General features: G+C 42.3%; 1 protein-coding gene across 2 annotated transcripts; it reads right to left on the bottom strand.

Annotated features, from left to right (window-relative positions):
- Window positions 1-48130: 48130 nt before the first annotated feature.
- On the bottom strand, window positions 48131-270680 carry blk (BLK proto-oncogene, Src family tyrosine kinase). 2 transcript variants are annotated; one of them, XM_039749471.1, is made up of 15 exons: window positions 270522-270680; window positions 185963-186065; window positions 174184-174344; window positions 161676-161784; window positions 152894-152930; window positions 144534-144627; window positions 113587-113685; window positions 112144-112247; window positions 103773-103922; window positions 103308-103460; window positions 88922-89101; window positions 80554-80630; window positions 56819-56969; window positions 54633-54764; window positions 48131-50398 (listed from the first exon to the last, which is right to left on the bottom strand). In XM_039749471.1, the coding sequence occupies exons 3-15, from the start codon at window positions 174186-174188 to the stop codon at window positions 50196-50198; spliced, it is 1494 nt and encodes a 497-aa protein (XP_039605405.1). In that variant the 5' UTR covers window positions 174189-174344; window positions 185963-186065; window positions 270522-270680; the 3' UTR covers window positions 48131-50195. The 2 variants fall into 2 exon arrangements, with proteins under 2 accessions (XP_039605405.1, XP_039605406.1); XM_039749472.1 differs by lacking the exon at window positions 174184-174344.
- Window positions 270681-288358: the final 17678 nt, after the last annotated feature.

Genomic DNA, 288358 nt, shown 5'->3' with positions numbered 1-288358 from the left:
ATCTCCTCTTAATCTCCTGTAAAGGCTCAGCTCTTTTCATCTTTCCTCATAACTCAGTCCCTGTAGTCCTCTAATCTGCCTAGTCACTCTCCTCTGGACCTTCTCTAGTGCTGTTATGTCCATTTTGTAGCCTGGAGACCAAAACTGCACACAGGACTCCAGATGAGGCCTCACAAGTGTGTTATAAAGACTGAGCAGAACCTCCTGTGACTTGTACTCCACACATCAAGGCGCTATATAACCTGACATTCTGTTAGCCTTCTTAATGGCTTCTGAACACTGACTGGCAGTTGAAAAGTGTCGAGTCCACTACAACTCCTAAGTCCTGTTTGATGAACTCACCTTTAAGTCACAGACTTGATCCACTGGACTAATTCTCTTAATTATTTTAAACACTTCACTCAGGTCTCCTCTTCATCTTCTGTTGTTTAAACTGTAAAGGCTCAGCTCTTTTCATCTTTCCTCATAGCTCATCCCCTGTAGTCCTCTAATCAGCCTAGTCACTCTTCTCTGGACCTTTTCTTGTGCTGTTATGTCCTTTTTGTAGCCCTGTAGATCAAAACTGCACCCAGTACTCCAGATGAGGCCTCACCAGTGTGTTATAAAGACAGAGCAGGACCTCCTGTGACTTGTACTCCACACATTAAGGCGGCTATATAACCTGACATTCTGTTAGACTTCTTAATTTCTTCTGAACACCGTTTGGCTGTTGATATTGACGAGTCCACTACGACTCCTAAATCCTTCTCATAAAGTGATCTTTCAAATTTTAAAACCTCCCGTTGTGTGTTCAAATCTAACATTTTTAGCTTTCTTTACATTTACTGACATTACATTTCATCTGTTACAAGTCTTGCCGAGCCTGTCTGCTGTCCAAGTCCCTCTGTGATAATTCAACAGATTCAAGATTATCTGACAATCCACAGAGTTTCAAATCTCCTGTGGAATCATCCTAGTCACTCTTCTCTGGACCTTTTCTTGTCTTGTTATGTCCTTCTTGTAGTCTGGAGACCAAAACTGCACCCAGTCCTCCAGATGAGGCCTCACCAGTGTGTTATAAAGCTTGAGCAGAACCTCCTGTGACTTGTGCTCCACACATCAAGGCGCTATATAACCTGACATTCTGTTTGACTTCTTAATGGCTTCTGAACACTGTGTGGAAGTTGATAGTGATAGTAAGAGGAAGGGAAAGGGTCTGAATGGGGAGGAGATGCAGGACTGAGCTGTATGGAGAAGGCCGATCAGGCACAGCAAAGATGAAGAAGAAGAATTTTAATTAACAACAAGAATGGTCATTGACAGGGAAAAAAATCTTGACCCCAGATTCCTTATGGTCCACAGTTTACTTTGTAGACAGAATACAAAAGGCTATTGGGACTCTCAAAAGTATATAAGAAATATATTTAACAAAAATACCTCTGGAGCAAAGCATGCAAGAAGTTATTCTTACTTCATCATAATAGATGTGCTAAAAATTATTTGTGCAGACAAAGCTATTATAGATATAAATATACAGGAGCATCTTTAGCATATAAGTGATATCTTACAGATCTTAGACAAGCTGTCCACTGATGGTCTCCACCTAACCTGACAAAGCTTGTGAGGATCTTCAGAGAAGAATTGCAGGAATCCTGGTGTGTGAAGCTCGTCACATCAGACCCCAGAAGACTCCAAAGGTGCTTCACTGAAGTACTGAGTAAAAGGTCTGAATTCGGATTTTTCGACTGTATTCTACTTCCCACATTGTCATTCTGGGGTATTATGTGCTGCTTGATAAGGGAAATAAGGAATTGAAATGATTTTAGCACAAAACTACAACTAAATAAATGTTGTAAAAGGTGAGGGGGTCTGCATTCTTTGTGAAGGTACTGTATATACAGTTAGATCCATAAGTATTTGGAAAGTGACAAAATTTTCAGTATTTTGGCTCTGTATGCCACCACAATGGGTTTGAAATGAAGACATCATTACCTGACTGAAGTGTAGACTTTCAGCATTAATCAAAATAGTTTAACAGAAATACTGTATTATAGGAGTCATTTAGGAATGACAGCCATTTTTATGAATGGTCTCCCATTACTAGGGCCTTAAAAGTATTTGGACATTTGACTGACCAGCTGTTCCATAGTCTGGTGGAAGCAGGTCCCTCATTATTTCATTAACTATTACGCAGGTAGAAGGTTTGGAGTTGATTCCAAATGTGCATTTGGAAGCTGTCGCTGTGAACTCTTAATATGAGGTCCAAAGGGCTGTCCACGCCAATAAAATAAAGAGTCCATCATTAGGCAGAGGAAACAAACCAAACTCTTTAGTGAGATAAGAGAAACACCAGGAGAGGTCAAATCAACCATTTGGTAGATTCTTAAAAAGAAGGAACACACTGGTGAGCTCAGCAGCACCATTAGAACAAATTAGAACATTAGGACACTCTAGATGAGAACAAGCCACTCGGTCCAACAACACTCACCAGTCCTATCCACTTATTTCTTCCAAAAAAACATCAAGTCTGGTTTTGAAAGTCCCTAAAGTCTTACTGTCCACCACACTACTTGGTCACTTGATCCAAGTGTCTATCATTCTTTGTGTAAAGGTCTATCCAGAAGGTCTGGAAAACCAAAGAAACAACTGTGCTGGGTGTTTGCAGAATTCTGTCCTTGGTGAAGAAGAATCCTTTCACGACAGCATTTAGCCGAACCAAGACCACTCTCTGGGAGGTAGGACTACCATTGGAAAAGTCTACAACCAAGGGAAGACTTCATGAAAGTAAAGATGGAGGGTTAACTACAAGGTGTAGACCACTGGTAAGCCTCAAGCATAGGAAGGACAGATTAGACTTTGCCAGAAAACTGAAACTATTTAAAAATCCAGTCCAGTTTGTAAAATTTTTCATTGGACAAATGAAACTAAGCTCTATATATATCAGAATGATGGAAAGAGAAGAGTGTGGAGAAGAGAAGGAGCGGTTTATGTTTCCATGAACACCATAGCATCTGTCAGACATGGTGTAGGCCGTGTTATGGCCTGATCATGTGTGAATGCCAATGGAAGTCGGTCACTGGTGCATATTGATGAGTTGACTGTTGACAGAAGTAGCAGGATGAATTCTGAAGTGTAGAGGGCACCATACTGTCTTCTCAGATTCAGTCAAATACTGCAAAACCGATAGGACGGCACATTACAGTGCAGATGGACAATGGGCCGAAACATACTGGGACAGCAAACCGAGTGCTTTAAACACAAAGAAGTGGAAGATTCCTCAATGGCCAAGTCAATCAACTGACCTCAACCCAACTGGACATGCAGTTCATTTGCTGAAGGCAAAACTGATGGCAGAAAGTCCAACAAACAAGCAGCACCTGAAGACGGTGGCAGTAAAGGCCTGGCAGAGCAACACTGGGGTGGAAACCCAGCACTTGGAGAAGACCGGGGGGTTCAGACTTCAGGCAGTCATTGACTGGAAAGGATTTTCAACCAAATATTGAAAATGATCATTATATTCATCATTATGTTATGGTGACAAATATTATGCATGCATGTAAATGCATGTAAAAGCAGACAATAACTTTGAATAATGTTAATGATGTCACTGTCCAATTACTTCTGGGCCTATCTGTATTTGGGACAAGCTGTATCATCCATGAACGGGCGGAGTGCTGGCTCTGAGGCTAAGGATCTGCGCTGGTATCCCGAAGGTTGCCGGTTCCAATCCCCATCACTGCCAAAAGAGATCCTACTCTTCTGGGCGAGTAAGACCCTTAACCGGTAATTGCTCCAGGGGCGCTGTACAATGGCTGACCCTGCACTCTGACCCCAAGGAGTATGTGAAAACTAACAAATTCCTAATACAAGAAATTGTATAAGGCGAAATAAAGAACAGCCCTGCAGTGGGCTGGCGCCCTGCCCGGGGTTTGTTTCCTGCCTTGTGCCCTGTTTTGGTTGCGATTAGCTCCAGCAGACCCCCCGAGACCCTATAGTTAGGATGTAGCGGGTTGGATAATGGATGGATGGAAATAAAAAACAAACAAAAAAAAGCACACAACCAGCCATCAGGGTCTTTCTTTCTTTCTTTCTTTCTTTCTTTCTTTCTTTCGTTCGGAAGTCGATGCCTCAAATAGACTTGGCAACGACCAGCTTTACTGTGACAATAATTTGATTTGGACGCTTTTGTTCTGAAATGATGGATGACTCACTGAGGGCTTCATTTTCTCTCCCCTGAACACGTCTTCAGTTTCTGTCATTTCATTTGTCTCTCAAAAAGGGCTGTGTAAAAAAAAAAAAAGGAAAAAAAATGTAAAAAAACATTACAAAGAAAAGACGGCACCCGTGTAAGGTGGACTATATCTTTTCTGATTTTTCACCAGTGGTGGAGCAGAGGCAACGTGACTGCATCAGTGACGGTCAGTCAGCATCTTCTCTGTTTGATACCAATTTGTAAAGACATCACGGCAGAATATTAGCAAACACTTTTTAATGGCCTGGTGCAGCATCATGAATCATCTCATTCACAACCAGAGAGGTTAGCACCTCTCTTCAGTGTGGCCTGTAGGGGGCGTACCGAGCCCTAAACCCCAGACAAAATTACCCTATTCACGGTTCTGGGTTCAAACCCAATGCTTTTTATTGAATAACAAAGTGTACCTTTTACAAGCTTCTTCAAAACAGTGCCGTAAGCGTTTCCCACAGAATAATCCAGCAAAGTAATTCCTTTATAAGAACATAAATTTGACAAATGAGAGGAGACCATTCAGATCACCAAGCCTGTGTTTAGATAATAGCTAAGATGTCCTAATAGCTCATCCAGGTTCTTCTTGAAGGTTGTCAGGATTTCTACATCTACTCCATGACAGAGTAGTTTGTTCCAGAGTTTCACATCTCTCTGCGTAAAGAACTGCTTCCTGACTCCAGGCTTAAATGCACTTCCACTTCATTTCCACTGATGTATCCTTAGTCCGTAAAGAATGTTGCTGGATCTAGTTTATCAATGCCTTGGAGGATTTTAAAAAGCTGGATTAGGTCTTCTCTTCTCGAGACTAAGGGGACTTTTGTACCATTCGGTCCACTCCATCCAGGTGAGTGTTGTCCGTCTCCTCTCCCAACTCCAACTACCTGGGCCATATGGAGGGCTCTCTTTTAACTCCTGACCTGGAAGGACTTCCTGTGCTTAATCTATTGCCTACAGGAAGTAATTCCAGGTTAGGCAAGACCACAGTGGTCCTTCTAAATTCAATAAACAACTAACCCTGGCTTCCCCCCTCAAAGAACCCAACAGGGCAACCCCATGGGACCACAACTCCCTTGCTAAACTGTGGGCATCCATTACTGCCCAGTGTACTATAGGACACTCTGCTATCCTGTCCTTCCAGCCTCCCAAGCCCAATCAGTGTGCCCCAGCACGGCCTGCTGGGATACCAGTCCTGATGAAGTTGATACTGCAGTGTCCTTCCATGTCCACATTCTGGTGCAGATAGAGAATATTGCAGCTTCCTCACTGACTTTCCTATATCATGGCCTCTTGTCCAGGCAAGGGAGCAGAGGTCCATACCAGCTGGGATGCCGGTTCATTCCTCACAACAGGCAGTGATTTATTTCTAGAGGGTGAAAGGAACGTTTTGTAGATGTGATCTGCAGGGGGTACCCCTGAGTAAACCCAACCCCAGAATTATTCAGTTAAGCTTGTAGCAGAAGCTGAGGGTTCTAGGGAGGATATAACAGAAGGACGAGGTACATGATACTTCTTCTTGTTCTTCTTTCAGCTCCACCCGTTAGGGGTCGCCACAGCGGATCATCTTTTTCCATATCTTCCTGTCCTCGTCATCTTGCTCTGTCACCCCCATCACCTGCATGTCCTTTCTCACCACATCCATAAACCTTCTCTTAGGCCTTCCTCTTTTTCTCTTCATTGGCAGCTCGACCCTTACCATCCTTCTCCCAATATACCCAGCATCTCTCCTCTGCACATGTCCAAACCAACACAATCTCGCCTCTCTGACTTTGTCTCCCAACCGTCCTACCTGAGCTGACCCTCTTATGTCCTCATTTCTAATCCTGTCCACCACAGTGACACCCAATGCAAACCTTAGCATCTTTAACTCTGCCACCTCCAGCTCTGTCTCCTGTGCCACCGTCACCAGCCCATATAACACAGCTGGTCTGACTACCGTCCTGTAGACCTTCCCTTTCACTCTTGCTGATACCCGTCTGTCGCAAATCACTCCTGACACTCTTCTCCATCCACTCCACCCTGCCTGCACTCTCTTCTTCAGTTCTCTTCCACACTCCCCATTACTCTGTACTGTTGATCCCAAGTATTTAAACTCCTCCACCTTCACCAACTCTGCTCCCCTCATCCTCACCATTCCACTGACCTCCCTCTCATTCAGACACATGTATTCTGTAGTGGTGGTCCTACTGACCTTCATTATGAGGTACATGACACTACCTAAATGGATCCAACTTACTTTCAGTCTTGGGACTGCATGAGAAACCCGCAGAGGTGCAAGCAGCCACCTTGAGGTGAGTGATGGGTAGCGAGTACCAACACGTTTAATCTGCACTTGACAGAGGAGTAACGAAATGACACCACCACCATCTTGGCTGCGCTCATTCACACAAATGTACTCTGTCGTGTTCCTACTGACCTATATTTATGAGGTACATGACACTAGCAAAATAAGAAATACAATGCTGCTTTTCTGAGGCGGGCTGGCACCCTTCCCGGGGTTTGTTTCCTGCCTTGCGCCCTGTGTTGGCTGGGATTGGCTCCAGCACAACCCTGTGACCCTGTAGTTAGGATATAGCGGGTTGGATAATAGGTGGATGGATGGATGCTGCTTTTGTTCCCACCTGTTAGACAATTAACTTCTTATTTCTTTGTCTTACTTCAGACCGAACTCCAAGATTCTTAGGATTTGGAGGTCCTGTTACAGGTTGGAATTGGAAGACTGCTGACCAAAACCACTTCAGAGACAATCTTTTTAAAGACGGACATCCCGTTCCACGGTTTATCATCCGGACCCATGGGTTATTCCTATCCGTGCTATACTGATGATGCACAGCTGTACCTGTCGTTCCCTCCAGAAGACCACATGGCATCAGCTAGATAGAATCTCCAGATGTCTCAATAAGGGCGGCACGGTGGCGCAGTGCTGCCTCGCAGTTAGGAGACCCATTTGGGTTCGCTTCCCAGGTCCTCCCTGCGTGGAGTTTGCATGTTCTCTCCCAGTGTCTGCGTGGGTTTCCTCCCACAGTCCAAAGACATGCAGGTTAGGTGCATTGGTGATCCTAAATTGTCCCTAGTGTGGGTGGGTGTGTGTGTTTCCTGCCTTGCATCCTGTGTTGGCTGGGATTGGCTCCAGCAGACCCACGTGATCCTGTAGTTGGGATATAATGGGTTGGATAATGGATGGATGAGTGTCTCAATAATATTGTAACCTGGATGAAAGAGCATTATCTCCAACAATGGACCTTCTTGTCACCCCAGCTCGTTCATCTCTTCAGCATTCCATCTCTGCTGAGTTTAGTTCATCATCTCTAACATCTGCCAAGTTGGTATGCAACCTTGGGGTGGTGATTGATGATCAGCTGTTCTTCACGGACCATGTTGTTATGCCCTCTCGGTCTTGCAGATTCAGACTTTGCCATATCCACAAGATCAAATATTTTTTGACTAAATATTCAGCTAAACTTCTAGTACAGGCTTTTGGCTTTCTGCCATGTCTGAACTGCTGCAACATGTGTCACCAAGTAGATGATTCAAAATCAATGGGCACAACTAGCCGAAGTGGGCACATAGCACTCTTATTTTCAAATCACTACATAGGTTCCCTGTGTACCTCAACCCTCAATGGTTGCCTATACAGTAGTGGATGGGTTGGCGCCTGCATATATAGACGCACTTGTGATGTCCCAAGCTCTTCCTCTGGCACTATCTGTACCATCTACGTGGTATCAAATCTTTTTTATATGTAGCATCTGACTGGTGGAATTAGCTGCCCACCATTAAGGGCTTATGCTGCCACCTAGTGGCAGAAACTATGAAACAGTCAAGTGCTGTTGGCAGTTACTTGTTACTTGCAGTTCAAATCAAGCGGCTCTAAGCTGGCTCTTTGTGGTTCATAGTCACAAACGTGGTGTCAGACGTCTGAGCCGAGAGTGCTCCTATTTTGTGACAACTCAGCCACACATCCACCTAAGAAGCCATTCGAGAAATACCTTATATACTGTTTCTGAACAACCATGTTCAATAATGTCAATACCACCACCAACTGAAACGAAGATGTTCCGGTAACATGGTTATCAAATCAAAATCAAAATCTTTATTGTCATTGTAGCAATGAGACATTATACAATGAAATTTTTAGGTGCAATTTTCTAGTGCAGAAAAAATCAAATCAAATCAAAACAAAACACAATTACTCAAGTTACAACTAAAATAAGGGAATAAAATAAGTATCCAAAATTGCCCATAACAGCAGAGCAATGTTTTCCACTCATACATACATACAGTGGTGTGAAAAACTATTTGCCCCCTTCCTGATTTCTTATTCTTTTGCATGTTTGTCACACAAAATGTTTCTGATCATCAAACACATTTAACCGTTAGTCAAATATAACACAAGTAAAAACAAAATGCAGTTTTTAAATGATGGTTTGTATTATTTAGGGAGAAAAAAAATCCAAACCTACATGGCCCTGTGTGAAAAAGTAATTGCCCCCTTGTTCAAAAATCACCTAACTGTGGAGTATCACACCTGAGTTCAATTTCCGTAGCCACCCCCAGGCCTGATTACTGCCACACCTGTTTAAATCAAGAAATCACTTCAATAGGAGCTGCCTGACACAGAGAAGTAGACCAAAAGCACCTCAAAAGCTAGACATCATGCCAAGATCCAAAGAAATTCAGGAACAAATGAGAACAGAAGTAACTGAGATCTATCAGTCTGGTAAAGGTTATAAAGCCATTTCTAAAGCTTTGGGACTCCAGCGAACCACAGTGAGAGCCATTATCCACAAATGGCAAAAACATGGAACAGTGGTGAACCTTCCCAGGAGTGGCCGGCCGACCAAAATGACCCCAAGAGCGCAGAGACGACTCATCCGAGAGGTCACAAAAGACCCCAGGACAACGTCTAAAGAACTGCAGGTCTCAGTTGCCTCAATTAAGGTCAGTGTTCACGACTCCACCATAAGAAAGAGACTGGGCAAAAACGGCCTGCATGGCAGATTTCCAAGACGCAAACCACTGTTAAGCAAAAGAACATTAGGGCTCGTCTCAATTTTGCTAAGAAACATCTCAATGATTGCCAAGACTTTTGGGAAAATACCTTGTGGACTGATGAGACAAAAGTTGAACTTTTTGGAAGGCAATTGTCCCGTTACATCTGGCGTAAAAGGAACACAGCATTTCAGAAAAGAACATCATACCAACAGTAAAATATGGTGGTGGTAGTGTGATGGTCTGGGGTTGTTTTGCTGCTTCAGGACCTGGAAGGCTTGCTGTGATAGATGGAACCATGAATTCTACTGTCTACCAAAAATCCTGAAGGAGAATGTCCGGCCATCTGTTCGTCAACTCAAGCTGAAGCGATCTTGGGTGCTGCAACAGGACAATGACCCAAAACACACCAGCAAATCCACCTCTGAATGGCTGAAGAAAAACAAAATGAAGACTTTGGAGTGGCCTAGTCAAAGTCCTGACCTGAATCCAATTGAGATGCTATGGCATGACCATAAAAAGGCGGTTCATGCTAGAAAACCCTCAAATAAAGCTGAATTACAACAATTCTGCAAAGATGAGTGGGCCAAAATTCCTCCAGAGCGCTGTAAAAGACTCATTGCAAGTTATCACAAACGCTTGATTGCAGTTATTGCTGCTAAGGGTGGCCCAACCAGTTATTTGGTTCAGGGGGCAATTACTTTTTCACACAAGGCCATGTAGGTTTGGGTTTTTTTTTCTCCCTAAATAATAAAAACCATCATTTAAAAACTGCATTTTGTGTTTACTTGTGTTATATTTGACTAATGGTTAAATGTGTTCGATGATCAGAAACATTTTGTGTGACAAACATGCAAAAGAATAAGAAATCAGGAAGGGGGCAAATAGTTTTTCACACCACTGTACATTATATTGCACTTGTCCTTTATCTAATGTTAACTTAGAATGAAGGTGTACTCGGTCAGATTGATCACTTAGGTTATGAACTGGAAACGGAATTTCAGAACTTTATTTTAGCCTCAGGGCTGCATGACTGCCATCTTGAGACGAGTGATAAGTAGCGAGGACTGACACATCTACCAACTTGATGGAAGAGCAGCGAAATGATGCTGCCGCCATCTTGGCTGCAGTTTAAAGCTACAGAAAGAAATGTAAGTATGCACACAAATTGATAATAAATATTCATTAAACAATATTGTTCACGTGTAAACCAAAAGATTACGCAAAAAAAAAAAAAATATGACTCCTCACCAGCGTTAATACACCTGAGATCCTGTGCTACCCAGGCAGCAGCAGCAGACATATTCAGCCGCCAGAAAGGCTCGACCTCTAAGTAGAGCATTAATGCAGACGTGTACCATAAGAAATCTCCTAGTCCAAACAAGATGAATTTAAAAAAGTTTAGTGGAAATTCACGAAGAATTCAGAAGAATAGAGAACAGTTGTTCCATATGCAGAATAAAAGGCAAAAAAAGGAAAAATGCTTCTTCTTGTTAAACTCCAGTTGTTTCTGTACTTAAGGATGAGTTATTTCTTTATGCTCTGCTTCACATTCACAGTACGCTCTAAACGTACGGCTCTGAACATACAACTGATCACGTTAAGGCACAGTTTGAACCCGTGTGCCCTCCATGTCTTACTTACGGCAAGGCAGGTCACTAACTGAGACTGAGCTATGGTCAGAGGGACAAAAAATAATAATTGAGCTTGTGGGGGCTATAAGAACCTCCCATATGTTATTCACTATTTTATAGGCAAACATTTAAATATAACTTAAATAACTAGCAAATAGCTCCTACAATAATAATAATAATAATAATAATAATAAATGATAATGATAATAATAATAATTGTAGCAGCTGTTAGGTAAGGCAAGATCAAGCTCGTGTCAAACGTGTGCCATAAGAAATCTCCTACTCCAAAAGGATTTGTTTAATAAAGGTTTAGTGAAAATTCAAGCAAAGAGTCCACAGAAGAATAGAGAAGAGTTGTTACATACTTGGAATAAAAGGCAAAAAAAAGGGAAAATATGCTGCTTCTCATTAAACTTCAATAGTTTCTGTAATTAAGGATGAGTTATTTCTCTGTACTCTGCTTCACATTCACATACGCTCTAAACGCACGGCTCTGCACATACAACAAGGCCCGGTTTGAACCCGTGTGTTCTGTAAGCTCACACCTACCTCTGTTTTCGAGTCAGAAGGAGACCCTGTGATATAATAATAATAATAATAATAATAATAATAATAATAATAATAATAATAATAATAATAATAATAAACTTCGTTCATTTTTACAAGGTGTTTATAGAGTGCCAATCCTGCCACCAATGGCCAAGTTTTCCCTGTAGGTTGGAGGACCTGCTTGCTGGGCTGGATGCAGGTTAACGTCATACCCAGGATGAAGCAATTACAGGCTAAGATAGCTCAGAAACAAAAATGGTGTTCCAGGTGCGCCCAGAGCCATGACTTCAAACAATGGAATGAGCCAATCCCATACTGATGCTTCATTGCACGGCTAAATGTGTGTCCATACATTGGAACTCTGTTTTGAGAGTTTGAGCATGGGAAAGGTGCTATATAAAAAATGTTTTATTATTAGCCATCCATTATCCAACCCACTATATCCTAACTACAGGGTCACGGGGGTCCACTGGAGCCAATCCCAGCCAACACAGGGCACAAGGCAGGAAACAAACCCCGGGCAGGGTGCCAGCCCACCACAGGGCACACATTAGGGACAATTTAGGATCGCCAATGCACCTAACGTGCATGTCTTTGGACTGTGGGAGGAAACCCACGCAGACACGGGGAGAACATGCAAACTCCACGCAGGGAAGAGTGGGTCTCCTAACTGCGAGGCGGCAGCACTACCCACTGCTCCACCGTGCTGCCCCATAAGCAGTATCCATCCATCCATTTTCTAACCCGCTGAATCCGAATACAGGGTCACGGGGGTCTGCTGGAGCCAATCCCAGCCAACACAGGGCACAAGGCAGGAACCAATCCTGGGCAGGGTGCCAACCCACCGCAGGACACACACAAACACACCCACACACTAGGGCCAATTTAGAATCGCCAATCCACCTAACCTGCATGTCTTTGGACTGTGGGGCGAAACCGGAGCACCCGGAGGAAACCCACGCAGACACGGGGAGAACATGCAAACTCCACGCAGGGAGGACCCGGGAAGCGAACCCGGGTCTCCTAACTGCGAGGCAGCAGCGCTACCACTGCGCCACCGTGCCGCCCCATAAGCAGTATCCATCCATCCATCCATTTTCTAACCCGCTGAATCCGAACACAGGGTCACGGGGGTCTGCTGGAGCCAATCCCAGCCAACACAGGGCACAAGGCAGGAACCAATCCTGGGCAGGGTGCCAACCCACCGCAGGACACACACAAACACACCAAGCACACACCAAGCACACACTAGGGCCAATTTAGAATCGCCAATCCACCTAACCAGCATGTCTTTGGATTGTGGGAGGAAACCGGAGCGCAGACACGGGGAGAACATGCAAACTCCACGCAGGGAGGACCGGGGAAGCGAATCTCCTAACTGCGAGGCAGCATCACTACCACTGCGCCACCATACCGCCCATTATTATTATTATTATTATTATTATTATTATTATTATTATTATTATTATTATTGTATTGTATCATGTAATTATCATTCCCTCTGCATCTTTTGTTGTTTGAGGCATGGTGGTGCAGTTGGCAGCAGTGCTGCCTTACAGCTCAGATGATATTTTTAGTCCCAATTATTGGCCCAGCACAGTGGGCAGACACTTCCCTCGCCCTCAGAGACACTTAAAAGATTATTTACAATTATAATCCCCTTGAAACTCGTTTAGTTCCTCCTACCTCATTGACTTCAATGCTTTTAAAGGAGTCCAGCAAAGATTTCTGTGATTTTGTTAAACTCATGGTAAAGCAAACTCATCACTATTAGCCACATTTGGGGAGGCAAGATGGGCAAGACTTTGAGGGGCTATAGAAAGAAAAGAGAAAGAGACCAACTTATATACTGTATATTTTTTCCATGTCTTTTTCTCCACTGCCTTATTCTATCATTTATTGGCTATTTCGAAGGCCTGCCAATGACACAAGTGAAATTGATGATAAAGCTAAAATGTAAAGAGTCTTGCTTTTTTCATCTAATAACAGAAAATGTTTTCTAGAAGGCAGAAATAACATCACTCTGATCAATCAATAAACCTAGTAGGCTGGAACGTTAAAGGTCTGAATTATGACCTTAAAAGAAAAAAAGTGCTCTTAGATCTTTCTTCCTTAAGGGCAAAGATAATATTTCTACAGATGACACATTTAATAAGTAAAGATCAATTTCAGCTGAAAACAGACCGGGCTGCTCAAGTTTTTAATTCTAAGATTATAAAAATCAGACGTGTGAGAATTTTAATTCACAAAATAATTCCATTTGTAGCCATTGTGTTAGTGTCTGACTTTGAGGGTCGAGGAGATGTTGGAGAATCGGTAAAAGTCTATATTTAATAAGGATGATGGAGTATTTGTGTTTTAAGGAGTTTGCCATTATGAACAGCTATAACTTTATAATGGCTGGAAATTTGAAGAGAGTATTAAATCCAGACAGCCAAGGTTCTTCCCCAGGCTAGGGATCAAATCCATCCATTTTCCAACCCGCTGAATCCGAATACAGGGTCACGGGGGTCTGCTGGAGCCAATCCCAGCCAACACAGGGCACAAGGCAGGAACCAATCCCGGGCAGGGTGACAACCCACCACAGGACACACACAAACACACCAGGGCCAATTTAGAATCACCAGTCCACCTAACCTGCATGTCTTTGGATTGTGGGAGGAAACTGGAGCGCCCGGAGGAAACCCACGCAGACAACATGCAAACTCCACGCAGGGAGAACCTGGGAAGCGAACCCAGGTCTCCTAACTGCGAGGTAGCAGCGCTACCACTGCGCCACCGTGCCGCCCGGGATCAAATCCTTGATTTAAATCCTGTTTGTTATATTTTCACTCATTTGTTAATGTTAAAGTTACTTCTGTTAATTATTTGCGTTATGTTCCTTGTGTTTTGTGGGTGGTTCCCCAAGAGGCGGGGCCACCTGCCCATCATTAAAAGGTTCTGCCCTCAGCTTTATAAAGAGGGAGGGAATCCAGAGACTGCTGCGGTTCATTTCAAATGAGTCTGGGAGTTTGGTGAGCGTTTATTGTGATTTTTTTCAGTGCTTTGTGATTTGTTTACTTTTTTTGCAATATTCCTGACCATCCTTTGGATTTTATACTGAGATTTTGTTCGTCGTCGTTCACCTTTGTGCTACTTGGAGCTTCTTCTTGTTACAGAGAATTTTTGAGAGGAATAAACCTTTTTGTTTGTAAAGATTATCTGTTTGCTCTTGTTACTAGCTGGGTTTGACTGTTTTCCCCTCTAGTGAACATTTTTGGGATATTTTGGTATATTGTGCTTGTAAACTCTTGAGATTTGTATCACTCAACAACTGAACTATAACATCTAACACTGCTGTGTAAATGATATGGTGTTTGAAGGATCAGGATCTGTTTTTGAACAGCACACTGCACATGTGAGACTGACACGAGCGTCACTTTCACATTCATCAGAACTCCCTTTCGATTTCACCGTCCATTTCAATTTCACGGCCTCAAGATAGATTCACTTCGTCATCGCCGCTCGTATCACTGTCAGGAGGCGTGCAACACCTGGGCTGCTGAAAAACATGTCTTACGATACGCCATTATGAGGTGAAGAGAAGACGTGTCTGCAGCGTTGCTCGGGTAACACCCGGGAGTGACACGTCTATATCGTTTCCCAAGCAGCCCTCGGCACTAACACTGTTTGCACTTTTACAGCCCGAGTAATCCTCCGGTCTAACGTTTATGTGAGACGCGTCTATACAGCCGCCTGGGTGACACTCAGAACTAACGCTTTTAACTCTGTTTTTACATCTCGGGTGACACTTGGGCCTCACGCTAAGGAGTTTAAACATATCCACCTTAATAAAAGGACAAGTGTCTGTGTATTTGTGTGTCCATAGGGTTATAAAGAGAAAAAAATAAAAATAGGCAAAATATGCACAAGTAGTGCCAAAAAAACTTAAAAAGATCATAAAAATACAAATTAAGGGTCTAAATATAAGAAAATTGATTTTATCAGCCTATCCCGTTGTCCGATATTCAATGGCTTCAACAGCAGAATGGTGGTGACTTTCTTCCACCTTCTCGGTCCGCGCGAATGACGTTTATAGCTGTAATGCTAATTACTGATAACTTCACATGATAGGCAATGGAGTTTCTTGATGTTACCAAAAGTTTTTGAGAGTTATAAACCTTTTTATTAGTAAAGATTCTGTGTTTGCTCTCATTGTCTATCTATCTATTATATAGTGCCTTTCATATCTATCTATCAATTATATAGTGCCTTTCATATCTATCTATCTATTATATAGTGCCTTTCATATCTATCTATCTATCTGTCATATAGTGCCTTTCATATCTATCTATCTATCTATTATATAGTGCCTTTCATATCTATATATCTGTCATATAGTGCCTTTCAAATCTATCTATCTATCTATTATATAGTGCCTTTCATATCTATCTATCTATCTATCTATCTATCTATCTATTATATAGCGCCTTTTATATCTATCTATGTATCTGTCATATAGTGCCTTTCATATCTATCTATCTATCTATCTATCTGTCATATAGTGCCTTTCATATCTATCTATCTATCTATCTATCTATTATATAGTGCCTTTTATATCTACCTATCTATTATATAGTGCCTTTCATATCTATCTATCTATCTATCTATTATATTGTGCCTTTACCTTTCATATCTATCTATCTATCTATCTATCTATCTACCTATCTATTATATAGTGCCTTTCATATCTATCTATCTATCTATCTATCTATCTATCTATCTATTATATTGTGCCTTTCATATCTATCTATCTATCTATCTATCTATCTATCTATCTATTATATAGTGCCTTTCACATCTATCTATCTATCTATCTATCTGGGTTTGACAGTTTCTCCCTCTAGTGGGCATTTTTGGTACCTTGTGTTTGTAAACTCTTGAGATTCGCATCACTCAGCAACTGCAACTATAAGATCTAACAGTGCTGTGTAAATGATACGGTGTATTAATGATCATAACCTCTCTGACCCATGGAGATTTCGATGTTCTTTGCTTTTGTAAGTATATCATAATTAGTCAATTATTGATTATTTGTTTTCAATAATAAATTACTGCCCCCTATTGAATCTTGCAGTGCATATCATTATGCTGCATAAGCCAGATATACACCAGGGTCTCAATGCTAGCCGGTGAAGTCTTTATAAAACTGATTTCTATACAAATGTCTGTAAGCTGTCATCTTCATGTCTCTCCACACACTTCCAATGGACTTTAAGTCTGGGCTTTGGCTGGGACCCTCAAGGACCATCAGAGCCACTCAAGTGTTGTCTTGGCCATATGCTTCTGGTCAATGTTTTTTGGTATTTGGTACACTGTTTTTTTCCCCGATGGGAAACAATGTTGTGTTGAAAGGTGGCCCGTCGTCCCAGGCTGAGGTGGTGTGTATTTTGCTGCATTCCATCAGTTTGAATCAGTCCACCCGTCCCTCCCACTGAGAAACATATCCATATCATGATGCTACCATCTCCATCTTTCACTATAGGGATACAATTAGACAGTGAATGGTCTTTGTCAGACATAGTGCTAGAAGTTCTGCCCAAATTTTGGTCTCATCAGTCCAGAGGCTTTTCTTCCTCATGCTCTCAGAATCCTCTAAATGTGATTTGGCAAACTCCAAGCAAGCTGTCATACAGTATGAATATCGTTGATGGAGTGCTGGTCTTCTAACAAGTTTTCCCATACCAGCAGAGGACATCTGAAGTGTTACAGTGACCACTGGGTTCTCAATCATCTCCCTGACCATGGCCCTTCTTGTCTAATTACTCAGATTGGATGAACGGGCAACTCTAGGAAGAATCCAGGCCAGGTGGTTCTAAACTTCTTCCATTTCACAATTACTGTATTTGAACCTCTGTGCTTCTGAGAATACTGAAGATTTTACTAATTGGTTTAATCTCCTTGTCCTGAACAATACCTCGCCATAATTTGATCACAGAGGTGAATAGAGAGTTCTTTGCACTTCATGGCTGGTTTTTGTCTGACATGCAATGTGAACTGTGGGTGGACTCCAGTCAAGGTCTGGACACATCTCAAGGAAAATTAAATCAAACCGGACAGTTAGGCTGGCTTTATATGTCACACGATGCGAAGTGTGGATGCTACTGCTGCACAAGTGGTGTACTGCAGGAGTCCCCAACTCCTCAGGTGTGTCCTGGAGGGCCGCAGCGGCTGTAGGTGTTCATTCCAACCCTTTTCTTAATTAGTGACCTGGCTCAAGATGGTGGCATGTCTGGTTTTATATAGCCCAGACAGGAAGGGGCAGGTCCAGGAGGGCAAACAACAGCAGTGATGTCAGAGGCTGTGTAGAGAAGGGCATGTCAGGAGAGGGGATGTGTCCTTACCCAGATGGCAGACTTCGATTAGGCAGATAAGCACCCCGGCCGAGGAGGAAAGAAAGAGCAGACCCAGAAGGAAGGATCGGAAAGGATGGGCAGACAGCCCATTAAAAAGAGAAGGGAAGATATCACTAGGGGTTTGTTATTCCCCCAGCATGCTAGATGGCAGCAGCATCGGATATCAGTACCCAGTGGAAAGCCAGCAGGGCATGCAGGGAAATGTAGTCTGGTCAAGCAGCCTTGCTGGAGGGCCCGACAGGGAGACAAGATCCTTGTTGTAATGGACTTCAAGTATGACCGAGAAATACTTTCATCGGAGCTGGGAGGACACAGAGCAACACTCAACTGGAGGAGGGCAGTGCGCTGGAGAGAGAAAACTTGTTTATTTTGTGCTTGTGATGCTTGAATAAACCTTCCATTTTTGGTGGACGGCCAGGACCCATGCCCGGCCGGGACGCCCCTTCAACACTGGATCCGGGGGAGCAGCCATGGGGTGCACTCTGGGTCTCTCAGAACACTTGGTGGCAGCCCCCCTGGATTGTATCGGGGCCATTACCTTAGAACACTGGAGCTCGTCCTTGTTGGGCTCCGTGGCCACCACCAGGGGGAGCTGCAAGGCTTTCTGAGCCCGTGTGTTGGCGGCAGTGCAGCTTGATTTAGGTTAATTACCAGCTGAAGCACTTCGGGTGGGCTATAAAGGGAGCCTACAGCCACTGCTGAGGGTCGCCAGAGTCAGGAGGAGGAGGCGAGGACAAAGCTGCCTGAGAGGAGTGAAGGAAGAAGAGTGTGGTGTGTTCTTTTAGTGTGGGTGCTTTTGGGGACTGTGTAGGGCATGGGCAAGACGTGTCCCACAGTTGAAGAAAGTAAAGTTTGAGTTTGCACTTTTTACGTGCCTCCGCTGTCAGTCTGTGTCGGGTCGGCACCGATGTAGCGCCTTTCGCACATTATTTGAACCCGGGACTCTTTGTGTGTTTGGGGGTTTGGGGCTCGCTGATGCCCCCCGGTATCCTTCACAGCTGTCAATCTTCTTAAAGGCCCTTCCTTTTGCTACTTTCAGTTCCCCTTACGTTTTGAATCCTTTGTTAATATTCCACATGTTACGTGTGTACGCTTGATGTGACAGCTCAAGGGCTCTGGCGATGGTAAGTTACCCGCAGAGCCAGGGGTTGGCGCTGTGTTCTAATGCCTTCTCTCTTCCTCACTCTGCGGGACAGAACGCTGCTGATGTCACTTCCGCTGCCCGCCATCCTGGACCCGCCCCTTGCTGTCTGGAAACCCTTATGACCGGAAGTTCGGCCATATTTTTCAGTTCTTCGTTGGGCTGATCGTAAAAAGACCCATTAACCCTTAAACTGCCACATACTTGGGGGTTAATGCACCCCTGGACACCAAATACTTTTTTTGCTGCACTTTTTAAGTAATCATCACAATTCACAAAGAAAATGTGAAATTTTAATGGAACACATATATTTATTTTTCATGCAAATAGCATCACAATTACTGCAAAACAGATGGCCAATGAACTGCAAAAAATATAAAAAAAAAAAAACTACAACCACAATCTATTATTATATGTAGAAGGTGCAGCTGACGCCATTGATGAAATTCAGTAAATCACAGAGCCAATGGCGCTTGAACTGGCTGCATGCAGAGTGTCGCAGTAGGGGGCAGTAGTGCTCCCTTGAAAACTCAGGTACCACGCCAAACACCTGGTAAAAGTGCCACAATAATTCTTTTTATTATAATAATTACGTGCACTAAGCACCCTCCACTCCACACTATTCATAAATCAATACTCAATAACCAATCAATAATCACAATCCTCCACTCCCAGACGCGTTGCCCTCCTACCACCCAGCTCAGCTCGCCGTCTGGGAGTTCCCTCAGTCCTTTTATATTCCCTGACCCGGAAGTGTTCCCAGTCCCCAGTCCATGTGATCTTGTATCACTTCCGGGTCAGGTAAAAAGTACTTTTCTTCATCCCGGAAGACCGTCGCTCTTCCTATGACGAACTTCCGGGTCATAGTGTACAAATAAGTCTTTGGTCCTCCCTGCAGCTCCCTCTTGCGGCCCCTGTGGTATCCAGCAGGGCTGAGGATAAAAACTACATAGTCCATGACTCCCTGCTGGTCTTAGGGGCACCTCCATACTGCAGGGAGGGCTCCATCTGGCGGCTTGGGGGACTTGGCCGGGATAAACTGCCGGGCACAGTCCACAAGAGGTAAAGGCTGACGCTGGCAGGCTCGTCTAGTGCAGCGGCTGAATCCCAGGGGGCGCTAGTGGTCACGAGCTGGCTGCTCAATGAATACACGGCACTGACAGATCAGCTCCGGCGTGCTGGCAAATTGCTCTGTGAAGCGACATTTAAGGAATGTACATCGCCGAATATACTCGGCCCCTGCGTGCTGGCAAATTGCATTGGGAACTGACTAGAGCCGGTTCCGGTGGTGTAAGGGTTAATTGTTTTGCTTTATATTGTACGGTGGCGCAGTGGGTAGCGCTGCTGCCTTGCAGTTAGGAGACCCGAGTTCGGTTCCTGGGTCATCCCTGCGTGGAGTTTGCATGTTCTCCCCGTGTCTGCGTGGGTTTCCTCCGGGCACTTTAGTGTGTACTTGGTATGTGCGTGTGTGTGTGTGTGTGTGGTTGCCCTGCGGTGGGCTGGCACCCTGCCTGGGGCTTGTTTCCTGCCTTGCGCCATGTGTTGGCTGGGATTGGCTCCAGCAGAACCCCGTGACCCTGTAGTTAGGATATAGCGGGTTGGATAATGGATGATGGGCGGCACGGTGGCCCAGTGGGTAACGATGCTGCCTCGCAGTTAAGAGACCCAGGTTTGCTTCCCGGGTCCACCCTGCATGGAGTTTGCATGTTCTCCCCGTGTCTGCTTGGGTTTCCTCCCACAGTCCAAAGACATGCAGGTTAGGTGGACCCTAGTGTGTGCTTGATGTGTTTGGGTGTGTGTGTGTGTGCGCCCTGCCCGGGGTGTGTTTCCTGCCTTGCACCTTGTGTTGGCTGGGATTGGCTCCAGCAGACCCCCGTGACCCTGTAGTTAGGATATAGCGGGGTTGGAAAATGGATGGATGGATATACGGGGTTCACAGACGTGTCTCAAATCTTTCTTCTGCGCCAGTTTTCTTCTCTTACACACCTTATTATAATTATATTCTAAACTTTCTTGGACTCTGAGAAACGCAAGCAGCACCCCTACTGTTGAAAATACATATTAACCTTACGCTAGCAAATTGCACTGACAGCTGGCATCTCAGGTCGATACCCATTCTCCCGCAGAGACTTGTCGTTACATTAAAAAAGGAAAGAGAGCTGAGCTCCCCGGCCAACTCCCGAGCTGGCACCACTCCATGCAGGAGACACGTGGAGGTCACCTTGCAGCCCGTTCTCTGCGTTCGCCTCCATTCTGTCGGATTGTCAGCCGCGCGTTGATCGATGTTCATTATTGGAGCTCTCCTGCTTTTCTGCTTGCTTCACACACTGTGAAGCCGCCCGGGCCGCGCACCCCTGCTTGTTCTAACTGAGCGTGTCTGACAGATTTGGCTTTAATGAGGCTCAACAGGACAAAGTTATTGACGGGATTAATTGTGCTTCTGAATGTCTGAGCAAGCAATACCAGATTATTTAAAAACATTTGTCTCTTGGAAGGAGATGTGGGGGTTAGTGGAGGGAAGGGTGGTCCTATCCATCCATTCATTATCCAACCTGCTATATGCTAACTACAGGGTCACAGGGGTCTGCTGGAGCCAATCCCAGTCAACACAGGGCGAAAGGCAGGAAACAAACCCCGGGCAGGGTGCCAGCCCACCGCAGGGTGGTCCCAAAGTAAAAAAAAAAAAAAAATCCAGTTAACAGGGGACAAGTTTGTAGGTGTTTAGTGCCTTTCGAAATTCAATGCAGGTTATTTATATATAGCGCCTTTCATTTGTGAATGCCCTAACGGAGGGATCAGCATCCTGATGGAGGGTGGACAGCAATTCCTTCCACAAGGGGAAGATATGGATGGACAGGCGTCCAAGACTGTTTTAGTTGATGGTACCTTTCCTGGCCGGGAGACCATAATGGAAGGACAGTGGTGTGAACTGAACCAGAATCTGTTGTCACAAGACATCATGAAGGTTTGGGGCAGCCACCAGTATATTGTGTCCTGGCTGCAAATTGTTGAAAATAATAAAGAGAGGTCTTTACAGATCAGAGTCCACGATTGAACTAAATTGTTTGCCTTAAGATGGCAGCTTTAAAGACCAGTTCAGGAAGTGATGTCATCAGGGCCGGAACTGGAAGTGACATCATCAGTCATCAGAGGTGCCTAAACCAGGCGGGGTTTCCCAAGAATGGTCTGTAAGGGATTGAGAGAGACAACTAGTGCACCACGTCACCCCCTGGTAAGACATGGAATTACTATTATTCAGGCCCTTTCGTTGTCTCCTAATCGCACATGTGTGACACTGTGTACAGCGCCTTTAAACAGTGAACGCCATCCCAATGCATTTGTATTTGCACTGGCAGATCACTTATCAAAAAATGAGTCATCAGTGGGCATCAAACCAGCAGTTTAGCCACCAGGGAGCCCAACTGTCTGCCAGTGAGATACCCAGTAGGATTAGCAGGTGGGCAGGGTTGTCATTTTGTTTAACCAATGTGCCCTGCTGACAGCACCATTGAGAACACAGTTGGAGCCTCACCAAGCAAATTGTGGTTTTTGAATTGAATAATTTATTTGGAGATTCATTTTTTTTTTCATTTTATAATAATAGTTCTTTATGTAGTAGTAGCAGAGGGAATACTAATCAAGAATTCAGGTAAAACAGCAGCAGATGGCATTTATGTAAATAGTGCGCTAATTATCTGGAGTTTCCTGTATTTCCGCAACAGCGGATGATAAAGTGGAGGATAAAAGGAGACGCGGCTGTAATAACGTGTGCTACCTGAAATTATGTTTACCCAGCGAGTGTCTACGCTAACAATTAGGAGCACCACATCCTGGAAATATCAATCTGAAATATATTGTGTGGGACGGATATCAGTAAGAGTGAAAGGGAAGGTCTACTGGACGGTAGTGAGACCAGCTATGTTAGATAGATAGATAGATAGATAGATAGATAGATAGATAGATAGATAGATAGATAGATAGATAGATAGATATGAAAGGCACTATAATAGATAGATAGATAGATAGATAGATAGATAGATAGATAGATAGATAGATAGATAGATAGATAGATAGATAGATAGATAGATAGATAGATAGATAGATGTGAAAGGCACTATATAATAGATAGATAGATAGATAGATAGATAGATAGATAGATAGATAGATAGATGTGAAAGGCACTATATATATAGATAGATAGATAGATAGATAGATAGATAGATAGATAGATAGATAGATAGATAGATAGATAGATAGATAGATAGATAGATGTGAAAGGCACTATATCATAGATAGATAGATAGATAGATGTGAGAGGCACTATATAATAGATAGATAGATAGAATTGAAAGGCACTATATAATAGATAGATAGATAGATAGATAGATAGATAGATAGATAGATAGATAGATAGATAGATAGATAGATAGATAGATAGATAGACACATGTGTGCTTGGAGAATGACCTAAGGGGTTAAGTGACTGTGATTTACCACCGAGACATGATGGGGCACTGTATAATAACACTCTCTCTTCTCCTTCTGCCACTCTGACGTCACTTCCAGGGTCAGTCCCTTCCTCCCAGAATTCCTCCTAAAGGAGAACCGACACCATCTTGAACAGACAACGTTTTGAAAGAACAAAACAAATTAGTAACATGTGTTTCTTTTTTTACGTCTTTTGCGGACTTCATTATATGGACTACAAATGGAATGACAAAGACCCTTCATTTTACCGTGGTGTAGATTAAATTTGAAATGCATAATTTTGCCATTGTTGCCCCTCAGTCTGCACTCAACAACCAAAAATGTAATGCAGAAGTGTGTTGCTGGTAAGTCGTCGGTTTACGTTTTGTCGGGTTTCGTCTCTTTGTTTTTCCTGCTGTCCGGTTGTCCCATTCTATGCTCTGTCGAGCTTAATGGCTGCCCCTTACTCGCTTGTGTGAGACCCTCAAGCTCAAACCCGTCAGGATGGCCGTCCTGAATTGAGAGGTCGAAAACCTCTGTTAGCTTGGGGAGAATCACGGCGGTAAATGACAGTGAACCAATAGGGCTGCAAGTCCAATAACTACCTGGTGACCTGAGGATTTGACTCCTTATGCCAGCGTTTCTCAACCTTTAAGTATTTGCGACCTGAGTTTTCATAACAGTTTTAATCGCGCCCCCCTAATGTTTTTTGTAAGGAGCCCACTAATACCAATGTGTTCTTTTTTAATTAATGATATATCGTAGATGCATATTTTTTTATACCTACTTAACTTTTATCGACATTTATCTACCTCTATATTTATTTTTCTAGTATCAGAATGTAGTTTAAGTTCATTTGTTTTGGTTTCAATTGATGTATTTTTCATATTTTTGATTCTTGTTTTCTTTTTTTCACATCTTCACGCCCCCTTTGTTCACATCTTTGTGCTCCCCTAGGGGGGCCCGCCCCACAGGTTGAGAACCACTGCCTTACGCAGAGCCAAAGTGACAGCAGGTTTTCAGAGAGGCTGGCAAATTTCGTTCAAAATCAAATACTGAAATCTCTCCTTCCTGGAAATATTCGGATGCTTTGCTGTGGCCCTCCAGATTGTGCGTCCCGTTTGCTTTAAATCTCCTGGAGATGCATCCAGAACTTGATGGGAGTCCACCTGTGGTAAACTGAATTCACTAGAAAGACACGCACGTTGTGGACGCTAGAGGTCACTGTTGCCCCTTAAACCCAACAGACAGTTACGCAGGACACAAGGTGAAAGCACTAAGAAGACGTTTTAATTCTTTTTCTTATTGCACAGTGCTCTTTTAGTGCCACAGCCACAGTAAACAGACAGATAATCACACTGTACAAAATACTCTTTCTCTCACTTTCCCTCCACACCTCCCAGCAAGCTTTGTCCACCTCCTACTGACTCTTGCTCGCTTGTTTTCAGCAGTCCTTTATATAGTCCATGACCTGGAAGTGCTTCTGCTCTTTCATTCACATGACCTGCCATCACTTCAAGGTCAGATGGAGAACTTACGTTTTTTAATCAGGGGCTTCCGTTCCCGTGACCTGCTAGTTGGGAACCTTGTCTCCCAACTTCCTTCTGGCAACCACAGTACCCAGCAGGGCTGTGATACCGAACTTCATATCCCGTGGTGCCCTGTGGGAATCCGGGGCACAGATACAGTCCAGGGAAGCTACTATTTGGCATCTTGGTGGAGGCAGTGTCCCAAAGTAGCTGCCTTCCCCCATCCATGCAGTCTCTGGGCATCCCGGCCGGGTTGAGCTACCGGCTGTCCTTTACAACGTGTAGCGGTGAGTAGAAGGTTCACAGCTCCTAATGAAGTCAGGACAAAAACCAAACCAACAAGTCCAAGGACCTCTCTGTAGACCTGCACAATCAAACTGTGGTGAAACCGAGATCAAGACAAGGAGATCAAACCATTTTTAAAGCTTTGAGTGTCCCCCCCAAGGGAGAAGAGAAGACCCTAATAATTGTGAAATGGAAGAAGTTTGGAACCACCATGACACTTGCTAGAGTTTGCTGTCTGGGCAAGAAAAACCTTGGTGACCAAGAAGAGCTCAATAGTCATTATACTCCACGCTCAGGACTCGTACACGGACACATCATGGCTGCCACACGTTCCCAGTGTTCATTTGACGCATCCTCTGAGCACATCCTCAGAAATTAACGTGACTACCAGACAAAAAATCTAAGGGTGCAATGTGTTCAAGTTGGGATGTGACGTCAGAGTCTCTGTTTACTACCAACATGTGACAGCAAGCCACTTGGCAGATGGATCTATGTGTGGGCTTGATGAATAGTTCAACGTGGTGAAGCAAATCATCAAACTTAAATGCTGACATACAAATGCATTTGTGGTGCTTCTCTTCGTCTATTTCTCACATTGGCAATACAAGTGTCACTTATTCCCCATCTGTAATGACGCAATACATTTTAAAGGTCTCACATGCCATCTTCCTTTTTTTTTTTTGCACCTTCTCAACAGCATCAGAATGTATTTGAGCCACAGAGAAATAAAATTAGGGACCGAGTTATGAAAAAAAATGTCCACTTTAATCTCATAGCTTATTTAATCATTAAAGTAGAAAGTCGTAAAACATCGTCTTAAAACCGACCCAGAAGTAAATCGCTACTAGCTTCTGGGGCTTCCTCCTGTGCAGCAGGCAGTGATCGCCACACAGAACACATTAAATGTCTGTTATTCCAGCTCTCTGCACATTTAGAATCCTTAGATTTATACTTGATATCACTTTCATGATGAAATGTGTTAAAGTGTGTATGTTACATTTTACAGATAAGTCGTCAACTTCATGTAAATAATAAATATTGTTAATATTTAATGTTGAGGTGGAGTGGTAGCGCTGCAGCTTCACATTAGGGAGTCATGTCCCTGGCGTTTCCTGCCTGGAGTTTTCATGTTTTCCTGGTGGGTTTCCACAGTGGGCTCTGGTTTCCATGCAGGTTTGGGGATTTGGTGATGCCACCATGATGCCAGTGTATATGTGTGCTTGTGTTCACATTGCGAAGAGTTGATGCCCCTTCCAGGGATTGTTTCTGCCTCACGCCCGGTTCTTGCTGGAATGTGCGCATCCCAGGATTGCTGGAATATAATCATTAAACATTTATCCTTTTCAGAGATATTGCGGCAAGACGTCCTGAGAATTTAATTAGATGTTTTGAGCAATTCACAACACGGCAAGGCCGAACATTGTTTTCTCACTGTGATGATATCTCGCACTGCCACCCGGTGGAATCTTCCAGATTTACATAAAGTAATACAGTGATCCCTCGCTATATCGCGCTTCGATTTTCGCGGCTTCACTCCATCGCGGATTTTAAATGTAAGCATGTCTAAATATATATCACGGATTTTTCGCTGGTTCGCGGATTTCTGCAGACAATGGGTCTTTTAATTTATGGTACATGCTTCCTCAGTTTGTTTGCCCAGTTGATTTCATACAAGGGACGCTACCCAATCAGAGCATGTATTACATATTAAATAAAACTCCTCAATGATATACAATATGCTTCCTGCACACATTTCAAAGCTCTAACAGCCCGTATTTATTTTTGATTGTTTGCTTTTCTCTGCGCCTGACGGAGGGGGTGTGAGCAGAGGGTCTGTTTGCTAAGAAGATACGGACGCTCCTCTAAAAAATGCTGAAAGGCTACCTTCACGTTGATCCCTTCTTTGCGGCCGCTTTATCGCGGTGCTTCGTTTACTTAAAAGCCCAACAGCACGTATTGATTTTTGATTGTTTGCTTTTCTCTCTCTCTCTGACATTCTCTGCTCATGACGCGCGCACTCCTTTGAAGAAGAAGATATGTTTGCATTCTTTTAATTGTGAGAAAGAACTGTCATCTCTGTCTTGTCATGGAGCACAGTTTAAACTTTTGACTAAAGGGTGTTCTTTCATGTCTAGAGGGCTATAATAATGTTACAAAACGTATTTAGAAAGTCGTAAACAGGTTTTCTATGCTCTAACTGCAAAAATATTTATAAATAAAGATTTATAAATAAAGAATCCTACTTTGTGGAAATTCATTTATCTGTCTGGAGCCAATTAACCGCGATAAACGAGGGTTTACTGTATAACTGTGCGGAGAATATTTGTAAACAGTGTGGGAGAGTTTCTAAGGGCTTAAAATATATAAAAATAATCATACAAACATATGGTTTCTACTTCGCGGATTTTCACCTATCGGGGGGGGTCGGCACACAACCCCTGCGATCGAGGAGGGATTACTGTAATAATAATAATAATAATAATAATAATAATAATACATTTTATTTATGTTGTGCCTTTCATACACTCAAGGACACTTTACAATTCAATAAACACATGTGGCACCCAGCTGGGATGCCCGGAAGCACTGGAGGAGGGATTATGCTCAACCCTTGTGAGCTGGAGGGCTGATCGCACCCCAAATAGAGACAGACGCCCCTGGGAAAACCACAAAGCCTGAAACACTGACTACCCTCACATTGCTCCTTCTCCTTGAACTATAACGCGTAATACAAGCCTCGCGCGGTACTCCGCCGACTTATAAGCCGTGCGCAGAGCCTGTCAGATTTGGTATTGATTTGTTTTGCTTTCTCTCTCTCTCAGACTGCCTCTGCTCCTGACGCGTAATCATTTGAAGAAGAAGGAACTTACGAAAACCCTTAATTGATTGACGAAACTGTCATCTTTGTCAAGGAGGAAATTTGAAGAGACAAATGTATGTTTGCAGTGTTCTCGAGTGTCTCTGTGCAAATCTGCGACCCAAGCGTGACACCCTATAGGGGCCCGTGGTCACCGCCAGGGGGCACCCTGATGCCTGGAGAGCCGGGTGTGGCGGAAGTGCTGGGGGGAAGACGACCAGGCACACCTGGAGTGCTTCCGGGTGCGTAGCTGGTACGTCTGCCACACTGGGGAGTGCCAGCGGAGGTTAATCAGGAGGCACCAGGAGCACGTCCGGGTAATTATAAAAGGGGCCGTCTCCCTCCATTCGGGGGCTTGAGTCGGGAGCGGAGAAGGACGGAGCTCGGGAGGAGAGGAAAGGAGGCATCATTTTAGTAGAGGCCTGGACTTTGGGGGAGTTTGAGGTTGTGTGTCACTTTATTTGTAAATATGTACAATAAATGGGTGTCGGTGTTTGAACCATCAGTCCGGGCCAGCCTCCACACACATGAACAAGACAGTAGAAATTACATACAAGAAAAAGAATAATACTCGTTGAAAAGATGTGTTTTTAACAGAAGTTTGAAATGAATAATAGATTTTTCCTCACAAAGGCAGAAAGGAAGAGAATTTCAAATTTTAGGGGCTAACACACTGAAGGCTCTGCTGCCTATAGTTACTAACCTGTGTTTAGGTACAGTGAGTAAGTGAGCGTCCGATGATCTTAATGCACGAGCAGGAGTGTAAGGAAGCAGCAGCAGAATTCTGAACATATTGTAACCTATTGATATATTTAGTCGGGAGGCCATAAAATAAAGCATTACAATAGTCCAGACGGGTGGTGATGAAAGAATGAAGCGGTGTTTCAGTATCCTTCACACTGAGGAAAGAACGCAGATGAGCAATGTTGTGAAGATGAAAATAAAGCTGTCTGTACTATTGAGCTAATGTGCAGTTGAGAAGTAGGAAGCTGATCAAAGATGACACCCGAATTACAGACTGATGCTGAGGGTTCAACCAGGATCCCATCGACGTCAATTGTTAGCCCACGAAGGGTAGAGAGGAGAGATTTGGTACCAACTAATAAGATTTCTGTTTTATCAGGATTAAGTCGTAAAAAATTCTCTCTCATGCAATGATTGATTTCATGAATGCAGTCAGTCAGTGCAACAGGTGAAGATGTTGCAGTTGCATCAACACTTAAATAAAGTTGTGTGTCATCGGCATAGCAGTGGAAGCTTAGACCATACCGACGAATAATCTCACCGAATGGGAAAAAATACAAGTTTGGGAACCCCTCTCATGCCTGCATAATAATTTACTTTCAACAAAAAAGATAACAGTGGTATGTCTTTCATTTCCTAGGAACATTTGAGTACTGGGTGTTTTCCGAACAAAGATTTTTAGTGAAGTAGTATTTAGTTGTATGAAATTAAATATAATACAATACAATACAATTTATTTTTGTATGGCCCAAAATTACACAAGAAGTGCCACAAGGGGCTTTAACAGGTCCTGCCTCTGGATAGCCCCCCAGCCTCGACTCTCTAAGAAGACAAACGGAAAAACTCCCAAAAAAAAACCTTCTTGGGAAAGGCAGTTCAAAGAGAGACCCCCTTTCCAGGTAGGTTGGGCATGCAGTGGATGTCAAAAAGAAGGAGGTCAATACAATACAATACAATACACAGAACAGAACAAATCCTCAATACAGAATAAAAATAAAAATTTTACAACCCCAATTCCAATGAAGTTGGCATGTTGTGTAAAACATCAATACAAATAGAATACAATGACTTGCAAATCCTTTTCAACCTATTGTGAGATATGGCCGGTCATTCAATACACCCAGGCCACTAGATGGAGCCCTCCTTGCAGCGTGGAGGTGTCCCGAATGCTAGCAGGGAATTATGGACAACAAAGTTTTTATGCACAGCCCTGCTGGCTACCATGGGGACAACCAGGAGTCACTGCAGGGAGGCACAAGGACGTCTATTTTCCATACAACCTGGAAGTACATCCCAGTCCCGTGGAGAGAAGGATGAAAAAGAAGAGTTTTTGATCTGACCCGGAGGTGCTAAGAAGTCACATGGACTGAGGGTTCAGAAGCACTTCCGGGTCACGGACTACAAAGGACAGATGAGCTGAGAAGGGTGGAAGGGTGGCAACGCATCTGGGCGAGTGGAGGATTATTGATTGTGTATTATTGTTATTGATTTATACACTCACCTAAAGGATTATTAGGAACACCTGTTCAATTTCTCATTAATGCAATTATCTAATCAACCAATCACATGGCAGTTGCTTCAATGCATTTAGGGCTGTGGTCCTGGTCAAGACATTCACATTGTGAATTTCCCCTTGGGATTAATAAATTATCTATCTATCTATCTATCTATCTATCTATCTATCTATCTATCTATCTATCTATCTATCTATCTATCTATCTATCTATCTCCTTAACTCCAAACTGAATGTCAGAATGGCAAAGAAAGGTGATTTAAGCAATTTGGAGCGTGGCATGGTTGTTGGTGCCAGACGGGCCGGTCTGAGTATTTCACAATCTGCTCAGTTACTGGGATTTTCATGCACAACCATTTCTAGGTTTACAAAGAATGGTGTGAAAAGGGAAAAACATCCAGTATGCGGCAGTCCTGTGGGCGAAAATGCCTTGTTGATGCTAGAGGTCAGAGGAGAATGAATGGGCCGACTGATTCAAGCTGATAGAGGAGCAACTTGGACTGAAATAACCGCTCGTTACAACCAAGGTATGCAGCAAAGCATTTGTGAAGCCACAACACGCACAACCTTGAGGCGGATGGGCTACAACAGCAGAAGACCCCACCGGGTACCACTCATCTCCACTACAAATAGGAAAAAGAGGCTACAATTTGCACGAGCTCACCAAAATTGGACAGTTGAAGACTGGAAAAATGTTGCCTGGTCTGATGAGTCTCGATTTCTGTTGAGACATTCAAATGGTAGAGTCAGAATTTGGTGTAAACAGAATGAGAACATGGATCCATCATGCCTTGTTACCACTGTGCAGGCTGGTGGTGGTGGTGTGATGGTGTGGGGATGTTTTCTTGGCACACTTTAGGCCCCTTAGTGCCAATTGGGCATCGTTTAAATGCCACGGGCTACCTGAGCATTGTTTCTGTCCATGTCCATCCCTTCATGACCACCATGTACCCATCCTCTGATGGCTACTTCCAGCAGGATAATGCACCATGTCACAAAGCTCGAATCATTTCAAATTGGTTTCTTGAACATGACAATGAGTTCACTGTACTAAAATGGCCCCCACAGTCACCAGATCTCAACCCAATAGAGCATCTTTGGGATGCGGTGGAACGGTAGCTTCATGCCCTGGATGTGCATCCCACAAATCTCCATCAACTGCAAGATGCTATCCTATCAATATGGGCCAACATTTCTAAAGAATGCTTTCAGCACCTTGTTGAATCAATGCCATGTAGAATTAAGGCAGTTCTGAAGGCGAAAGGGGGTCAAACACCGTATTAGTATGGTGGTCCTAATAATCCTTTAGGTGAGTGTATGAGCATTGTGGAGAGGAGGGTGCTTTGTGCACATTATTATAATAAAATAAAGTCATTTTGGACTTTCATCTGGTGTCTGACGTATTGTCTGAGGGTTCAAGGGGACGACAAAGCCCCAATCTGTCACACTACAAAGACAAGATATCGAATGTTCAAACTGATAAACTTTATTGTTGTTATTTTGCAAATCTTCACTCATTTTGAATTTGATGCCTGCACCACGTTCCAAAAAAGCTGGGACAGGGCCATGTTTACCACTGTGTTATATCACCTTTCCTTTTAACAACACTCACTAAGCGTTTGGGAACTGAGGACGCTAATTGTTGAAGCTGTGTAGGTGGAATTCTTTCCCATTCTTGCTTGATGTACAACTTCAGTTGCTCAACAGCCTGGGGTCTCTGTTTTCGTATGTTGTGCTTCATAATGTGCCACGCATTTTCAATGGGAGACAGGTCTGCACTGCAGGCAGGCCAGTCTCGTATCCGCACTCTTACTACAAAACCACGCTGATGTAACACATGCAGAATGTGGCTTCGCATTGTCCTGCTGAAATAAGCAGGGATGTCCCCGAAAAAGACGTCGCTTGGATGGCAGCACATGTTGCTCCAAAACCTGTATGTACCTTTCAGCATTAATGGTGCCTTCACAGATGTGCAAGTTACCCATGCCATGGGCACTAACACACCACCATACCATCACAGATGCTGGCTTTTGAACTTTGCGCTAATAACAATCCTGGATGGTCCTTTTCCTCTTTGGCCCGGAGGACACGACGTCCATGATTTCCAAAAACAATTTGAAATGTGGACTCGTCAGACTACAGCACACTTTTCCACTTTGCGCCAGTCCATCTCAGATGAGCTCGGGCCCAGAGAAGCTGGCGTCGTCTCTGGGTGTTGTTGATATATGGCTTTCGCTTGGCATGGTAGAGTTTTAACTTGCATTTGTAGATGTAGCGACGAACTGTGCTAACTGACAATGGCTTTCTGAAGTATTCCTGAGCCCACGTGGTAATATCCTTTACAGAATGATGTCGGTTTTTAATGCAGTACCGCCTGAGGGATCGAAGGTCACGGGCATCCAGTGTTGGTATTCGGCCTTGCTGCTTACGTGCAGAGATTTCTCCAGATTCTCTGAATCTTTTGATGATAGTATGGACAGTAGATGATGAAATCCCTAGATTCCTTGCAATTGTACGTTGAGAAACGTTGTTCTTAAACTGCTGGACTATTTGCCCACGCAGTTGTTCACAAAGTGGTGAACTTCACCCCATCCTTGCTTGTGAACGACTGAGCCTTTTAGGGATGCTCCTTTTATACCCAGTCATGACAAAGACCTGTTTCCAATTAACCTGTTCACCTGTGGAATGTTCAAAACAGGTGTTTTTTGAACCTTCCTCAACTTTCCCAGTCTTTTGCTGCCCTGTCCCAGCTTTTTTGGAACGTGTTGCAGGCATCAAATTCAAAATGAGTGAAGATCTGCAAAACAACAATAAAGTTTATCAGTTTGAACATTCGATATCTTGTCTTTGTAGTGCATTCAATTGAATATAGGTTGAAAAGGATTTGCAAATCATTGTATTCTGTTTTTATTTACGTTTTACACAACGTCCCAACTTCATTGGAATTGGGGTTGTACGAGTACGGACTAAAATTTAACAGTAGATGATATCACATAATATGATTTTCATTTGTTTAGAGTCCTGGAGACCTCATACGTCAAGCTGCCTCCCTCGATTGGCCATTCCACAGCTGAAACAGAGCTGGGGCCAGCCAATCCGATGAAAGTACCCCTCTACCCCACGATTCCTGCGATCCTCTATCAGAGATGACTTTACCATAGGCAAGCAAAACAACTTGGCAGGTGGGCCGTGGCACCAAGTGCCACATTTGAGTACTGAAAAGAGAAACAGAATAGGTGAGGGTTAGTAACAAATTATAATTATCATGTTACTTATGTTTTAGTGCTAATGACTAACAACAGAGATGCAGCCTGTACAGTTAATCAGCAGCTCTAGTCAGGGTGTGCTAAACTGAAGTAGTGAGTCTTCAGCCGGGATTTAAAAGCTGAGATCGAAGGGGCATCTCAATTGGAAGCAGGCAGACCACTCCACAGTTTAGGGGGTTCTGTAACTAAAAGCTCGACCTCCCACTGTTATTTTATTAATCCTTGGAGTCATAAGCAGACTGGCATCTTGAGATCTTAATGTGTGCTCTGGTTTGTAATTCATGATAAGTTCAGACAAGTAAGCCGGACCTCGGCCATTTAATGCTTTATATGATAAAAGGAGGATTTTGAAATCTGCCCTAAACTTAACGGGAGCCAGTGTAAGATTTAAGAACTGGGGTTATGTGTTCGTATTTTCTTGTTCTTGTAATAATTCTTGCAGCAGCATTTTGGATTAACTGGAGGCTGAATAAAGAACAGTTTGAACATCCAGTGAACACCACATTACAGGAGTCAATCCTACTAGAAATAAATGCAGGAATTAATTTCTCAGAATCCTGTTTATTTAGAAAGCGCCTTAATTTCCAAAATTTTTTAAGATGGAAGAAACCTGATTTGGACAACTTTGTAATGTGCGCGTTAAATGACATACTAGAGTCAAAGATCAGTCTGAGATTGCGGGCTGATTCAGTAAAATTAATGGTGATTCCAACTGAATTAAACGATGACAGAATATTGCTGTGATCAGCGTCATTCCCTCCAACAATTAACATCTCTGTTTTATCTGTATTTAAAGACAAGTAGTTCTCATCCATCCACTCCTTTAATTCACTAACACGACTAATTAAAGACAACATCAGAGAAACTTCATTTGATCCAAAAGAAAGGTATAACTGGGTGTCATCTGCATATGAGTGAAAATTAACATGATGTTTCCTAATGAGAGATTCCAGTGGAAGCATGTAAAGTGAAAACAGTAAAGGTCCGAGTACTGAGCCCTGCGGGACACCATATTGAACTTCTGTGTATAATGATGGAGTCTTGTCAGCACATTTCTGTACATATTGGAATCAATTTGATAAATAAGAACTGAACCACGTGAGCACGGGGCCTGTAAGCCCAACATCGTTTTCTAGCCTGTGTAGTACAATAGAATGGTCAATGGTGTCAAATGCTGCACTTAAGTCTAACAACATAATTACAGTGGAGTTTCCTTCATCAAAGGATATCAGAATGTCATTTACAACACACGTTAGTGCCGTTTCTGTACTATGACCAGTGCGAAAGCCAGACTGGAATTTCTCAAATAAATTGTAATGCATAAGGTGTGACTGAAGCTGACTGGCGACTACTTTTTCTAGTATTTTAGAGAGAAATGGTAAATTTGAAATAGGCCTATAGTTATTAAGTATGTGTGGGTCTAGGTCTGAATTTTTAAGTAATAGTTTAATGACTGACACTTTTAGTGCATCAGGTACTGTGCCATACAATAATGAACTATTGATAATGTTTAGAATAGGTGGTGCAAGAACATCCATTGCACTTTTTACAAGTTTTGATGGCACTGGATCTCGGGAACAAGTAGTGGGTTTCATTTTAAAAATTAAAGTTAAGACTTCCTACTCCGTTACAGAATTAAAATTACTAAAGTGCTGAATGCAATGTGAGACGGGGTCTGCTAAGCTAGTGTGCGGTTTGTACTGTGATGCTGAGATCTGGGATCTTATATTTTTAAATTTTCTCATTGAAGAAGTTCATAAAGTCTGCACTGCTAATATCTGTTTGTATTTTGCACTGTAGATCTGATTTCCCATTTGTTAATTTAGCAACTGTTTCAAACAGTACCCGAGGATTTTTATTATTGCTATCTGTTATTGTAGAATAGTATTCTGAACGAGCTTTAAAGAGAGCTTTTTCATATTTATTAACACTCTCTGTCCATGCAATTTGAAAAACATGTAGCTTTGTTGTTCTCCATCTGTACTCCAGTTTTTGACACTCTAATTTAAAAGCTCGAGTGTTTTCATTAAACCAGGGAGAGTTTCTATGTGCTTTAATCACTTTTGTTTTCAAAATGTGAAAAACTGGCTGTGCAGAAATGTTGGTCCCCTTGTCATTGTGCTGATTTGAATGCATGTAACGGCTCAATTCTGATTACCTGCAACACCAAATTGGTTGGATTTGCTTGTTAAGCCTTGAACTTCATAGACAGGAGTGTCCATCATGAGTGGTCAAAGGTATTTAAGGTGGTCCATTGCAAGTTGTGCTTCCTTCCCTTTGACTCTCCTCTGAAGAGTGACAGACAGCATGGGATCCTCGAAGCAACTCTCAAAAGATCTGAAAACAAAGATTGTTCAGTCTCCTGGTTTAGGGGAAGGCGACAAAAAGCCATCTCAGAGGTTTAAACTGTCAGTTTCAAGTGTAAGGAATGGAATCAGGAAATGGAAGGCCACAGGCACAGTTGCTGTTAAACCAACTCAGGTCTGGCAGGCCAAGAAAAATACAGGAGCGGCATATGGGCAGGATTGTGAGAATGGTTACAGACAACCCACAGATCACCTCCAAAGACCTGCAAGAACATCTCGCTGCAGATGGTGTATCTGTACATCGTTCTACAATTCAGTGCAATTTGCACAAAGAACATCTGTATGGCAGGGTGATGAGAAAGAAGCCCTTTCTGCACTCGCGCCACAAACAGAGTTGCTTGTTGTATTCAATGCTCATTTAGACAAGCCAGATTCATTTGGGAACAAAGTGCTTTGGACTGATGAGACAAACATTGAGTTATTTGGTCAGAACAAAAAGCACTTTTCATGGTGGAAGAAGAACACCGCATTCCAAGAAAAACACCTGCTACCTACTGTCAAATGTGGTGGAGGTCCCATCATGCTGTGGGGCTGTGTAGCTGTGTGGCGAGTTTAGGGACTGGGGCCCTTGTTAAAGTTGAGGGTCGGATGAATTCAACCCAATATCAACAAATTCTTCAGGATAATGTTCAAGCATCAGTCACTGAGTTGAAGTTACGCAGGGGTTGGATATTCCAACAAGTCGATGACCCAAAACACAGTTGGAAATCTACAAAGGCATTCATGCAGAGGGAGAAGTACAATGTTCTGGAATGGCCGTCACAGTCCTCTGACTTGAAGATCATCGAAAATCTATGGGATGATTTGAAGCAGGCTGTCCATCAAATTGAGCTGAACTGGAGAGATTTTGTATGAAGAATGGTCAGAAATACCTCCATCCAGAATCCAGTCACTCATCAGAGGCTATAGGAGGACAACGTCTAGAGGCTCAAAGGAGCAAAAGGAGGCTCAGCTAAGTATTGATGTCATATCTCTGTTGGGTGCCCACATTTATCTCCTGTCTAATTTTGTTATGATGTGTATTGCATATTTTCTGTTAATACAATAAACTTAATGTCACTGCTGAAATCCTGCTGTGTCCATAAAGCATGTCAGATATTAAAAGGAAGTTCAGCCAATGAGAAACAAAAATCCAAAGAATCAAGAGGGGGTCCCAAACTTGTTCATATGACTGTAGATGTTAAAGAGAATTGGACCTAGAACTGACCCTTAAGGGATATCTTATGTGAATGAAGTAGTTGCAGATTTGTGTTCCCTAATGAAGACGTAATACTGGTGATCACTGAGGTATGATGTGAACCAAGAAAGAGCAGCACCGGAGATACCAATAGCTGAGAGTCAGGACAGTAAAATGTCATGGTTAACTGTATCAAACGCTGTGCTTAAGTCAAGGAGAACTAGAATAGCAGCCATCCCAGAATCTGTGGTTATAAGTAAGTCATTAGCTACCTTAAGTAAAGCAGTATCAGTGCTATGATGGGCTCTGAATCCCGATTGAAAAGGCTCAAGCAGGTTATGCAAATTTGCGCACCCCTAGTATAAGCAGTACACCCCTTGTGTAGCAGGAGCGTCCACAGGCGCACGCATCACGTCACGTGAGGTATAAAGCCTACCTAACAGAGCTTCAGAAGTCCTCTGTTGAGATAAGAGGACCTGTCAGAAGGAACCATGGATTTATGGTAAGCATTTCAAGGTTTCTGAGAGCATGAGGGTAACAATTCTCTGGTCTGATTCGACAACAATTGAAGTCTTTGAACAGAATTGCAAGCACGATGTATGGTGACGACCAGGCACCACTCAAATCCATCAGGCATCCCCAAATTCCTCCATGTGATATATAGGAGTCTGTCACACACTTGCAAGGCAGCTAAAGGGATTGAATGAAGGTAATTCCATGCCTGACCAGAGGGTGCTAATCCTTTCTCTCTTTCCACTGCAGACCAATTACGGGAAATTCCGCCTGGGCCCCTGATGGCGTCACTTCTGGTTCTGCCCCTGGTGATGTCTCTTCCAGTTCCGGCCCCGACAACGTAACTTCCTCAGCCTTCCTTTAAAACCGCCATCTTTGCCTCAGCTGACTCAGTTCTAATGGACTCCAATCTGTACACAATTGTCCAATTCAATTTACCATTTTACAGCCAGATTCACGTTTACGAGTGGCTGTCCCAAACCTTGCTCTTTGTCTTTTCTTTGAAAGAGTCTAAGGAGTCTAACCCATACCCCCCTCCCCTCCATCACCCCACCCTCCTGAGTGAGCATGGCTTTGACTGGCATCTTGTCTTGAGTTTGTTCCTGCCTTGTGCCTATGGTAGCTGGGATGGGCTTCAGCACCCCCATGACCCTGATTAGGATAAAGTGGTTTAGAAACAATTCTCCTATCTATCTATCTATCTATCTATCTATCTATCTATCTATCTATCTATCTATCTATCTATCTATCTATCTATCTATCTATCTATCTATCTATCTATCTATCTATCTATCATATAGAGCCTTTCATATCTATCTATCTATCTATCTATCTATCCATTTTCCAACCCGCTGAATCTGAACACAGGGTCATGGGGGTCTGCTGGAGCCAATCCCAGCCAACACAGGGTACAAAGCAGGAACCAATCCTGGGCAGGGTGCCAACCCACCGCAGTCTATCTATCCTTTTTGTATATATTGTATATTGCTCCAGTGTAGTATTCAATTGGGCATTCTCTTTGGTCTGCCTTTGGTTTGCCCACAGGAGGCCACCATGTGCACATTTGTTGGGTTAGGATAAAACTAAAAGAGGTGCACATACTTTGAAGCAGTAGCTCTGTACTGTACGTACAGTATACTATGAGGGAAATGGATCAATCTTACAGCAACAAACAAGCTTTATGTAGTGCATTTCCATAATCTAGTACTGACAGTTGTTTCTGGTGCCTCAATCATTTTAGAGCCAAAAGGTGATGTGATGGAGAATGAATGGGTAACTTTGTGAATTAAAATTCTGGTTCTTCGCCACTAGAGGGCACCAACTTACTTCTATATAAGCCTACCTTAGAATGAAATTATGTTTGCTAAGGAAAAAAGTGCAATATTTAGACAATAAATTTGACCATATAACAATACAGAAGGGTGGATAAGTTTACATAATGGAATATATAACAAGGAACAACATCTGTATAAGTTGACATCATAGTGACAAAGAAGAATCAGTGATGACAGGAGACGTAAAATGGACAGAACAGTAGATACAAACCCTTGAAAAAAAGGCACACACAGGGACAGAGAGGTGACATGGTGTTCAGGAGCCTTACTGCCTGTGGGAAGAAGCTGTTGTTCAGTGTGGCAGTGGCAGAGTCCACAGAGTCTAATACTGTACAGTGGAACCTCGGTTCACGACCGTAATTCGTTCCAAAACTCTGGTTGTAACCCGATTTGGTTGTGAGCCGAACTAATTTCCCCCATAAGATTGTATGTAAATATATATTTTGTAAAGATTTTTAAGCACAAACATAGTTAATTATGCCATAGAATGCACAGCGTCATAGTAAGCTAAATATAAAAACACTGAATAACACAGAGAAAACTGACTTTGCAAGAGTTCACGCTACAGTCTTATGAACCGCTCGCTGAAAACACATTTTTTTTTAATGAGTTTTAAGCACAGGGAAAAAATGAAAATATGAAAAATCTTTAATTAATACAAAAACTAACCATAAACAACCAAGAAAACTAACCTTGCAGCAAATCGCTATGAATCTTCCTGTCTTTCTCGCATATGATCACCTCACTTACGCTATCCCCTGCAAGTTGCTTCTCCTTCAGCCACACTAGCAGCAGTTTTTCCACCTCTTCCAGCACTTGAGGCCTCTGCCTGGTTCACACTGTAACTCCTTTTGCAACATCGGCTGCTTTAATGGCCTCTTTCTGCTTTAGAACAGTCAAAATCATAGATTTTGACCTTGTACTCGGCGGGAAGATCAGTAACACGAACGCCACGCTCATACCTTTCAATGATTTCTTTCTTTAATTCGATTTCAATTTTCTTTGAACCTTTCTTCTCACTAACACTACCACTCTTCACTTGCTTAGAGGCCATGGTTAATTGTTAAATGAATGCAAAAGCACACAAAACAGAGATCACAGCGAATGCACACACGTCTGAATGAGAACAACTGAACACGTGCGGAAATCCTCGGCGCGTACGAACCGGAAAGGGAAACTGGCTTGTTCGTCACCCGAGTTTAGCAAACTTTTTGGTCGCAACCCAATTTGTACGCGGACCGAGACGTTCGTGACCCGAGGTTCCACTGTACGTCCTGCTGGATGAAAGTAGTGAAATGAAACTCTATCTATCTATCTATCTATCTATCTATCTATCTATCTATCTATCTATCTATCTATCTATCTATCTATCTATCTTTTTAAAACATGAGTGCAGGTTACCCCTCCTTGAACCGTCACCTTATCGTGGTGGAGGGGTTTGCGTGTCCCAATGATCCTAGGAGCTATGTTGTCCGGGGCTTTATGCCTGGTAGAACCACCAAGGCAAACTGGTCCTAGGTGAGGGATGAGACAAAGAGTTCAACAAACCTCCAATGAAGAATAAAACTTGGATGACGTTTTCCCTTGCCGGACGCTGGGTCACGGGCCCCCTCTGGAGCCAGGCCTGGAGGTGGGGCTCGATGGCGAGCGCCTGGTGGCCGGGCCTGCACCCATGGGGCTCGGCGGGCACAGCCCGAAGAGGTAACGTGGGTCCTCCTCCCCATGGGCTCACCACCTATGGGAGGGGCCAAGGAGGTTGGGTGCAGTGTGAGTTGGGTTGTGGCCTGAGGCGGGGTCCTTGGCGGTCTGATCCTCGTCTACAGAAACTGGCTCTTGGGGCGTGGAATGTCACCTCTCTGAAGGGAAGGAGCCTGAGCTAGTGCGCGAGGTCGAGAGGTTCCGGCTAGATATAGTCGGACTCACCTCGACGCACAGCTTGGACTCTGGAACCAATCTCTTTGAGCGGGGCTGGATTCTCTACCACTCTGGAGTTGCCCCCGTTGAGAGGCGCCGAGCAGGTGTGGGCATACTTATTGCCCCGACTGGAGCCTGTGCATTGGGGTTTACCCGGTGGACGAGAGGGTGGCCTCCCTCCGCCGGGTGGGGAAGGGTCCTGACTGTTGTTTGTGCGTGCGCGAACAGCAGTTTGGAGTATCCACCCTTTTGGAGTCTCTGGAGGGTTGCTAGAGGGCATACCTTCTGGGGATTCCCTCGTTTTGCTGGGAGACTTCAATGCTCCGTGGGCAATGACAGTGAGACCTGGAAGGGCGTGATTGGGAGGAATGGCCCCCCCGATCTGAACCCGAGCGGTGTTTTGTTATTGGACTTCTGTGCTCGTCATGGATTGTCCATAACGAACACCATGTTCAAGCATAAGGGTGTTCATATGTGCACTTGGCACCAGGACACCCTAGGCCTCAGGTCGATGATCGACTTTGTGGTGTGTCGTGGACTTGCGGCCATATGTCTTGGACACTTTCGGGTGAAGAGAGGGGCGGAGCTGTCAACTGATCACCACCTGGTGGTGAGTTGGCTTCGATGGTGGGGAAGATGCGGTCAGACCTGGTAGGCCCAAGCGTGTTGTGAGGGTCTGCTGGGAGCGGCTGGCAGAGTCCCCTGTCAGAAGTAGCTTCAACTCCCACCTCCGGCAGAACTTCAACCCGTCCGAGGGAGGTGGGGACATTGAGTCGAATGGGCCATGTTCCGTGCCTCTATTGTTGAGGCGGCTGACGGAGCTGTGGCCGCAAGGTGGTGGTGCCTGTCGTGGCGGCAATCCCGAACCCGTTGGTGGACACGGCGGTGAGGGATGCCGTCAAGCTGAAGAAGGAGTCCTATAGGACTTTTTGTCCTGTGGGTCTCTGGAGGCAGCTGATAGGTACCGGCAGGCCAAGCGGACGCGCCGGTTGTTGCTGAGGCAAAACTTCGGGCATGGGAGGAGTTTGGAGGCCATGGAGAGCGACTTTGGACGGCCGAGGAGATTCTGGTCCACCGTCCGGCGTCTCAGGAGGGAAGCAGTGCAGTGTCAACACCGTATATGGTGGGGATGGTGGCTGCTGACCTCGACTTCGGGCGTTGTGGGTGGTGGGAGGAGTACTTGAAGACCTCCTCAATCCCACTAACATGCCTTCCAATGAGGAAGCAGAGCCTGGGGACTCTGAGGTGGGCTCTCCCATCTCTGGGACTGAAGTCACCGAGGTGGTCAAAAACTCCTTGGTGGCAGGGCCCGGGGTGGATGAGATCGCCGGAGTTCCTTAAGGCTCTGGATGTTGTAGGACTGTCTTGGTTGACCGTCTCTGCAACATCGCATGGACATCGGGACAGTGCCTCTGGATTGGCAGACCGGGGTGGTGGTCCCCTCTTTAAAAGGGGACGGAGGGTGTGTTCCAACTATAGAGGGATCACACTCCTCAGCCTCCCTGGAAAAGTCTATTCGGGGTTCTGGAGAGGAGGGTCCGTCGGATAGTGAACCTCGGATTCAGGAGGAACAGTGTGGTTTTAGTCCTGGTGCGGAACAGTGGACCAGCTCTTCACCCTTAGCAGAGTCCTGGAGGGTGCATGGGAGTTTGCCCGACCGGTCTACATGTGTTTTGTGGACTTGGAAAAGGCATTGACCGTGTCCCTCGGGAATCCTGTGGGGGTGCTCGGGAGTATGGGGTACGGACCCCTGATAAGAGCTGTTGGTCTCTGTACAACGGTGTCAGAGCTTGGTCCGCATTGCGGCAGTAAGTCGAGCCCGTTTCCAGTGAGAGTTGGACTCCGCCAGGGCTGCCCTTTGTCACCGATTCTGTTCATAACTTTTATGGACAGAATTTCTAAGCGCAACCAGGGTGTTGAAGGGGTCGGTTTGGTGGACTCAGGATTGGGTCACTGCTTTTGCAGATGATGTTGTCCTGTTTGCTTCATCAGGCCGTGATCTTCAGCTCTCTCTGGATCGGTTAGCAGCTGAGTGTGAAGCGGCTGGGATGAGAATCAGCACCTCCAAATCCGAGCATGGTCCTCAGCGGAAAAGGGTGGAGTGCCCTCTCAGGGTTGGGGAGAGATCCTGCCCCAAGTGGAGGAGTACAAGTATCTCGGGGTGTTGTTCACGAGTGAGGGAAGAATGGAGCGTGAGATCGACAGGCGGATCGGTGCGGCATCCGCAGTGATGCGGGCTCTGCATCGGTCTGTCGTGGTGAAAAAGGAGCTGAGCCGTAAGGCAAAGCTCTCAATTTACCAGTCGATCTACGCTCCTACCCTCACCTATGGTCATGAGCTATGGGTAGTGACGAAAGAGCGAGATTGCGAATACAAGCGGCTGAAATGAGTTTCCTCCGCAGGGTGTCTGGGCTTTCCCTTAAAGATAGGGTGAGAAGCTCAGTCATCCGGGAGGGCTCAGAGTAGAGCCGCTGCTCCTCCGCATCGAGATGAGTCAGATGAGGTGGCTCGGGCATCTGATCAGGATGCCTCCTGGACGCCTCCCTGGTGAGGTGTTCGGGCACGTCCAACGGGAGGAGGCCCGGGGAAGACCCAGGACACGCTGGAGGGACTATGTCTCCCGGCTGGCCTGGGAGCATGGGATTCTCCGGAAGAGCTGGAAGAAGTGGCGGGGAGAGGGAAGTCTGGGCCTCTCTGCTTAAGCTCCTGCCCCCGTGACCCGACTCCGGATAAGCAGAAGAGGATGGATGGATGGATGGATGGATGGATGGATGGATGGATGGATGGAGTGCAGGTTAGGACCTCAAGATGCTGGCCTGCTTTTGATTTCAAGAATTAACACAAATGACAGTATGAGCTCGAGTTTCAAGTTACAGGGTCCTGAAGTTTTTGATTAATATCTGCAATGATACGAGAAGCCCCTTCACTCTCAGCTTTCAAATCCCGGCTGACGACTCTCCCCTTCAGTTTAGCACACCCTTCCTAGAGCTTCTCATTAGCTGTGCAAACTGCTTCTCTGTTGTTAGTCATTAAGAGTAAAATAAAACTTTTCTGAAAGTATTCTGTTTCACTTCTCTGTACTCACATGTGGCACTCGGTGCCACTGCTCTGCTGCCAAGTTGTTTGCCTGCCTATTGAAATGTCATCTCTGATGGAGGAGCACTGGAATCATCAGGTAGAAGGGTTCTTTCATCTGATTGGCCGGCCCAGCACTGACTCAGCTGTAGAACAGCCAATAGGAGGGAGGCGTCTTGTTGGCTGAGGTCTCCTGGGCTCTGACTGTGCCACACTTGTCTGTGACTCCTGTTCTACAATAAGCTGGTGGACAGGTGATGTTGTTTCTCATTTATGTTCATTCGTTTCGTCTGTGTCTTTGATTTATTTGAACACATCGGTATCCTTATATGTGACACTCCTGTATTTACTGAGTGGTGTTATTCATTCTTGTATTCTACCTTGAGAGTTGTCACGGTGGTCTGCACCTACACTTGGCGAGGACTGCCATGTAAGAACAAAGCAGCTTGGACTGTTGTGTTGTATTTCGGAGGTGGCCATGACAGACTGGTCATCTACCTCTGTGAAGAAGATCATATGTGTTCCAGTTTGCTTCTTTGGATTTACTCCATGTATTGACACTCATTGCATACCCAGCCTACCTGGAAGGGGGTCTCTCCCTGTAAATTCTTCAATTTTTTCCCTACAAGGGGGTTATTTGTGTCTTCTTATGGAGTCAAAGCTGAATCTGTCAAAAAACAGGGGCTATTAAAGCACATCGCAGTACTCCTTGTGTGATTTTAGGCAAGAAATAACTTGTTGTTGCTGTTCCCTTCAGCTGTACTCAGAGAAAAAACCTTTAGGAAAAAAATGGGGCTCTCCAGATGTGATACACTCAATCAAGCAGAAAACGTTTCTTCAGTATATTTATTTGCTTAAATAAAATAAGTCAGCACAATTGCAAAATATACATACATAATAAAAATATCATTTTGTAAAATTGAGGATGCCATCATTTCTCCTTCACAAACAGAACCCTTGAAACTGAACAAATATGAGGGCTCAGGAAAGCCGCAAAGAAGCACCAACAGCATTTGGGGGCAACCTCCCTTCTATCATCTTAACGTAAGTCTTAATGGAGAAAGTGGCTGTGCTTATTGTGCTGTTTCCATTTGGCCGTAACCCTCTCCTCCAAGACGCAAAATTGTGTGCCCCAAACATGACCCTTTGACCACTTCTAATAGAAGTAAATTCTCCGAACTTCACATTCACACTTTGCCCACCACCTCGTTTTGCTCTCCAGTGACGGACCCAAGAGTTCCCTTCTATCCAGCGAATAGAAGACGGTCAGACACGGACAATGGAAGACATCGGACTGCCATACTGTATGTTGAATAGCAATGCACGTGCTGATATTCGTGATCCTGAGAGATGATCCATAGCATAAAATACAAATTTCTAACTCATTTAACCCGAGTCAGGATTTGGGTGGTAGCCATGGACACAAGGCAGGAACCAAACCTGGATGGGATGCCAGTTCAGCGCAGGGCCTCATTACACCCACATCACTGGAAATCCTTTATTGAACTTGCTTGGATTCATAGATTCTTTTAAAATAATTCATCATAATAATGAGGGCGGCATGGTGGCGCAGTGGTAGCACTGCTGCCTTGCAGTTAGAGGACCCGGGTTCGCTTCCCAGGTCCTCCCTGTGTGGAGTTTGCATGTTCTCCCCGTGTCTGCGTGGGTTTCCTCCCACAGTCCAAAGACATGCAGGTTAGGTGGATTGGCGATTCTAAATTGGCCCTAATGTGTGCTTGGTGTGTTTGTGTGTGTCCTGCAGTGTCCTGCCCAGGATTGGTTCCTGCCTTGTGCCCTGTGTTGGCTGGGATTGGCTCCAGCGGACCCCCGTGACCCTGTATCTGGATTCAGCGGGTTAGAAAATGGGTGGATGGATCATAATAATGTATTCCTTGAGTGGCAATACAAAATTGCTATTAAAATTGATTTACCACTTAAATCGTTTCTTTATTTTTCTGCGTGACGCAGGAAGAGTAAAAATTTAAATGAATTATACATATGGTCACTGAAGAATTTACATACAAATGTATTTTATAAGAGGTAAAGGTTGCCATCTTTACTGATAATCACACTCTGAGGTGTAATATTTCCATTTATATGGAGTGATAGTGAAAAGGTGCATTTTGATGTCTTAAACTCCTCCTTCCACTTTTTTCAAACCCAGTTCAAAGTATTAGGGGGATTCAGTCCCTCTGGGCAGCATGCGGCATCGCAAGACAGACGGCAGTGCAGAACAGTAAGTTTGGCACTCATCTGAATGGCCTGCTAGTGAAATAACTGTTTGAAAATGGAAGCAATCAACCGTAGCCCTCGGTGTTAATATTTGCAGTGAACCACCTACTTTTGTAATGCATGTAATTAATAAAGAGCGTTTCATTTTTCTTTCTAACAGATGGCGCATCACAAACATCAGCACTGCTTTTACAAATCCCATACCTAATTTTAATGCACAGAGTAATAAAATGCCTTGTATTTTCATTCCTACATATGGCGCATCACAAACATAATCACTGTTTTTACAAATGCTATACCAAATTTTTGTAATGCACAGAGTAATAAAATGCATTCCATTTCTCATTCCAACAGATGGCGCACCACAAACATTAGCACTGCTTTTATGAATCCCATACTGAATTTTAAATGCATATAATAATACAATTTATTGTATTTTAATTCCAACAGATGATGCATCATAAACATTAGCACTGTGTTTATGAATCCCATGCCTGATTTCTTTAATACCTGTACTAATAAAATGCATCGTGTTTTTCATTCCAACTGATGGCACATCACATTAGCCCTGCTTTTACAAACCTGCTATATGGTTGCGAGACATGGACGCTCTCCAGTGACCTGGGACAAAGACTGGACTCCTTTGGTACTGTGTCTCTCCGGAAAATCCTCGGGTAGCACTGGTGTGACTTTGTGTTGCTCATGGAGTACCGAATGAGGCTCATGACCTGCATTGTGAGGGAGCGTCAGTTATGGCACTACAGCCATGTGGCGCATTTGCCCGAGGGTAATCCAGCTCACAGGACCCTCATTGTTGGGGACCTGAGTGGCTGGACCAGGCCAAGGGGTTGCCTACATAACACCTGGCTGCAGCAGATAGAGGGTCATTTCTGGTGGGTGGGACTGGACCGTGCGTCTGCCTGGGGGGTTGCAAACCAGGATCCTGAGTTGTTTCTTCATGAGGTGGGTGCGGCAATGCACTGTACCAGTGCATGCTCCCCAACTTGACTTGACTTGACTTTACAAATCCCATACCTAATTTTTGTAAAGCTGTAAAATAATCAAATGCATTGCATTTTTCATTCCAACAGATGGTACATCTCAACCATTAGCACTGCTTTAATGAGTCCCATCTCTAATTTTCTTAATGCATGTTATAATAAAATGCATCACATTTTTATTTCCAACAGATGGCACATCACAAACCTTAGCACCTTGAGAACTTTGTCCACCACCTCTCCTGACTGTTAAAGAATGTGATGCACCATCTGTTGGAATTAAAATGCATTGCATTTTATTACTTCCGTACATGCATTGTAAAAAATTAGGTGTTGGATTTGTAAAAGCAGTGCTATGAATCTCTGATTTGATTTTGTAATGCATATAGAAATAAAATGCATGTCATTATAATTGCAAAAAAATAGTGCATCACAAGCATTAGCTCTATTTTTATGAACTCCATGCAAAATTGTAATAATGAAATGCATTCCATCTTTCATTCCAACAGATGGCACATCACAAACAATACTACTGCTTTTACAAATCCCACACCTAATTTTTTACAATGCATGTACAGAAGTAATAAAATGCAATGTGTTTTAATTCCAACAGATGGTGCATCACATGCTTTAGCAGTCAGGAGAGGTGGTGGACAAAGTTCTCCTGGGAAAAGTGGAAGAAGAATAGAGTTGTGTTTTCTGGAAGAAGAAGAAGAAGAAGAAGAAGATACAAAGTATTTTGCAAAAATAAAAGGTCATTTGAACCCAGGACTGTGTCAGTTCAGTTGTTTTCTGGGGTTTGGATCTCTATGACGTTCTCTTGTGGCTACAATACATCATATACAATATATACCAGATTATTATTATTATTATTATTATTATTATTATTATTATTATTATTATTATTATTATTATTATTATTATCACTATGTTAGGGTACTCAGTTGTCCTTTTTATTGTAAATTGCTAAACAGGGTCTGCTGGGAGAAAAGCTGAGAGAGTAGTTTGTTTTAAAGAGACTTCTAGAAAAGGGGTGTGGCAAAACGTCTAGTTAGACCCTGATTGGTTCTCCGTTACCATAGCCGGCAGACTTCTGCTCTCAGCCAGCATGTCAGCTGTTTTCTCCTCTCGCTGATCTTTATCTTTGGTGCACGACTGTTGATTTGTAAGGTGAATGGTCCTTTAATACAAGCGAAGTACAAAATGATCACTCGGCCTGTGATTGATTTCTGTCGCTGATGTGATTATTTTGTCACGGGTGAGGATTTAAGGTGGCACTGTAAGCAGAACCACCTTTCCACACTGAACTCAACCTAATTGTAAAGATAGCACCCCCTGCTGGACAGAAAGCCTGCATGCCCTTACTTATACTCAGCTAGATCAGAATCACCCATTGGCCTACCTTGCATAATCTGTGGGATGTGGAAGAAAACTGGAGTAGAAATCCTCAAGAACACGAGGAGAACATGAAAACTGCACATAGTGAGGCCAGCATGCAACCCCAACACTCGGGAGCTGTAAGGCACCAGTGCTAACTACTTGCACCACGGTGTTCAGAAGGCATGGCCCTTTACCAAAGGTTCAGCCAAAGAATTGATTCGGGTTCGACCATAGTCAAGGCATTATAAACAAAGATGAACGGATGACATTTTTTACAGTTAGAAATCACGGCAAGAATGGCAAGCTGGAAGGCTGTGGAAGATTGGGAAAAGAAGGGGAACCCAGAATTTGAGACGTCACTCCCAAAGTGGACCTCACCTTCAGGATTCGAATCCCAGGCCTTCTAAGGAGACATTGAGCACCTTGATGGACGTCATTCAGTCAGCTGAGAGAGAAGTAGGGCTCCAGAATAATTTCAAAATGTGTGTCAGGTTGCTTTTATGGAATGTTTTTTTATGCAAGTGCTAAGCTTGTACAATGCCAATAACTCAATTTACACAATAATCAGTTGCCTGGGAAGCCATGTGGGCAAAATAAGTTACAGCAAATGTCATCGGCCTGGTAATGTCAATCACATACCAGTGTTGGTCACCTAATGATTGACAGAGAAGGGCATCCTAATGGTTGTCTAGGTCAAGAATAAATGTAATATCAGTGACACCTAATAACCAGACAAATGGCAACAGCTTAAGGAATGGCAAAGCACTGCAGGGATGGCAGACATACTGGCGTCATTATTGCACTCAGTGCTAGTGATTCAAAACATCGTCTCCTCAACCCCATCCAGACTCAGGGGTCGACACCCTGCTGTGACTGGACAACGCTCAAGTTTTATAAAAGGTTTTTTTTTCCAAAAATAAAATACAAACAGTACACAAGGTTCAAGTTCATATTGCATAGTCAAGAACTGTTGGTTTTGTCCCATGACGTTCTTTTTGTGGAGGCCAAAATGTGAGCTTCGTAGAGAGCCAAGAATTAGCAGGACTTTGAGGTTCCTTTGAATGTCGACTTGACGTTATTTCCAAAGGTAATTGTTGCGACAAGTTTCTACGATGAGGGGGTAAGGATGGCGGGGTGGACGGTTCCACCAAGAATCAAAGGAGCTCCATCTTCAATCAAATCAAGGAGAGGGGTTTGCTTTTTATTACATTTCCACCTCTGAGACAAGCCTTTTGTCTTCCATCCACCGTTCCTTGCGTTCCCTCCAGTGCTGAGAATCTGAAAGCACCTCAGAGCTCGACAGTACGTGTGCGTCTAACTCTTCAAATGGCGAGTGTCATCAGGAAGCTCTGGGCTGAAACTGGGCCTAACCCAGTGGATTTCCATTGTGTTTGGTCAAGTCAACTGAATACAAATTCATCCCACCATGAAGGCAAATAAATAGCATAACAGCGAGGAACTCAAGTCGATTTTTACATACTGTACCCGTACGTCTTCTAAAGAGAGAAGGGGGTACATTTGGTGCCACTTTGGCCAAAGTCTCGCTCACAGATTGTAAGATTGAAGACCAGGAGCTCTCAGTGCAGGGGGCCCTAATGTCTCTCCTCTTCCTCCTAGGGGTGCGCCTCATACTGGCCTTCTGTGGCTACGTAGAAGTCCTCCAGGGTGGTTTGTAAATATTCAAAGGTGGGCCTCTCTTCTGGACTCTCATTCCAACATATCAGCATGATCTCATAGAGCTGCTTTGGACAGCTTTCAGGGCAGGGCATGCGGTACCTCCGGTCCAAATATCGGATGACCTCTGGGTTAGTCATACCTAGCAGAAGGAAAAGATTTTGCATTAGTGAAATCATATGTCCCAAATGTTAGGATTTAAAGCCCCTCAGTTGAAGGTATGACCCTCACCTGTCGCTCACTCTTGGACACCAGCCTACCTGGTCTTTATGTACTCTACCTCTGTAATTCTCAGGTCCCGTCTGGTTGTATGCTGTAAGTGTCACATGGGGTGGACGGGCATCCTGACCAGGAAAAAAAAGTTTCCTTACCCGGGATGCACAGGTGTCCCCGACCTGACATATTTCTAGGGCCTTCTCTGGCCAGGAAGAAAGGGAAGGACAAGGAAGAACTATCTTTAGAGGTGTTAAAGTCACTAGATGGCAGCAGCCCTCGATACCAGCCTTGCTCAAGGGCCCAACGGAGTGGAATCACTTCTGTCATTTACAGGGTTTGAACTGGCAACCTTCTGATTGGTGGTGCAGATCCCCAACCTCAGAGCCACCACTACACCTATTTAAAACATTAGAAAAATTTAGACCAGGATAGGCCATTCAGCCCACCAAAGCTCGCCAAATCCAATCCACCTAATTCCTTCAAAATGTCATCAAGTCGAGTTTTGAAAGTCCCTAATGTCCTCCTGTCCACCACACTACTTGGTCGCTTACTCCAGCTGTTTGTGGTTCTCTGTGTGAAGAAAATCTTTCTAATGTTCACCCTTAACAAGTTTCCAACTGTGTTCCCGTGTTCTTGATGAACTCATTTTAAAGTCACCGTCTTGATCCACTGGACTAATTCACAACATCATTTTAAACACTTCACTCAGGTCTCCTCTTAAACTGAAAAGGCTCAGCTCTTTTAATCTTTCCTCATAACTCATCCCCTGTAGTCCTCTAATCAGCCCAGTTGATCTTCTCTTGACCTTTCTAGTGCTGTTATGTCCTTTTTGTAGCCTGGAGACCCAAACTGCACCCAGTACTCCAGATGAGGCCTCACCAGTGTGTTATAAAGACTGAGCAGAACCTCCTGTAACTTGTACTCCACACATCAAGGCGCTATATAACCTGACAATCTTTTAGCCTTCTTAATGGCTTCTGAACACTGACTAGAAGTTCATAGTGTTGAGTCCACTACGACTCCTAAATCCTTTTCATAAGGTGTGCTTTTGATTTTCAGACCTCCCATTGTGTATTCAAACCTTATATTTTTACATCCTACATGTACATTTACTGACATGAAATTTCATCTGCAATAATCTGCCCAGAACTGTCTGCTGTCCAAGTCCTTCTGGGATGATTCAAAAGATTTGACATTATCTGCCAATCCACCAAACTGCTTATCCCCTTTGTAATCAGCCTAGTCGCTCTCCTCTGGACCTTTTCTACTGCTGTTATGTCCTTTTTGTAGCCAGGAGACCAAAACACACACAGGACTCCAGATGAGGCCTCACCAGTGTGTTATAAAGACTGAGCAGAACCTCCTGTGACTTGTCCTCCACACATCAAGGCGCTATATAACCTGACAATATGTTAGCCTTCTTCATGGCTTCTGAACACTGTCTGGCAGTTAATTATGTCGAGTTCACTATGACTCATAAATCCTTCTTGATGAACTCATTTTAAAGTCACCGTCTTGATCCACTGGACTAATTCACAACATCATTTTAAACACTTCACTCAGGTCTCCTCTTAAACTGAAAAGGCTCAGCTCTTTTAATCTTTCCTCATAACTCATCCCCTGTAGTCCTCTAATCAGCCCAGTTGCTCTTCTCAGGACCTTTCTAGTGCTGTTATGTCCTTTTTGTAGCCTGGAGACCAAAACTGCACCCAGTACTCCAGATGAGGCCTCACCAGTGTGTTATAAAGACTGAGCAGAACCTCCTGTGACTTGTACTGCACAGATCAAGGCGCTATATAACCTGACATTCTGTTAGCCTTCTTAATGGCTTCTGAACACTGACTAGAAGTTCATAGTGTTGAGTCCACTACGACTCCTAAATCCTTCTCATAAGGTGTGCTTTCAAGTTTCAGACCTCCCATTGTGTATTGAAACCTAACATTTTTACTTCCTACATTTACTTTACATTTACTGACATTAAATTTCATCTGCCACAAATCAGCCTATTCCTTCTTCTCTTGACATTTTTTTTGTGCTGTTATGTCCTTTTTGTAGCCTGGAGACCAAAACTGCACCCAGTACTCCAGATGAGGCCTCACCAGTGTGTTATAAAGACTGAGCAGAACCTCCTGTGACTTGTACTCCACACATCAAGGCGCTATATAACCTGACATTCTGTTAGCCTTCTTCATGGCTTCTGCACACTGACTGGCAGTTGAAAAGTGTCAAGTCCTCTACAACTCCTAGATTCTTTTCATAAGGTGTACTCTCGATTTTTAGACCTCCCATTGTGTATTCAAACCTGACATTTTACTTCCTACATGTAATCCTTTACATTTACTGACATTGAATTTCTTCTGCCTCATATCTGCCCAAATCTGTCTGCTATCCAAGTCCCTCTGTGGTCATTTAACAGATTCAAGATTATTTAACAATCCACTAAGCTTCTAATCCTCTGTAGTCCTCTAATCAGCCCAGTCGCTCTTCTCTGGACCTTTTCTTGTGTTCTTATGTCCTTTTTGTAGCCTGGAGACCAAAACTGCACCCAGTACTCCAGATGAGGCCTCACCAGTGAGTTATAAAGACTGAGCAGAGCCTCCTGTGACTTGTACTCCACACATCAAGACGCTATATAACCTGACATTCTGTTTGCTTTCTTAATGGCTTCTGAACACTGTCTTGCAGTTGATAGTGTCGAGTCCTCTACAACTCCTAGATTCTTCTCATAAGGTGTACTCTCGATTTTCAGACCTCCCATTGTGTATTAAAACATCACATTTTTACTTCCAACGTGTAATATTTTACATTTACTGACATTAAATTTCATTGGCCATGAATCGGCCCAAGCCAGCATGCAGTCCAAGTCCCTCTGCGATTGTTTAAAGGATTCTCGATTATCTGCCAGTCCACCAAGCTTGGTATCATCTGCAAAATGAACCATGTTTGTTTGTTTTTTGTTTGTTTGTTGTTGGTTGTTGGTTGTTGTTGTTGGTTGTTGTTTGTTGTTGTTGGTTGTTGGTTGTTGTTGTTTGTTGGTTGTTTGTTGTTGTTGGTTGTTGTTTGTTGTTGTTGTTGGTTGTTGGTTGTTGTTGTTGGTTGTTGTTTGTTGTTGTTTGTTGTTGGTTGTTGTTTGTTGTTGTTTGTTTTTGTTTGTTGTTGTTTGTTGTTTTGTTTGTTGTTTGTTGGTTGTTTGTTGGTTGTTTGTTGGTTGTTTGTTGTTGTTTGTTGGTTGTTGTTTGTTGGTTGTTGTTTGTTGTTGTTTGTTGTTTTTGTTTGTTGTTTTTGTTGTTTTTCTTCTTCTTCTTCTTCTTCTTCTTCTTCTTCTACTTCTGGCTTCTACCCTTTGAGGTTGCCACAGACGATCATCTGTTTCCATCTCATCCTGTCCTTTGCATCTTGCTCAGTTACACCCATCACCGGCATGTTCTATCTCACCACATCTTATATTCCTACCCATATCATACATTTGTATTAATAATATCAGCACCTAGAGCATTGACCAACATGGTGGTTGCTTCTTAAAGGTTGTCAAGGTTTCTGTGGATGTGGATGAAACGGTGTCCTCTCATTTGTCAGATTTCTTATTGTTCTTATTCTGGAACAGTCTTACAGTTTTGGTTGTTAAACAATTAATCCAGAGCATCTCTGTCTTCTACCCAACCATTTATAACAATTGACCAACAATGGCCTGCTGCCCCCTTTCTTGCCCATTTGACACTCATCATAATACATGGCGTCCCCAGTCTTATCTCACAGGACAGACAATGTTCCCCCAGTTACAAAGCCCCCAAGGAACTGGAGTGCATTACCTCAGTGGTTCTCAAACTGTGGGGCAGGCCCCCCTAGGGGGTGCGAAGTAACAAAAAGGGGGACGCGAAGATGTGCAAAAAAGAAAACAAGAATCAAAATATGAAAAATACATCTATTGAAACCAAAACAAATTAACTTAAACTACATTCTGATACTAGAAAAATAAATATAGAGTTAGATAAATGTCGATAAAAGTTAAGAGGGGTATAATAAAATATGTATCTATGATGTATCATTAATTAAAAAAGAACAAATTGGTATTAGTGGGCTCCTTTCAAAAAAATGTTAGGGGGGACGCGTTATGAAAACTCGGGTCGCAAATACTTAAAGGTTGAGAAACGCTGCATTACCTGGATAAGGGATCCGCCCATACGTCACAATTTCTGTAAGGAGGATTCCAAAGGACCACACGTCTGACTTTATGCTGAATTTGCCAAAGTTGATGGCTTCTGGTGCTGTCCATTTGATGGGGAATTTTGCACCTGAACAACGCAGAAAAACATATAAAGAGTAAAAACAAAATGAGCAAAAATGACAAGTTGCCAGTGTCTGAGATACAAGGCGTGATCTAAAAACATGGTGAATGTTTTAAAAAAGAAACGTTTATTGCAGTAAAAGATTTACAACTACTAGGCTCCTCCACTTTGAATGCACTTATCCCAACGCTCCTGCCACTTTTTGCAAAGCAGTTCTGGAAGTTTTCTGTTCGAGAGTATCTTTAGTTGAGCTGTCGTGGCTGCCTGGAGGTCCTCAATGGATTGAAATTGTTTGCCTTTAATCTTCACTTTCAATTTAGGGAACAGCCAGAAGTCACACGGTGCCAGATCCGGCGAATATGGTGGATACGGACAGTGATGGGCGGCCGGGACGCCCCTTCAACACTGGATATGGGGGAGCAGCCATGGGATGCACTCTACATCCCCCGGAATGCATGGTGGCAGCCCTCCTGGGTTACATCGGGGGCCACAGGTGTGGGACTTCAGGACTCAGACCTGTTGAGCTCCGTGGCCACCACCCTGAGGTGCTGCAGGCTTAATGAGCCTCTGTGGACTGGAATGCAGCCTAAGTAGGCCAGCAGACCACCTGGAGCACCACCGGGAGGACTACAAAAAGATCCTGCAGCCACTACTCAGGGGCCAGAATCAGGTGGACGGAGGACAAAACTGTGGAGGTGGAGGAGGAGGAAGAGGAAGAAGAGGAAGAAGAAGAATAAGAAGAAGAAGAGAGTGTTTTGTGGTGTGGTTTCAGTGCTTGGGACTGTGTTGTGGCTGGAGGGATTACAGGGAAGATGTGCCCTCCAGCTGAAGAAAAATAAAGTCTTTCATTTTATATGTGCCTCCATGTCCATCTGTGTCGGGTCAGGCGCCTATATAGCGCCTTTTTATTACAGGATACAGCGTAATGTTTTTATTTGACAGAAATTGTCATGCTAGAAGGGGATGTGTGACAAGGAGCGTTGTCATGATGAAGAATAAAACTATTTCAACATCCATCCATCCAACCCGCTATATCCTAACTACAGGGTCATGGGGGTCTGCTGGAGCCAGTGCCAGCCAACACAGGGCGCAAGGCAGGAAACAAACTCCAGGCAGGGCACCAGCCCACGACAGGGTGTGCACAAATGCATACACACACACACACACACTAGGGACAATTTAGGACCGCCAATGCACCTAACCTGCATGTCTTCGGACTGTGAGAGGAAACCCACGCAGACACGGGGAGAACATGCAAACTCCACGCAGGGAGGACCCGGGAAGCAAACCTGGGTCTCCTAACTGTGAGGCAGCAGTGCTACCCACCGCGCCACCGTGCCGCCCCCCATTTCAACATTTTCCTCTGTAATTGATGTTGAAGGACATCCTGATCTTTTCTCGTCTGCAACCGAGTCAGATCCATTACAAAATCGATCAAACCACTTGTAAACAGTCTTAATTGTCAGTGCAGTGTCACCATAAACTGATGTTAACATCTGATGGGTTTCCTGAGGTTGTTTGCAATTTGAAACAAAATTTCATGTTAATGCGTTGCTCGATATCCGTTATTAACGACAAACTTGAACTCAACAGTGGCTCACAAACGACTGACAGTATCAACTAAGTTGAAACTCGTCACAAACTCGGCTCTAGGATGGACCTGTGAGAACCTCTACTGAATTGTTTTGCATTGCTCTTGGATGGTGCTCTGTATCGATGTTCATAGGACTTTTTGATCACACCTCGTATGAACTGCCACTACAACATGAGAAAACAACAGTCATTCCTTTATTTTAGTAGCTGTCTATTGCAATGAAGAATCCTGCAGTGCCAGTGCATTATGGGAGGAAGTGGGACTTGCGGATTCATCCTCGCCTCTTCTAGAACTACACAGCAAATTCTGAGTAACACTATACTGATACTGGGCAGGTCCTCCTTTTGGTCTCAAAACAGCCTATAACTTTAACTTAATCACGTGTTCTTTGGAGCGTTTTGAGGGGTTTTACGGTCACTCGCCTTTCACCCGTCCTCCCATCTCCCACCTGCTCGACTCTACTTACCCTCCTGTGCGGTGTATTCGTTCTCAATAATCCTGGCTAAGCCAAAGTCGGCCACCTTGCAAGTCAGGGTTTCGGAGACAAGGATATTGGCCGCCCGAAGATCACGATGAATGTAATTTTTTCTCTCGATGTAGGCCATTCCTTCTGCCACCTGGGGTGAAGATTTATGAAAATGTCATTCCATTAATCAATTCTTTGTTTTAAATTGTAGTGAGAAGTCAAGCAAAATGACATCTTTTATTGGCTATCTAAAAAGATTTCAACATGCAAGCTTTCGAGGCAACTCAGGCCCCTTCTTCAGGTAAGATGTAATCTTTGTTTCATATTGATAGTTTGAGATTTGCTACCATGAACATATACACTGTGCACAAGGGACAATTACATGCAAGGTCAATGACACAGGTCAGCTGTCAGCATTCTGACCCCTTCAGCCCTGACGTTCACTGATCTCCCGATACAAGGTACACCTGTCCGGTACAGATGATCCCTTACAGAATTTCAGCCTGTTCAGAAGAGACCGCAGGTTCGATGTAATTGTGACTCAGGCTGACAGAAGTGCACAGCAACTCATCTACCACCACACAAAGAACCCAAATTCCAGGGAGCTCATGAGGTCTGACGTCAGTTATGATGAGCTGTTAGCTTTCTATGCACATTTTGTATATAATAATTCAAAAGTCTGATGATAATTGTGTGGACACCTAGAAGGATCGGGAGAGGGACTACACCTCCCCCTGACCACAAGAGGGCAGCCGCACTGGTTGGTATGGGGGCCACAGGAATGGATCATGGAAGCTCAACCCTATAGAGGCCCGTGGCCACTGCCAGGGGGTGCCCAGATGACTGAGCACTTGCAGAAGTTCTGGCAGAAGTATTACCAGGGACACCTGGAGTGCTTCCAGGTGCTCATGCGACACTTCTGCCACACCAGGAATTGCCGCAGAAAGCTCATCAGGAGGCACCTGGAGCATGTTGGGTGGAGAGGAGTGGAGTGGAGGAGGTGAAGAAAGGACGATCTAGTGGAAGGGCCGGACTTGGGGGTTTGTAGTGAAGGGACACTGGGTTGTGTGCGGGACTGGAAACTTGTATATATTGTAAATAAACGTGTGTGTGTGTTTGGAACATTGGTGTCTGCCTGTCTGTGCCAGGGCTGGTCTTCCACCGATCAACAAAACCTTTTCTTGAAACATCCTGGGTATGGAGTCATAAGTAAGAATGTTTTCAGTTGTCAGGTGTTTGGATCTCATTGAAATGAACATGTCACTTTGTGAAAATGAATATAAAAATCGCCTCCTACACTAATGGCCTGATATACTATAAGGATGACTTGGGTGCGCACCATGGGGCCCTGCTCGGAAAACACCTCAAGTCCAAGTTTTCACTGACCGTACAGGCTCACACAGCAATCAGCTATCCAATGGACACCCTTCCTCACTTCGTTCCTCATGACTATGCAGCTATCCAATCAGACCTGACTAGAAAACTTCAAAAGGAAAAATATGAGTCCTGATTGGTTGATATAGATGAGGTGTGATATGAGCATTAGATGTCTGTGACCAGTAGGTGGCATAAAAACACCCCAGATCCCAAAACCACAGTAAGACCCTGACAGGGCCACCTCTCTGAACTACAAGATCCAGGCAATGCCGAAGCTGGGAGGACGCCAGAAGAACAATGCCATGTCTCATTTTTGGGGCACAAATTAACCTCCCTCTGTCTATCCTTTATTCCCTTTTATCGACTGGGATTGGAACTGGGAACCATTTTGGCCGGGATGCCGCTCCATCCAAGTGATCCTTCCATTATGGCCCCCAGGTTGGGCAAGGTATTACACTCCAACCCAGTCGGGATGCCCGTCCATCCATTTTAGCATCTACATATGTTACTGGTTTGTAATTCAAAGTGAGAGCCCAGTGGTGCAGCAAAAATGAACAAGCTAGAAAATGTATGCATGGCATAACATGCTGGCGAGTTTGAAGGCTGTGCAAGCACCGTGGTCCACAACGGACTGTGTCCACTTGGTAAGTTCTAGAACTTTATCGGTTCATTTCAGAATTGCAAGGGCCAAAGGCTAGGATTGGACAAAAGGCTAAAAACAAATGGGGACAGGACTCGAGTCCATGACAATGGGCCACTTGCACTCAATCAGACACAAAAAGACACACACACGCACCCCACACAGTGACAATTTACAATTGAAAATTAATATAACTTAAATAAAAATCTTTTACAATTAACTCCTTGTTAGCTTGAGCATGAAATGGGATTTACAAAGCTTACATAGCTTGTCAGTTATGACAAACAGGGCCATTCTTAACAGTCTGTGGGCCCTACGCGGTTCAGAAATGTGCAGGCCCCGCATATCCGGAGGGCTGGGCTCATTAAGGTGTTCTAATAAAAAGTCCGGAATAGAATGCTAAAATTTAGGATGAGGAGGGTATCGTGACACACAATGTGAGTGACTGGCATGGACGGCTGCAGTGCAGGGGCATGACAGAGGCCCCAGGCCCACATCCCGACAACAAAAAAAAAAAAATTATAAGTCGGGGCCCCACGCGGATGCGTAGTTCGTGTATGCCTAAGAACGTCCCTGTAACAAATGTTAGGGAACTATCAGAGTGAGCGGCCATCATGGATATCTGGTGACTGTGACACTCAGATGGTAAATTACAGGATGTCCTGTCCCTGTCCAAAGTCCCAACCACTTGTGTGGCACGTATGCCCACAAATAAAGCCCAACCACATTTGCTCAATGCCTGCTTTGTCTTATTATTATCTGAGAGTGTTCAGGGCACAGGAAAAAAATATGCTTTCACAAATGAACACACAGGAGACAAGGAAATGGCAGTGCTGTCTGATTTTGTTGGCTCCTTGGTCGTCCTCGTGGTGCTCTTCAAATGCAACACAAATTCTTAAGTTTTTCCTGTCAGAGACTGAATTGCATTAATATACTAATATATTAAATCAAACTGGGAGTTGTGGTATGACTTGGGGGAGGTTCCCCCTTAGAGTTTTGTATGAGCTCTTCTTAATATTTTGTGAAAATGTTTATTTCAGTGAACAAGTGTTTTATTAGATAGGTAGCCTGATAAGACCGGGACACTATAATATTCTTCAATTATTTATTGAGATGCTTAGCTAGAAACTCAGGACTGTCCCTGTCACTGGGATGTTTGGTCTCCCTGTTAAATTATAGTGACAGTGAAATAGTCAGGTCAGGTCAGGTTGGGGAGCATGCACTGGTACTGTGCGTTGCTGCACCCATCGCATGACGAAACAGCTCAGGATCCTGGTTGACAACCCCTCAGGCAGACACGCGGTCCAGTCCCCCAATCCGGAAATGACCCTCTATCTGCCTCAGCCAGGTGTTACGTGGGCAACCCCTTGGCCTGGTCCAGCCACTCGGGTCCCCAACAATGAGGATCTTACGAGCCGGATCATCCTCGGGGAATCGCGCCACATGGCCGTAGTGCCGTAACTGACGCTCCCTCACAGTGGAGGTCATGTGCCTCATTCGGGACTCCATGAGCAACACAAAGTCAAACCAACGGTACCCAAGGACTCTCCGAAGAGACATAGTACTGATAGAGTCCCGTCTTCATCTCAGGTCACTGGATAGCGTCCATGTCCTCGTCCTTTTGCAGATATCAGGAGCGCCACACACCCCTCTTCAGGGACCTCATGACCCCAAATGCTCTCCCAATCTCCGTACTGACTTCATAGGAAGAGTCACCAGAGACACATGAATGTCACTGCCAAGGTAAGTAAACCTCTCAATGACGAGGTCCATACTTTCTCCACAGACAGACACACTGCTGATGGCCGTGCCCAAGAGGTCATTAAAGGCCTGGCTGTTGGTTTTTATCAGGACACTCACAAGCCCAGACACTCAGACCCCTCACTCAGTCTCTCGAAACGCCCCGATCAGAGCCTCCATTGACTCTGTGAAGGCCACAGCATCGTCAGCAAAGTCAAGATCAGTGAACCTCTCTTCACCAACAGATGCCCCACACCACAATCCTGCCCAACACCCAGTCCATGCAAGCATTGAACAGAGTAGGAGCAGAACACACCGCTGACGAACCCCAGAATCAACTGGGAAAAACACAGAAGTCCTGTCTCCACTCTACACAGCACTCACAGTACCAGTGTACAGGCCGGCCATGATACCCAGCAACCTCGAGGGGATCCCGCAAAGTCTCAGGACAGGGCAGCTCGATCAAATAAGTCCAACGCTTTATGAAAATCGACAAAGGCTGCAAAGAAACTCTGCAGATATTTGCGTTTGTGCTCCATGAGAACCTTCAGTGCCACACAGTGAAAACAGCAAATCATCCATCCATTTTCCAACCTGCTGAATCCTAACTACAGGGTCACGGGGGTCTGCTGGTGCCAATCCCAGCCAACACAGGGCGCAAGGCAGGAATCAATCCCGGGCAGGGCGCCAACACACCGCAGAACAGTAAATCATTATAAATTATAACTTATGATAAAATCATTATAATCTGCAGATAACAGAGCTGTGCACTTGGTTTAGTATAAGTTAAATAGCACCAGTGTTGCCAGGTCCCTGGTTTTCTTGTCCCAATTGTGCAATTTCTGATCGTTGTCCATGGGAAAAAAATCGTCTTTTGTGGTTTGAGGTTTTTCGGATTACTTTTTTTGTTGTGAACAACTTTTTATTGAGCAAAAACAAATTGACAGGAATAAACAGACATAACATACAAAGTAACCCAACCCACCCACTAGCCACCCTCTCCCACCCAGACTGAACCAAGGGATAATTAAAAAAGAAAAACAACAACAACACAACAACAACAACATTTATTTCTATAGCACATTTTCATACAAACAGTAGCTCAAAGTGCTTTACATAATAAAGAATAGAAAAATGAAAGACATAATTATAAAAAATAAATCAACATTAACATCGAATAAGAGTAAGGTTCAATGGCCAGGGGGGACAGAAAAACAAAAACTCCAGACGGCTGTAGAAAAATAAAATCTGTAGGGATTCCAGACCATGAGACCGCCCAGTCCCCTCTGGGCATTCTACCCAACATAAATGAAACAGTCCTCTTTGGATTTAGGGTTCTCACGGAAAGGCTTGATGATGATGATGGTCACGTAGACTTCTTCCTTTTAATCCGTCCATCATTGTTGGAGCATCATGAAGCACTGAGTAGGTGGAGGTGGCGCAGGCCACCACCACAAAGAAACCGGAAAAAGAAACAAAAAAAACAGGATTCATTTGCATTACTGGACGCGCCATTAATCCAACGAATCCAATTGTAGGAGGAGGACTGCTGGTTGTTGACAGTGATGCATTCTGGTGTCTTCCAGCGGGAGGCAATAATTAGTTTGGCTGCCAGGGTACCCAGACAGGATGAGTTGGCATTTCAGAGAATTTAAGGGGAAGCCTAGAAAAGGTCTAAAAGAAGAAAGATTTGAGGTAACAGAAGAATGCAAAAGGAAAGAAAGGAAGACAGTAGGTGACATGTGTGTGTCCTAAAAGGAAAAGACAAGGGGGACAGTGGCAGAACATGTGGAGAAAAGTGCCAGGTAAACCAAGGGAACATAAATGACAGAGAGGATCAGCAGCAAGGCCCATCAGGAGTGGGATGGAGTCTGGGTAGAATTTTGAACTGGGCGTGCTGGTAGTTTGGGTTGCTTGGGCTACTTTTGAAAAATCAATGAGGTATTTTGGGCTATTTTCCAACACCCGCCCCTTGAATGTTTACTGTGTTTTTTATCCATCTGGCACCCTTTTCCCTGCTATTTGCACTTGTATAAGTTCTTTACCCCCTTGTGTGATGGTATATACCCATTCTATCACTCTGAAATACCCCCCTCCTTAGGCTTTAATGGCGTATACCTAACATTTTGTCTCTGACACTGCCCCCCGTTTTTCAGTGTGTCCTTTTGTCAAGCATTGGGGACAATTTCACTTTTACTAAGTGGCTCGAATTCTTTTAAGAACCTGGAAACCCTGAACAGCACCGACTTAATGTTTATTTGCACGTGCACGGCAGCTGACGTGCCACAGGGTACTTCATTCATATTTAGACACCCCTTTTTATTCTCCTTCCCTTGCATTTAATATTTTCGGTTAGTAAGATTACACGGCACAACAAATTTTTTGCTTCTTGAACACTGTTGGGTGTTTCTTATAGATTGTTGGGTGTCGATCACGAATATCACATCAAAATTTACCCGTCACATACCGTTTCAGATTTTTTCTTATATTGGTATCCAAACATTTTCAATCCCGTAAGTGACTTCTCAACTAACGGTTTGTGCAGCCTGGGCAGGTCCAGCCATGGAAGCTGTTCTGTGGAAGTTGACATCCTGGGCCAATCTGAACGAGCTTGACGACGTCTTCCAGCATGATATGAAGGTGGCTTGCATACAGCGATCCTGCTCATTTGGTTGATATAGATAGTCATTGTGTATGTATAGTATCAGTATATTAAAGTATAGCATCTGTAGCAATATAACAGTAAGTAAGCTTGATGCTATAGACGTTTTGGTGTCAGGCGATATGTCTCGTCAATGTCGTAACAGCCGCGATACATTCTGCTATATACACTTGCGCCTCAGAGACATTGGATGACTGCTCTTGTGAAGAAACCTTATCATCTGTATTTTGGCTGCAAAATTGGTGATCAAGACAAGGAATGGGCGCCTCACATTTGCTGTACGACATGTGCTGTCAGTCTGAGAGCCTGACTCAGAGGCACTCAAAAGACGACGCCGTGTGCTGTTTCCGATGATATGGCGAGAATACAAAGACCATGTGACGGACTGTTACGTGTTTGACTAATGTGTCTGGTTTCTCTGCCAAAAACAAGAAGTCAATTAAATATCCTAATCTGCCTTCAGCAATGAGACTCGTGCCACATGACGACAGTCTTCCAATTCCTAAACCAGCAGAGGATTGGACCTTAGATGAACCAGATGAAGAAACTGCAATGCAGGGTACTGACAGTGACCCGGATTTTGAACCGTACTCATCAGGCGATCCACATCTGATGACACAGCCTGAATTAAACAATTTGATCAGAGATTTGGGTCTGTCAAAAGCAAACGCTGAGCTGCTGGTTTCGAGACTGGTGTTTGCTGTCACCAGGTATGAAAATGTCTGTGTTTCGAGGCCAACATCATGATATAACCAAATTTTTAGCACAACTCGACAGTCTCTGTTTCTGTTGTGACATTGAAGGATTGTTCTCGGCCTTGGGTTGGGATCACAACCTGGAAAAGTGGCGTCTCTTCATTGATTCATCAATGTCAAGCCCGAAAGCTGTTCTGCTACACGATGGCAACGTTTATCCTTCAATACCTGTTGGCTATGCAGCACACATGAAAGAAACATATGAGAATATGCAACTGTTGCTGAAGCACGTCCAGTATAGCAGGTACAACTGGAATATCTGCGGAGATCTTAAAGTTGTAGGACTGCAGCTCGGCCATACAAAGTACTGTTGTTTCATCTGTGAATGGGACAGCCGTACCAAAGAGTCGCACTATTCTTCACAGAACTGGCCACTCCGTAAAAAGTTAGTTCCAGGACAGAAAAAATGTGGCACATGAATCGCTTGTCAACCCGGCAAAGATATTTTTGCCTCCTCTCCTCACATAAAACTGGGACTCATGAAGAATTTCGTGAAAGCCCTGAACAAGGAAGGTTTTCGTTATTTTATTATATTTATTAACGTTATTTCGTTATTTCATTTATATTAGGTAGAATGCCCAGAGGGGACTGGGCGATCTCATGGTCTGGAATCCCTACAGATTTTATTTTTTCTCCAGCCGTCTGGAGTTTTTTGTTTTTCTGTCCCCTGGCCATTGAACCTTACTCTTATTCGATGTTAATTAATGTTGATTTATTTTGTTTTATAATTGTGTCTTTCATTTTTCTATTCTTTAATATGTAAAGCACTTTGAGCTACTGTTTGTATGAAAATGTGCTATAGAAATAAATGTTGTTGTTGTTGTTGTTGTTATTTAAGGCAGATGTTCCCAAGAATAACTGATTTTCGTTGGCTCCCAGACATGTTACGAGTGACAAGCGGTTTATAGATTTGTTAGTTGGGCCGGAAAAAATTGCCTGGAAAGCCTTCAAAGACGTTGTTGACAATTTTCTGGGCAATTACAGAGCCCCAAACTCCATTCAGCAGGTAGACAAACTTCTCAAAGCTTACAAGACAATGAAGTGCAACACGTCACTCAAGATTCATTTCCTCCGCTCGCACTTGGACTTCTTCCCCGCAAATCTCGGTGCTGTCGGTGACGAACGCGGTGAAAGGTTTCATCAGGACATTGCTACGATGGAGAGACGATACCAGGGCAACTGGAATCTGTCAATGCTTGCTGACTACTGTTGGACACTGCAACGTGATGCACCAGGCATTGATTACAAAAGAAAATCAGGAGCAAAACACTTTTAATTCTGTTCAATTTAATAGCTTATGCGAAAACATAAATGTGACTAAATATGTTATTGTCAGTAAACATATAAATGTCTATTTCTCAGAATGCCTATATGATGCAGTAAAACCAACAAACTATATTCATGCATACCCAGTAGGTACCTGTCACAATTTGCAAAGACATTTCAAAAAAATTGTTGTGCAGTGTTATTGAACTTGGGTGGCACGGTGGCGCAGTGGTAGCGCTGCTGCCTTGCAGTTAGGAGACCAGGGTTCGCTTCCCGGGTCCTCCCTGCGTGGAGTTTGCATGTTCTCCCCGTGTCTGCGTGGGTTTCCTCCCACAATCCAAAGACATGCAGGTTAGGTGGATTGGCGATTCTAAATTGGCCCTAGTGTGTGCTTGGGGTGTGTTTGTGTGTGTCCTGCGGTGGGTTGGCACCCTGCCCAGGATTGGGTCCTGCCTTGTGCCCTGTGTTGGCTGGGATTGGCTCCAGCAGACCCCCGTGACCCTGTATTCGGATTCAGCGGGTTAGAAAATGGATGGAAGGGATGTTATTGAACTTACCTGTTATGACTAAAAGCACAGTGATATACTGTGATATAGCAGGTCCGCGGCTTAGAAGAAAAGGCAAGCTTTTAAAAGAAATAAGCGGCTTAGAGAGGGGGCATGGTAGTGTGGCCGGAAATACACATCATTGACGTATTGACACTTTAGAAAAGCAATATAATATATCAACACGATATCTGGAGTTTGAATTCTCTCCTACCAAAATTGTTTTGATGTGTTTATTCTGCAAACAACCCAGAAGACAATACCAGAGACATGTTAAAGCACATTTATGTCAATTTACCTCAATATAAAAGTCATATAAAAATGTCGGCGGCACTCGCTTTTTGCGCTTGTACTGCACATTCATCTCTCTTTGCATGAATCACCCATCATGCTCGGAGTGAATAATTTTATAATTTGATGAAATCTTTCCCTATACTCATCGCTAACATCACCCAGATTTGGTGGAAAAAAAAGTCGAGATGAGAATGTAAAAAATGGCACCTTCAGTGACATTCGGGCTCCCGTAAGCGGATACGCTGTCAGCAGGTTCTCCACGAGCTCAGCGTTATTCTCTGCTCTGTGACTGCCAAGAAAATTCTGGACAACCGGCACGAATGAGGGTGTTGATTCAGTGGGCTACAGTTTTCTTTTGAACTCATCGTCAAACATCAGTTCACGCATATCAGGAACAACAAAAACACCTTTCTTCATTTTGGCTTCACTTTTCTCGAGACCAAACTTATTTGTTAAATGCATCGCCGTTTCGGTCCATCGCCTTGACAGAATTTTCAAAGTAACGGTGAATCTAACGAAGGAAAAGTCCTGAAATGCAATTTTATGTCAGTCAGCCAGTCAGGCAGTATCCAACCCGCTACATCCTAACACAGGGTCATGGGGTCAATCCCAGCCAACGCAGGAACCAATCTTGGGCAAGGCGCCAGCCCACTGCAGGACACACACGCACACACTAGGGACAATTTAGAATCGCCAATCCACCTAACCTGCATGTCTTCGGACTGTGGGAGGAAACCCACGCAGGCACAGGAAGAACATGCAAACTCCATGCAGGAAGGACCCGGGAAGCGAACCCAGGCACCTAACTGCGAGGCAGCAGCGCTACCCACTGCGCCACCCGCAATGTTATGTTTAGCAGTAAAACCTCTACCTACTGCACCGTCATGTCCGAGTTGTGTCATTACGCTTTAGAGTCATATAAGACCTGGTAATCAGTAAAAAAAAAATGTTTCTGCTAATCAAAAATCAACAATGACAAGGTAAACAACTCACAGCTGCTAGTAACGTGTGGCAAATTCTTTTATCTCAATGGCATCCCTAGTGGACTTACCGTAATTTATCAAAATACTTATCCGCCTGTCCTGTCCAGTCACCCTGGAACATCACAACTAAAAAACGGGACGTGCTGCTGGATGAAAAATGGTTTTCAGATTTGGAGTCAGCAAGTGAAACCTGTTACAGTAAAGGTGAAAGACTCCCAGTAGCAAAATGCTTGTTGACCCGTGTAATGAGTGGCCATTACTTTTTGCATAGAAAACGCAGTTGTTTTCTTAAGATTGTTTATTTTAAAGTTTAATAATACTTTGTGTATGTCATATACAATATGTATGAGACAATCAAATCTCGATAAATAAAGTCCATGATATGCATTGCGGGGCGGCACGGTGGCGCAGTGGGTAGCTCTACTGCCTCGCAACAGGAGATCTGGGTTCACTTCCCGGGTCCTCTCTGCGTGGAGTTTGCATGTTCTCCCCGTGTCTGCGTGGGTTTCCTCCCACAGTCAAAAGACATGCAGGTTAGGTGGATTGGCGATTCTAAATTGGCCCTGGTGTGTTTGTGTGTGTCCTGCGGTGGGTTGGCACCCTGCCCGGGATTGGTTCCTGCCTTATGCCCTGTGTTGGCTGGGATTGGCTCCAGCAGACCCCCGTGACCCTGTATTCGGATTCAGCAGGTTAGAAAATGGATGGATGGATGAATTACTCAGATCTCAAAACATGACTTTTAAATAGTCAAAATAGAATTGTTGATATCTGTCTAGCAGAAGAACTGGCAGGCATCATTAGTAAAATAATTTCTCGTAATTATGATTAAATGTTGAAATGGCCCTTTCCTGTACTGAGCCCTCAGCCAAGTGGAAAATGGATGGATGGATGGATATTTATTGCGGGGTGGCACGGTGGTGCAGTGGGTATCTCTACTGCCTCGCAACAGGAGACGTGGGTTCACTTCCCGGGTCCTCCCTGCGTGGAGTTTGCATGTTCTCCCCGTGTCTGCGTGGGTTTCCTCCCACAGTCCAAAGACATGTTGGTTGGATGCATTGATGATCCTAAATTGTCCCTAGTATGTGCTTGGTGTGTGTGTTTGTGTGCCCTGTGGTGGGCTGGCACCCTGCCCGGTGTTTGTTACCTGCCTTGCCCCCTGTGTTGGCTGGGATTGGCTCCAGCAGACCCCCGTGACCCTGTAGTTAGGATATAGCGGGTTGGATAATAGATGGATGGATGGATATTCATTGCATGCAAAGTTGTGTTTATGTGAATATTTTTTGGGGAAGGGGGTCCATAGCTTTCATCAGATTCTTAAAAGGGTCCGTGACTCCAAAAGGGTGAAGAGGTGGTGCTCAGGCTGTGCTTCATGCCCTGGTGTCTCCTCATTCCAAAGCATAAATCTTCACATGCTGCCTGGTGTCCCGTCTACGGTCGGCTCCTGCTTTTCACTGTATTCTGCTGGGGTAGGCAAGTACACATAATGGATGGCTACAACGCTGTTTCTTAACAATCTTATCTTTTACTGTATTATTTTCATTTCTTTGTTGAACACCTTTATCCAAGGTGATGTACGCCATTTGAGATACTGTTGGCTCCATTTCTTTTATTTTATTCCAATTGGAGCCCACACAGGTGGCGTGACTTGCTCATGGTGACACAGTGTCAGTAGCAGAATTTGAGCCCACAATCTGAGGATTTGCAGGGCAAAGCCCAAAGCCTGAGCCTCTACACCACACTGTATAGTGCCTTGAAAGTGACACACCTACGTGCGGTCTAGAAAACAAAGCCCTGCATGCATTACACAGCCCTCCATAGCACAGAGTCGGGACCAACACAAGAAGCAACTTCATCTGCCTTGACGCTGTGTGGCACAATTTGTATGTCAGTAAGCAGCTCAACTGCGGGCATGAACAGGATGTGTACTCTATCTGGGACGTTCGCGTGTGTGTGTGCGTATGTGTGTGTGTATGAGCTTCTGCTTCATACGATGGAAAATGGAAGAAATAGCATCACGTCCTGTCCGGATGTTAATAAGTGATAGAAGCTCTGAGTGGCTTCAGGGTTGGGCTGTGGTATGGTTAACACATATGTGACTGACCACAACCCTTATCACAACGATCCCACTTGCTATATTTAGAGGCTCTGTCAACATGAGGAAATCAAGTTTCTTTAACAGAAAAGTTGCAGTTTTTCTTGGCGGTGCCGTTGTTGTAATTCTTGCACCGAAGAGCTTGGTTGACATTTTAACAAAGCGTTGACATGAAGAAAATAAGAGAAATAAACGTGTTGTGACTTGGGGGTGACTTGACTCTCTGTGTCACAGAAATTCCACTAATAATAATAATAATAATAATAATAATAATAATAATATGAGCTTTATTTACAGTGGATGAAAAAAGAATTCAGACCCCTTCCCTTTCTGTGCACTTTATTGTGTGGTAGGTTTAATTTTAAATTGACGAATTTGCCAGTTTTGCCCATCAGTCTATATTTAATTGCCCATAATGACAAAGTGAAAACATCCACCCATCCATTATCCATCCATCCATCCATTTTCGAACCCACTATATCCTAACTACAGGATCACGGGGGTCTGCTGGACCCAATCCCAGCCAACACAGGGTGCAAGGCAGGAAGCAAACCCCAGGCAGGGTGCTAGCCTACCGAAGGGCACACATACACTATGGACAATTTAGAATTGCCAATCCACCTAACCTGCATGTCTTTGGACTGTGGGAGGAAACCCGCGCAGACACGGGGAGAACATGCAAACTCCACACAGGGAAGCAAACCCAGGTCTCCTAACTGCGAGGCAGCAGCGCTACCCACTGTGCCACCATGCCGCCCTGCAATGAATATCATGTACTTTATTTATCGAGATTTGATTGTCTCATACATATTGTATATGACAGGGGTGCCCATACTTTTTCGGCTTGCGAGCTACTTTTAAAATGAGCAGGTCAAAATGATCTACCTACATTAAAAATTATATATATATACAGTGGTGTGAAAAACTATTTGCCCCCTTCCTGATTTCTTATTCTTTTGCATGTTTGTCACACAAAATGTTTCTGATCATCGAACACATTTAACCATTAGTCAAATATAACACAAGTAAACACAAAATGCAGTTTTAAATGATGTTTTTATTATTTAGGGAGAAAAAAACCCAAACCTACATGGCCTTGTGTGAAAAAGTAATTGCCCCCTGAACCAAATAACTGGTTGGGCCACCCTTAGCAGCAATAACTGCAATCAAGCGTTTGCGATAACTTACAATGAGTCTTTTACAGCGCTCTGGAGGAATTTTGGCCCACTCATCTTTGCAGAATTGTTGTAATTCAGCTTTATTTGAGGGTTTTCTAGCATGAACCACCTTTTTAAGGTCATGCCATAGCATCTCAATTAGATTCAGGTCAGGACTTTGACTAGGCCACTCCAAAGTCTTCATTTTGTTTTTCTTCAGCCATTCAGAGGTGGATTTGCTGGTGTGTTTTGGGTCATTGTCCTGTTGCAGCACCCAAGATCGCTTCAGCTTGAGTTGACGAACAGATGGCTGGACATTCTCCTTCAGGATTTTTGGTAGACAGTAGAATTCATGGTTCCATCTATCACAGCAAGCCTTCCAGGTCCTGAAGCAGCAAAACAACCCCAGACCATCACACTACCACCACCATATTTTACTGTTGGTATGATGTTCTTTTCTGAAATGCTGTGTTCCTTTTACGCCAGATGTAACGGGACATTTGCCTTCCAAAAAGTTCAACTTTTGTCTCATCAGTCCACACGGTATTTTCCCAAAAGTCTTGGCAATCATTGAGATGTTTCTTAGCAAAATTGAGACGAGCCCTAATGTTCTTTTTGCTTAACAGTGGTTTGCGTCTTGGAAATCTGCCATGCAGGCCGTTTTGCCCAGTCTCTTTCTTATGGTGGAGTCGTGAACACTGACCTTAATTGAGGCAAGTGAGGCCTGCAGTTCTTTAGACGTTGTCCTGGGGTCTTTGTGACCTCTCGGATGACTCGTCTCTGCGCTCTTGGGGTAATTTTGGTCGGCCGCCACTCCTGGGAAGGTTCACCACTGTTCCATGTTTTTCCCATTTGTGGATAATGGCTCTCACTGTGGTTCGCTGGAGTCCCAAAGCTTTAGAAATGGCTTTATAACCTTTACCAGACTGATAGATCTCAGTTACTTCTGTTCTCATTTGTTCCTGAATTTCTTTGGATCTTGGCATGATGTCTAGCTTTTGAGGTGCTTTTGGTCTACTTCTCTGTGTCAGGCAGCTCCTATTTAAGTGATTTCTTGATTGAAACAGGTGTGGCAGTAATCAGGCCTGGGGGTGGCTACGGAAATTGAACTCAGGTGTGATACACCACAGTTAGGTGATTTTTGAACAAGGGGGCAATTACTTTTTCACACAGGGCCATGTAGGTTTGGATTTTTTTTCTCCCTAAATAATACAAACCATCATTTAAAAACTGCATTTTATGTTTACTTGTGTTATATTTGACTAACGGTTAAATGTGTTTGATGATCAGAAACATTTTGTGTGACAAACATGCAAAAGAATAAGAAATCAGGAAGGGGGCAAATAGTTTTTCACACCACTGTATATACATAAAGTACAGGCCAAAAGTTTGGACACACCTCCTCATTCAATGTGTATTCTTTATTTTCATGACCCCTTACAGCACTCCATCACTCTCCTTCTTGGTCAGATAGCCCTTACACAGCCTGGAGGTGTGTTTGGGGTCATTGTCCTGTTGAAAAATAAATGATCGTCCAACTAACCTGACTTCTGCACAACACAACTGCTGGTCCCAACCCCATTGATAAAGCAAGAAATTCCACTTAATAACCCTGATAAGGCACACCTGTGAAGTGAAAACCATTTCAGGTGACTACCTGTTGAAGCTCATCGAGAGAATGCCAAGAGTGTGCAAAGCAGTAATCAGAGCAAAGGGTGGCTGTTTTGAAGAAACTAGAATATAAAACATGTTTTCAGTTATTTCACCTTTATTTTTGTTAAGTAGATAACTCCACATGTGTTCATTCACAGTTTTGATGCCTTCAGTGAGAATCTACCAATGTAAATGGTCATGAAAATAAAGAGAACACATTGAATGAGGAGGTGTGTCCAAACTTTTGGCCTGTACTTTATGTATATACTAGCAGAATACCCGCGCTTCACAGCGGAGAAGTAGTGTGTTAAAGAAGGTACGAAAAAGAAAAGTAAAAATTTTAAAAATAACGTAACATGGTTGTTAATGTAATTGTTTTGTCATTTATATGAGTGTTGTTCTCATATCTATATATATATATATATATATACACCCACGCTTGGCAGCGGAGAAGTAGTGTGTTAAAGAAGGAAAGAGAAAGAAAAGGAAACATTTTGAAAATAACGTAACATGATTGTCAATGTAATTGTTTTGTCACTGTTATGAGTGTCGCTGTGATATATATATATATAGCAAAATACCCGCTTGCGATGTCATGTGTTAAAGAAGTTATGAAAAGAAAAGGAAACATTTTAAAAATAATGTAACATGATTGTCAAAGTAATTGTTTTGTGTATTTGGCGGCAGTGTCACAAAGTTGTTTCCGTCTAGCTGCATCAGAAAATGTACCATGACGTCTGACACGCGTCCTTTTTACTGTTTTCTCACAGCTTGCATTGCTGCTGTCATATACACACACACACACATACACACACACACATACACACACACACATACATACATACATATATATACACATACGTATCTTCATATCTACATATATATATATATATATATATACATACATATATATATATATATACATACATATATATATATATGTAGATATGAAGATATGTATGTGTATATATATGTGTGTATGTGTGTGTGTGTGTGTGTATATATATATATATATACTTGTGTATGTTTGTATGTGTCTATATGTGTGTGTATAGGTTTGGTCACTGAGTGCAAGGGAAAAATAATAAATTATAGTCTATAAGTTATTAAACAGTAAAACATTAACATTTTAAGAAGTACAGGTACATTGAAATTACATTTTCTATGTGAACGTTCAAATTTGTGCCTCTGGTAATGTGCCTTACGGCATTTAAAGAAAATTAGTTTTGTGTCCTCTGCAGTGTTAAAGAGAAAGGCTTTGGTTTGGGATAAAAGGAAAAAGGTGTAAAGAAAGGAAAGTTGCCTTTTCTTTTATATAGTATAGAGATGTGTTCGCTGGCGTTATGATCGCCTTTTGGGGACAGTCGCGGTGGGTCTTGTGTAGACTGGTGAGACGTCCCGCCATTAATCGGCTGTGATGGCACTGTCAGTCCTCCACTCGTGTGCGTGTCTTCATAATCCGAGCTGAGGACCTCATAATCGTATACGTGCAAAAGAAAGTGTGAATCGCCTTAATATTATTTTGCCGTGGTGTAGAAAAGGGGTCCGTGTTTGCACTTGTCTGGGCTATAGCGCAGGGGGAGGATGAAAAAAATTAAAAGTGCTCACTTTGACTTAAGGCAGAAGCGCAGTCAGCGTCTCAAAGGCCGGCACAGCTATGCGAGCGCGCGGACTGCTCGACTTTTGCTGGGCAGGAGACCCCAGTTTGCAGACACGTTCATGATATCAAAAGTCTCAGCGCTCTTTGGAGGTCATTCATATATTATATATATAGCAAAATACCCGCCTCTGCAGCGGAGAAGTAGTGTGTTAAAGAAGTAATGAAAAAGAAAAGGAAACATTTTAATAATAACGTAACATGATTGACATTGTCATGAGTGTTGCTGTCATATATATGCCTGCCTAAATAAGTCACCCGCTTTGCTCTTACTTTTTACCGTTCATTTAATCATGGCTAGTGGCGGAAAAATTATAAAATGGAAGGAGGATTGGGCTTTACCAAAACAATTATTGACGGCTAATCGATTATTCATAAAGCTTGAATTGATCTGTTTTTCTGTGTTAACCTCATATTTTTTCAGACTTCTCAAACTAAGGTGATGCGAGGGTAAAATGAATTGGGATGCGCTGATCAATGTAATCGGTGTACCAGGAAATCATGCATTGACAAAAGCTCCCTTTGCTTGTAATGCAAAGTGTGATTAAATGCATTATTTTTAACGCGTTATGGAGCACATGCATCGAAGCTTCTCAGCTGTGCTTGTGCTAAGAAAAGGAAAGATTTTAAAAATAGCGTAACACGATTGTCAATGTGACCTTTTGTAAGTAGTGCCTGGAGGATTCAGTGTGGAGAAACTCTAGAGACAGTGTGTGTATTAACTTGTGGATTTTTCTGTGAGTATTTGGTGGCAGTCTGACGAAGTTGCTTCGGAAGACGGCATTAGCTGCGGAGCTCAGCTCAGAGCGAAATGAGATGAATGGGAGGGGAGATGATGACGTGACTCCCCCACCCGCCTTAACTGTCAATCCCCACAAACACAGTCTCGGAATTTGCATAAGCACACCCCTTCACATACAATTTTAACTTAGTTACAAAATGATCAAAACTCTCGTTTATATCCTGCGTCCTCTCATTAAACTTGTATCCCGCATTACCTGTGGGCATATGAAACGCCAGCGTAGCCTGTCTATGAACTTAATTTAAAGTTTAGGTTTACACCTTGCTTTCTTTCCGAGGTAGCAGCACTCATGAATATGGTTGTATATGTCACTCGCTCGCTTCTTATTGTTTCGCTGCCTTCTCAATTATATAATGCATGTTTTCTTAAGCGCTTTTTGGAGGTCTGCCTGGTTTTCTCGCACTCGTTGACAGTCAGTTCACGTGATTACGTGGGAGGCGTGATGATGTCACACGAAACTCCGCCCCCGTCTTTCCAGCTCAACTCCATTACAGTTAATGGAGAAAAATACCTTCCAGTTATGACCATTAGGCGTAGAATTTCGAAATGAAACCTGCACAACTTTAGTAAGTAAGCTGTAAGGAATGAGCCTGCCAAATTTCAGCCTTCTACCTACACGGGAAGTTGGAGAATTAGTGATGAGTCAGTGAGTGAGTGAGTGAATGAGTGAGTGAGTGAGTGAGTGAGTGAGTGAGTGAGTGAGTGAGTGAGTGAGTGAGTGAGTGAGTGAGTGAGTGAGTGAGTGAGGGCTTTGCCTTTTATTAGTATAGATATATATATATATATATATATATACACACATATACACACATATATATATATATTGTGGTCCCCGGCCAGGACGCCCAGGAGGACTAGAGGAGGGCTTGTGCCTCCTCCAGACCGAGAGGGGGCGTCCATCCTGGTTATACTGGAGGCCTCGGGTAGAGGGCTTGGAAGCCCAGCCCTGTAGGGACCCGTGGCTACCGCCAGGCGGCGTCCCAGTGCCTGATTATCCCGGGAGCCCGGCACTTCCGCCACACCAGGAAGCGCCGGGGGAGACTTTGGAGGACACCCAGAGAGCTGCCGGGAGGACAGCGGCACTTCCGCCACGCTGGGCGTGGCCAAGGAAGAATGCCGGGAACACCTGGTGCTCGTGCGGGAAGCATATATAAGGGGCCGCCTCCCTTCAGTGAGCCGTAGATGTCGGGTGGAAGTGGACAGAGCTGGAGAGAGGACTGGAGGCGGCCAGGAAAGAAAGGCACAAGGACTGTGAGGCCTGGACATTTGGGGGAGAGGTGCAGAAGGAGTTTATTATCTGTAAATAGTAGTGTAAATAAACGGTGTGTTGGGTGAAAACAAAGATGTCCGTCTGTCTGTGTCCAGGTTAAAGTTCACAATATATATATATATATATATTTGCAGCTGGAGATCCACAAAGGGAGAACATAAATCACATATCATAAAGTAGTTTTTATTCCTGATGTTTTAGCCTCTGCCAGGGGTCTTCATCAGAGGATAATGCTTAGACTTACAAGAATCAAAGGCAATATATAGAAAAAAATTGTGCTGGGCGGAGAGGTGGGGTGCTAAGTCAGTGTGATTGGGGGTATTGGTTGTTAAGTTTTATTTATTATGAATATGTTCTTCTTAAATTTGCATATGCTGGATTTATGTCCAGATGTCCGAACCCGGGTCTCCTAACTGCGAGGCAGCAGCGATACCCACTGCGCCATCCCCCCATTTTCACATTCAGAATGCAAATCTCAACAATAAGTTAAATAAAGGCACGTGCCATAATTCTTTTTTAATTGAGATCAGAGAAAAAACACTAATATTTGATAACCCAAAAGTGAAAACATGTTTTTTAGAAAAGTTTACAAATTGATTACAAAATTAAAAAGTGAAATCTTTCCATCATTCAGACTATTCATTCAGTACTTGTTAGAACCCCTTTTGGTAGCATGGCTGCTTGGTGAGGCTCTACAAGTTTTGCACAGCTGGATTTGGACAGCTTATCCCATTCTTCCTGACAGATTCTATCAAGTTCTCTTAGATTGGGTTGCAAGCATCGGTGGACTGCCATCTTCAGGTCTCTCCACAGATGCTCTATGGGGTTTTAAGTCTAGGCTGTGGCTGGGTCACTCAAGGACACTCAGGGACTCGTCCCAAAGCCACTTTAGCGTTGGTCTTTGTCAGGCTAAAAGGTGACCTTTCACCTCAGTCTGACATGGTGTGCGCTCTGGAACAGGTTTTCTTTAAGGACATTTCTGAATTTGGCTGTATCCATCCTTCCATCAATTCTGACCGTCCCCACGTCCCTGCACTTCCGTAGCGTGATGCTGCCACTTTCATAAGGTGTATTTTCAATTTTCAGACCTCCCATTGTGTATTCAAACCTCACATTTTTACTTCCTATGTGTAATACTTTTACTGACATTTAATTTCATCATCCACAAACCATGCATGCCATCCAATTCCCTCTGTGATATTCTCAATTATCTGCCAAATCTCCTGGCTTGGCATCATTTGCAGACTTAACCAGTGTACGGTACGGACGCCTATATAGCACCTCTGCCAGGAGAGGACAGCCGCCCTGGTTGCTATGGGGGTCACGGGAACTGAGCTTGGAAGCTCAATCCCATAGGGGCAAGTGGCCACCGCCAGGGGGTGGGTTCTGGATCCTGAAGCCCTGGAAGCCAGCCACCCCAGGAAGTGCCGGCGGAAGTTCATCAAGGGGCACCTGGAGCATATCTGGGGGAGTATAAAAGGGGTCGCCTTCCAACAGTTGAGGAGCTGGCAGAAGGCAAGGCTTGGGAGAGTGAGAGAAGACGGCCCAAAGAGGACCAGTGAGAGGAAGAGAGAGACAGAGAGAGGTGTGGGGTGCGGGACTTTATTTTGTAAATACTTGTAAATAAATCATGTGTGGTGGACTTCAGATGGTGTCTGCCTGTGGTCGGGCTGGCTTTCACATCACGTTATTGATTAAATTCTTATCTATGAATAGTTAAAAAGACTAAAAGTCCTGCACTGACCCCTGATGGTCATCACTCTTAACATCACCTAATTCTGAACAATTCCTCTCACCATTACACCCTTTGCTTTCTGTTTCTGAGCCAATATTGTACCCACCTACAGACTCCTGGTGCCAGTAGCCACACTGCAATCTTCACGCCACCTTAGACGGGTCAAATTTGAGTACGACAATGACGTAAAGCCTACAGCCAATACAATGCTAGAGTGACTTTAGGACAAGTCTCCGAGTGTCCTTGAGTGGTCCAGCCAAAGCCCAGACTTAAACCCACCAGAACATGGGTGAAGAGACCTGAAGATGGCCGTTCACGTACGCTTAGCATCCAATCTGAGGAGCCTAAGAGGATCTGCCAGGCCAAGAAAGGAGTACACTACCCAAAGCTTGTAGACTTACCAAGCAGGCATAAAGTTGGAACTGTTGACAAAAGGGTCTGAATACGGCTATGAAGGAATGATTTGTATTTATTTTTTTAAAATTTTTAATCAGTTTGCAAACCTTTTTGAAAACCTGTTTTCACTTTGTCATGTCGTCTGGGATTATTGTCCTGAGAAGAAAATGAAAAGTAATTAACAATTAAAAATGACTTTAAAAAGAAGCAAAGTGTTCATGGAAGAGTTTTCAATAAAACTTCTACTGTTACCGTTGTTTGAGGCCTCATTTGTATATAAATATATGGCAGGTCTCCAAAGACCCAAGGTATGTAATAGTGTTTGCTGAAAGTCCCATGTATACACGGGTTAACATCACATTCACCTGTCTTTTCTTCCCTCCTTCAGAGTTTGGAGTAAACATTTTTATTGTGGCACATCAAATTAAAATCTCAAAGACTGAACATTTCTTAAGGGATGAAATCAATGGCTCAGAGTTCCAGAAGTTTTTAAATCCAGACGTTAATCAGGTCCTGCAAACAAGTTTGAATGGTATGGATTTACTTAGACCTCTGCCTCATCTTTTAAGTCTTAGCCCTCATCCCACAATGCAGGAAGCTTCTCGACAATGGAGACCGGAAGAGCATCGCATTCATCTCTCTGATCGTATTCTTTTGTTGCTTCCCTCATAGAATTCCAGCGTATTAGCGAAGAAAAACGACCTCCCTGTCAAAAGCCCTCCACACAGTTCACTAATACTCCTGTTCTAGAAATGATAGATAGATAGATAGATAGATAGATAGATAGATAGATAGATAGATAGATAGATAGATAGATAGATAGATAGATAGTTGTGAAAGGCACTATATGACAGATAGATAGATAGATAGATAGATAGATAGATAGATAGATAGATAGATAGATAGATAGATAGATAGATACTTTATTAATCCCAAGGGGAAATGTGTTGCTCAATCTTCTCTTTAATAATTCCTGCTATTAACATACATGTGTTGTATGATACGCTTATTTTTCCTATAGTTTCTTGGATCAGACCGATCTTTCTTTATATTCAACAGGATAATAGATTTTAGGAATTAGCTGACGCACTGTCATCCCACTCAATGTTGTCTGAAAAGCACGTAAATCCCAAAAATTGCCCTCTTGGGGAAGAAATACCATCAAAGCCATGACTAGATATTAAAAACAGCATTAAATCTTCTTCTTTCGGCTCCTCTCATTAAGGGTCGCCACAGCGGATCATCATCTTCCATATCTTCCTCTCCTCGTCATCTTGCTCCGTCATTCCCATCGCCTGCATGTCCTCTCTCACCACATCCATAAACCTTCTCTGGTCCTCTTGCCTGGCAGCTCTATCCTTAGCATCCTTCTCCCAATAGACACACACTAGGGATAATTTAGGATCGCCAATGCACCTAACCTGCATGTCTTTGGATTGTGGGAGGAAAACCACACAGACACGGGGAGAACATGCAAACTCCAGCAAGTGAGTACCCGGGAAGCGAACCCAGACCTAAGTGCGAGACAGCAGCACTACCTACTGCGCCACCATGCCGCTTAATTAAAAATCAATAAAAAATAAAAAGAAAACACATTTATATCACTTAATGACCTATCAACCTATCCTGTAGTTTTGTACTTAAACTGCCAGCTGAGCCACCGCACTGCTCTTCAATGGACTAGATCTGCTCACACGAAGAACCCTTGGTCTACTCTGTAGATTGATTGACCGACTTTCTATAGGGAAAGCTCTTTGTTGCTCACATTCTGAGTGCTACAGAGGTGGGAAACGATTTCCAACTTTACATTTCCCATAGCACTGCAGCTCTTAAACAAAATACAAACAATACCCAGATATCCTGGGCCATGAAGACTCTCAAACAAAGAAGACTAAACAATCACTAACCAAAATTAATTAAAGATGAACTTGGACTTCCTTCAACCATTTATACAGCCTTTAGTTAAGCCAAAATGCTGCTACAAGAATTATTACAAGAACAAGAAAATACGAACACATAACCCCAGTTCTAGAGTCGTTACACTGGCTCCCGGTTAAGTTTAGGGCAGATTTCAAAATCCTCCTTTTAACATAGAAAGCATTAAATGGCCGAGGTCCGGCTTACTTGTCTGAACTTATCATGACTTACAAACCTGAATGCACATTAAGATCTCAAGATCTTCAACCGCTCCAAGCCAATCAAAGTGTGCCCGTCCATCACCCCGCAGACTCTAAGCCAGGTCATTGAGGTTATTTGCAGACCATTCGTTTTACCAAGAGACATGAGTCCATTAATGACTAAACAATGTGAAGTTTTGAAAGAGATTTCAGGTTAAGTGCCTTGCTCAAGGGCCCCACAGAGTGGGAATGTTAGCCAGAAGGCAGCGCTGGCTCTACTGCCATTTCCCTACCACTAATATTCAACACCACAATTCTGCATAAAACACTCACCTGCTACCAGAAAGAGTGTAACGAGAGACAATTTCATGACCTAAGCCGGCGAGCCCAACATACAGTAGGTTCTGCTTAAGAGACCAAGAAGCTTTGGAAAAAATGAAATATTCTAAATCAGGATTACATTTTTAGGAAGATGTTGAACTAGTCCAACATCCCAGAAGAACACACAACCTCAAGTTGCACATCTTCAGCCTTATTGATCTCCCATTTTCATGTGCAGAATGGAAATCTCAACAATAATGTGATTTCACCAACCTGAGCCGACATGTCAATCAGTTTCGAAAGCTGGAGTCTGTTTCCTTGGTCTGTTTTCAGGAAATCTAATAAGCTACCTGCAGGAGAAAAAAAAAGGTGGAAATGAACTATCATTATATATCATTTTATACAAAAATATGTTCATTTCTTGATTGATGGACAAAGTACTTACAGTGCCATCAGAAAGTATTCACACCCATTCAAGTTTTTCGCATGTTGCTATGTCTTGGCCTTGTGCTAAAATCATTTCACTTCATTTTTTCCCCTCATCAACCAACACTCCGTATCCAAGGATGACAACGTCAGAATGGGAGTTTAGGAATATTTGAAAATTTATTAAAAATAACAAACTGAAACATCTCCTTGACACCTAAAGTCTGGCCCAGGTGCCTCCCATTCTAGTGATCATCGGTGAGATGTTTCCATCACCCTGTGGTAACCTCAATTCATTGGATTGATTAGGAAAAGATAGGAAGGTCTTTAGAAGATTCCCCTATTTGAGCAAAAACCAAGACATGAGTTTGAAGAAATAGCCTGCAGACAGGATTTCATCGAGGCACAGATTTTAGGAAGGCTTACGTAAAAGTTTGCAGGATTGAAGGCTCCCAAGAGCATTGTGGCCTTCGCAATTGGAAATTGAAGTTTAGGACTACAATGAGCCCTCCTAGAAGTGGCCACCCAGCCAAAGTGAGCAATCATGGGAGAAGGGCACTGGTAAGAGAACCCAATGGCTGGTTCCAGAGAACCTGTGTGGAGATAGGAGAAACTTCCAGAAGGACAACCACCACTCTACCGATCTGGGTTTTATGACATATTAGCTGTCCACCACGACCCCACCCGTGCAGTAGTGAAACAGGACAAACTTTAAAAATCAATAAACAAACAGGTATCGCTAGCTAAGCGGAGGGAAGGTACGCTACAAAACCTGCCCGGCTCCCTACTCCTGACGTCACGCTTCCCCCTCGCCTCGGCCCACAGCCTCTGTCTCAGATTTGTGCGAATATATCGCTACCGCAAGCGAACTCTGATTCTTAGCATGATGAGAGAAGTCGTAAAATCAACCAGAATGTTCAAGGAAATTCTAGAAAAAAACCTGATTTAAATCCGTTAAGTAGCTTAGTAGAGGTAAGGAACATGCACCGAGGCTGGTGCGTGAGTGAGGAGGGCCAATAAATCGGTACTGAAAGCGAACCATGATACATAGTGCAATGAGAGAAATCGCAAAATCAACTGTTCAAGCAAATTATAGAAAAAAACTCGATCTAAATCCGTTAAGTGGTTTTCTCGTTGAAAGTGGACAAACATACAGGCAGACAGACAGACGTTGGATTTTATATATACAGAGATTGGCCAGACAGTCATTAAATACCAAATGGAAATCCACTTGGAGTTTGCAAAAAAGGCACCTAAAGAACTCTCTGTGTTATAGCGGGTCCGAGGCTTCCAATAAAAAAAGGCCGGGTTTTAAATCCGTATAGCCGTGCTGTTCTCAGTGGGCGCAATCGCACGACGGCGGGGAGTTAATGAGGTGGTTGTAGCGAGTCGCACCTGTACGTGTGGGTGCGGTCATTCTCGATTGCCTCATTGGCTTCCTGCGGTATGTGATTAAGGCACTGAGCCCACGGAGGTGCGTGGGGATGTCTAAATATATATTGTGGTCTATGGCCGGCTTGTCATCACGGCCAATACCCCCAGGCTGCAAGATGGAGCTCTCCCTGCAGCATGGAGGTTCCCCGGATACCAGCAGGGAATCATGGACTTTGGAGTTTTCCCCTACAAACCTGCTGGATACCCCAGGGGCCAACAGAGGACACTGCAGGGAGGCATAGAAAGTCATATGTGCCCTATAACCCGGAAGTGTGTCATAGGCAGAGCGACAGCAGAAGTGACGTACTTCCAGGATGAAGAAAATGACTTTTTATCTGACCCGAAAGTGATAAGGATCACATGAACTGGGGATTGGAACACTTCCACGTCAGGGACTTTAAAAGGACTGTGACAGCTCCCAGATGGTGAGCTGAGCTGGGTGGTAGGAGGACAAGGCGTCTGGGAGTGGTGGAATGTTTATTGTATTTGTGATTAGTGATTTTTGATTTGTGTAAGAGTATTGTGGAGGAGAGTGTGCTTTGTGCACTTTATGGTCCTAATAAATCAAGTATTTGGACTTTTACCTGGTGTCTTACGGGTGGTCTGAGGGTTCAAGGGGTCAAGAGAGCCCCAATCTGTCACTATATATATTGTGACAGATAGGGAGCAGTATCGATCCCTTGGACCCTTGTCCAAGACTCCAGACACCAGGAAAAAGTCCAAATGTTGACTTTATTTAAATGCCACAGTGCACAAAGCACCCTCTCCTCCACTATACTCATATAAACTCACAATCACAAAAAAAAATAAACCAATCCTCCACTCCCAGACGCGTTGCCCTCCTACCACCCAGCTCAGCTCACCATCTGGTGTTTTGTAGTCCTTTTTATAGTCCTTGACCCGGAAGTGTTTAACCCTCTCTGTCCATGTGACCTGGAACACTTCCGGGTCAGATAAAAATCCTTCTTTTCTTCACCCAGGAAGCACATCGTTCCGTTTGTCCATGTGACTCTGACGTACTTCCTGGGTGTAAGGCGAATAACCAATTTTCCTCCCTGCAGCGTCTCCTAGTGGTCCCCATGCCATCCAGCAGGGCTGTGTATAAAAACTGCAATGTCCATGATGCCCTGCTGGTCTTTGGGGAACCTCCATACTGCAGGGAAGGCTCCACCTGGCAGCTTGGGGGTATATATACGGGCCGACACCAGAGAAGGGGAAGAGATGAATAGAGAGATCGAGGAGGAGGAGAAGAAGAAGAAGAAGAAGAAGAAGAAGAAGAAGAAGAAGAAGAAGAAGAAGAAGACGTAGTAGTAGTAGTAGTAGTAGTTAAAGGACGGGAAAGAGCAGTCCAGTCAGAATGATCTGGCCACCTATAGAAGGAGACAGAACGAGCTTGGGCCCCCAGTTCACCCCACTGATTGTTCGATTAAGTGGGGCGAGCAAGGTAGGTGTCCTCCCGAGGGATCAGAGGAGCGACCACAGGTGCGCGAAGGATGAAGGGAGGAGAGTCGACCTCGACGATCTGCAGTGACGTCCGGAAGGAGGCCAAGACGGAGGTTGGACGAAGAAGCTCGTGCCTGTTGGGTCTCCACCGGCTGAGTAAGCAATGGGTGAGCCGGGGAGAGAGTGACAGAGGTGGGTTGGAGAATAATGAGAGAGAGATTGCATTTTAACTTCTGTAGATTTCAACCTCGGATTTTAAAGGATTTATTTATTTGATTTTTATCCCCACTGGACACTTGTTTTATTGAATATTTATTGAAACTGATGCACTGCACTTTTTGTTTGGACACTGTGATTATTGTTTTAATAAAAGCACTTATGCACTTTTTGGATACATCCCCTGGCTTCATGTGAGATTTGTCCTCCTTTGTTAGCTCATCTTGGTGACATTACAGACGGTGTTGGGTTTAAGGGCTCCCATAAAGACAGATGGGAGCATGGAGTGGACCCGCATCGTCACACTCTCACGCTGTGAAAAACAAGATTCTCTGATCTGATGATATCAAAATTAGCACCCTGCCTGGTGAACACCAAACAACATCACTCCAGCAGTGAAGCATGGTGGTGGCAGGCTTGTTTTTCAGCAGTAGGATCTTGGAGACTAGTCAGGGTGAAAGGAAATCTGAATGGAGCCATCCAGAGCACTGTGGACCACAGACTGGTGTGAAGGTTCACCTTTAGACGATGACCCTAACCACAAAGCAAAGACAACACAGGACAACTCTGTGAATGTTTTGTGGAGTGGCATTTCTGAAGGGACCTGAAAATAGCCGTACACCTTCAAATCTTCATCCAGCCTTATAGAACTTTAGATGATCTGCAGACAGGAATGGCAGAAATCCCCAAATCCAGGTGTGTGAAGCTTAATCACGTCAAACCTAAGAAGACTCAGCATTGGAGTCACTGAGCGATGGGCCTGAATGGTTGTGTTAATGTGATATTAAGGTCACACTATCCCATATCGAATGGCTGGAAAGATTGGTGAGCACATAAGTGAGGAAGTGGCTGAGACTACCAAGATGCCTCAGCAGCATAGGCCTGTATGAGAATGGAGGCCCCTCTCTGCCTTTATCAAGCCTTGTGGGGGAATATGGATGTGCCAAAGCAAGACTAAATATGATAATCAAAGTGTCCCGTAACCCCAATGCTGCGCTGATCCTAGTGACAGGGATGAAATGGGACGTAAGTTTGGCAGTGGCAGAAGCAAAAGCTACCCTCAGACACCAGGACATTGTGGAGTAAGTGCAACATGGCAGAGGGACCAACCACACCCATATGGCAAAAGGCTACACCGGAATCTGGTGGTGGAGGAGGTGATAGATAGATAGATAGATAGATAGATAGATAGATAGATAGATAGATAGATAGATAGATAGATAGATAGATAGATAGATAGATAGATAGATACTTTATTAATCCCAAGGGGAAATTCACATAATCCAGCAGCAGTATACTGATACAAAGAAACAATATTATATTAAATAGTAATAAAAAAAAAAAAAAAATTTAAAAAATTAAAATAAAATTAATGTTAGCATTTACTCCACCGGGTGGAATTGAAGAGTCGCATAGTGTTGGGGAGGAACGATCTCTTTAGTCTGTCAGTGGAGTAGGACGGTGTCAAAAGTCTGTCACTGAAGCTACTCCTCTGTCTGTCCTGTTCAGTGGATGCAGTGGATTATTCATGATTTGCTTAATGCCCGTCGCTCTGCCACAGATATTAAACTGTCCAACTTTAATCCTACAATGGAGCCTGCCTTCTTAACAAGTTTGTCCCGGCGTGAGGCGTCTTTCATCTTTATGCTGCCACTCCAGCACACCACCACGTAGAAGAGGGCGCTCGCCACAACCGTCTGGTAGAACATCTGCAGCATCTTACTGCAGATGTTGAAGGATGCCAACCTTCTCAGAAAGTATAGTCTGCTCTGACCTTTCTTACATAGAGCATCAGTATTGGCAGTCCAGTCCAATTTGTCATCCAGCTGCACTCCCAGATATTTATAGGTCTGCACCCTCTGCACAGTCACCTCTGATGATCACAGGGTCCATGAGGGGCCTAGGCCTCCTAAAATCCACCACCAGCTCCTTGGTCTTGTTGGTGTTAAGGTGTAAGTAGTTTGAGTCGCACTATTTGGAAGGAGACAGTTGTGCTAGAGCAGTCCCCCAAGTCCAAGGATGCTTATTGAGTTTAGATGGCATAGAGAAACGTAAAATCACATGGAGCCAGATGTGAAACATGGAAACAAACAGGCTAAGTTTCATCGTTAGAGCCACATATCAAAAGCTGCCCTCACCAAGACACCTACATCTTGACATGGAGGAGAACCAGCCTGTCACCAGTGTGCAGCCCTGGCAACCCTTGAACACTTCCTGGTGGGTTGTAAGAATAGCTTAACACAAGGAAGATACACGGGGCATCATAACCAAGTACTGAGATGCTTGGTCTCGGCACTAAAGGACATAAGAGTGTCAACCAACGCCATCACCCTAATTGCTCAGGCTACCTTCCCACAACTAACATTTTTCATCTGGGAAGGGAAATAGCAGACCAAGCCCAGACCTTCTGACTCATGTGGGTACAGCCAGGGATTGGGAAATGAGTGTCAACCTTCCCATCTGAAATCGCAGCCACCAATCTGCACCCAGACTTGGTCCTTTGGTCTAACTCCTGCCGATGTGTCTTCATCGTTGAGCTGACAGTCCCTTGGGAGGATGCCATCAATGAGGCATATGAAAGAAAAAAGCTGCGGTATGCCCAGGACTGCCAACCATCCTCATTTTCGCGGAAATGACCTCATTTTTAACGTACCAAGGGATCTCTGGTAGGAATTTATACAATTTTTAAAATGTCCAGAATTTTGGCTCTTAAAATTTGAAAATCTTGGTAAAAATTGAAAGCCGTACACCAGTCAGCATTTGCAGAAGTAGTGCGCACACTTTTTTCCCCAGAATCTTCACTTCCATTCCAGTAGTAAACAGCGCAGATATTGACGAGAATAGTTAACGTCTGTCCAACTTGGCCCTTTCACTTCATCATTTGAATTTATCTTCTTGGCGAGTAGACAGTTGTAATTGTGTATACCGTATATACTCGTGGATGAGTTCTCCCGCGTATTACTCGGGACTTGATTTTACAGTATAATTTCTGGTATTTTATAATGTCAGTCGTATAAGTCGAATGCTGAAAACTCACGCTATTGGTACAAGTGATTATGATATGCTAGCGCCCACCTGAGAGAGGAACCACGGAGCAGACTGCACATTGTGGGCGCAGCAATGTGCTGTACCAGCATCAGTAAGAGCATCCCTTATCTACGATAGAGAGTTCGATCAGAAGAAAATATGAAGCTGGTTTTAAATTAAACGTCGTTAGCGAAAGAAATTAGTAACTGCGCTGCTGCAACAAAATTCGATGCGTCTGAGAAACCGATACAAGATTGGAAGAGGCAAGAAGATGTAAACACAAAAAAAAATGAAGGGTTGCATTTTCGAATGGGCGTATTAGTCGGGGTCTGATTTTATGATCGATTTTTCGGGTTTTGAGACCCGACTTATACGTGAGTATATACGGTAAAGTTTAATATGTCACTGTGCTCTGTGCAAATATAAATGGGCTGCCAAATGATCACTTAGTAACCATTCAACACACACCCAGGTCTGATCAGCCTCGGCCTGTGGTGGGCCTGCCTCGGCTGAGGGTGGCAAAAGGCCGAAACGCTCTATGAGGCTCAGGTACACAAATGATGTCATATTGGTGGAAACATCGTATATTGGTCATTTCAATGTCATCTCGACAAAGAAGACATCCCCAAGCCCACTCAAGGCAAGCGCTGTGCTGAATCATCAAGGACTGTAATATCTAGTCCAGCAATTCTTAACCTTGTTTGAGTCACGGACCCCTTTAAGGATCTGATAAAAGCTATAGACCCCCTTCCCCAGAAATATTCACATAAACACAACTTTGCAATCAATGAATATCATGTGCTGTATTTATCGAGATTTGATTGTCTCATACATATTTGACATGTACGGTGACCACTATTTTTCTCCTGCGACATGTTTCTCGCCGTTATTTTTCTAACTCACTAGGCTTATTAATATGTAAGAAAAATCACGTGAGAAAGATCACACGAAAAAAAAAATCAACAATTACTGGGCTGTATAGTGAATATAAATGTTCATTTTTATCTGACCCTCACGGACCCCCGAAACCCATACATGGACCCCCTAGGTGTCCACGGATATCAGGTTCAGAACCCCTGAGCTAGTCCTTTTAAACAAATTATTGTTTTGTTCTTGCCATTTCTTGGTGGCTACTGGCCCAGATAGAACTCAACATGTATTATGTTTTCTTCATTAGATAGATAGATAGATAGATAGATAGATAGATAGATAGATAGATAGATAGATGTGAAAGGCACTATAAGATAGATAGATAGATAGATAGATAGATAGATAGATAGATAGATGTGAAAGGCACTATATAATAGATAGATAGATAGATAGATAGATAGATAGATAGATAGATAGATAGATAGATAGATAGATAGATAGATACTTTATTAATCCCAAGGGGAAATACACATAATCCTGCAGCAGTATACTGATACAAAAAAAAATATTAAATTAAATAGTAATAAAAATGCATGTAAAAGCAGACAATTACTTTAAATAATGTTAGCATTTTTTAATGCTAAATAATGTTAGCATTTACTCCCCTGGATGGAATTGAAGAGTCGCATAGTGTGGGGTCTCTTCAGTCTGTCACTGAAGCTGCTCCTCTGTCTGGAGATGATCCTGTTCAGTGGATGCAGTGGATTCTCCATGATTGACAGGAGTTTTCTCAGTGCCCGTCGCTCTGCCACAGATGTTAAACTGTTCAACTTTACTCCTACAATACAGCCTGCCTTCTTAACAAGTTTGTCCCGGCGTGAGGTGTCTTTCGTCTTTATGCTGTCACCCCAGCACACCACCGCGTAGAAGAGGGCACTCGCCACAACCGTCTCATAGAACATCTGCAGCATCTTATTGCAGATGTTGAAGGACGCCAACCTTCTAAGGAAGTATAGTCGGCTCTGACCTTTCTTACACAGAGCATCAGTATCAGCTACCGTATCAGTTTAAAGCTACCATAACCTAAGAAAAAATTTATTCAGGAATTCCATGACCACAATTGTTGTTCTTCCTCACAGTTAGATGTAAGGGCTAACTCACTATGGACTTTCTCATACTGCCCACCATCCCACCATCCCACCGCTGCCACCAGAGGAGTTCTTACCATTGGACATGAATTCCGTCACGATCAAGATGGGCTCTTTAGTAACTACAGCATAGAGTCGTACAAGCTTATTGTGTTGAAGGGTCTTCATTATGTTGGCTTCAGCCAGGAAAGCCTCTGGAGCCATGTTGCCCTCTTTCAGGGTCTTGATAGCCACTTTTTGACGGTTTTTATACAGACCTGTAAAACAAAAGAGAAGCATACAGAAACATTCAAATCTGAAATACAGTGGACTCAGAAAGTATTCACACCCCTTCCATTTCTGCACATTTTATTGTGTTATAGATTTCATTTTAAATGGCTAAATCTGCAATGTCTGCCCATCAGTCTATGCTCCATAAACCCAGAATGACAGAGTTTGCAAATGTCTGACACAGACACAAAACATCTGGCCTTTTCCTCAGTACCTTGTTGAAGGACACCTGAATTTGGGAATTTTATGACATTCTCCTCTCCTTTCTCAAGCTCTGCCAGATTGTAGGGAGACCATCAGTAGAGAGCGACTTTCAGGTCTCTCCAGAGTTGTCCGAGTGGGCTCAAGTCTGAGCTCTAACTGGGCCCCCCAGTTGTCCTTAAGCCACTCCTGTGTTGTTTTTGCTTTGTCTCTAATTGGGACTTGAACTTTTGGCCATTCTGAGGTGGTCCAGAGTGCTCTGGGGCAGGTTTCAATTAAGGGTATTTCTGTACTTTGCTCCCTTTAGCTACGTATGTCTCCCACCCTCCTATCGCTAAAATAGAAACCCACCAGTGTTGTGCAAGTTCACACTTCACAAGAACGAGCTCAAAGTTCAGTTCACACAGATTAAAATGAATAAATTCATGTTTAGAGGTCACCATGTCAATTTTGAACTCGTTCATGTTCAGTTCATTTTGTATTTTTTAAGGAGTGATAATAAATGACCCATGAGTTTACTTTTTTCAATTTTTCATGCCTTATATTCGGCTATTGCAGTGTTCTTGAATAAAATACAGTAATGATGAAGACTTTCTTATTTAAATACGCTTTATTGCAGGGGTCTCGAGGGAAGTTTGACATTAGTGAGGTCTATGGTAGGAGTGACGGAGGTGGGATTACATCAGGGATCGGCTCTGAGCCCTTTTTTATTTGCAATGGTGATGGACAGGTTAACAGACGAGATTAGACAGGAGTCTCTGTGGACTGTGATGTTTGCTGATGACATTGTGATCTGTAGTGAGAGTAGGAAGCAGATTGAGCAGACCCTGGAGAGGTGGAGATCTGCTCTAGAGAGGAGAGGAATGAAGGTCAGTAGGACCACCAAGACAGAATACATGTGTGTAAATGAGAGCGAGGTCAGTGGAATGGTGAGGATGAAGGGAGCAGAATTGGCGAAGGTGGATGAGTTTAAAAACTTGGGATCAACAGTACAGAGTAATGGGGATTGTGGAAGAGAAGTGAAGAAGAGAGTGCAGGCAGGGTGGAGTGTCAGGAGTGATTTGTGACAGACGGGTATCAGGAAGAGTAAAAGGGATGGCCTAAAGGACGATAGTGAGACCAGATATGTTATATGGGTGGGAGATGGTGGCACTGACCAGAAAGCAGGAGACAGAGCTGGAGGTGGCAGAGTTAAAGATGCTAAGATTTGCATTGGGTGTGATAAAGATGGACAGGATTAGAAATGAGGACATTTAGAGGGTCAGCTCAGGTTGGACGGTTAGGAGACAAAGTCAGAGAGGCGAGATTATGTTGGTTTGGACATGTGCAGAGGAGAGATGCTGGGTATACTGGGAGAAGGATGGTAAGGATAGAGCTGCCAGGTAAGAGGAGAAGAGGAAGGCCTAAGAGAAGGTTCATGGATGTGGTGAGAGAGGACATGCAGGTGATGGGTGTAACAGAACAAGATGATGAAGACAGGAAGATATGGAAAAAGATGATCCGCTGTGGTGACCCCTAACGGGAGCAGCCAAAAGAAGAACAAGAAGAAGAAGTATCATGTATCTCGTTCTTCTGTTTTATAACCCCTAGAACCCTAAGCTTCTGCTCCAAGCTTAATTGAATAATTCTGGGGTTGGGTTTACTCAGGGGTGCCCCCTGAAGATCACATCTACAAAATGTTCCTTTCACCCTCTAGAAATAAATCACTGCCTGTTGTGAGGAATGAACCGGCATAACATTTGCATTGGGTGTGATGGGGATGGACACGATTAGAAATGAATCATCTCAGGTTGGACGGTTGGGAGACAAAGTCAGAGAGGCGAGATTGTGATGGTTTGGACATGTGCAGAGGAGAGATGCTGGGTATATTGGGAAAAGTAGGCTAAGGATAGAGCTGACAGGCAAGAGGAGAAGAGGAAGGCCTAAGAGAAGGTTTATGAATGTGGTGAGAGAGGACATGCAGGTGATGGTTGTGACAGAGCAAGATGATGAGGACAGGAAGATATGGAAAAAAATGATCCACTGTGGTGATCCCTAATGGGAGGAGCCAAAAGAAGAACAAGAAGAAGAAGTATCAGGTACCTCGTCCTTCTGTTTTATCCTCCCTAGAAGGAGGATGGATGTGGTGAGAGAGGACATGTAGGTTATGGGGGTAACAGAGCAAGTTTTCAGGTTGCTTATCCAGGAGACTGTGGTGTAGAACTTCACACTGGCTATTATGTACACATACATGTTCATTTTCCATGCTTTTTTCCCTGAACTTGGATGGATTGGTGCATTTTGTGTGCTATTTGCTTGAATTTGAAGTGCCCAGGTGAAATTAGGTGAAATTTTCAAAATTAGCAAGTACAGATACACGTCACAAGGAGACAAGTTCTTCAGCCTACTATACTGAATTAAGGATCTGTTCTGTTCTGTGTATTGTATTGACCCCCTCTTCTTTTTGACACCCACTGCACGCCCAACCTACCTGGAAAGGTGTCTCTCTTTGAACTGCCTTTCCCAAGGTTTCTTCCATTTTTTGGGGGGAAATTTTCCTTGTCTTCATAGAGAGTCAAGGCTGGGAGGCTGTCAGAAGGCAGGGCCTGTTAAAGCCCATTACGGCACTTCTTGTGTGATTTTGGGCTCCACAAAAAATAAATTGTATTGTATTGTATTATGGACTGGCAGAACATTTCCAGCAGCTTGCTGCAAACACCAAAAGACCCAAGTCTACTTAGCAAGTCCAGTCTGCTATGACCCTTCTTGTCCAGCACCCCTGTGCTCTCAGATCAATCCAGTTTGTCATTCATGTGAACCCCCAGGTCCTTGTACCTCTGCACCACCTTCATGTCCACCCCCTGGCATCTTGCCACGTTAGAAGTCTACCACCAGCTCTTTTTTTTTGCTGATTCTGAGTTGCAAGTTTCTGTCTTTGCACCACAAGATGAAGTCCTTCACGACTTTCCTGTACTCTGATTCATCTCCATTATTAATGCAGCCTATGATGGACGAGTCATCTGAAAATTTCTGTAGATGGCAAGTGGTGGTATTGTGCTGGAAGTCTGTTGTTTGGAGGGTGAGCAGGAAGGAAAACAGGAGAGTTCAACCTGAGGTGCTCCAGTATTACACAGCACCGTTTCTGACACACAGTCCCACAGCCTCACAAACTGCTGTCTGTTGGTCAGGTATTCCATGATCCAGGGGATTGTGGGGGCATTAAAATTTAAAGCCTTGAGCCGTTTCTCCAGTTGATGAGACAGAATGGCGTTAAAAGCACTGGAAAAGTCAAAGAACGTGATCCTGACTGTGGTGCCAGCTTTGTCCAACTGGGATTAGACCCTGTGGAGCATGGAAACGAGAGCGTCCTCCACATCAACATGTGTCTGCTAGGCAAACTGCAGAGGATCCAGTACTCTAGAAAGTACTGACTTTGGGGGCTGAAAACTTATGCACACTCGTGATTTCTGCTTTTTACTTACTTGTATATGAAGTACAGGGAAAGTATTGTAATCGTCCAAAGATTCGATGTCAAGATTTTGATGAATCTCGACATTTTAGACAACCCTTAATTTATTGTATTCAAAGTACAAGGAAAATATTGGAATACTGTAAAAATTCCATTTCGTGATTTTGATGAATCTCAACGTTCTGGACCTCCCCGAATCCGGAAATACGATTTTTAGAATTATGTGTGTGTGTCTGTCTGTGTTTGTAAACATGATAACTTGAGTCCGCTTTCACTTCAGTCAACCAAAGTTTACATACAAGTATTAGCCCTCTTCTACGCGGTGGTGTGCTGGGGAGGCAGCATAACGAAGAGGGACGCCTCACGCCTGGACAAACTGGTGAGGATGGCAGGCTCTATTGTAGGCACGGAGCTGGACAGTTTGACATCTGTGGCAGAGCGACGGGCACTGAGCAGACTCCTGTCAATCATGGAGAATCCACTGCATCCACTGAACAGGATCATCTCCAGACAGAGGAGCAGCTTCAGCGACAGACTGCTGTCACCGTCCTACTCCATTGACAGATTGAGGAGATTGTTCCTCCCCAAAACTATAAGACTCTTCAATTCCACCCGGGGAATTGATTATTGTCTGTTTTACCTGCATTGTTATCACTCTTTAATTTAATATTGTTTTTTATCAGTATGCTGTTGCTGGAATATGTGAAGTTCCCCTTGGAATTAATAAAGTATCTATCTATCTATCTATCTATTGTGAGATATGCCTGGACACCACCAGACTGAGACCACATCTTTATAAAAAGCACAAATTTATTTTCTCCAAACACAGTCCCGCACAGCACACAGTACTCCCAGCACCAATAACCCCTAATATGGGCCTTTCTCACACTGTCCATGGGCCAACCTTTTCCTCTCTCCACAGGAACTTCGTCCTGCTCCCACTCCCGACTCCTCCATCTTCCCGGGTGTGGCAGAAGTGAACGTTTCCCGGGCTCTCTTAAGCTCGGGGCACCCCCTGGTGGTGGCCACGGGCCCCAATGGGCTGAAGCCTCCTTGCTCCTCTCCCGTGGTCCCCTCAAGATCCAGGGCTGTTGCCCCCTCATGGCCCAGGGGTCGTATAAGCCACCTCCCGGTCCTTCCAGGCATCCCGGCTGGGTCTGTCCCCCAGCCTCCTGTGACACTATCTATCTATCTATCTATCTATCTATCTATCTCTATCTCTCTGTCCATTTGCCTCTTGATTGGTGTGGTCTGGGGTGGGCGTGTCTGTGTTTTCGTTTCGTCGACGGCGGTGCGTGTTGTGAGTATCTCTCTCTTTCTTTTTTCTTTTTTGTTTGTTTGTTTTAGTTTTACGAATACTTTTACTGTTTCTAAAGAGGACGCGATAGCGGCTTTGCCGCTATGGCGGCGTCTAAAGTGATACGAGATGGCTTATCTCCAGATAGTTTTTCAGGTCTTTCCAGAAGGCACGCTGTAAAGTTGCTTGTTGATCCGCCGGTCTCGGTGGAGGCCTGCGTTATGGAGGTCAGTAGGGTGGTGGGGTGTAAGAATGTGCGGTCAGCCTCACGTATGAATAAAGCTGTAGTAATATTTGTGGATGATGAAGCGCTGGTGCCCCGACTGGTCGAGCAGGGTGTTGTGCTTAATGGCGCGCTGATCTCCGTGTTGCCGCTGTCGACTCCTGCTCGTAAGGTTATCATTTCCAATGTACCTCCTTTCTTGAGTAATGAAATCTTGCAGCGAACTGCGCAGATATGGTGAAGTGATGTCTCCCATTACTATGATTCCACTGGGCTGCAGATCCCCTTAATTTAAAGCATGACGTGTCTTTTCGGTGACAGCTTTATATGATTTTAAAAAACGCAAATGATGAACTTAACGTGGCCTTAAAGTTCCGAGTGGAGGGTGTGGATTACGTGGTGTTTGTGAGTTCAGAATCAATGAAATGTTTCAGTTGTGGTAGAGCAGGCCATAAAGCGATTGACTGCAAAAGAGAGAATGTTTATTTAAGTGATGAAGAAAGTGGAGAGAGTGAGCCAGAGTCTGAAGAGGAGGAGGAGGAGTTTGAAGAAGGTGAGCTGACTGATAGTGTGAGTGAATTAGATGAGAAGGAAACTGAGGAGCAACTGGAGCCTGCTGACAAAGGTGATGCTGCAATAGACACTAAAAAAGAGCAAGACAAAAATAACAAAGGTGTGCTGGCTGAGGCTGGTGATACACCTGTAGATGAGCCCAGTGTCCCAGGTGAAGGAGCCTCCGTCCTTACAGAAGGGCACATAGCTGAGACTGAGGAGGCCCTCACTGGTCAGGCTGCAGAGGTCTGCAGTGATGAGAATGTCACCCTGCTTCAGGATGAAGGGGCTGTAATGATACAGCAGAGATGATCCGTCTCCAAGTGGTGCAACACTGTCCACTAATAATGAGACAAATGTAGTCATGCCTAATGTAGTTACTACTGAGGGCAATCTTGAGTTGGACCTGGGCACTGAACAAAATGCAAGCAGCAGCAGCAGTAGGAAGGAAATCAAAGGTGCAAGGAGAGCAGCTGTGAGTGAGGCAGACAAGATGGATGTGAGTGTGGAGTCAGGTGAGTGTAAGGAGACATCACAAATCACCACTAGGAAAAGAAAGGAAGCAGTGGAGTCCACCACAGGTGCAAAAAAGATTTTAATGTCAGACAATCGGTGCAAAAAACAAATTGTGTCAGTTAAAAAGGATATTGCAGATAGTGGTGAAGGTGTGGAGGGTGAAGGATACCTTCGACATTTCTGATAACACCTTCTCAGTGTTTGGTTTGGAGCCTAAAGGGGGTTACAGCACTAAGAGCATCAGAAAGTTCTTGGAATATTTAGAGGGAAAGAGGGGTGTTCAAGTGCAGGATTATTTTCCAGACCTTGAACTCTTTTTGAGCTCAGCGAAAAATATAAAGCACAATGCAGCTAATTTAGGGTTGGACCAAAAGGAGACCACCAGGTTAAAAAACGTAATGAGCAGAGTGCGCAAGATCCTTCAAAATAAGTCCTGATGGATACTGCAGTCATGAAAGTGAATCTCTTGGTTTTCTGGTGTGTTTTGTGTTTCTTTTGTGTTGTAAATATGGCTGAGTTACATGTTGGTACCCTAAATGTCAATGGCTGTCGAGATAATTTAAAGAGGACCTTGGTCTGTGATTTTTTAAAACAAAAGCACTTAGATGTGAGTTTTCTACAAGAGACCCACTCAGATCCACAGAGTCAGGCTGCCTGGGTGCAGGACTGGGGAGGGACGGGCTTTTTCAGTCATGGCACCAGTGTGAGCGCAGGGGTGGCGGTGCTGATTAGTAAGACCTCCTTGTTAAAAATCACAAAGGTGACTGAGGTTATGGCTGGCAGACTTTTAGTTGTGAAGGCAGAGGAGGGCCCCACTCGTTGGTTTTTATTAATGTTTATGCCCCCAATAACGGCACTGCCAGGGTGGATTTTTTTGAATTATTAAGGAAGGTTTTGGATGAATTTACAAATAATGAGATCGTGTGCTGGGGGATTTTAATTGTACAGAGGACTGGTTTATGGATAGAAATGGGGCCGAGCCGCACTTGGGGTCAGTTAAGAAACTCAAGGAAATCGTGAGACCTATGACTTGGTCGATGTGTGGCGCTCTCACTTTCCAGCTGACAGACAGTTCACGTGGCTCAAAGGGAGCAGAGGGCACCTCTCGTTTGCTCGCTTAGATCGCTTTTACAGTTCAAAACGGCACCTCAATTTATTAACTAACACTCTCATCACTCCTGTCGCTTTTTCCGATCACTCTCTGGTTTCTGTTACTTTTCTCCTCCCATCTCCACAAAAATATAAATCTTACTGGCACTTCAACACAACTCTCCTTCAGGACAATCACTTTGTGGAATGTTTTAATTTCTTCTGGAAGCAGTGGAGTTCCACCAAACTGCAGTTCGAATCCCTGAGACAGTGGTGGGACGTGTCCAAGGTGCAGATTCGTCAGTTCTGTCAACAGTACACTGAACACGTCACCAAGGCCTGTATTTTAAAAATGAAGAAACTCGAGGAGGAGATCACCGAGATCCATCAGACTCTGCTAAATGGCTACTCTGAAGATCTGCTGAACAACCTGAGCACAAAGAAAACAACACTACGGGATTTATTGGAACTTCGAGCTCACGGAGCTTTAATACGTTCTCGATTTCAAAAACTTAACCACCTCGATGCACCTACAAAATTTTTCTTTGCTTTGGAAAAGAAGGAAGCCCAAGGAAAAGTTATTCATGTCCTCCAAAAAGACACTGGAGAAGAGCTGAGGGAACCTGAGGACATCCGGGACTTTGCTGTGTCTTTTTACGAAGGAGCCGCTCAGTTTCTCTTCTTCAGCCACTTTGCTACAAGGACAGCCTCACATTTCTGATGATTTAGCTGAGTTTATGGACAACGACCTCACTTTTCAAGAACTCACAATTGCACTTGACAGTCTAAATACTGGGAAGACGTCGGGAATTGACGGCTTACGGTTGAATTTATAAACATTTTTGGCGTTATTAGGTTTGGACTTCTTCGAGGTGGTACAGGACAGTTTGCAAGCAGGGGAGCTTCCGGTCAGCTGTCGCCGAGCTGTCATCACTTTGTTACCTAAGAAAGGCAACCTCTGCCTTCTGAAGAACTGGCGGCCTGTGAGCTTACTCTGCTCAGATTATAAAATCATCTCGAAGGGATTAGCGACGAGGCTGAGTAAAGTGATGGGCAGCATCATCAACCCCTACCAGTCCTACTGCGTACCGGACAGACAAATCCACGACAACATATTTGTGCTGAGGGACATCATTTCTGCATCGAAAGCTTTCAATATCGATGTTGGCGTTCTGTCGTTAGACCAAGAAAAGGCTTTTGATGGGTCGATCACAAATATTTATTTACAACTTTAAGAGCGTTTGGTTTTGGTTTACGTTTTATAAGGTACATCAAATTGTTGTACTCCAACGTGTTTGGAGTATTAAAAATCAATGGGGTGTTAAGCCGGCCATTCGCTGTGACCAGGGGGATTCGTCAGGGGTGTCCTTTGTCAGGGATGTTATATGCCATCTCCATTGAACCTTTTCTTAGGCAGCTTGATAAACACCTGCAGGGATTCACAATTCCGTTGTCTAAAAATTTAACGTTTAAACTTCTGGCCGATGCAGACGATGTCGTGGTGTTTGTGAATTCTGATGAAGACGTCTCTGCTGTGTGTAAATGTTTAGCACTTTTTGAAGAAGCATCTTCTGCTAAAGTTAACTGGGAGAAAGGGAATGCATATTTATCAGGGGACTGGGCACATCGTCCTCTGCCAGTCTTACCATCAGGGCTGGGCTGGAGTAGGAAAGCTTTCCATTACCTTGGGGTTGTGCTGGGTGGTGAGGACACTGAAAAGGACAACTGGGAGGGCTTTTTACAACAGATTGACTTGTGGTTAAAGAAATGGCAGTGGATTGCGCCTAAGCTCTCTTTTAGAGGAAGAGTTCTTGTTATCAACAATCTCGTTGCCTCCATGCTGTGGCACAGACTGATGAGTGTTGACCCGCCATCAGGACTCTTACACTCCATACAAAAATTATTAGTTGACTTTTTTGGAATGGCATGCACTGGCTCAAGAAAGGACTCATCAGTTTACCGGTGGAGGAAGGAGGACAAGGGCTGATTGATGTCTGCTGTAAGGCCGCTAGTTTCAGGTTGATGGTTTTACAGCGCCTGTTTTTCTCTTTGGAACCCTTAATTTGGAAAGGAATGGCTCTTTCATTTTTCCATAAGATTGAAAATTTAAGTTTTGATGTACGGTTATTGCTAATGGACTTGAGTAATTTAGATCTCACTCCGTTACCCAAATTTTATATAAGGAGTTTTACGTACTTGGAGTTCCTTTCTTCAGCGAGTGCCATCCAAATCACCTTCGCATTTCAACGAACCCCTCATTTTAAATTCTTTATTCATATGTCCACTACTTTTTAAAATTAGTTTTGTAAAGACTTTGATTAAAAGTGGAATTGTTGTTTTTTCTCAATTATTGGAGGAAGACAACAAGAGTTTTAAAGATCCAACTGTGTTGGCTTCAAGGATGGGCATTCGATCAATAAGAACGGTCAATTATTTACTGTCCTTTATGGCAAAAGACCTCATTAGGCTTAGAGAAAATCAGGGAACTCGACTTCAGTACATCCAAAGACAGAGGAGGAGAGGAGGAGGACTGTTTTTCTGATCTGGAGGTGGAACCAAAATTGGACATGAATAGTGTGAGGGAGGACTCGATTTTAAGGCTTGATAGACAAGAAAATAATTTTTTTCGATCTTTAACAAAAAAAGATGTGTATGTGTACTGCATTAAAGGTTTTCATTTTTCAAATCTAAAAAACACCATCATGACGCCTTGGACTGAAATATTAAATGTAAAGGGGGAGGTCAGGCCAGCATGGAGAGAATTTTATAAACCACCTAATAATAAGAGAGCAGGCGATTTATAATGGAGAATCGTACACGGGGTCATCGCAACTAATGTGTTTTTAAGTAAAATTCAAAGTGATGTGAGCGATAAATGGGGAGAGAGAGACAGTTTATCATTTATACTTGTATTGTATGAGACTGCAAACTCTGTTTGTGTACTTTCAAAAAATATGTGAAAAATTTAATGTTTATTATGATGGTCAGAAATTTATTTGGGGCATGAAATACAACAAAACATCAAAATCAAAAATTCAGCTTTTAAATTATTTATTTGGGCAGGCAAAATTATCCATTTTAAAAGCCGTGATAATAAACAGAGTAGTACGTTACCAGATGATGTACTGTTTATTTTCAAATTTTATGTAATTTCAAGAATTAGGCTGGAATTTACTTATTATAAAACAATGTGTAATATGTGTAATATCTATCTATCTATCTATCTATCTATCTATCTATCTATTATCTATCTATCTATCTATCCTTATCATCATCTATCTATCTATCTATCTATCTATCTATCTATCTATCTATCTATCTATCTATTATATAGTGCCTTTCACATCTATCTATCTATCTATCTATCTATCTATCTATCTATCTCTATTATATAGTGCCTTTCACAACTATCTATCTATCTATCTATCTATCTATCTATCTATCTATCTATCTATCTATCTATCTATCTATCTAATGCCTTTCACATCTATCTATCTATCTATCTATCTATCTATTATATAGTGCCTTTCACATCTATCTATCTATCTATCTATCTATCTATCTATCTATCTCTATTATATAGTGCCTTTCACAACTATCTATCTATCTATCTATCTATCTATCTATCTATCTATCTATCTATCTATCTATTATATAGTGCCTTTCACATCTATCTATCTATCTATCTATCTATCTATCTATCTATCTATCTATCTATCTATCTATCTATCTATCTCTATTATATAGTGCCTTTCACATCTATCTATCTATCTATCTATCTATCTATCTATCTATCTATCTATCTATCTATCTATCTATCTATCTATCTATCTATCTATCTATCTATCTATCTAGGTACAAAACATAGATTTCCCTCAGCCTTTGGTTATTTCTGCTAACCGGAGTTGGTGCTTTCCCTTTTATTCATGCAGCTGCAGAGTCTGATTTATTCAACTTTACTTTTATAATAATTGCTCAATATATTACTGATTTTATTTTATTTTGATGGTTCTTAATTGTACATAATATAAAAAAATATAATTATTTTTTTTTGTGGCTTACTCCTCAAATATCCACCCCAAAATCTGACTATACGATAGAGTCGAAGGGAGACCACTCACGATTTTTTGTCTTCATTAATATTTGTGTCACAATAAAAATTGTCTCACCTTCAAAGTGGTAGATGTGTTGTGTAAGTCAAAGGGTGCTAACTCCCTAAAAATCCACTTGAATTCCAGGTTGTAATGCGAAAACACAGGATAAACACTGAGGGGGATGAATACTAGCACAAGGCACTGTACAAATCCCCAGTTTTTATCCTTTCTTGTTCATTCTTATTGATTATCTCCCAAATCAACTCTAATTCAGGAAGGATTTCTGTCAAAGTAAAGTTAGCTGCAACCTTAGAACACAGAAACCTTCAAACATTTAAAAAACATAGAAATATTAACTAATGAATATGTAATTATTAACAGTTTGAATTATTTTTAGATTAGTTTAATTTCTCCATAAAATATAATCCTGCGAAGCATTAATGCATGATTTCTTTAAGTGTGTGGTGGACGGCTGGGGCCTTGATACTAGAAGGTCCGGTGGGGACAGCCTATCCAGAACATCACCTCCCTGGAGTGCTAGAGGGCGTGCTGCAGATCTACCATGTTTGGAGCATGAAAGCTCAACCCTGCTGGGGCCTGTGGCCACCACCGGGGGGTGCCTGGGGAGCTGCTGGGCCCTTAATTGCTGCACTTCTACCACACCTGTAAGTGCTGCTGGAATAAGGTCAACGAGCACCTGGAGCACATCCGGGTGTTTTATAAATGCGATGAGAGAAGTCGCAAAATTGACTGGAATGTGCAAGCAGATTCTAGAAAAAACACCTGATCTAATTCCATTCGTTAGCTAAGCGGATGAAAGATACGACCCGAGGCTGGCGCATGGTGACGAGAGCCCCCCCCACCCTCATCCTTTGTCTCGGATTCGCACAATTAAATCGGTACCGTAAGCGAACTATGATACTTAGTGCTATGAGAGAAGTCGCAAAACTAACTGAAATGTTGAAGCAAATTATAGAAAAAAATTCCAATCTAAATCCGTTAAGTAGTTCCATCCATCCATTATCTAACCCGCTATATCCTAACTACAGGGTCACGGGCCCAGCTGGAGCCAATCCCAGCCAGGAAACAAACCCCAGGCAGGGCGCCAGCCCACCGCAGCCGTTAAGTAGTTCCCTTGTGAAAAATAGACATACAGACAGACAGATGTTGGATTTTATATATAGAGAGATGGGTTTTAAGAAACACTCCCAAATCAATGATCAGTCCTAGGATGGAGTTCACCATTAAGATTCTTTTGAGGTACACACACCCCGAATGTTAAATAAGAAAAGAACTCTTGTAAAAATGCAGACCTTTACACAAGAGTTTAATAGAAAAGCTCTAAATTAAAAGGGAGATCGAGATTATTGTGACTTTGAAAATAATTTTAAAGAAAAAAATAAGGGGGGGCACAGTGGTGCAGTGGTAGCGCTGCTGCCTTGCAGTTAGGAGACCTGGGTTCACTTCCCGGGTTTTCCCTGTGTGGAGTTTGCATGTTCTCCCCGTGTCTGCGTGGGTTTCCTCCCACAGTCCAAAGACAAGCAGGTTAGGTGCATTGGCGATCCTAAATTGTGCTTGGTGTGTGTGTGCCCTGTGGTGGGCTGGCACCCTACCCGGGATTTGCTTCCTGACTTGTGCCCTGTGTTGGCTAGGATTGGTTCCGCCAGACCCCCGTGACCCTGTAGTTAGGATATAGTGGGTTGGATACTGGATGGATGGATAAATAAGTATACTATTTGGAGCAAAAATTGACAAACAATTGTGTTTTGTCTAAGCGTAAACAGTGTGATGGACAGCTGCGGTCCTTTCCCGGCCAGGAGGCCAATATGTTGGAAGGACCGGGAGAGCAGACGTACACAGGACACTGCCTCCCCTTGAGTGCTAGATGGCAGCTCCACTAAGGGGTTGCAGAGGCACCTCAGATTCGCGCTGGGCTTCATGGGGAATTTGCTGCAGTCCCTGTTGGGTTCCGTGGATGCCACCCGGGGAAGCCGTGGAGGTTTGCAGAGCCCTGCTGCGTTGGGCTTCCACCATAGCTGGGAGTGATTCCAGATGCGGAAATCGAGCCACCTGGAGCAGAATAAAAGGAGCCGACTTACTTCACTTTGGGGAGCCAGAGATGGGCGGACCTGACCTCACTTCTGGCGCCTACTGATGACCTCATTCCACTTCCTATCCTCCTGCTACAGAAATAGTCAACCAGTCAATACGCGTTTTTGTAGAGGCTCAGTCTGAAGAGTTTACTCTTTGCTTGTTTCAAATTTGATTTTTTTCTTCTCTCTACACTAAAATATACAAAGTGGATCCCCAACTCTTTTTTTGTGGTGATCGTGTCTTCCTACAAATGTAACGTCTCTGTAAAAAATAAGGTTAAAACGTAACATTGTAACCTGTACTGTGCTAGATGAGATGCAGCTAATGAGCCACCTGGAGAAGCCCCAGGAGCAGAATAAAAGTCTTACTTCACTCGGGGAGCCAGAGATGGGTGGAGGAGGACGAAGCTTGCCAAAGAACGAAAGACTGCGTATTAGTGCTGTGTGCTCCTTATGGATCTGTGCTGCCGTGTGGAGTGAGAGAAAAGCGCTTCCTCGCTGTAATAAACGTGTGCTACGTGGCAAATTTGCGTCTTCGTCGGGTTTGGGCGGCTGGAGCGCCCTCTGGTGGCCACAACAGCTTGATTTGATTTATGAAATTTCCGTTTGTAGATAAATATTTTATGCATGGAATCAAACCTAAAGTGCAAAATTAAAAAGCATGAACATGTGACACTCACCCATCCATACTTCTCCAAACTGTCCTGCCCCGAGCTTCTTCACCATTTTCAGGGTCTCTCTGGGAATTTCCCACTCATCCTGCCCCCAAGGTCTTTGGGGTGTTGCGCTTTTGCAGGGCATTGTTAGCCTCTGGCAAAGTCCATCTGCCTTTTCTGTAAAAGTATGGAGAGCAAACACGATGTTACGAGAGGGTGGGAATGTCCAACAAAGAAAAGCAAGAAGGCTGACGTGAGATAATAAACTTCGCGTCACCTCATCTGGCATCCGCAGTGGCCGACAAAGACGAGGAAGAGGGACGTAAGGGACAAAGAACAGGCAACAAGGCATACATGTAAAGAGGGACATAAGGCCAATCAGGTGAACAGAGGTTTGTAAATGCGTGACGCCATCAGAACAGACAGACTTAACACTGTGTATCCTTAAGCCCGCTGGGTGTTTAATAAGAATAAGATGGCAGCACTTACGGGAGTAATGGTTGACCAACGCCTGCAGAGTAGGAAAGGTAATCTTGGGCGAGATGTAATATCCACCAGAGTCCAGACAACGGATCTTGTAGTGCTTGATAATGTCCCCTTGAGGTGGGACAGCGTCTCGCACAGACAGAGAAAAGGCACCTAAAAGAGAAACAATAGACAGACATATCAGCTAAGACAGATATGGTGGGGGGAAACTGAGAAACCTTTGGCAGGACACTCAGTGAATAGACAGCAGGGGGAAAATGGAAAGAAAATAAGAAACGTCACTTGGCAAACCCAATCGTGAAACTGGCACAGTCTGTTCTGCACAGTTTAACTGGTAACGCTTTCATTGAGTACAGTAATCCCTCCTCGATCGCAGGGGTTGCGTTCCAGAACCCCCCTGCGATAGGTGAAAATCCGCGAAGTAGAAACCATATGTTTGTATGGTTATTTTTATAAATTTTAAGCCCTTATAAACTCTCCCACACTGTTAACATTATTAGAGCCCTCTAGACATGAAATAACACCCTTTAGTCAAAAGTTTAATGTGCTCCATGACAAGACAGATGACAGTTCTTTCTCACAATTAAAAGAATGCAAACATATCTTCTCTTCAAAGGAGCGCCGTCAGGAGCAGAGAATGTCAGAGAGAGAGAAAAGCAAACAATCAAAAATCAGTACGTGCTTTTATGTATGCAGAAGCACCGCGATAAAGCGCCATTTTGTAGAGGAGCGTCCGTATCCTCTGTGCAAACAGCCCCTCCGTCAGAGAGAGAATATTGGTAACGAAGCAAAAACACAGGAATGTAGGAGTCGGCAAATGATGAGAAAAATATACAGAGTGAGGTAATCTCATAAGAAGAAATTGTATTAAACCACTGGACGATCGCCACGAGTCAAATCATATTTTTGTAGAGGCTCAGTCTGAAGAGATTACTCTTTGCTTGTTTCAGACATTTATTTTCACTCTCTATGCTACACAATTTACAGGGTGGATTCCCAACTTTTCTTTTGTGGTGATCGTGTCTTCCTACAAATGTAATGTCTCTGTAAACTGTATTGTGCAAGATGAGAAAGAGCGGAATGCTAAAGGGGAATGCACTTTAACCAATTACTGTAGATAAAATATACAGTGCTGAGCAGTATGTGCACCTAAGAAATTAGCAAAATCAATGAAGTGTTGCACAGCATGATTAATCAATGCTCCTGAAAGGACCAATCATTTAAAATGTTATCATTATATCAAGTGTTGTGTAAGCCTATTCTGATAACAAAGTAGTTCTAAATAAGATTGTGTACCTCTGTTCGAAGAGCATCCCACCCACTGCACAGCTAGCCACAGGGGAGCTTCCAATTCATAAGAAGAAAATAAAGGCACATGGACAAGCTTCCTCCTGCATGGGTTTTCTTTTTCTGTCTGAATTTGAGAGTTGAGAGTTCTTAAAGATTTTAATCTGAGGATACAGATTAGAAAGTCAACACCATAATGCGACCGAAGATGAGGATTCTTATCATAATGACAAATAACAATGGGCATATAATTAAAAAAATGAAAATAAAGTGTTTTTGTTGCCATTTGAGAATATTTCTTACATGAATATTACCAAAAGAGTGGAAAGCGAATATATTGTTAATAAAAAATAATCATCATTAAAACTGAAATAGATTTCTGAAGTATATTAGTACCAGCTTAAATATGTAATGTAAGATTTAGTTAAAGGCTAAGTTTGATATTTTTCTTCATATGCATTTGATGCGTGAAATTGTTTTCTAAGGTTAAGCTTTTCTATAAATGTAAAAAAAAATACATACACATAAAAATGCAGAACCTTAAGGGGCATGAGGAGCCACTGGAAAATATAAGCCAAAAACTTAACTGAATGCATCCGCTTTGAGTATTAATAAAAGAAAACACGCCTTACATGTGGCATCAAAAGGGATTTGCAAATGATCATTTTATCGCAAATCCCTGGTGCTATTTTTCACAAGGTAAGGAAACGTTTTCTGTTCCACATGTGTAAGTTCTCATATGAATACAGTCGTAAATCAACACAAAACCATCCATGTGACATGAAAATTTTACTGTGATTTGGTCTTTTGCGAGAGAAAGCCACATTCCCTTTCAAAGGTGATTACTGAAGAAGACAACATGCACAGCTAATCTTCTGTTAAAATGGCAGAATCTCATAATGTTGGTGTTTTTTTTTTTTAGTTTGTTCAAAAATAGAATGCGTAAGAGCCATTTGTTAGTAACATGTAAAATTCATAGTGCATAGTCAATGGACGTTTCTATTATAACCCTTACAATTTAAATTGTAGATGGAATATTCTAATCATTTTTTCTCATTCTGACTACAGACTAGTTCTACTTTATAATCTGCCTTGCAGTTGGTAAGGCAAGGAAGTCGAACAGTTTTGTACCGTACATACAGAACGTACTGAAGTGAAGCCTACGTACGTTGAGAAATAACACAACTTTTAAGTACAGAAAGTTGCTGAAGTTTAAAAGATTGTAATGAAACAAAGAAGAAACCTTTTATCTCTTTTAAGCCTTTTATTCTTCATGTGTAATAATTTCTGTTTCTTCATTTTTGAGATTTGTTCCATTTTATTTTCCATGGATGGATGAATGGATGGATGTTCCATTTTCAATTTTCACTAAACGTTTTTAAAATGAATTTTTATTGGGCTGAGGAATTTCTTTTGTTATCCGTTTGACTCATTCTGGATTCTTCCTCACCAACTCAGTAGCTGCTCGATTTTTGAGAAAAAACTTGTATAAACTATTTTATAATTTGTGTGTTACACAGATCAGTACTCGACAGGTGTCTTGGCTTGAAAAATGGACGCATTTGCTTCAGTTTTAGGTTTTTGTTTTCTGATTCTCACATTCTCCATAGGGGCGTCACGGTGGCACAGTGGGTAGTGCTGCTGCCTTGCAGTGATGTGAACCCGGGTCCTCCCTGCGTGGAGTTTGCATATTCTCCCCGTGTTTGCGTGGGTTTCTTCCCGGTGCTCCTTTTTCCTCCCACAGTCCAAAGACATGCAGGTTAGGCACATTGGCCATTCTAAATTGTCCCTAGTGTGTGCTTGGTGTGTGGGTGTGTATGTGTGCCCTGCGGTGGGCTGGCACCCTGCTCAGGATTTGTTCCTGCCTTGCGCCCTATGCTGCTGGCTAACCCTTGTGACCCTGTGTTGGAATATATATGACTAAATCCATGCAGAATTTATCTTCATTTTTCACTATACTCCATTTTAATTTTCCATTTAAATAGGTTAATATATTCAAACGGCAAATTGAAGCATCGCCCCGCCCATAGCAGCACGAACTTGAACTACGCCACTGCATATAGAACATGTGGAAGTTAACCCCGACACAGACAGGCACAGGGACACAAGTGCAAACACACACGCCTTGTATTTCTTTTCTTTAGCACACTCGGTCCCCTCCTTTTCTTTCTCTCTTTTTCTCTCTTTTCTGTCGCCTCACAAACTTTGTCCTCCACCTCCCGACTCCTGCTCCCTGAGTGGAGTGTGGTGGCCTTTTTTATATTGCAAACCGGAAGTACTGTGGTCAAGGGCTCCGGTGGAGACCACGGGTCCCGATGCAGTCCCTTCGACCTCTTGTGTTCCGGGGGAGGTATTGTTCCAAATATGTCCTCTCCCCCGGTCCTTCCATCACAGGGGCGTCCTGGTGGGGCAAGGTCCCTGGTATTTTGCCACAAACATTTTAACTTTACATGTCGTTCTCATATATCACCTTACTTATCTTCTCCTTTCGGCTGCTCCCATTAGGGGTTGGCACAGCAGATCATCTTCTTCCATATCTTTCTGTCCTCGTCATCCTGCTCTTTTACATCCATCACCTGCATGTCCTCTCTCACCACATCCATAAACCTTCTCTTAGACCTTCCTCTTCTCCTCTTAACCTGGCAGCTCTATCTTTAACATCCTTTTCCCAATATACAGTGGAACCTCGGTTCACAATCGTCTCGGAACACGTACAAATCGGTTTACGACCAAACAGTTCGCCAAACTTTTGCATCTGTTCACGACCACACACTCGGTAGACGAACAAGCCAGTTTCCCTTTTGGTTTGTGCGCGCTGATGATTTCCGCACGTGTTCAGTCTCTCCCTGTGCATTTCCTGTGCAGAGAGAGAGCGAGAGAGACACACACGCGGGTGAGAGAGAGACAGACACACGTGGGCGGGGGAGAGAGAGAGAGAGACATACAGAGAGAGAGACACACACACACACACACACAAACGTGCGCGCGAGATAGAGACGGCTGGCCTCATAAGGCCGAGAAGGCAGTTAAAGAATGCACTGGGCTTGTTTTTAAGGAGACAGATCTGAGCGTTGTTTTAACCTCGTTGAATTTAATGAAGACTTTTTTCTATTGGATTTTAACCTCCACTTCACTTCTGTTTACAGCGATCGGTTCATAGCGTACATTGTTGCAATGTTACTATTCTTGGTGGTTTATTAAATTACGGATTTTTCAAATGTTCCTTTTTTTTCCCTGTGCTTAAAACTCTTTAAAAAAAGTGTTTTTTAGCGAGCGGCTGGTAGCGCTATAGCGCAAACTCTTGCAGTGTTAGTTTTCTCTGTTGTCCAAGGTTTTCTTAGTGTTATTCAATGTTTTTACATTTAATTTACTATTACACTGTGCATTCTATGGTGTCATTAACTATATTTGTGCTTAAAAATTTTTCAAAAATATATATATTAACATACAGTTTGTACGGTCTGGAATGGATTAATTGAATTTACATACAATCCTATGGGGGAAATTACTTCAGTTCGCGACCAAATCGGTTTACGACCAGAGTTTTGGAATGAATTACGGTTGTGAACCGAGGTTCCACTGTACTCAGCATCTCTCCTCTGCACACGTCCAGACCAACACAATCTCGCTTCTCTGACTTTGTCTCCCAACCTGAACAGACCCTCTAATGTCCTCATTTCTAATCCTGTCCATCCTCGTCACACCCAATGCAAATCTTAGCATCTTTAACTCTGCCACCTCCTGCTCTGTCTCCTGTGCCACCATCTCCAGCCCATATAACACAGCTGGTCTCACTACCATCCTGTAGACCTTCTCTTTCACTCTTGCTGATACCCGTCTGTCACAGATCACTCCTGACACTCTTCTCCACCCACTCCACCCTGCCTGCACTCTCTTCTTCACCTTCTCTTCCACAATCCCCATTACTCTGTTATATCACCTTACTTATAAGAATCCTTATTTCTTTGAACCACATATTTATGCAAGATTTTCAGTAGGTTTATCAAAGTTGCTTCCTAGCTTTATACTCACTAAATGAGCCTAGTTGATTAAAGGAAGAGGTTGGGAGCTTGCGCTGATAGCGTTTTTCCACATCCACCACACAACAAACCACTTGGATTGGGACCCGAATGCAGCGGGTGACACCACAGCACCACACCAGAACAGGGTGAGGTATTTTTTTTTTTACAGTGGCTGTAAATGCCAATCCTGCCACCAACCCTTCCTGCACATTGGAGGACCTGGATGCAGATTAACGTCATACCCAGGACAAAGTAAATGCAGGTGTAATCAGAATATAAGTTTAATATGTCACTGTTCTCTGTGCAAATATTTTAAATCTGCTTTTCTTTTCTTCTCACATGTACAGCTAACACGAAGCCAGATTTAGTACAGGGACCCAGCATTTGGAATTTCCAGAGCAAGCATCATAAGACAAGACAAGTTAAGAACAACTGCAAAATGGGCAACGTGCACTATTTCTGTGTGTCAGAGTCAGCATGAAATTGTATCGTCTCTTTGCCTTGTTTCGAATGGCATGATTTACCTAAGTGAGGGCCTGCACATGAAGAAAGAGTATAAAGCAGTGGTTCTCAACCTGTGGGGGGCCCCCCTAGGGGGGGCGAAAATGTGAAAAAAAGAAAACAAGAATCAAAAATATGAAAAAAACATCAATTGAAACCAAAACAAATTAACTTAAACTACATTCTGATACTAGAACAATAAATAAAGAGTTGGATAAATGTCGATAAAAGTTAAGTAGGTACAATAAAATATGCATCTACATTTCAAAAAAATGTTAGGGGGGGCGCGATTAAAACTGTTATGAAAACTCGGGTCACAAATACTTAGAGGTTCAGAAACGCTGGTATAAAGCCTTGGAACATTGCCCGACACACAGAAGGGAGATAACGTCATCCGATCCTGAAAATCCTTCCAGCGCAGCAACGAAATTAGCAGACTGTATCCCACTTCGATAATAGTCTTGCCATGGCTTCCTCATCTGTCATGCCGTGTAAATCTTTATTAAAGAAAGCAAAGCTATTTTCTCTTATGTGATTTCTTACCGCCGTATCACTAAAGTAGGGACATCGCCTCTTTATAATACAAGGTGTCCACAAAAACACTCCTTGATTTTAAATGGATACAAAATCAAAACTTATTGGAATACGTTTATAAATAAGATGACAGCAAATACATTACCTCAAAATGTTTATTCTTTTCCCCGCAGATTCTTCTGCGCACTCCTTATACTGTTAGCGGAACCGTGAAATTCAAGACGGTGCTCACCCGACAGCAACACAGCTGGTGCGTATTGGAATTTCATGCAACAAAAAGTGTTGTGACGGGGCAGCGTGCTTTCAGATGCAAAATACTGACCAATTTATACTGATTTACATTTACAATTTTTTTGCAAAAACACAAAATGGGAAATTTGCATCAGAAAGCACACTGCACAGTCACAACACTTTGTTGTATGAAATTCCAATACGCACCAGCTGTGTTGCTGTCAGGCGAGCACCATCTTGAATTTCACGGTTTCTCTACATGTTGTCAGAAAACTTGTTTCTTGGAATTTCCACTCACTTGGATTTGACCTCTACCAACCAACCATCTTGAAGAACACCTCATGTAGCCTCAGAGCTGCTACATTACAGTGAGGACACCTACACCCTCAGTGAGATGAGGATCCATTACTGAAATGAAAGCCAGGTACATATTCTTCTGGAAAGTTCAGACACAATCAGAAATTCAGATCCACGGAAATGGCATTGCTGTTGTCACACACGTGTGCTTAGAGACAGTCAACAAGCCCTGAGGTGAGTGAAGTATCATCGGGGGTTGTTTTGTGGTAATAATGCCTCTCTCTCTGATCTTATACAACAAAAGAAGATAAATAAACCATTATCATCATCAACAAACCACGTCCTGGAAAACAACATAACTACAAATCACTCTTCCGGTCTTCCAATGATGACACCACTTCCGTCTGAACCAAATGACATCACGTCCGGCCTCAAGATGATGATGTCACTTCCGCCTGATACGAATGATGTCACTTCCGGTCCCACAATGATGATGACACTTCTGTCCAGTGCGAATGATGTCACTTCCGGTCCCACGACGATGACGTCACTTCCGTTCAATTACGACTGCCGTCACTTCCGGTACCACGACGATGACGTCACTTCCTGCCACATCACCTTGGGAGGCCATTTTGCATACTGTATAAAAACCCAGCAATACTGTACCTGTCTGTCGAATGTTTGATCTTTTTTTCAACCAAACTTGGACCAACAAATCACTGTTCAACAATATAAGGGGCTAATCCCCAAATCTTTATGATTGTTTGTGAGTTAATTCATCACACTGTCAAGAACAAAGTCCCACTGCAAATCCAGAAGTCCCCTGCTGGCATTAGCTCATGCTTAATGACCCTGCACTGGCAAAAGGCTCTCATATGACAATCTAGTGCATGTCTTCCCACCCCAGACTATATAGAGGAAGAAAAGGGTGACTTTGATGCTACCTTTGATGAAGCGGTCTGGAACATTCCTGCCTAAAATAAGACTTCCATGCACAAGTTGGAAGGAGCTCTGACATATGGAACCAGAAACATAAGCGCTAAATGAATCTCTTGTCCTTTTGCATGGAGCACCAACTGTCCGTTACCATCACAAGGTTTCAGCTCCTCGACAAACTCAAGAAGACATAAATGCATCCTCGATCAAAGAACTGCCACCTTCCTTACTATATCAGTGTCCATTGGCATTATCTCCAGGATATCCTAATTGCACAAGCAACGCAAGGAGCAGAACGCTAGACATATCATAGACTTGTCTGGTCCATCCTCTGTTCTGTTCTCAGACTACCTACTAGAAGACAAGCCCTCCAAGCCATGCCTAAATGTTTTGCCCATCGACAACAGAGACGCATTGACAAATTCTTCCCACTCACCTTTAACACAACCCAATCCCAACCACAGATGGTGACATCACGACTACCAATTCTGATATTTTTTTGTTTTTATCCATTTCTCCAATCCTCTTGTATCAGAGCTTACCCACAATCCAACACTGGCGCTCACCTTTGCTGGTTTCACTTTCCCTTATCAGAAAAGCTCCCAGCTTGTTTCCAGGGGCAAGAAGCAGTCGTTCGGTATCTTTGCGACTCAGACTTCTGAAGAACCATCTGCAGTGGGAAAATAAGACACATAAAAGTAAATGCCTATTTGGATGGGATTAGTCTGCAATGTGCACTTTAATCGCATATGAATTGTTTGATTTGTAATTTTAAATTGAGGAGCAGAGGAGGAAATCATGGAAAAATGTGTCATTTGTCCCAAACATTATTGAGGGCATTGCTTGTTTGTCACCGACCGCACAACCCCAGCAGAAATGAAGACCACCCTGCTGTTTTGAAGAGTTTATGTGCTGTTGCAAGGAGATGGAAGTGGCTGCTAGGGGCAGTGACTTCAAAATGAAGACTATGTGACGGCACTGAAAAGTTGCATTAGCTTGAGCTGGCATCCAATCACGTAAACGAGTGGCTTCTGAGCCGAGAACGTATAAAGATTTCGAGCCTGTCAAAGGCGTATTAACTCCAACTAGTGTAGCATCAATGTGTAGTCCTTTAAAGTATAGTGAGCTACCTAAAAGAGCAACATGAAGAGCAAAGAATCCATCGGCACTTGGTGCCTACACAATGATATGCCAGCCAGCCATTATCCAACCCACTATATCCTAACTACAGGGTCATGCGGGTCTGCCTGAGCCAATACCGGGAGCAAGGCAGGAAACAAACCCTGGGCAGGGTGCCAGCCCACCACAGGGCACACACACACTAGGGACAATTTAGTATTGCCAATACACCCAATCTGCATGTCTTTGGACTGTGGGAGGAAACCCACTCAGACACGGGGAGAACATGCAAACTCCACGCAGGGAGGACCCGGAAAGCAAACCCGGGTCGCCTTACTGTGAGGCAGCAGCGCTACCACTGCGCCACCCCGATGATATGTGACTTTCAATTTATTTTATTATGAATTCATCCATTTTCATAAACTGCACAGGCCCAGTTTTGGGTTGCAGACAGCTGAAGCTTATCGTGTCAACAACAGACACAAGACTAAAAGCCATTCTTTGTGGGAGGTCAGCCTGCTGCAGTGCCATTTATACAGTTAGGTCCATAAATATTTGGACAGAGGCAACGTTTTTCTAATTTTAGTTCTGTACATTACCACAATGAATTTGAAATTAAACAACTCAGATGCAGTTGAAGTGCAAACTTTCAGCTTTAATTCAGTGGGTTGAACAAAACGATTGCATAAAAAATGTGAGGCAACTAAAGAATTTATTAACACAATCCCTTTATTTCAGGGGCTCAAAAGTAATTGGACAAATTAAATAACTGGAAATAAAATGTTCATTTCTAATACTTGGTTGAAAACCCTATGCTGGCAATGACAGTCCAACCAAAAAAAAAATAAAAAAAATAAAGAGAAGTAGAGTGACGATGGAGCTGCACATACTTTTCAGCCTCCAAGGTATCCAGCTTTGCAACATAGGATACTGGGATGTATCCTTCTTTTCCTGTGACAAAGGATCTCGCCAGCCACCAGTCACCATTACTGTGGAAACATAAAGCGACATCCATATAACCACTTGCACTTTGGAGTCTCCTTCAATTAGAGCATAATGACCTCTCTGTTTTTAGAGTATAAACATTTTCTTAGAAATAACAGGAGTCATGGGCAATCTTATAGTGTACCAAATAAAACAAAATAATTAAAAATAAAGCTTTACATTTAAATAAAAATAATAATAATGACTTAAAATAATTAATTTTTAAATAATAATTTTTCAAGAGGCTGGGTTTTATCTTCCTTCCAGTTGTCCGAATCCCTCCACAACTTTGGTCCTCTTATTTCTTACATCTTTGGGACGTGGTGTTAGATTGACAGACACCAGGGGTTTCATGTATAAAAACTTGCTTAGATTTCATACTCAAATTTTGCTTATTCTAGAAAGGCAAAAAGAGCTGTAGACATATTAAAAAATCAGATTTATAATCCCGTACATACACCAAATCACATGCCAAGTTTCTTTGTAAATCTCAAATCAACTTAAATGTGTGCTCTCGTGAACACACTTTTAAGTGCTGCTCATCATCTCCCACCAGTTACATTTATCTCTCTATTATAATAAAAAAAAAAAAACTTGAGACGTGACGAGACTATTACCAAGTTTTTTTCAAGTCCCGCCCTCCTCTCAACCATGTCTGGTTAACGGCCCACGCCCGCGGCCCTCTCAGCTCTCATTCTTGTGAATGCTTTTGTCAGACACAGTTCTGCACTCTCAGCTCTTATAATTTTTAATGTTTTCCTCACTTTAAGTTCCCAATAAAAGAAGATGTATTATGTCCAAATCTTATTGAAAAATTTCAAGGGTTATCTTTTTTTTTTCTTTTTTTTTTTTATTAATTTTATTACAATCCATACATAGCAATTAAGTTTTTACAAAAAAAAGAATTATGTTAAGAACAGATCGATCCCCACCCTGAGAGAGAGAGCAAGCCAAACGGTGTAAAATTTAAGGCTTGTAAAATACCTAAATCAACAAATTCTCTGTGCTTTATAAACTTATTTTAAAATATTACTGATTAGATCCTGCCATGTTTTGAAAAAGTCTGTACAGATCCTCTAACTGAGTATTTGATTTTTCCAATTTTAAATAATATAACACATCAGTTTCCCACTGACTTAAAGAGGAGAGTTTGGGTTCTTCCAGTTTATCAGAATAAGTCTGCGTGCCAACAGTGTAGTGAATGCAATCACAATTTGTTTGTCTTTCTCCACTTTAAGCCCTCTGGAAGAACCCCAAACACAGCTGTTAATGGGTTAGGAGGGATTGTGAGTCCAAGGCTGTCTGAGAGGTAATTAAAATTTTTGTCCAGAATAATGTTAATTTGGTGCAGGCCCAGAACATGTGACCCAGTGAGGCTGGGGCTTGGTTGCAACGTTTGCAGGTTGGATCATGCCCTGGAAACATTTTGGAGAGTTTTAGTCGAGACAGATGTGCTCGATATATAATTTTGAGTTGTATAATTGTATGCTTTGCATATGGAGCTTGAGTGAATTCTCTGCATTGCTACTTTCCACTCCTTTTCTGATATATTAATTGAGAGATCATTTTCCCAGTGTCCTCTTGGATCTTTGAAAGGAAGGGATTGTAAAATGATTTTATATATTGTAGAGATGGAGTCTAACTCCTTGAAATTGAGCAATATTTTTCCAGCGTGGATGAGGGTGCAAGATGAGGAAAATCTGGAAGGTTCTGTTTAACAAAGTTCCTGATTTGAAGATAGTGAAAGAAATTTGTAGCTGGAATGTTAAATTTGGAATGTAATTGTTCATAGGATGCAAAGACGTTGTCTATATAAAGATCTCTAAGCAAGTTAATTCCAAATTTTTCCAGATATTAAAACTGCATATGTTTGTGAGGTTGAAAGAGGTGGTTCTCTTGCAGGGTGCCACAGAAAGAAGCTTCTCCGTCTTAAAATGCTTTCTACATTGGTTCCAGATTCTAAGTGAGTGGAGCACAATTGGGTTATTAGTGTATTGCCGATAGCGTGTGTTTATTGGAGCACAGAGCAAGGAATACAAAGAAGTACTGCAGGATTTTACTTCTATTGCGGTCCATGCCTGTGTATGTTCTTCTATTTGTGTCCAGGTTCTTATCGCCTGTATATTTGCTGCCCAGTAATAAAACTGGAAGTTAGGTAGAGCCATGCCGCCTTCTGCCTTTTGTCTTTGTAGGGTCGCTCTTTTGATGCGTGGATGTTTAGAATTCCAAATAAATGAGGTTATTGTTGAATCTAATTGCTTAAAGAATGATTTATTAATGTATATTGGTATGTTTTGAAATAAAAAGGAGCTTAGGAAGAATATTCATCTTAACAGTGTTAATTCTTCCAGCTAGTGTGAGATGAAGGGTTGACCATCTATGCAAGTCTTGTTTAATTTTTTCCATGCAGACGTGAAATTTTGTTGATAAAGAGCTTTATGTTTACTTGTGATGTTTACCCGAGGTATTTAAACTGTTCTGCAATGATAAAAGGTAGGGTGTCTAATCTAATATTATATGCTTAGAATTCACGGAAAGAGTACACTTTTATTCAGATTAATTCTGAGACCAGAGAGCTTTTGAAATTCTGTGAGTGCTGCTAAGACTGCAGGCACAGAATTTTCTGGGTCCGATATATACAGTACCATGTCATCTGCATATAATGAGATTTTCTGTTCCAGTCCTTCTCTGCTAATCCCCTTTATCTGATCAGTATTTCGACAATGTATTGCCAGTGGTTCAATGGCAATTGCAAACAGCAGTGGTGACAAAGGGCATCCTTGTCTTGTGCCACGTTCTAGTTTAAAGTAGTCTGAGCAAATGTTATTGATGCAAACTGAAGCTTCTGGGTTAGTATACAGTAATTTAATCCATGCACAAATGTTGGGCCAAACCCAAACTTCTCCAAAATAGTAAAAGGTATTTCCATTCAATCATGTCGAATGCTTTTTCTGCATCCAATGATAATAATATTTCTGGGGTGTTTGATTTAGTTGGTGAGTATATTACATTAAACAGGCGTCGAAGATTTGAAGATAAGTGTCGGCCCCTAATAAATCCAGTTTGGTCTTGTGATATTACTGAGGGAGCACTTTCTCCATCCTTCTAGCTATGATTTTAGAGAGTATTTTAACGTCGTTATTCAGAAGTGAAATTGGTCTGTATGATGCACATTGTAATAAGTCCTTATTTTGTTTTGGAAAGACAGTGATTAGTGCTTGGCGAAAGGTTTGTGGAAGAGATTGGTTATCTCTGGCTTCTGTAAATGTTGCTAATAGGAGGGAGCTAGCTGAGCAGAATTTCTTGTAAAACTCTGCAGGGTAGCCGTCAGGGCCTGCTGCTTTTCCACCTTGGAGTGACTTTATAGCATCCAGTAATTCTGATAATGACAGAGGTTTATCAAGTTCCTCCACACTAAAAGCGTCAATTTGTGGTATCTGTAATGTATCCAGAAATGCATTAGATTGTATATTGTCTTCTTTAAACTCAGTAGTATATAGGGATTTATAGTAGTCTCTAAAAGTGTACATTATATTTTTGTGTTCGATGATTTTATCTCCGTTAGTGTTAGTATTACGAGATTGCGTTGCATATCTTGCTTGTGAATTTGTTGCGCTAAAAGCTTATTAGCTTTCTCTCCATGTTCATAATAATGATGTCTGGATTTGTAAATTAGTTGTTCAGTTTCTTTAGTTGTCAAGAGGTTTAATTCTGAATGTAGAGCCTGCCTCCTCTTATGTAGAGTCTCGCTTGGTAGTCTGGCATGTTCTTCATCTATTTTAGTAATTTCGCTTTTTATCTCTGCTACTTTCTTCGCTTCGGATTTATTTCTGTGGGAAAGATATGAGATAATCTGTCCTCTTAAGAAGGCCTTAAGAGTTTCCCAGAGTATTCCTGCAGAGATCTCAGGGGATGTATTTGTCTCTAGAAAGAATTTGATTTGTTTGGATATAAATTCAGTACAATTCTCGTCAGCTAATAGAAGCGGGTTGATGCGCCATCTGCTGGGTGAGTGTATGGGGCTTAGTAATTTCAGCTCCAAGATCATAGGAGCATGGTCCGAAATAACAATAGCATCGTATTTACAAGATTTAATCTTAGGCAAGAAGTTATTATCTATAAAGAAGTAATCAATCCTTGAGTAGCAATGATGTACTGGTGAGTAGAAAGAATATGTTCTTGAATTTGGGTTTAAAAACCTCCAGGGATCTGATAAGTTGTGATCAGTTATAAACTTTGTAATTATCTTTGCGGTGTTAGTTGCCGTTCCCCCTGTGGAGGAAGTCTTATCTAAAAGTGGATTTAGAACACAATTAAAGTCCCCAGCCATTATAAGTTTATGAGTGTTCAGATTGGGAATGGATGCAAATAAATTTTGTATAAATTCCTTATCATCAACATTAGGTGCATAAACATTTATCAAAATCATTTTACAGTTAGATAAGTCTCCCATGACCATCACATATCTCCCTTCAGGATCCAATACTACATCTGATGCTACAAATGGTACTGTTCTATGTATGAGAATTCCCACCCCTCTAGTTTTCTTTGTAAAACTAGAATGGAACATTTGGCCAGTCCAGTCTTTTGCAGCGGAACTGATCCTTACTTAGTAAGTGGGTTTCCTGTAAAAATACTATTTTAGCATTTAGACCTGTTAGGTGAGAAAGTACTTTCTTTCTCTTTAATTCGTGATTCAGGCCTTTAACATTCCAGCTTACGAAGTTAACTGTCCCATCATGGAGACACTGATTCTGAGTTTTTGATGTCATTTTATAGTCTTAACTGGAAGTGAAATAGTTTAGGTCTTAATTTCCTATTTCCCCAAGAGTTGTTGCCATGCAGCTTATTATTACGTTGATAGTTATAATTATAAAGATTGAGATGATAGATTAGGTATAGATCAAGCCTGCTCTCTTTCTCTTCCCCCCTTAACCCCCACCCTCCCTTTTGGCTTCCCAAGTGAAGCTAAAACCCACTTCACGCAGTCCCAGTCCTCTGACATACCCAGAGACAGGGTTATCAACAGAAGAAATGAGTACACAGGCAATCCTAGCACCGAGAAATGATGAAGTCAATGAATTAACGTGAAACTTAAATTGGTTAAATGCGTATCAATAGACTGTGCTGAAACAGTTGGTGGTGATGGTGTGGAAGATGAAAACATTAACTTACAATATCACAAACAATATCTACAACTATTAAAATCATCCAGTCTTCCACCGGTCGAATTACTGTTGAAAGAAGGATGTATCGTAATGTTATTGTGTAATTTATGTCTGAGTGATGGGCTATACAATGGGACAAGATTAATTGTATTCAAAATTGGTCAAACAATTGTGACATGTAAAATTTTAGCAGGTGACAGGAAAGGTAATGTAGTGCATCTTCAGGAGATACCATTAAACAGCAAAGGAGATTTTTGATATGCCATTCGTATTAAAACATTTACAGTTTCCTGCTAGAAAACATTTGCTATGACAATTAACAAATCACAGGGACAAACATTCAAAAAAGACATTTTATTTATTATAGAGAAAGAAGCAATATTCACTCACGGGCAGTTATACGGTGCGTTGTCACAATGTAAGTCCAAACAAATCAATTGAAATGAATCAAAACTCAATACGATATTGCCGAAAACTTAATCCCAAATATTGTTTTTACAGTAAAAGTGTAATTTTAAAAAGTATTTGCGCGTTAATCTTAAAGCCAAACAGAACGAAAATGTATAACGTAATGAATACCTCTAACGCAACATGAAACATAATGGTCTTTTAATTGATTATGTTTTACTTTTTTTTAATATGTTTCATTACTCGCTGTAATGTAAAATAGTTAGTTCTATTATGCATATGTAACAATTCCCATGAAAATAACAATCTGTTAAAATTGTACATCCGCTTCCATTTACGCCAGTGGCAGAGCCACAAAGTGGCTAATGCATAGCGCCCGCCCGGGGGTTGGCGAGCGAAGCGATAAGCCTCCTAGTAGCTCAAAAAATGTCCAATTTGAATATTCATGAACTTCTTATCATATGTATTTGGCCTTGTTCCTAAATGATGCCGTTACAATAAACCATGGAACAATACAGAAAACTAATCTTCAGACAATGTGAACTTGAGGGATTGCTGACATCTGATGGAGTTTAAGGAGTGGCCGGTAAGGGGTCCACAAGCCCACAAACAATGCACAATGTTACTAAAATAAGCCTCAGATAAAGCGTATTTTTACCTCAATCTTAAAGCCACAACTAACGTAAATGTGTCAATCAATGGATTAGGCGCACAGTGAAGCAGTGGTAGCACTGCTAGGAGAGATCCACAGATGCCAGATTTCCAGAATTACAGATTGGGGCAGCCACTATTTCGAGTGACTGAAAAAAGATGTTCAGTATAAGGATGAAAAATGTTTACATGTTAAGATATTTTATTTTTTTAAATCAAATTTTAGATAAAAAACATTTCTATGAAACAAAAGAAATAATGTTTAGCATCATAATCACATTAAAAATCAGATTTTGTCTTATTTTACTTACACAAGTACTTAGTATGAGAATGTGATATAGCGGGTTAGCGGCTCAGAATAAAAGGCCAGCTTTAAATAAATAATCGCCGCAGTCGTAGCTTATAGAATCAGCCCGCAATCTAGGAGTTATCTTTGACTCTAGCATGTTATTTAAAGCACATATTACAAAGTTGTCCAATTTAGGCGCTTTCTAAATAAACAAGATTCTGAGAAATTAATTCATGCATTTATTTCTAGTAGGATTGACTACTGCAATGAGGTGTTCACTGGATGTTCAAACTGTTCTTTATACAGTTAATCCAAAATGCTGCTGCAAGAATTATTACAAGAAGAAGAAAATACGAACACATAACCCCAGTTCTAGAGTCGTTACACTGGCTCCCAGTTAAGTTTACGGCAGAATTGAAAATCCTCCTTTTAACATATAAAGCATTAAATGGCCGAGGTCCGGCTTACTTGTCTGAAATTATCATGACTTACAAACTTGAGCACACATTAAGATCTCAAGATGCCGGCCTGCTAATGATTCCAAGAATTAATAAAATAACAGTGTGAGGTCGAGATTTTAATTACAGGGACCCTAAACTGTGGAGTGGTCTGCCTGCTACTATAAGAGATGCCCCATCAGTCCCAGCCTTTAAATCCCGGCTGAAGACTCACGACTTCAGTTTAGCACACCCTGACTAGAGCTGCTGATTAACTGTACAGACTGCATCTCTGTTGTTAGCCATTAGCACTAAAACATAAGTAACATGATAGTTATAATTTGTTACTAACCCTCACCTATTCTGTTTCTCTTCTCGGTACTCAAATGTGGCACTTGGTGCCACTGCCCACCTGCCAAGTTGTTTTACCTGCCTAAGGTAAAGTCATCCCTGATGGAGGATCGCAGGAATCGCCGAGTAGAAGGGGTCCTTTCATCGGATTGGCTGGCCAATAGGGGGAGGCAGCTTGATGGCTGAGGTCTTTAGGACTCTAAACAAATCCAAATCCTAGTCTGTGATATCATCTACTATTAAATTCTCCTCCGCACTTGTAATATTTTTATTTTTATACTTTATTGAGGATTTGTTCTGTGTATTGTATTGTATTGATCTTTTTGACACCCACTGCATGCCCAACCTACCTGGAAAGGAGTCTCTCTTTGAACTGCCTTTCCAAAGGTTTCTTCCATTTTTTTTTTTTTGGTAGTTTCTCCTTGTCTTCTTAGAGAGTCAAGGCTGGGGGGCTGTCAAGAGGCAGGGCCTGTTAAAGCCCATTGAAGCACTTCTTGTGTGATTTTGGGCTATACCAGCGTTTCTCAGCCTTTAAGTATTTGTGACCCGAGTTTTCATAACAGTTTTAATCATGCCCCCTAACGTTTTTTCGAAACCCTAATAAAATGTATTCCTATATTTTTTGCTGCCGATACACCGCTACAAGTTTTATTATACCTACTTAACTTTTATCGACATTTATCTAACTCTATATTTATTTTTCTAGTATCAGAATGTAGTTTAAGTTCATTTGTTTTGGTTTCAACGGATGTTTTTTTCATATTTTTGATTCTTGTTGTCTTTTTTTTACATCTAAACGCCCCCTTTTTGTTACTTCGCACCCCAAAGGTTGAGAACCACTGAGTTAGTCAGATGACTGGCACTGAGGTGTCTGGTGGAGTGGAGCCCCCTTAGGTTCACTCTCATGAAGTCATTTCAATGTTCGTCTGTCAGTCTTGTTCTGAACTTTGACTTCATGACATTCACGTCAGACTCACCGAGGTTAAGTTAATTTGTTTTGGTTTCAATAGATATATTTTTCATATTTTCGATTCTTGTTTTCTTTTTTTCACATCTTCGCACCCCCTTTTTTGTTACTTCATGGGCGCACACCACAGGTTGAGAACCGTCGGGCTATACAAAAATAAATTGTATTGTATAGAGGGGGCGTTGTAGTGTGGCAGGAGCGGTCCTCGGACGCGACGTGCTGCGGGCGTTTCCTCACATATGTGCCCATGTAAGGAATCATCCGCATCCATAATTGATGCCAGGAGCTGCTAATCGTCCCCATTATATATAGTAGGAGCGCGAGTGCAAAGGGGGGAGATAAAAAACGAGAAAGAGAATGGAGGTTAGGGAAAGAAGAGAGGTGGAAGCTGAGAGCCGGTGTGGGAGCAAGCGAGAGTAGGCTCTCAGTATTATCAACAGGCAGCTGGGAGAAGAGCTCCTGTAGGAGTAGGAGTGATCGTAAGGTGATTGGCTCGCTGTGTAAGGCTGAGGAGGCAGAGGGAGTCGGAGGCTCGGAGCCCCAACATGAGCGCCCTGGTCGCTGCGGAACCCAAGTCACGGTGTGGATCAGCCAAATGAAGCCAGGGATCGAGAAGTGACCAGACCAGAAGAAGTAAGAGAAGGTCACCTGTAGGTAGGGCGACTCCCCTGGTGTATCGGCTGGATGGGAGAAACAGGGGAGCCGCCAGCAGAAGATGGCACCAGGTCTTGTTTTAAAAAGATTGCTTCCTGCTGTTGTTTTAATCTCATTTTAATGGATTTATTTATTGGATTTTAACTTCCACATTTTCACAGTTATTAATGAATTATTTACAGTATTCCTTGACTTTTAGAAGCACTTCACTTTAGTTGGATTTGTTTTATTGAATAAAAGCACTTCTGCACTTTGCACCTTTCTCCTTGTTTCGTTGGTGTCCTCATTGTCCTGCTCATCTGGTTACATTACATGCGGTGTTGGGATCCAGAGCTCCCAAAAGCGAGATGGGAGCATGAAGCCGAACTCGCATCGTCACAGAGTAGTGATGTAATATTCCAATGCATACTAAACTAACATAAATACGAATATATGGTAAAGATTTCACTCCATTTTGTATATAACCTCACTTACCAATTCTTTTTTCTTCAAAATTTAGGACCAGCATTTCTGATATAACATGTTTCATTTAATACGACACGATATATGTAAAGAGAATGAAGATATGCACATACGACCTACACCTTTAGTCGAAAAGTCTTTATCAGTATCACTTCACTTTCAAGCCGAATTACAGACAAGCAGCCATAATGAGCATGAGAAACGTACAAACGACACGTGCACACAACATACACAACCACACATGATTCAAACACTTGGATTCAGCTGACGGTTACAAATGTTATTCCTAAAAAGTTGTGTGCCAAGTTGCCTACAAAAATTTAGCGAGCCTCTCTGACTTAGATATTCTATATAAGATTTTATTTTCTATATATAATTTTTGTTCAGTTGGGATTTTCAGGGGCAGTGCTGTTGACTTGAATCAAACCGTAAAGTCTGGTGACCCTGCAACTATCTCATGACGGTTAGATGTTTTGGAGATGCTAAGTCACCCCCCCCTTATGCATGTTTGTGTTCCCGGTGAAGTCCAGGGCTTCACCCTGCCTGTGCACATCTCTTACTGGGTTAGACTCCAGTTACCCCTTCCTCTGGATAAGTGGATATAGCAGATGGATGGCTCAGTGAATGCTATCATCCATCCTGCCCATGGCAACTCTCACTTACACGTCACTAATCCTTAAAACAGACAGAGATCTACTCGGTATAATATCATTTAAGGTAAATTCAATATTTCTTGTATTCAGTATTTTATTACACACCTGATAGACGCATCTGTCGGCAAACAGATCCTCGGTAGTGTTCATGAGTGACTAAACAATAGTGTGGATGGCTGCGACTTATACCTGCCTGTACAAACAGTGGCATGACGGTCTGAGCAAATCTCTAATCTTGCTCGCCCACCTCTGTTTTTGGGGTTTTCCGGACACACACTTGTAAGATTTTTTTTTTTGTGTGAATTGCTGCTATTTCATTTGTTTCTCTTTTATTTCAGAACTTCTGTAAAAACAATATTTGGGATCTTTCGAGTCCCAATGCGCTGAATCTTTTTAATGAGCTCTGTGAGACATGTTTAATGACTTTGTACCATAATTCAGGATAGGTTTCCCTGTTTGGAATTTCAACAGACAAAACGATCGACACCATCAGCAGTTAATATTTTTTTTGTAAAGTAACCAATAAATACGTCTGTTTTTGAAATTCTCTGGCTTAAACTTCAAAGCCTTACAATATTTCCATACTTCTGACATGTCACCTGTGTCCATATATTCAATCTCTATTCGCCTTTTCATTATTTCTCTGAGTAAAAACTTCTTTGTTTTGACAGTCATTTTTTTCTGCTTTCATATTCTGTCTCTCGCTCTGCATGTGTTTCTACGAGTCTTTTGAATTCCAGTTTTCATTTTCTCTAACCTGCTCTGCATGTGTTTGGCCCCCTTCTTTTTTGATCTCTTTATGACGTTTTACTTTGTTTTCTACTCTTTGTCTTTTATTTCTGACCTCGCTTTATCCTGCTTTTGTTTCAATGACACCTGGTCCATGGTGATTATTTTCCCCTTTTCAAGTAATAATTTCCGTTTGTTTGCGCTCCTGCAATCTTTACTTTCTTTTTTTTATACTTTCATATTCTTTAACTTTCTCCACATGTGTATCGTGCAAATCTCTTTTTTTTTTTGAGCCTTTCGAATTCCACTGCTTTCATAATCTCTAACTTACTCTGCGTGTGTTTAGTGCCGACGTCCGGATTGGACCTGCTGTTTTTTCAATTCCGCTTGTTCCGGGCTGATAATTACTTTCCTTATTTTCTGAATTTGCACCTCGAGTATTCATTTTCTTTGTTGTCACTCCAATACTTTTGAGTCTCTTTTCTCCACGCCGTTTTCTTATTCGCTTAGTCGTCTACGTTTCATTTATAACATATTGTCCTTATACCCTTTAGATGCGCTGGGAGCCCTGGATCCGTGTGTGCTCAAAGCCAAAACAAGACTGAGTGTGTCCCTGCCCGTGCTGTTATTTGGTTGTAAGTAGGGCGTGTCTTGCAAGAATCTCAAGTTCCACGTCATCGCAAGACAATCTCTTGGCACAATGTCTCATGTTTAAGGTCCCTGTGAGACGCCAATCTGTTTATTCTCGCGGGTCTTTTAAGTGTCTTCTGTGATCTTCACGTGAAGATCACGTCACATCTCCTAGTCATTCCCTACCACAGGATTCTTTTTTATAACAGAGAGACTAAAATGTGACTGCTGTCTCTTTGATGGACCAAATAAATAACAGAAAACGCTCCAACTTTCAAATCAGTAACTAGGTCACACCCGAATGTTATCCATAAAGACATTTTCTAACTTCTTAAAATGAGAAAGTAAGGTAACTCTTCTGCCCCACATGCTGTTAACGGTTACTGTTATTTGTCAAACTGTGCTCCCCCTTTGTCTTGTCATTTATTAATACAACCTGTCAGTCATGTCCCACACTCACAGTGGTGTTATAAATGTCTATGAAACTCACATAAATCATGTCGGCCCCATAATAAACATCCATCCATTATCCAACCTGCTATATCCTAAGTACAAGGTCACAGGGGTCTGCTGGTGCCAATCCCAGCCAACACAGGGCGTAAAGCAGGGACAAACCCCGGGCAGGGTGCCAGCCCACCACAGGACACACACACCCCCACACCAAGCACACACTAGGGACAATTTAGGATCGCCAATGCACCTAACCTGCATGTCTTTGGACTGTGGGAGGAAACCCAGGTCTCCTAACTGCGAGGCAGCAGAGCTACCCACTGTGCCACCGTGCCGCCCCATAATAAACATTTAAATATAACACACCCCATGTGTCTCCTTTCTTAGGTACTGTATGTTACATAAGAGTACATAGACACATTTTTGCAGAACCTAAAGTGCTACCGAAATACAAAATACATTGACAAACAAACTTTAAAACCCATTTTCTTTCATTTAAATATTGTCCTTTTTCGTGATTATAACAGATTTTTGATAGCAACCAAGTGGGTATTTGTTTGGATATTTCTGAGATCTTGTGCTTGTAAACTCTCAAGATTCATAAAAAAGCAATGGCAGAAAAAAAATAAAGAAATATTAGTTTTCATGGAGAACGAAAAGAAAAAATATATATGATTATTATTATGGCAAATGATGTGAAAAACATTTAGGAAAAAATGTCACATAATCCACATGCCAGTCATCCAGTCATATTCTCAAAACACATTTTTTTTTGTTTTTGTTTTTTTGCTGAAATATTATTAAATAATTATCTGCACACATTGCAAACAACACATATTTTTTATAATACAGCACTATTAAACTGAAGACAAGACTCTTGACCAATGAATGAAAGAGAGAGGCGGCTCATTATGATCTGACCCAGTTTAACATTTGGGGCGGACAGCCGGAGCCCTTACCTGGACGGGACACCCCGAGTATTGAAAGGACCAAGGGAGAGAGTATTTTCAAGACCGTTTCTCCACTGGACCAACAGAGGGCAGCCCCCTTGGATTACAGCAGGGCCACAGGTCATGAGCATGGAAGCTCAACCCTGCTGGGGCCCGTCACCACCGCCAGGGGGCACCTGGTGATTTACAGGGCCCTATAAATGGAGCCACTCACCACTACTCAATGGCCAGAGTCGGGAGGATGTGAACAAAGCTCTTGAGGAGGAGTGGAGGTGGAAGGACTGGCAGCAAAGGGACTATGTTGTGCTTTGCCCGTCTGTGTCGGGGTTAGGGCAGCTGTACGAGCCCTCGGGCGTTACATATGTAAGAAATAGTTGAAGCAATCCATTCCATAGCATCAGTAAATGTCAAGAAAGTTCCACAAAGCGGCTGATAGCGCTTATCTCATATCTGCCATCAGGTTTTACTGCCAGCTGAGTCAGCCTCTCCACCTCATTAATCTTGCTTACTGTCGCGCTCTTCTGTAGCTCATCTTCCTGTTTCTCAAAACCCAACGACATACATCCATACATACATCCATACATTATCAGACTTACTTTATTCAATTTAGGGTGCTGGGAGAGTGGAGCCTATCCCAGTAGCTTCTGGTGCAAGGCTGGACCCAACTCCTATTAGACTATTTGTGTCAAAATCAAATATGAAGCATACGAAAATGGTGCCACGGTTTTATAGTGTTGTAATTAAAAACACTAATCAAAGATGCTAAGATTTGCGCTGGGTGTGACGAGGACGGACAGGATTAGAAATGAGAGCATTAGAGGGTCAGCTCAAGTGGGAGAGTTGGGAGACAAAGTCAGAGAGGCGAGATTGTGTTGGTTTGGACATGTGCAGAGGAAAGATGCTGGGTATACTGGGAGAAGGGTGCTAAGGATAGAGCTGACAGGGAAGAGGAGCAGAGGAAGGCCTAAGAGAAGGTTTATGGATTTGGTGAGAGAGAAGACATGCAGGTGATGGGGGTGACAGAAAGATATGGAAGAAGGTGATCCGCTGTGGCATCCCCTATCAGGAGCAGGAGCAGACGAAAGACGAAGATTTAAAAACATTAATCAAATGATCGATTTGATCATTTGCTCACTGCGGCACATAGTTTACATGTCAGTTTAAAATGCAGTACAAAATTGTATTACGTTTGAACTCATGCCCGTAGGTCAGGGGGTTCTCAACGTCGGTCCTGGGGACCCCCTGTGCCTGCAGGTTTTTGTTCCAACCAGATTTCTAATCAGTGACAACACCTGATAACGCTGATCTCATTTAATTAGCTGCTATTTTTTCTCTTATTCTACATTCATTAAAGCACAAGAGCATGATTTTATATTAATGAGACATTTAGAAAAAATTCTGCTTTTGCTATAGATTGAAATGTTTAACTTTCTTGTTGATTTCATTCTATTTTGCCCTTTCTCTGTGCAGTTTTCCTCCTGCGTTTGTATCTTATTAATGACAATTAAAAACGAGCAGAGCAGACACCCAGGCAAACATCACCAAATAATCAAAGGCTGCAACTACTTTAGCATCAGACCTACTAATTAGTAAATAATGGATTAATTAAATAATTAGAACACCTAGAAAAGTAGAAAAATCAAGATGAAAATATTGTTAAAAGGGGGAAAATGCATTATTCCCATATAACTGCTTGACACATTTTAAAATATCTATCTATCTATCTATCTATCTATCTATCTATCTATCTATCTATCTATCTATCTATCTATATATATATATATATATATATATATATATATATATATATATAACACATCACTTAATTAGCCCAGGAGTCCAATTAAAAACAGAAGCTGGTTGGAACCACAACCTGCAGCCACAGCGGGCCCCCAGGACTGAGGTTGAGAAACACTGCTGTACATCAAGTGTCATAACAAAAAGTCACACACGTGTGAGAAGGAGTCAACTAAAGGGCCTGAATAATGGCAATTCCACGTCTGGCCAGGGGGGGCAACGTGGTGCACTAACTGTCTTTCTTGATCCCTTGCAGACCATTCTCGTGAAATCCTACAGGGTTCCACCCATAGACATAGAATTACTAGACGCCGCATGACCAGCAACATCGTACGTCAACGTCGCCGCCATATTGCGAGTGGCACGGCTGTGGAGTAAAGTAATGGATAAAGATGCCTCATGCATGTGCTGCTTGGGTTTGTGCAAACAGCTGTACGCTCCAAACCAGATCCTGGGGGATTACATTTCATAAGTAAGGCTGAACAATTGTTTTGGTTATATTTGGCCATTAGAAAATCCCGTTTTATTATCTTAACTTTAGCTGCACCAGGCTAAGCTAGCAAAACTACGCATTTATGTGCTCAAGTGAGCCTCCAAACAATGTATTTAGTCACTAACTATGTAGATTGTTGTTAGCTGTTAACATTTCTCAAACTCTGAAGGTTTCCTAAAGAAATCCACCTCAGAAAGTGTTTGGAAGGTCAGGTAGGATTTTAAGAAAGCTGTTCTGTGATGTGTGCCGTGCTAGTCTGGTAACAGATGCTCTACCGGCATCATATGATCAAAGCTACCACTCACTCACATTAAAAAAAAAGGAGGTTTGAGGATTCCTTCTGAGGGTCCAGACAAGGTGGTCAAAGTCGCTGAGCGTGTTGTCCGACAGTCGACATTAGGGCAATCTGTCAGTGTACCTGATCAGTCAGTTTGTTCGGGCTGAGATTGTGTTCAGATGATGGGCTTTTTCTCAAGGAGCACATCAAGGAAACACAGTTTGAAATTGACAGCTATCATTTTATGCTCATGTCTTTTGTTGTGTCTGTCTTCCACAAACTAAGGCCGCACCACATTGCCAGACTGAATACTCTCAAATTACAGGATCTGAGTGAGCGAGAGGAGTGCCAGTCTGTAGGAGATCAGTGAGGTGTGGAGAGCTTTGAATGTTCAGAGCGGTGTTTAGTATTGTATTCTGTAGTGAACAGGGAGCCAGTGAAGTCGGTGTGATATGTGCAGTGGATTTAGAACAGCAGGTTATCATCCTGGCAGCAGAATTTTGAAGAAGTTGTAAGCGATGGATACGTTTTTATGGGATGCCGGATAGAATCGCATTACAGTACTCTACACGTGAGGTGTCTCGGGCATTAACCGATACTTCAGTACTGTGTTGTGTAAGAACAGGACGAAGTCTAGAAATGTTTTGGAGATGGAAGAAGGCAGTCCGAGAAATGTTACTTATATGAGAGGAATTATTTAATAATTGTCATTATTAGTGTATAAATGGATATAAATAATTGCATTTAAACGGTTTCTCCAAAATCTGTATGTGAATGATACTGTTTTAAACGTTATTGTTTTTTCATCAAAAAACCCGGTTTCCACGTCTACCTGTATTTGTTTAAATGGCACTTTTGCCACTCGCAATATGGCGGACTCGCTGACTTATCGTGTCGACTGGGCAACACAGTGAATGCGGCGTCCATCTATATATGTCTATACTTCCACCACCTTCGATGACATCACATCCACATTCCCGCTGCCGTTGATGATGTCACTTCCACTTTCAGCTCCAATGGCGTCACTTCCTACACTGGCCTTTAAGGCCGCCATCATGAATCAATATTGCAGTTCTGTTTTGGACTCAGTCGAGTGAACAACTCACCACCTTTTTGCAGCCAAGGCACATTATACGGGTGGCTGCCCCAAACCTTTATGATGTCTAAGTGTCGTTCTTGTCACAAAGCAGAGCACAGCTCTGGTGGCAGCTATGCAATGTGGTGGACGGCCGGGGTCCTTACAGGGCAGTAATGGAAGGACCTTTGGCATTTTCAGGGCAGTAGTAGGTTGATGTCAAGCAACTCCTTTTATCTTGGACCCGGGAGTGCTTCTGGTGCCAGGGTATTATCCCCCCCGTTATTGTGAGTACTTCAGGGTCAAATAGAAGTGCAATAAAGTATCCCACAGCATCTCCTGGTGGCCCCCATGGACCCTGACAAGGCTTCCCTATGGGACTCCAGATCTCAGCTTCTCATGCTCTGTGGGTGTCTGTACAGGTAGAGTCACCCAGGGATGCTGCCACCTAGTGTGTCAGGGGGGTAAAATGCCTTGAGAATGAGAAAGGTGCTATATGAATAAAATGTATTATTATTATTTATTATTATTATGTATTCCTGATAGGTTTTCTCACCCTGTTCTTGCATCATACTGACCACCCAACAAGGTATTGTTCCTTACCCACCAGGGCCATCTTAACGCATGGGCACTCTGGGCAGTTGTCCGGGGGCCTAATGAACATACAGACCCCATGCTATTCTACGTACATTGTGACTTGCTGTCAATAAATAAATACTACACTATACTAAACTATCAATATTTGTTATTGTGTTACAAGTGGATATTAGTTTATTATCACGGTCCCCTCTGCAACCTCACGTGCAGCTATGTGTACGGATCTCAAGCACTACATCATGTAAAAGCATAAATGTTAATGGCACTTCAACTCAATTCACTGCAAAGAAATTTTTCAAATTAATTTTTGATTCATAATCAATAATTCATTGTAATTTCATACTGTGCCATCGCTGTCTGTATGGTGTACCATTTGAATAGCATTTATAGGTTGAACTATTGGTGTTTTTCGAAGCTCATGTTCTATTGTTCAAATGTTTGTGTTGGTTAATCTTTGCTTTACAGCATGTTCTTCAAAGTTTAAACACCAATTTTGTAAGTACCAATACAATAAATATATGTTTAATCTTATTGACCAGTTCCATTTTTATTCCTGTGAGTGGTTGTGTAGGTAGGGGCGCCAGTGTAATGCTTTGCATGCTGTTAAGACAGCCCTGTTGCCCACTCTCGGCTGGGTCATCCTCCCACATGTGCCATCTGTTATGGTGTATAAAATCTGCATTTTATTCTGTATTATATTTTGCTCAAACCCAACAAGATGAATCCAGATGTAGGAGGCATTATAATAAAAAGACATATCCTCTTTTGAATACCTCACTGATATAACAGTTAAAGCCTGAGAAAGAAAGCCTCAGGCTATTGATTACTTTACGATTGAACATCTGGGACATCAATGGGGTTTACAGCCCAAGAAAGGAAGCATGATCTGATACCTCAGGTTCTTTATTACTTTACGGATGGACATCTGGGACATCAAGGGGATTTACAGCCTGAGAAAGGAAGAACTGATGCAATCTCAAAGAACTTTATTACCTGGGAGCAAAATTCATCCATCATATTGACAGCCAGCCAATCAGGTGCATGGAACATTCATGTGCTGTGAAACCACGGCATGGAACTTTATAATAAATATGCCTCATTTTAAGCAACGTCAGAAGCAGAAGAAGAAGAGAAACAGTGACGACGGAAGAGCCACGTCAGAGAATACAACAAAGACACGTGTAACCAGTTTTCATCCGATCGTCAGTTAACAGCATTCTCATGAACATCGATTGCTAAATCAACCGCCGCCTGGGACTTTCATCCTTGATATCACTGATTCCTTTCAGTAAGCTTTTTAAAGACTATTTTATCCAGACTTTACTATCGAACTTATTTTCTATTACTTATTATTTGTTTTTAAATAAAAGTAACTTGTTTTCATCTTTCTATGCTTTGTCTTAATATCTAGAGTGATTGAAGTAATAAGGTAGATTTCTAAGAGCACCTGAAGCAGCTAGAGATTTTGCCATTTAGCTCTACGCTGCGGGGTTTTAAGGCTGAGAGTGAGGGCGCCGCTCAAAAGTTAGGGGCAATGCGAGAAGAAGGTGTTCTTGGCTAATAAATGGCCTATAGTCAAGAATACTGAGTCTTTGTATGTTTTAATATTTTCTTGGAGACCAAAAGTAATATTTAGGTCTGTGGTCTATTTAAAACATCGCATGTTGTCCGTGCCGATAGTAAATAAGTCTCTTGATGTGCTGAGAGAGTGACAAGTTGTGTTATACCTAAAGCATTTGTGTGGTTCTTTTACTTTTATGTGCTAAAAGTTAGCCAACTGTGTGTGTGTCATTCATAGGGCACTGTTGTGGTTAGGGTCTGAGTGTATGTGTATCTGTGTATGCGTGTGTGTTATTATTTAGGGTGCGGGAGTAGACCAATCCAATAACGAACTTGATAAAGAAAAGGGTTACTAAAAAATAGTTGATAATACACCATCCATCACAGGATGTAACACCAAGAGAATTTTTTTTTATATATATTTTTTTTCCTATTTATTATAGAAGTCAATGTTCCTAGTATTATTTTGCGTGCAACTGAAATATACATGACTCATTCTATTAAATCCCTAGGCCAGGGGTCTCCAACCTTTTTTTCCCCCACAGAGAGCTACTTTTACAAAATGAAAATGGCCGAGAGCTCCTCGTGTTTTCTAACGTTTATTCTCAAAGCTTATTTCAACCCAAACAAACTGAATACGCTTGTTCTGCCTGAACATTTACAAAATGTTGGTGTCCACAACTCACACTTTGCATTAAAACATCACAAAAAAATATTGAGTTCACCTGCAAGTGCATTTTGTACGTCTGTATGCAATGTCTATTGTATCTCACACTATTGAATTAAAACAGGAGAAAGTAGGGTGAAATGACACCTTTTATTGGCTAACCAAAGAGATTACAAATGCAAGCTTTTGAGGTCCCGTCATCAGGACGCTTACCCACATCATCAATAGATATGGAGCACTGGACCTGTATTGTTCATCTTTCTTCCTACACACCGAACAAAAATAAGACGTCAGTACTCTCAAAGGGCCTCTCATTCTGTCCGACTAAACCTACCAACAAAATCAGGCTCTGCAGTGATAAGGAAGAAGTTTTCAGAAAGCTCCGACTTAAAGAATTCTTCTATAATAAGGAGGACAGTAATACACAGAAAGCAAGCATGAACCGATACAATAATTCCACCAAAAAACACCAAAACCAGGAAGAAACCCCACTCCGGACAGATAAATAGACAGCTTCTGATGGAGGGTCAAAACTGGGGTCCTGGACCGAGAGCAGAATCAGGTATACAATATCAGCAAGCCATACATTCACTAAGGGAAAACACGGAGATCATCGTCAAACCAGCCGATAAAGGGGGCGCCTTAGTAATCCTGAGCACATCTACTGTATGTTAGGTAGATTGTCCAGAGGTGACTGGGCGGTCTCGTGGTCTGGAATCCCTACAGATTTTATTTTTTTTCTCCAGCCTTTGGAGTTTTTTTTTTGTTTTTTCTGTCCACCCTGGTCATCGGACCTTACTCTTATTCTATGTTAATTAATGTTGACTTACGTTTATTTTTTATTGTGGCTTCTATTTTTCTATTCTTCATTTTGGAAAGCACTTTGAGCTACATTTTTTTGTATGAATATGTGCTATATAAATAAATGTTGTTGTTGTTGTTGTATCTGATCATATGAAGGAGGCACAGAGGCAGCTTTCTAATACCACTTATTACTGTAGACTACATGGAGGAGCCCACTGACGTTTACATGACTGGTTACACCTCGCCTGATGACGGGGCCTTAGCTGCCTCAAAAGCCTGCATTTGTCATCTGTTTAGTTAGCCAGCTAAAGGTGTCATTCCACTCTACTCTCTCCTGTGTCAGTCAATGGCTAACGCGGTACAACACTCTACTGCTATTGAATTAAAACATGAATGCTGTCAAAGCAAAACAATGCAATTCCAAATCCACACATCTGACTTCTTCATTTGTCATTTTGTCACATGTCACTGTGTCACTTTAGTCACAGGTCCAGTTGCATGTGTGATGTGTTTTTGAGTTAGTCCAGCGTTTCTCAACCTTTAAGTATTTGCGACCCGAGTTTTCATAACAGTTTTAATCCCTAACATTTTTTTTGAAATGTAGATGCATATCCTCTTTAATAAAAGCCCTGTGTGCGTCCAGGTGTCCGTGTGTGTGTGTCTTCTGGTGAAGTGCGCATGCGCGGGGTCACACGGCACGTGTTCAGTCTCTTCCTGTGCATTCCCTGTGCAGACACACACACAGGCGCGTGAGAGACAGACACACACACAGGCGCGTGAGAGACAGACACTTGCACACACACACACACACACACACGTGGGACACACACACAGACAGGCGCGTGAGAGACAGACACACACACAGGCGCGTGAGAGACAGACACATGCACGCACGCACACACACACACACACGGGATACACACACACAGGCGCGTGAGAGACACACACACACACAGGCGCGTGAGAGACAGACACACGCACGCACACACACACACACACACGGGATACACACACACAGGCGCGTGAGAGACAGACACACACACAGGCGCGTGAGAGACAGACAAACGCACGCACGCACACACACACACACACACACACACGGGATACACACACACAGGCGCGTGAGAGACAGACACACGCACACACACACACACAGGACACACACACACACAGGCGCGTGAGAGAAAGACACACACACAGGCGCGTGAGAGACAGACACACGCAACAACAACAACAACAACATTTATTTCTATAGCACATTTTCATACAAACAGTAGCTCAAAGTGCTTTACATATTAAAGAATAGAAAAATAAAAGACACAATAAGAAAAGAAAATAAATCAACATTAATTAACATCGAATAAGAGTAAGGTTCAATGGCCAGGGGGGGCAGAAAAAACAAAAAACTCCAGACGGCTGGAGAAAAAAATAAAATCTGTAGGGCCCACGTGACAGACAAACGCACACACACAGGCGCCCACGGGACGCACACACACACAGGTGTGCGCGTGCATTGTTGCAATGTTACTTTTCTTTGTTGTTTATTAAATTTTCAAATGTTCATTTTTTCCCTGTGCTTAAAACTCATTAAAAAAAGTGTTTTTAGCGAGCAGTTCGTAGCGCTATAAAGCGAACTCTTCCAGTGTTAGTTTTCTCAGTTGTTCAAGGTTTTTTTTTTAAGTGTTATTCAATGTCTTTACATTTAGTTTACTATTACGCTGTGCTTTCTATGGTATAGTTAACTATATTTGTGCTTAAAAATGTAAAAAAATATATATTTATATACAGTTCATGCGGTCTGGAATGGATTAATTGTATTTACATACAATCCTATGGGGGGAAATTACTTCAGGTCACGACCAAATCGGGTTACAACCAAAGTTTTGGATCGGATTATGGTCACGAGCCGAGGTTCCACTGTATTACTGTCATACAAGATTACAGGCATTTCACGGAAATACAAACCAGTATTACTGAGAGAGAAACATAAAGGCACACAATACAGTGACGTATATTACAGCCACATACAAGGTCCCTTGCAATTTAATAAAGACTGTTCATACAAATGTTTATGCACTTCTGTTCTAGCGCCCATTATTGTAACGGGCATAATGTCCAGTTTTATTATACTTACTTAACTTTTATCGACATTTATCTAACTCTATATTCATTGTTCTATTATCAGAATGTAGTTTTAAGTTCATTTGTTTTGGTTTCAACGGATGTTTTTTTCATATTTTTGATTCTTGTTGTCTTTTTTTCACATCTAAACACCCCCCTTTTTGTTACTTCGCACCCCACAGGTTGAGAACCACTGAGTTAGCCAGATGACTGGCACTGCATGGAGTCAACAAGAGAGGCAGGTGTCTGGTGGAGTGGAGCCACTAAGGTTCACTCTCATGGAGTCATTTCAATGTTCGTCTGTCAGTCTTGTTCTGAACTTTGACTTCATGACATTCACGTCAGACTCACAGAGGTATGGAGACCCAAACAAAGCAGACATTTTCAGAGCTGCAGCTTGGTGAAGATTCTTCTAGTTATCAGGCTCTACTAAGCTCCAGAATTGCTGAGAATGCTATTGAGACTTTAACTGCACATTATTTTGAAGGTTTACTAATATATAATATATTAAATCCAATGTCTGTCTGTCTGTCTGTCTGCTTTTCACGAGAGAACTACTTCACGGATTTAGATCGGGTTTTTTTTTCTATAATTTGCTTGATCATTCCGGTTGATTTTATGACTTCTCTCATTTCGCTATGTATCACAGTTCACTTGTGGTGCAGATTTATTAACACGAATCCAAGATCAGGATGGGACGGGTCGCTCCTCACTAACTCGCCAGCTTCGGAGTGTGGTCCTTAACTTCACTTAGCTAGCAAACGAGAGAACAATTGAATTCAACTTTGTTTGATATTTAAAATAAAGTGATACTTAGGTTGGGCGGCACGGTGGTGCAGTGGGTAGCACTGCTGCATCACAGTTTTGAGACCTGGGTTCGCTTCCCGGGTCCTCCCTGCATGTAGTTTGCTTGTTCTCCCCGTGTCTGCGTGGGTTTCCTCCCACAGTCCAAAGACATGCAGGTTAGGTGCAGTGGCGATCATAACTTGTCCCTAGTGTGTGCTTGATGTGTGTGTCCTGCGGTGGGCTTGCACCCTGCCTGGGGTTTGTTTCCTGCCTTGTGCCCTGGGATTGGCTCCAGCAGACCCCCGTGACCCTGTGTTAGGATATAGCGGGTTGGATAATGGCTGGCTGTTACTTAGGTCTGTTTGAGTTCCGGATATTCACTTAAGTGTATGCCGCATTGAAAAGATAGATTGCAATTAAGATTGTGGATCGTGATTTTGTGTTAAAAGGATCGTGATATGATTTTTTGGAAAGATCGCCCAACCCTAATTTGACTAAATGAATTTTCAAATTTACGTAGGATTCAGTGTTCAGAAGCCATGAAGAAGGCTAACAGAATGTCAGGTTATATAGCGCCTTGATGTGTGGAGTACAAGTCACAGGAGGTTCTGCTCAATCTTTATAACACACTGGTGAGGCCTCATCTGGAGTACTGTGTGCAGTTTTGATCTCCAGGCTACAAAAAGGACATAACAGCACAAGAGAAGGTCTAGAGAAGAGCGACTCGGCTAATTAGAGGACTACAGGGGATGAGTTATGAGGAAAGATTAAAAGAGCTGAGCCTTTACAGTTTAAGAGGAAATCTGACTGAAGTGTTTAAAATGATGAAGGGAATCAGTCCAGTGGATAAAGGTGGTGACTTTAAAATGAGTTCATCAAAAAGGATTTATGAGCCATAGTGGACTCAACATAATTAACTGCCAGTCAGTGTTCAGAATCCATTAAGGAGGCTAACAGACTGTCAGGTTATATAGTGCCTTGATGTGTGCAGTGCAAGTCACAGGAGGTTCTGATCAACCTTTATAACACACTGGTGAGGCCTCATCTGGAGTCCTGGGTGCAGTTTTGATCTCCAGGGCTACAAAAAGGACATAACAGCACTAGAGAAGGTCCAGAGAAGAGCGACTGGGATGATTAGAGGACTACAGGGGATGAGTTAGGAGGAAAGATTAAAAGAGCTGAGCTTTTACAGTTTAAAAGGAGACCTGACTGAAGTGTTTAAAATTATGATGTGAATTAGTCCAGTGGATCGAGATGGTGACTTTAAAATGAGTTCATCAAGAACACGGGGACACCGTTAGAAACTTGTTAAGGGTAAATTTAACACAAACATTAGGATGTTTTATCCTTACACAAAGAACGATAGGCACTTGGAATAAGCGACCAAGTACTGTGGTAGACAGTAAGACTTTAGGGACGTTTGTTGAGCTGAATGGCCTGTACACAGAAACACAGACCTCCCTCTTGCTGCGTCGCCGGCCCCTTTTTCATTTTTCCCGCTGGCCCTTCTTGTCCCCAGCAGCCCCTGCACCCGTTTCAGACATCCAATGAGGGAAATCCCCTTCGGGGCTGCTGGGAAATGGAGTCCTGCCAGGGGAAGCACTGCTACAATACTTCAGCTGGTCCTCCAGTCAAAAAGGTTGGAAATCTTCTGCTTTGCACCACTTCAGCCGATGCTTGACATTGCGTATTGTAATCTCAGACTTATGCGCCGCTGCTTGGTAATGGAGCGTCTTCCGTTGTGCTGATGGTACTTCAAGAGGTGGTTTGAAACTCTCTTGTAAGGGATGAGGAGGACAGAGGAGAGGCGGTTAGCACTTAGGAGGCACTGCCAGCGTGAGTGGTCTACCACTTCACGGCTGAGCTGTTGTTGCTCCTCAGCACCCCCACTTCTCACTAATAGCACTCAGAGCTGACGGCAGAGCAGAAACTTCAAATCCTGACTTGTGGCAAAGGTGGCATCCTGTGTCAGTGCCACGTTTAAAGTCACATTTGGTTATGTTATGAGGCTGTTATTTTAAAACGAGTTCATCAAGAACACGGGGACACAGTTGGAAACTTGTTAAGGGGAAATTTCGCACAAACATTAGGAAGTTTTTCTTTACACAAAGAACGACAGACACTTGGAATAAGCAACCAAATACTGTGGTAGACAGTAAGACGTTAGGGACTCTCAAAACTCGACTTGATGTTTTCTTGGAAGAAATAAGTGGACAGGACTGGCGAGCTTTGTTGGGCTGAATGGCCTGCTCTTGTCTGGAGTGTTCTAATGTTCTACTTAACCCTATGGCGAGCTACTTGGACATGTTGGAGACCCCTGCCCTAGGCAGGACAAAAAGCTTGTGCTACAGGAATGATTTCTTTAAATGTAATTTATGCTTTAATCATCAGGTTAAACATGTAGACTGCATAGTTGTTAAAATATACAAATTAACTGTAATAAAATTTAAAGAATTTGTTATTCTAAAATACATAAATTTAAAAAGGTGCCCTTTATGCTTAATACTAAACCATTTGAAACACTACAGCCCACAGCCTTCATATGCGAGAGGAGAAGCAGCACCATCATGTCAATGGGGTAAAATAAAGGTGCCAGTATGTTCAAAGGATTCACAGTCAGAAGGGTCTGATTTTGGTCCATATGCCCCTTAGAGGGTACATGATAGGAATTTCTGAACCTGGGGCTGTCTGATAAACAGAAGATCATCGTGACAAGTGTGCTTACATAGCTTCAATATGACCCATTAAAAGAACTTTTAGAATATAAAAATAACAATAGATCTAGCTGGTGTGGTCCCCGGCCAGGGCTGGAGCCCGGCCATGACGCCCAGGAGGACGAGAGGAGGCCTTGTGCCTACTCCAGACCGCGAGGGGGCGTCCGTCCTGGTTCTGTTGGGAGCCACGGGTCGAGGGCATGGAAGCCCAGCCCTGTAGGGGCCCGTGGTCACCGCCAGGCGGCGCCCCGATGCCGGTTTATCCCGTACGGTCCTCAGCTGGGGCTGGAGCCCGGCCGGGACGCTTTGGAGGACCAGAGGAGGGCGAGTGCCTCCTCCAGACCGAGTGGGGGTGTCCGTCCTGGTTAGGCAGGGGGCCTCGGGTACAGGGCATGGAAACCCAGCCCTGTAGGGACCCGTGGCCACCGCCAGGCGGAGCCCCAGTGCCTAATAATCTGGGAGCGGGTGTGGCGGAAGTGCCGGGGGGAAGACTTTATGTGGCGCCCGGAGAGCTGCCAGGAAGACAGCCGACACTTCCGCCACGCTGGGGCGTGGCTAAGGAGCAGATGCCGGAAACACCTGGGGCTTATCCGGGGGCATTATTTAAGGGGCCGCCTCCCTCCAGTGATTGGTGGAAGTCGGGAGGAAGCGGACTGAGCGAGAGGAAGGACTGGAGGCGGCCAGGAAGGCACAAGAGACTGTGGGCCTGGACTTTGGGGAAATCGGTGCGAGAAGGCACTGGGGGTGCACGTGAGCACAAAACTTGTAAATAGTGTATATAAATAAATGGTGTGTGGTGAAAATATGATGTCCGTCTGTCTGTGCCAGGGCCAGCGTTCACACTGGATAGGCTCCAGCACCCTGACATGACTCTGTTTAGGGGTAATAAAATGCCTGGCTGACTAAAAGGGTAACACAAAATGATCTTGACATCTCTCCATCATACTTAAAGCTAAAATAATCAAGAACTTAATGGAAGGGGCTGATTCATGGGCACCCTTTCTTGCCAGAGCTGAATACTGCCAGGATGGTAGGTTTAAACGTAACGTGTATTAAGGATTGCATCAGATTTTTTAATACCTCAAATGCAGACAACAACAGACTATGAAGATTACAAAGTAGTTGCCTTGTCTAGAAATGTCAAAGCGGCATCATGCATGAAATGCTCTTTTCAACATTTCCGACAGCAAGCATCTAAAAGTTCTAAACAGGAAACTGGTTTGTTACACACGACGGTACCTCACGTCTGACATCTGATGTAGAAACATGAGCGAGTATAAATAGATATAAACTGGCATGGCTCTACCTAAGTTTAAATTTTATTACTGGGCAGCAAACATACAAACTATAAAAACCTGGACATGGACACAAATAGATGAACAGACTCAGGCTTGGTCTGCAATAGAAACAAAATCCTGCAGCACTTCTTTATATTCCCTGCTTTGTACCCCAATAAATAGAAGTCATCGCCGATATACTAACAACCCAATTGTGCTTCACTCACTCAGAATATGAGGCCAATGTAGGAAGCATTTTAAGATAGAGAAGCTTTTATCTGTGGCACCTCTACGTGATAACCACGTTTTTCCCACCCTCTCAAACGTACGCAGTTTTTAATGTCTGGAAAACATTCAGCATTAAATCACTTAGAGATCTTTACATAGGCAACGCCTTTGCATCCTGCGAACAATTACACACTAAACTTAACTTTCCAGCAACACATTTCTTTCACTACCTTCAAATTAGAAACTTTGTTAAACAGAACCTGCCCAATTTTCCTCACCTCCCACCTACCTCTACGCCGGAAAAAATATCGATCAGTTTCAAACACTCAGACAGCATTTCTGTAATATAGAAAATCATTTTACAGTCCCTCCCTTTCAAAGATCCCAGAGTGCAGTGGGAAACGGATCTCTCACTCAACATCTCAGAAAAGGAGTGGAAGGTAGCAGAGAATTCAGTCGAGCTCCATATGCGCAAAGCATACAATTATTCAACTCAAAATTATCTATCGAGCACATCTGTCTCGCTTAAAACTGCCCAAAATATTTCCAGGGTAAGAGCCGACCTGTGAACGCTGCAATCGAGCTCCAGCCTCACTGGGCCACATGTTCTGGGCCTGCACCAAATTAACATCATTCTGGACCAAGATCTTTAAATGCCTATCAGAAAGCCTTGGGGGTCCCAATCCCTCCTAATCCACTAACAGCTGTGTTTGGTGGGCTCACAGAGGGGCTTCCAGTGGAGAAGGACAAACAAACTGTAATGGCCTTTACTTCACTATTAGCACATTGACTTATCTTGCTCAACTGGAAGAATCCTAACTCTCCTCTGTTAAGTCAGCAGGTAACTCATGTTTGATATTATTTGAAACTGGAAAAAAAAATCACATTCTCACTTAGAGGATCTGTGCAGAACTTTTTCAAAACATGACAGGATCTGATCGATAATATTTTAGAATAAGCTCTTAACTCTTTCAGGGCTGATGTTGACTTTTGTCAAAAGGAGGAGTTGACGATAATCGGTAATCAGCTGTAAACTGTGACAAAACCAGCCGTTACATTTTAGTTAAACTCTCTTTGGTAGAAGGAAAGTTAGCTTCTGGTTTTGAACAATATTTCCTGCACTCCCGTGGGTAGCAAGGTGCAGACAATGGCAAAAATGGCACTGACATCTGGCGAGAGATCAAAGTGAACGCGTAAAGCAAAATACTCCGTGATGACGTTTTGCCTGTTCTCTCTGAATTGGACTAAGACTTGTCGGACTCTGATTTTGATACCAGCGATCGAAAACGAATATGAAGTTTTGCAGATTGGTCCTTAGCTAATCGTGGTGGTGAACAGGTTCATGTAGCTGACACAGCCTATGGCACTGCACTGTTCACCTGGGAGGACTGCCACTTAACAATGATAAGAGGTAGAAACCAGATTGCAATCCACTATGACTGTGACTGCTGCTGCTGCCCCGTGCAGCCATGTGAACACAGCCTGGCAGCTTGCCTGCCACACATTCTTGGCAAACTGGCAGCCACAGCATGCAGCAACAGACATTTTATGTTGATTTCTATGTGAAGCCATACTTTCATGTTTTTTGGAAAAAATATTCAGCCCTCAAAGAGTTAAAGTACCTAGGAAGCAGATTCTCTCCACATTTCTTTATCTTCTCCATTTATTTTTATTCACTTATTAATTCATCGATTTACTTATTTTTACTAGCTTTAAATTTTATTCTGCTGCCCATACTCTCTTTCTCATGGGTTGATTTTTTTTTAATCCTATTTTTCTAAAATTGATCTATTTGTATGGAATGCATCCATCCATCCTCTTCCGCTTATCCGAGGTCGGGTCACGGGGGCAGCAGCTTAAGCAGAGAGGCCCAGCTTTCCCTCTCCCCCGCCACTTCTTCCAGCTCTTCCGGGAGAATCCCAAGGCGTTCCCAGGCCAGCCGGGAGACATAGTCCCTCCAGCGTGTCCTGGGTCTTCCCGAGGCCTCCTCCCGGTTGGATGTGCCCAGAACACCTCACCAGGGAGGCGTCCAGGAGGCATCCTGATCAGATGCCCGAGCCACCTCATCTGACTCCTCTCGATGCGGAGGAGCTTACAATAAAATCAATAAAATATAATAAATAAATAGATATAAACTGTACAAAAAAATGAAAGGAACCCTTTGAAAACACATCAGATCTCAAAGGGAAATAAAAACCCTGCTGTCTCTCTCTACTGCTATGAACTGATATGGTGATGTGTGAGGAACAAAAGGATGGAAATGAAAACGATCAGCCGACAGAGAGGGGCCTGAACTCAAAGACACCCCAAAAATCAGCGGGAACAAAATGATTCAGGCAGGCGAGTCCATTTGGCTGAAATTTCATTGCAGCAAATCCAAAGCGTACTCCGTAGTTTGTATGCCCACCTCCCATGCCTGACAACGTCCTAAAGAGACGACAGATGGTGTCCTGGGGGATCTCCTCCCAGATCTGGACCAGGGCATCATTGAGCTCCCGGACAGTTTGAGGCATCGGATGGACCGAAACATAATGTCCCACCCGGAGGTGTCCTATTGGATTGAGGTCAGCCGAGTGAGCATTTAGTCAATGGGATCAATTCCTTCATCTTCTCGCCACATGAGGCCGGGCATTGTTGTGCACCAGGAGGAACCCAGGAGCCACTGTACCAGCATAGGGTCTGACAATGGGGCCAAGGATTTCATACTGATACCTAATGGCAGTCAAGGTGCCGTTGTCTAGCCTGTAGAGCTCTGTGAGTCCCTCTATGGATATGCCTCCCTAGACTGATCATCACTGACCCACCACCAAACTGCTCATGCTGAACGATGTTACAGGCAGCATAACGTTCTCCACGGCTTCTCCAGACCCTTTCACGTCTGTCACATGTGTTCAGGGTGAACCTGCTCTCATCTGTGAAAAGCATAGGGCGCCTGCCAGTGGTGGACCTGCCAATTCTGGTATTCTATGGAAAATGCCAATCGAGCTCCATGGTGCCCACTAAAGGACATCAGGCCACCCTCATGAAGTCTGTTTCTGATTGTTTGGTCAGAGACATTCAAACTAGTGGCCTGCCTGCTGGAGGTCATTTTGTAGGCTCTGCCAGTGCTCATCCTGTTCCTCTTTGCCCAAAGGAGCAGATGAATTAAGGACCTTCTATGAGGGTCCCTGTCCAGCTCTCCTAGAGTACCTGCCTGTCTCCTGGAATCTCCTCCATGCCCTTGAGACTGTGCTGGGAGATGCAGCAAACCTTCTGGCAATGGCACGTATTGATGGAGAAGTTGGACTACCTGTGCCACCTCTGTAGGGTACAGGTATGGCCTCATGGTACCAGTAGTGACACTGACTGTAGCCAAATGCAAAACGAGTGACAAACCAGATGAGGAGGGGAAAAATATCAGTGGCCTCCCTCCACCTGTGAAACCATTCATTCCTGTTTTGAGGGTTGTCTCATTGCGGCCCCTCTAGTGCACCAAAGCATCTGAAACTGATGAACAAGCCCCTCTGCTACTTCCCTGACCAGATCAATAGTACACAAGTGCCATTGATTTGATGCTAAAGTGGTCATTTTTTTGTGACTTTACTTTGTTAAATAAAGACACACTATAAATGTTTAGGACATGAACAAAGTTGCCAAAAATGGAAGGCAGTGTACTCACTCTTCTAGAACTTTCAGATTATCGCCTTTGCTGAAGGCCAGGTCGTGTTCGTTGACGGGTTCATAGTCATGAAGCGCAATGACCACATTCTTCTCTGCAAAAGGAGGAAAAATAAGATGAGAAACACGCACAAACCAAAAGACACTATATCACTTTTTGCATATTCTACTCTCTTGTGGCCTTCTGCTAAAATCGGCTCAATTAATTTTTCCCTCATCAAGCAGCGCTCAATATCTTAAAGTGACGCGGTGAAAACGGGACTTGAGAAAATTTTGGTAATAAGTTAAAAATCAAAAACTGCCATCTCACATTGACGTAAGTATTCAGACCCTTTGCTTTGCCTCAGGGGCATCCGATTCTATTGATGATCACTGAGATGTTTCTACACCTTCTTGGGAGTGCAGCTGTGGTCCATTTGATTGATTAGGAAAAGAACCCACCAGGCCATACATAGAAGGTCCCACAGCCGAGCAAAAATAAAGCCATGAGGTCAAAGGAAGCTGCCTGCCCAGGGCCATCTTAACAGCATTACAGGCCCATCGGCCAAAGCAGCGCACTGGGACCCTCTTCTTATACAACCCTCAGCAAGTCACAGCAAACATAGATTAGCATGGGGCAACTGCCCGACGTGCCCATCCGTTAAGACAGTCGTGTGCCTGCCTGCGGAGCTTGGGGACAGGACTGTGTCAAGGTGCAGATCTGGGGAAGGCTACAAGAAAATGTCTGCAGCATCAAAAGTTCACAAGAACATAGAGACCTTCATAATTCTTAAATGGGACAAATTTGGAGGAAATGGAAGAAAGAATCCTAGAGCTGGCCACCTGGCCAGACTGAACAATCCTGAGAGAAAGGGGCCTTAGTAAGAGAGGTGACCAGGAACCCATTGGTCATTCTGGCTGAGCTCCAGAGAAACTTACATAAGGACAAATTACACTGCAACAACTCCACCAACCTGGACCTTGTGACAATGTGAACAGACGAAGCTTCACCTCAGGAAAAGTGTCAAGAAAATCCACTTGGAATTTACAAAAAGGCACAAAAAGGAGTTTCAGACCTCGAGAAGGAAGATTTGTCTATTCTGATGAAACCAAGATACGCGTCTGGAGGAAATCAGGCTCTGCTCTGATACCACTCAACAGTGAAGCATGGAGGTGGGCAGCATCATGGAGTACAACTGGGGACTGGGAGACTTGTCAGGATTGAGGGAAAGCTGAAGAGAGCAAAGCACAGAGCTGTCCTTAAAGAAAACCTGCTGCGGAGCCCAACGGACCTCAGACTCCGCCTACATATACAGTAGCAGTAGCCAACACACATACAAATATAACATTATTAGCGAGAGCAGAGCTACAGCACAGGAGCCCCTGCATAAGTGAACCAAAATCACAGAGAGAGAAACTTCTAGGATGGCATACTCAAAGTACAGCGTTAAGGCACCTGGTCAGGGTGACTGCCATATTCTCACAGGGATCAGCATCTGAGAAAAATAGCAGCGGGCACCTGTTATGGTGACTGGCACTGAAATAGCTCAGGTCTGAAGACAAACGTTATGTCATAACACAAGACATACTTGTGTAAATCCTATGTGTGTGTGTGTATAGTGCCTTTCATATCTATCTATCTATCTATCTATCTATCTATCTATTATATTGTGCCTTTCAATAATCTATCTATCTATCTATCTATCTATCTATCTATCTATCTATCTATCTATCTATCTATCTATTATATTGTGCCTTTCAATAATCTATCTATCTATCTATCTATCTATCTATTATATTGTGCCTTTCAATAATCTATCTATCTATCTATCTATCTATCTATCTATCTATCTATCTATCTATCTATCTATCTATTATATAGTGCCTTTCAATAATCTATCTATCTATTATAGACTGCCTTTCATATCTATCTATCTATCTATTGTCGGAGGTGACTGGGGTGGCGACCCAGCCAGGATGCTCAGGAAGACCAGAAGAGGGTTTACATCCTTCCCAGAGCACGTGGGGGCGACCACCCTGGTTCCTTTGGGGGCCATGGGTACAGAGCTTTGAAGCTCTACCCTGTGGGGGCCCGTGGTCACTGCCAGGGGGCGCCCCTGTGCCTAAAGAGCCCTGGACATCAGCACTTCCACCACACCCGGAAGTGCTGGGGGGAAGAGGGTCAGGGACACCCAGAGTGCTTCTGGGTACACAGCAGGTGCTTCCGCCACACAGGGGAGTGTCGGCGAAAGGTCACTGGAGGACACCTGGAGCACATCCGGGTGCGTATAAAAGGGGCTGCCTACCTTCATATGATGGCTGGAGTCAGGAGGAGAAGACAAGGTCTTGGAGAAGAGGCAAGGAGGCGGCCTGAAGAAAAAGAAGGCACTGTGTTGTGGCCAGGACTTTTGGGGACTTTGGGGTTATGTGAGCACTTGTGTAAATATGTACTGTCTCAATAAATGTGTGTTGGGTGACATTAGGGTGTCCGCCTGTCTGGCAGGCTTCCACACTATCTATCTATCTATCTATCTATGATGCAGAAAATGGAAAAAAACATTTATGGAGCTCCAGGTACAAGACAGAATGCCATCTATTCCAGGGTGCAAGCACACACACATGCACTCTCACACTCCTCCTCCCTCGTGGGCCAGTTCATATACATGATGCCTTAGTAATTATTGCTTCTGTCTCTCATCCATAGTACTCAGTTTTCAGCCTGGCCTGCTCAGATTGTGAATGACGTTTGCCTGTTCTGCTCCATCTTGGTTGTTTTCCCTTGTGATGGACGGCCGGTTAGCTCATCCCAGCCGAAACACCCAGGATGCTAGATGGCATCATCCCTGCAGCTTAGAGGTGCCCCAGATTCCTGCAGGGCATCATGGGAGATGGAGTTTGGCTTCACAAACCTGCTGGGTACCGTGGGTGCCACCATGTGATGCTGCAGGGAAACATGGGGATTTTCGTTTTCCATATAGCCCAGAAGTACTCCCAAGTCACGGGGACGGAAGAACAGAAGTACTTCCGGGCTAGAGAAAAATGTAATTCTCCATCTGACCCGGAAGTGCTGACATGTCATTTGAACAGAAGAGGAGAAGCACTTCCGAGTCAAGGACTATATAAAGGACTGGTGGAGACCCAGCAAGGGAGCCAGAGTTGGGAGGGAGTGTGACAGAGCTGCTGGAATGAGAGGAGGAAATTTATTGTGATTATTAATTGTGTGTTTATTGTGGCGGTGGTGCTTTAGAGACACTATTTAAAAGAAGAAAATTAAAAATACTTCTTATTGCTTTTAAAATTGTGTTCGCAGCGTCTATCCGTTGGGGTTAGCTGGGCAATAGTGCCACCTAGTGCCCGTTTACTTAAACCCTCCAGTTTTCTTCTCCCACCTCAATGATAACTAGATGTGGCTATTTGGCCTAATATGAGTGAGGATGGGGGTGCATGACTTTTTTTCCTAACGAAGGCAGGCCCCTCTGACATTGTTCTCCATTGGTGCCATTGTTACATAAGAACATAAGAAATGTGGCACACAAGAAGAGATCATTTTGTCTAGTGGGCTCATTTCTTTAACTAATAGCTAAGCTCTCCCAATATCTCATCCAGATTCTCCTTAAAGCTCTTGGTGGTTTCAACTTCAACTTCAAGTCTTGGTAGTTTATTCAAGATTCCCCCAACTCTTTGAGTAAAGAAGTGCTTTCTGAGTTCTTAATTTCCACCGGTGTCCTTGAGTACCTGAATCACCTTTAAGCTGAAAGATTTCTGCTGGAAGTCACCAGATGGTCTCTGGGCTCCAACAATCCAAAACTGGAAATGAGGGAGAGAAAAAGAGTGAATCTGTAGGACACTTTATTAGAAGTTTTAAGATCTGATATTTAGAATTTTATGATGCCTAAATTCCCCTTTGATGAATGTTCTTTACAGATCCCTTTTTTCCTCCACTGAGCACAATGACAGCCCTCATTTTGCTTTAGTGCTCTCTCGGTATCACAAGATGGAACTGAAAGGACTTGCCCCTGCTTCATATGCAAGTTCAAAGGTGAAGGATTACAGATCCATGAAACAAAGCACCTCGGTCATTAAGGCGCACTGAAAGGTGGCTTGAAAGGTCTTAAGAGAGCCTCAAGCACATTTTTCAAAGTCAGCAAGAGCATCACAAGAATCCATGTGACCCTGTAGGTCCGAGGCCAAGACATCACTCAGGGCTTTGTTTTACGCCGCCCATGCCAGTCACATGGCCTTTTGTTTGACATAGGGGGCTTCAGCAGCAGAATTGTGACAAACATGATTCCCAGATTTCCACAGATGGGAAGTCCCTAGGAATCAGCTCAGGTCACAAAGGGGGCAATGTCTTCAGTACTGGGCATATCTCTTCCTATCCTCGTCATCTTGCTCTGTCACCCCCATCACCTGCATGTCCTCTCTCACCACATCCATAAACCTCCTCTTAGGCGTCCTCTTCTCCTCTTCCCTGGCAGCTCTATCCTTAGCATCCTTCTCCCAATATACCCCTCATCTCTCCTCTGCACATGTCCAAACCAACACCACCCAATGCAAATCTTACCATCTTTAACTCTGCCACCTCCAGCTCTGTCTCCTGTGCCACCGTCTCCAACCCATATAACATAACTGGTCTCACTACTGGCCTGTAGACCTTCCCTTTCACTCTTGCTGATACCCGTCTGTCACAAATCACTCCTGACACTCTTCTCCACCCACTCCATCCTGCCTGCACTCTCTTCTTCACTTCTCTTCCACAATTCCTATTACTCTGTACTGTTGATCCCAAGTATTTAAACTCATCCACCTTCACCAACTCTACTCCTTGGGTCCTCACCATTCCACCGACCTCCCTCTCATTCACACACATTTATTCTGTGTTGGTGGTCCTACTGACCTTCATTCCTCTCCTCTCATATCTCCACCTCTCCAGGTTCTCCTCAACCTGCTCCCTACTCTCACTACAGATAACAATGTCATCATCAAACATCACAGTCCACGGGGACTCCTGTCTAATCTCATCTGTCAACCTGCCCATTACCATTGCCCTTTCACATCTATCTATCTATCTATCTATCTATCTATCTATCTATCTATCTATCTATCTATCTATCTATCTATAGTGCCTTTCATATCTATCTATCTATCTATCTATCTATCTATCTATCTATCTATCTATCTATCTATCTATCTATCTATCTATCTATCTATCTGTAGATGTGGGCAAAATTTGTCGGTACCCTTACAGCTCATTGAACAACTGTTGCATGCCCCCCAAAAAGTAATGAAATGACAAGCAGTTGTCCCCTGTGTATCTGCATGCCTCTTATGTAAAAAATGGTAAATGGCCTGTATTTGATATAGCGCCTAACTAGAGTTCAAGAACCCCCCTAGGCGCTTTACAACACAACAGTCATTCACCCATTCACACGCTGATGATGATAAGCTACTATGTAGCCACAGCTGCCCTGGGGCACACTGACAGAAGTGAGGCTGCCGAACACTGGCGCCACCAATCCTTCCGACCACCACCAGCAGGCAAGGTAGGTTAAGTGTCTTGCCCAAGGACACAACACCTGCGACCCTCCGATTGCTGGACCACCCGCTCTACCGACTGAGCTACTGCTGCCATGTGTCATCAACTAAAGCATAACAATAGTAACATGAGATCAATTGCTGCTTACTTTACAAAGATCTTTTAAAATGGCCTGGACACATTACTTGGGACCCCTAAAAGAGATCCTAAATGATTGGATTGAAATGATTTTTCAAATTCGTTGTTTTCTTGAATTCATATCACACATTTCTCCAATTGTGCAATCAGTCGTTCAGACAACTTAAATGGAGAAAAGTCATCACTCGGCTGTTTGGTGTCATCGTGTGTCCCCACACTGAACATGGACTACAGAGAACAATGGAGAGAGTTCTGTGAGGAGATCAGAAAGAAAATCATGGACAAGCATGGTAAAGACAAAGGCTAGAAGATCACCATCTCCAAGCAGCTTGATGCTCCTGAGACAACAGTGACAAGTATTATGAAGTTGAATGTCTGTGGGACTGCAGCCATCCACCACAAGAGGAAAATCGACCTCAGAATGGGCAGAAGGATAGTGAGACAAAAAGCCAAAGACAAATTCCAAAGAGATACAAGCTGAACTCCAAGGTTGAGGTGCATCAGTGTCTGATCGCATCATCCATCAGTTTCTGAGTGACAGTGGGCTCATTGGAAGAAGACCCAGGAGGACCCCACATAAAAGAGCCACACTGGAATTTGCTAAAGTGCATATTGACAAGCCACAATGCTTCTTCATGGAGGATGTCCTTTGGACCGATGAGACCAAACTGGAGCTTCCTGTCAAGTCACATCAGCTCTGTGTCCACAGATGAAAAAAGAAAAGAACACCAGACCTGCTGTGAAACATGGAGGAGGTTCAGTTATGTTTGCTGCGTCTGGCACATGGTAGTTTTGAGTCTCTGCAGGGAACAATGAAACCTCAAGGCCACCAAGACATTCTGGAGTTAAATGTCCTGCCCAGTGTCAGAAAGCTCAGTCTCAGTCGCAGGTCATGGAACCTCCAACAGGATAAGGAGCCAAAACGCACAGCTGAAAAGCCCCCAAGAATGAACAAGAACATTGGACTATTCTGAAGTGGCCTTCTAGGAGGATTTGAATCCAATCAAACATCAATGGACAGAACTGAAACATACAGTCTGGAGAAGACCGCTTCACACCTGACACCGCTGGAGTAGTTTGCTCAGGATGAGTGGGCCACATTACCTGTGGACAGGTGCAGATGTTTCATGGAGAGCTCCAGGAATCGCTTGTGTGCAGTGACTGCAAACTCTGAAGGTTGAGCAGCCAGACATGAGGTTAAGAGTTCCATCAATTTTGTCCACTCCATTTGCATTTGTGTTATTATTTGAAATATTCTATTAAATCAAAACTTGAAAGCAAAGTCTGATTTTTACTAAATGTGGATAAATACAATGAGGGGCGCTGTAATCAGAATATAATTTGAATATGTCCCTGTCAGTCATTCAGTCATTTCCCAACCCACTATATCCTAACACAGGGCTATGGGGGTCTGCTAGAGCCAATCCCAGCCAGCACAGGGCGCAAGGCTAGAACAAATCCCGGGCAGGGCGCCAGCCCACTGCAGGGCATACACACACACTCACACACCAGGGACAATTTAGAATCGCCAATGCACCTAACCTGCATGTCTTTGGACTGTGGGAGGAAACCCACGCTGACACGGGGAGAACATGCAGACTCCACTCAGGGAGGCCCTGGGAAGCGAACCCGGGTCTCCTTACAGCGAGGGGGCAGTGCTACCACTGCACCAGCATGCTTGCCCATATGTCACTGTGCTCTGTGCAAATATTTAAGATCTGCTTTTCTTTTCTTTCCACATGTATAGCTAACACAAAGCCAGATTTAGCACACAGGGGCTTATCATTTAGAATTGCTAGGCCAAGCATTGTAAGACAAGACAAGTTAAGGACAGCTGTAAAATGGGCATTGTACAATTCCTGTGTGTCAGAGTCAGCATGGCAGTGGATCTTCTTTTTCTTGTTTGGAATGGCATGATTTACCTAAGTGAGGGCCTGCACATGGAGAAAGAGTATAAAGCCTTGGAACATTGCCTGGCGCACTTATGAAGCTGATGGATGGACAGGAGATAACGTCATCCGATCCTGAAAATCCTTCCAATGCGGCGACAGAAATGGTAGACTCTACACATCGGGCTCCCACTTTGGTGATGATCTTGTCATGACTTCCTCGTCTGTTATGCTGTGTAAACCGTCATTAAAGAAAGTGAAGTTATTTATCTTATGTGATTTCTTACTGCCGTATCACTGAGGGAGAAATATCACCTTTTTATATTATAACGGTATAGTTTTGGGTTATGTAACACGGCGCAATTACAAAAGAACTTATTCCAACAAGGGAGCTAACACCCCCTGCTGGATACAGGTGCCAATTACTTTTGTCTGTTTCAAGGTATTACAGAAGCAATTGCGGGTTTTTCTTCTTTTTTTGTGGAGGGGTACCAACACATTTGTCGTCATTTGTGGACATTTCATTTGAAACCCTAACTGATAGACCTTTTAATTAACTTATGATTTTACAATTGGTAGGATGGGTGGGGACTGCAAAATAAAAGATTTATAATTGGAGTGAGTGTACCAATGCATTTTTTATATAGCCTTCGGGCTAATATCCCCTACCCCAACCCTAAACTTAATTATGGCACTGAGGCTGTGAAGGCAATAAGAACGTCTGAGAAAGAGCCCCCCTCTTCTCCATCACCCTGAAACACCATGCATATGACTGAAATGAAACTGAATTTAACCCCCAGTGTCAAGTGGTGTACATACCGTATTCTGGAGGGTTCACCCTCTGGTCCTCAGGCGCCTATGAAATAAACACAGCAGTTTCAAGAGGTCAGAAACACAACATAAAAAGTAAAAGAATATATAGTGCCTTTCACATCTATCTATCTATCTATCTATCTATCTATCTATCTATCTATCTATCTATCTATCTACAGTCTGTCATATAGCTCATTTTATCTATCTATCTATCTATTATATAGTGCCTTTCATATCTATCTATCTATCTATCTGTCATATAGCACATTTTATCTATCTATCTATCTATCTATCTATCTATCTATCTATCTATCTATCTATCTATCTACAGTCTGTCATATAGCTCATTTTATCTATCTATCTATCTATCTATTATATAGTGCCTTTCATATCTATCTATCTACAGTCTGTCATATAGCTCATTTTATCTATCTATCTATCTATCCTGCCGACTATACTGAAATCAATATCTATCTATCACAGCATAACACAGCATAATATTTGAGGTCACCAGTTTACTTAACTTGCATATCTTTGGAATGAAAGTGGACGGAGACAAGAGTACAATGTGCAAAGACCACACTTACAGTGACCAGGTCAGAATCTGTCCCCATGTCCCTTGAGTTGTGAGGAGGTGGCTTGGACCCCTGTGCACGCAGCTAGCAAGTGTGTTTTATTTTTTTTATAAAGCGCTGCTCATCTCTCACTCTTTAATTGTCTCAATTTTCTCGTCTTTATGTTTCCTTTCTCATGTGTCGTTGCTACAGGAGTTTATTGAAGGAAGGCCGCAGACTACAATGTGGTTACATGACCTTTACATTTAGACATTCTCATCTCTTTGTGATTTCTTCTGCTTTATACATCAATTGTAAATAAATATAACTTGGACTACATTGAATAAAAACAGCATATAGTAATGTAATTAATTTTGGGCTCCAGGCAGGGTTGGTGTCAGTTTACAAATTAACTCATCAACAATTTAGCTGAGGAACTGGAATTAAAAAAAAAATCTAAATTGGAATTGCATTGGAGTTTTAGGAACTGTAACTGAGTTTTTCATTTTCTTTGAGATTACAGATATGGATATATTGATGTTAAAAGTAGTGCCCCTCTTTCAAATATACAGAAACCATCTCATCAAGAATATAAATAACATGTTTGTTGAGATTCATGGTGATACATCAATGAGGTGGAAGGGCAGAAGATGTCAAATCATCACAGAGGGACTTGGACTGCAGACAGGCTTGGGCAGACTTGTGGCAGATAAAATTTAATGTCAGTAAATGTAAAGAATTACACATAGAAAGCAGAAATGTGAGATTACAGTGGGAGGACTGAAAATCGAAAGTCCACCTTATGAGAAGGATTTAGGAATCGTAGTGGACTCGACACAATCAACTGACCAGACAGGTGCAGAAATGTGGGAACCCAACAGAGATATGACATCAATACTTAGTTGAGCCTCCTTTTGCTCCTCTGAGCCTCCAGACGCTGTCCTTCTATAGCCTGTGATAAGTGTCTGGATTCTGGATGGAGGTATTTCTGACCATTCTTCATACCAAATCTCTCCAGTTCAGTTCAATTTGATGGCTGCCGAGCCTGGACAGCCTGCTTCAAATCATCCCATAGATTTTCGATGATATTCAAGTCAGGTGACTGTGACGGCCATTCCAGAACATTGTACCTCTCCCTCTGCATGAACGCTTTTGTAGATTTCGAACTGTGTTTTGGGTCATCGTCTTGCTGGAATATCCAACCCCTGTGTAACTTCAACTTTGTGACTGATGCTTGAACATTATCCTGAAGAATTTGTTGATATTGGGTTGAATTCATCCGACCCTCGACTTTAACAAGGGCCCCAGTCCCTGAACTCGCCACACAGCCCCACAGCATGATGGGACCTCCACCACATTTGACAGGAGGTAGCAGGTGTTTATCTTGGAGTGCGGTGTTCTTCTTCTGCCATGCAAAGTGCTTTTTGTTCTGACCAAATAACTCCATGTTTGTCTCATCAGCCCAAAGCACTTTGTTCCCAAATGAATCTGACTTGTCTAAATGAGCATTGAATACAACAAGCGACTCTGTTTGTGACGTGAGTGCAGAATGGGCTTCTTTCTCATCACCCTGCCATACAGATGTTCTTTGTGCAAATTGAGCTGAATTGTAGAACGATGTACAGATACACCATCAGCAGCAAGATGTTCTTGCAGGTCTTTGAAGGTGATCTGTGGGTTGTCTGTCGCCATTCTCACAATCCTGTCATATGCTGCTCCTGTATTTTTCTTGGCCTGTCAGACCTGAGTTGGTTTAACAGCAACTGTGCCTGTGGCCTTCCATTTCCTGATTCCATTCCTTACAGTTGAAACTGACAGTTTAAACCTGTGAGATGGCTTTTTGTCGCCTTCCCCTAAACCAGGAGACTCAACAATCTTTGTTTTCAGATCTTTTGAGAGTTGCTTTGAGGATCCCATGCTGTCTGTCACTCTTCAGAGGAGAGTCAAAGGGAAGGAAGCACAACTTGTAATTGACCACCTTAAATACCTTTTAGCACTCATGATGGACACTCCTGTCTATGAAGTTCAAGGCTTAACAAGGTAATTCAACCAATTTGGTGTTGCAAGTAATCAGCATTGAGCAGTTACAGGCATTCAAATCCGCAAAATGACAAGGGGACCCACATTTGTGCACAGCCAGTTTTTCACATTTGATTAAATTTCATACAACTAAATACTGCGTCACTAAAAATCTTTGTTCAAAAAACACCGCAGTACTCAGATGTTCCTAGGAAATGAAAGACATACCACTGGTAAAGGAGAGTCAATTGTTATGCAGGCTGAGAGGGGTTCCCAGACTTTTTCTTATATATATATATATATATATATATATATATATATATATATATATATATATATATATATATATATATATATAGTCACATTTGGGTCACAGAATTGCACAGAAAACTCAGGATATTATAGAGACAGGAACTTTATTCAAACACTTCAAACAAAACTTTCAGAAGTAAAACAAGCTAAGTATGGAGTTAGCTCTTGATTAAAGGATAGACATCATAGGGGAGCACAACAGGAGTGGGACCCCCAACAGGAGCAGAGGATGATCGGGGAAGGAGACAGAGAAAACAAAGCAATCAACCAAAAAAACCGACCAACAGGCGCTGTTGAGGCTTTTAAGTATGCGGAGTACCGCGCGGAAAGCATATCGCGTGACAAGCCCAGCAAATAAAGGAGTAACGTGAAGGTAGTCTGTCAGCATTTTTAGGAGGGGTTTTTTAAGAAGTGGCCGTGTCTTCTAGGGGTGCGTTCAGCCCCCCTGCTCACAATATATACAGTATAAATATGTAACCCCCTTGCACCTCCCTTCCTTTAATCAGCGTGCAATGCCCTGAGCTCTTTATTATGGTGTTGCCACCTCTATGGTTGGCATGTACAATATATGCCACCTTGAGCCTTTGAACACCTACCCAAATCACAGTTACTCAAATTTTAAGTAAAAAAACTCTCTTTACTTAAATGCAAAATGATCAGGTTTCCAAACTGGGCATTTTACAAATATATACAATACATAATTAAACTCAAACACGAAATGATTTATAGCTATACATATATCGTCCGTCCGATACTACTGGTGAGCCCACCCTTATTAATTATCTCAGTCAGTGTAGTTTACTCACTACGTAGGGGACCCCAAACCGTAGCTCGGGTGCGCGGTGGCCTAACAAACAAAACAGAACAGGCCCCTTCACTTGAGGATTTAACTCAAGCCACTTAAAACAAACACAGGCCTTGTTTGAATGTACTCTCCATTATCCTCGGGTACCTCCTTTGGGCCTCTCGTCTCCCCCTCACTTGAACAACCTCCTCACTCGTGGTTTGCCAGCCCTGCCGTCTTTCTCTTACTTAGGTCACCAAGTCACTCCGTCCGCTACTCTCTCGACTCTCTTCACATCCTGCAGTGTCACACTTACTTGTACTTTCCATTGCCTATGGACACCCCTCTATTTGATGGTGCCCCCTTACAGTGTTCCCCACTTGCTTTCTCCTCTCTGAAGTATCTACCGCTTTGGTGCATCACTTTGTGTGTCAGCGTTTTGCTAGACTGCTCTTTCTCACTTGTTACGCCGTTTCACTACTTTGTATACTTCACGTTCCCTTTAGCGTTCTTCTATCGCTTATTTCTGTCTAAACAGTTAATCGCGCTACTAAAGCTTTCTCTTCTCCCGTCTTCTCCTTTTATGTTTTAGCGGTTTGCTAAAATTATTTCCTCTTTCCTCCTTGTTTCACAGTTAACTTATCTGGGCTGTCGATAGGCCAATCAGAGGACACTTAACATATTTGGCTTCATAGATGTAGAATTACTAGACGGTGTATGACCAGCAGCATCACACGTCAAAGTTGCCGCCATATTGCGAGTGGCACTGCTGTGGAGTGAAGTGATGGATAAAGATGCCTCACGCATGTGCTGCTTGTTATTGTACAAACCACTGTACGGCGCAAACCAGATCCCGGGGGATTACAATTGGCTGAACAATTATTTTGGTTATATTTGGCCATTAGAAAATCCTGTTTTATACTCTTAACTTTAGCTACGCCAGGCTAAGCTAGCAAAGCTATGTATGTATGTGCTCAAGTGAGTCTCCGAAGAACGTATTCAGTTACTAACTATGTAGATTGTTGTTAGCTGTTAACTTTTCTCAAACTTTGAAGGATTCCTAAAGAAATCCACCTCAGGAAGTGTTTGGAAGGTCAGGTAGCCCTTAGACGGGATTTTGAGAAAGCTGTTCTGTGATGTGTGCCATGCTAGTTTGGTAACAGATGCTGTACCGGCATCATATGATCAAAGCTACCACTCGCTCCCATTTTATTGTACACAATGTATTGTAATTGAACAGCATGTCTGCTACTGCCATCTGGCCAAAATACTTTGAAAAATACTTTCTGCATTTGATGCTGGAAAGGATGAAGGATGCGGCAACTATGATGTTACCCACAGTTCAGAATCTTCTAGAACTTGTCAATCATACAGTATCATCAGTAATCATCAGTGGAGAACTTTCCAGCATCTGCCGAGGTATGTTGTACCACCCCAGAACGAGAGGGGGCGCTGTCACTAACCCTGTCGCCTCCCTTTCTCTCTACAGCTCACGAGATGCCACCTTGGGAGGGCGGCAGACTGCACCCGTTGTGGTCAAAAGTCCTTTCAAGACACACAGGAGCGAATCTGTGGGTGCCTGTTAAACCAGCTCTCTAGACTGGCCTTTTCAGGTCGATCTCAAAACATTTGAATTTTACCAACTTCAAAGCTGCCCTTTTGAGCTGCAGCCTGGAATCACGTCACTGTCATCTTTTTAGATTTCACTTACAGCAAGTGCTTCGCCAAAAACAAAGGAGGTTTGATGATTCCTTTTGAGGGTCCAGTCAAGGTGGTCAAAGTAGCTGAGCGTGTTATCTGTCAGTCGACATTAGGGCGAGCTGTCAGTGTATCTTTGATCGATCAGTTTGTTCAGGGTGAGATTGGCTCAGATGATGTGCTTTTTCTCAAGGAGCACATGGAGGAAACACAGTTTGAAATTGACAGCCATCATTTGATGCTCATGTCTTTCTTTAGTTGTGTCTCTCTTCCACAAACTGAGGCTGCACCGTATTGCCAGGCTGAAAACTCTCAAATTACAGAGTGGCAACACTTGGAAAAAGCTATGGAAGACAGTTCTGTTTCAAGGAGTTTAGATCCTATCCTGTATATATTTAAGTAACCACATTGTGCGTGTGAGAGAGAGAAAGACTGAAAGAGGAATGAGGGAAATGTTTTCAGAAATTATTAAGCCAATTTGTGTACAATAAAATTGTTTATTTTTGTCATTGAGTCGATCATTTCACTGCTAATAGAAAGACCAGACTGCCAGTTGCAGTCTTACTATTTTCACTTTCAGACATTGGTCAAGTTTTCATCTCAATAATTAATAATAATAATAATAATAATAATAATAATAATAATAATAATACATTTTATTTAATAGGCACCTTTCTTAGCACTCAAAGTCACCTTACAATAAAATTAAACCAAGAGAATGATAAATCGAAAAGCAATAATTAGAAAACGAACAAAGATAACTGGCAGTAACAGCGCAAAATTCACAACTGGTATGCCAGTTTGAAAAGATAAGTTTTGAGGGTATAGATTTTGTTTTTTTTTTGTGTTTTACTAAAAGGCTGGAATTCTATGAGGAGGCAACAAAAGGATACGATCAAAGTGGAGAAGGTGAGATTATTTATCTTGACTTTCAGAAAGTATTTAATAAGGTGCCACATGAGAGGGTGGGCATCAAACTAAAAGAAGTGGTAGTTCAGGGTATGGGGTGTAGATGGGTGCAGATTTGGCTCAAACACAGGAAGGTGAGGGTGATGAGGGTGTGAGGATCCTCATCAGAATTGGGTGACATTAAGAGTGGTGACCAGCAGGGGTCAGTGCTGGGGCCGCTGTTTTATTAAATATATGGAAATGATTTGGATAGGAATATAAGTAACAAGCTGGTAAAGTGTGCAGATGATACCAAGAGTGGATTGGCAGATAATCTCGAATTTGTTTCAGATTTGTGGCAGATGAAATTTAATGTTACACATAGGAAGTAAGGGACATAGCAGCACTAGAAAAAGTGAAGAGCGACAAGGCGGATGCCAAGGCTACAGGGGATGAGTTATGAAGAAAGATTAAAATTAGCTGAGCCTTTACAATGCAAGCATAAAATATTAATTGGAGACCTAAGTGAATTAGTCCAGTGGATCAAGACGGTGACTTTAAAATGAGTTCATCAAGAACACGGGGACACACTTGGAAACTTGTGAAGGGGGCATTTCACACAAACATTAGACGTTTTTCTTCACACAGAGAGCCACAGACACACAGAATAAGCGACCAAGTAGGGCGGTGGACAGAAGGACTTTAGGGCAGTGTTTCTCAACCTTTTTCCATGTGTGCCCATTTTTTCATATTAGTTTTTGTGGCACTAAAAAAAAAAAGTTTTTATGCACATTTTCAGATTTTTCATCATACTGCGATCCACCCAACAATACTAAATTTTAATTTGGGAATGCACTATTGGCAGAAGTGCTCAAGTCTGGATCAGACTGGGGCATCGCTAATATTCTTTTGTCATCAAAATATACAGTCACACATGTGACACATTTAAAATTAAAATGTTTTAAAGTTTTAAAATGTGTTATTGAATCGAGCTGACGAATATGAGAGGGAAGAGAAATCCCGAGTTGAGGAGCACAATGAGAGACGCTCGAGCTGCCATAGCACCGAGTCTGATGTGTGGTACAGAAAGTCGAGCTGCAGATGAGGATCTGAGTGAGCGAGAGGAGTGTCAGTCTGGAGGAGATCAGTGAGGTGTGGAGAGGTTTAAATGTTCAGAGCGGGATTTAATATTGTATTCAGTAGTGAACAGGGAGCCAGTGAAGCTGAGAGAGAATCGGTGTGATATGTTCAGTGGATTTAGAGCAGCAGGTTATCATCCTGGCAGCAGAATTTTGAAGAAGTTGTAAGCGATGGATACGTTTTTGTGGGTTGCCAGATAGAATCGCATTACAGTAATCTACACGTGAGGTGACTCGGGCATTGACCGATACTTCAGTACTGTGTTGCGCAAGATTAGAAATGTTTCGGAGATGGAAGAAGGCAGTCCGCAAAATGTTATTTATATGGGAGGAATTATTTAATAATAATTATTATTATTTAATAATTGCCTTTATTAGCGTAATAAATGGATATAAATAATTGCATTTAAACGATTCTCCAAAATCTGTTGTTTGTAAATAATTCTGTTTTAAATGTTATTGTTTTTTCATGAGAAAACCCGGTCTCCACGTCTACCTGTATTAGTGTAAATGGCACTTTTGCCACTCTCAATATGGCGGACGCGCTGACGTATCATGTCGAACACAGTGAATGCGGCGTCTATCTATATACAGCATGTCTATGTCTAGCTTAACCTTACACAGCCTCAGTAACATGTGCCCCATTTCAGTCAATAAACTTTATTAGCACAAACTCACATTCTGATATTCTTTTTTTCAGCCTAGCCCAGGTTACATACAGTATATATACAGTATATATATATATATATATATATATATACAGTATATATATATATATATATATATATATATATATATACATATATACACACACACAAACATATATGTATTTATTTTAAGCTTTACATCTCTTTACATAGGTATGTATGAATGTTTCTTTCTTTTCAAATATTAGAAAGCCCTAATCATTCCTTTACATTTTTCTCTCTGCTACTGCCATCTGACCAAAATACTTTGAAAAATACTTTCTGCATTTGATGCTGGAAAGGATGAAGGATGCGGCAACTATGATGTTACCCACAGTTCAGAATCTTCTAGAACTTGTCAATCATACAGTATCATCAGTAATTATCAGTGGAGAACTTTCCAGCATTTGCAGAGGTATGTTGTACCACCCCAGAACGAGAGGGGGCGCTGTCACTAACCCTGCCGCCTCCCTTTCTCTCTACAGCTCACGAGATGCCACCTTGGGTAGGGCGACAGACTGCACCCGTTGTGGTCAAAAGTCCTTTCAAGACACACAGGAGCGAATCTGTGGGTGCCTGTTAAATCAGCTCTCTAGACTGGCCTTTTCAGGTCGATCTCAAAACATTTGAATTTTACCAACTTCAAAGCTGCCCTTTTGAGCTGCAGCCTGGAATCACGTCACTGTCATCTTTTTAGATTTCACTTACAGCAAGTGGGCCTCTTTGAGGGTTCATGTGCTTCGCCATGCCATTCTCGCCTTCCTTCTTTTGGAAGTTGCCTTGTTTTGGCTGCTGACTGCTCTCATTGCACCCCATCCTGAAAGAAAAAAAGAAAGAAAGAAGGAACTTAAGTTAAACGCAAATGTCAGATCAAGACCCAAAAGTATAGGGTGGTCCAGTTCTAATTATGCAATTTTCATTATGCTATAACTTATTAAGTTTATTACATATGTAACAGATTCAGAAGGAGACAGCAAAAAGGTTTTGGGGTTTTCCGGCCCCGTATATTGCAGACGATCCACAATAAAAAAAAAAAACAAGGTCAAAATAAACACAAAAACAGTTCATATGCGCGACGCCGTATCATGGCGTCGGCGGCCATTTTATTAGGGAGGAGCCGGAAGTGGAGGAATGCTGGGAGGGACCGTGAGGGAGGATGGGATTGACGGGAAGGGCGGAAGTGCCGTACTGCGGTCAAAACCCGGCTTATGGTGGAGGAAGGTCCTTTCTCCTATGAGGAAGCAGAGGGAGAAAGTTAGTACCCCGCCATTCCCTGCCGGGGAATGTGTCCCCAGGTGTGTTCGAATCCGTCCGCGGTCTCCTACTCGCGCGTGCGCGACACATAGAAAATCACCTGAAAAATCCTGGACCATCGAGAAGTGTGCGAACTGACGACATGAAGAATCGTCCCCACATAAATCAAAGTCATCCAGACGATCTGGATCTGCATAATTAGATCTGGACCACCCTGTAGTCCAACCGCCTATTGTTGAATAAGTTGCATTCTTAATGACTAATGGCTTTGAAGTGGAAAATGCACTTTTAACTTTAAATTAAGTTAACTAAGTATAAACAATGTTACTTTAAATATTGGTGGACTAGTTAATACTGGAAAAGCCTAAATTGTTAGCTTTGATTAACACCCTACATTACTTATCACGATGTAGAGAGAGAAGTGCTGCTGAAATTAAAAGAGTTGAAGTCAGACAAATCACCATGACCCGATTATATTTACCCTCGCGTTCTTAAGGAGTGCAGACATAAACCCTTGACACGTATGTTTAGGAAGCCATTGTGCACTGGAGAGATTACGAAGGACAGGAAAATGGCAAATACCATCCCATTATATTAAAAGGGTGATGGGCACCTCAAAGCAACTATAGGCCACTAAGCTTAACGTGCATCACAGGAAAATTAATGGAAGGAATTATTAAGGAGAAGATTGGGCAACACATGGCAAGGACAACAGTTATTAGGAACAGTCAGCATGGGGTCAGAAGAGGGAGGTCGTGTTTTACTAACAGGCTGGAATTCTATGAAGAGGCAACAAAAGGATACGATCAAAGTGGAGAAGATGATTATCTTGACTTTCAGAAAGTATTTGATAAGGTGCCACATGAGAGGGTGGGCATCAAACTAAAAGAAGTGGGAGTTCAGGGTGATGTTTTTAGATGGGTGCAGAATTGGCTCAGACACAGGAAGGAGGGTGATGAGGGTGTGAGGAACCTCATCAGAATTGGGTGACGTTAAGAGTGGTGACCAGCAGGGGTCAGTGCAGGGGCCGCTGTTTTATTAAATATATGGAAATGATTTGGATAGGAATATAAGTAACAAGCTGGTAAAGTGTGCAGATGATACCAAGAGTGGATTGGCAGATAATCTCGAATTTGTTTCAGATTTGTGGCAGATGAAATTTAATGTTACACATAGGAAGTAAGGGACATAGCAGCACTAGAAAAAGTGAAGAGCGACAAGGCGGATGCCAAGGCTACAGGGGATGAGTTATGAAGAAAGATTAAAATTAGCTGAGCCTTTACAATGCAAGCATAAAATATTAATTGGAGACCTAAGTGAATTAGTCCAGTGGATCAAGACGGTGACTTTAAAATGAGTTCATCAAGAACACGGGGACACACTTGGAAACTTGTGAAGGGGGCATTTCACACAAACATTAGACATTTTTCTTCACACAGAGAGCCACAGACACACAGAATAAGCGACCAAGTAGGGCGGTGGACAGAAGGACTTTAGGGCAGTGTTTCTCAACCTTTTTCCATGTGTGCCCATTTTTTAATATTAGTTTTTGTGGCACTCAAAAAAAAAGTTTTTATGCACATTTTCAGATTTTTCATTATACTGCGATCCACCCAACAACACTAAATTTTAATTTGGGAATGCACTATTGGCAGAAGTGCTCAAGTCTGGATCAGACTGGGGCATCGCTAATATTTTTTTGTCATCAAAATATACAGTCACACATGTGACACATTTAAAATTAAAATCCATGTGATAAAATATATGCAAAATATATTTTATATTTTATGTATAGCATTTCTTCAGTTTTCATTCCATTTTTTGGTAATTTTAATAATTCCATATTTTACATTATTCCATTCTATAATAATAAAGATTAAATTACAAATATTATAAAGACTCATCACGGTGGTGCAGTGGGTAGCGCTGCTGCCTCGCAGTAAGGAGACCCGTCTGGGTTTGCTTTCCATGTCCTCCCTGTGTGGAGTTTGCATGTTCTCCCAGTGTCTGCGTGGGTTTCCTTCCACAGTCCAAAGACATGCAGGTTTGGTGCATTGGCGATCCTAAATTGGCCCTAGCATGTGCTTGGTGTGTGCCCTGCGGTGGGCTGGCATCCTGCCCGGGGTTTGTTTCCTGCCTTGCACCCTGTGTTGGCTGGGATTGGCTCCAGCAGACCCCTGTGACCCTGTGTTAGGATATAGCAGGTTGGATAATGGATGGATGGATGGATTCCAAGACCTTTTGTCTGCTTTGAGATTTAATATCAAGGATATTTTTTTAATTTTCCAAACTTTTTTTCCTCCAAATTGTCTTTATGGTTTTCTAATTTGTCTTATCCGCAGCATATTCCTTGATTCTATAATTCTCCTTATTTTGTCATCAGTTTCTTATTTTGTTTAATTATCTTTTTTTTTTCTTTTTTTGTTTAATTGAGTTAATAAGTTTAATGGATCTTTGTTTCACTTATTTCCTTAAATCGATTAGTGTTTTGTCACACGCATGTGCTTTGGCAGCTTTAAAGCTCTTGCAAGTTTCGCACTTCCACATCTCGACCACTAGGGGTCTTGCTAACTGCCTCTTCTGTTTTCATTGGCAGCTCTAAAGGGCAAATACAAGAGGACACTGGCCACGCCTCCCAAAGGCTTCCAGAAACTCCGCCCCTTCTGAGGTAAAAATTATATATTTAGTCCACTCACCAAAAGTCGATGTTCATTTATGATGTCTGCTTGTGGGAGAGGCAGAGCTCCTGCACTTCAGCAGGCTTGCTAGTCATGAACTCAGGCTCATTTTCAATTTTTTTGAAAGATATATTTTTCTTTCACAACAAAAATTTCTCTATGTTTTTTTACATGGAGAGTCTTTGGTGTGTTGTTAGTTCATTTGTAAAGATTTTTTTCAAAAGGTTAAGTTATTGGCATCATTCCTTTTAAATTTAGCACACTGCCATGTTGTTAATGGATTAGGATGCTACTCACATTGGATTTTGCTAGAGATGGACCACTGGAGGTCATGGCTTGTGTCATCATCGACAATGTGACAGTGACAATGTAAGCAGTTGCCGTTTTGAACTTCCCACAGTCCAACTTGGTGGATACCAAAATAATTTATTTGGCGGGTATTTTCTTCAAGTTTATTTTGGCTTCACCCTTCCTTTGTGCTCTGACTTTGTTACTAAATTTCCCATTTTGTTTTTTTTTTTATCTTGAAATCTTTTTGGTTAGGAGCTCTTATGGGAAATTTTGTGAAAAATGTGAACAATAGCAGTATTTTTCCCATTGCTTGCTACACGTTTCTCCAGAAAATTTTAAACTTAGCTGCAAGCCCACCAACTTACAACTTCAGGGAAATCAGCTCCCTGTCCAGTTGTAGCTAGGATGGTGATTCAAATTTATTCTCCACAGGTGACCACATGCATAAAGCTGGTCCCTTCCTTACCAAAATCACCTGAATCCCCTTTTAAAAAGAAAATAATTCATTTTGGTTAGTAACTTTGCTACAATTACGCCGACTATGCCAATTGTATCCAGCAGGGGGTACACACTTGATGAGAGTAGGTTCGTTAGAGATTGCAGCCTTTACTAAACTAAACGTCTCTCTATATATCTTTCTTTTATAAAAGGAAATCCTGAGACGAGACTTTTCAGAGAGATAATTTCAAGTCCCACGAGATGAGACTTTTTGCCAAGAGATTTTGACAAGTCCCGCCCTCCTCTCAACCATTTACAACCAGGCCTACAGTCCACTCACCTTTCATTCGTGTGAATGCTTTTGTCAGACACAGTTCCTGTGCTCTCAGTTTTAATAAATTTTTACATTTTCCTCATTTTAATACAAGACATATAATCTATTCATTTCCATCGATGTAGTCCTTTTCTGGACAATAATTTTATACGTTCTAGATGAAACATCAATGACTAAGCAAAGAAGAAATGGCAGCGCGCCGAAAAGAGGCCCAAAAGCATTGGAGAGAAAAGAATTAAAAAAAGAACGATAATAATCTAAGTGCAAATTAGGAAAATAAGGAAAGCAATAATCAGTCCGGACCAAGTGGAATTGGAAACCTACCAGGTCCAAGTGGGGTCAGAAATAAAAGACAAAGAGTGGAAGACAAAGTAGAACGTCATAAAGGGGTTCAAAAATGTTGGCGCAATACACATGCAGAGCAGGTTAGAGATTATGAAAGTACTAAAATACAAAAGTCTCAAAAAACTGATAGTAAAGATTAAGTTAGCGCTAACACAAAGAAAAAATTTACATGGTGAAAAAACAGAACAGCAAAAATGTAAAATATATGGACATAGGTGATATGACAGAAGTATGTAGATATTGTTTGGCTTTAAAGTTTAAGTCGGAGACTTGTAGATCGTCTAATTCGTGTTACCATCTGGGAAAAGTAGTGTTTCTTCCCAATGAAGAGGCGTATCCGCGAGAATGAAAAGATTTGTTATTTGGTGAAAGTGAAATCCACAAACACTACAGGCTGTGAACGGCACCCGGGCACAGACAGGCGGACATGTTGTTTCTCAAACCACCACACGTTTATTTAATACAATATTTACAAATTATGGTCACAAAGACCCCAGTCTATTTGGTCACACAGACCCTAATTACGTGCACAAAACCCCCAAACCCAAACAGTCCTGGCCACAATGCCTTGTCTTCGGGCCGCCTCCACTCTCCTCCTGAGCTTCGTCCTGCTTCCACCCGACTCCAGCCTCGAATGAAGGGAGACGGCCCCTTTTATACAAGTCCCGGATGAGCACCAGGTGTTCCCGGCATTCCTCTCTTGGCCACGCCCCAGCGTGGCGGAAGTGCCGGCTGTCCTCCCGGCTGCTCTCCGGGCGCCGTCATAAATCTTCCCCAGCACTTCCTGGTGTGGCAGGAGTGCTGGGGAAACAAGTCCCCAAGGCATTGGGGCGCCTCCTGGCGGTGACCACGGGCCCCTACAGGGAAGGGCTTCCATGCCCTTGACCCGTGGCCCCAAAGCAACCCGGAAGGCGAACCCCACGTGATCCAGGCAGGGCTCTGACCCTTTTCCGGTCCCTCCTGGCGTCCCGGCCGGGTCATGGCCCCTGGCATCCCTGACAAGGCAAAATATCCATATCTACAATAACCTGTTTGCGTTTGCAACATTCAGTGCTCAAAATGATTTAGGACCATACGCTATGAGAATCTGAAGTGCCGCAACAATTTAACCAACTACAAGTTTAATTTCAAAATAACCACAATTTGGTCAGGTTTATATTTATGATCACGGAGAAGCGATGCAACATAGAATCGAAAGAGTTAAACAATCGGACGTATTAGAAATTCCACAGCCAATAATGCTATTTATATTAAAACGTTTACAGTTTCCCGCTAGAATAGCTTTTGCTATGACAATTAACAAATCACAGGGACACATTTGAAAAAGTCAGTTAATTTATTAGAGAGAAAGAAACAAAATTCAATCACGGACAGTTATGCGTTGAATTGTCACGATGTAAGTCCAAATTCAGAAATCAAAATTCAATGCGATATTGACGAAAAGTTAATTCTAAATATTGTTTTTACTGAAGTGTTACACAGGGGTGGACTGGCCATTAGGGCATTTGGGCAATGCTCGCTGGGCCGCGGACTGCTCATGGGCTGGCTGTTTCATGAAATAAATTTTATGTACTGATGTACTGGTTACTGTTTGACATTAAAATTTATTTTCTAAACTACTAAACATTATCTGTCCGGCACTGTGATTTCTATAGTCCAAAATAATATACCGCATTACGTCATCAAGTTGTTTTAATTGTCAGTACACAACGTTGCAGTGAAAAATTTGGTCTAAACTGCCTATTGCCGATTTCTGTTTCGATACCGCTAGATTTCAGTTAGCATCTACATTATTGCAATTTATTTTATCTCCTATCTAGTATTTAAATTCTTCAGTACTAATAATTAGTTTAGATTATGAATTATGCATTTAATTGTTATCTGGTTGTCAGCGTGAGCGATGATTAGTGGTTTTCAGCTGCAATTATTAGTATCATCCTCTTTAATCAAACCCTTGTGTGCGTCCAGTGTCCGTGTGTGTGTGTCTTCTGGGGAAGTGCGCATGCGCGGGGCCACACAGCACGTGTTCAGTCTCTTCCTGTGCATTCCCTGTGCAGAGAGAGAGACAGACAGACAGAGGCACGTGCACACACACACACACACACACACACACACACACACACACACACACACACAGGCGCATGTGTGCATTGTTTCAATTTTACTTTTCTTGGTTGTTTATTAAATTACAGATTTTTCAAATGTTAATTTTTTCCCCTGTGCTTAAAACTCATTAAAAAAAGAGTTTTTAGCGAGCGGGTCATAAGGCTATAGCGCAAATTCTTGCAGTGTTAAGTTTTCTCAGTGTTAGTCAATGTTTTAACATTTAGTTTACTATTACGCTGTGCTTTCTATGGTATAGTTAACTATATTTGTGCTTAAAAACGTAAAAAATATATATTTACATACAGTTCATACGGTCTGGAATGGATTAATTGTAGTTACATACAATCCTATGGGTGGAAATTACTTCAGGTCACGACCAAATCGGGTTACAACCAGAGTTTTGGAACGGATTATGGTCGTGAGCCGAGGTTCCACTGTATTACTGTCAGACAAAATTACAGGCATTTCACGGAAATACAAACCAGTATTACTGAGAGAGAAAATTAAAGGCACACAATACAGTGACGTATATTACAGCCACATACAAGGTCCCTTGCCATTTAATATAGACTGTTCATACAAATGTTTATGCACTACTGTTCTAGCGCACGTTAGTGAGGAAATAAAGTTATAAAGCACAGGATAGGAATTTTTCATATTAGGACAGAACAATTATAGTTTATCGTTAAGTTAATGGAACATTTTTTAATCATGTGAGGTTTACATTATAACCTCGGTTATCATTTATTCCATTGTAAATGAGGAGTTCAGTTATCAAGTTGAAAATAATTCTGTTACTAAAATTTTTATTTTTCATTAAATTTTATTTCTAAGCATGTCCTCAAATTTTAAATTGTGTCTAAACAACAGCGTATTAAGATTAAGCCTGGCAACAGCTTAGATAGAGTTCATATTATAGGCTCATAGCAAGTAGAGAGCCACGTACTCGTCACAAATTTAAAGAAAATTACAATGAATAACGGGCGGAGTGGGCCGACCTCATTACTTGTAATGCTTTATATGGTGGCCTACCAAGTGTGATCTACGCATTCTCTTATATCCTGACATGTACCAAGATGCAGTTCAGAATAACCCTGGTGATATGTCTTTTGCATTGGTTCCCTCTTGAAAGAGAGTATTATCTTTTTTTAATTTGTCTTTAACTTTGAAGGAACTAAATGATGTATCTCATCCCCATTGTATTTATCCAATTTGAGAAACCGCTTTGAAGATCTGTTCACTACACAGACAGATAGTGTGGTGTATGGCCGGCCGTTCATCCTGGCCAATACCCCTAAGCCACCAGGTGGAGCCATCCCTGTAGTATGGAGGTTCCCCGAAGACCAGCAGGGCATCATGGACATTGGAGTTTTTATACACAGCCCTGCTGGATACCTTGGGGGCCACTAGGAGACACTGCAGGAAGGAACAATAGTTATTTACCTTACGCCCCGGAAGTACGTCTGAGTCACATGGACAAGAGGAATGACGTGCTTCCGGGGTGAAGAAAAGGACTTTTGATCTGACCTGGAAGTGATAAGGAATCACATGGACTGGGGAGTGGGAACACTTCCGGGTCAGGGAATATAAAAGGATTGTGGGAGCTCCCAGATGGCGAGGTGAGCTGGGTGGAAGGGTGGCAACGCATCTGGAGTGGAGGAATTGTTTATTGTGAATATTTTGGTGCATTGAATGAGTATAGTGGAGGAGAGGGTGCTTTGTGCACTGTGCAGAATTAATCAAGTCTACTTTTGGACTTTTATTTGGTGTCTGGAGTCTTGGACAGGGCTTCAAGGGAGCGATAGCGCACAATAGATAGATAGATAGATAGATAGATATAAAAGGCTCTAAATGAAAGATACATATGAAAGGCACCATACAAAAGATAGATAGATAGATAGATAGATAGATAGATAGATAGATAGATAGATAGATAGATAGATAGATAGATAGATAGATAGATAGATAGATAGATGTTTTCAATGCTCCTGTTGTTATCTTCTCCAGATGTCGTAGGAGACTGAAGACGTTTGGAGTAATGAAGGTTATGGAGACCTTAAGTTCAGAAGTCCCAGGGTTAAGCAGATAAGTAGCTGTGGTCTCCAACATTTCTGGGGTTCACTGGATGTTAGCTTCCCACATGTGGTAACACTTTTGTAACTTTAGATCAATGCTGTTTTCAACCAGTTGGTGTCTACCTGTGAGTTTTGTCACACCCCTTTTCTAGAAGTGTCTATTAAACAAAAATCCTTCTCAGTTTTCCCTCTGGCAGAGCCCAAGGAATGATTTTTGTTTGACTTATGCAGAACAAGAATTAAAAAAACACAGGCAAGCAATGTATAAATGAAAGGAAAGGCAAGTGCAGAAACACTGTGGTAACAGCTGTAATAACTGAAAATAAAAATATATATACACTGACCACAAAGACAGACTGAAAATCACTCTTCTTCGCTGCTGCCAATTTCCCCCCATGACTCTAAACTGGTGAAGCGGGTTTGAGAATGTGTTCTTTTCCAATAGAGGGGCACAGTGGTTGGTGTTACTGCTTTACAGCTCCAGCGACCCCATGTCTGATTCACATCCTGGTGTGGTTCTGTGTGTCAGGGGTCCATTTTAGGAGCAGTGTGGGCTCAGACTTTGTTGGAGTATCTAAGAGCAGGTGCTCCTTTACTGACTGACTGGCATCATATAAGGAACACCAGTTAGGCTCCAATAATAAGATTGACTCCTGATTCCATGTTGGTCCGGTCTTACTGCCAACATGGGCCTTCAAACTGATGATGTCCCTGGGTCTGGTTCCTTCCATATGCTCAGTGCTGAAGACATTGTCCCCTTTGTGACCATATTTACGTCCAACAAATATTATACCGCTGTTAGTTGTATCATGAAAATAACCCAATACGCAGTAAATTAATGAAATCAATTTGGACATATTGGCTATGCTGCCAATGTGGTGCAGTCGCCTATCACCTACTGTTACCTGAATGTCCGCGACAGATACCGATACGTCTCAAACTTTCTGGATTGAAAATACGTGACTAGAAAAGCAGCAGCAGCGGCGCCGCTCGTCATGGAAACAAACTTCAAATAGAAAAGGAGCTCAGAGTGTCTCGAATCTCGAATATCAAGCCAAGCCTGGACAGGCTGTGTACTTTAAATCAGGCACATATTAGTCATTAGATCTGTGCCTTAGAAATGTTTTATTTTAATTTCAGTTATAATGCATTCTTTGTGATTATATACTTGCAAATTTAAATTTGAAATAAAAAAGTAAAAAATTAATTTTGATGTCTTGTTCATTTATTCGACGCCCCCCTTGTACAGCTTCAGCACCCCCATAGGGGGCGCCCCACAGTTTGAGAACCGCTGTCTTAAGGTGTCTTGTAGTAACTTTGATACTCGAGCATTCGGCTATTTTGCTCCTAAACTTTGGGATTTGTTCCCCATTAGCATTGGACAGCTGCAGTCTTTAGATGTGTTAAAAAGCTGAAGGCTTTTTGAGTGACATTTTATGTAATTTATGTCATTTTACTTAATGTTATTACCATTTACTATTCTTGTATTTCATGTGATTTGATATTGTAAAGTGCCTTCAATGCTTGTCGAGTGAATGGGCACTGAAATGAAGTCCTTGATTCTTGCATTGCAGGTTGACCACTCAGAGTTGGACACGTCCACACCAGCAGCCCGTGTTTCAGATCTTTCCTCCCAGCTAACGTTCGGACGTCACTCTTTTCTAACTTTCGTTGTTTACTTGTCGGTCTGAAGGCTCACATCATCATAACGGACTTCATATTCCTGGGCTCGACTTTACAATTTGTCCAAGCGCCTGCATGTCCCCCGATTCTGATTTCTTACTCTATGCCCATACTAGCAATGCGACTGACCTGTTGTTTTGTTTTGGTTTCGTTTTTTCCCTAAATTCAGCTTGTCTGATGTTTCCAGTCAGCCCACCGGTGCTCCCAGGAAGATGTCAGCTTCCTCATATTTTTAAAAAGGCTTCACTGACCTCCCACGAATGCAGTAAGAGCTAAAAATCTAAGAACGGAAACCGGGTTTGGCTTTGCAAAAGGAAGCATCTCCTGCTGGAGGCAGATTCTACAATCAGAGCAGCAGGTGTTTCTACTTCCTGCCGTTGGGCATCTCTTGTCACTCACACAAATCTAAAATTACGATTTCCCACATCTGATGGAAATACCCAACTTCCCCTTTCTCAATTCACTGCTCATCGGTGCCTACAGAAGCACCAGCGGCTTTCACTTTTTCACCTAATTGTACCTTCTCTGAAGGTTTTCTTTTTGCACTACCAGCTGGGGTCTTTTTCTATTGTATTTAATTTTTTGAAGTCCTAAAATGCCAGCTGCTGCCTTCCAGTTTCTACTTTTGTAGCCATTTGTCCCACGTGAGGATACTGTCTGCCTCAAGTTATGCAGTGTTACAGCTTAGTGCAGCGGTTCTTAAAGAAGACTAGTCTGAGTGTGTGCGACAGGTGGTCTGTGGGCCAACCCAGTCATCTTTCATAGATGGAACTTCCTCACTGAGAGTTTCACAATGAATGGCTCTAAGACCACCGACAGGCAGCAATCTGCATGAGTTTCTTGCAGACATTAGAATACCAGAACAATCAAGACGAGAACAGGCCGCTCTACCCAACAGACCTCACCAGTCCTATTGACTTAATTCCTACCAAATAAATATTAAGTTGAGTTTTGAAGGTCTCTAAAGTCCTGCTGTCCAATACACTACTTGTCTGTGGTTCTTTGTGTGAAGAAAAACGTAATAATGTTTGTGTGAAATTCACCCTTCACAAGTTTTCAACTGTGTCCCCGTATTGTTGATGAACTCATTTTAAAATAACAGATAGATAGATAGATAGATAGATAGATAGATAGATAGATAGATAGATAGATAGATAGATAGATAGATAGATAGATAGAAGTCACAAAACTCTCAGTGAGGAAGTTCATCTATGAAAGATGACTGGGTTGGCCCACAGACCAACTGTCGCACACACTCAGACTAGTCTTCTTCAGGAATCGCTGCACTAAACTATATCACTGCATGACTTGAGAACAGGCCACTCTACCCAACAAACCTCACCAGTCCTATCGACTTAATTCCTACAAAATAACATCAAGTCGAGTTTTGAAGGTCTCTAATGTCCTGCTGTCCACCACACTACTTGTCTGTGGTTCTATGTGTGAAGAGAAAACGTCCTAATGTTTGTGTGAAATTCACCCTTCACAAGTTTCCAACTGTGTCCCCGTGTTCTTGATGAACTCATTTTAAAATAACAGATAGATAGATAGATAGATAGAAGTCACAAAACTCTCAGTGAGGAAGTTCATCTATGAAAGATGACTGGGTTGGCCCACAGACCAACTGTCGCACACACTCAGACTAGTCTTCTTCAGGAATCGCTGCACTAAACTATATCACTGCATGACTTGAGAACAGGCCACTCTACCCAACAAACCTCACCAGTCCTATCGACTTAATTCCTACAAAATAACATCAAGTCGAGTTTTGAAGGTCTCTAAAGTCCTGCTGTCCACCACACTACTTGTCTGTGGTTCTATGTGTGAAGAGAAAACGTCCTAATGTTTGTGTGAAATTCACCCTTCACAAGTTTCCAACTGTGTCCCCGTGTTCTTGATGAACTCATTTTAAAATAACAGTCTCGATCCACTGGACTAATTCACATCATCATTTTAACCACGTCAGTCAGGTCGCCCCTTAAACTGTAAAAGCTCACCTATTTTAATCTTACCTCATAACTCATCCCCTGTAGCCCTGGAATCAGCCAAGTTGATCTTCTCAGGACCTTCTCTACTACTGCTATGTCCTTTTTGTAGCCTGGAGACCAAAACTGGACACAGGATTCCAGATGAGGCCTCACCAGTGTGTTATATGAGGAGTGTTCAATAATACCTGAGTATGAAAGAAAGTATCAAGCATATTGAAACGAGTCTGTGCAGGTTGTGACAGGTCTCCATGTTACTCCTGCACAGTTATGGCTCATTGTGAGTCTAACATTCCAAGAGGCAGGAGATCAGGAGAGTCCTCATGCAACTCTAGTAAGAAAATGCTAGATCTGGAGCAACGTTCAGTGATAAAAAACTCTCACAAAAAAAGAGAAAAAGCCAAAGGAGATCCAGGAAAGGATGACTGCAGTTTATGTTGAGTCTGCCCCATCATACTACAAAGTCAAACTTTGGAGCAAGCAGTTTAAGTGGGGTGGAGAATGAATTAAAGAGGACCCTCACGGCTTATGGAAGCAACTTCCACAGAAATGTGCAAGAAAGTCGAGGATTTCGTTTAGTCAGACAGGTGAATTAATGTTTCCCAAATAGCTGAAAAAACTGGCATCTCGGCAGGTACAGTTTGGAAAATAATTTATGCAAAGTTCGCCACGTCAAAGGTCAGTGGAAGACGCCATGTCAGAAGGCCACAAGGCTCCAGTGTTGTCTGGAGAACCTGGAGATGCTCTGTGAAGATCAAGTGAATTTTATTTCACATCTTTTTAGGAATATCAAAAAGGCAAGTTTACAGGGAGATATTATAGTCATGGGGGACTTTAATTATCCAAATATTAACTGTAATAACCTTGCAGACGGAGGAGTACAAGAGCAGGAGTTTTTAGAAGTAATCAGTGACTGTTTTTTAACACAGCATGTTAAAGCACCAACACAGGGTGAATCCTGTCTGGATTTAGTATTTTGTAATAATCAGGATAGAATTGAGGAATAATGTACGTAAGCCAGGATAGCTAAATACATTGACGTGCTTAATGAAGCAAGGAAAGCAAATTCTGTAGTGGAACAGAAGCACACGGATGCTTGCACCCTGCCATGCAGCTACCATACTGTATGCTCGGCCTGAGATCTCCATACACAGACAAACACACACACATACTGACTGGACTCCATGACCTGCTCAAGCAGCCTTCATTTTGTGGAGCATTGCCTGTAGGGGGTGCTTGTGTGTGTGTGTGGAAGTGGGATTATCAGCTACAAAGCATAACACGCAGTATAAATAAGCAATCAGATATGCCGCTACTCTAATGGGCCTTTCTCAGCAGAATTCATTGCTAAATTCTGTCTTCATCAATAGCGCCTGATGACCCCGACTCCCGTGATTCACTGACACAATGTCTTACTTGTGTTTCTGAATGGATGAGTAGTAATTTTGGCAAATTAAATAAGGAGAAAAGATAAATTTTAGTGATTGGCAAAAATGGATATAATGAGATTATTAGAAATAAACTTGATCTGTGGGTGGCACAGTGGTGCATTGGTAGCGCTGCTGCCTCACAGTAATGAGATGTGGGTTCGCTTCCCGGGTCCACGCTGCTTGGAGTTTCATGTTCTCCCCGTGTCTGCGTGGGTTTCCTCCCACAGTCCAAAGACATGCAAGTTAGGTGCATTGGCAATTCTAAATTGTCCCTAGTGTGTGTGTGCCCTGCCCAGGGTTTGTTCCTAAATTGCGCCCTGGGATTGGCTCCACCAGACCCCCGTGACCCTGTAGTTAGGATATAGAGGGTTGGATGATGACTGACCTGATTTGTTAGGCTTAAAAGTCAAGACAGAGGTAAAGAATTTAGGGGTGATTATTGACTCTGACCTGAATTTTAAATCACATATGAATCAGATTACTAGGACAGCATTTTTTCACCAAAGAAATATAAAAGTTAGACCTCTTATAACATTGCAAGATGCTGAGAAATGAGTTCATGCTTTTCTTGTTATTCGACTAGATTACTTTAACGCACTCCTCTCAGAACCACCCAAAAAAGACATCAATCAGTTACAACGAGTACAGAATGGAGCTGCCTGAATCTTAACTAGGAAAAGCAAATCCGAGCACATCACTCCAGTCTGAGCGTCACTACACTGGTTACCGGTGCCATTTAGAATTGACTTTAAAATACTGCTGATGGTTTACAAAGCCTTCAATAATCTGCTCCATCTTATATCTCAGAATGCCTCTCACCTTACACTCCAAATCTTAACCTTAGATCTTCACATGAGTGTCTGCTTAGAATTCCAAGAGCTAAACTTGAAAGAAGTGGTGAGGCGGGCGGCCTTCTGCTGTTATGCACCTCAAATCTGGAATAGCTGACTGATAGAAACTTTAAAAAAACTGCTGAAAACTCATTATTGTAACATGGCTTTCTTATAGCTTCATCTTAGTTTAATCCTGATGCTCTGTATATTCAATTAATTATCATTACTATTCATGGTGACTCCAAAATCCGTATTAACCCCTTCTTTCTCTTCTGTTCTTTTTCTGGTTTTCTGTGGTGTTGTGATCTGTGCCCCCACCACCTGATCAAAGCACCGTGATGTCCCTCCATTGATGGATTAAAGTCCAGAAGTCCACATGACCATCATCATCAAGTTCTTCCATGTGAACCCTGAATACCATGAGGACTGATTGAGGTCATTGACATTGGGTAGAATGCTCAGAGGGGGCTGGGTGGTCTCGTGGCCTCGGACCCCCTGCAGATTTTATTTTTTTTTCCTCCAGCCATCTGGAGTTTTTTTGGTTTGTTTTTTATGTCCTCCCGGGCCTTACTTTACACCTTACTTTTATTCTATGTTAATTAGTGTTCCCTTATTTTAATTCTTTTTTTTTTCTCTTTCTTCATCTTGTAAAGCACTTTGAGTTACATCATTTGTATGAAAATGTGCTAAAGAAATAAATATTGTCGTTGTTGTTGTTGTCTTACCTAAGACACTGCTATTAAAAATAAGTTGCCTAATTGAAACAATGGCCAAGCTTTAATATTTAACATAACCTAAATTTCTCAAACTTGCACAATCCAATCCTGGGGTGCTGGAGCCCACCTTAGCACCATCAGATACAAGGGAGCAGAATGGAACACTAAACAATACAATACATCCATCCATCCATTTTCCAACCCGCTGAATCCGAACACAGGGGTCTGCTGGAGCCAATCCCAACCAACACAGGGCACAAGGCAGGAACCAATCCCAGGCAGGGTCCCAACCCACCGCAGCAATACAATACAATACAATTTATTTTTGTATAGCTCAAAATCACACAAGAAGTGTCACAATGGGCTTTAACGGGCCCTGCCTTTTTGACAGCCAGCCTTGACTCTCTAGCAAGACAAGAAAAACTCCCAAAAAACTCTTGTAGGGGAAACAAAAAAATGGAAGAAACCTTGGGAAAGGCATTTCAAAGAGAGACCCCTTTCCAGGTAGGTTGGGCGTGCAGTGGGTGTCAAAAAGAAGGTGGTCAATACAATAAAATACACAGAACAGAACACAAGTAATCACAAGTAAACCACCCATGCATACCCATATTGGGCCCATTTAAAGTCAATAAGTAGCTTGAAGATTGAGTTTCTCCGCCATTTCGGTGTCATGACCCACTTGTTCCCATCTAAATGTCTATGTGACCCTGCCAGGGAGAATCGAACGTGAACGTCATAGCCATAACCCCTTGGTGACCTGAGTGTGATGGTTATAGTAGGAAGGGAGAGGGGAGGAGAAGTTATATAGCACAACTGGCGGTGCGGTGGCCCACCCTGACCCAATACCATCATAAAAGAATGGCGGCAGCCCGCAACCCAACCCAGCAGTTGAGACACACTGATCTACCGCACAAATATTTAGAGTATTGAAGGAAGTGTTTAAACAAGCAGAGATTGAAAAGTGACACTAGCAGAGTTCAAAATGATGAGGTATCACTTTAGATTACAGTGCCCTCCACTATTATTGGCACCCCTTGTAAGTAAGAAAGGTTAGAAAGAAATCCCTGTTTTCTGAAGAACCGTCATTTTGCACTGAAAAAATGAGAAACATCTGACTTTTAATTGAAACAAGTTCTTTAGAAGAAAAACAAAGCCGTCATCAAGAAATAAATATTTTTTTTAGAAAAACGTGCCACAATTGTTGGCACCCCTACATTTAATACTTTGTACAAGATAGATAGATAGATAGATAGATAGATAGATAGATAGATAGATAGATAGATAGATAGATAGATACTTCATTAATCCCAAGGGGAATTTCTCAGGACACCTAATCTAAAGTGATGCCAATTAGTAGAGTGGATCCCAGCTGTTACTTTAAAATGAGTTCAAGAAGAACATGGAGACATGATTGGAAACTTATTAAGGGCCTTAATAAAGAGATTCTTGCTTCAATGCGGGGTATGGCACAGTGTACCAGGGAGGTTATGTTGAGTGATGCAGTGCAAAGTGTGCCACTCCATCTTCACCGATAACTCTCCAAAGTTCAACCAACTAACCCATTTGTAAGATGGCGATAACGTTTGTGGTCAACCATTCAGCACATTTCCTCATCCGATCCCCACCCATGAGAGTTCCTGGTTGCACAAAAAGTACACACGCAAGAGTAGGAGCGGAAAAAAAAAAAAAAGCATTAGGAATGACCTACCAGCAACTACAAATGGTCGAAGTTCCTGCAGCGGAAATGCTACAAAAGCTCCAGAGTTTCTAAAATGCCCCTGGTTCAGTGTGGTGGGTAAGCGCCTGTTGAGAACAGTGCTGTACATGGAGGACTAGGAGACAGCCTCAGAGCTCTGGAAAAGTAAGCAATACCTCCACTGGAATGAGAGTTGGACAGTCTTGTTGACACACCACCTCTTTTTCCCACAGTTCAAAGGGAGAACAAATTACCTCACTTCCTGCCTGCTGTAATTAAGCCCCACCCCTTCCAGAAACCGTTTTAACGCCACCTGGCAGTTGGAGGAGGTTGTGAGACTAAAGCAAAATACACAGGAGCTCTGCACTGTTTTATTTTAAACACCTGTAAGTGCCATTTGTTTCCTTCTTTTTTGCCGATTACCAGCTGCTGGCATTGAACGCCTTTCCGCTTGTTCCTAAACACTTTGTTTGACTACTGTATAATTATTTAAAGCAGCTTAAGACTAAATCTGCAATGCATTTTGCCAAAATTGCAAAAACTGATCCAAGAAAACAAGCCCACCCATCATGTTAATGGTGAGTAGAATAATTGACAAGTTAGACGGTGTCAGCATGGCGTAAGATTCAGGTGCATTCAGTGACGACAGTAAATCATATGAAAGTTGGAGCATTTCATGTTTTATGTTTACGAGAGTTATTGTGATCTGTAGCAATAGTAGGGAGCAGGTGGGGAGACCCTGAAGAGGTGGAGATCTGCTCTAGAGAGGAGAGGAATGAAGGTCAGTAGGACCACCAAGACAGAATACATGTGTGTGAATGAGAGGAAGGTCAGTGGAATGGTGAGGATGAAGGGAGTAGAGTTGGTGAAGTTGGAGGAGTTTAAATACTTGAGATGAACAGTACAGAGTAATGGGGAGTGAGGAAGAGAAGTGAAGAAGAGAGGGCAGACAGGGTGGAGTGGGTGGAGAAGAATGCCAGGAGCGATTTGTGACAGACGGGTATCAGCAAGAGTGAAACGGAAGGTCTACAGGACAGTAGTGAGACCAGCTGTGTTATATGGGCTGGAGACGGTGGCACAGGAGACAGAGCTGGTGGTGGCAGAGCTAAAGATGTTAAGATTTGCATTGGGTGTGACGAGGATGGACAGGATTAGAAATGAGGACATTAGAGGGTCAGCTTAAGTTGGACGGTTGGGAGACAAAGTCAGAGAGGTGAGATTGCGTTGGTTTGGACATGTGCAGAGGAGAGATGCTGAGCATATTGGAAGAAGGGTGCTAAGGATAGAGCTGACAGGAAAGAGGAGAAGAGGAAGGCCTAAGAGAAGGTTTATGGATGTGGTGAGAGAGGACATGCAGGTGATGGGGGGTAACAGAACAAGATGACCAGGACAGAATGATATGGAACAAGATGATCTGCTGTGGGAGCTCCTAACGGGAGCAGCCGAAAGAAGAAGAAGAAGAAGATTATATTTTTGTATATCAAATAGTTTTGTATCAATGAGTCGTATGTTTAAAAGTAATGGCAATAATAGAATACAATTCCATATGTTAGTAGACCCCATTAAATATGTTCTTTTTAGCGGCACTTTAAATGAAATTAGAAACGGAGCACAAAGAGGCTTATGGTGGCTCAATGGCCTTCATACACAGCAGATGTGAAATTCAAGTGACATGAAAATGTCATCGACAGATGTGTGTGTTAGTGCTGGAGGGACTGTGACTAATTGTTCTATTTTCTTAAATACCAGTAAACCCCTGATTCTCTAAAGAATCGCACATCCAAGAATGGCAATCACTTTCTTTTCCCTTCGATCTTTGGTGGGATGAAAAATGATGGAGGGTGGGAGCGTCCTGGGAACGTTTTCATTTAATTAAATAAATATATTTGTACTAAAATTAACCAAGTTATTAAAACTAAAATTGAAATTTAATTGTTATATTATTTAAGTCGAACATGTGTTTGAGCTGCTGCACTTATAAGTAAAAAAATTATCGGAGTGCAAAGGTTTAAATGAAGTAAATTGGAAACAAAAAATTCATAAAATGGTAAATTCAAAATAGTTAATGAAAAATTTCTATATAAACAACATTTCTGGTAAAGATGGTTTCCTGTCCTTGAATTAGCTATCCCTGGTATGGAGTAGTTAAAACCTTCACTTTAACGTCACACGAACGCTGGAAAGGCAACATAAAGTTGTATATGTTGTTGATAAACTGTGTCATCTAGATCTAACACGTAAATTTGGGCAAATTTGCGGTCGTGATTTGGCTCAGCGTTTGGGCCATTCGCAGGTGGTGGCTTGATATCTACCCCGGTAGTTGCAAAAGCAAATGAACTATTGTAGGATCGAATGCACTCCATAAAGCTTTTACGTCCGGGTACCCCATCATTAATCCCATCAAATTTTCATGAACAGTGGACTCATTATAGAATGCGTTCTTAAGCTAACTGGGGGAATTGTTCAGCGGCTGACCGTCATTCCTCTCTTTGGCTTTGTCTTTGTTGGAACACTGAACGTCTTAAACCTTCTAAATGACTTTCTAGCCTTTCTGCAGTTTCCTCTGATATTCTTTGTGATGAACAATTGCGCAAGCCTTCCAAACGCCTCTCCCGTTGTTCTGTTGTCTCGTTTGCACGCCTATCCGATACCTGAGCTCTTTCTTTTTGGAGCCGTGCCTCCTTTGCTTCTGGTGTTTCAGAAGCGCGTTGTAGGCGCCTTCGTTTATTGGTTTTATCCATGCGGTCTCGTTTTTGTTTTTCTGTGGCTGTGTCGCTAGCTAGAAGTCGTTTGCTGTTAGGAATCATAATTGAACTTACTTTTAACAATGAACGACCCTAATGTGATTCAAATATGCCACACGGACTGCTGGCACAGTGGATTAGAGCACACTGCTGGCACTGTGTAGTGGAGCTGCTGCTGCCGCTGTGGAGTGGAATACTGCTGGCACTGTGTAGTTAAGGTGACCATTCATCCCCGTTTTCGGTGGACAGTCCCCTTTTTTGGACAACTGTCCCCACTCAGAAACATGTCCCCGTTTTGTCCCCGGTTTAAGATTTTATACCCGGTTTCAGCTGGTTCACTTTTTTGAATGTATCTCATCACCACGATAATTTGAACTTGGCACGGTGTTTTGACGGAGGTTATGCTTTACCGCATCCTGCATCTTTGCCGAGAAATCACGTGATAAGCTTTCGCCTTGTACTCCTTAGTGTTTAGAGTCCCTACTCGTGATCTGTAGATTCTAAGAGAGGCATGCCGTGTTCTGCCTCACCCTGTGGCTGTGTCTACACGTGGCTTGCTTCTGGATGCGAGAACAGTGTGGCGGCTCTTTTCTTTCACCTGTTGTTTCTGCATTTTGGCGCAGTGATCCCTGTGATTCAACATGAGTGCTAAAAGGAAGTGTCAGTTCAATGTTGGGCTTCAGCGTGAATTTTTGTATTTGCGTCCGACCCCGGATGCTTCTGTTGTGATCTGCAGCATGGGCGACTCAAAGTTTTCCATCGGTAGTGGTGGGAGAACTTCACGATAACAATCACGAAACACAAGGGGAGTAGTGTACGCTCCTCTAGCCACCATTCGACCCTCCCTCCCCCACATGTCCCCAAAAAATTGTGGTCACCTTAGTGTAGTGGAGTAGCTGCTGGCACTTTGGAGTGGAGAACCCTGACTGCTGGCACTGTGGAGTGGAGTACTGCTGGCACTGCTGAGGCACACTAACTGCTAGCAGTGCACACTTTACCTAAAGTTCATTTCACAGGTCGTGCTGTGTTGTTTGGGCGCCACCTACTGACTCTGGGAAGCCGCTGGGTTTGACTCTAGGGCGCTGGGGCGCTGTGTGTATGCCATTTTGGCACGACCCACTGGGTTTGACTCTGAGAAGCTTTGTGGGTGCGATCTAGTTCCCCGATGGTGACGGCGGTGCATTCGCGTGCTGAAGTAACCATGACAGCAGATCCCGGCTTGGAGACCTACATTACTAAATGAAGGTTGTATATGTGGTGGTGTGTGCGTTCACGTTCGGGCGGTGGTTGTATTGTGACCTGAAGTTTAGTTTACAGGTTGTGTTGTGTTGTTTGGGCGCCACCTACTGACTCTGGGAAACCGCTGGGTTTGACTCTGGGGCGATGGCGCTGTACGCGTGCGCTTTCGGTGCGTCTGGCATCCGTGCATATGTACAACCTTCTTTTAGTAATATAGATTAACATTCATAAAAGTCTACCCAATAGAGTCAATGTAAATGTAAATGAGCAATATCCAAAAGTTAGAAATTGAAAAATAATCTATTAATTCAAAATGACCAACACTAGCGTTACATCAGAAAAGAGAAGTGCATCTAGCTATTAAAGTTAGGTAGAACACAGTAATTCATTAAAATTATATATATAAGTATGAACTTGGAAAGAAATTGATTTATTGTATAACGGGAATATGAATGGTACATGACTGTCAAGAAGATCAGGGGGTTACTGTGATTGTTCGTGTATATCTGGGACTGAAGGATCAGGCGCTGGACACCAGGGATCAGGAGTGTAATCCACTGAAGCCTCTCCACCTCCCGATGCCTCTGTCCATTTTTAAACCCGTCCTCTATTTATATCAGTTAGAGCAGCTGCACCTTTCCCGTGTTATTAATTAGTTCAGACATGGTTGAGATACAGGCTGATAACATTGGTTCTTTACAATAATAATTTGCAGATAATATTGTTCATTCACTTCAGTCTTATATGTGCTAACATTATTGCTTTCCTCTTTCATTTATTTCCAGACAAGTGACACCATTTTGTCCTCTATTATTTAACTTACCTAATGCACCAGGAGAGGGCGCTGCTGTGTGAGATGTTGGGCTCTGCCCAACGGTTGATTTGCATGTATTGGGCATCTGAATGGCTGTCAGACGAGTAAAAGAGGAAAATCTACAGAAGTTCCAACTAACCGCTCTCAAGGTAAAACTGAAACAGTAAACTCGGTCTTAGTTGAGGTTGCAACGAACATTTCTCCATTTTTAAAAGGACAAGTCTGCAAATTCAAAAATGCTTTTTAATGGGAGATTTTTGACATTTTTAAACTTTGTACAGTGCAGTCTATTTGAACTATATAAATGGAATTGAACTGATTCGACAAATTTCTTTGAAGAATACGTGTGCCACACGTGACAGGTGTCTGGTCACACTTACAGATAATCTAACCTAGATACCGTTAAAAAATCCGACTACGCCACCCAGTTTGATCAAGAGACTGGAATTACAGCGCACAGGTTTCTTTAAATTGGGCGGTGAGTAAACACACGATGAAAGACAATTTCAGGAAAAGCAACAGAAACTTTGATTACACAAGACAAGGAAAGCACGCAGTCTACCATCTAAAAGTCCGTTAAAAACATGAAATTAAAAGAGATCCCTCCGCTCGGCCCAGGGAGCCAGAGATGCTTTTTGTAAAAGGTGGAAAGAGGAGGGAAATACGCAGGGAAGAGAAACTGTGGACTGTTCTACTGTGTATTCTGAAGAGATGCCTGCTAAGAGGGATTTCCCTATTAATAAACTGGTTATTTGCACTCGGGACTTGGTGTTGTGCAGTTGTGTCTGGGGTCTGGGGTGCTGCTACGCCCCCAACTGGCCACAGTGGTTCATCGCCAATAGATTTTCCTAAGCAACATGTGAGCAACAAGGCTCTCACTTTACTTATTGTTTAAATCTATATGGTGGTATTGTGTTAGGTGATTTAATGCCAATCAAGATAGACCGGGCACCAGCATCCCATTTTTTGGACTGAATTGTTTGTGACATAAGAACAAAAGAACACATGAAGGTTGACAAACGAGAGGAGACCATTTGAGTCCATTAATCTTGTTTGTTTTGTCTCAAATTCTCATTTGGGTTCTTTTTAAAGGTTATCAAGGTTTGTGCTTCAACTCAATGGCTTGGTAGTTAATTCCAGCCTCTCACAACTCTGAGTGTAGCTTCCTGGCATCAGAACTAAATAGACTTTCCCCTTAATTGGCACTGATGTCCTCGAGGGGCTGATTCACTGTTTAGTTGAAAAAAGGGTCTACTTTATCAGCGAGCTTGAGGATTTTGAAGACTGAGGTGAAGTCTCCATGTAGTCTCCTCCACTCGAGACTCAACAGGTTTAATTCTCAGAGTCAGTCACAGTAGGACATGTCCTTAAGTCCCATGATGCACCTGGTTGCTCTCCTCTGCACACCATCCCTAGATGGGGCTCGAATGTCACTTTTCCGTCTGTTTTGTTCATTTTTGAATTCTTTGATTATGTTAATATGGTTGGCCATTGAGTTTCTCAGATGACTCTGTACTTATGAGGTGTATTGATAAGGAGGATGAGAAAGAGGAGAGGAGTCAGAGGTGAGACCTTTGAGAATTGTCTGCAACTAAACATCAGCAAAACCAAGGAACTGGTTATGGACTTTCATCACACTCAAGACCCTCTATGTCAGGGAGTGGATGTAGATCTATCTATCTATCTATCTATCTATCTATCTATCTATCTATCTATCTATCTATTATATAGTGCCTTTCTTATCTAACTATCTATCTATTATATAGTGCCTTTCTTATTTATCTATCTATCTATTATATAGTGCCTTTCTTATCTATCTATCTATCTATCTATCTATCTATCTATCTATCTATCTATCTATCTATCTATCTATCTATCTATCTATCTATCTATCTATCTATCTATCTAAGAATGGCTCTAACACTTATCAAAGACCACATGTGTTTAATGGATTTTGAACTCTGTCTTTGTCTTTTTGCCTTTGCATTACATTAAGTCAGAACTCCCCATGTAAAGCACCATTTGACATCATGCATTCATTGAATAAGTTGATCCATGGCAACCACATCTTAAAAATAGATCTTTCAATAAACCAGTCTTAAATGCCTTGACTACTTTCCACTATTCTTGATGCAAGGCACTATATAAAATATGGATTGACTGGTAGAGTGATTGAAATCCATTTGGGGTTTTAATCAACTCCTTGCACAGGTCAGCTTATTATTGTTTAGCTGTCAATCAAGATAAATGACCACCAAAACATCAAGACACCCCCAGGTGCTACAGTGAACAACCTCCAGCAGACAGAAGCAATCCCGTTGTTAAGAGCCTCACCTGACAACGCTCTTCTTGTTCCCCAGGTTGCAATCTCTGTCTCTCTTCCAGATTAATTCAAGATGTCCTTCATGGATGGCAAGTAGTCAGTCAAAGTTCACAGCTGGAAGGAAAAGACATGAAAGATGAATGTTCAGGTGCATTGAAGAGTGGCCGTGCCTTAATGTCTCTTTGTCTGGTCCTTCTTAAGCCAATTATTGTCACCTACTTGGGACTCCGATTTAGAAAATCTCCATTGGTTTGTGCCAGAACGTTACTGTCTTGCATGTAACCAAATTTTGGTGTGGACAGCTCGCCTGCTACATCCCTAAACCATACACATGAGTACAACATGGGATACAATCTGTGACTCCAAACTGGAGATGTGGATCCAAGTCCACCAACATTGAAACCAACCAAGATAGATACGCGGGGCCAGTTGTTCAATATGGAATACAATCCAACGTGCTAACTGCTTTCCAATGCAGGTGGTGTATTATTGTGTCATAATTTAAAATGTCATGTCTGAAATTTCATGTCAGTTTAAAATTCGTGTTGAATTTGAATTCCTGTCCATTGATTGCGTGTCTTAACCTAAAAGCGAAGCAATCGTATCACGTTTCACTTACCGGCTGCTGTGCGCATATTGCATTTCGATTCAAACAACTCTGAGTTGCCGTCTGTCTGAGAACACATCAACGCAGCAAGAGCTCTGACCAACCCTTGAAGTGTTTGAGGCTGCCTTTTAGCCATTTTTAGCCAATGTGTTAATCCTGCCGAAATGAAAAGTAATCAACTGACCAATCAGAGTCAAGAGGTGGGGCAAGGGGGCGTCGACAGTTCTGAATGTTGGTTTTTATCAGGATACTCGCCAAGCCCAGACACTCAGACTCCTCACTCACTCAGTCTCTCAAAACGCCCCGATCAGAGCCTCCATTGACTCCGTGAAGATCACAGCATCGTCAGCAAAGTCAAGATCTGTGAATCTCTCTTCACCAACAGATGCCCCACAGCCGCTGGACCCCACAATCCTGCCCAACATCCAGTTCATACAAGCATTGACCAGAGTAGGAGCAGAACACACCGCTGACGGACCCCAGAATCAACTAGGAAAATCACAGAGGTCCTGCCTCCACTCTACACAGCACCCTCAGTACCAGTTGTGACAGATAGGGGACGCTATCGCTCCCTTGAACCCTTGTCCAAGACGCCAGACACCAGATAAAAGTCCAAAAGTAGACTTTATTTATACTGCACAGTGCACAAAGCACCCTCCTCTCCACAATACTCATTAAATCAATCAATAATCACAATACAATAAACAATTCCTCCACTCCCGGACGTGTTGCCACCCTTCCATCCAGCTCAGCTCGCCGTCTGGGAGCTCCCACAATCCTTTTATACTCCCTGACTTGGATGTGTTCCAATCCCCAGTTCATGTGATCTCCTATCACTTCCGGGTCAGATCGAAAGTCCTTTTCTTCACCCCGGAAGCACGTCATTCCCCTTGTCCATGTGATTCGGACGTACTTCCTGGGCGTAAGGCAAATAAACATCGTTCCTCCCTGCAGTGTCTCCTAGCGGCCTCCATGGTATCCAGCAGGGCTGTGAATAAAGACTCCAATGTCCATGATGCCCCGCTGGTCTTTGGGGCACCTCCATACTGCAGGGAGGGCTTCACCTGGCGGCGTGGGGGTATTGGCCGGGACATCACACAGTGTACAGGCCAGCCATGATATCCAGAACCCTCAGGATGTCCCACAGGGCAGCAGTTGATCGAGCTGCCCTGTGGGACATCCCGAGGGTTTGCATGATCACCTCAAGGTTGCTGGATATCATGGCTATTTAACGTCGTTGTCTTGCAACAACAACAACAACAACAACATTTATTTATATAGCACATTTTCATACAAACAGTAGCTCAAAGTGCTTTACATATTAAAGAATAGAAAAATGAAAGATATAATTATAAAAAATATATCAACATTAACATCGAATAAGAGTAAGGTTCAATGGCCAGGGGGGGCAGAAAAAACAAAAAAACTCCAGACGGCTGGAGAAAAAATAAAATCTGTAGGGATTCCAGATTGCCTGAAAACAAATCTTCTCTCAAGGTGAAGGTTCCTCACAGACTCCATCAGGTTATCCAGCAGGATTGCCTCATCGTTTGTACTGGAGGAGCTCCATCTCACTCCCGCTGCTCATTCCTTTATTTAATACGTCGTAGTTGGTTCTTTGAAAAGCCTCTGGAATGCTTTGCAAGCTGAGCGGCTATTCTTCCTTTGTTTCTTCATTTTGACTAAATGGGGTGGTCCGGTTGGCACCAGAAGCTTTCAATTACTGTCCATAGATTGCACGTCTTAAACTAAAAGCAAAGCAAACGTATCACGTTTCACTTACCGGCTTCTGTGCGTGTATTGTATTTCGATTCAAGCAACTCAGATTTGCCATCTGTCTGAGAGCATCTCTTGGGCACGGCCATCAGCAGTGTGTCTGTTATCGGAGAGACTGTCGACCTCACCGAAAAGTGGCAGTGACATTCATGTCTCTGGTGACTCTTCCTATGAAGTCAGTAGACGAATTGGGAGAGCATAGGGGGGTCGTGAGGTTGCTTGAAAGGGGTGTGTGGCGATCCCAATATCTATCTAGCTATCCAGTGACCTGAGACGAAGACTAAACTCCTTTGGTACTGTGTCACTTCAGAGTATCCTTGGGTACCGTTGGTTTGACTTTGTGTTGTTCATGGATTTCCGAATAAGGCAAATGACCTGCATTGTGAGGTGGCGTCATTTATGGCACTATGGCCATGTGGTGCGTTTCCCTGAGGGTGATCCGGCTCATAAGGTCCTCATTGCTGGGGACCCGAGTGGCTGGACCAGGCCAAGGGGTCGCCCACGTAACACTTGGCTGCGACAGATAGGGGGTCATTTCCGGAGGGTGGGACTGGGGGTGTTGCCAACTGGGATCCCAAGCTGTTTCTTCGTGTAGTGGGTGACAACACACTGTATCAGTGCATGCTGCCCAACTTGACTTGACTTGACTAGAGAGCACAGCAATGCAGCAAGAGCTCCGAGCAACCCTAGAAGAGTTTTAAGGCTGCCTTTCAGCCATTTTTAACAATGCATTCTTCTTCTTCTTTCATCTGCTCCCGTTAGGGTTGGCCACAGCAGATCATCTTTTTCCATCTCTTCCTGCACTCTGGGTCTTGCCAGAATTAAATGTAGTCAACTGGCCAATCAGAGTCAAGAGGTGGGGCAAGGGGCATTAACAGTTCCAATCTCAAGTGTGTTCAGTTCACACCCAGCGCTAAAGATGAGGAATGCGTTGTTCCAGTTGGCACCCCAAGTTTTGAATTCCTGTCCATAGACTGCACGTCTTAAACTAAAAAGCGAAGCAAACGTTTCACGTTTCGATTACTGGCTGCTGTGTGCGTTTTGCATTTCAATTCAAACAACTCAGATTTGCTGTCTGTCTGAGAGCACATCAATGCAGCAGGAGCTCTGACCAAACCTAGAAGTGTTTAAGGCTGCCATTTTTAGCCATGCGTTCTTCTTCTTCGTCCTCTTCTGGCTGCTCTCATTAGGGGTCGCCACAGCCGATCATCTTTTCCATCTATTTCTGTCTTCTGTGTCTTGCCAGAATTAAATGTAGTCAACTGGCCAATCAGAGTCAAGAGGTGGGGCAAGGGGCGTCAACAGTTCCAATCTCAAACGCATTCGGTTCACACCCAGCGCTAAAGATAATGAACAGGGTGGTCCGGTTGGCACCCCAAGCTTTGCCCTGCCTACCCTGTTCTTCTTAACCTGGCTACGTTTACAGCAGTGAAGAAACAACTGCTCTGTAGCAGGAATTCAAATGATGGAATTCAGTTTGCCCAAACTTACGTATGCGGTGTGTTCTACTTATTTATTTATGTTTATAAGTCGCAAATACACGGTGGTAGAGATGCAATAGCATAGGCATCTGGTGAAATTAGTCAAGTACAAGCCCCAGCCGGGGAGTGTCCTTTTAAGAAAATACTAGAAAGTGTGGATACCAGAGGGTGCTGCAGCTCCCCAAACACTCAAGACAAACGGGCACGGAGCCACAAGGTGAAAGCCCAAAGAGTCTTTATTCGTGGGAAACTCTTTACAACAAGCGTTTCCAGCCACCACAGCCACAAGTATATGCAATAAGCACCGTATAGCACAATAAAGCAACTGTCTTCTCTCTCAGTCTCGCACTGGTCACTGCCTTCTCCACTCCTCCACACAAGGTTTGTCCACCTAACACCCGACTCTGCCTCGTCCATTCCCTTTTATATTCCATGTGAAAGTACGTCCACTCTTTTGTACACATTGTGATAGACAGCCACAGAGTGGGAGGATGGGGGAAGGCAACCTCTTTGGGACACGACTTCCTCCAAGACGTTAGATGGCAGCTTCAATGCAGTGTAATGGTGGATTCCCACAGAAGACCATGGGACATGTAGTTTTATACCACAGCCCTGATGGGCACTGTGGGTGCTGCTAGGGAACGCTGCGAGAGAACCTGTGGAGTCATGTCTTCCCCATACCTTGGAAGTACGAAGTCACGAGGGCAGATTAAAGACCTGGAATTCTCTATCTGACCCGGAAGGTCTGGCAAGTCACATGTATGGAAGAACACAAGCACATCCGGGTCAAGAACTATACAAAGCACTGCAGAACCATAGACATATATAAGTAGACGTCACATTGACTGTGTTGCCCAGTCGACACGATATGTCAGCGCGTCCGCCATATTGAGAGTGGCAAAAGAGCGATTCAAACTAATAGAGGTAGACGTGGAAACCGGGTTTTCTATGAAAAAACAATAACGTTTAAAACAGTATCGTTTAAATACAACAGATTTTGAAGAATCGTTTGAATGCAAATATTTATATGTATTTATACACTAATAATGGCAATTATTAAATAATAATAATAAATATTATTATTAAATAATTCCTCCCATATAAGTAACATTTCTCGGACTGCCTTCTTTTATCTTGGAAACATTTCTAGACTTCATCCTGTTCTTACGTAACACAGTACTGAAGTATCGGTTAATGCCCGAGTCACCTCACGTGTAGATTACTGTAATGAGATTCTATCCGGCATCTCACAAAAACGTATCCATCGCTTACAACTTCTTCAAAATTCTGCTGCCAGGATGATAACCTGCTGTTCTAAATCCACTGCACATATCACACCGATTCTCTCTCAACTTCACTGGCTCCCTGTTAACTACAGAACACAATACTAAACACCGCTCTGAACATTTAAAGCTCTCCACACCTCACTGATCTCCTCCAGACTGACACTCCTCTCACTCACTCAGATCCTCATCTGCAGCTCGACTTTCTGTACCGCACATCAGACTCAGTGCTATGGCAGCTCGAGCGTCTCTCCTGGTGCTCCTCAACTCTGGAATTCTCTTCCCTCTCATATCCGTCAGCTCGATTCAATAACACATTTTAAAACTGCCCTCAAAACTTATCTTTTCAAACTGGCATACCACTTGTGAATTTTGCACTGTCACTGCCAGTTATCTTTGTTCGTTTGCTAATTATTGCTTTTTGATTTATCATTCTCTTGTTTTAATTTTACTAATGATGTTTAATTTTATTGTAAGGTGACCTTGAGTGCTAAGATTATAAAACAGGATTTTCTAATGGCCAAATATAACCAAAACAATTGTTCAGCCTTACCTATGAAATGTAATCTCCCGGGATCTGGTTTGGAGCGTACAGCGGTTTGTACAATCACAAGCAGCACATGTGTGAGGCATCTTAGATAGATAGATAGATAGATAGATAGATAGATAGATAGATAGATAGATAGATAGATAGATAGATAGATAGATAGATAGATAGATATGAAAGGCACTATATGATAGATAGATAGATAGATATGAAAGGCACTATATGATAGATAGATAGATAGATAGATAGATAGATAGATAGATAGATAGATAGATAGATAGAGTGTGTGAGCATGGCAGTGTGTGCACCCTCTCAACATATACTGGAACTGACTATAAAGCAAAAAAGAAAGAAAAGTTCTTCCTTGGCTGTCCCAGTCCCAGCGAGGCATTATGCAGGCATATTGCTGTTGGTATAAAGGAGCCCCCATAGTGTTTTATTGACACATTGCTACTGAATAATCCGTTAACTAAAAGTCCTCAGTGTTGGTGTCAGACAGAGGATGTGCAGCATTGTTTATAATGGCACTCAGTTTTGTCTTCATTCTCTCCTTCACTACAACCTCTGGGAGTCCAGGTGGTGTCCCATAACTGACTCTGCCCTTTTAATTAGCTTGTTGATTCTGTGGGTCTCTCGCCAAGTGTACTGGCCATCACAGAGTTGTAGAAGATGTGGTGGATGTTACCTGCCACATTAAAGGAACACAGCCTCTTCTTCTATAGTTCCTCTGTGTTTCGATACCAGTCCAACCTGTCATTGAAATAGATAGATAGATAGATAGATAGATAGATAGATAGATAGATAGATAGATAGATAGATAGATAGATAGATAGATAGATAGATAGATACTGATAAAAAACAATATTAAATTAAAGAGTGAGGTATAACAGACAATAACTTTGTATAATGTTAATGTTTACACCCCACCAGGTGGATTTATCCATTACTTTACTCCACAGCCGTGCCACTCGCAATATGGCGGCAACGTTGACATATGATGCTGCTGCTCATGTGGCGTCTAGTAATTCTATGTCTTATGTGCAGAACACCCAGCAATCGAGCCAGAGTTGGGTGAAGGTGAACGAAGCTTGCTGGGAGGTGTGGAGGAGATACAGTATATAGAGAGATTATTGTATTGTATAATTTCTCAACTGAAACCCTCCACCTGCGTCCTTGACCCAATACCAACAAGTTTTTTCATAGCGTTCATTTCAGGCGTGCTAATTGACAATATTCTTGACATAGTTAATTCGTGATTAGATACTGGGGTCTTTCCAGACTGTTTTAAGACTGCTGTAGTTAAACCCCTACTCAAGAAAAATAATCTTGACCCCTCAACTCTTGAACATTTTAGACCCATCTCTAACCTGCCCTTCTTAAGTAAAATGCAGTTAAATGACCACCTCAATAAACCTGCTATTCTAGATAAATTTCAGTCGGGTTTCAGAACAAATCACAGCACAGAAACTGCACTCGTTAAAGTAGTAAATGACTTGCGGGTAAATGCAGACAGAGGCCATTTATCTGTTCTCATCCTCTTAGATCTGAGTGCCGCATTTGACACCATTGATCACAACATTCTTAGAAATCGCCTTAGTCAATGGGTGGGCCTCTCTGGCAGGGTCTTAAATTGGTTTGAATCCTACCTGACAGGGAGAAAATATTTTGTTAGTTGTGGGAATTACAACTCAAAGACACATGATATCCAATATGGTGTTCCACAAGGCTCTATCCTGGGTCCGCTGCTCTTCTCAATCTACATGCTTCCGTTAGGTCAGATTATCTCAGGGCACAACGTGAGCTACCACAGCTATGCTGATGACACACAGCTGTATTTGTCAATAGCACCTGATGACACCGACTCTCTTGATTCACTAACACAATGTCTGACTGGTATTTCTGAGTGGATGAGTAGTAATTTTCTCAAGCTAAATAAAGAGAAAACTGAAATTTTAGTGATTGGCAATAATGGATACAATGAGGCTATTAGAAATAAACTGGATACATTAGGATTAAAAGTCAAGATGGAGGTAAAAAGCTTAGGGGTAACTGTTGACTGTAATCTGAATTTTAAATCACATATTCATCAGACCACTAGGACAGCATTTTTCACTTAAGAAACAGCAAAAGTTAGACCTCTTATATCACTGAAAGTTGCTTTGGTTTTCAGTCGACTAGATTACTGTAACGCACTCCTCTCAGGACCACCCAAAAAAGACATAAATCGTTTGCAACGAGTGCAGAATGGAGCTGCTAGAATCCTAACTAGGAAAAGAAAATCTGAGCACATTTCTCCAGTTTTGATGTCACTACACTGGTTACCTGTGTCATTCAGGATTGACTTTAAAATTCTGCTTATGGTTTATAAAGCCTTAAATAATCTCGCCCCATCTTATACACCGGAGTGTCTGACACGTTATATTCCAAATCGTAACCTTAGATCCTCAAATGAGTGTCTCCTTAGAATTCCAAGAGCAAAACTTAAAAGAAGTGGTGAGGCGGGTGGCCTTCTGCTGCTGTGCACCTAAAATCTGGAATAGCCTGCCAATAGGAATTCACCAGGCTGATACAGTAGAGCACTTTAAAACACTGCTGACAACACATTACTTTAACATGGCCTTTTTATAACTTCACCTTTATTTAATCCTGATACTCTGTATGTTCAATTCATTATAATAATTATTCATGGTGGCTCTAAAATCCGTACTGACCCCTACTCTCTCTTCTGTTTCTTTTTCCGGTTTCCTACTCAAAGCATCAGGATGCTCCAACATTGATGGACTAAAAGCTAGAAGTTTACGTGACCGTCATCATCAAGTCCTTCCAAGAGAACCCTAAATACAAAGAGGACTGTTTCATTTATGTTAGGTAGAATGCCCAGAGGGGCTGGGTGGTCTTGTGGCCTTGGCCCCCTGCAGATTTTATTTTTTCTCCAGCCATCTGGAGTTTTTTTTGTTTTTTTCTGTCCTCCCTGGCCATCAGACCTTACTCTTATTCTATGTTATTTAATGTTAACTTATTTTAATTTCGTACTGTGTCTTTTATTTTTCTATTCTTTATTATGTAAAGCATTTTGAGCTACATTTCTTGTATGAAAATGTGCTATATAAATAAATGATGTTGTTGTTGTATTTACTTGTGCTTATTGTGGCTGTGGTGCTTGGTGGCACTGTAAAAGAAAGAAAAAAGAAATTAAAAATCTTCTTAGTACTTTTACCCTGTGTCCTGTGTGTATGTCTGTTGGCAACAGTGCCACCTTGTGTTCACAACATGGTCTGAAAGTACTTCCAGTTGAGGCGGAAACCCCATGAAATATGGCTCCCCAGTGCCTGCAGCAAACCCCCGGCAGCATCCATGGAACCCAACAGGGCTGAGACCACCGTGTCCCGTGCTGCCCTGTGGGAATCCGAGGCACCACTGCAATCCAAGGGCACTGCCATCTAGCGCTCTGGGGGAGATAATACCCTGTGCAAGCTCTCTCTTTCCATCTCATGGGTGTCCCGGCTGGGTAAGGCTGCCACTCGCCCCTTACAGAAACAAATAGCTTTCTATAACTTTAGCCAGTTTCCAAAAATTTGTAAGGCCTCACATAGATGGCAGGATACAAAAAAATCACACTGACTCTTATCATATCCGTGACCTCAATATTGTCACCTGTAGCTCTACTTCAGAGTCCCCCTATAGTTCTGAGGTTTGTTTAAGTAGAAAACAGAGGTTCTGAGTTGTGGTTCTTATGCTTACTAATCATGGCAACGTGTTGTATGTTGATTAGCACTTATACGTCTGGAGGCAGCCAGGAGTGAATTGTGCTTAAAACTGGGTGGGGACAATTAGACGGCTCACAGAGTGTCACATTTCTAAACCAATCCAATGCCTCACGAAGGCGGGGCTCACAGTAGGGGCGGGGATTTTAAACTGCACAGATCACAGGTTGTCCCCTTAACCTGATTGGCCAGCGAACTTTGCTTTACAATCAACCATCTCCTGTCAAGAAAACCTTATTAGACATATAAACGTGTGTCGTGTGTGCACAGAGCTCGTGACACGTTTTAAAGATACGGTAAACGTAACCTGATGAAAGGGAAAAAAAAATCTCTCTGTAGCATCAGATGAAATCAATGGATGAGCGGTAAACGTGAAAAGCATGTTGTCGCAAGTAAAAGGAAAGACTCTATAAACTTAAACACTAATCATAAGGAGTGTTTCAGCAACTGAGAATATAACTGAGCATCAAGTAAGCTGACTTACTGTTTTCAATTCAAAAAAATTAAGGTTAGCCTAGCGCCATGTTGGAAGTAAGAATTTCACTGTACTCTGTGCACACAGCACACACACAGCTTATTATCATTTAGAGCTTGTCACTGAGTGCAGGCACAGAGCTCTATGAACAATTTTCACTTAAAGTGCAACTACTGATTATAAGAATTGCAAAATAAAGAATCAGAAAACATGAAAAAACAGATTTATTAAAACACACAAAGGATAAGGTTGAAACTGATTAAACATTAATGGAAATCAATAATATCTGTCCAGTAATTAATTGATATACACATAATGCTACTAGAGTATCACACATGTCGACATCAGGGCTCATATAATGGTAATTCCACCCCGAGTTCCTATTTATTTAGTTCCTATTCCAAATAACAATAACGCACATAGTACTCATCTCTGCACCTCCGAAACATTAAATATGGCACTATTAAATGTCAGAGCTTTAACTAACAAAACGTTTTTTATCAACGATCTTATTAGTGATAAAAAAATAGATCTTATTGCACTAAATGAAACGTGGCTGAATTCAGATGCGCGCAGTTTTAATCGAATCTGCGCCTCCGGATTACAGTTTTACTCATGCAAACCGCCAGGGAAAAAGGGGGGGCGGATTGGCTAACATTTACTCGAGCCGATTAAAATGTAAAGATGTCAGTTTTGGTAAGTTCAAGTCCTTTGAGTATCTCGCCGTTGTTATTCATGGAGATTCTCAAGTTCTAATACTATCCGTGTATAGACCTCCTAAATATAACGCGTCGTTTTTTGAGGAATTCTCTGACTTAATGTCAATTTTAATTACTAATTATGACACACTCCTAATAGTTGGCGACTTTAATTTTCATATAGATAATCAGTGTGATCTAAAAGTAAAAGAATTTATGAACCTCCTGGATTCTTTTGATTTGAGACAACTCATAAATCAGCCTACACATAAAGCAGGTCATACATTAGACTTAGTGATTACTAAAGGACTGAAAGTTGATATAAAACAGATCATTGATATTGGTCTATCAGACCATTTTCTTCTACTTTTAATATAGAAATAATGATAAAAACACTCATGAGAAGCATATTGTTAAAAACGCTTCTTTGATTCGCAGCAGCTTTAAAACTTACAAACATTTTAAGCAATCAGTCCGTTTATAGTGCCAGCTATAATAGCGAGGACAATGTAAATAGTAAGGTGGAAAGATTTAATTCTAAAGTGAGAGCTGCTGTTGACATAGTTGCACCTGAAAAGACAGTGAAAAAATCTTCTAGCATTGGTATACCATGGAAGACCCAAAGAGTGTCTGATTTAAAGAGAACATGCCGTAGAGCTGGCGTCAATGGAGGAAGACTAAACTTACTATCCACCACGAAATATTAAAAGTCAAAATAACAGAATACAATAACACTGTCCGTCTTGAGAGACGCTGCTATTTCTCAAGATTATAAATAACAATGCTAGTAATCCTAGAGTCTTATTTTCAACAATTGATCGCCTACTAAACCCAGGTAGCTCAAAGGAATGCCTCCTAAGTGCTTCCAGTGAAACCTGTGAGGCTGTCGCTGTATTTTCAATCAAAAATTAATGATATTAGAAATAACATAGTATATCTCCCCAACACTAAGGATCCCCTAAACCCCAACATCCTGTTATAAACAAATTAAACTCTTTCACTAGGATAGATTTACCTGATTTACAAAAATAATATCTCAATTAAAACCCTCCACCTCGTCCTTGACCCGATACCAACAAGGTTTTTCAAAGAAGTATCAGGCGTGCTAATTGATAATGTTCTTGACATAGTAAATTCGTCACTAGATACTGGGGTCTTCCCAGACTGTCTTAAGACTGCTGTAGTTAAACCCCTACTTAAGAAACATAATCTTGACCCTCGCTCTTGAAAATTTTAGACCCATCTCTAACCTGCCCTTCTTAAGTAAAGTTCTAGAGAAGGCAGTCATTATGCAGTTAAATGACCACCTAAATAAACATGCTATTCTTGATAAATTTCAGTCAGGTTTTAGAACAAATCACAGCACAGAAACTGCACTCGTTAAAGTAGTAAATGACTTGCGGGTAAATGCAGACAGAGGCCATTTATCTGTTCTCATCCTCTTAGATCTGAGTGCTGCATTTGACACCATTGATCACAACATTCTTAGAAATCGCCTTAGTCAATGGGTGGGCCTCTCTGGCAGTGTCTTAAATTGGTTTGAATCCTACCTGACAGGGAGAAAATATTTTGTTAGTTGTGGGAATTACAACTCAAGACACATGATATCCAATATGGTGTTCCACAAGGCTCTATCCTGGGTCCGCTGTTATTCTCAATCTACATGCTTCCGTTAGGTCAGATTATCTCAGGGCACAACGTGAGCTACCACAGCTATGCTGATGACACACAGCTGTACTTATCAATAGCACCTGATGACCCGATTCTATTGATTCACTAACACAATGTCTGACTAGTATCTCAGAATGGATGAATAGTAATTTTCTCAAGTTAAATAAAGAGAAAACTGAAATTTTAGTGATCAGCAATAATGGATACAATGAGGCTATTAGAAATAAACTGGATACATTAGGATTAAAAGTCAAGACGGAGGTAAAAAGCTTAGGGGTGATTGTTGACTGTAATCTGAATTTTAAATCACATATTAATCAGATCATTAGGACAGCATTTTTCACTTAAGAAACATAAGTAAAGTTAGACCTCTTTATCACTGAAAGATGCTGAGAAATTAGTTCACGCGTTTGTTTTCAGTCGACTAGATTACTGTAATGCACTCCTCTCAGGACTACCCAAAAAGATATAAATCGTTTGCAACTAGTGCAGAATGCAGCTGCTAGAATCCTAACTAGGAAAAGAAAATCAGAACACATCACTCCAGTTTTGATGTCACTACACTGGTTACCTGTGTCATTCAGAATTGACTTTAAAATTCTGCTTATGGTTTATAAAGCCTTAAATAATCTCCCCATCTTATATATCGGAATGTCTGACACCTTATATTCCAAATCGTAACCTCAGATCCTCAAATGAGTGTCTCCTTAGAATTCCAAGAACAAAACTTAAAAGAAGTGGTGAGGCGGCCTTCTGCTGTTATGCACCTAAAATCTGGAATAGCCTGCCAATAGGAATTCGCCAGGCTGATACAGTAGAGCACTTTAAAACACTGCTGAAAACACATTACTTTAACATGGCCTTTTTATAACTTCATTTTAATCGTAATTTAACTTAATCCTGATACTCTGTATGTTCAATTCATCATAACAACTATTCATGGTGGCTCTAAAATCGCTACTGACCCCTACTCTCTTTTCTGTTTCTTTTTCCGGTTTCTTTGTGGTGGTGGCCTGCGCCACCTCCACCTACTCAAAGCTTCATGATGCTCCAACAATGATGGACGGATTAAAAGGAAGAAGTCTACGTGACCATCATCATCATCAAGCCCTTCCGTGAGAACCCTAAATCCAAAGAGGACTGTTTCATTTATGTTAGGTAGAATGCCCAGAGGGGCTGGGCGGTCTCATGGTCTGGAATCCCTACAGATTTTATTTTTTTTTGTTTTTTTTGTTTTTTCTGTCCCCCCTGGCCATTGAACCTTACTCTTATTCGATGTTAATGTTGATTTATTTTTTATAATTATGCCTTTCATTTTTCTGTTCTTTAATATGTAAAGCACTTTGAGCTACTGTTTGTATGAAAATGTGCTATATAAATAAATGTTGTTGAGTCAGAGGATGGCACTGTTGCCTAATGTCTCTCCTTTCCATTGTTCTGCAATGTGACATGTTAACCCGTCTCTTCTGCCCTGCCCGCTACCGAATCAGCCTCTCTACCCCGTGGAATCAATCTAGTCATAGACGTGCGTCTGTGAAGATGATCCTCAAACCACAAGTTCATTTGTATTATCTTCATATGTAATTTACTGTTTTTGCTTGAGTATGTGCTTGTTTGGGAAAATTTGTTTATCTTGATAGATAGATATGGAAGGCACTATATAATAGATAGATAGATAGATAGATAGATAGATAGATAGATAGATAGATAGATAGATAGATAGATAGATAGATAGATAGATAGATAGATAGATAGATAGATAGATAGATAGATAGATAGATAGATAGATGTGAAAGGCACTATATTAAAGATAGATAGATAGATAGATAGATAGATGTGAAAGGCACTATATTAAAGATAGATAGATAGATAGATAGATAGATAGATAGATAGATAGATTAGATATAAAAGGCACTATATAATAGATAGATAGATAGATAGATAGATAGATAGATAGATAGATAGATAGATAGATAGATAGATAGATAGATAGAGTGGGGTGCAAAAGTTTGGTCAACCTTGTTAATAGCCATTATTTTCCTGTATAAATCGTTGGATGTTACGATTTGAATTCTTACTTTGTCTTTTTTTCTCTTTCTTCATCATGTAAAGCACTTGGAGCTCCATTATTTGTATGAAAATGTGCCATAGAAATTGTTGTTGTTGTTGTTGTTGTTATCGCCTTTGGCTTTGGAATGAAGAGCTCAGTGACTTTAAACATGTCACTGTCATAGGATGGCACCTTTGCCACAAGTCACTTTATGAAATTTCTGCTCTTCTAGATCTGGCCCAGTCAACTGTAAATGCTATTTTTGTGAAGTGGAAGCATCGAAGAGCAACAACAGCTCAGCCACAAAGTGGTAGACCACACAAACTGACAGTGCTGTAGCACGTCGCTCGTACACACATCCTCTCTTCTGATGCATCACTCAAAACAAGAGTTCCAAATGGCCTTAGGATACAACACTGGCACAAGAACTGAGCACCAGGAGTTTCATGAATTGGGTTTGTATGGTCGGGCAGCTGAACACAAGCTTAAGATCACTATGTGCAAAGCCAAGTATCGCCTGGTGTGTTGTGAAGCACACCGTCATTGGATTCTGCAAACATGTTCCCTGGAGTGATGAATTACGCTTCACTATCTGGCAGTCTGATGGAAGAATATTAGTTTGGTGGAAGCCAGGAGAACACTTCCTTCAAAGGGTTTTATGAATTCCACTGCAAACAAAGTGATTTTAGACAATTGTGAACTTCAGTTTTGGGAAGGACTTTCTTCTGTTCCAGCAAGACTGTGTCCCAGTTCACAAAACCAAGTTTATGAAGCCATGGAGGAACTAGAATGGCCATCAATGAGCCCTGACCTCAACCCTACCTAACACCTTTGGGATGAATTGGAATGCCAATTGTGTGGCAGTTCTTCTCATCCTGAAAAATTTTCTAACCTCACAAAGGCTCTTTTGGCTGAATGGTCATCCTATGACAGTAGCATGTTTAAAGTCACTGAGCTCTTCAATCTATCTATCATATTATAAACAGATGAATAGAATAGAGGTGTTTGAAAATGTGTGGGGGTCAAAAGAGGTGCTGTGCTCTTTTGCTAATGGGGAGCTGAAAATGAATTTCTGATTTCATTGTGGTGGGGAAGAGAAAGAGAAAGCATTGGTGGGTATCAATACCACGTGCTTATTAATGTGTGGAGTAGGAGGAGTGTAAAGGGGGAGTAATGGTGGCTTTGTGTTATAATGAATTGTTAACTTTTGATTTTCTTATTAATGTGTGGAATAGGAGGAGTGTAAAGAGAAATTAATTCCTGCATTTATTTCTAGTAGGATTAACTACTGCAAGGTGGTGTTCACTGGATGTTCAAATTGTTCTTTATACAGCATCCAGTTAATTCAAAATGCTGCTGTAAGAATTATTACAAGAAGAAGAAAATACGAACACATAACCCCAGTTCTAGAGTCGTTACACTGGCTCCCGGTTAAGTTTAGGGCTGATTTCAAAATCCTCCTTTTAACATATAAAGCTTTAAATGTCCAAGGTCTGGCATACTTGTCTGAACTTATCATGACTTACAAACCAGAACGCACATTAAGATCTCAAGATGCCAGTCTGCTTATAATTCCAATGATTAATAAAATAACAGTGGGAGGTCGTGAGCTTTTAGTTACAGGACCCCTAAACTGTGGACTGGTCTGCTTGCTACTATAAGAGATTCCTGTTCTGTCTCAGCTTTTAAATCCCGGCTGAAGATTCACAACTTCAGTTTAGCACACCCTGACTAGAGCTGCTGATTAACTGTGTAGACTACATCTCTGTTGTTAGTCATGAGCACTAAAATATAAGTAATATCATCGTAATAATTTGTTACTAACCCTCACCTATTCTGTTTCTCTTCTTGGTACTCAAATGTGGCACTTGGTGCCCACCTGCCAAGTTGTTTTGCCTGCCGAAGGTAAAGTCATCTCTGATGGAGGATCACAGGAATCGTGGGAAAGAGGGGTCCTTTCATCGGATTAGCGCTACTGGAATGGCCAAATGGTGGAGGCAACTAAACAAATCCAAATCTTATGGTGATATCATCTACTGCTAATTCTACTCCGTACTTGTAAAATTTTTAATTTTTTTATTGTATTGAGGATTTGTTCTGTTCTGTGTATTGTATTGTATTGTATTGTATTGACCCCCTTCTTTTTGACACCCAGTGCATGCGCAAACTACCTGGAAAGGGGTCTCTCTTTGAACTTCCTTTCCCGAGGTTTCTTCCATTTTTTCCCTACAAGGGTTTTTTTTTTTTTGGGGAATTTTTTCTTGTCTTCTTAGAGAGTCAAGGCTGGGGGGCTGTCAAGAGGCAGGACCTGTTAAAGCCTATTGCGGCACTTAATGTGTGATTTTGGGCTAAACAAAAATAAATTGTATTGTATTGTAAAGGGGGACTAGTGGGGGTCTGATGTATGGCTCTTTTGTTTATTCTGAAATTTGTTTTTTTTGTTATTTGACGGTGTATATTGTTATGTTGATGTTTCTTCTTATGTTCATAATAAAGGTGATTTAAATAAATAAATAAATGATATATTATACAGTGTCTTTCTCTTTCTACCTATCTATCTATTGTAAGAAAAGGTGCTATATAAGCATATAAAACCAACACAAGCTTTTATTTTTCTTCACCCGTGGGTGCACGTCTTCCCGGTGACCCACAGGCAATACACAGTCCCAAGCACTATTTCACCTCACAGCAACAACCTTTCCTTTAACCACCACTCCTCCACAAGCGTAGTCCTCCTCCTCCCGACCCTGGCTCCTTGAGTGGTGGTGGCTGGCCCTTTTCATAACCTACCTGGAAGTGTTCCAGGTGCTTGACCACCTGGTGCTAATTGCACCTCCAGGTGGGGCTGAAGATTCATCCAGCCAGGCTGCTGAGTACATGCAGCTCCCCCTAGCAGCCATCCGAGCCCCCAACCAGGCAGTGCAGGACTCTATCTCCCATGGAGCCCTGCGGGTGGTTGGGGAATCACCGTCAGTCAGGGAGGCTGCCACCAAGCATCCCGGGGGAGGTACTGGACTGCCCATGGTGGCTCCCCCGGAACGTAAGCAGCAGGGGCGTCCCTGAAGGGCATGGGACCCGGCTGTCCTTCACACTATCTATCTATCTATTGTGGACTTGGCCCGGATACAGACAGGCGGACATGTTGTTTGTCACCACCACACGTTTATTTACACAACTAATATTTACAAATAATGGTCACTCAGATCCAGTCCCACGTGCACAAACCCCAATATTCAGTCCTGGCCACTCAAATGCCATTCTTCGGGCGCCTCCACTCTCCTCTCTGGCCTCATCCTCTTCCACCCGACTCTAGCCTTAAATGAAGGGAGACGGCCCCTTTTATATACTCCCAGACGAGCTCCAGGTGGTTCCCGGCATTCCCCTCTTGGCCACGCCCTAGCATGGTGGAAGTGCTGGCTGTTCTCCCGGCAGCTCTCCGGATATCCTCCTAACTCTTCCCCCCAGCACTTCCTGGTGTGGCGGAAGTGCAGAGGTCACAAGTCCCCAAGGCATTGGGGCGCCTCCTGGCGGTGACCATGAGCCCCTACAGGGTGGGGCTTCGATGCCCTGAACCCGTGGCCCCCAAAGCAACCAGAAATCTATCTATCTATTATATAGTGCCTTTCTATCTATCTATCTATCTATCTATCTATCTATTATATAGTGCCTTTCTATCTATCTATCTATCTATCTATCTATCTATCTATCTATCTATCTATCTGTCATATAGTGCCTTTCACATCTATCTATCTATCTTATCTAATGCCTTTCACATCTATCTATCTATCTATCTATCTTTAATATAGTGCCTTTCACATTTATATCTAATCTATCTATCTATCTATCTTTAATATAGTGCCTTTCACATCTATCTATCTATCTATCTATCTATCTATTATATAGTGCCTTTCTATCTATCTGTTATATAGTGCCTTTCACATCTATCTATCTATCTATCTATCATATAGTGCCTTTCCTATCTATCTATCTATCTCTCGCTACTGTCTTGCTGTCGGTGTGTCTTTCGATTAGTGTGGTCTGGGGTGGGCGTGGCTGAGTCGTGGCGTTCGTTGGAAGTCGGACGTGTTTTTCTGTCTTCTGTAAGTTTTTTCTTTATTTCTAACTCCTTTTCTTATTTTTCTATATCAGGGGGTTTTATCAAATAAGACGCGGCTTTTGGCGTGTAGCCATGGCCGCGTCCAAAGTGTCTTCGCCTGGTCTAATGCCTAGGTTTTATGAAAATCTTTCCCCGCCGGCATGGGGCTAAAGTACTGGTTGAGCCGCACGTTTCGGCTGAAGAGTGTGTTGTGGCTGTCGGTAAAGTTGTTGGCTTTAAAAATGTTCGTTCAGCATCAAGAATGAATAAAGCCGTAGTAGTTTTTCTTAACGAGGAATCTCTAGTTGATAAACTTATAGTAGAAGGGATTATTATTAATGGCGCTTTGGTTCCTGTTTTACCTCTGTCAGCACCTGCGAAAAAGATTATTATTTCAAATGTCCCACCGTTCCTAAAGAATGATGTTTTGGTGCAGGAACTCCGCCGCTATGGCCAGGTTTTATCAGATATAGTGATGATTCCGTTGGGCTGTAAAATGAGAGAATTAAAACACGTTGTTTCATTTAGGAGGCAGGTTTTATGGTGTTAAACAACATGAAGGAGGACATAAATGTTGCTCTGAGATTCAAGGTTGATGGCTGTGATTATGTGGTTTTTGTTACTTCGGACTCGATGAAGTGTTTTAACTGTGGGAGGGCCGGACACAAGGCCTCTCAATGTAAAATGAGACCGTTTTACCGGTGGGCGAAGCGCTCCCCTGCTTCAGTAAGCGATGAGACGGAGTATGAAAGCGGTGAGGAGGTGGACAGTATGGAGGATGAGGAGACTGCAGAGGTAGCTGAGCTCGTAACCGGAGGACAGGTTGTGAGTGATTTGCACCCCACTGTAGTGTTAGCAGTCGCTCCTGAGGCGAGCCTGCTGACTACCGAAGGAATGCGTTAGCTGAGCCCAGCGATCCTGTTGTAAACGAGTCCGTTCAAAGTGCTCAGTGCGAGTCTGTGGAAGGAGAACTAAGTACAAATGAGCCGGAGACTGCGGAGGTCAGTAGCGGAGGGGATAAGACGGCGATGATCGGCACAGAGAGTGCCGCGCCCGTCGGCCCCGCTGTGAATGAAGCTATGGCTACAGACGTGATCGCAGAAACACCGGCGTGTGCTGACGGGCGCCTGACTGAGCGCACTGAGATGAGCTCTGTGGAAGGACAGAGGAGTGAAACAGCAGCGGGTGTGAGTGGCGAGACCGATCAGAGGGAGAGTGCAGGAGTGGGGGTGTGAGGAGGATTTTACAGTTCGTACTCGAAAACGAAAAGAAAAATCAGACACTAAAAAATCTGCAAAGAAAAGTCACGTGGCTGGCGAGTCATCGCAAGTATCGAGCAGGATTCTTAGAAGTCAGAGTGATTGTCACAGCGACCTGAGTGATCGTGAGCACGAAGGCGGTGACACTGACGTCTCAGTGAGGAGTACGACCTCGTCCCAATACAGACTCAGTGGCGGGTATAATACTGCAAGTATTAGGAAGTTTTTAGACTTCATCGAAGGCAAGAGGGGTGTTAAAGTGGAGGATCACTTCCCTGACCTTCCATTGTTTGTGGTGTCAGCTCAAAGGGTGATGCGCAAAGCGGCACGTCTGGGAATGGACCAAAAGGAAACTACCCGTCTTAAAAATGTGATTAGCAGGGTGCGAAAGTCCTTTTTCAGAAATAATGGATAGTTTTTTGAAACTTTTTTATTTTTGGTTGACTTGTGCAATATTGTTCACTCCCATTTGTGAATCATCAATGCAGTCTTTACACATTGGGAGTTTAAATGTGAATGGCTGTAGGGCGACTGCAAAGAGAGCCGCTCTGTTTGACTTTTTAAACCAAAAGGCTCTTCAGGTCACTTTCTTACAGGAAACTCACTCTGATGTTAGAAATCAGCCGGACTGGTTACGTGAGTGGGGGTCAGGCTGTCCTGAGTCATGGCTCACACGTCAGTGCTGGGGTGGCCATACTGTTCTCTAACACGTCAACTTTACAAATCACTAACATTAGTGAGGTGGTGGCTGGGCGCCTCCTGGTAGTTCAGGTGAAGGATAAGAGCCAAGATCTGGTGTTTATTAACACTTACGCTCCAACAAATGGAGGTGAGAGACTTTGTTTTTTTAAAGCTCTGAGGAAGGTGTTGGAGACCTTTGTTAATGGGGAGATCCTGTTGGTCGGAGGAGATTTTAATTGTACGGAGAATAACTTACTGGACCGTAATGGTGCTGAGCCTCACCCAGCGTCTGTCCGTGCTTTACACTCCTTACTAGACCACTCAGACCTGGTGGACGTCTGGAGAAGTAAATTTCCGTCAGATAGACAGTACACCTGGGTAAAGGGGGGCGGTGGGTGCATTTCGATGGCGCTTTGGACCGTTTTTACTGTCTGAGGCACCTGCTGAATACGGTTACTAAGGCTTATATCTGCCCAGTCGGATTCTCCGATCACTCTCTGGTGGGAATGAATGTCTCTGTCCCTAAAAAACCTTCCTCTCAATCTCTTTGGCACTTTAATGTTTCCCTGTTAGAGGATTCTCATTTCCTCAAGTGTTTTGAGTTTTTCTGGCTGCAGTGGACTCAAACCAAGTCCAGATTCCCATCTCTTCGGCAATGGTGGGATGTGTCGAAGGTGCAGATTAAAGTCTTTTGCCAGCAGTACACTCAGCATGTGACCAGGCGGTGTCTTCACGAAATGAAGAGCTTGGAGGAGGACATCACAAATCTGCACAGCGTTTTACAGGACTACTTTAGTGAAGAAACGCTTGCTGTTTTAAAGTCTAAAAAACAATCCCTTGCTGAACTCCTGGAGCTTCGTGCCCAAGGTGCCTTGGTGCGTTCGCGTTTTCAAACCTTAAATCACCTGGACGCTCCTACTAAATTTTTCTTTAATCTGGAAAAGAAAGAGGCCGAGAGTAAGGTGATCCACATGCTGCAGGACGCTGAAGGTCATGAGCTGCACACCACGGAGGAGATCAGGAACTTTGCTGTGTCTTTTTACTCTGATTTATTTAAGGATGGTGTAATTGATGATTCGGCCATATTGGAATATTTGAACGGATTACCCAAACTTACAGACATGGTCAAGCTGAAGCTGGAGGCAGACATCACCTTTCAGGAGCTATCCGATGCACTGGCTGGTTTGAATACTGGAAAGGCACCAGGAATCGATGGCATCCCAGCTGAGTTCTATAAACATTTCTGGTACCTGCTGGGTGCCGAGGTGTACGAGGTGTTCTTACAAAGCTTACAGGATGGAGAATTACCATTGAGCTGCAGAAGAGCAGTCGTCACTCTGCTGCCTAAGAAAGGAGACCTTTGTCAAATAAAGAACTGGCGCCCGGTGAGCCTGCTGTGCATGGACTATAAGATCTTCTCGAGGGCCCTGGCCAGCCGCCTGAGGACTGTGATGGACCTGCTCGTCAGTCCCTGCCAGACGTACTGTGTGCCTGACAGGACTATTTATGATAATATTTTTGCATTGCGGGATATCATTTCAGCCTCTAATCTTTCTGGGATGGATTTAGGAATATTATCCATTGACCAGGAGAAAGCTTTTGATCGAGTAGATCACCGGTTTTTGTTTAAAACATTGAAATGTTTTGGGTTTGGTGATAATTTTGTTCATATGATTGCACTGCTGTACACCAACGTTTTTGGGATTGTAAAAGTTAATGGCACTCTGAGCGCACCGTTTCCAGTCAGGAGGGGAATTCGGCAGGGCTGCCCTTGTCCGGCATGCTCTACGCATTGGCCATCGAGCCGTTTCTTCTTCAGCTGCAGCGGAGACTACAGGGGGTGACATTTCCATCCTGCCCAAATGTTAATTTCAAGTGCTTGGCCTACGCTGATGATATTATTGTCTTCGTCAAATCGAAGGGTGACATTGAAGTTTTAATTTATTGTCAACAACTATTTGAGAACATATCATCTGCAAAAATCAATTGGACTAAGAGTAACGCCTTCTTACTGGGCTCCTGGTCTGGATGTCCACTACCAGACTTACCTGGAGGCCTAAAGTGGAACAGGAAGTGCTTCAGGTATCTTGGAGTGGTCATGGGCAGTGAGGGGGTGGACGAGAGTAATTGGGAGGGACTCTTGGAGAAAGTGACCTCTCGTCTGAACAGGTGGAAGTGGATTGTACTTAAACTGTCATACAGAGGGCGGGTGATCATCATCAATAATTTAGTGGCCTCAATGCTGTGGCACAAACTCATGTGTGGTGACCCCCCTCTGGGGCTTTTAAAGAAGATCCAAAGAATATTGCTTGATTTCTTCTGGGATGGCTTGCATTGGCTAAAGCAGAGTCTGCTGTTTTTACCGTTGGAAGAAGGCGGTCAGGGACTTCTAGATATCTCCTCAAAAGTTGCAGCCCTCAGGCTCCAAGTCTTACAGAAGCTTTTCTGCGTTTCATATTCCCTGAGTTGGAGGGAGTTAGCGCTGAGTTTCCTTCATCGTGTGGCCGGGTTAGGGTTTGATGAAGCACTTTTGGTTATAAATCTACAAAACTGGACCTTAATGTGTTACCAAAATTTTACAGAGGTGTCCTTTTAACATGGCACGTGGTGTTTAGGAGGAACTTTAATACAACTGGGTGGCTTCAAAATGAGCCTTTAATTTATAATTCTGTTTTTTCATGCCCCCTCTTGCACAGTGACAGTTTTGTTTCAATTCTTATTAAGCATCAAGTACTGAAACTGGCACAGATTTATGATGCCACTACCAAATCATTCATTGATGCTGATGTCTTGGCTTCTCTTCTCGAAGTAAAGTCAGTCAGGATGATTCAGCAGTTTCTGTCCTCCATAGCTAAAGACTACCACTTGCTAAATGAATCCATCGGCTCCACTGTTAATAAGTTGGATGTTTGCCCCGCTGTGGACCTCTTATTACTACCAGAACATTCAGTTGTTCACTTCACCAAAGGAACAGTGGTGGACTTTGCTTCTCTGTCCAAGAGAGAGCTCTATGAGTACTGCGTCAAGGTGATTCACTTCACTGCTTTGGTGTCTGTGCTGGACACTCCATGGAGGGAGAAGCTGGCAGTGGAGGGGCACAGGGGGCCTGCGTGGAGGGAGTTCTACAAGCCACCGAGCAACAAAAGAACTGCAGACTTACAGTGGAGAATCGGGCATGGGATCATTGCCACCAAGTCCTTTTTAAAAATTATTAAAGAAGCTGAAACTGATTCTTGCATTTTCTGTGGACAGAAAGAAACAGTTTTTCATTTGTTTTTGTATTGTTATCGACTGGCGGATTCTTCAGATTTTTTAAAGCGTTGTGTACCGAATTGACTGGAACTTTTAATGAAGTCCTGTTCATTTTTGGAAGTAAATATAATAAGAAAACTCGATGCAGGATACAACTGTTCAACTTTCTGTTAGGTGAAGCAAAGCTGGCCATTTTAAAAAGTAGAAATAATAAGCAACGTGGATCTGAACTTACGGATATTTGTTTGATTTTTAAATTGAATGTTTATTCAAGAATAAGAATGGAATATGCGTATTATAAACAGATGAATAGAATGGGGGGGTTTGAAAATGTGTGGGGGGTGAAAGGGGTGCTGTGCTCAGTTGATGAAGGGGAGCTGAAATTTAATTTCTGATTTAACTGTGGTGGGCAAGAGAAAGATAAAGTAATGGTGGGCATCAATACCACGTGCTTATTAATGTGCAGAGTAGGAGGAGTGTAAAGGGGGAGTAATAGAGGTTTGATATGGTTTTTTTGTTTATTCTGAAATTTGTTTTCGTCATTTCGATTGTGTAGTTTATGTTGATGTTCTTATTTTTACAATAAAGATCTTTTTTAAAACTATCTATCTATCTGTCTATCTATATATCTATCTATCTATCTATCATATAGTGCCATTCATATTTATCTATCTATGACTTTTACTGTGATTTGGACACATGTCGGCAATAAACTTGACTTTAAAATTGGAGTCCTTTTGGGAAGCCAACATAAAAAGAGCTCTAACAACTGAAAACTGTGGTGAAGTAAGACCCTCATGGTTACCTTTTAGAGTTTTTTTTTTTTGTTTGTTTTTGTAGTTTTTATCTCATTTGTCTGCTCCATCCTCTGAGGTTCAAGCATATAGTTTAGTTTTAACTATGCATGTCGGGTAGACACATTGAGAAGTGTGCATCTCACTAAACTGCTGCTGGCTCAGGTTTGCATGATGTGCAGCCCAAACCACAGCTCTTATCATGCCAGCTTAGGCAGTGCCAGTTAGGATGTGATGCTTATCTTTTAATGCTCTCATGGAGCTCACTGGCAGTGAGGTCTGCTGGTTGACTGACTGTAAGTGTGTGTGAGTAAGTGAGTGTGCTGCAGTGCTTCTCTGCTTTTCATTCCTGCTGGCCTCTAACTTGACGGCCATCTCATTCACTTTAATCCTGAAGAACTGTCTGAAAAACTAACAAAGAGATGGGAGACGAGCCTGACTGAGACACACAGCAGTCCTGTCACAGAAGTATGAATTTCCCCTTGGGATTAATAAAGTATCTATCTATCTATCTATCTATCTATCTATCTATCTATCTATCTATCTATCTATCTATCTATCTATCTATCTATCTATCTATCTATCTATCTATCTAAACGCTTTCTTGAAATTTGTTTTATTTGAAGTCACAGACCTGATTTGGATCAGGGATGGCAGAAGTTGACATTATCGCCAGCACTGCCCAGTGCCATCCACTGGCACAGTGTGGTAGAGATGCATTTGGGGGGCTCTTTTACGGTGCAGCAGACTCTACCGCTGGCCATGGAGGAGAGTCAACGCTCGCTCTGCGCTGCTTTGTTCTTCTGTCTTGGTGTCCCCATCTTGTATTTTTTGCACCATTAGCCACATGCTGTTTCTTCTATTTGTGACAGCAAACAAAAGGAGGATGAATGCTATGCGTCTGACAGAATTTAGCAAAACTTTTTAAAAATAAAATCAAATTGCACATTAAATAGAATGGAGAGCTCAGCTGGAATCAAAACAGGAGAGGACAGCCAGCTGGGGGTGCCATACATTGCAGTATACATACATACATACATATATATATATGTGTATTCTAGGCATTGGCTTAGTTAATGAGATGAATTATTTTTATATTTTAATATTATAATTTTGCAGCCTTACTAATGTTTAATCAGCAGTTCAAGGAATAAGGCACTCAAGTAAAAAGAGAAATGAGCGATTTCAGCCGACGGCAGAAGCTTTCCAGGCCGCAAGACGGATGTGAAAGTGCAGGCAATTCAAAGGAACAAACCCATCAGTGACAAGCAGAAAAACAAAAATAACAATACATTTAAATATTTCATTTTATGGCTAAGATTTCTAGTTCAGCTGTCCTTTAAGCCAGTAAAGAATATTTTATTTCTCACAAAGCCCAAAATTAGATCTCGTGTCACAGTCACCTCCGCTGTGAGCCATTTGAAATGAAAAAAAATAAAACAAAACACGAAGAGCAAACCGTTTAAAAATATGTCATTAACTAAGGACAGGCTGATGGAAACACACAGGCCATGTAGGCCTTTGTAGGTCCTGTCGATACGCGGCAGTGGGATTTCAATTGTTTTAATTCAGATTGCTGTGCCGACTGCAAGTGAGCGTTAGGGAATTACAAACAATGAATAAAAATAATAATGACGGCAAATAGTCAGCTGAGATTCACTCAGTACTGGGAGAACAGGAAAATTATTTAATTAGTCAGAGTGTATAAATATGAGGCAATAATAATAATAATACATTAAGAATTCATTAAAAAACACCACACTTAGTGAAGAAATATCATGAAAGAATACGAGTAAGAGTTGAACTCAGTCTGTAACAGTAACAGCTCTACATGAATGTCCTGTTATTATGTAAACTGTTATCAAACTAATGATTTATGTGCATTTAAATATTTATATATATATTTATAGAGAACAAATATGTAATCATACAATTATATATGAAACGTAAATTATTATGTCAAATGAGTGATGTCTTATTATGTAATATCAAGCTAATTATATATATTTATATATATATATACTGTATATATGTATATATATACAGTATATATTTATATATAATGCACAGATATCATGTAATATTAAATGTATGCATATAATGTATTAATCTATAATTAAACACAATCGGATATCACCAGATATTTGCTCAGTAGCAGTTATGTAAAAATATCAAACTAATTATTTCTGTGCATTTATATATTTATATACATTTACTGTAGAAATATGTAATGATAAATTTATGTATGTAATGTCACTTTACATTTGCTTGGTAACAGTTAAATGAGTGTTACATTATTATGTAAAAATATAAATTTATTTATACTATATATACTGTATATATATATATATATATATATAGAGAGAGAGAGAGAGAGTGTACAAAATTTTGTCATTTATGTCTGTAATATATTAAGCATTAATATTTTTATTGATTCTGTAATTTGCTTTGAACTTTCTGTAGTTTTGCTTTCAGATAGCCTGGCTGACAATTACTTTACAATTAGTGTTAAAAAATGACACACAATAATATAAAACTGTGAATCCATGTGATACTTGTTAAGTAATTGTTAAACAGTTGTTAAATAATAAAATATTAAATAATTAAATTAATTAAACAGTAATACATATTAATTATTATGAATATATATTAACATATTAAATATATCAATCTATATTAATATGTATACACTATATGTGTTTATGTATATATATATATATATATATAAAATATATACATACATCATATATAAATATATGAAATATATATATTTTTTAAGTAAAGGGGTTTAAGAAGATATTTATATTATATTATACTCCATAAAAATGTCATTTCATGTGATATTTGCTCAGTCGTTGTTAAACAGTTCTGAAATAAAAATATAAAATATGAATAATTCAACTAATTCAACATTAGTATATATTAATATATTTTAAATATATATTACTGCCCTCCTGGGCAGCTGTGGCATCATAGATTCCAGCAGGGCATGCTGGGAGTTGGAGTTTGTTGGGAGGGATTCCAGGTCTGATTAATGAGTCCCCGGAACACACGCAGGGGCAGCTTTAAAGCAGCCACCTGACTCTATTGAGGGAGGAAGAGGGACGAAGCTTACTGGAGGAGGAATGGAGGTGGACGACAAAGAGAGAACAAAAGGACTGTGTTTTACATATTTGTATTGTGCTGTGCTGTGGGGACCGAGGAAAAGCGCTTCCCCACATGAATAAAGGCGTACAGGGTTAGGGCGGCTGTACACACCCCGGGCTTGACATCAGAAAATAAAAAAAAATTCAAACTGCAGGCTGAGAGGGATACAATAGAATTAAAGGCAAAGAAGCGGAGGTAATGTTAATGTTAAAATACGTATTTAACAAGGCCATTCAGTTTGGAGCATTCATTTATTTTGTGTTTTTTTTTTTAATCTTCATTTCTGATATCTGCCTTTATTATAAACTGCTAAAAAAAAACTAAAGGCACACTTTGAAAACCCATCAGATCTCAATGGGAAAAACCCCTGCTGTCTCTCTCTACTGCTGTGGACTGATGTGGAGATGTGTGAGGAACAAAAGGATGGAAATGAAAACGATCAGCCGACAGGGAGGGGGCTGAACTTAAAGACACCCCGAAAATCAGAGGGAACAAAATGATACAGTGGTAGGCAGGCAGACAGGCGAGTCCATTTTGCCGAACTTTCATTGCAGTGACTCCAAATCGTACTCAGTAGTTTGTAGATGCCTGACAACCTCTTAATGAGATGACAGATGGTGTCCTCCCAGATCTGGACCAGGGCATCACTGAGCTCCTGGACAGGCAGAGGCATCTGATGGACCGAAACATAATGTCCCACCCAGAGGTGGTCTATTGGATTGAGGTCAGGCGAGTGAGCATTTGGGCGGGGGGTGTATCAGTCAGTGGTATCAATTCCTTCATCCTCTCGCCACATGACGCAGGGCATTGTCGTGAACCAGGAGGAACCCAGGAGCCACTGCACCAGTATTGGATCTGACAATGGAGCCAAGGATTTCATCCCTATACCCGATGGCAGTCAAGGTGCCGTTGTCTAGCTTGTAGAGGTCTGTGCGTCCCTCCATGGATATGCCTCTCCAGATATACCATCACTGACCCACCACCAAACCAGTCATGCTGAATGATGTTACAGTTAACATAACGTTCTCCATGGCTTCTCCAGACCCTCTCATGTCTGTTAATCTGTGAAAAGCATAGGGTGCTGGAGGTGGACCTGCCAATTCTGGTATTCTATGGCAAATGCCAATCAAGCTCCACAGTGCCCACTAGAGGACATCGGGACCTCAGGCCACCCACATGAAGTCTGTTTCTGATTGTTTGCTCAGAGACATTGACACCAGTGGCCTGCCGGCCTGCCTGCTGGAGATCATTTTGTAGGCTCTGCCAGTGCTCATCCTGGTCCTCCTTGCCCAAAGGAACAGATACCGGTGGGTCCTACTGATGGGTTAAGGACCTTCTACAAAGGGCCCTGTCCAGCTCTCTTGGAGTAACTGCCTGTCTGTCTCTTGGAATCTCCCCCATGCCCTGGAGACTGTGCTGGGAGGCACAGCAAACCTTCTGGCAATGCCACATATTGATGTGCCTGCCATCCTGGAGAAGTTGGACTACCTGTGACAGCTCTGTAGGGTCCGGGTATGGCCTCATGGTACCAGAAGTGACACTGACTGTAGCCAAATGCAAAACGAGGGACAAAACAGATGAGGAGGGAAAAATGTCAGTGGCCTCCATCCACCTGTTAAACCATTCATTCCTGTTTTGGGGGTCGTCTCATTGCTGTTGCCCCTCTTGTGCACCAAAGCGGCTGAAACTGACGAACAAGCCCCTCTGCTACTTCACTGAGCAGATCAACAGCCCACAAGTTTCACTGACTTGATGCTGTACTCTCATTAAAAAGGAGTTCTTTCATTTTTTTGGGCAGTTTATTGTCTTGATTATTTATTTAAGTAATTCTCTTTGTCACTAGCGTTAAATTGATGCGTCAAGTGTTTATGTGGCTGCGCCCTTTATCCGTATGTAAATTTTCAGGAGATACTTTAACACCGTCGGTGTTTATGTGAACTTCATGCTGATTTTGTCGTCTTTCATCTTCATTTTCGTGGACGACATGCTTTTCGATTTCTTGTCTCTCTCTGTGTGTCGTCCACCCGCCTCATTTCACGTCTTGTTGTAATGCACCCAATTCTTTCTATCTATCTATCTATCTATCTATCTATCTATCTATCTATCTATCTATCTATCTATCTATCTATCTATCTATCTATCTATCTATCAATTACTTAGTTAAATCTGTAACATAACAAAAAGTGGAAAAAGTGATGCGCTGTGAATACTTTCCAGATGCACTGTATGCTGTTTAATAAATGTATTTTCTTACCGTTTGTAAAGAAACTCTACACTGATTGTGATGTTGCTGAGTTTACGGACAAATTCCGCTCTTTTTGGTTTTGTTTCGCTTTGTGCCTTCGCCCCCGACTTCCTCTCGATGATCTCGATTTTCCACCACACTGTTTGACGCATTTAATTTCTTTACATTTAAATTTCTTTTTCCTTATTTGTTGGTTTGCCAGACACAGCCAGCCTGGTGAGATCCATAAACGAACAAGAGTAGTGAAAGTGAATCCAGGCCGAACTATAAAGATGGTGGGACAAGATGGAGGCTCCACATTCAACACGAGGCCTTTCTACCTTTCTTTTAATACCATTTGTCCTCATTTGCCTTCACATTTGCCGTCAGCCTCCAAAAAATGAGATCTCTTTTGCCAGATGTTTGCTGAGCTTTCCTGAAGTTCTTTCCCTAACAAAGCAAAATACACAACCTGTATATGTAAAATGCTGAGGGCTGTGTCTGTCTGTCACGCGATTTCTCACAAACCACTGGTGCTAGAACCCTGATCTTGGCCTTATTTGAAAGTTTATGACATGATACACACTGGTTTAGGAAGTGGCAACCTCCACAAAGTTATCTTTGTTGTGACAAACTGCTCAAAAGGGTGACATGGCAGAAAGAAATGAACAGAGGCGACATCTGCTGAACGTGAAGCGCATTGCTGAGGCCATTCCTATGAAGAAGAACAGCAGTGCCATCTGCTGAGCATCAAGTACAACATACAAATACCCGTGTGACAGTGATAAATGCCCGCTCAACCTGATTTTTGCATCTAATTGATCGTTTTGATTGTGAAATGCCATGCTACACACTGTCATGGCATGAAAAAGAGCCCCAGTTGTGTCATCTTTTGAGCATTAAGTACAAGGTGCACAGAGATTGCCAAATGCCATTGCAAACTGATCTGTGCTCCATCCTAACATCAAGATGAACTATATGATCAAAAAATATTTAGTGCTACACACTATGATACCATAGAAAAGAACAAATGAAAACTAAATGATCTGTATATGTAAAACTTCTAAGGGTTTTGTCTGTCTGGTACGTGGTTTCTCACAAATCATTGGGGCTACAGCGTTGATCTTGGCCTTAATTGAAAATTTATGACGTGATACATACTGGTCAAGCAAAACATTTGGGCTAGCATCAATCTCCACAAAGTTATCAGGTCTGGCATCAATGCTGCTGTAAATTGTTTGAGAGGATGAAATGGCAGAAAGGAAATGACCAGAGGCGACATCTGCTGAATGTGAAGCGCATTGCTGAGGCCATTCACACGAAGAAGAAGAACAGCAGCGCCATCTGCTGAGCATCAAGTACAACATACAGAATACCCGTGTGACAGCGATAAATGCCCACTCAACCTGATTTTTGCATCTAATTAATCGTTATGATTGTGAAATACAGTGCTGGACACTGTCATGGCATGAAAAAGAGCCCCAGCTGTGTCTTATTCTGAGCATTAAGTACGAGGTGCACAAAGATTGCCAAATGCCGTTGCAAACTGATCTGTGCTTCATCCTAACATAAAGGTGAACATCCATTCATCCATTATCCAACCTTCTATATTCTAACTACAGGGTCACATGGGTCTGCTGGTGCTACAACGTTGATCTTGGCCTTAATTGAAAATTTATGACATGATACACACTTGTGAAGCAAAACACTTGGGCACAAAGTTATCAGGTCTGACATCTATTCTGCAGTAAATTGTTTGAGAGGATGACATGGCAGAAAGGAAATGAACAGAGGCGACATCTGCTGAATGTGAAGCGCATTGCTGAGGCTATTCACACGAAGAAGAGGAGCAGCAGCTCCATCTGCTGAGCGTCGCATACAGGATACAGAATTCATGTCGGAGAAGATGGACAAATGCCCGCTTGTGAAATACAGTGGTGCGCACCACGATATCATGAAAAAAATAACAGCAGCGACATCTTTTGAAAGTCATTTATGGTGTATAAAATGCACATGCGACAAAGACGGACAGCTAAACACACAAACAATTCTCTGCTCATGCCTACACATCAAAATTGAGATTGCAAAATACAATGGTGCAAAAAAACACTCCATCGGTGACATCTTCTGAGTGTCAAGCCGAACACAGGAGGCACTTCAGTGATGAAGAACGATGAGAGCTAAGCCTGACTATGGAGCCATCGAGTTCGTGGCTAATACTGAAGCTCATCGACATACCGCAGCTACTCCACGCTAGAGAGTGCAAGAACAACAATGGTGGGGAAAAGTTATGGCGAAAAACAACGAGACTGTCAAATACTCACAACTCCCACCCACATGTGCAAACGTTGACAACGTGCCAATGAACACCTCGCTTTTCAATCAACTTTCATTACATTGTAATTACACAGCAATGCACGTTTTACCAAATCAGTAACTTTGCAGAGCATAATAGTAAGCACTGGCACCTCTTCACAAATCTTCAACCAGGACGACCATTGAATGTCATTGTATAGCGACGATCTGTTTCACCAAACCGGTAACTTTACTTAGCAGATCAGTGAGTGCCAGCAGCTCTTCGGCACTGTGACCACACTTCATGTCACTCTTTGATCAACTGTCAACATCAATGTTAACATTATTCAAAGTTATTGTCTGTTTCTACCTGCTCTTTACTCTTAAATTTAATATTGTTCTTTATCAGTATGCTGCTGCTGGATTATGTGAATTTCCCCTTGGGATTAATAAAGTATCTATCTATCTATCTATCTATCTATCTATCTATCTATCTATCTATCTATCTATCTATCTATCTATCTATCATATTTAAATGACCCAGCAATGTAAGTTTCATACGCCCACCATGTGTTCTTACAGAATCACTGAGACCTGCAAAAACTATTTGACTGACTGTCACTGTATCATCATAAACAGAGTGCTGCTAGTGATTTGGTTCCACCAGCACTGGACAGACAGATATCAAATTCACTATGTAATATAGAATAGGCACTGTCTGACAGACAGACAGACAGACAGACAGAGTGACGATGCTGATCCCACAGGAAGCCAACAAAGAAATTGAGAATGATCGCACCCGTACATGCAGGGGAGACTCGCCACAATTACCTCATTAACTCCCAGCGGTCGTGCAATCGCACCCATGGAGACTGACACGGCTTTATGGATTTAAAACCTGATCATATTTTGTTGTAGCTGCGGACCAACTATATTACAGATAGATAGATAGATAGATAGATAGATAATGCACTATATAACATAGATAGATAGATAGATAATTAATTTTTTAATTTTAAACAGACCTTTATTAACAATTATAACATAATTGCAGTTAAATTAAAATTCAAAATTAAACACCCTATAATAACACAGTTTTCCTATTCATACTTTAATACTAGACATTCATCTTCCAAGGAGCATAAAACATCATTTACAGCCCAGATTTCTCTAAATATATCTAATTGATTAATAAGTTTCAAATATGCAAATTCAATCTTCAATCTCCTTTGAAGGAGGACCTTAAACATTAACAGAGCATCAGTGGTTTTCATATCTTTATCTCTTTATTTCTTCTCGTTTTTAACGTTGCCATCTTGGCCTGGCCTAACAAAAAATTGCAAAGTAAACATTGTCTTTTACATACTCTTGACATTCCAAATATATAAATGAGGTTATTAAATATAATTCCCAAATCCATCAACAATAAATCAAGAAAATGCAGCAGTGGTTGTAATCTGATACAATACAGAAATAGATAGATAGATACATAGATAGATAGATGTGAAAGGCACTATATAACTGATACATAGATAGATAGATGTGAAAGGCACTATATAACGGATACATAGATAGATAGATAGATAGATAGATAGATCACATCACTTCAGGGGTGTGGCTTGCTATTTAAATGAGTATGGAAGCCATAGTCCTAATCATGACTTCACAGCAGGACACAGCAGCATTGGGATAATCTCGGCCCTGCAACTCTGCTCTGATTTTATGGATTTGAACAATGGATGGATGGATGGATGGATGGATTTTGTAGATGTATTGTTCTTTGTTATGTATTGTGTCCCCAACTAGAACTGTAGATTTCAGAGTCAAAGATGACATCATGACAGGGTTGTAGCTTGTTTTTGTAGAGATTATGAAAGCCACATTTGAAACATAACTGGCAAAGGCTATTAAAGGATTTCAAAGTAAGTCTGGAATGAAAGTCCAGTTATTTTAGAGATAACAGAAGCCACATATGGACATTTTAAGCCAGTGACTGACATCACTTCTTCTTCTTGGTAATATGGAAATTGCAGGGGGACATTTCGGCATTATGGCCGGTTAATGGATGGAAAAGTGTCAGGCTGAAGACACAATTGCCAGCCTACCTAAATGACAAATAAGGACGAAGCCTGGGCACTTGGTCACACAGGGCTTCTAGACTGACATCTGTTAACCTTTGAACTTCACCGTTAGCTATGAGGTCACAAAAAGGCACTCCAGTCCACTAAAAAAGTGATTACAGTGCTGTGAAGGGATTAGAGCTGTGAATGTTAGCCTGACCAGCAGGCTAGTCACTATACTAGTGGGACATTTGACCTACGAGACCCCACAATAGACGTCCGTCATGTCAAGCATCTACACAAAAGACAGAGAGGGAGCAAAGCGTGACAGGAGCTGAGCTGAGCTGAGATCTGAACTGGGATCTTTGTGGCTGTCTTCTGCTTAAACATTGATCCACCATCAAAGTAAAGAAGGTGGGCTGGTGGTGGTTTTGGATGATGTCACCTTGCGACATACAATGAATTTGATGGTATCAGAGTTCAAAACCTGCTCTGTTTAGTCCTGAGTTTGCCCTGAAAAGTGCAGCCCTTCAGACATGATGCCTTCTTACATGTTTCTTTGGTGTGAGAAACTAAAGAGGAAACGTGAAATGTGGTGTCACGCAAGTCATTTCGCTGGAATTGGCAGATGAGATACACTCTGACCACCCTCAGGCTAGCCAAGAGCTCATGAAAACACACACACAGCCCGAAAAATAAATAAATAAACAGGAAACGCTCTGTAAAAATCACCCAGAAACACCACAGGAAGTTCCTTCGAGATTATTCAGATCGGCACGTTTGTTTTTTCTTTTGCAAGTCAAGGCCTTTGATATCGTCTTGTGTCTCAGGAGGCATTCATAGTTTTTGAATTTTTTTTTTCCAATGTACAGTTTAATACGCATACCATGGTGAGAAGTGCCCTGAATCTGTGCCACCTATCACTGAAGGTCTGGGTCTGGGTGACGGGACGCAAACATCAATACAAGTCTCACATCATGGCAGGGATGTGTCACCTGCAGCCTGGGTGATACTAAAGAGGGTGCCACCTTAATCTGTGCACAGGATGGGCTCCCTATTGATGATGGCAACCAGACAATCAGCCAATGCTGACGTCATCTGTTCTACTGTCCCATGGTGTTGTATCTCCATGCCTGTTTCTGTGTTGCTGTCCTTGAGATTTGGTGACACAGGCACAGCATGGATGATACTAAAGATGGTGCCACACCTCAGTCTGTGCACAGGATGGGCTCCCTATTGATGATGGCGACCAGACGTGACTAACATTAGGCCAGTGACTTGGATCAATGCTACTGTCCCTTAGTGTTGTCTCTCTCTCTCTCTCTCTCTCTGGTGTAACTGTCCTTGGCCTTGACACACAGTTTGAGATTTGGTGACACAGGAACAGCCTGGGGGATACTAAAGATGGTGCCACCTTAATCTGTGCACAGGATGGGCTCCCTATTGATGATGGCAACCAGAAAATCAGTCAGTGCTGACATCATCTGTTCTACTGTCCCATGGTGTTGTATCTCCATGCCTGTTTCTGTGTTGCTGTCCTTGACCTTGACACACAGTTTGAGATTTGGTGACACAGGAACAGCCTGGATGATACTAAAGATGGTGCCACACTTTAATCTGTGCACAGGATGGAATCCCTATTGATGATGGCAACCAGACAATCAGCCAATGCTGACGTCATCTGTTCTACTGTCCCATGGTGTTGTATCTCCATGCCTGTTTCTGTGTTGCTGTCCTTGGCCTTGACACACAGTTTGAGATTTGGTGACACAGGAACAGCCTGGATGATACTAAAGATGGTGCCACACCTTAATCTGTGCACAGGATGGAATCCCTATTGATGATGGCAACCAGACAATCAGTTAATGCTGATGACATCTGTTCTACTGTCCCATGGTGTTGTGTTGTATCTCCATGCCTGTTTCTGTGTTGCTGTCCTTGGCCTTCACACACAGTTTGAGATTTGGTGACACAGGAACAGCCTGGGGGATACTAAAGAGCGTGCCACCTTAATCTGTGCACAGGATGGGCTCCCTATTGATGATGGCAACCAGACAATCAGTCAGTTCAGACGTCATCTGTTCTACTGTCCCATGGTGTTGTGTTGTGTCTCCATGCCTGTTTCTGTGTTGCTGTCCTTGGCCTTCACACACAGTTTGAGATTTGGTGACACAGGTACAGCATGGATGATACTAAAGATGGTGCCACACCTCAATCTGTGCACTGAATGGGCTCCCTATTGATGATGGCGACCAGACGTGGCTAACATTAGGCCAGTGACTTGGATCAATGCTACTGTCCCTTAGTGTTGTCTCTCTCTGGTGTAACTGTGCTTGGCCTTGACACACAGTTTGAGATTTGGTGACACAGCTTTTTAATTCTTTGAGGTCTCATTGATGGACTGCGTCTGCTGCTTGACTGGTGACAGTGAGCTGAAGGAGGTGGTCCACATGGCTTACATGCGCATTCACCATTTTGGGGACAGGGCGGCTGTACGTGCCCTGGGCTTCACACTTGTTAGTTAGCAATGTTATGGTTCTTATATATTTTTCTTTTTCTTTATCGTCCAAATGATTTGAATCCTAAAATGGATCGTTTGCAGTTCTCTTCAGTGTTTTATTAAACCGAATAGTGCGTGATGAACACGCACAGGTGTAAACGGAAACAAGTGAGATGGAGAACTGCTGGCTCCTTTGTTATTTGCATCGTGTTGCTAATAGGGCGCCATTAGAAACTGTGAATGCAGTTCACCAGTGCTTGCTTTCTTTCTCAGGACGTACCAGACTGTAGATTTTGCCACTCGTAATATTGTAGCAATTTCTCAGATGGGTTTTTTCTGTTTTCGTAGCTTAAGGATGGCTTCTTTCACCTGCATGGAGAGCTCCTTTGACCGCATGTTGTCTGTTCACATGCAAGCAGCACACCTCAAATCAACTCCTGGGGCCTCATGTATAACGCCGTGCGTAGAACTCGCACTATAACATGGCGTAAGCACAAAAGCCGAAATGTGCTTACGCACAGAAAAATCCAGATGCAGGAATCTGTGCGTACTCCAACTTCCACGTTCTTCCGCTACATAAATCCCGATCAGCGTGAAAACTAACGCTCGTGCACGCGCATTATGTAACGCCCCAAATCCTCCCAGAATTACGCCTATTTAATTATGCAAATCAATATAAATCACCCTTAAGCGCAGCCTTCTGTGAAAAGACAATGGGAAAAGCACGGGGGAAAATATAAGAATTTCAGCGAATATCAAGTGGAAGCAAATGAAAAACATACTATTTGTTCAAATAAACCGTGGAATAATCAACAAAATGAAGTTGATCGAGTGACATAGCGTGTTGGAGAAACTTGAAAGCTCACATTCACAAATCGCACAGTGCCCGAAATAAAAAAGAAGTCACATATCAAAGTCGCCGTGAAAAGAAGAGTTGTAGCCCACCGTCTGAGTGTCATATGAAAGCTTATTAGGGTACAGAGAGGCACACGGTGGGGAAAAAGCACGAAATGTCAACTTCAATCTCGACATTTCCACTTTAATCACGTAGTTTATTTTGTCATTAAAGTAGAACATTATAAACTTCATCTTAAAATCGTTTAATTATCCAGTTTCTAAAATCACATCGTAATTAAAGCAGCACGTTAAATGCTTTGTTTTGTATTTGATCTTCTATGTGCCTATGTGTGTGAATCACTACTTGCTTCTTAAACTGGCTCTCTTCCTCCAACTTGACACAGAGTCCATTACATTCGTGATATTACAGCTCTCTGAATAACTAAAATACTGAGATGTATACGTGATATCATTTTCATGCTGATAGGAGTTAAAGCACGTTATTAAACATGTGTTTCACTTCGATGAAATAATTTATTGCAGCAGTACAATCAGGGGCGGCTCTAGGCTTGTGGTGGCACTGGGCACAGGAAGAATCGGTGACTCCTTCGCCCGCCCGATAGTAAGGTAGCTTATGCACAACGTCCGTTGCGGACACTGCATAGCCGCCTCGTGCTCATGACACAAGCATTTAACTTTTGCTGAAATTTGTCTTTCTGTTTTATATTCAATATACATTGGCGTAGCCGTCACTGCAGTCAGTGCTTTTCTTTCCCCAAGTAACCGATCGCCACACAATCAGCTCTGTAATAGAAGTTAAGCCATCTGTAAGCTTAGAGCCGATTCTTCAAAACGTTTAAAGAACATTGAAATGTCTTCGTAGTACATATTTAATTATTCTATTCCTTAACGACACTCCCAGTGAAGAATATAGATTATTTAAATGAAGTTAAAGTTTTATCTGTATAATTTAATAAACATATTTTGCGAATTTCACCTTATAAATGATATCGTTTCTGTTTCTGAACCGCGAGGTCTGTACAGGAAAGGCTTTAAAACATTTTGCAGTGGCTGAGACAGCGTGTCCTTGATGCTGTATACCGATAATTCTCTTTCCGATCAGCTGCTGCTGTGATTCACACTCAGATACAGTGATATAAATACTCCGAGTCGTGCAGTGAGATTAATATGGAAAAAGATGATCCGCTGTGGCAACTCCTAACGGGAGGAGCTGAAAGAAGAAGAAGAAGAAGAAGTGAGAGTAACAACACTAAACCAGTTATGGTATTTGGAATACTATGGCTGTTCCCTCTACCATTATATTGTTACGAGTTAATTACAATCAGATGCATTACACTAATAAACAATATGCGGTTAGTTTCGGTGTATTTATAAAGCCGTGTCAGGAAAATAAGGTGTAACCACACAAGAACAGTAGCACTGCTTTGACGCTGGGTGCCACCAGTCTGCAAAACCGAGCGGAGAACTTGCGTACGACAAGGCATGAGGTACCGTGGAAAAGTGCGTGGCTTTACGCCAAGTGTAGGTTTTATACATCACGATTTGAACGTGGAAAAGTTCTTACGCACCGTTTATACATGAGGCCCCTGGCCTTTTATCTGCTTAACTGATAAGACATAACAACGGACTTGAGTACACCTGCCATGAAATAGCCTTTGAGTCAATTGTCCAATTACTTTTGAGCCCCTGAAATGAAGGGATTGTGTTCAAAAAATTCTTTAGTTGCCTCACATTTTCATGCAATCGTTTTGTTCAACCTACTGAATTAAAGCTGAAAGTCTGCACTTCAACTGCATCGGAGTTGTTTCATTTCCCATTCATTGTGGTGATGTACAGAACCAAAATGAGAAAACGTTGTCTCTGTCCAAATATTTATGGACCTAACTGTATGTAAGATTCATTAACCCTTTAGCACGCTACTTGGAAAGGGGTGGTGAGCTACCGGTAGCTCGCGAGTGACGTGTTGGAGACCCCTGCTGTAGACTGACCGATAAATCAAGAGCTTTGCTTTTCGGCTCAGCTCCGTCTTCACCAGGATTTACCCGTGCGACATCTCTATGACTACGCCGTTCAGATCCATCTGTCTATTTCCCAATCCCAAACATTTTAACTCTGTGAGAGCTGAATATTTTTTCCAAAAGCACACATAGCAATGGTTTGACACATAAGTCAACATAAAACATCTATTGCTATGTGCTACGGCTGCTGCTGGCATGTGTTCGGCATCACTGGTGGCAGTGGCTGTGGGGGGACACGTCAATGGTTAGCAGGAATACACGATGGGCCAGCTGCCTGGCTGTCTCCACACAACAGGTGGGTGGCATTGGCGGTTGCAGTGTGGCGCAATCTTGTTTGTACTTCTTGACAACCTAAGTGGTGGTCCTACCAGGCAAACGCTTCTGTAGGTGCATCAGCTACACAAAAGTGTTCAGCGCCATGATCAGCTGGACACCAATCAGATGATACTGGTACCTCACTTTTGTTATTGATATCCATCTCCAGATCACTTGCATCATACACGGAGTCCGAAAAGTCCGAGTCCTATTCAACGAAATTATGTAAAACGTCGATGGAGTATTTTGCTTTGCACATTCGCTTTGGTCTCTCGCCAGAGGTCAGTGCTATTTTGGTGGTGGTCTGCTCTTCGCTACTCATGCATGTGTAGGGAATCGAGGTTAAGTCAACAAACCTACGTAACTTTCCTTCTAGCAAAGAGAATCAAACTGAAACGTACGGGTGAGTTTTGTTGCAGTTTACAGCTAATTACTCTCCTTTACTGAATTTTGACATCAGCCCTGAAAGAGTTAATAGACATCAATCAATCATTTTTAAACAATTAGATTCAACCATAACCTCATTTATTTGGAACTCAAATCATCCACATATCCAAAGAGCGACCCTACAAAGACCTAAGGCAGAAGGTGGCATGGCACTACCTAACATTCAGTTTTATTACTCGGCGGTAAACATACAAGCTATAAAAACCTGGACACAAATAGATGAACAGACACAGTCTTGGTCCGCAATAAAAATCAAATCCTGCCGCACTTCTTTAATTTCCTTGCCTTGCACCCCAATAAGTAGAAGTCATCGCCGATATACTAACAATCCAATTGTGCTTCACTCACTCAGAATATGAAGCCAATGTAGGAAGTATTTTAAGATAGAGAAGCTTTTATCTGTGGCACCTCTACGTGATAACCCCCTTTATCCACCCTCTCCAACATACGCAGCTTTCAATGTCTGGAAAACATTCAGGATTAAATCACTTAGAGATCTGTACATAGACAATGCCTTTGCATCCTACGAACAATTACACTCCAAATTTAACTTTTTAGCAACACATTTTTTTCACTACCTTCAAATTAGAAACTTTGTTAAACAAAACCTGCCCAATTTCCCTCACCACCCACCTACCTCTACGCCGGAAAAAATATCGATCAGTCTTCTCTGTAATATATAAAATCATTTTACAGTCCCTCCCAGAGTGCAGTGGGAAAGGATCTCTCACTCAACATCTCACAAAAGGAGTGAAAGGAAGCAATGCACAGAATTCATTCGAGCTCCATATGCGCAGAGCACACAATTATTCAACTCAAAATTAACTCTCGAACACATCTCTGTCATTTAAAAATGTCCAAAATGTTTCCAGGGCAAGAGCCAACCAGCGAACGTTGCAATCGAGCTCCAGCCTCACTGGGCCACGTGTTTAGGGCCTGCGCCAAATTAACATCATTCTGGACCAAAATCTTTAAATGTCTGTTAATCAGCCTTGGGGTCACAATCCCTCCTAATCCACTAACAGCTGTGGCTGGGGGGCTCATAGAAGGGGGGCTTAAAGTGGAGAAGGACAAACAAACTGTAACGGCCTTTACTTCACTATTGGCATGCAGACTTGTCTTGCTCAACTTAAAGAATCTTAACTCACCTGTAAGTCAGTGGGTAACTCATGTGAGATATTACCTGAAATTGGCAAAAACATAAATTCTCACTTAGAGGAGCTGTGAAAAGCTTTTTCAAAACCTGGCAGGATCTGATCGATAACATTTTAGAATAAGCACTTAAATTGAGGACGTAGATTCTCTCCCCTATTTTTCTATTCTATCTATCGATCTAATTGTAATAAAGGCGCTATACAGGCGCCTCTTGAACCCTCCGATGACACGTCAGACACCTGGTATAAATCCAATATTTTAACTTTTATTATAATACTGTGCACAAGCACCACTATTACACACTTCTCCAATAAACACTACAATACAATAAACAATCAATCCTCCACTCCTCCCAGCAGCTCTGTCACACTTCCTCCCAACTCCGGCTCGGGCTGCTGGGGTTACCCATAGTCCCTTTATACTTCTTGAGTCCATGTGACTCTTAACACTTCCGGGTCAGGTGAAGACTCCTTTTCTTCAACCCAGAAGTACAACATTGCTCCTGTCCCCTCAACTGGGAAGTACTTCCAGGTTGTAAGGCAAATAAAAGTCCCTGTGCCTCCCTGCAGCGTGCCCTGGCGGTCACCATGGTATCCAGCAGGGCTGTGAAGGGAAACTCCAAGGTCCATGATGCTCTGCTGGAACCCGGGGCATCTCCACGTTGCAGGGAGGACTCCACCTGGCGGCTTGGGGGTATTGGCAGGGATAAGCTGCCGGCCATAGTCCACAATATTATATAGTGCCTTTCACATCTATCTATCTATCTATCTATCTATCTATTATATAGTTCCTTTCACATCTATCTATCTATCTATCTATCTATCTATCTATCTATCTATCTATCTATCTATCTATCTATAGTGCCTTTCATATCTATCTATCTATCTATCTATCTATCTATCTATCTATCTATCTATCTATCTATCTATCTATCTATCTATCTATCTATTCTTATATAGTGCCTTTCACATCTATCTATCTATCTATCTATCTATCTATCTATCTATCTATCTATGTTATTGTGTCTTTCATATCTATCTATCTATCTATCTATCTATCTATCTATCTATCTATCTATCTATCTATCTATCTTATAGAGTCTTTCATATCTATCTATCTATCTATCTATCTATCTATCTATCTATCTTATATAGTGCCTTTCACATCTATCTATCTATCTATCTATCTATCTATCTATCTATCTATCTTTATTTATTTATTTATTTATTTATTTGTTTACTAGGCTTTGCTTGCCAACCCCTGTGCTTGCGTTACACACTGGTCTCTTTGCACGTATGTACAATTTACAAACTATTTTACATTACAGCGAGTAATTAACCATATTAAAAATATTAAAACATAATCATTTGAAAGTAAAGCATGCTTCATGTTGTGATAGAGGTATTCATTGCGTAATACAATTTTGTTCTGTTTGGCTTTCAAATTAACATGCAAAACCTTTTTAAACTTACACTTGTACTGTAAAACTTCAGTAAATTTTCGTCAATATTGCATTGAATTTTGATTGTGTGTTTGGACTTTCGTCGTGACAATGCAACATATAACTGCCCGTGACTGAATTTCGTTTCTTTCTCTCTATTAAATAAAATGACTTTTTCGAATGTTTGGCTCTGAGATTTGTTAATTGTCTTTGCAAAAGCTATTCTAACGGGAAACTGTAAATGTTTTAATACGAATGGCATATCAAGATCTCCTTTGGTGTCTAATGTTATCCCCTGAAGATGTACTACATTACCTTTCTTGGATACATCCATCTTTCTACAATAATTCATGCAGAGGAAGACCAGACGGTGTTAACGGTTGTAGATATTCTTCATGATATTGTAAGTTGATGTTTTCATCTTCCGCACCATCACCACCTACTGTTTCAGCGTAGTCTACTGATACGCATTTAACCAATTTGCCATGTTACTGATCATTATTTTTGGCGTTAATTCGCTTGGCTTCATCGTTTCTCTGAGCTAGGATTGCCCTTGTACTCATTTTTGCTGCTGATAACTCTTCGTGATGAAATGTCTCACCTCATTGGAACAAGAACTGTGTCTGTCAAAAGCATTCACACGAATGAGAGGCGAGAGCACCATATGCGTGGTTTTCTATAGTTGAGAGGAAGGCGTGACTTGAAAACATCTCATGGCCAAAGTCTCGACTCGCGGAACTTGAACAAATCTTCCAAAAAGTCTCGTCTCATTGCACGATTTTTTCATTGTAATAGAGAGACATATTTTTACTGTTATTAAAGTGCTACTCTGCTGACCTAGCTCTCGTTCTCATGGGTGGGGGTTCGATTTGTTTCAAACCAGTTTTGTTAAACTTGACTTGTATGTATGGAATGTTTTTTCATTTTAATAAAAATAAATAAATTAATTAATTTCCCAATCCCATCTTTCATTCAAGAGCCCAAGATACATAAACTCCTCCAATTGAGGCAGCACCTCACCTCCCAACCCGGATAGGGCGTTCCCGTCTTTTCCAGCTGAGAAACAAGACCCTCAGACTTGGAGGTATTGATCCTCATCCTAGCCGCTTCACACTTAAGCTGCAAACCACCCCGGTGAAGGCACCAGGACTGCATCATCTTACTCAATCTGAGATGCGACCCCGAGGCCACCAGACTGGACACCATTGATGGGGCCTAGAAATTCTGTCCATAAAAATTATGAACAAGATCTGTGACAGCCCTGGCAGAGTCTGGAAGGGGTCTGACTTACTGCCGGCAAAGCGTCAAGGTTTCGCTTTGTCTGCACAGAGATTGAACAGCCCACGTCAGCAGGCCCATTGAGCCATTCTCACACACGTGCGCATGAGAAACAGCTAAAGGGCCAAAATAAAAGTAATTCTTCGCCAGACCAGGGGGCGTCAGAGTGGGGTAACTGTATCTCTCAGTCTCTTGCAGACCGTTCTCGGGAAATTCTGCTTGGTTTCGGTGCCGCCGATGACGTCACTTCTGGTAATAAAGACTTCACTTCTGGTTTCTGGTGCCGACGATGGCGTCACTCCCGGGCATGAAGATGTTACGTCCGGTTCTGGTGCCAATAATGGTGTCACTTCCGGTCATGAAGACGTCACTTCCGGTTCCGGTGCCGATGGCATCATTTCCTGTTCTATCTGTTATAACCGCCATCTTGTCTCAATGCAAGTCAGTTCTGTTTTGGACTCTGTTCTATAAACATCGCTCATTTTAAAAAACTCAACTTTTGCAGCCGGGACAAACAATATACGGGTGGCTGCCCCAAAACTTCATGATGTCTGTGACTCGTTTGTTTGACACCATATTCCTGAAGTACTCTCCACAGGTCACCCCGACCACAAAACACATGTAGACTGGTTGGGCATACTCCCTGAATCCTCCAGTATCCTTCTAATAGGAAAAAGCTGGTCCAGTGTCCCATGACTGGAATGAAATGTTCCTCCTGGATCCACAGTTTGACCAACAGCCAACAAGAATCAAAAATACGAAAAATCCATCTATTGAAACCAAAACAAATGAACTTAAACTACATTCTGATACTAGAAAAATAAATATAGAGTTAGATAAATGTCGATAAAAGTTAAGTAGGTATAACAAAATACGCATCTATGATATATCATTAATTAAAAAAGAACACATTGGTATTAGTGGGCTCCTTTCAAAAAGTGTGCCGCATGATTTATGAAAACTCGGGTTGCAAATACTTAAAGTTTCCTATGGAGGCTGTGGAATTTGATCCTCCTAAAGTTGGAACACACCCTCCAATCACCTTCATAAGCAGATGTTAAGACAAACTACCCATCCACCCATCCATTATCCAACTCACTATATCCTAACTACAGGGTCACGGGGGTCTGCTGGAGCCAATCCCAGCCAACACAGGGCGCAAGGCAGGAAACAAACCCCGGGCAGGGTGCCAGCCCACCACAGGGCAAACTAAAATCTTAAATAAACATCTAAATAAAATAAGGTTAAAATCACAAGAGCAATTAATTGAACAGTCAACCTACACTCAAAGCAGTACTTCAGAGAGAATGGAGATGGACATTTAAAGTTCTGTGTGTCTTTCAGGAACCCACCAGGCGTGTGCCCTGGTAACTCCCTCACACACACACATACACACACACCATCTGATTCTGACTCCCTCATTATCTGGCTCCCTGGAAGAGACCCCAGAAACTGGCACACAGTCACCGTTGCTCCATGCCCTACCCACGATGCAGGTTCTTTGGCTCTGCACACAGTTAAGCCCATGCCAACTTCCTATCGGGATCAGATATTTCAGATAAGCTCTGCCCCCTTCACTGATCACCAAATCCCTACTTCTCCCTGGTAGATTTCCTCAGCTCCAGGACCCCCATCCCTCACTCCGCCGCTCTTCCACCATTCCCTGCTCTTCTGTTCAACACCAACCACACATTGCGCTCAGTTCCATCTTCCACTTCACTCTCCTACTGCTTAAGGCTCAGTCTGTGAGTCTCCAACTAGCCCTCTCCAGGGGCATCATTTGTACAACTGTGTGTGGATTCATGCATGAAAAGTGCATGCACCAAAAACATAAAAAATAGATTTATAACACCTGGCATATGCACATTTGTACCCTTTATAAAACACCATCACCTTATAAATGTGTGTGCGTGACCGCTCCTCGAACACTGCCCAGAAATATCCATATATGGAGCATGCTAATCAGCTTCATATATATGCAGTCTCAATGATGCAGTACTCCATTGGCTGGTCGACACCCCGCCTCCTGCATTTAAAAATATCTGGTTGGGCTCCTCTCCTGTGCATTCTGGGAGATCCGGGAAAGGCATCTGCAGTACATATAAGCAGGTAGCCACTATCACCTGGCACATGTAATGATGTGATTGCTCTTACAATGAATAGCACAGGCCATAGGAAACACAGCGGGTTCAGCCAGCTACCTTACCAACGTGCCAGCCATCTCACGTCCAGCACCAAAGTTACTCTGCCTCAAAATGAATGAATCACCAGGTTGAGCCAGGCCACCAAGTGCCATTCTCATCTTGGCATCACATGTGACTTGTACTTTAAAGGAATGTCACTGTTCACAGTTAACAAAATCAGCTTTCTTCTCTCTAGGTGCCCTTAGAGCTCCGATTGTCTTAGGAGAACTGAATATGCAAGTTGCCTTTTTACATTGGCAAAAAAATGTGATGGTTTATGTATGTGCACCCACACCATACGAAAACTGGATGTGGCGCCTCACCAGTCGGTATAACTAATGCTCAGAACGATTATGCGCACGGATCATGGCTGCCACGCTGTTCCCAGTGCTCTTTAATGCATCCTCTGAGCACATCATTTGAAATCAACGTAGCAGCAAAAATGTGGGTGTCGTGCGTGTTCAAGTTTTAGTGCGTGACATCAGCATCGTGGTTTACCTTGGTGACAGACGTGCCTGTCGGAACAGCTGGCATCAAATCTCTAACTCTTTGAAAGTGGAGTTGGAAACATGCAAGATAAAATGGAAGCAAATTCGAGCAAATCTGAGACCGATACATCCATGGGAAGTGGAAAATGTCTGAGAAAAGAAGCGGGGATTCGGCCATTGCGAAATAATGCAGTGGATCAGTGTGCGTGCTTCGATGTTTGATGAATGGTTCAGTGTGCTGAAACAAATCTTTCAGCTTAAATGCTGGCATATGAATACTGACACAATCATCCATTTGTCGCATAAGTGTCACATATTCCCCATCGTAATGACGTGATACATTTAAAGGTGTCACATACCATCTTCAGTGCCTCTGCTTTTTGCACTTTCACCACAGCATCTCGCACTGCCACCTGGTGGAATCCTCCAAATTTACATGAATATAGTCAGTACACGGGTGGCACAGTGGTAGCACTGCTGCCTAACAGTAAGGAGAACTGGGTTCACTTCCCGGGTCCTCCCTTCCTTTGCATGTTCTCCCCGTGTCTGTAGGTTAGGTGCATTGGCGATCCTAAATTGTCCCTAGTGTGTGGGTGGGCATGTGTGTGTGTCCTGCAGTAGGCTGGTGCCCTGCCTGGGGTTTGTTCCTGCCTTGCACCCTGTGCTGGCTGGGATTGGCTCCCGTGACCCTGTGTTAGGTTGGACAGTGACAGACTGACTAGTCAGTACATTGTTTGTCCTTAAATGGACGCGTTGTGTAGCGTCAAGTATATCCTGGCCCTAACAGCTTCCAGGAGAGCAGGCATGAAGGGGTGAAGCCTAGCTGAGAAATTTGTGACCTGTTGGCCAGAACCCTGAGGACTGATAACAGGTATAAACTGAAGAAAAACCAAAAAACTTGTTCAGTGCAAATACGCAGCATTGGCCCTCTTAAAAGGGAGCTCAAACACAGTCTGCATGTCACTTTGAAGGTGTATTGTTTGCTACTTTAAGCCTCAGTTTGCACCAGGACCAGCTGCTTTTAAATTTGCTCCATAACCCGGGGTACCAGAATTCAAGTCTGCTGAACTGCTTTTAGAGAAGAGCAGAGGAGAATGGCGGAGAGTTGCTTCAGGAAAGGAGAGCTGTGTGTGAATAAAATAAGGGGCATTGTGGCATCACCATGGAAAATGGCAGAGCTGGAGGAGATAACTGAGGTCTCTGCCCGAAAGGTGGCATTGCGATACCGCTGCTCTGTCAAGTGAGAGGTCTGCAGGTACCGACTGAGGTGGCAGAATGCTGGGGTATTTGCAGGGGGGATTTGTTCATGTGTCCTGAAAGTAAAGGGAATGCATCGAGGATAGGTTTTATTTTTGAAGACACCATTTTATTGTTGGTTAATTTATTATTATTGAATGTGCTGTGACATTTTAATTCTTAGTGATTTTTTTTTTAATAAATACTGTTTTACAATGGAAAGTCATGTCTGACTCCTCATTTGCTATTGGTCCGTCTCAGTCATATACTGCAAAACACTCCAACAGGGGTAGGTGCCAATTAGAAGTGGGCATCTGGGCATCACAACAGCAGTAGACTATCGTCTAATAATGAGGGAATTGAAGTGAATGTTGTTTGAATGTGGTAATGGGCCTTAGTGGATCATTTGTGGGTCTGGCATCCCATTCTGGGCTGTTAGGTGAACAGGGCTGGGGAGCTTTGTTTTGCTAAATGGCTTACTTTCGTCACATTGGTCTAATGTTCTAGCATATCCTTAAAGCCAGATTAAGACCCCAACAGGCTCCTTGCTGACTTAATGGATAGATTTCCTTAATGGAGGAGTTGTAACATTTTCAGTGTGTAATCTAAGGTCATTTCATCTAGCCAGTCAGCGGCTGGGTGAGTGTGGCATTGCTAATTATTATCAGGTGGCATGGCTTGGTCCCCCTTGATTATTTCAGCATGCGGAGTACAGATGATTTCATTGGACATTTTTTTTGGTTCACTTCGTGATTTCAGTAAATGAAAGCTTCGTAGTTACATTAAGGGTGCAACAAGGTCCCCTGGGGCCACACTTAGAACACCCTGATGGTACAGACTTTGAACCCTGGTGGCCTTAATTTCAAATTAAGATAGTTTAAGAAGGATATATTTCAATGTATGAGTGGTTAGCACTGCCTTGTGCGTCTATTGTTCCGGGTTCACTAGCCTGGTGTCAAGCACGGATTTATAGGGTACAGCTTAAAGGCTCTTGTGATGCATTGGCACTGTGTGCTAATATCTATTCTTTTCCTCCATTTGGTGTGGGATTTATTAAAGCAGTGTTAAAAGTTTGTGATGCACTCACTATCTGTTGGAATGACAAAAGAAATACATTTTATTACTACAAATGTTTGTGATGTGCCATCTGTTGGAATGACAAATGTAATGCATGTGTGTCTGTTATATGCTATTTGGTATGGGATTTGTAAAAGTATTGTTAGTGTTTGTGATGCACCATCTATTGAAATAACAAATGCAATTTGTTTAATTACTACAAATCTTTGTTATGCACCATCTGTTGGAATGACAAATGCAATGTGCATGTCTCTGTCATATACTATTGGTATGTAATTTGTAAAGGCAGTGCTAATGTTTGTGATGTGCCATCTATTGGAATGACAAATGCAATGCATGTGTCTCTGTTATATGCTGTTTGGTATGGGGTTTGTAAAAGCAGTGTTGATGCTTGTGATGCACCATCTGTTGGAATAACAAATGCAATTCATTTTATTACTACAAATCTTTGCGATGTGCCATCTGTTGGAATGACAAATGCAATGCATATGTCTCTGTTATGTGCTCTTTGGAATGGGCCTGGTAAAAGCAGTGTTAATGTTTGTGACGCACCATTTCCCTCTTGATTGACGGTTGTATCTGCCCACCTGGACCTGCCTCTTCCTGCTGGAAGTCCTCAAAACTGGAAGATCTGCCATCTCAAGGCAGTTCACGATTGATCTTGCGTACTGATAAGACATTACGGTGACTGTATTTGTTTTTTGAACAACTACACAGGGTTCGCCTTTTGGTGCCCCAGCTCTTCATGATCTTTTTGTGTCATTTGTTACAGTGGTGTAGATGGCAGGATCCATAGTGTTGTGAAGATGACAGAGCAACAAGATGTAGCAACGATCATTCAGGCAGACACCGAACGCGACGTCAGTGGTGGCAGGGCCATCGGTCTTTCGGTCTGTAGAGGGAGGAAGAGAAATGATTTTATCAAGCAGCACCAACCTCTGATGTGATAGGATATTACCGTCACCAGAGCCTTTATGCTGTTTCCTGTGAGCTCTTGTCTGACACTGGACACTATATGTGTAGACTTTGCACATTCTCTACATGTCTTTATACAATTTTCTGAGAACTGTTTGGGTTTCCTTCACGCGTAAAAAGGTCTAACAACCTTATATTGTCATGGCGTGAATGTGTGTGTGTGTGTCGGCATGGGCCCTGTGATGTACTGCAGGTCCATCCCAGAATGTTTTCTCAGGTATGTCTGGTTCTGCTCGAATAGACTCTGTGACTGGAGCAACTTGGATTCTCCAGTTTGCCCACAATTCCCAGTCAGATGGACAACTGAGCACATCTTGACCTGCTGCCCAAAGGCTCAAGGGCAAGGTTGGTACACTTGGCACTGAGATTGTGTGTTTAAATCTTTTGCAGAAGGAACTAAGAGCATAAGCTTAGGCCTGCCTAAGCTAGTTTGCCTCAAAATAAACGAATCATGGGTTGACCAAGGACACAGTGACGTGATGTTTGTCAGCCTTATCTAATTTATATCACCCATCCGGTATTATAATCTTATATATAAAGCAGACTGTAACCGTCTTGTGGTCTTGTATGTATGTTATCATCCAGTTGACGCTCAGAACATTTAGTGTCGGCTGATTAGTGTAACTATCGCTATATATATTAAGTCCAAAGTCCGTCTGTCTGTCCGTCTGTCTGTCTGCTTTCCATGAGAGAACGACTTCACAGATTTGGATCGGGTTTTTTTCTGTAATTTGCTTGAACATTCTGGTTGATTTGTGTGACTTAGTTTCATAGTTCGCTTGTGGTGCCGATTTATTTGCTCAGCGGACCGAAGGGAGGGGGGAACGGAGCGATATATTCACGCTAATCCGAGACAGAGGCTGCCGGCCGAGGGAAAGAGGAAGCGGGACATCAGTAATGGGGGCCCCCCTCACTGTCCTGTTTCACTGCTACACGGGCAGAGCCACAGGGGACGGCTAGTGTATTATATTATAATCTACTACTGTACATAAAAAAACACTAAGATCTGCATATCCAGTCCCACCGAGGAATCTGATTGGTCGGGTTGGCTTTGGTGACGCCATCGAAAAAAGCAGTGTGAGTGTGAAACACACGAGGAGGAGGAGTAAAGGCATACAAGGCACACTGAGGTCACTGTCTTCAAAGATGGCAAGTATAAAACAAGACCTCGACACCTTTGGAGAATACCAGTGTCCAGAAAGGCTTGTCTTGCTCTTGTGTTTCCCAGATTGTAATATTAGATTATACACCTTCCCTTTCATCATCGCAGATCAGTTTAAATACCGAGGGGTAAGCATCACAAGTAAACATAAAGCTCTTATCGACAAAATTTGCCGTCTGTATGGAAAAACTTAAGCAAGACTTGCATAGATGGTCAATCCTTCATTCTCACTTTAGCTGGAAGAATTAACACTGTCAAGATGAATATCCTTCTTAAGCTTCTTTTTTTTATTTCAAAACATTCCAATATACATGTATCCACCATCCTTTTCTTTTGGTCCCTACTTGAAGGATGAGGATAGGAACATACTGTACATTGACCGATAAATCAAGAGTGTAGTCTTTCGGCTCAGCTCAGTCTTCACCAGGATTTACCCGTGCGACATCCCTATGACTGCACTGATCAGATCCATTTCCCAATCCCCAACATTTCAATAGACATCAATAAATCATCCATCCATCCATTTTCCAACTTGCTATATCCTAACCACAAGGTCACAGGGGTTTGCTGGTGCCAATCCCAGCCAACACAGGGCGCAAGGCAGGAAACAAACCCCGGGCAGGGCACACACACATGCCCACCCACACACTAGGGATAATTTAGGATCGCCAATTCACCTAACCTGCTTGTCTTTGGACTGTGGGAGGAAATCGGAGCAGCCGGAGGAAACCCACGCAGACACGGGGAGAACATGCAAACTTCACGGAGGGAGGACCCGGGAAGTGAATCCAGATGGGTCTCCTTACTGCGAGGCAGCAGCGCTACCCGCCGCGCCACCATACCGCCCTCAATAAATCATTTTGTTAAGAAATTAGATTCAACCCTAACCTCATTTGTTTGGAATTCAAAACATCCATGTATCCAAAGAGCGACGCTACAAAGACCTAAGGCAGAAGGTGGCATGGCACTACCTAACTTTCAATTTTATTACTGGGCAGCAAACATACAAACTATAAAAACCTGGACCTGAACACAAACAGATGAACAGACACAGGCCCGGTCCGCAATAGAAATCAAATCCTGCAGCACTTCTTTATATTCCCTGCTTTGCACCCCAATAAGTAGAAGTCATCGCCGATATACTAACAACCCAATTGTGCTTCACTCACTCAGAATATGGAACCAATGTAGGAAACATTTTAAGATAGAGAAGCGTTTATCTGTGGCACCTCTACATGATAACCCCCTTTTTCCACCCCATTGCGCAGCTTGCAATGTCTGAAAAACATTCAGGATTAAATCACTTAGACATCTGTACATAGACAACATCTTTGCATCCTATGAACGACTACACTCCAAATTTAACTTTCCAGCAACACATTTCTATCAATACCTTCAAATTAGAAACTTTGTTGAACAAAACCTGCCCAATTTCCCTCACCACCCACCTCCCTCTATGCCGGAAAAAATATTGATCAGTCTTGAGGACTCAGACAGCATTTCTGTAATATATTAAACCATTTTACAGTCCTTTCAAAGATCCCAGAGCACAGTGGGAAAAGGATCTCTCACTCAACATCTCAGAAAAGGAGTGGACGGCAGTCATGCACAGAATTCACTTGAGCTCCATATGTGCAAAGCATACAGTTATTCAACTTAAAATTACATCTCTTTCGTTTAAAATTGTCCAGAATGTTTCTAGGGTAAGAGCCGACTTGTGAACGTTGCAATCGAGCTCCAGCCTCACTGGGTCACATGTTCTAAGCGTGCGCCAAATTAGCATCATTCTGGACCAAAATCTTTAACTGTCTATCAGGCAGTCTTGGGGGGGTCACAATCCGTCCTAATCCACTAACAGCTGTGTTTGGTGGGCTCACAGAGGGGCTTAAAATGGAGAAGGACAAACAAACTGTAATGGCCTTTACTTCACTATTAGCACGTGGACTTATCTTGGTCAACTGAGAATCCTAACTCACCGCTAAGTTAGTGGGTAACTCAGTGGTTTTCAAACTGTGGGCGAGCCCCCTATGTGCGCTGAAGCTGTACAAGGGGGGAGTCAATTAAATGAACAAGACAACCAACCATTTTCTAACCCGCTGAATCCAAACACAGGGTCACGGGAGTCTGCTGGAGCCAAACCCAGCCAACACAGGGCACAAGGCAGGAACCAATCCTGGGCAGGGTGCCAACCCACCACAGGACACACACAAACACACCCACACACCAAGCACACGCTAGGGCCAATTTAGAATCGCCAACCCACCTAACCCGCATGTCTTTGGATTGTGGGAGGAAACTGGAGCGCCCGGAGGAAACCCACGCAGACTAGGGGAGAACATGCAAACTCCACGCAGGGAGGACCCGATGAACAAGACATCAAAATTAATTTTTTACATTTTTATTTCAAATTTTAATTTGCAAGCATATAATCACAACGAATACATTATAACTAAAATTAAAATAAAACATTTCTAAGGCACAGATCTAATGACTAATATGTGCCTGATTTAAAGTACACAGCCTGTCCAGGTTTGGCTTGATATTCGAGATTCGAGACACTCTGAGCTCCTTTTCTATATGAAGTTTGTTTCCATGACGAGTGGCGCCGCTGCTGCTGCTTTTCTAGTCACGTATTTTCAATCCAGAAAGTTTGAGACGTATCGGTATCTGTCGCGGACATTCAGGTAACAGTAGATCAGGTGATAATGCGGCGCGACTGCAGCACATTGGCAGCGTAGCCAATATTACCAAATTGATTTAATTAATTTACTGCGTATAACAGCGGTATAATATTTGTCAGACGAAAACACGTTTGTCTCACGCAGATTGACTTCATCGGTGTCCTCGTTTACGAGATTTTAAAAAATTAAAACATATTTAATCGTTTCTTTACATAAAATGATAATTAAATAAAAATAAATAATTTAGGGCGGCGCGGTGGCGCAGTGGTAGCGCTGCTGCCTCGCAGTTAGGAGACCCGGGTTTGCTTCATGGGTCCTCCCTGCGTGGAGTTTGCATGTTCTCCCTGTGTCTGCGTGGGTTTCCTCCCACAATCCAAAGACATGCAGGTTAGGTGGATTGGCGATTCTAAATTGGCCCTAGTGTGTGCTTGGTGTGTGCTTGGTGTGTTTGTGTGTGTCCTGCGGTGGGTTGGCACCCTGCCCAGGATTGGTTCCTGCCTTGTGCCCTGTGTTGGCTGGGATTGGCTCCAGCAGACCCCCGTGACCCTGTATTCGGATTCAGCGGGTTAGAAAATGGATGGATGGATGGATAAATAATTTATTCTTTGTTTTTGGGATTAGAATTACTACCAAAAACCACACAAGGCATTTTAACAGTTATTAAAGCACTTAAAAAAAAATTGCAAATATTTCATCAGAGTTAGCCGAACACATGCAAATCTTATGGAAGTAAAGATGACAGGATACTGTGACACCACACGAGTATCAGACCTTTGTTAGTTGTATCAGGGGGCTATTCTGATCTATCTTATATTATGCAGGGGGCGCAGAATTATTCCAGGTAGAAAAGCAGGTTGATACAAAAGTTTGAGAACCGCTGGTGTAACTGAAATTGGAAAAAATCAAATTCTCACTTAGAGGATCCATGCAGAACTTTTTCAAAACCTGGCAGGATCTGATCAATAACATTATAGAATAAGCATTTAAATTGAGGAAGGAGATTCTCTCCCCTCGTTTTTTATTCTATTTATTTTTATTCATTTATTAATATATCTATTTACTTATTTTTACTAGTTTAAAGTTTTATTCTGCTGGCTTCTCTCTTTCTCATGGGTGGGTGTTGATTTGTTTGGAATTCAAGTCTTGTAAAACTTGACTCATTTGTATAGAATGCTATTTGATTTTACAATAAAAAAAAATAAAAACTAAAAAATTTATAAAAATAAAACAAAGTGGTTTATTAAAGGCCTGGTGCCCAGGAAGGCCTGTCTTGCTCTTGTGTTTCCCAGATTGTAAAGTTCATGTCACATGTATTTTGAGTTCCTTTAAAGCTATCGTTTTATTCTTAAAATTAGTCATTTACATTATAAAAGATGCCCCGGACACAGACAGTCACCGAGATTTCCATAACACACACACACACAGTACACACGCAGTGCCCAAAGACTCACAATAACTCAATCCTTAATTCTATGTCTTTTCTTCAGCACCTCCACTCCTCTTCTGTAAGCTCCGTCCTCTTCCACCCGACTCCAGCTCCCTAAGTGGAGTGAGGCAGCCTCCTTCATACTGCACCCGGAAATGCTCCAGGTGTTTCCTGATTAACATCCGGCAGCACTTCTGCATGCCAAGGCTCCGGAGCTGTCCAGGCACCCCCTGGAGGTAACCACAGACCCCCCAGGGTTGAGTGTCCCAGCTCCATATCTGTGGCCCTGATGCAATCCAGGGGTGCTGCCCTCTTGTGCCCCAGGGAAGATATTGCCCCTCTCCCTGTCCTTCCCTTTTCCAGACGTCCTGGTGGGGCAAGGTCCCTGATTCTCTGCCACAACATGTACTAGAAAAGTATTATAAGCACATGAAGAAAGCAAGCATTATTTTATACTAAGCATTAAGATGTAAGAGTTAGGATTAAAAAGATTTGTGCCTACTGTAGTAGATGGTTGGATTCCATGCCCTGCCGGGACGCCCCATCGACACTTGGTCCGGGGGAACAGCCATGGGCGGAATACTACTTCCCCGGAAACGCTTGATGGCAGGCCCCCTGGGTTGCATCGGGGCCACAGACATGGGACTCCGGAGTTCAACCCCACCGCCAGGGGGAGCTGCATGGCTTCCTGAGGCTGTGTGGGTGGGGATGCAGCCACAACCGTAAGTGCAGCCGGATCTAGGCCATCAATCACCTGAAGCACTTCTGGGTGGGCTATAAAAGGGGAGCCAGCAGCCACCATTGGGAGTGACAGTTGGGAGGAAGAGAACAACGCTTGCTGGGAGGAGTGGTGGTGAAGACCAGTGTGCTATGTGTTGGCTTTTGTGACTTGTTTGTGCTTGTGGGACTGTGTTAGGGCTGAGGGACACGGGGAAGATGTGGCCCACAACTGAAGAGAAAATTAAAGTTTGGTTTCTTTTTACATGTCCGTGTCTCTCTGTGCCAGGTCGGGCACCAATATAGTGCCTTACTACACTACATCCATCCATCCATTACCCAAACCACTATATCCAAACTACAGGGTCATGGGGGTCTGCTGAAGCCAATCCCAGGGTGCAAGGCAGGAAACAAACCCCGGGCAGGGTGCCAGCCCACCGCAGGGCACACACACACACGGGACAATTTAGGATCACAAATGCACCTAATCTGCATGTCTTTGGACTGTGGGATTAAACCCACGCAGACACGGGGAGAACATGCAAACTCCATGCAGGGAGGACCTGGGAGGTGAACCCGGGTTTCCTAACTGCGAGGCAGCAGCGCTACCCACTGCGCCACTCTCTACACTACATGTTCCTTATTATTTTGTATGCGTCAGTTATTCATAAGTCAAAGGTCAGAAGAAGAATGGGACCCTCGCTTAGAGAAGAGAATGTGAACTCTTTAGTTGTAAATCATGGTAGCAAGCTCTGAGATAGTAGGGCCCTTCTCAAACAGAGAAGATGGACATAGCAGGGCTTGACACCCCCTCAACTTAGAATTATTGGTGGAATTAATTAGAGGCAGGACTGGAGCAATGGAATACTAGAAGTCAGATGAGGAGGAATAATGGCCGAAATGAATGAAGAATTTTAATAAAAGTAAAAGTTGCCCATTGCTGGGGGCTCATTGTTCCATCTGAGTTGAGTCTGTATGTGCGCCATACAATAAAGCCTGATTCTGCTGCCTGTCCTGAATCTCCGAGTGCCTTCAAATGAGGGTCTGCTTATAATCCCAAGAGTTAAACTTAAATGAAGTGGTGACGTGGCCTTCTGCTGTTATGCACCTCAAATCTGGAATAGCTGACCAATAGAAATTCACCAGGAGAATACGGTGGAGCACTTTAAAAAAACTGCTAAAAACACGTTATTGTAACACAGCTTTCTCATAGCTTCATTTTAGCTTAATCCTGATACTCTGTACATGCATTTAACTATCATTATCTTTCATGGTGGCTCTGAAATCCATACTAACCCCTACTTTCTCTTCTGTTCTTTTTCAGGTTTTCCATGGTGGTGATCTGCGCCACCACCACCCAATCAAAGCACAGTGATGTCCCTACATTGATGGATTGAAGGCCAGAAGTCCACATGACCGTCATCATCAAGTTTTTCCATGTGAACCCTGCATAGCTTGAGGACTGATTGAGGTCGTTGATGTTAGGTAGAATGCCTAGAGGGGGCTGGATGGGTGGTCTTGTGGCCTCAGTACCCCTGCAGATTGTATTTATTTTTTTCTCTAGTCGATTTTTTTTTTTTTTTTTGTTATTCTGCCCTCCCTGGTCATTTAATCTTACTTTTATTCTATGTTAATTAATATTGCCTAATTTAAATTTTTTAATATATTTTGTCTTTTTTTTTCCTGTAAAGCACTTTGAGCTACATCATTTGTATGAAAATGTGCTATTGAAATAAATGTTGTTGTGAGGGTGCCTGCACCAGTCTGCTTCAACATGGGCAGTGCCAGTGCTAAGTTATTTTGCACCCTTATTAGTGCACCAAGCGACTGTTCGGTAGCTAACCCATTATGCTGCTGAGCCCCATTATGATCCATGCCCCAGACGAATGCCTAATTTGCCTTAATGGTGATGCTGGCCCTGCTTGTAGGGTTGTCTGAGCTCACGATGACCAGCTGGCCACGCAGCAGAAATCTGGGGACCCCGCTATCATCCATATGGCCCAAAATCGGAAACCCTGGAGGAAACATGACCTTACGTCCTTTCACCTTCAGGTGTTTTTTTCCTTTTAATAAAGACATAATACATTTCACGCTGAGCTAATAAGCAGCAGCAAACCACCAAGAAGCCATTGCATCTTTCTGATGGCTGACCTGGTAGATATGCTTTGCCCACCAGTGGCTCTTGCCTATCTAGAGGTGTTAGAAACACTTGAGCAAGACGCTTTCTTTCACTTCCCTTTACTCACATTGTGCACATTTCAAGTGCTTTAAGAGGATTCGGCCTCCTCAGCTCTGAAATTACCCAAAAGTGGTACTGAAGTCATTTTTCAAGTCCTTCAACGAAGTCTCTAAGTAACAGAGATCAGTGCCAGAGTTAAGGCTGCCTGGGGGCCAATGTGGCCATTGTGGTTGAGATTGTGATTTCTGTTAAGTCAATGGAAAAATGTGACGCATGATGACCCGTGCTTGATCAGCATTTTCTGTGGAGCTCTGTGACATGAAAGGAGGCTTCTTGTAAATGTATGGTGACAGAGACGTGAACCCAAATGGCAGTTCTTGTAACAACCCACCAAGCCCCTCAGTCCCAGTCTATAGCACCTTCAGAATGTATTTAGACCACATCACTTATTCAAATTTTGTTATGATGCAGCTTGGTGCTAAAGTCTTTTAAATTCATTTTTTTGTTCACTGATCAAGCAACACCTGAAACAAAAAAAGAATATTGGATTTTAAGGAATATTTTTGCAAATTTGTTAAAAATAAAAAAACAAAACTATCCCATTGACACAAGTATTCAGACCCTCTTTGTTGAAGCCCCTTTGGCACCGATTCCACACTGGAGTCTTTTGTCTCACATGATAAGCTTCACACACCTGGACATGGGGATTTTCCACCATTCTTCTCTGCAGATCCTCTCTAGGTTGGAGGCCATTAATGGAGGGCTGTCTTCAGGTCTCTCCAGAGATGTTTGACCCAGTTTGATGTCCACAGTGTTCTAGAACTGGTTTTCATTAAGAATATCTCGGAAGTTTTCTCTGCTCAGCTTTCCTTTAACTCTGACTAATCTCCCAATCCACCATGGGGTCTTCTTTTTCTCTGACATGATAAGATTCACACACCTGACTTTGGGGATTTTCTGCCATTCTTCTCTGCAGATCCTCTCTAGCTCTGTGAGAATGGATGGAGACTGTCATTGGAGGGCTATTTTCAGGTCTCCCCAGAATTGTTTGGTTGGGTTCAAGTCTGGGTTCTGGCTGGGCCGCTCAAGAACATTCACAGAGTTGACTCTAAGCCACTTTCATGTTGCCTTTGCTTTCTCCCATTGGAAAGTGACCCTTCATCACAGTCTTGAGCCAGTTTTATAAAAGATATCTCTGCTCAGCTATCTGTCAATCCTGACTAATCTCTCATTCCACCTTGGAGTCGTCATTTTCTCTGACATAAAAAGCTTCACACTCCCGGAATTGGGGATTTTCTGCTACTCTTTTCTGCAGATCCTCTCAAGCTCTGTTAGAATAGATGGAGGCCATCAATGGAGGGCTATTTTCAGGTATCCCTAGAGATGTTTGGTTGGGTTCAAGCCTGGGCCTTACCTGGGCAACTCAAATACATTCCCAGAGTTGTCCCGAAGGTACTCCTGTGTTGTCTTTGCTTTGTCCCATTGGAATGTAAAACTTCATCCCTGCTCGAGGTCCACAGTACTCTTGAGCAGATTTTCATTAAGGATATCATGGTTATTTGCTCCATTAAAGTTTCTCTCAACCGTGACTAGACTCCCACTCCCTGATCCTGCCACCACTATACTGGAGGGCTATTTTGCATGTCTCTAGAGATGATTGGTTGGGTTCAAGTCTGGGTTCTGGCTGAGCCACTCAAGAACATTCACAGAGTTGACCCCAAGTCACATTTATGTTGTCTTTGCTTTGTCCCGTTGGAAAATGAACATTCATCCCAGTCTGAGGTCCATAGTGCTCTGGAGCAGGTTTTCATTAAGGATATCACTGGCCTTTTCTCTGTTCCTTTAACTCTGACTAGTCTCCCATTCCACCATGGAGTCTTCTTTTTCCCTGACACGACAAGCTACACACCCCTGTATTTGGGAATTTTTTGCCATTCTTCTCTGCAGATCCTCTCAAGCTCTTTTAAAATAGATGGAGGCCATTAATGCAGGGCTGTCTTCAGGTCTCTCCAGAGATGTTTGGTTGAGTTCAAGTCTGCTCTCTACTTGGGCAACTCAAGGACCTTCCCAGAGTTGTCCCTAAGACACTCCTGTGTTGACTTTGCTTTGTCCTGTTGAAAAGTGAACCTTAATCCCAGTCTATGGTCCATAGTGCTCTGGAGTAGGTTTTCATTAAGGATATCACTGGCCTTTTCTCTGTTCCTTCAATCCTGACTAGTCTCCCAATCCATCCTGGAGTCTTCTTTTTCTCTGACATGACAAGCGTCACACACCTGGATTGGGGGATTCTTTGCCATTCTTCTCTGCAGATCCTCTCAAGCTCTGTCAGAATGGATGGGGGCCATCAATGGAGGGGTATTTTCAGGTGTCTCTAGAGATGTTTGGTTGAGTTAAAGTACGTTCTCTGCCTGGGCAACTCAAGGACATTCTTAAAGTTGACCCCAAGCCACTTTTACGTTGTCTTTGCTTTGTCCCATTGGAAAGTGAAACTTCATCCATGCTCGTGGTCCACGGTGCTCTTGAGCAGATTTTCATTAAGGATATCATGGTTATTTGCTCCATTAAAGTTTCTCTCAACTGTGACTAGACTCCCACTCCCTAATCCTGCCACCACTATACTGGAGGGCTATTTTGCATGTCTCTAGAAATGATTGGTTGGGTTCAAGTCTGGGTTCTGGCTGAGCCACTCAAGAACATTCACAGAGTTGACCCCATGTCACATTTATGTTGTCTTTGCTTTGTGCCATTGGAAAGTGAACATTCATCCCAGTCTGAGGTCCATAGTGCTCTGGAGCAGGTTTTCATTAAGGATATCACTGGCCTTTTCTCTGTTCCTTTAACTCTGACTAGTCTCCCATTCCACCCTGGAGTCTTCTTTTTTCCTGACATGACAAGCTTCACACCCCTAGATTTGGGAATTTTTTGTCATTCTTCTCTGCAGATCCTTTCAAGCTCTGTAAGAATAGATGGAGGCCATCAATGGAGGGCTATCTTCAGGTCTCTCAAGAGATGTTTGATGGGGTGCAAGTCTGGGTTCTGGTTGGGCCACTTAAGAACATTCACAGAGTTGATTCCAAGCCACTTTTATGTCATTTTTGCTTTGTCCCATTGGAAAGTGAACTTTCGTCCCAGTCAGAGGTCCATAGTGTTCTGAAGCCGGTTTTCATTAAGGATATCCCTGGCCTTTTCTCTATTCTCTCAACCCTGACTAGTCTCCCAATCCACCCTGGAGTCTTCTTTTTCTCTGGCATGTAGTACTAGGGTGTTGTACCGTGTAATCTTTTTAGTTAGCCAATAAAAGGTGTAATTTTGCTTGTCTTTTCTCTGACATGATAAGTTTCATACACATGAATTTGGGGATTTTCTGCCATTTTTCTCTGCAGATCCTCTCTAGCGCTGTCAGAATGGATGGAGACTGTCATTGGAGGGCTATTTTCGGGTCTCTCTAGAGATGTTTGGTTGAGTTAAAGTCCGTTCTCTGTCTGGGCAACTCAAGGCCATTCACAAAGTTGACCCCAAGCCACTTTTATGTTGTCTTTACTTTGTCTCATTGGAAAGTGAACCTTCATCTCAGTCCGAGGTCCATAGTGCTCTGGAACCAGTTTTATGAAGGATATCACAGTATTTTACTCCATTAAACTTTCTCTCAACCGTGACTAGACTCTCACTCCCTGATCTGGCCACCACCATGCTGGACTGCTATTTTCAGGTCTCTCCGGAGATGTTTGGTTGGGTTCAAATCTGGGTTCTGGTTGGGTCACTCAAGAACAGAGTTGTCCCTAAGACACTATTATATTGTCTTTGCTTTGTCCCATTGGAAAGTGAACCTCCGTCCGTGTCCAAGGTCCACTGTTCTCTTGAGCAAGTTTTCATTAAGAATTTCACTGTTCTTTGTTCCATTCAGCTTTCCTCAAACGTGACTAGTCCCCCTGTCCCTGATCCTGCCACCATCATGTTTCAACGCTGGAATGGTATTGCAAAGGTGAGGAACTGTTTCCTCCAGACATGATGTTAATCTTGACTTCATCTGACCAGAGAATCTTGCTTCTCACAGTCTGGAATTCCTTTAGATGCCTTTTTTTTGCATATTCCAAGCAGGCTTCCATGCATCTTTTAATAAGGAGAGTCTTCTGTCAGGCCACTTTGCCATATGGACCAGATTGGTGAAGCGCCACTTCCTTCTGGAAGTTTCTTACATCTCCATCTCTGGAGCTCAGTCAGATTGACCATTAGGTTCTTGGTTACTTCTTTTACCAAGACCCAACTCTAATAATGCCACAGTCTTGTAAGAGTTGTGGTTGTTCCAAACTTCTTCCATGTATGAATTCTATAGGCCACTGTTCTCTTAGGACCCTCCATTGCTCCTTTTTTTCTAGCCTTCCTCATATCTGGGCTTGTCTCCGAGCTCTGCAGGCAATTCCCTCAACTTCATGCCTTGGCTTTTCTCCCCCATGGGACCCCCTGTAGACCACTGTGTGTCTTTCCTAATCAGTGAACTGACCACAGACGGACTCCAAACAAGGTGTACAAACATCTCAGTGATGATCAGTGGAATAGGATACACCTGAGCCAAAAAGTGTCACAAACAAAGAGTCTGAATACTTGTGTCAATGTGAGATTTCAGGTTTTTAATTTTTAAGAAATGTACAAACATTCCTAAATCCTCTTTTTCCTTTGTCATTTTGGGGTCTAGAGTGCTTAATGAGGGAAAAAAATGAATTGAAATGATTTTAGCATAAGGCTGTAACATAAAATATTGTGACCTTTTGACACCTGATGAAGAGTACGGCGCTCCATCTTCACGGATAACTCTCCAAAGTTAAAACTGCTAACAGATTTATAAGATGGCCTCACAGCTTGAGGCTGACCAATCCACACAAAAACGAGTACATTAGCTGTTAGGGGGTGAACAAGTGAGAAAGATAATCAATATGGGACAGGGGGTGATTAGGGGATCAGAATGACCCAGCTAATGGTGAGCAATTTAGCCAGGACATTGGGCAACACCCTACTCTTATTGAAAGATGCCCATAGACCGGTAATGACCACAGAGAGTCAGGACCTCGGTTTTAAGTCTCACCTGAACGACGGCACCTGTTTTTACGGCACAGGGTCCTCGTCACTGCACTGGGAGCATTGGGATCCACAGACAGACCAGAGGGTCAGCGCCCCCTGATGTCCTCAGCTATACCTCTTCCAGGGGCAACCTGGAGCCAGCTTTTTCCCAGATCTTTTCCCATCCGATGATGTCCTCTAAACCTATTGTACAGGAAAGTTGTGGCCATATCTTGAAGTACGGTGGACTCAGAAAGTATTTGGACCCCTTCATTTCATTCAAATGATTTTATTTTGTAGGAAAGCGTCCATTTCTAAGCTACAAGAACTACTTCTTTTTTCGGCTGCTCCCGTTAGGGGTTGCCACAGTGGATCATCTTATTCCATATCTTCTTGTCCTTGTCATCTTGTTATGTTACCCCCATCACCTTCATGTTGTCTCTCAACACTTCCATAAACCTTCTTTTAGGTCTTCCTCTTGTCAGGCAGCTCTATCCTTAGTACCCTTCTCTCATTATACAAAGCATCTCCCTTCTGCAGGTGTCCAAACAAGTGATTTTTAAAATGTATAAAAATCATTTGACTTTTGCAATTTTATGCGTCAAATCATTATATACCAAGATCATGAAGAATCAACTTTGACTTGAAAAATAACAAACGTCTCCTTTAAGTAGACTTGATAAGAGAGGAAGCTGATCTTCTCCTGTATCTCAGTAGTTAGATTTAATCTCACTTCAGAAATGTTGCACAAGCCACCCTAATATGGGGAAGGTTATTATTATCACCAATTAACCAATCCAGAGGTGCCAAAGCCCATCCCAACAGCAATGGGAGCAATGCAGGAGGCAGTTCCACGACTTGGTGCTCCTCCATCACAAGAGAACCTTTCCACATTCGGCTAATTGATAAACTCCACTGAAACTGACCTGCATCATGGAGTTCTTCTGCCGAATCAATAGAATGAAGAAGGAGAACACAAATCCCGTAACTTCATAGCTTAGCCATTGTGTTTAAAAAAGTCAGTTTTAACATGTAACAGGATCTGTTATCTAGTTACTGGTCCTATCATCGCTTACCACTACCATTGCTATCCAAAACCATAACTAAGAAAGTTAAAGCTTATCTCTGCATCTTACGCAAACAGCCCACAGCATCTCAATGAGATCCAGGCTCTGATTTGGCCATTCCAGGACTCTCCATTACTTTCTCTCCAATCATTCCTTTGTGGTTTTACAGGTATGTTGAGGGTCATTGTCACAAGGTCCACTTAAGGCTAAACTTCAATGTTCTAACAGATGGCCTCACGTTATCATCAAGCACACAATCTGATGCAATGAAGAATTCCTAGTGGATTATTTGATGGTGAGCTGCCCAGTCCTTCGAGCAGCAAATCAGAACATTTCCACCACCATGCTTCACAGTTGCTATCAGGTCCTTTTGGTCAAATGCTGTGTTTGGTTTTTTTGCCAAGCATATCCTGTGTTGGCTGGGATTGGCTCTAGCAGACCCCCGTGACCCTGTAGTTAGGATAAAGCGGGTTGGATAATGGATGGTTGGATATCTTCTGCTACTGTGGCCAAGCACCTCTATCTGCCTTGGTGTTATTTTACTCTTGCCCTGATGTTCTTTGTGGTTTCCTCCTGGTACTCCTCCCATGTAGATCTAATTTGAGCAGCCGCTTTCTAACAGTAGACTCCTGCTCTTTGATGCTAATAGCGGCCCCTATGATGAAATTCTGGGGTTCTCAGAGATTTGTTTCAGAATCTGTCATTCTACACTTGGGCTGAACTTGCTGGGAAAACCTGACCTGGAAAAGTTTGTTTGCATTTGTTTGAAATTTGCCTGTTTCTACTTGTAGATGACATTCCACACAGCTGGACGGTTGATTTCTAATTGTTTGGACATCAATTTAAATCCCTTTTAATGGCTCATAACTTTTTTTTCTGAAGGCTTCAGCAAGCTCTTTTGATATTGGTGTGGGTTAAAACACACCTGAGCACCAAAGAGGAAACCAAACTAAATGTCTGAGTTAGCTTAAATAAGACAGGGGGTCAGACAAGACCCCCTCTAATGACATTCTCTTATTTGTACCCGAGTCTAATCTGAGGTATGTGAGGCAGGACCATCTTAACGCATGGGCACACACCACAGTATCTGGATCAACCACAGGCATATACACACATACTGCATATATATAAATATATATTTATATAGTATATACATAATTCAAATGTAAAATCAGCAAACAGTAACTGATAGGGCATACCTGACTTATATATATATTATTTAGGTTTGAAAAGTGCATCACAGTATCTGGATCAACCACAGGCATATACATACATACTGCAATGCTGCATATATATACAGTATATATATATATATATATATATATATATATATATATATATATACTGTATATATATATACAATACTGTATATATATATATATATATATATATATATATATACTGTATATCTATCTATCTATCTATCTATATATATCTATATATATATCCATCCATCCATTTTCCAACCCGCTGAATCCGAACACAGGGTCACGGGGGTCTGCTGGAGCCAATCCCAGCCAACACAGGGCACAAGGCAGGAACCAATCCTGGGCAGGGTGCCAACCCACCGCAGGACACACACAAACACACCCACACACCAAGTACACACTAAGGCCAATTTAGAATCGCCAATCCACCTAACCTGCATATATATATATATAATTTAGATGTAAAAAACAGCAAACAGTATCTGATACGGCATACCTGACATATATATATATTATTTAGGTTTAGAAAATGCATCACAGTATCTGGATCAACCACAGGCATATACATACATACTGCATTTATATATATATATATGTACATACTGTACATACTGCATATATATATATATATATATATATATATATATATATATCCATCCATTCATTTTCTAACCCGCTGAATCCGAACACAGGGTCACGGGGGTCTGCCGGAGCCAATCCCAGCCAACACAGGGCACAAGGCAGGAACCAATCCTGGGCAGGGTGCCAACCCACCGCAGTATATGTATATGTATATATATATATATATATATATATATATATATATATATATATATATATATTTAGATGTAAAACCACCACAGGCATATACATACATACTGTATATAGTGTATATATAATTTAGATGTAAAATCAGCTAACAGTAAGTAATTGATGGTAAGTAATTCTTGCAGTACATTGTTTCATATACGGGTTACCACAGCGGCTCACAGCCATTTCACCCTGTTTAGCTGAAGCTCTCGGTTCAACCAACTGTCCAGTCCTTAAGGATTTAAGAGGACCACTGACTGAAAAGGCAGCTTTTTAGTGCCCAGACTTAAGTACGACCTACCTAAATTAATCAGACCAGTCAACTCAATTTGGATTTGTGTATTCCTCTCAGTGGATGACACAATACAGATCTTTGTAAATTCAAAAATCATTAACAGAATTATAAATATGTATTAAATAATAATAAACTAACATATAATAACAAAAACTAATAAATACCAATAATAACTATAATAATAATATCTAAATAGATTACTTCAAAATACTTAAATGTGAGATATTTAACAGTAGGACATCATGTATTTCCAGACACATTTCTTATTTAACATGTGAATGGACTGTGGGAAAAAGCTACTTCTCACTATAAAAACAAAATTATTATTATTACAAGGGGGTTTTGCTCTTTGCTCGCTTTGCTTGCCCACCCCCTTCCCAAAACCCCCACATGCAAGCTACGCACCAGCCACTTTTCATCTCTGCCTCTCGCGTTGTGAAGAGGGGGTCCGAATGCACACTAAGGAGATGAGGTCGGTCCTCCGAAACCCCCTCTTAAACGGTGATACAATGGGAAACAAATGCAGTTTTTTTTTACCTCCTCTATGCTCGATCAGCTGTTGCTGCTGCTTGTGCCGTGTCATCTGCATGTCACGCAACGTTTCGAACATTTAAAAGCCTGTACAGCAGCTGTCCTCCTTGTCTCGCAGGATGTTAAAGTGTTTCCGAGAAAATCATGTCTCGACCCAAGATTTTTTAATATCATAGAAAGATTATTATTATTATTATTATTATTATTATTATAATAATAATAATAATAATAATAATAATAATTGTATATTTAACTAACACCTCTGTAATATATTTTGGGCCTAAGCCATTGACTTATCCATTAAATGCAATATCTTAAAATCAATCCTGTAGCCAACTGGAAGCCAATGCAAGGATCTAAGTACTGGGGTATTGTGTTTTCTTAGTTTTGGTGAGCATTCTGGCAGCAGCATTTTCAAGAAGTTGTAATTTTTATTTTATTGATATTTGTTGAATTTATTAAAAGAGTGTAACTTTCCATACAATCAAGTCAAACTTAACAAAACTAAATTCAAATCAACCCCTTATCCATGACAAAGAGAGGCAGGCCAACAACCAGAGCAAAACTGTTGAGAGTAGTAGCAGAGTCTTTTCCCCCCCAACATGAAAGCTCATTCTAAAATGTTATTGATTAGGTCCTGCCAGGTTTTAAAAAACATTTGACACAGATACTCTAAGTGCAAATTAGATTTTTTCCATTTCAAATCCTTCTATATAAAAGCGGTCAGGAGTCCTTCCGTCCCATGAGTGCTACAAAGGCGCGGAGTTTCACACACGCCCCGTCAATTTTGCAATGCACGATGGGATTTGTAGTTTCGTTTTTCCAGGTAAAAGATGATTTTCTACACCAGACTGTGCGATATCATCTTCTTCTTTCTTACTATATAAAAGCGGTCGGGATTGTCCTTCCGTCCCGTGACTGGAAAGCGTAGCGGTATTCCGCTTATCACAGACTTACTACTTGCAGCTTGCGGTACGAAGAGACATGATGTGAGTAGAGTTCTGGTGCTCCCATCATTCCCTTGCTTTTGTGCGCGATGTGCTGGAAAAATAGACAAAATTATGTCTCTGGAAATAATTGATATTGATGGAGTACAAATACCTCACCGCATAGTAAATATCAGGGGGGCTCAAAAGGGCGACCTCAATATAGAAAAAAAGTTTAAATTTCATCACAAAAATAACAGAAACTACGAGTATTAAAGTAATACCGCTCAAATGCAATATAACCAAATTAATGAGTTTGTATAAAATACCAAATTGATCTACATATTGAATTGCCTTAAGAAGTGGTCAACTTAAAAGTCGGTCGCCTTAAAAGGCTGGTCAGCCTAGTAGTACAGAACATCAGTTACCTACTGACTTAACAGAGGAGAGTTAGGATTCTTCCAGCTAAGCAAGATAAGTCTACGTCCCAATAGTGAAGTAAAGGCCATCACAGTTTGTTTGTCCTTCTCCTCTTTAAGCCCCTCTGTGAGCCCACCACACAGAGCTGTTAGTGGATTAGAAGGGATTGTGACCCCAAGACTATCTGATAGGCATTTAAAAATCTTCAACCCGAATGAAGTTAATTTGGTGCAGGCCCAGAACATGTAGCCCAATGAGGATGGAGCTCGATTGCAATGTTGGAAGGCTGGCTCTTGCTCTGGAAAGATCTTGGACAATTTTAAACGAGACAGATGTGCTCGATAAAAGGTTTTAAGATGAATAATTGAATGTTTTGTACATATGGAGCTTAGAAGTTGCAAATTTTTAATAGGATTTTTGGGCATGCCTGAGAAAAAAAAGACTCATTTTCTGAGGGTGAAGGGATAACAACTGTTTTTGACATCAATTCTCTGATTTTAGAGGCATTTTTGAGGTGACAGAATATTAATCTAATTATATTTTTAACATGAGTACTAAAACTGAAATCTGCATAGAAGAACACCAAGATTTCTGACTTGGTTTTTAGTTTTTAACGCCTTGATGCCGAGGTAGGAAGCAACTCTACATATTTCCTGTTTATTTCCAAAGACTATGATTTCTGTTTTATCTCCATTTAGTTGAAGGAAGTGTTGCTGCATCCAGACGTTAATTTGTTGTTGGCTTTGAGACAACATATCTGAAGTCATTAGGAGAAATGCTCAAGTAAATCTGTATAACTGTGGTGTGCAAGTCAAATAAAATTAGGACTGAGTGGAAGCGGGTAAAAGTTGATGTCACTTTGTCGTTCTCAGAATCGGAAGGCTCCATCCACCCAGCCATCCATTATCCAACCCGCTATATCCTAAATACAGGGTCACAGGGGTCTGCTGGAGCCAACACGGGGCAAGGCAGGCAACAAACCCCAGGCAGGGCACCAGCCCACCCATCTTTTTCCATAAATGTTCATTCTCCCTTTGAAGTTCTTCGTTTAACTAGAACAAACGTGTAGTCATATTGACAGATTGCGCAAGCCATCTCAGAAGTAAAGGCCCTCATATCGCAGTTCCCAGTTTGTGAGCTACAGAATATCTGATTGGTGTGATACTGCTAGTGTTGAATACCAATGGATATGATTGGTGATTCTGTATCCCTTGAAAGATGTCCATTATAAAGTGCTCTTTCTACAATGACTTGCATAAGGAGAAAAGAGCCATATCATCTATCTATCTATCTATCTATCTATCTATCTATCTATCTATCTATCTATCTATCTATCTATCTATCTATCTATCTATCTATCATATAGCACCTTTCACATCTATCTATCTATCTATCTATCATATAGCACCTTTCACATCTATCTATCTATCTATCTATCTATCTATCTATCTATCTATCATATAGTGCCTTTCATATCTATCTATCTATCTATCTATCCTTCCGACTATACTGAAATCAATATCTATCTATCTATCTATCTATTATATAGCACCTTTCCCATCTATCTATCTATCTATCTATCTATTATATAGTGCCTTTCATATCTATCTATCTATCTATTACATAGTGCCTTCTATCTATCTATCTATCTATCTATCTATCTATCTCTCTCTCTGTCCGTTTGCCTCTTGATTGGTGTAGTCTGGGGTGGGCGTGTCTGTGTTTTTCGTCGTCGACGGCGGTGTGTGTTGTGAGTATCTCTCTCTTTCTTTTTTGTTTGTTTGTTTTAGTTTTACGAATACTTTTTCAGTTTTTAAAGAGGACGCGATAGCTGCTTTGCCTCTATGGCGGCGTCTAAAGTGGTACGAGATGGTTTATCTCCAGATAGTTTTTCAGGTCTTTCCAGAAGGCACGCCGTAAGGTTGCTTGTTGATCCGGCGGTCTCGGTGGAGGCCTGCGTTATGGAGGTCAGTAGGGTGGTGGGGTGTAAGAATGTACGGTCAGCCTCCCGTATGAATAAAGCTGTAGTAATTTTTGTGGACGATGAAGCGCTGGTGCCCCGACTGGTCGAGCAGGGTGTTGTGCTTAATGGCGCGCTGATCTCCGTGTTGCCGCTGTCGACTCCTGCTCGTAAGGTTATCATTTCCAATGTACCTCCTTTCTTGAGTAATGAAATCTTGCAGCGCGAACTGCGCAGATATGGTGAAGTGATGTCTGCCATTACTATGATTCCACTGGGCTGCAGATCCCCTGATTTAAAGCATGTCGTGTCTTTTCGGCGACAGCTTTATATGATTTTAAAAAACGCAAATGATGAACTTAACGTGGCCTTAAAGTTCCGAGTGGAGGGTGTGGATTACGTGGTGTTTGTGAGTTCAGAATCAATGAAATGTTTCAGTTGTGGTAGAGCAGGCCATAAAGCGATTGACTGCAAAAGAGAGAATGTTTATTTAAGTGATGAAGAAAGTAGAGAGAGTGAGCCAGAGTCTGAAGAGGAGGAGGAGGAGGAGTTTGAAGACGGTGAGCTGACTGATAGTGAAAGTGAATTAGATGAGAAGGAAACCGAGGAGCAACTGGAGCCTGCTGACAAAGGTGATGCTGCAATAGACACTAAAAAAGAGCAAGACAAAAATAACAAAGGTGTGCTGGCTGAGGCTGGTGATACACCTGTAGATGAGCCCAGTGTCCCAGGTGAAGGAGCCTCCGTCCTTATAGAAGGGCGCACAGCTGAGACTGAGGAGGCCCTCGCTGGTCAGGCTGCAGAAGTCTGCAGTAATGAGAATGTTACCCTGCTTCAGGATGAAGGGGGCTGTAACGATACAACAAGAGATGATCCGTCTCCAAGTGGTGCAACACTGCCCACTAATAGTGAGACAAATGTAGTCATGCCTAATGTAGTTACTACTGAGGGCAATCTTGAGTTGGACCTGGGCACTGAACAAAATGCAAGCAGCAGTAGGAAGGAAGTCAAAGGTGTAAGGAGAACAGCAGTGAGTGAGGCAGACAAGATGGAGGTGAGTGTAAGGAGACCTCACAAATCACCACTAGGAAAAGAAAGGAAGCAGTGGAGTCCACCACAGGCGCAAAAAAGATTTTAATGTCAGACAATCGGTCCAAAAAACAAATGGTATCAGTTAAAAAGAAGGATATTGCAGATAGTGGTGAAGGTGTGGAGGGTGAAGAAGAGAATACCTCCGACATTTCTGATAACACCTTCTCAGTGTTTGGTTTGGAGCCTAAAGGGGGTTACAGCACTAAGAGCATCAGAAAGTTCTTGGAATATTTAGAGGGAAAGAGGGGTGTTCAAGTGCAGGATTATTTTCCAGACCTTGAACTCTTTTTGAGCTCAGCAAAAAATATAAAGCGCAATGCAGCTAATTTAGGGTTGGACCAAAAGGAGACCACCAGGTTAAAAAACGTAATGAGCAGAGTGCGCAAGATCCTTCAAAATAAGTCCTGATGGATACTGCAGTCATGAAAGTGAATCTCTTGGTCTTCTGGTGTGTTTTGTGTTTCTTTTGTGTTGTACCTATGGCTGAGTTACACGTGGGTACCCTAAATGTCAATGGCTGTCGAGATAATTTAAAGAGGACCTTGGTCTGTGATTTTTTAAAACAAAAGCACTTGGATGTGAGTTTTCTACAAGAGACCCACTCAGATCCACAGAGTCAGGCTGCCTGGGTGCAGGACTGGGGAGGGACGGGCTTTTTCAGTCATGGCACCAGTGTGAGGGGGTGGCTGTGCTGATTAGTAAGACCTCCTTGTTAAAAATCACAAAGGTGACTGAGGTTATGGCTGGCAGACTTTTAGTTGTGAAGGCAGAGGAGGGCCCCCACTCGTTGGTTTTTATTAATGTTTATGCCCCCAATAACGGCACTGCCAGGGTGGTTTTTTTTTAATTATTAAGGAAGGTTTTGGATGAATTTACAAATAATGAGATCGTCGTGCTGGGGGGGGATTTTAATTGTACAGAGGACTGGTTTATGGATAGAAATGGGGCCGAGCCGCACTTGGGGTCAGTTAAGAAACTCAAGGAAATCGCCGAGACCTATGACTTGGTCGATGTGTGGCGCTCTCACTTTCCAGCTGACAGACAGTTCACGTGGCTCAAAGGGAGCAGAGGGCACCTCTCGTTTGCTCGCTTAGATCGCTTTTACAGTTCAAAACGGCACCTCAATTTATTAACTAACACTCTCATCACTCCTGTCGCTTTTTCCGATCACTCTCTGGTTTCTGTTACTTTTCTCCTCCCATCTCCACAAAAATATAAATCTTACTGGCACTTCAACACAACTCTCCTTCAGGACAATCACTTTGTGGAATGTTTTAATTTCTTCTGGAAGCAGTGGAGTTCCACCAAACTGCAGTTCGAATCCCTGAGACAGTGGTGGGACGTGTCCAAGGTGCAGATTCGTCAGTTCTGTCAACAGTACACTGAACACGTCACCAAGGCCTGTATTTTAAAAATGAAGAAACTCGAGGAGGAGATCACCGAGATCCATCAGACTCTGCTAAATGGCTACTCTGAAGATCTGCTGAACAACCTGAGCACAAAGAAAACAACACTACGGGATTTATTGGAACTTCGAGCTCACGGAGCTTTAATACGTTCTCGATTTCAAAAACTTAACCACCTCGATGCACCTACAAAATTTTTCTTTGCTTTGGAAAAGAAGGAAGCCCAAGGAAAAGTTATTCATGTCCTCCAAAAAGACACTGGAGAAGAGCTGAGAGAGCCTGAGGACATCCGGGACTTTGCTGTGTCTTTTTACGAGACTTTGTTTTCAAAGAGCCGCTCAGTTTCTCTTCTTCAGCCACTTTGCTACAAGGACTGCCTCACATTTCTGATGATTTAGCTGAGTTTATGGACAATGACCTCACTTTTCAAGAACTCACAATTGCACTCGAGGGTCTAAATACTGGGAAGACGCCGGGAATTGACGGCTTACCGGTTGAATTTTATAAACATTTTTGCCGTTATTAGGTTTGGACTTCTTCGAGGTGGTACAGGACAGTTTGCAAGCAGGGGAGCTTCCGGTCAGCTGTCGCCGAGCTGTCGTCACGTTGCTACCTAAGAAAGGCAACCTCTGCCTTCTGAAGAACTGGCGGCCCGTGAGCTTACTCTGCTCAGATTATAAAATCATCTCGAAGGGATTAGCGACGAGGCTGAGAAAAGTGATGGGCAGCATCATCAACCCCTACCAGTCCTACTGCGTACCGGACAGACAAATCCACGACAATATATTTGTGCTGAGGGACATCATTTCTGCATCGAAAGCTTTCAATATCGATGTTGGCGTTCTGTCGTTAGATCAAGAAAAGGCTTTTGATCGGGTCGATCACAAATATTTATTTACAACTTTAAGAGCGTTTGGTTTTGGTTTACATTTTATAAGGTACATCAAACTGTTGTATTCCAACGTGTTTGGAGTACTTAAAAATCAATGGGGTGTTAAGCCGCCATTCGCTGTGACCAGGGGATTCGTCAGGGGTGTCCTTTGTCAGGGATGTTATATGCCATCTCCATTGAACCTTTTCTTAGGCAGCTTGATAAAACCTGCAGGGATTCACAATTCCGCTGTCTAAAAATTTAACGTTTAAATTTCTGGCCTATGCAGATGACGTCGTGGTGTTTGTGGATTCTGATGCAGACGTCTCCGCTGTATGTAAATGTTTAACACTTTTTGAAGGAGCATCTTCTGCTAAAGTTAACTGGGAGAAGGGGAATGCATATTTATCAGGGGACTGGGCACATCGTCCTCCACCAGTCTTGCCATCAGGGCTGGGCTGGAGTAGGAAAGCTTTCCGTTATCTCGGGGTTGTGCTGGGTGGTGAGGATACTGAAAAGGACAACTGGGAGGGCTTTTTACAACAGATTGACTTGAGGTTAAAGAAATGGCAGTGGATTGCACCTAAACTCTCTTTTAGAGGAAGAGTTCTCATTATTAACAATCTCGTGGCCTCCATGCTGTGGCACAGACTGAGGAGTGTTGACCCGCCAGCAGGACTTTTACACTCCATACAAAATTATTAGTTGACTTTTTTTGGAATGGCATGCACTGGCTCAAGAAAGGGCTCATCAGTTTACCGGTGGAGGAAGGAGGACAAGGGCTGATTGATGTCTGCTGTAAGGCCGCTAGTTTCAGGTTGATGGTCTTACAACGCCTGTTTTTTTCTTTGGAACCATTAATTTGGAAAAAACTGGCTCTTTCATTTTTCCATAAGATTGAAAATTTGAGTTTTGATGTGCAGTTATTGCTAATGGACTTGAGCAGGTTTGATCTCACTCCGTTACCCAAATTTTATAAGGGAGTTTTACATACTTGGAGTTCCTTTCTTCAGAGAGTGTCATCCAAATCACCTTCACTTTTCAATGAACCCCTCATTTTTAATTCTTTATTCACATGTCCACTACTTTTTAAAATTAGTTTTGTAAAGACTTTGATTAAAAGTGGAATTGTGGTTTGTTCTCAATTATTGGAGGAAGACAACAAGAGTTTTAAAGATTCAACTGTGTTGGCTTCAAGGATGGGCATACGATCAATAAGAACGGTCAATTATTTACTGTCCTTTATGGCAAAAGACCTCATTAGGCTTAGAGAAAATCAGGGGAACTCGACTTCAGTACATCCAAAGACGGAGGAGGAGGAGGAGGAGGAGGACTGTTTTTCTGATCTGGAGGTGGAACCTAAATTAGACATGAATGGTGTGAGGGAGGACTCGATTTTAAGGTTTGATAGACAAAAAAAATGTTTTTTTCGATCTTTAACTAAAAAAGATATGTATGTGTACTGCATTAAAGTTTTTCATTTTCCAAATCTAAAAAACACCATCATGACGCCCTGGACTGAAAAATTAAATGTAAAGGCGGAGGTCAGGCCAGCATGGAGAGAATTTTATAAACCACCTAATAATAAGAGAGCAGGCGATCTCCAATGGAGAATCGTACACGGGGTCATCGCTACTAATGTGTTTTTAAGTAAAATTCAAAGTGATGTGAGCGATAAATGTGCCTTCTGTGGGGAGAGAGAGACTGTATATCATTTATTCTTGTATTGTACGAGACTGCAAACTCTGTTTATGTACTTTCAAAAAATATGTGAAAAATTTAATGTTTCTTTTGATGATCAGAAATTTATTTGGGGCATGAAATACAACAAAAAATCAAAATCAAAACTTCAACTTTTAAATTATTTATTTGGGCAGGCAAAATTATCCATTTTAAAAAGCCGTAATAATAAACAGAGTAGTTTGTTACCAGATGATGTACTGTTTATTTTCAAATTTTATGTAATTTCAAGAATTAGGCTGGAATTTACTTATTATAAAACAATGTGTAATATTGAAGAATTTGAAAAAGTGTGGGGAGTGAAGGGGGTGCTGTGCTCTATTGAGGAGGGGCAACTAAAAGTTAATTTGGAATAACAAAGAAGAATAGCGGGTGAGCGATTGTTATGTTAAACATTAGAAGGATTGGACAGAGTACTGAATACTAAATACAGACTTGTGGACTTAACTTAATGTGTGGGGACCGGGGAGTAGTGGAGGAGTAAAAAAAAATAATAACTGGGAATGAAAAGTATTGGTAGGCATCAACAATATGTTTTAATGTGCGGAGTAGGAGGAGTGTAAAGAGGGAAGTAGTGGTGGTTGGCTGATATATAACTTTTTGTTTTATCTTGAATATTGGGATTGTTTGTCTTATGACTGTATATATTGTTAATGTTCAAAATAAAGGTCTTTTTAAAAAATTTAAAAAAAATTATCTATCTATCTATCTATCTATCTATTATATAGTGCCTTTCATATCTATCTATCTATCTATCTATCTATCTATCTATCTATCTATCTATCTATCTGAAGTTTAGCCTGCGCCACCACCACCTACTCAAAGCTTCATGATGCTCCAACAATGATGGACGGATTAAAAGGCAGAAGTCTACGTGACCATCATCATCATCAAGCCCTTCCATGAGAATCCTAAATCCAAAGAGGACTGTTTCATTTATGTTGGGTAGAATGCCCAGAGGGGACTGTGCGGTCTTATGGCCTGGAATCCCTACAGATTTTATTTTTTCTCCAGCCGTCTGGAGTTTTTTTGTTTTTTCTGTCCCCCCTGGCCATTGAACCTTACTCTTATTCGATGTTAATTAATGTTGATTTATTTTGTTTTATAATTGTGTCTTTCATTTTTCTATTCTTTAATATGTAAAGCACTTTGAGCTACTGTTTGTATGAAAATGTGCTATAGAAATAAATGTTGTTGTTGTTGTTGTTATCTATCTATCTATCTATCTATCTATCTATCTATCTATCTATCTATCTATCTATCATATTTAAAAAATTCAATCAGTAACAGAACGGGACGGGATGTCTGGAAACTCTCTTAATATCACATAGACACAGTGCAGTGAAATTCTGCCTTGTATGTGCTAATGAACGCTGCATAAAATGATTAGTCAGGGAAGTGCATTTAGGGTTGAAGGCAGGAAGGACTTCTTTACACAATGAGTTGTGAGAATCTGAAACAAACTACCGAGACATGGAGTTGAAGCAGCAACCTTAATAACCGTTAAGAAGAATTTGCAGGAGACACTGGAGCAGCTTAGCTATTAGCTAAACAAGCGAGCTCGATGGACTGAATGATCTCCTTTCGTTTTTCAGATTTACTGTGTTCTTATGTTCTTATGAAAACCTGGTGAGTTTGTCTATAAAACTTTGACACGTACTTTTCAGAAAACACAGCACACGGCGGAAATGTCTACAAATTGGAGGCTAAAAACATTTCTTCTGAGGCCTGGGGTTAGAATTAGGTCACCTTCCCACTTACATATCGTGAAAGATGACTAAAGAAGATTGGCGTCAGAAAGAGCATCTGGGTGTAAAAATTCTGCCTTTAAAGGAAGCAGCCAGGCGATGTGCGTGAACCCGAAAAATGCAAACAGACGAAATTTCAAGATAAAAATGTTTTTCCATTACATAAAAGGTGATCGAGTCACATTAAAGTAAGTAAAGGCCACGAAGTTTAACTTGAGTACATTAACGGAAGACATTATTAAGAAAAGGAATGAGCAAGACATGTCAAGAACTGGTGAACACTCAGCACAGGCTTAGATGGGGTTTGTATGCACCACAGCCTTTTCAGACAGCGATATGGAAATGCGAGTACAAGATCAGGAAAGCAAATAAAGGGGCTAAATGTCAAAATGGGGATAAACGGGAGTTTCAGTATGGCAGCACTAATGATTCATGCAAACTCTGGAAGGGTTTCATGTGTTCATGGATTACAAAGTTAGCCTGTCACATCCACACTTTCTGCCCCTGATGAACTCGTATGTCATATTATTGATCTTCATTTTAGGAACACATTCAGTAAGAACCCACGTAAGAGACTTGTGATCCCACTAAAAAGCGGGAATAAAAGGCAAAGGGTAAAGATGGGCGAATAATAGGCTCAAACACAGGAAGCAGATGGCTATCTTTAGAGAAACTTTATCAGAATTCAGTGATGGATGCCATATGCTCTGCCCTTCACCTCTCCCTGCCACATCTGGATAAAAAAGACACATATGGCAGGATGCTATTCATAGACTTTAACTCCACCTTCAACACAATCATCCCTTAAAAGCTGAGCAGGTTAGGCCTGAACACCGCCCACTGCAATTGGATCCTGAACTTCTTCGGCCCCAGTCAGTTCAGATGGGCATCACATCACACTGAGCACTGGAGTGCCGCAGGGTTGTGTGCTTAGTCCTCTGCTCTTCATTCTACTGACTCACGACTGCACAGCCACGCACAACACCAACTGCATCATCAAGTTTGCGGATGATACGCCGGTGCTGGGACTGAAAACAGCATACAGAGATGACTTGGAACGGCTGTCCACATGGTGTGAAGACGACAATCTATCTCTCAATGTCGACAAGACAAAAGAGATAATTATGGACTTGAGAAAATCACATCCTGCCCGCATCCCACTTAAAATCAACGGTTTAGATGTGGAGACTGTTAGGAGTACCAAGTTCCTCGGTGTGCACTTAACTGAGGAACTTACGTGGACACATAACATCTCATCAAGGAAGTCCAGCAGAGATTATACTTCCTGAGGTAACCTCATGTTCCACAGTGGCACCATGGAGAGTGTTCTGACCAGCTGCATCACTGTCTGGTATGGTAACTGCAACATATCTGACTGCAAGCGCCTGCAAAGGATAGTGAAGACAGCAGAGGACATTATTGGGGTGCCTCTCCCTTCACTACAGGACATATTTTACAAACACAGTGTCCGCCAGGTCTGCAGCATTTTTCTGGAACCCTTACACCCCTCACTTTTCACACTTCTGCCATCCAAGAGAAGATACCGCAGCATCAGAGCCAGATCTGCCAGGCTGCAGGAGAGTTTTTACCCCCAAGCTGTCAGACTCCTTAACACCAGGCTGCCCCCTGGGATTTCCCACACGGCCTCAACCACCTGAAAACAGAACTTTTATACATGCAGGCCACTGTCCTGTAAAGACAAGTGTGCAGGTAGAAAAGAACTGAAGATCTCATACTGACCTTGAAGGATTTGGACACTCTTGATATCCTTCTGCTGTGAAACATTCTGACCTGTCATTGTTTACGTGTCTTAAACAACTATTAATATACACTGATCATTTCTGTATTATCTAGATGTATTATTCATTTATTATATTACATACTATATTTATTGACTATATTTATGTATCTTGATTGCATAGTACCATACATGGCATCAATGCTCATATTGCTAACTACACGTTAATATTGCTGCTACTTCTTTGTCTTGTCTTTGCACAATGTCTTGTCTTGTTTGTGTTTTAATTTTAAATCTTAATTCTAATTTTAAATTTTAATTCTAATTTAAATTTTTTATTTGCACATCATGTTGTTACTCTGTGGACCCTGAGCTTCGCAATTTCGTCTATCTGTATACTTGTATGTGGTTGAGATGACAATAAAGTTCACTTTGTCTTGACTTTGACTTTGATGTTAATGACTTAGGGACCGGGACTTAAGCTGAACTTAAGCCAATTAGTGGTAGATGAGATAATTGAATTTATTTTTAAGTATTACATATAGGAAATAAAAATGTTAGATCTGGAGATTTGAAGCTTGAGAGTAGAACTTTTACATCACCGGTGACTGAGCATTGGACAGAGGACAGAAGCAATGAAGAATAAACCAATAGGATGCTAGATTATATAGCGCCCCCTGTGCAGTGTATAAGTCAATAGAGATTAAGTAAAAACTCACTAAAGAGGCATTTTGTTAAGTAAGGATACTGAACTTATTAAGACAATAAAATAAAACATATACTCTATACTCTCTCTCTTCCTGTCTCTCTTTCTTTCTATATATATATATATATATATATATATACATATATATATATATATATTATACATATGAATTTCTGCCTTTGAAATGCTTACAATAAAAACAACATTTTAAAGGTTTATATGGTTACAAACTACAGTAAAGTCTTATCTGCATTATGTGTTAATCATCATGCAACAGGTCACTGCATCCCGGCGCCATGATTAGCAGGCAGCACTCGCCAACCGCAATAAGAAGAAATTTCTTCTGAGCATCCTTCCATCCATCCATTGTCTAACCCATTATATCCGAATAGGATCACGGGGGTCCGCTGGAGCCAATCCCAGCCAACACAGGGCACAAGGCAGGAACCAATCCTGGGCAGGGTGCCAACCCACCGCATGTTTAGGTGTATTTGACTTATTTAACGGGAACATGTGGGAATCACAGTAAACAAGTTACAGAAATGCAAACTAAGACTTCAAATATATTAGCTGAAATATATTGGGTGCTCCATCTATATTTGTACTGTATGCGTTGCTTTATCATTTTTAAATTGTTACTAATTTACATTTTTACTCAAAGTACATTAACGACAGCAGTGAAAAAAAATTAAAGCCTTCAACAGGAAAGAAAGCGAAAAGTACAGACAGAGAAATAAACAAAAATATATTACTAGTGGCAATGGTAAAAACTGCTCTGCTGTTGATATTGAACATGTACTTGTCAAACCTTGTTTCATTACTTGTAATTACTTAATTCATATAATAACATTAAAACTACGAGTTATTATTGTACTGCATTTTTATGTGTAGTCAATTATATTCCCCAAAACTCAGTAATTGGAAAAAAAATAAGTCTACACCAGTCTTCAGTTGAGTTCAGTTTAATTTTTAATGCTCTTCACTAAGCGCGGCCACAGGGCGCTGGGACAGGATCACCCGTAAAAATACAAACAGAAACTTTACAAATTACTAAATACAGTACATACTGATTGCACATTTAAGAAGGCAATGTGAATTATATATTGAATATTTTGTGTATTTTCAAAAAAAAAGGTCAGCTTTATAGCCTTGAGGTTCAGCGTTACAGGCTAATGGTTCTGAAGTGTCAAACATTTAGAGACGCGTAAAAACATACAGAAATACATGAAAATACACATTTCGATGTCAGTTACATTATATTTTAATTTGTTGAGCAAGCAGAGAATATTATATTATATTATATTATATTATATTATATTATATTATATTATATTATATTATATTGGATATGTTACAATGGACAAGCTGGTTAAAAAGATGGATAGATAGATGTATAATATAATATAATATAATATAATATAATATAATATAATATAATATAATATAATATAATATATAATATCTCTTGTAGGATATTTATTTTTGTATTTTATTCTGGTTTATTGTCTCTTATTCTATTTCAGCATTTGTTTATTATATATTTATCTTTAGTGTTTCATTCAGATGCTATTTTATCCATTGTTGTATATGTCCTGTTGTTTTTTCTGAGTTTCAATGATGTCCATTGAGCATGAAAAACGTCACAATATAAAAATAAATAAATAAATAAATAAAATATGAATATGATTATTATTAGTAGTAGTATTATTATTATGGGATTTTACAATTGTAATGTTATTTTAATAAAATTTCATTTCATTGTTATGAGGTCAACTATAAATAACAATATAATATAATATAATACTGTATAATATAATATAATATAATATAATGTTTATAACAAAAAGTCACCATAACAGACAACATTACAGTATATATAAACAAATATATACTGTATAAAATAAAATTCACAAGCCAGTGTAATCCAGTTCCAGGCAGGAACCTACTCTAGACACTGTGGAAAGAAAAGATAGATAGATAGATAGATAGATAGATAGATAGATAAGGCACTATATAATAGATAGATAGATAGATAGATATGAAAGGTGCTATATAATAGATAGATAGATAGATAGATAGATGCTATGTGAATTTATCTGCAAAAGCTAACACTTGTACATGTAAACACACACAAGCGCAGTATCGTACTTACAACACTCAAACATTCATTTAAGCATATAAACATACACACATTTGCATGTGCACATAAATGTACATAAAGTAAACTTTGTTAATTAATAGTTATTAAACTACTATTATACTATAAGAGTATATTAAGAACTATATTTACTATGAACAAAAATGATGTTCTCGTTAGATTGCCTAACATGATTTTCTAACTCTGCAGAAGGCCCAGGAGGTGGTGGGCAGCCATTTGGCCGCAGTCACCAGACCTGTCAGTGACTTTGATTCTGTTTTTGTTTTCCTCCTCTCCTTTCTCAACTGCCCATATTTTAATTGTAAATTAAATGGACAGATGTTTCCACGATTTGTTTCTGATGCTCTGTGTTCCTGTGTGCTCAGGCTCATTTGTGTGTTTTTGTATGTTTTGGCTGTCTGGTTTAACAGTTAGAGCTGGAAACTTGTGAAAGTGCTCCAAGACTAAACTCTGTGATGGTTCACCATAACTAATCAAGCATTAAAAAAACATTTGTTTCCTGTTTTGCTAATATTTTACATTTTTTTTATAGAAATTATATTTTATTCAGTTTATAAAAAAATAAAAAATGGTTCACATAAATCTGATTTGACAACATCGAGCAAGCAATGCATTCCAGTACATTTCCAGCATATTGCACTAGAATTTCTTGTTTTGACTCAAGAGTCTTAACTTGAGTTTTCAGAAGAATGGGGAAACATTAAATAATTATTTTTAACAAGAACTATTTCTGGAGACAAAGATTTTCAAGACATGCCTGAGACCAATTACTTTAAAATATCCAAACTGATTTCACAGGCCTACGACTCATTTATGGTTTATTGCTGCCTGGAAAAATCCAGAAATCAGAGACTAAAATAATAGAAAGGTTTCATGTAATGACTCTGACGGTCTCTAATAAAATGAAGACCTAAAACAAGAACGAGCCACAAATACTGTGGAGAAACCTTTATCTGTGTACAAACATATTAGCCAAGTCAGAAGTTGTTTTCTTTCCGTTACTTCTCGTATGTATTTGAGGCGGTGGTCATATTTAATTATATCTTTATTTAATGAGGTGTAAAAAGTTTAAATTTCCTGCTTGGGACTAATAAAGTACTATCTATCTATCTATCTATCTATCTATTTTATAGTGCCTTATATATATATAAATAAATATATTCATTTAACACAAAACTTTGTGAAGCATTAATATCTGGGTGTGAGTTAGTGCATTTGTGCCCTGTCCCAGCGTTTTTCTTGCTTTATGCCCGATGATTGCTGGTGTAGCCCCCTGCATTCCCATGACCCTCTTCTGGATAACCAAATTCAGAAAATAAATTAATCACAGAAGAAAGAAGGTTGAATTTATGTATTGTTTTTAACTCACATTTAAAAAACTTTAGACTAATAGGATTGGCACCACAAACAACAATATGTTTCTGCTTTGTGCCCGATGCTTGCTGGCATAGGCTACTGTGAACCCACAACCCTTCCCTGGATAAGCAGATTAGGAAAATGGATTATTATTATTATTTTAACTATAACAGAGAAAAATTTATGAATTGATGAATGGATGAAAGATATTAAGGACAGCAAGTATTATTATTATTATTATTATTATTATTCATTTATTTATTTTAAGTATAACAGAGAAAATATATAAATAGATGAATGGATGGTAGATACTGAGGACAGCAATTTTATTATTATTATTATTATTATTACCCAGCAATTGTTTCTTCCTTGTACCCAGAGCTTACTGGGATAGACTCCAGCTGCCCCACTCAGGATAAGCTGGATTGTAAAACAGACAGGTGGAATGATGGACACTTATATATATATATATATATATATATATATATATATATATATATATATATATATATATATATATATATATAGACAGAACACATTTATTTATTGTACAGATGTATAAAAGATACTTAGGCACATAGATATTACTGTGCATGAAACAGAAATATAGGAAAGATCTACATATTAAAGGATATTTTAATATTCATATGTGCTTCATTTTAAAAATGCTATTTAAAACAGGTAGAAAAATAAACCCGTAAGGCAGAACCATACAAAAATAGATATTTGTATATAAAACATATATGTAAACAGATTTATAATGTATAGCATACCATTCTGAACTCTGAATAATCAAGTTTAAGCTGAAGCCTGTTTCTAGGTACAGTAGACAGGAAAGGCACTATAAAATAAATAAATAGACCTTCAACTGTGCAATGATTAATTGACCAGTTTACAAATGAATGTGTGAATATGTTTTAGTTGAATTTGTTGCTCTATTCAGTGTGATAAAGCCTTACTATAACACTAATGCTTGCCCCATTTTCATTTAGCTTCTACCAGATAGGGTCTTCTCCACCCCGTTGTGTTGTATTTCTAGTAAGTCATTATTAATGTGCACAAAAAACTAGTCTTTCTTCTTCATGCTGTGTACAAGGCAGCCTGTGCCTCTGCCCAATGAGACCGTTTACTCGCACTTTAGTTTACCACAAGGAAAAAGTTAGAGAGAACTGTTGAAGTCAACTTACTTGGTGAGTTTGGTGCAGTCTGAAGTTTAAAAGCTGCCAGTGATAAGGAAATCCATGTTGTCTGTGGACTAGTAATCCAGTGCAGTTCCCAAGTGACCAGGCTGTATCAGTGGTCTCGGTCACCACCCTAGCCCTTGTGACTCGCTCTGTCTGTCTGTCTGTCTGTCTGTCTGTCTCTCTCTCTCTCTCTCTCTCTCGCTCTCTCTCTCTATCTTCCTATCGCTTGCTCTCTCTCTCTCTCTCTCTCTCTCTCTCTCTTTCTCTCATACAAGGCTTATTACATCAGTCGCCTATCATCAGGAAGTCAGATGCCTCATGAGGTTCAACAGAGTGCATCCAAGAGCAGGCAGATGCAAATTCCTCACTCTAGCACCTAGACCCGCCATTGACTTGCACATAGCTTTGCTGTTTGATTGTATTTTTAGATTTTTTTTCTGGTTAATTTCCCTTTTTTCAGAATTTGGTAATTGCAATAGTATGAAACCATTTCTGGAGCAAACACTTCTCTTCTTTTCCTATATAGAAAATGAAATCATCTGACACTTTCTTTGAACTGTTGTCCTGTCTCTTTAAAGCCTTCAAATATGAAACTGCATTTAGCGTGCCCTACAGATTTAATCAATGAGTTAAGGTTCAGGCAGGCCATTACAGTAAAGGCTGAGGCAAGAACTCTCTGCCTAACCCAGGGGTCCTCAGGGCTGTGCGGTGCAGATACACCAGTGGCCACTAGAGGCAGTACCAGGCACTGATCTGTGTAATGAAAATGGGTCACCCTGACCCCACAAATCATTTCTGAACTTTCTCTGAAGTGAACCAAAGAAGGGTGGAATTTCTAAAAAGTCCTTGGTGCCTGAAAAAAGGATCCTGTGGTGGGAAAGGACTTAATGGAGCAACAGTAAATAGGTTGGTGCATGCATCCCATAATTATCTGAGATTGGATAGACTTTGGACTCCATGATAGCACAGTGGTAGAGTGATTGCCTTGCAGTAGGGTTATTGTGTTTTGCGATCCCCGTGTTGACTTTACATGATCTTCCCGTGTCCATGTAGGTTTCTTCGGGGAGCTCCAAAGACATGTAAGTTAGGTGAATTGGTAAAGTAACCCATGTGTGTGTGCGTGTGTGTGTGCGTGTGTGTGTGTGTGTGCGTGTGTGTGTGCGTGCGTGGGTGAGTGTGTGTGTATGCGTTGTGTTTTGGCCCTGCAATAGACCCTGCGCAGAGAGTATTCCTGCCTAATGATTGCTGGGATAGACCCTGCCCTAGATAAGTGGGTTAAAGAAATAGATGGATGGATGGATGGATGGATGGATGAAAGGATGGATGGATGGACAGATAGGCAGATGGATAGAAGGATGGATGGATGGATAGATGGATAGAAGGATGGATGGATGGATGGATAGATAGAAGGATGGATGGATGGATAGATAGAAGGATGGACAGATAGGCAGATGGATAATCATCATTTTCATGTTGGTTGCAAATCTTGGCAAGATTTAATAGCTTTCATAAATTTCCTTCTGACTTTAAGACTTTGACTTTTGGTCGAATTGGGGAGGAGAGCCATGACATGCCGGTCGGGATGAGAGGTGAGGAAGACATGGCAAGAACTGTGAAAGAGAGTGTTACATAAAGGACAAGAGAAGATGCAAATAAGGGTTGAAAAGCACAGAAACATAAAAAGCAAACCAAAGGTCCTCTGCTATTCTTCGCGGCAGATCCTCTCAAGCTCTGTCAGCGAACTGGCAGATAAACTGTTGGAGCAAAACGAGATGATGTACTGTGCATAATAAAAAAAAACATGGCAATGAAACAGAAGCCCCATATGAGAGACAGTAATGACCATGAGGGCCAAAACCAAACGTCCACACGAGAAAAGAGCGTAGTGATAAACGCTGAATTCTTTAGAGTTTTGGTATCCACTGATTGGATAAGGTAAGCCATCCTTTTCTCTCCTTGTGTTGTGGGTCACACCCTTAGAAGCCACACCCCTAGCAACGCTGGACCTAACGATGGAAAGAAATAATAGCAGAATACCTGCTCATACCAAATCATGACAGTTGAATGGAGCCTGTCGGTGGACAGCCAAATTTTCAGGCCTCTCCAGAGATGTTCTGTAGGGATCCTGGGCTGGAGCTCTCAATGACATTCAGAGCTGAACCAAAAGCTCTCGTGTGATGTCTTCGCTTTGTGCTTAGGTTCATTGTGTTGCTGGAAGGTGACCCTTTGGCCAGCTCTGAGGTCCCAAATGCTCTGAACTTTGTTTCACTCAGGATTCCCTTAACCATATCTAGTCTCACCTCACAGTCCTTACTGCCTTACTGACGTTGCCACCGCCAGTCTTCGCTGTTGGACTGGTTTACATTGTGGTCTATGACCAGCCATTCATTCCGGTCAATACCTCCAGGCAGCCAGACGGAGCCATCCCTGCTACATGGAGATGCCCCGAATTCCAACAGGGCATCACAGATTATGGAGTTTTCCAGTACAGCCAGGGGACGCTGCAGGGAGGCACAGAGACTGGTATTTTCTCTACAGCCCGGAAGTACGTCCCAGTCACATGGACGGAGGAAAAGACGTGCTTCCGGATTGAAGAAGAGGAGTTTTTTTTACCTGACCCGGGTCATGGACTATACTGTAAAAGACTGTGAGAGATCCCAGACGGGCGAGCTGAGTCGGGTGGCAGGGTGACAACGCGTCTGGGAGAGTGGAGGATTTATTGTGTATTGGTTATTATTTGTTATTGTATGAGTATAGTGGAATGGAGGGTGCTTTGTGCACATTATAGTTCAAATAAATTGAATTATTGGCCTTTATCTGGTGTCTGGCGTCTGGCCTGAGGGTTCTAGGAGATGACAGCGCCCCCTATCTGTCACAACATACAGTGGGTATAGAAAAGAATCCCCCCTTTTGAAATATTCCCATTTTTTTTTGCTTTACAGCCTTAAATGAAGACTCACACAAATTTCTTCCCAGCTTTACCTACTCAATGCAGCCGATAACATCGAAGTGAAAGATATCACAGCTACAGTTCAGAAAAATGATAAAAAATCAAAAACAAGACCTACTGAGATTAATTAAAGGATCACACCCCCATGTCAATGTCATTTTGTTGACCCACCTTTTGCTTTAACTCTTTGACGGCTGAATATTTTTTTCCAAATAAACAGTTTTCTGAAAAGCACACAAAGCAATGATTTCACACTTAAGTCAACCTAAAACGTCTGCTGCCATGTGCTGTGGGTGCTGTTCGGCATATCTGGAGGCAGTGGCTGCATTGGGGGCACCTCAATGGTCAGCAGGAATGCATGGTGGCCCAGCTGTCTGGCTGTCTTCGCACAGCGGTGGTTTGTACCTCTTGTCATCATAAGTGGTGGTCCTCCCAGGCAAACACTGCTGTAGGCGCATCAGCTACACGAAAGTGTTCAGCACCACGATCAGATGATGCTGGTACCTCACTTTTGTTTTTGATCTCCAGATCACTTGCATCCGACAAGTCAGAGTCCGATTCAACGAAATTATGTAAAACGTCCATGGAGTATTTTGCTTGGCACATTCGCTTTGGTCCCTCGCCAGATGTCGGTGCCATTTTAGAGGTTGTTGGCTCTTTTCTAATCGTGCACATGCAGGTTAAATCAACAAAGCTATGTAACTTTCCTTCTAGCAAAGAGAGTTGAACTAAAACAAAAGGACGAGTTTTGTTGCAGTTTACAGCCCATTGCCCTCATCTAGTCCTGAATCTCGACAAAAGTCGACATCAGCCCTGAAAGAGTTAATGACAGCCTTGAGTCTGTTGATTCTTCTCTACCAGCTTTGCCCACCTGGATTAGTCGTGTTTGCCCCCCACTCTTCTTTACAGTTGAACTGTTCAAGTTCGGTCACATTGGATGCTGAGCGTTGGTGGTCTGCTATCTTCAGATCTTTCCACAGATTTTCAGTGTGATTCAGGTCTGGACTCTGACTGGCCACACCAGGACATTCACTTTTCTCTCCTTCAGCCATCGTGAGGTCCATTTTGCTGTGTGCTTCGGGTCGTTGTCGTGTTGAAAGGTGAACATTCTGCCCATCTTCAACTTTCTGGTAGACGGTGGCGGGTTTTCCTCCAGAATTTGACTCTATTTTGTCACCTCCATTTTTCCTTCTACCCTAACGCAGCGTTTCTCAGCCTTTAAGTATTTGCAACCTGAGTTTTCATAACAGTTTTAATCGCGCCCCCCCCCCCAAGGTTTTTGATAGGAGCCCACTAATACCAATTTGTTCTTTTTTAATTAATAATATTTCATAGATGGATATTTTATTATACCTACTTAACTTTTATCGACATTTATCTAACTCTATATTTATTTTTCTTGTATCAGAATGTAGTTTAAGCTCATTTGTTTTGGTTTCAATAGATGTATTTTTCATATTTTCGATTCTTGTTTTCTTTTTTTCACATCTTCACGCCCCGCTTTTTGTTACTTGCCGCCCCACAGTTTCAGAACCACTGCCGTAACGAGAGCCCCAGGCCCCCCACGACATGATGCTGCCCCCTCCATGCTGTACTGTAGGTGTGGTGTGTTGTGGGCGATGAGCTGCATTGGTGGACCATTTGGTATTGAGGCCAAATAGTTTGATTTTGGTCTCCTCTGACCATAAGACCTTTTTCCACTTGGCATCAGAATCTTCAAGGTGCATTCTGGGACTTGTGGCCTTTCTTGAGAAGTGACTTTTTTCCTTGCGACCCTCCTGAACAAGCCACAATTGTGGAGCGCTTGTGAAACTGTTGTCACCTGCACACCATTAATGGCCACTCTGTGCCATCAAATCCTGTAACTCCTTCAAAGTGGCCATTGGCCTCCTGGTAGCCTCTCTTACCAGTTTCCTCCATGCTCTTCCATCCAGTTTGAAGGGTCCAGGGAGGGTATTAGTAGTATCAGACACTTCTTTATGATGGACTTTACTGAGCTCCTTGGGATTGATGTTTTGGTCTCAATCTCCTGCCTTATGTCTGTCCACAACTCTATCCCTGAGATCTTTTGACTTTTAACTTGCCACCCATAGTCAGTTGCTTGCTGTCAGTTGCTTTACCAAGTAAGGGAATGAATGGACCAGGAACATCTTCACTAATCACACTCATTACAACTGAGCACAGCTGGGAGGAAGCCAGTAACCGCAATGGGAATGGTGGGCACTGACATCTGATGGAGTTTAGGAGGGGGGGTCCTTTATTAATCTCAGGATTTCTTGTTTTTGATTTTTAAAATTTTTCAGAACTGTAGCTGTGATACCTTTCATGTGGATGTTAGAGATTGCATTGAGTAAGTGAAGCTGGGAAGAAATATTAGTTTGTGTGTTTTCATTGAAGGCTGTAAAGCAAAAAAATGGGAATATTTCAAAGGGGGGATTCTTTTCTGTACCCACTGTAGGTGAGGAGCAACGCCTGGTATCCTCCAGAAATGACACTTAGGGTCGGTTTATCAGAACGCATACATGCACGCATCGCGGCTGCCACAGATTGCCAACATTCATGACATACAGTGGGATGCAAAAGTTTGGGCAACCTTGTTAATAGTCCTTATTTTCCTGTATAAATCGTTGGTTGTTACGATAAAAAATGTCAGTTAAATATATCAAATAGGAGGCACACACAGTGATATTTGAGAAGTGAAATGAAGTTTATTGATTTACAGAAAGTGTGCAATAATTGTTCAAACAAAATCAGGCAGGTGCATAAATTTGGGCACCGTTGTCATTTTATTGATTCCAAAACTTTTAGAACTAATTATTGGAACTCCAATTGGCTTGGTAAGCTCAGTGACCCCTGACCTACATACACAGGTGAATCCGAGTATTTAAGGGGGTCAATTGTAAGTTTCCCTCCTCCTTTAATTTTCTCTGAAGAGTAGCAACATGGGGGTCACAAAACAACTCTCAAATGACCTGAAGACAAAGATTATTCACCATCATGGTTTAGGGAAGGATACAGAAAGCTGTCCCAGAGATTGAAGCTGTCTGTTTCCACAGTTAGGAACATATTGAGGAAATGGAAGACCACAGGCTCAGTTCAAGTTAAGGCTCGAAGTGGCAGACCAAGAAAGATTTCGGATAGACAGAAGCGACGAATGGTGAGAACAGTCCGAGTCAACCCACAGACCAGCACCAAAGACCTCCAACATCATCTTGCAGCAGATGGAGTCACTGGGCATCGTTCAACCATTCGGCGCACTTTACACAAGGAGATGCTGTATGCGAGAGTGATGAAGAGGAAGCACAAACAGAGCCGCTTGAGGTCTGCTCAAGCACATTTGGACAAGCCAGCTTCATTTTGGAATAAGGTGCTGTGGACTGATGAAACTAAAATGGAGTTATTTGGGCATAACAGGGGGCGTTATGCATGGAGGAAAAAGAACACAGCATTCCAAGAACAACACCTGCTACCTACAGTCAAATATGGTGGTGGTTCCATCATGCTGTGGGGCTGTGTGGCCAGTGCAGGGACTGGGAATCTTCTCAAAGTTGAGGGACGCATGGATTCCACTCAGTATCAGCAGATTCTGGAGACCAATGTCCAGGAATCAGTGACAAAGCTGAAGCTGCGCCGTGGCTGGATCTTTCAACAAGACAACGACCCGAGACACTGCTCAAAATCCACTAAGGCATTCCTGCAGAGGAACAAGTACAACGTTCTGGAATGGCCATCTCAGTCTCCAGACCTGAATAGAATTGAAAATCTGTGGTGTGAGTTAAAGAGAGCTGTCCATGCTCGGAAGCCATCAAACCTGAATGAACTAGAGATGTGTTGTAAAGAGAAATGGTCCAAAATACCTTCAACCACAATCCAGACTCTCATTGGAACCTACAGGAAGCGTTTAGAGGCTGTCATTTCTGCAAAAGGTGGATCTACTAAATATTGATTTCATTTCTTTTTTGTGGTGCCCAAATTTATGCACCTGCCTGATTTTGTTTGAACAATTATTGCACACTTTCTGTAAATCCAATAAACTTCATTTCCCTTCTCAAATATCACTGTGTGTGTCTCCTATATGAGATATTTAACTGACATTTTTTATCGTAACAACCAACGATTTATACAGGAAAATAATGACTATTAACAAGGTTGCCCAAACTTTTGCTTCCCACTGTATCGTCTGAGCATGTAACGCATGCGCAAGTCGCAGTATGTTGTGGTGTGAAATTTTGTATGTATTTGGTCTTGTATGTTATCATTCAGCTGATGCTTGGAACGTTTAGTGAAGCTCCATCTGTCGGCTGATTAGGAAGATGACGTGTAACTATCCCTATATGTATATAAAATCCAACGTCTGTCTGTCTGCTTTTCACGAGAGAACTACTTCACGGATTTAGATCGGGTTTTCGTCTCTAATTTGCTTGAACATTCCGGTTGATTTTGCGACTTCTCTCATCATGCTACGTATCATAGTTCGCTTTAAGGAGCGAAATATTTGCACTAATCCGAGAGAGAGGCTGCGGGCCGAGGGGAGGTGGAAGCATGACGTCAGGAGTAGGGACCCTCCTCACTCATGCGTCCTTCGGTCTAACCTCTTTGTTTTGGAGTGTTCCTTGCCTTGGCTTAGCTAGCGCTACCGGTTTGTCTATTGATTTTTAAAGTTTGTCCTGTTTCACTACTATGTGGGCGGAGCCGCGGGGGACGGCTAGTAAGCTGATAAATAGTTTGTATGTCTTTCTTTGTAACTTAGACATTAGTGTTATATCATTGATAGGAACAGCGATGGTTTGTGGGTTAAGAACCACTCCACCTTTCATTTTAGGACTACGTCTTTGTAATTTCACAAGAGGGTCAGTGGAAGGGCCTAAAGCCAGATTGACCGGTGATTCTCTGCAGGACTCTCTCAAACAGTGCCTGCTTGGAGTCCAACTGTCTAGCTGGGGAGCGTCACCTTACCAAAGGGGATTGGGGGCAGGTGTGAAACTTTGGTGTCACACCAGAATTCTCTTGGTCTAAGGTTGCCTGTTTGGTTTTAAATCAGAAGCCATTAACACGTTAAGTACCTGCTCGACCAAATGGTAGACCATTTAAATGACGACCCCCCCCCTTTAAATGAGCTGCATGTTGCGTTACAATACTGGGCTGGGCATTCAGTTCTGTGCTTGGAGAGCATGCAGTACTCAGAAAATACACCAGATGGTGCTGTGGTGCGAAAACAGAGAGCTCAATCGTAGACGAAGAATTTGGAAGACTCCCTCCAAGTTGTCGCATACACCGTAAGCGGCTTCGAAGGTAAGATATTTTGAATAAAATATCAATTCAGAGGGGTTATTTAAGCGAATGGCTGACCCCCCCCCCTTACAAAAAATTCATGATGCAGGAATTTTTTTTAAAACGCTGTGCCAAATGGTAGAGATGCCAGTTTATGGGTAATTATTGTACTACAAATGCTACCAAAAATATCTACGGATAGCAGTGTTTTCTGTTCATTCTGTTCATTTACATGTAGTGCTATTTCATTACATTTCCTCTAATTTTACAATGGAATCACTGAATTCATTATAATATAATGCAATATAATAATTATTGGAATATTTTAGATAGATATTTCATGAAAAGCATCTCAGTGTGTGTTGTTTATATATTATGTAGATGGACACCTGGACATTTTATGGCAAAAGGCACATGCCCTAAACTGGCACTAGTACCTGAAAACCTTGCTCTGTCTGATGCTGAAGGGTGCAGTGATAGTGACGATGTCAGAATAGCAGACCCAGATTTCCATCCCATACCTGTGCCAGATTCCACATTTGATCCCACCAGATGAAATTGAAACACCACTGCAGTACTTCAAGAAGATGTTCAGTAACGAGATGATTCAACATATTTCTAACCACACTAATTTGTACTCCGCCCAGAAGTTTGGAGATCCCATACAAACCACCTCTCGTGAAACTGAATCTTTCCTGGCCATTCTGTTGTACGTGGGAGTTTTTCGAATGCCCGTCCATAGACGATTACTGGCACCATCTGTCACGGTACAACCTTGTAGCTGATATTATGCCCTTCAAAAGGTTCAAGTTGTTACGCAAACTTGTTCACTTCACTGACAATGAGCAGTGCGAAGGCAGCCAGGATCGGTTTTATAAAATCCACCCTCTGTTTGAAATGCTGAGGAAGCAGTGTCTCCTTATTCCATCCACTTACAGGCACAGTGTAGATGAAGTAATGGTGGCATACAAAGGAACACGGGCAGGGAATCTGCGTCAGTACATTGCCAATAAACCAGATAAGTGTTCTGTCGGGCCAGTTTCTGTGGCATTGTACATGATCTCTTACTTTATCAAGGGAAATCCACATTTTTCAATGTTGACCTGAGTGAGGAGGAGCAGATGTTACTTCTGGGGGCCAAAGTGGTGACATCACTGTGCAAAACTATAACAGCACCACGTCTGTCTGTTGTGTTTTGTGACAACTATTTTACCAGTTTTGGGTTGTTCCAGAGACTGAAATCCACTCTGGGAATCAGCTGTATTGGTACAGTATGGACAAACCGCATTAGTGGAGCTCCGCTGATACCACATAAAGAGCTGGTGAAGAAAGGTCGTGGAGCATGCAACTACAGGTCCAGTGATGGGATGATCGATGTGAAATGGGTGGACAACAAGTGTGTCACCCTACTGATCAATGCCTGTGGAGTTGAGCTGGGTGGACAACAAGTGTGTCACCCTACTGAGCTACTGAGATGTAGCTACTGCACAAAGGGAGTCTCTAGGTGGAAGTGCCATTAATGTGGAGTTTTCCTGTGCTTGAACACGAACCAAAACTGCTTCTTCATATACCAGCAGAAAAAAAATGAAGGGTGAGTTATGGAAACACTAAAGCTACATTACATAAAACAATTGAGTTTTTTCAGTTTCATTTCTCAAGACACAAACTCTCTTTCTTCCCCCCACACAGGCTGAAGCACCATGTTCAGCAGCACGCTCTGAGGTGTGAAAGGCTGCTCTGTTTCTGTTTTATGGTTTTATAGACCTATTTTTCATGTTGATATTGTTATTAATTTTGTTAAAATTTGTTTAATATATTTGTTTCACAATTAAACAAATAAAAAAAAACAAAAGAAAAACATAAAGATGTTGCTTTGATATTGTTGGAAACATTTAATAAACGTTACTTTTACTTTTACCTCTAACGGCTTCCTCTAACGTTTGGTAGACCCCTGTAATTAACAAACTGCATGTTCAGTGTTTGAAAAAAACTATTCATTTTTGTTTTTCTTGGCCTAAAGACCGCAGAAATGAGAAAAAATAATTCTTTCAATGCGTTTTTCTGGGTGTGCCACTTAAAAGGGTTAAGTACCATGACGCTCTATTGGCTGTAGGGTTTGGACAGAAAGTCTATAAATTTGCCTCCTTTACTCCTCCCTCTCTCTCTCACACCATCATCATGAAGGAGCATCTAACGCACCACGGACTGAAAAGGACAACACAATGAAGAGCACAACTCGGCAGCCATATTGAGACAGGCATGGGGCCTGTTCTGAAGGAGACTGACAAGAAATGATGCCTTAACTAGAGACATTTTAAGTAACAAACGAGTCTGTGTGCCACACATCAGCATTTAACAGGTTTTATGGTTGCCAATACTCACTTGCACTTTACTTATTGTGGCGGAAGTAACAAAAAAGGGGGCGCGAAGATGTGAAAAAAGAAAACAAGAATCAAAAATATGAAAAATACATCTATTGAAACCAAAACAAAGTACAGTAATCCCTCGCTATATCGCGCTTTGACTTTCGCGGTTTCGCTCTATCGCGGATTTTATATGAAAGCATAACTAAATATATAACGCAGATTTTTCGCTGCTTCGGGGTTCTGCGTACAATGTGTCTTTTTACTTCCTGTACATGCTTCCTCAGTTGGTTTGCCCAGTTGATTTCATACAAGGGACGCTATTGGCGGATGACTGAGAAGCTAACCAATCAGAGCACGCAGTTAAGTTCCTGTGTGCTGAATGCAATGTTAACCAGGAAGTCTCGTCTCGCTCATTCAGCATCAACGTGTTTCTCTGTGTAAAGAGTTGTGCTCTTTTGAGTTTATCTTTGTGCATAGTCAAGCCCTTCATTATGGCTCCAAAACGATCTCTTACTGCTTCAGGGGCCGTGCCCAAGTGCAAACGGAAGATGTTAACGATTGCCAAAAAGGTAAACGTTTTGGATTTGTTGAAGGCTATGATTCTTTTTATTTAAAAAGTAGGAAAGGAATATAAGATCCACAGGCCGCAGTGTCCTTTTAACCAGGGTGCAAAACGAGTTGTAAGTGGATGTAATAAGGCGGTAGTCTGGATGGAATCTGCTTTAGGGATTTGGATTAAAGACTACCAGAAGATGAACAACGGCAGTGCTACACAATCGCCTGAAGTGGCTCCTTTAGAAGAGTTGTAACGCTCTCCTTTGTTGTGCAGTAAAATAAAACTCATTGTTATCGGACAAGTCATCGTGTCATTGTTGGTGAGTAACCATAATTAATTTTCTACTTACAGTACTTAGTACATGTACGTACGTTTAGTGTCACTGTACACACACATTTACTGTATACTATTTTTGTTGCATTGTACGTATTTATTGCTGGTGGCCTGTCTATCGTAATGGCTGTAACATGTGATATCGGAGACACTCAATATCTTTAAAATAATATTTAGGTTTTACTGTATATAAACAGTGTGTTTACATACATAATTTCAATGAATCTTACCTAATATCTAAGAGAATACAAAGGGATTATGCTGTATAACTCTGTGGGGAATATTTATAAACAGTGTGGGAGAGTTTATAAGGGCTTAAAATAAATAAAAATAACCATACAAACATATGGTTTCTACTTCGCGGATTTTCACCTATCGCGGGGGGGTCTGGAACGCAACCCCCGCGATCGAGGAGGGATTACTGTAACTTAAACGACATTCTGATACTAGACAAATAGTTAAATGTCGATAAAAGTTAAGTAGGTATAATAAAACTTGTAGCGGAGTATCGGCAGCAAAAAATACAGGAATAAATTTTATTAGAGTTTTAAAAAAACATTAAAGGGGCGCGATTAAAACTGTTATGAAAACTCAGGTCACAAAAACTTAAAGGTTGAGAAACGCTGACTTTTTGTTATAATTTATGAATATATCTATAATAATAAAAGGCAAAGGCCTCACTCACTCACTCATCACTCACTCACTGACTCACTGACTCATCACTAATTCTCCAACTTCCCGTGTAGGTAGAAAGCTGAAATTTGGAAGGCTTATTCCTTACAGCTTCCTTACAAAAGTTAAGCAGGTTTCATTTCAAAATTCTATGCGTAACGGTCATAACAGTCGACAACGTCCACCATGTTAAACTTTCTTATTTATGGCCCCATCTTCACGAAATTCGGTAGGCGGCTTCCCTACGCTAACCAAAACCGATGTATGTACTTATTTCAGTGGTATGATGCCACCATATTGAACTTTCCAACGAAAACGACGTGTCAGGGTTGAGGGAGAGAGCTATCCTGACACCAAGAAATGACATGACTACGACTTTAAACCACATTTTACTTCAAGAACTACCTTCACAACTGAAAACATATCAGTCTGTGGATTCAGCAGTAGAAGTGGAAGACGCGGTACATTATCCGGTAGAGTTTCTCCACACTCTGAATCCTCCAGGCACTCCTGAGCATAATCTAATTTTGAAGGTTGGGGCATCAATAAACTTTGTAACGGCACGAGACTTCAGGTCACGTGTCTGCAAAAAAACGTAATTGAGGCAACTATTTTTACTGGCAGTTGCTCAGGGGAGAGAGTTTTTATTCCTCGCATCCCCGTTACACCCTCTGATCTCCCATTTCAATTCAAACGCCTTCAATTTCCAGTGAGGCTCTGCTTTGCGATGACAATTAATAAGTCTCAGGGACAAACCCTACAAAAGGTTGGCATTGATTTCAGACAAGATTACTGTTCACATGGCCGACTGTACGTTACATGCTCAAGAGTAAGCTCAGCGCACAGCTTGGTCATATTACAACCGGAGGGCCGAACTGACAATGTGGTATACAAAGAGATCCTTAACAAATAATTATTGGTATATTTTGCCTCAGTTTAAAAAGGTTTACTTTTCTTCCTAATAAAACTTTTAAGGCAGTACTTCATTTGCTAGTTATCAATAATACATTATTTAAAGTGTATGAAATAAGCAGCCTTGACACACACAAAAAAGCTTTGGGACAGCCACCTGTATATTGTTCCTGGCTGCAAAAGGGCAAAAAAAATTGCACTGAAGTTCATAGAATGGAGTTCAAGACTAAACTGAGCAGAGAAGGAAGTGGTCTGTTATTTAAGACAGGGAACCAGAAGTGATGTCATTGAGGGCCAGGACAGGAAGTGATGTCCTTGGGGCAGAACCAGAAGTGACGTCAGTCGTGGGGCCAGAACCAGAAGTATTGTCTGCAAGGATGAATCAGACAGAATTTCCCATATTTGGTCTGCAAAGACAATAGAGAAAAATTTACTGCACCCTGCCACCTCCAGGCCTGGCATGGAATTACCTTCACTTGGTCCATTCAGCTTCCTCCTATGCGCACGTGTGTGACAAGTGTAACTTAACTCCTGCTTGTCTTTAACTCTGTGTGATTGCCTGAGGTTATAAATGTAGAAGGGAAGGTGGGGAGAAGTTAAAAAGTACAATACCTTATAAACAGTTCTCGGTCTATGAGATTTGAGGCATTTTGACAAAGGCTACACCATAATAATACAAAAGGGGAAAGTACAACAACAACAATATTTATTTATATGGCATATTTTCCTACAAATGATAGAACTCAAAGTGCTTTACAGGATAAAGAAAAAAGACAAAATATAAAAAATAAAATTAGGCAATGCTAATTAGCATAGAATAAAAGTAAGGTCCGATGGCCAGGAACGACGGGCGGAAGGGAAAATCAAACAAAATCTGCAAGGGTTCCGAGGCTACGAGACCACCCAGATCTCTCTAGGCATTCTGCCTAACATAAATGACCTCAATCAGTCCTCATTGTATTCAGGGTTCACATGGAAGAATTAGATGATATCCTCACCGGTGGTGCAGTGGTAGTGCTACTGCTTTGCAGTAAGGAGATTGTGGGTTTGCTTCCTGGGTCCTCCCTGTGTGGAGAGCACTTTGAGTAGTGAGAAAAATGCTATATAAATGTAAAGAATTCTTATTAGCCATCAGTCAGCTATTCCAGATATTAGGTGCCTAACAGCATAAGGCCGCCCGCCTCACCACTTCTTTTAAGTTTAGCTCTTGGAATTCTAAGCAGACACTCATTTGAAGATATAAGGTTACGATTTGGAGTGTAAGGTGACAGACATTATGAGATATAAAATGGAGCAGATTATTGAAATCTTTGTAAACCATCACCGGTATTTTAAAGTCAATTCTAAATGACACCGGTAACCAGTGTAACGACGCTCAGACTGGCGTGATGTGCTCGGATTTTCTTTTCCTAGTTAAGATTCTAGCGGCTCCATTCTGCACTCGTTGTAACCGATTGATGTCTTTTTTTCGGTGGTCCTGAGAGGAGTGCGTTAAAGTAATCAAGTCGACTGAAAACAAAAGTGTGAACTCATTTCTCAGCATCTTGCAATGTTATAAGAGGTCTAACTTTTTGTTATATTTCTTAACTGAAAAAAAAATGCTGTCCTAGTAATCTGATTCATATTTTGATTTAAAATTCAGGTCCGAGTCAATAGTTACCCCTAAATTCTTTACCTCCGTCTTGACTTTTAATCCTATTGGATCAAGTTTATTTTTAATACCCTCATTTATTCATTTTTGCCAAACACTAAAATTTATTTTTTCTCCTTATTTAGTTTGACAAAATTACTACTCATCCACTCAGAAACACAAGTAAGACATTAGGGGTCAGTGAATCAAAAGAGTCGGGGACAAACAAACTGTGATCGCCTTCACTACACGCTTGGCACGCAGACTTATTTTGCTAAACTGGAAGAATCCTAACTCTCCTCTTTTAAGTCAGTGGGAAACCGATGTGATATATTATTTGAAATTGGAAAAAGTCAAATTCTCAGTTAGAGGATCGGTACAGAATTTTTTCAAAACCTGGCAGGATCTAATCAGTAATATTTTAGAGTAAGCTCTTAAAGCACCAAGGAAGCAATTCTTTCCGCATTTCTTTTTCTTGTCTATTCATCTCTATTGCCCTTTTAACTCTTTCAGGGCTGATGTTGACTTTTGTCAAAAGGAGGAGTTGACGATGGTAATCAACTGTAAACTGTGACAACCGTTACGTTTTAGTTGGACTCTCATTGCTAGAAGGAAAGTTCGATTCATTGGTTTGACAAAGATTCCATGCGCTCACGTGAGTAGCAAGGCGCACACAAAAGCAAAAATGGCACTGACATCTTTGGAGAGAGATCAAAACGAATACAAAAAGCAAAATACTCCGTGGACGACGTCTTGCCTTTTATATCTGAACTGGACTATGACTTATCACAGATTTTGATATGTGATTGAAAATGAATGATCGGTCCTCAGCTAGTCATGGTACTGACAATGCTTGCCAGGGAGGACTGCCACTTAAAAATCAGATTGTAATGCACTGCGACCGTGACTGCCGCTGCTGCTGTCCCAGCCACACAAAGACAGCCTGGCAGCAAGCCTGCCACTCATTCTTGGCAAACTGGCAGCCACAGCATGCAGCAACAGACATTTTATGTTGATTTCTGTGTGAAACCATCATTTTTTTGGGAAAAAATATTCAGCCCTCAAAGAGTTAAACTCATCAATTTAGGTTTTAGTTTACAAACTTTACGTTTTACTCCGTTGGCCATGCTCTCTTTCTTAGGGGTGGCGGTTAAGTTGTTTTCATCCTTTTTTTTTTTTTTGTATAAATTGATTTACTCCTCCGCATCGAGAGGAGTCAGATGAGGTGGCTCGGGCATCTGATCAGGATGCCTCCTGGACGCCTCCCTGGTGAGGTGTTCTGGGCACGTCCAACTGGGCGGAAGACCCAGGACACACTAAAGGGACCATGTCTCCCGGCTGGCCTGGGAGCGCCTCGGGATTCTCCCGGAAGAGCTGGAAGACGTGGCCGGGGAGAGGGAAGTCTGGGCCTCTCTGCTTAAGCTGCTGCCCCCGCGACCCGACTCTGGATAAGCGGAAGAGGATGGATGGATGGATAAATTGATTTATTTGTATGGAATGATTACAATAAAATTTATAAAATTAAAAAAAAAAAGAGAGTCGGGGTCATCAGGCGCTATTGATAAATACATTTGTGTGTCATCAGAATAGCTGTGGTCACTCTTGTTATGCCCCGAGATAATCTGACCTAATGGAAGTATGGAGATTAAAAGGAGCAGCGGACCCCAGAGAGACCCTTGTGGAACACCTTAAAGAATTATAATGTGTCTTTGAAGTATTATTACCATAACTAACAAAGAATTTTCTAGAGTAGAGTCATAGAAAACTCTACCAGGACAAAACACAGTACCAGCAAAAACAGTACCATGTGATCGAGTCGGAACGTCACGTCAGAGTCTCTGTTTACTATCGACGTGTGACAGAAAGCCGCTCTGCAGTTCCTACAGGATCGAATTGCGTACTTCGATATTTGATGAATGGCTCAATGTGGTGAAGCAAAATGCCGAAATACAAACGCATTCGTGGTGCTTTTATATTCAAGTGTCGCAAATTCCCCAACATAATGACACGATACATTTTAAAGGTCTCACATACCATCTTTTTTTGTTTTGTTTTTTTGCATCTTCACAACAGCATCAAAATGTCTGGCAGCGTATTTGAGCCACAGAGAACAAAAATTAGGGACATGGTGAAAAGGTCTATTTTGTGATTAAAGTGCAAATTTTGGCTATAATGTCAAAATCTCCACTTTAATCTCGTAGTTTATTTTGCCATTAAGGTAGACCGTCGTAAACGGCATCTTAAATCTGACCCAGTTGTTAATCACTACGAGCTTCTGGGGCTGACAGCAATTGCCACACAGAACACATGAAATTTTCGATATTCCACCTCTCTGCCAATTTAGAATTCTTAGATTTAAACCTGATATCACTTTCATGATGAATTGTGTTAAGGTATGTTGTGATAGATGGCCGGTAGCTCAACCCAGTCGGGACGCCCACAGAATGGAAGGATGGGTGGAGGCAACCTCTTTGGGACACGACTTCCCCCAAGACGTTAGATGGCAGCTTCAATGCAGTGTAATGGTGGATTCCCGCAGGGCACCATGGGACATGTAGTTTTATACCAGAGCCCTACTGGGTACCGTGGGTGCCGCCAGGGGACGCTGCGAGAGAACCTGGGGAGTCATAAATTCCCCGTAGCCCGGAAGTAAGAAGTCACAAGGACGAAAGCCCCGTACTTTTGGTCTGATTAAAGAACTTAAGTTCTCATTCTGACCTGAAGGTGCTAGCAAGTCATGTGAGAGGAAGAACAAAATCACTTCCGGGTCGAGGCAAACCTGAGTCGGGAGGAGGTGAACAATGCTTGCTGGGAAGTGGGGCGGAGAAAAGAGAGAAGAATATTGTGAATTGTGATTGATTTACTTGCCTGTGTATTGTGGCTGTGGTGCTTGAAGGGCACTGTTAAAGAAGAAGATAATTAAAATATCTTCTTGGTGCTTTTACCTGGTGTCCTGCGTTTCTGTCTGTTGGGTTTAAGGGGTGACCTCTAGTGTCCACAATGTATATTACATTTTACAGATAAATCGCTTACTTCATTTAAATAATGAATACTGTTAATAATTACACATGTGGTACATTTTAGCGTCACCAAATCCCCAAACCTTCATGTCTTTGGAAGGAAACGGGAAACGGGAGCCCACTGTGGAAA

Source organism: Polypterus senegalus, chromosome 3, assembly GCF_016835505.1.
Source record: "Polypterus senegalus isolate Bchr_013 chromosome 3, ASM1683550v1, whole genome shotgun sequence".
In the NCBI taxonomy this organism is placed as follows: Eukaryota; Metazoa; Chordata; class Cladistia; order Polypteriformes; family Polypteridae; genus Polypterus; species Polypterus senegalus.
This window is presented reverse-complemented; position numbering and strand designations above follow the sequence as displayed.

Bases quoted from the DNA above. Each gene is read 5' to 3' on its own strand.
- blk (XM_039749471.1), bottom strand. The intron at 144,628-152,893 runs GTATGTACACCA...CTCCTTTTGCAG, and splicing joins GGTGAACCCTCCAGAATACG to AGAAGAATGTGGTCATTGCG. The intron at 113,686-144,533 runs GTGAGTACACTG...ATGTTTCCACAG, and splicing joins AATCTGAAAGTTCTAGAAGA to TAATGGTGACTGGTGGCTGG.